Raw genomic sequence first — 288,358 nt, 5'->3', positions numbered from 1 at the left:
CATTTTCTTCTCAACCTTTTGTATGAACAATTTTGGCCAACCAGCGCACACACACACACACACACCCGCACGCACGCCAAAACGATGAGGGCGATGGAAAGATTTCGGGCTTCGCTTCGGTTGAGTGATTGTCGAGTGGCCGGGGTGCTGCCGGTTGGCGTTTGCCTTCGCGGGAGGGTGATTCTAACTGGAGCACGCCCCGACACTAAACATGTTCGGTGGCGAGATCCTGCTGGTCCTGCTGGTCCTGCCAGCACCGTACGGAAACCCATCAACCCAGCAAACGGATCGCCCAAAAGGTATCGGAGTGTATCGAGGCTACAAATGAAACCACCCCATAGGAGCGGGACGTGTCCGGGGACGGGGGCTGTGCTGAATGACGGCACAGAAAGTTTGCCGGTAAGTTTACAATGTTTAGCGCCATTATGTTCGGTGGTGATTTGACAGTTTTTCTCACCCCCAAAGTAGCGGTTTTCGTTACGCCTGTGTCGCCGGTTCGATGGGGTGTTCGGTCGATGACAATGTTTAGGTCCATATACGCATGTGGATGGCAAATTCATTATTTACTGGTCTTGAGGGCTGAGATTGGTGTTCCGCTGGGTCGGGGACGGACAGATAGCTGGCAACACATTTTGTCAAGCTGAAAATTGATCGTTTGCTAAGAGGAAAATTGGATTCGCGTGGTGAGCATTGGATGATAGGTAGTTTTCAACTTTTGTTGGAAAATATAGCTTTTGCATTTTAGAAGTTGAATTATATCACAACGGTTTGTACGTGAACTTGTACTTTTGCACATGGAAAGTTGTCCTTTGAATTAGTATTTTTTTTTTCGTATAGTTGTAGAGAAATACGGTAAGCGAGTTTCGACAGAATTATCATTTTTAAGCGAAACCTGTTTATCTTCAGATATTTCAACACACTTTGCATTATTCTACGGAATTTCAATTAAATCTGAATATAATGTAGGTTTTAATATCTTATAATGGTGTTGATTACAAATCTGAAGCCTGAATATTATTAAAAATTAAACTAAGGATAATGTACCATTCATTCTTCAATTCGTCACTAAATGAAATGAATATTCATGTATTTATGCAAAAAAATTATTCAGAATCCACAAAGATGTGAATTTCATACATCTATTTAAAATCATCATTTAGATGATCGACTTAATATAGTTTTTGAAAATTATTGTAATGCATTTGTTTAACATTTCAAAATCTCTCAATGTTATTTAGTTATTTAGTTATTTAGTACTATTTATTCACATTCTTGTTTAATGCTTGAACCCTTCGTGGATTGGATATGTTGGAATCTTTCAAACAAAATCATCTCTTATTCATTCATCTGAGAAAAGCGGAAAAATTACATTTTCAAATAGAAAGTTACACTAACTTACTTAAGCCAATACTGTGCGACAGTGAATATCAGCTGAACATGAAATATTAATTCAGAATATATTATTTCCGCTTTGGGCTCTGGATAAAAAACATTTTGAATGAATTGTCTTCAAGTTATCTCGGAGAAAAAATCATAAAACTTTCGAACGCTTGTATTGATAACACACCTTATCTTATTTCTAGTAATAGTAAAAAAATAGTACTCAAACTATTTTAAGATCAAATGTCTTATCTAGACCTGTAAAACATGATTTCATGCCCAACGGATTCCTAGTTCTTCAGTTTATTTTGTAACGCCGTTTAAACATCGTATATCAACACAGCGTTCGTTTATGAATCCACACAAAAAATAATTAAAAGTTTTGTTAGTTTAAAATGTTTCATTCGATAACAAACCAAATTAACGAATGCACCTGCCTTTTCGATACTTTTCAACGGACGCATCATTAACGGTTCGGCGCGCCTATGGCCGCGCTGTCATGCGCTGCTTGGCCGGTTCCATCCAACCGCTCTCCTTAAAATGCAACTAAATTAACCTTGACTCCGGAATGAATCGCTCGTTTGTCGTCGCACGCCGTCATCGTAAGCTTACCGCTACGCCGGTATTACACTGAATAAAATGGCCTGCTGACAAGCACCTGCTTGTCCAACAGCCGCGTCAAATGATTTCGACAAGAAAAAAAAAAATAATACCCCCCCGGCAATCCAATCCGTCCGTTTGCGGAATAGGATTAGTAAATTTTTAATTGTGCTGCGCTTTTGTCTCGAGCGCTGGGCGCTGTGTCTAAGCGGATGGGTAGTGTGATCGACGAGCTGGTGGAAAACGGTCCCCGACGGTGCTCGAAGAAAGGTGTTCCATTCGTTCGCTAGCCATTTCGACGAGCATCGGGATTATTGAAGACGAATCCAACTAAAAGTCGTGTGAGAAACGAACACCGCGTTGCGTCGCCGTTGTCCGTTCACTGCCTTCTGTGTCACGTTGTCGGCGAAAGCTAACGAAAGGAACGATAAATTCCGCTTTTAATTTAATTGAAACTCAAATCCATGAGCTTCTCCCACGTGCTGCTCTACGCTTTACCTTACCCAAACGGTGCGAAAAGCAGCACAAAGTGATCTAGATAAGTTTTATTTCCTCCATGCTGTTCCAATAAACAATGCACACACACACGCACACAAACGCGCGCGCAACCCCTAACAACAATGGCATGAGGAGGAGCTAAGCCACGCACCAATCACAAAACAGCAATGAAGGAACGAAACAAAGCAACGGTAGGTCTCTTCCATCACACGGCGCAGAGTGAGATAGAAACGGGGGTTGGATGATTTTCCCCTTTTCCCGGCAGTGTTGCCAGCGCAGCACACGCGGTTCTCAACGCGAAATCGATTTCGTAAGAACGCTTCGCCACACCAACCAGTTTTGTGCTCGGCTGCTTCTCTAAACACCAAACAGATCCAATACTAATTGATGTTGACGAAAATATGTACTTGTTTCCTGGCCCGGTCATCACCATGCCACGCTCGCGTCCCAGGGGGGACCACACGTTCGATAAATGAGTTTTCGGGAAGTGTAATTTGTTTATGGTTTAATTTATTGCCAGCCTCCGGCCGATGCTTTCCGTTAATGTGTGTCTGCGTCCGTGAGATGTGAGGAATCGTTTGGAATATTTTCGTGATCGTTCTGCTTGCAATCGTTTCAAACTGATTGACACCAGTGTAAAAAGATTATTAATATCCTTTGCACTAAGCGCTTCTTTCAGCTAATCTTCTTGCATCGTCTTTCAACTAATCGATAGTGCTTCCAGTTTTTCCGACTTTATTTAATCTGATTTATAAAAACAAATTCCTTCAAATAGCACAATTCGGATTTGCAAACAATAACTCGCAAAAAAAAGCATCAGTTTCGATAACGTCGTCGTCTAGCGAGAATAGAAGAATTACCCACTGACGACTGTTTATGTTCGATTTCACGCTTACATGAACGCTTACACACTCGGCACCCTGTGTATTTATTGTACGACCATTTCCATTTCATTTCACGTGCACGGCGCACTGAAACAACATCCACAGCCATTCGTCCACCGTTGACAGCTGGTAACGAATTTCCCAAACAAATGTCATCATTAAACAAGAATCGTTCGGCGTTGCAACTACCGGCCTTGCGTGAGCCGGGTCTGGGGAGCGACACAAACAAAAATGGCGCACGATCCCTTTCGTCTATGCGGGTTTCTATGCCCGGGGCCGACCCCTTTCGCTGCTTTGCGCCTCACCGATCACGACGACGATGGCACCGTTTGATGGCAAGAAAAATATCACACCTAATGTACGCATTCGACTGCAGAACATACGCAGTCAGCAACGAGCGAGAGGATGTTCTCGAGGAGGGTAGGTAGTGAGTTATTTGTGTGGTTTTGTCCATTTTTCTGAACTTGAACTTTTCCACCATTTGCGGTGTACGGGAAAAGGTTGTTTTTTCCCAATTGTTTGCCTGGTTCGGTTTGGTGAGAGAGATCTCAATATTAATTAACCATTTGCTATCGGTTACGAAAATTGGAAGGGGAATTTCGCCTTCGAAAGCTGTCGCTGCTATTACCGCTGCTGTTGCGTGCGTTAAACCGACCAAACGACCGTATCCACTTACCAAGGCTGAGGTTGCGATGGCTTTTTGCTGCTGCTGTTGTGCTTTCCGGCACATCGGTTCGAAGTAGTTTGACATCCACAGAAGGTGGACATGCTGATGACATCTTACTTTTGTTTATTTATTGTTGCGGCTATTGGCAATGTGATAACTACATGGAAAGAATAATTACGATAATTATGGCAGATTCTAACGTATGCAACCACGAGTCGTAGTAAGAAAATGCTCATTTCTTAAAACGCCTTTAAATTATACGGATGATAAAGGTTATTATTTCAACATTTATGTTTTTATCGTACGGATCTATGTGTAGTTTTGGTATTTTTAATGTTACGCAATTCATTAAGATTTTGATTATAGTATTCATCATTTAGTTAAATCAGTTAGAGCTTTATATTTTTTATGCACAACGAGCAATCCTCTAATACCATGTTCAACAAGTCCTAGTACTTGAATGAATGTCAAAGATGCTTAAACGCTCAATACATTCTTATATAAAATTACACCTCATCGAGTTTTCGAGAGAGGTACCGAGCTGTTGTTCTTGTGATCCAGGCTTTGAAGATTTATGTAGCAAAGTCACTAATCTGTTAACCAACGAACCTGTCCGTATCATTGAACTTTGGAGTTTTATGTACAACGGGATCATTAAAGGCTTTGAAGATCTTATACGATATCTTCGCTGCGTGACTTCCAAGCCAATTTTGAATATAGTACGGAGAATTAAAGGAAATTTTAATAAAAAATTATACATAGCTCGTGAAATTGAGCAGTTTTTGGAAGGTATCGACTTATTTTTCCACGTCCATGCTACGGGGGAAATCTCACCCAAACTTCTTCATTGATAAAGTATTCCTATTTTAGATGCCACTTTGAAGTTCCAAAAAGTTCAATATGCATCAAACTCGTGGCTTGCACATGCCGCAGGACCAACTTAAGGTCCGTTTTTGGGTTTTCTGTGTGGACTTCAGAGCTGCTCGGTACATTATTCGCTTTATCAGATCAATAAGAAGTGTATGAGGTCACTGCAAGATTGAATTAAAGCTTTTTCAATCCGTACACGATTTTAAGTGTTCATAATACCAACTTCACTCTCGAATAAAGCATTTCCTCGTTAAACATGCTTTTATAGCATATATTCGAATAAAAAAGAAAACAAATAGACCCCGGGGTTTCATGAGATATTTGTAGAAGCGTAAAGAAGCTCAAAAACAAACGCCCAGAGCAAATAGACAGCGAAAACTATCAAACCATCCTGTAACATCAAACCGTAACAAATTACCCAAATAATAAAGTCGGATCGATAACAGCCACTACCAGCAGCGACCCTAGCGCACCTTTTTCTTCCCTATTGCCGGGGTTCCCAAAAATGGGATCGCACAGTAATTTGGTGCTACCCATGAGCGACAGGGCAAAGCTGTCTGTGCAAGAAAACAAACGATACCAGTTTTACCATTTGCTCAAAAAAACCATTCGTCCAAAATAGGCAAGATGCGAAACAGAACGGCCCTAAGAACGGCAAACACACAAACATACCGCAGCCTTCGGTCGAAATGATCATAATTAGTGGGTGCCAACACGGGGCGTAAGGAGCGACGTATTCTTATCAGCGATATTAATCAACGAATTATTTAAATGATGCACTCCACACAGCGATACTCACACATCGACATGCTGTGCATTGTGAGTACCGCTGGCAAAAATGGTTGGTTTGACGCTACAGAGCTTTGGGAAGCTTTGTTTTCATTGCATTTAGTGAAGGCGCCTGCAACGAACCATGTAATTAAATGATCTTCCTCATTAGACCGTTGGTGTAGTTTTGCTTTGTTAAGCAAAACTGTTTAAGCTTGTACGGCCGAATGGATGTAATGTTTAGCCGGTACAGATTAGACGCGATGCAGTACATTAAAGAGCAGAAATTCAAATAAAAACATAATGAAGCTCATCGTTCTGGCCATTTTGTATACCTTTTATTTTAGAATAATTCATGTAAGTTAAATGTTAATACATCGAAGTCGACTTTAAGCTGAATTTGCAGTTGATGGGTCGAAAATCATATTTTAAACACGATATTAGAAGCGATATTAAATACAAATTAAGGGTCAATTTTTTCCAAATATTTGAATAATCCATTCGTTTTACGTAAATAAACATCGACATACATGCTATTCATTATAAAACTGGACTAGACACAATAAAATCCACAGTTCGATTGACGCTTCATCGGGAGAATTGTTGAGGTAGCAGCTAAATAGGACTTCCTTTGCCAGAACAGGTGATCGCCATGATGAGATCGCGTTTGGCAATTTAATTAATAGCCTGCTTATGCCGTCCTTTGGGGCGCACTTTGATCCTTCGAGCCCGAAAACCCAATGTTCCCGAAAGGAAACAGAGTGTGAACTAATTGAGGGTTTAGCAATGGGATTGATGTTGGTAGCTTTTTTTCCAGTACCATTTCCTTCTATTTCTGCCTGTGCGTATTGCTTTTCGAAGGATGATTTTTCAAAACCGCAGACGTGCGATGCGGCACGCTCTGTTATGATTAATCTTTGGAGGATTAATGCATATTACTGAAAATTACACCATCAAAGGAACCCGTCCTTAAACCGTGGGGTGTATAACGATGTAATCGGATTAGGGACTCTGTTTACCGAAGATGTCGGGCAGCTTGACAATATTGCTGATGTTTGTATGATCATGAACATGAAATGGAAAGAAAATAACTATTAATGTAAATAAAGTGGAAATTCATTTAAAGGTAAAAATAGCAGCCTATACCGACCACAACACTAAATTCGTTTTGATATTTTAACAGTACAAAACGTGGGTCTTCTCAATCCTGCAGCATTATAACGTCTATCTGCTTGTGTACTGTCACAAAAAGCTAGCAAAAACAATAGAAACAAGGTACCGCATCACCTCTCAGTGAGTTCGATAACTATTGCCCTCATTTCAACAACGGCGCAACCAATCGAGAATACGAGTCACATTTAAAGCGCCCCATTTCGACGACACTCGTAATTAACGACGCCATTGTACTTACACTTTGGTTTTTATTAGGCTGCGCACATTTGCACGCTACGCAGGAAAAGGTGGCTCCTCAAGAGTTTTTCCGTCACCTGGCCTGTACCGTGGTACCGGCAACAAAGTAACGGCACTGGGCTCTATCGTGGCCCGAACTGTTGCGTACGTGTACGTTTCTTCACCAAGGTACTTGTCCTACGAAATGGCCAAACCACAATCTTGTCTGTTTCAATAATATAAGGCCTGGAACTGTGTGTCGGGGGCGCGAACCGGGTCATATTTGCACGAGCTGTTGATTTAAGTCAAGAAAGATAGAACTTTATGCCTCGGATAGGAAATATTTGTGCGAATTACCACGTCGTAAACATCAAGCGGAATATTAATTATTAAGAGCTCTTCGACGATTCAGAGGTGTAGCGGTGTGTTTCCTAACTTTTTTGTAGTTTTACTGTCTTAAAACATGTTAACTGTTCTTAGTAAGACTAGTGACTAGAGGCTTCAATTACGCAGTGCTGATTAATCTTTGCCTTCGAATCGTCCATTGATTCAAATCAATTCTTCGGCATTCTTGCGGCAACCGCTTACAAGTATCATCATTATGATTACTTTATTTTCATTTTAAGCTGATTTGTAAATTTTTTAATAAATTTTAACCAAAACAAAATCCAATCCTTATCAACAGTATTATTTCCAACATGTTTCTTGTTTAACTCTATTGTGCAAATAATGAAAAAAATAACATAATTACTCTAACCCCAATCCATACCACAAAAATACCAATCAAATTTGCATAAAAAAAAAACATTTTATACTGAGCTAAAACATCTAGGGGCATCCTGTTTCAATCCTGCATGTATTCGGGTGCGTTTATGCGAGTCCAATGACCTATGTTGAGCAACGACTCGCTATAGTGAGATATGAAGCAGTGAGACAATCATCGTGGGATGCCGCAATTTCTCACCGGGAGAAGTGAATTCAGTGAATAACGATGTAATCGTGGGTCATGGGTTATTTTAATATTTGGATTTAAAAATATGCACAAACAGTGGTCTTGAATCTAGTTTACAATTTGTTGATTATAAAGAAAATGCATGTAAATATGATTAGGTCAAAAACTTTATAATTTTTTATAAATACGGCGTAACACAGTCCAAGATCAATTAGAAAAAATACAAATTTATTTAGCTTTGTTGTTGCTGTATTGGTTTACAAATATTTCCAACAATAATTAATAATATTACAAATAATATAAGCGTATTTATTTCTACAAATTCAAACACCACACTCACGGTTTCTTACTTCACACGTAGTTGTCGCTACCAATGATTTTGCTTACATTTCTGACCGATAGATGACACTGTACGGTGCGCATGTACACATCACACCTTATCTTAGTTTTTTCACGTACAGAGGACGCTACTGAAGCCAAAGGGAAAGTCGACGTCAGACGATTCAAGCGTATTACAATAAACGAATGTTGGGTTACTGAACAAATTTTCAAAAATTCACTCTGAAAAACACTGATGTTTCGTTTTGCACTAACAAATATTTTCTGTTTTGTAACGTATAAGAAGCTTAAATCAGGCTATCTATCATAAAGATATTTTATTAACAGCCACCTTTTCAACAAATATTTTTGTCAAGAGAATCACAATTATCCCAAGTAAGACGTGGTTATCCACAAGTACACAATATGCAATAATTAATGGTTAGCAATAGCTAACCACGCGCCTCGTGCACTAAATTGATTATAAATGGCGACAATTTGCAGGGTTGATAACGTATGACTTAACAGAATACACGCTCTTGGGTAAAAAAAACCTCAGCTGATCTTAATGCGGTCCAGAAGATTTGGCTCATTGGTTATCAGGTATCAATACATGAATACATCAAAACTTATATGTACCACATTGAAAAAACAAGCTACAAAACATTCAAAGACTAAGCACAAATAAACGGTCCCATGGTCTGTTCAATTTTGAAAGTACTTTATGAGTGTTCCCGCCGAGCGGTTTTAAAATGATAAAAGCTACTATATTTCATTTTTCAAAAACCAGTATCGTTCAAACATAGCAACAAACATTGCTTCAATGTTGCCACCGCTTTAACCGCATTCAACAACTATGCGCACGATGTCAGATAATTGCCCACAATTGGTAACAGCATTGGCTATTCGGCATTTACTCCTGCCACTTGGTATGCAAGCCGGTAGTCAATCTCATTTTCCTCCTGATAAGCGGCTGATGAAATAGAGGAAAACACACACTCATTTCAGCTCGCATTTGCAAACAAAACCCAACACCTCGCACCACGCTGCCCTGCAAGGGCTCACGCCCGATCGCTGAAGACCGCGTTGATCTACACGCTAATGAATTTCTTATTAATTAGGCAACATGGAACACTTTTCGGAATATGCAAATTATGTTGGCTCGTGCACAGCGCCGCCGGCACCGCAAAAGGGCGTTTAAGGGTGGCCTCTTCCCTCTCCCCTTCCCCGGCCCGGGTTCCCTACCTGTCCGTCACCCAGTGAATGGGTCAGCACCACCGGCGAGCTTTAATTATTTTTTGCAAATTTTGCATAATGCCTAACGAGCGAACAACACGCCGACACCACTGCCGACAATGATGGGGCGGCCGAATCTAAAGCAAACCGAAAAAAGAGCCCCCCCTCCCCTTCCCTCACCCTCGTTACGCTGTGTTTAAAATTCACAGCAGCCCCACGTGTTGCGATCGTACATCGAACGTCCATTAGCACCCGGTCCCTGGTCCCGGGACCGGGGACTTCCGGATGAGTGTGCGCACGCGTTTCAGCTCGCACCCCGGAGGGGGGGAGGACCGCAATTGAAATGTTTACAAATCGCCCCGATCGTCGTTAATTTGATGACGATCGCCGCCACAAAACCCCGGGGGATCGCGTTTGGTGGCCCGATTTGGCTGATGGCGAGATCGGCTGAGATTCGGCCACCGATCGGGCGCACCGCTGGACATTCCATTTCGCCGTACCGGCACAGCGACGGTTGGGCGGTATTTTAATTATTCCGCAAAATCGACTCCACCGGTCGGTGGTTATGATACTGTTGGGAGGTCAGCAAACAAAAAGGAGGAAAAAAACATCCATCCCAGGGACTGGCCGGAGTCCCTTTTCGAATGCGTACGCGTCGTGGCTTATCTTATCGCGGCGGTTTATATTCAATTACTTACGCTTTAAAGCCTTCATTACTGTCGAACGATCGATGGGTTCGAATGGCGCGGCGGTGCTGCCTTCGAGCAGACCCCGAAACCCCGAAGCGTATCGATCGATCGGGCTGCGTAACACAGAAGTGGGTCCGTCCGGCGATCGACAGCGTCCGATCCTGTGCCGAGCGACCGAGCAGAAAATGCTTTTAACATTCCTAGGTGGCCCATCACCGGCACGTACACCAACGTCCAGCATGACCATTTCCTTCGGGCCACCACCCTCCCCCCCGGGGGGTGGTTCAGCTTATTTCCGCTTCTGCTTTACGTGTCATCGCTTCTTATCGGAGACATTCTTTTCATTTACCTTTATTGTCCTACCCTTCTTTCTTCTCTCTCTTTCTCTCACTATTCCGCTGTCCCTTTTTTTGTCCCCGTCGTATCGATCAGGATGGCCACAACAAAAAACAAACCCACCGTGCAACAATAGGAAATGGCAACTGAGGCCACGAAATAACAGAACTCCGAACAACACTCCGTATCACCACCGCAAGTGGACGAATTTAAAAAACCAGTAAATTAACGACTCATCCCATTGGCAAACAGGCAGAACGGAGCACGGCACCGGAAGGGTGGAACGGAAAATGATCTGTTTTTTTTTTGTCTCTTTTTTTGCCAGAGCATCAGCGCTCAGAGGCGGAAAGATGTGCGGATGAGTACCGATAAGCGTGACACTAATGCTTAAATTGGTTGTCTCTTCGTCCTTTCGCGCGTCTCAGCGCCATCGGCCTCGTACGAGTACGAGGCTGAGATTGAGCGGGGGGTTTTCTTCCTTCTTGATCGTTTCGTAAGGTTTTTTTTATCCTCTTCTTTTCGTCTCCGACTTCGATCTTGCCGTGCGGGCCACGACCAGTGTGTAATAATTTAGCTCATGGCTTTCCGCCCTTCGCAGCATCCTCGGCCCCAGCCACACGGTTCGCTGATAAGAAAGCGATCGATTTAATGTTTTCATTCTCGCCCGTACACTGTCGCCGTGTCATCCGTGTGCCGGGGGCAGCTTACGAAAGCATTCGAATTGTTATTTGCGTCTACTGCTCCGTCCGGCTAACCGAGTCTGAAGAGGCTCTAGTGGTGGTTCGACCTAATGGAGCAACATTTAAAACGGTAGTTTGGGGGAATGCAAATACTAAATATTACATTAATGTTTCGATGTTTTAAATACGTTGAACATCTTCAATTAATGAAGTCATCTTAGTATCATGTAATTAAGTAAAGAGAAGCTGATGTTCTATTTAACCTGGGGAAGCTCAATAAAATTAAATCATCTTCAGAATGGCTTACGGGTACGATTGGACCTTATTATTTACAAACGAAGCTAGATAGTCGGTCAAATAAGCAAATAAAGAAAACGTCGGGCCAAGATCGATAGCAAATGTTGTGTCCCCCATTTGTGTTGCGTCTCATTGACGAATATTGGAAGTAGTTCGAATAGTCGTTGGGAGGTGGTGGTGACGTCGGTCTTCTCGTGACAGGATCGGTCCAAAACCCCATCCGGACCAATCCCCCGTAGCAAGGACTTACTATCTAGAGCTAGGAGATCGCAAACTTAAGGAAAATTGGAATAGAATTAGGGATAGCTAGCAACGGAAAGGTTTCATGGAACTTCATTACTTAGGTAGGAAAGGTTCATGAAACATTTCACACAACAGGACTAAGCCACTTATCAGACAACGGATCTAGAGCTACAGTAAAAAACATCCAACAATAAGTGAGCATTTCTCACAGATGTACTGGTGAACTGCCATTGGTGATGTGATACTCTCAATACTCTTTCTAATCCTGAATGATGGTACACTTTACACCAAGGAAAGCGAAACACTTGAACTTAAACCTATAATAATCTAAAATTAGAACGTCTAATTAACTGATTAAACTGATATGCATTAGTGTCTGTAACACTATGCTGGAAAACATAAAAGTTCATAAGATCCTAAGAATAGCGGCATTAGAACCCAACGGAATATAAAAATTCTTATTTTTGCTAGCTGATCTGAGCCGAGATCAGGCCATGTTTCCCGTGTGCGTAAAATGCAAAAAAAATTTTTGTTAAAGAAAACAACTGAAAACGGATTATTTTAATAATCAGACTTATATTTTGTTGCAAATGAATTGAATTTAAAATTTAATTTCTAAACTTTAATTGATTTTTCTGAAATAGTAGTTCCGCGACAATGATCTCTTGTGTCATTCTTTATGTCAAAATGCTCTGTCCTTTACGTATCTGTACAGAATAATACATCCCGGTACCTGGATTATTGGACAGATACAGGCTTAAAGCTTGAGCTTTCTAACTTAGAGTATGATCTGCTTCAATGTTGGAAAATTCAGTTACGACTCCAACCGATTTAGTTTTCCAGTAAAGATTTTGCAATTTACACAGCTCTAGAGAAGATAATGAGGCCATCGTGAAGTATGGCCTAATACACGTCTCAAGCTGTCTTAAAAGATATGCGACATTATGTCCAAGGAATTTGATTTAAATCCAGTTAGCCATTTTTCTCATTATTTAACTCACTATCTGAAAAATAAAATAAACTATCTCTGTTCTATCTAATAGGAAAGCTAACAATCACATGAAGTAGCTGTAGTTAGAGACGAAAGTTCATATGTTGACACTCCTTCCTCAAAGTTTATCGTATTTAACAACAATAAATTCATAATCACTCTGTATACATCCATGACAGTATAGATATCTTAAACCGTTTAAGTTAAAACATCTTGAAATTAACTCCAACAACGATCACCCCTCACACAATACTTCCAAAATGGGAAATGCATTTATCTTACGCATTTCGGACCACTCACCGCCAAGTTGTTTCACTTCGGCACCAAAGCTCTCTAATTATAGACCGAAACAAATATGCTCCCATCAAACGTTTCCAGTTGATTACCCCCGTCGTGCCTCATGCTGAAACAGGTGATGGAACAGCCCATCCGCCTCACACACCGAATCGTCTTCGGGAATCATTTTCATATCGTTTCAATGCGTCGCCCCTGCGCAAGGGCAGGAAAACAAAACAAACAAAAGCCTCCCAGCGCCCAGCGAGGAAGAAAATATAATTAAAATTGATGAATGAACTCAAGACAGTGGCCACCTTACGGGCAATGTCAGTGAGAACCGTTTTGGGACACCCTTCCGGGGGGTATTAATATCAGGGGTTGAAGGTGGAAGTATCTGCCTGTTTTGCCACGGGCACGAAGGTCCACCTTCCGGCTGCATCGTGGTGGGCAATCGGAAGGAAGGACGATTTATTTAATGTCATAATTTTTACTCCTATTTCCCGTCCAAATGGTGCCGTGCACGATGAGCTCGTTCGTACCATTTCCCCATAAATTACGTCCCGCTTGATGTGTCCGATGCCGAGGTAATTACGGTGGTACCGAGACAATCTCGGACAATCAAACGGCGGTTGAACGCGTCGGGTTTGGGTTTTGGGCAGAAGTAACAACATTGACCACTCTTTCTCCTTTTTTTCAGCCCATTGTTCAGCCCGACTGCCAAACGCCGAAGAAGAGACAAATTCGTTCGATGACAACCGGACGGATGGAAGGAAATCGAAACCAACTGGCAAGCTGGCGGGCCTCAAACCGCAACAGATTCCGCCCGACCGAGCGTCTTCATCTTCGTCCTCCTGCAGGCGAGTTCTTCTTGCACCGGGCACGGACACGGAACGTTTTGTTGCTGCGTTCGAGGCGTTGCCTCCATCGCTTAATCTATCGGCCCGAAAGCTTTTAACGTTAAACAACACGTGTTTTAAATGTTAATGAGTAAATCAAGAGATTATAGAAATGTGCTGCGGTCGATTTTGGCGTTTCGTGCGCAGACGGAGGGCATGCCGAACAGTTATGTACGGTTGAATCTATTTCGAGGGAGATTCAACGGCGGTTCTGTTGTCAGCTTTTCGTTAGCGTTCGAAATTGGAGCTTTCGGTGGTTCGACACTGCACCGTATGTTATGCTGGTGCGAATAGCGTTTTACCACACTTTACCCAAGTGACTTTCCGTTCCACCCTTTTCCGATGCGAGTCGCGAAACTGTCACGGCGTAATCACATCAAGGCGATCCTACACAGATCACGGGTGCCATACTTTTGGTGTTTACCGCTTTGCAAACATATTTTTACATGTCCCGCAGTATGTGTGGACGGGGTCCGGTGACGGTTTCGGTTGACTCGTCAACGGGACGGACGGTCTGTTCGTGCACAAGTTCATTGTTCTCAGCTGGAAATCCTACCCTTGCAACGGTGCCAGAGCGCCAGGTACGGATTAAGGAATTGAGTTGTTCATTAATCATTCGGTCCCAAGGGAGCTCCGGCAGGGAACGCTGCCCGCTGATCACGATGCTTCGACCTGCTAAACGCAATACGACAGCCAAAATCATTTCCACCGGATTCCGGACAGCCCGCCAAAAAGCATTCGACCCGACCCTTCCCGCCCCGCTTTCCCTCGAGTCGAATATTAAATGCCGATGGATTTATGTGACGGCTCTTATCGGTGGTTTGGTGGCTAATTGAAAAGCTTTCCGAATGTCTCCGCTTGTCCGCTGGACTTTCAACACGCATACACAATCGCGCGCACGCCGTTCCTACACCAACGCCATTTCGATACTCTTCACGAATCAATACGAACAGCCCGTCCCCGCACACCAACGTGGACAGGCTTTCGGGGTCCCTGCCGCTGCACGCTCGGGAAGAATTTGCATTTAAAAGCGTCGCATTTTGACGATACGCTTACTCTGTCCGCTTGCGTGGGTTGTGTTTCGCTTTTTTACACTGAATTTTAGGTACGTTTTTCTGCCCAAAACGAAAGTGAAGATCCACCCGAATGTGTTCCCCCGGGGGTGGGGGGTGGGGAACAAAGACCACCTATTAGCAGATCGTTACGTTACGTGTAGTTAGGATCGCCGACACCATCGAAGTGATTTCCTAACCAACCATTACCACCAACATCCCTGTCATTACTTTTGGTCCGGGTTGGTAGGTTTTCGGGTTCTTCGCCATTCGGTTGATGATTAGATTGTTTGATGTACCGCAACGACTACAGGGCTGCATCTTGTAGCCGTTCGGTAGAAGGAAGTTAATTTATAGTTGTTCTCTCCCTCTGTTTGTGTGTGTTCTGAACCGTGATCGTTTGTTTGATCATGCGATTGGACGCAAATCGCCAACAGCCGGAACGCACCGAACCGTTCCGCTGGTTTGATTGTCAACGGAAACGAACCTCACCCATAGGCGAACGTGATCGATTCTTGTGCTGTCTGGCGGGCTGATCCGTTGTTAAAGAGATCTGTGTTTTTTTTTGCCTTTTTTGTGGGTTGGTTCCGATTGAGATTTGATTTTGCCTTAACGGGGAACGTTTCGTGATGTGCTTTGTTTTTTGGATTACGAATTCGAGTTCTTTAGAACAAAAAATATCATCATCGCCGTCATCATAATGATTATTTGTGCCGAATAGTAATCGGACTCAGGATTATGGTTCGCTGATTACAATTATCCAAAATCAGATATTTGTCGCTGTTTAATTTAATTATTATCGTTTAAAATTGAGCTTCACAATTTCATACTTGCTCGCTAGTTTGAAAGGAAAAAATTACGAAATGTGGCGCTATTTGCAAAAACACTTAAACTGTGCACAAAAGAAGAGAACTTAAAGTTAAAGTGTATTCAATATGTTGTTGTTATTGAAACTCATTTTATTGTTTACGCATACTTATTAATCAAAAACGTTATTTCAGCATTACTTTATACAAACGCTTAGCACTGGAGTAGATTGGCGCGAGATCAAATTATACAACGAATTAAATTTCGCTTCGAGTACTTTCTCTTTAATAGCCATCCAATGCGTATTGTACAGTAAGCACAACGATGGCTTGGACACGCAAAAGGTTAGGATAACTAATTCCACACTTTCGCATTTGTGTGCTCTCTATAAAACCGCAGCGCTTTGTTCAACCAGCCCCACAACCACAAAACTAGTCAATTGAGTATAAAAGAGTTGGACTGCACATTTGCATTGTTTTGCTTCTGATAGACCCAAATCATGAATGCAACTAAAAAGTATGTATAGCTCTTCGAAGTGATTTAAGCTTTGTTGTTTCCGAATAATCGATTCGTTTGTTACAAACAATTGGATTTGTATTTCTAGAAGAATAAATTGTCTGGAAATTGTTTTGGTCTTATTAGGTGTTACAATTGCTTCATTCGTATAGTGGTATGTTGCTGAAGTTCTATCAATTGCCGTCAGTTAATCCATTCTTTCTACCATTTTGACGGACGGTTAATCATCATCATTCTATCTCAATTTTCTCACGGATCTCCTCTGTCTATGCGGACGATCTAAGCAGATGGGTCGTCCAATGTCACTATAATGGCAAGACCAGTCCACCAGAGTTTGACGAGTCTAATAAGCTGCATGGTTAAGAGATCATCTTAGAATTCATAGGGATCGTTAATACTCCTTTATCCTTTCACACATATGGGCAAAGGCGAATAAATCCCGATGAGGGGCCCTAATTGAAAAAAGTAGTTGGAAGCCCTAACTAGTATCCGATGGTAGATCTGCTCGGTTCTTCAGCTATCTATGGTGCTTAGGCTCTCTCGTGGTAGTTTAGTCAACTTTAAGGATGAGACTCATTTTGATATTTTTTGAAACGAAGAGGTATTCATGAGTCTTGGACGTCTCGGAGGTGTCGTCTGTCGCATATATGACGTTGTTGTCGATTTACTCAAGGTAAGTCAAAGGTAAGGTGTTGGAAGACTTTAAAAATACGTTCTCCGATCTGTATGTATATGTTCCTTGCGTAGCTCGAGACTTGTTAGAAACATCACTATTGTAAGCGGTATGCAAACGCTTATTACAAGCATATGAGAATCGAATCTTCAGACATCAGACGCACACTGGATTTAAAAACATATCCCTATAATTCCCTTTACGGTGCCCATATATCGTACAAAAGGTATCATCAACTTCCTCCTCACAAATAAGCCAGCTTCCAATGAACCGCACACTATCAACTATAGATCGAACGAAATTGTACCCTTTAGACATGGAATATCATGACAGCACCGTAAATAAAGCAAGCTCCCAATAACTTTTTTAATTTCATCATCGACTCTCAAACGTACACTCTGTGCGACCCGGCAAATGTGCAAAGAGATTCCACCACATCCTTTACAGTTTGCAGTCCAAAATGAAATACCTCACCCTGGCACTTATTTCCGGCACGTAATTTGTTTGCCGGCTCTCACCCATTTGGCGATGGCGATGGGCATTTTCTTAGAAACACACAATGAGCCACTAAAATGGCCGCTGCAAAGTCGAGCGTCCCTGCCTGCCGGTACGTGCGGCCGAGTGTGTTTTTCGGTTACTCCAATCCAGTGGAGTTTTATTTGGAGTGGGGCGGCGAAAGATTAAATGTAATTTCAGACAAAGCGCACGAAACGCAAATCGCTGGCCGCTGGAGAGCGCAGAGCGAACGTTTCGGGAAAATGGTAAATTTATTTCGAAATTGATTTCCTCCCGCCTTCGCGAACTCTCCCGCGCGTCACCCGCAACGCGGTGCTAGTGGTGCCCATTTTCCGCACCTTCTAAGCTGCTTCGTTTCGGCCAAATGTGCGATTATTCGCAGCGACCATTTCCTCGTTGGCAGGGCCCGCGAGGTAGAACCGGGGCTGCGCGAGATACGCGAGATAACATTTTAATGTGCGGTTTTGTGGCACGGCCGCACCAAACGGAACGAACAACGAACGCCAACAACAACACGATCGCTCTGCAATCATGGACTATAAAATTGAAATGAAAACAGCCCTTTGCTTTCACGGCCGTAAACCTCGGGCAAATGGTCATTGTCGTACGGTAAATTGCTGCAGCAAACGCGGGCTTAAACGATTTCTGCCGAGTGAAACATGACCGCTTCGAAGAGTGGAAGTAGCCCACGCTGTGCGGTGTACGTGCTTATGATTCACAGGCTCAGCAACTGTCAAATGGAAAAAGTGTACCACGAATGAGAAGGTATGTTTTGCCTTTTTAAACGCTAAAAAGCATGCATTTACGGTACAAAGAGGTTACATTTCATAATTCGTTTCCTACGTATTTGTATTTCCGCCACATTCATCTAACGATCATGTGCTTGAAGTTAGGAGGGAAAATTGCTAGACTTTTTGCGGCTTTCCTCAGAACTGATGCGCACTTCAGCACGTTTATAAATAATTACCGAGACTGCCAAACAACGTGTACAATAAGTCAGCTTATTCTCACTTGAACAGCCCCCACCGGCCATCTGCCGGTTGGGCGGAAAAGCCATCGTCCGCCATGCTGGTTTCGTGGAAAACAGGTCAAACACCACACCGGGAGGTGGTCTGTCGAAACAATAAATTGAATCCAACCACTTCGTCATTGTCTTCGGCAGAAATGATTGCAATGGCAGTTAAGCGAAGGATTATTTTATTGCACCACGAGAACGGATCTAGCATACAAAGTATCTTTTTATTTCTCTCCCTTAACTGCCCTGCTCCAGTTCCCGTTGTGCCACCCGAAACGTTTTCCAACCCCCAGGAACTCCAATACCGCAATCAAGCGAAGGGCGGTTTTTGTGTATGAGGATGCCATTTCCTTTGTTTTTTGTTTTCGGTGTTGCCTCTGATTGAATTTTCCTTCCCACTCTGGCAGTTAGTTGATTATGGTACCGGGTATCCATCCCGGTACGTACATATCGGTCGATTGATATTCCATCTTTGCTGCTGTGCCCTTTTCCTTGCCCAGCTACTTCCTGGGACAGCTACCACACAGTTTTACGTGCTCATTTTGGTTGTATTTTCCAACATAACCAACGGAGCTAGCTGTTTTCTTTCAGTGAGCACCGTTTCGTTTGATTGCTTCGCCAGCGAACAAAGAAGAACCATGGCGCTGTTTGGTAAAAGTAATAGACGATATTGTTATAAACGTTACAGGAAATCGTTAGTAGTTTGCAAAAATTATTCTTTAATTCCATTTTGAAGATATCAAACCGAATAAAACGAAGCCTCATGAGACAGGATTTTGGTCCAACAAATACAAACATCTCCGACCATGTTTAGTACTGTACATACTTTTGCAGCGTACTATATTTAGCGAAAGCAAATTACCTTTTACGTTCAATTATATAAATAACAAAACGCGCTCAATATAGCCACCCACTCAGACACATTCTCGCACACAAGGCGCCACTGCGTGGGTGTGGGAACAATGTCTTCAAGCAGCATCCGCTCAACCCCATCGGGGAATTCCGGCACAACACATTCATCTCACGAGCCGCGTCTGAACTGTGCGTCCCCGTTTACCCTTTGCACCTCCGGCTCCAACCGCCACAAGCGCGCGATCAATAATTCATCGAATGGAATTATTGTTATTGCGATTGGCAGTTTATAGTTGATGGGAGCTTTCGCGGAGCTGCTGATCGACAAACTGGCACTGAGAGCAGCAGATTAGGCAGCTTTGTGCCGATCGTGGTGGAATTACGCTGTCACAAATTAACTGCAATCGATACGCCTATAAAACAATGATTACGTTTGCGGTGCGACTGGGCAAAGCGAAAGCAACAAAGTCGTAAAAATAATTTACCAGAAAGTGTGTGTGTGTAAATTGTGTATTAAAACATGTTTATCCGATCACAATATTGTTAGGATAATCCAATTGAACGAAGATGCACATTCGGATGCTCTAAATCAAGTGTAAAAGTTGTGTGATTTTGCACAGAAACTTCTTTGGATATTGGATTTTTTGGCTTTTTGTGGGAAATTATACACAAATTTACGTTCAAACAGGTAACTCTGCAGTACACTGCACGATAAATCATGTTTGCCAAACTGCTGGTAATTGAGACAAGTTAAATTTGTGAATGATTTAAGATGAAACGTGATTGTGGAATGAAAACTTGTCGGTATGTTAACTACTCTACCCGCAATCCTCAAATTGAACAAACTCTCCATAAAGTTGTTTGTGTAAAAATAAAAAAAGCTCGTACAGAAGATGTAAATTGTTTAAAGAATGCCTCATCAAGATGACGAGTCGAATAGTTAACAAGATTTTTTTTTAATTTTGGCCGTCATGCTGAGTAATGTTATTTTGAGGAAAACATTTCATTTAGACGTTACTCAATTCACTTTTTTAGTCGGGGAAAGACTGAACATCCCTACAGGTTTATTTATTGTTATAGACCCATATTAGTTTTACATTTCTACTATATACTTTTAAAGCCAACATGCCAAGAATATTTATTTTTGTTCTAGAAATACTGACTATGCATTAAAAAATGCTTAAAATTTAGATATTATGTTTTAAATATCTATTCTAAATCACTCTTCCCACAGACTAAGAGGAACAGGAGCTTTTTTATGTAGATATATCAACATCACTTATTACGATGGAACAAAATGAAGCAAAAAACATAATGAATTACTATCGACTTAAGATTCAATACTGCACGCAGACGTTTCATCGTCCCGAAACGAAGACGCAGTTGACGGTTTGTTTCTCACCCAGGCAAAATTAAGCTTATATCATTCTTCATTTACCCTAATAACACTTTACACATTCGTTTACAGCCATATTTGCCTGTCGGTAGCGTTTTTTTTTTCTTTATGCTCGCTGCATTCTCGCCACAGCCCACTTTGGATCGTCCCGCAAAGGCACCACCACACGTAGCTCATCGAAGCAACCAACACATTCGTGAAGACCACTGACGGTGGAGAGCACATAAGAGCTAACCCCTTTTTGCCATGAAGCACCAAACTGCAAAAGCACAAGAACGCAGCATGAGAGCATATCATGAGAGCTTGGCAAACGTTCCATCCAATAGTGTTGGTGCACAAGTGGACAAGTGCTGAGCTGAGTGCTGAAGCAGAGCAGCAATCAGGGACGCTTGCGTGAAATTTTCCCCGTGATGATAGAGACGACTGGATGAAAGCTTTTATCTTACAACTACCAACGCTATCCGCACATCGATAAGCGCACAACACGTCGTCGGTCAATTTCAGGCTGGATGCGAGCCAGGGGGGGGGAACCATGTTGCCATGTACCCCATTCGGCTTTTCCCGTGCGAGCTCGCACGTGTTGCCGGTGGGGAGAAATAAGGGAGGAAAAAAAAGGAATCCAGCTGAAACTCTTAAAACGTGAACCAGCCAAATACAAACGAGCGAAGCAATCAAACTTGTAGTCGAATGCAATGGAGCATCATCAATGCAAAACAACCAGCTCGCGGACAGGGGCTTGGATGAATATTTGATGCTTAATTGAATACGTTATTCCATCATACAAGCGAATGGGGGAAACTCGATGGAAATGATGAAATTTGCAACAAATCCTCCTCCTGTCCGCTGGTCCGTGGGATACTTTTACAGGCGCAATTCTCGAACCCAATCCCGTCACCCGAATCGTGGTGCCCGATCTTTGGTTACATTGTATCAAATTAGCAGCCACAAATTGCAGGCATTACTGCAAAATCTACCACAGCGTAGCGATCAACGCAGGTCCCGATCACTATGGATACCACCGCAGAACGAACGTACCAACGACATCTTCCAAAACGAATGAAAGGAATCAAATTATCCTGGTTGCCTCGCACCCCTACCCTGCCGGCCTTCCCTTGCCACGGTACCCGACACGAATAACGAAAAGGCCTCCCATTGTCGCCGGGCAACGGCAGCCCAGCAAATCACAATCGGAATTATGGCAAACAGGCCAACGGATATTCTCGACGCAATTGAAATAAATGATGATTGCTCGGAAAAATATTCATCATAAAAATGATTAAAATATGACGATGCGAACTGCGATGGTCCTCATCGCTTGGCCGTGCCGCCCCGAAGCATTGAAGCGGGGTTAATGCCAGCAAGGGATGAAAGCTTCGGCAGGGATCGCACGGTGGAAGCGCTCGTAAAGTGAGCAAAGGAATGAAAATGGGTTCTTCCTTGCCGTACGGTACGCCACACCACACACCGCGAGGGTTCGCCAGATGTCGGCGGAGACTTCACGCGCGTACATTGTAGCTCAATTACTACGATTTGCATTACATTGTTTCGGAATGGGCGGCACGGGATCGATGCTCGAAGGTCATTTTAATACGGTCTGTGGAAGGGAACGAATAAATTGCAACTATTTCCCTCCGCCACACTCTGCACACAAACGGTAAGCAATTTTGTGAGCTGAAGAAACGACAATGGACATCAATACGAATAATACAATTTTTGCTTGATGCATACATCTAAGGGTACATGTATTATGGAATATATTTTATATTGCGTACAAATAGTTGATTATTTATACATCTCAAATCATTTATTTATTTTTCTTTACTTCGTATATTACCAAAAGCAGCGGATTTATTGAACAATCACAGTTTTAATCGATTTAGAATAGTTTAGAAGCCTTTCTCTATACAAATTTTATCACCAAGGGATATTTGCACGAATATTTGTAAGCCTCTTTTTCTTTTAAAAACTCAAACAATCTTTTAAAAGGTTTTGTGTCAATCTACACAATAGATCGACCTTGTTTTATATGTGATAAGACTCACCAAATTGTAACCACCTTAACAAACATTTGTGCAAAAATAAAACAATAAACCCACATTAAAGAAACGAATTTACAACACAATCCATTCATTACCATAACGCGTTTTTCAAATAAACACATTGAACAATTCATAATTTGGCTGATAATAGATTGCAAACGGTCGATTGACATCGTTATCCTGCGTCGTCTAGCTACGGCGTTTGCGCGCTTTCCGAAAACCAGACCCGTCGTCTCTCTCACTAACATCAGTAAACGAGAATGCACTTCACTTTGTCCGTGCTTGCACAATTGTGCACCACCATCGGCAAACTACAACCAATCAGCACCACACAAACGCAACGGCATATCTGTGGATGTTGAGTGCGTAGAACCGAACGTACAGTGCATTGGGCGAGTGGAGCAGTGGAAAAAGAATTCAACTCACTTTTGCTCACGTGCTCGTTTCAAATAATACGGTCCAACGAATTGGGAAACGAATCCTCGAACCGCAGAACCATGGTTCCATGTATTGGAAAGGGTTTGAAAGCAACTAGCAGCCAGATTTTTGAAAAAATTGGAATGCAATGGGTAAAAGGTAAAAACATTTTAGTGTAATGAATGAATTTCCTTCTAACTTGCTATATGCAGTGAAAGCATCGGTTTCGTGGAATTTAAGCTCCGCCTTTGTTCGTTCAACCACCATTTTGGGCGTACCGAGGGAGATGTACAGTGATGTGAAGAGAATGTCGGACACGCGGCACGCGACCAGACGTGGCTAGAGGTTCATTGTTTTGCGGAATAAAAAAAAATGTATAAATATAATGTTCTACTGCTATAAAATAACCCAAAATTGGCAATTTTTTTACCATTTTTTTTCCTTTCACGCGTTGTGTAGTGTTTGTAGTACTACTAATAAGCAATGAAACTTTATCACTCTTGTTTTCTAATTCTGGTAAAGAATGTTTATACTAAACTAGACGATTGGAAATAACATTCTTATTTAAAAAACACTATTTTCTTGGACTTCAGTTTTATCAGGTAATACTTAACTTAAAATTTATTATTTACTCGTTAGTTATAACCATTTGTAAATAACTAACAAACGTGACTTTGATCATAGTAGCCTTTTGTTTCAATTAAACTTTAATTTTATTTTTATATACTGAGAAACAAATGAGAGAACATGCATTTTATAGAATTTAAAAAACGGATTGATACTTTAATCGTAGCAGTGAACTTAGTACCAAACAATCAACACTTACTACAACAAGCAAAATTTACTAAAAAAAGCTGTTATAATAAAAGAAAAACTAAAACCACTACGGGCGTACAAAACAGATTCAAGAAGCAGTTTTAATATACTTTAGAAATGTAGCTGCTCAGTATAAGTAAGTAAGTTAAATTAAATCTGTAAATTGTCAATTTAATTAAGCATTTGTAATAAAAAACAAGTAATTATACAAATATGTACAGGTAAAATAATAATTTAGCATTTATTTAGTCTACATCTAAGAAATTTATACATTACAAAAATAATAAGTTATTTTCGCAAGTATCTTCGTAGCATATTTCAGGCGTATCTTTGAACCACATTTCAATGAGAGCCAACAGAAAAGGTTTTGTTTTTGTTTGGTTGAGATCACTTATGCTTGAATCTACGAATTTTGGGGGTTTTGTTCAACTCTTACGGTCATGTCTTTCGGAGGGAAGATTGTCTGTGGCTTTCTATAAACATTTGAAGATTTTTTAATAATCTATCCTTCATATAATTATCGTGCTGTTTTCGCAGGGCTGGTTTATCAACTGTACTTTTAAGTAAATTTACATTCAAAGTTGTAGAAAGTAATTACTGCATTAGGTACTTAATTTTATTGATTCGTTTGGATCATTTACATTTAATTTTAAAATTGTTAACTAATGTTAAAATTTATACCAAACGACGCTAAGTTGTACAAAGTTACAGCGTCCCACTTTAAGTCCACACCACTGCCGTTCTCTCGGTAAAACATACCGGACAAAACAGGGGCCTCCGCAGCCGATTGCATGAACGCGAACGCGCGGCTATGTATTCAGGATTTTCACATAACCCGCTTATGTATTCCGCTCCCTGTGGGCGTGTCTTCGCTTGAATTTGATAGTTGCGGGTCTTTCATCACTTCACTTGCGAACAAAACGCTTAGAACAACGGTTGTGGACGAAAGTGTTTTTCTTTGGCGCGTGACCAGTCTCGCATTGTTTTGTGTCGGGAGCAAACGGAAACAGCGAACCTTTTGTGGAAACACGCAATCTCGTCGGTTGCTAACGATTGCGTTCTGGCTCGTTAAAGAAAGTGAGTGAGTTGGTAGATAAATGCCGTGAAACTCTTCCTATTCTAGTGATTTTGAGTTCCGTTTCGTTTGTCGGTGCAGTGCTCGGATCAATTACATAACTTTCAGTGAAGAGTGGCAAAAGAAATCATTCGGTAGTATCGATGAAATCGACACCCGATACAGTGCTATCCGCGTAACCTGTGCTATGAAAACATGAATAATTAATAAGCAATAGAATAAGTGTTATTGCAAGTGATACGATATACTCGACGAAATCATTAGTAGCAAAAGTTTATCGTGTTTCGTGTGAATGTGAGAACAAAGAACAAAGTTTTGTACCGAGTGCAAGTAATAACACAAAATACCTGCAAAGTGCGAATTTGGTTTTACAGTAGTGTAATAATCTTTCAAAGTGCAAAAAGTTGTGCTGGGCCGAGCTCACAATACATTCAAAATTCCGCCGCTAGCGATAATGTCGTCTCCGCACGAGGACGAAGATCAGGATCTTGATCAAGAGATTAATGTGGACGCCGACTCGGACTGTCAATCACGCGTATCCTACAACAGTGGATCCGAAGATATTGACCTGGATGGAGATGGAAATGTGTCCTGCTACGATGAATCCGATATTGCAAGGTACGGGTGGATGAAAAATTTCAAAGGCTTTTATGCATTATTTGCCTACAATAGTGAACAGTAAATTTGGAATAAAAATGATCATTGAGTAACTACAACATCACTGAATCAGAATACAAATATCCTCGTTGAAAATTGGTTAAAAATCGTACATATTGCGTCCATGCCCTTAAAATGACTCGTAGTATAAAAAGAATGATTAAAAATGATTTATTTTTCTGAAGGAATGCTCTTACTATCTCTGTTAAAATAAATATATTAAATTAAACTTTTCTAATAAAATAATTGAATTAAATCCACGAAAAGATTATTTCATGCCGAATGTGTAAAATTTACATAAAAAAAACTCAAAAATGATTTTTAATTCAGTAGCGAGGCCTCGACATTTAGTTACTTCCCATTGTTACGTACAAATTGTCCAGCTATAGCCAAACGACATTGCATTTCGTATTTTAGGTTTTCTACGAAAGCTCATTTTCATGATTATGCACCTCATAAAGAATTAGCCAAAGTGGAAGCAAATTGAATAATTTGGTAGAAGATAGTCAGCTCAGCTACTCTCTGATATCAGCGATAGTGGCGCACGCAGCGCAATTTATACGCATTTGCGTATTTATAGCGTAACATCTTAGCATAATTTCCCCTAATTGCGTACCATTTTCGCGATGATTGACAATGGGTGGCTTTTGGTTTTGCGGGGAAACCTTTCACCATCGGATTTGATGGACGGGTTTGCTTGGGCCCCGCAATGTTAGGCTAATGAAAACACGATAGTGTGCATCAACCTTATCCGATCCAATTAAGATCACTAAACGTCGCGCTAGTGCTCTTTGCGGAGTTGTGAATCTCATTTGTGTTTGTTTCTTTTACCCATCAGCACCGGTTATGTTTGTAGTTTGCTTTTTCTTTTTCTTTGAGTCTAAACATTTCAACAGGTTTGCCAATTTATTCTTCCATTTAACTATTCCGCATGCTTGAACTAGATCGCGCTGGGGTTTAACAAATTAATTAAGCTCTAATTTATGCCATAAGAAATAGTCTTTTGAATACGCTAGCCAGACCGCACTCGCACCCGGATGGTCAGGGTCGCACTATCGTAGCGTGGTTTAGAATCATTTCGCTCTGGTATCATTATCATTTACTCTACCAAACGATTACGGATGTGTTCAAACCATTCCCCCCGCATTTTTCGCTCGATTCTCGCTGGAAATAATCCATAATTTTCATTCACCTTCCTTTAAGCTATTGCGGGAGTGATATGATTTAAGGAGATCGCCTTTAAAACGGAAGCAGTTTTCGGTTACCCCTCGCCGTGCGAATTGCCGATAGGATAGAGTTATCTCATATTTTATTCACCACGTTTTACCGGAAGCCACAACTCTGGGAAATCGGGAGTACGAGGCGAAAAAAACGAAGTTTTCAAGCCTTTCTTAAAGATGCACCTTAAACCTCAAAAACCAAAATGTTTCATTAATAATGCAACATATTTTCATATGTTTGCTCCGGTGAGCAACCTCCATAAAACAGGTTGTAAAATAATCCTTTTTATGATATGAAGGCCAGCAGAATTGATTGAATTTATGAAGTGCTGCCCGAGGACTCGCAATACTTTGGGGAAAATGCTGTTTGCTTTCAGAGCAGAGATACCAATAATTTCAATCCGGACTGTTTGATAACTATTTGTTGTTGCCATGTTTTCCTTCCATCAGCGATCATCAAACACACGCGACCGAACCAACCACACGATCACCGAACGAAAACCTGCCCTTCAGCATATCCCGGTTACTGGGTAAATCGTACGATCGTGACCAGAAGGACAAGGATGCACACTCGGAGGACACCAGTCCGGAGGGACTCATCAAGAACGGGCATCACATTACGGTCAGTTCGGCAGGAAGCTTACAGTACGCTGCTGGTGCGCTGTACAGCTATCCCATGTACCCTGCTGGCCATGTGCTTCGAGTGCCTCCCCAGCGGGGACCATGCAATCCACTGTCCTGGACCCTGCCTCCACTACATCCTGCCGCACTCGCCCATCAAGCAGTGAAGGATCGACTTGCTGGTATGTATTAGGCGAAAGATTTCGTCCAAATTGCACTGCAACGTAAAATCCTTTAAGCATTGAAAGCCTCTTTTAACAACGCTATAAAACGGTACACAAAACTTGGAACACTCTGCTGATATGCGGGACAGTATTTATAACAGGCTTACTTTTTATAGCTTGGTAATACTGTTAAGCGATTACACGAAAATTTATGATTGGTTTTACGATCTTCAAGGTTTGATAATTTTAAATGTCGATGAATGTGTTTTGTTTTTTTCCTCCTGTCGTCCTACCGCGGATCATTAGAAAGAATGTAATTGAGAAAGAAATAAAAACGAGCCGCCAATTGGAATAAGCAAACCAGACGCAATTTATGACTTTCGATGAAATCATAGCTTGGGGTTGCGAGCGGAACGATAAATGAAATGTGGACTTTTGCACCATTATAATGCAGCGCACGGGCAAACCTTTTTGTTTCCAAAGCCCGGTAGCTGTGATGATCAGCCGGTGCGTGCGTCCCGAACGCTCGAAATGTGTCCCGCGGACGTAATCGTATCACGACGGCCGAAGAAATGGTTGCGTTACTGAGCACGATAGAATAGGTTGAACATTTTGATCGTAAATTGGAATGTTACGAACCTAAAAAATCAAGATCCAGTTCGCTAGCGTCCGGAACAGCGCTATTAGTATTAATTATTGACTCTCTGGAGGGAAAGGCTCAATCCTACTCATGTAGTGCACTGAGGAAGTCAAAACGCACGCAACACGATCAAATTCTTGCCCGAGGAACAAGCAACACCGACCCGCTCGGTTAGTAAACTGTCCGAACTGAGTTCCAGTAGGCAATCGATCGTAAAACGTTAAACTCCCGTTTGACCCTCGCTCTGCAATTTCAACCGTGGGGCATCAGCACCGACACATCTCGCCCCAGGACACTTACGTTTCTGGAGAGCGTAACGTAGCGTTCGTCTAATATCGGCTGACGACCGCGATCGGTGCGATCGTAAACATACGGTTTACGACCTCGAAAACACCGGTGAGGAGATTCCAATAAAAATTAATTCAATATCTGCCCGGAGACACATTTATTAAATCGGTATTAATCATCTCGTGCGGCTCTGACGGAACGATATTTCGGGTGTAGGAAACATACAGCATAAAAGTGGACAAACCAGTTTGATCGATTTTACCGGGAGGAGAAAAAGGGGACCTAAAAACGAAGCAATCAAACGTTCTCGAGCATCCGTTTGCTGACTCATTCCTGCCGTAGAGCACACAGCCGATAACCGCATCGACCGTCTGGTAGGTGTCCTTTCAATTAGGCTGAATGCGGGGTGTAGACCCAGAGACAAACTCACTCACAAAAAAATGATTCCACATCGAAAAACCGTTTGACATATTTATGTCCACACTTTCTCTCTGCGCGTCCAGCGTCAACGGAGTGGCGGACGGAAGAGGAAGCGCCACAGCATAAATCGGGACCATGTTGACAAATTCCAAAGCCTACCGTGTCTACACCCTGCCCAGGGATGCCTTCCTTCCGCTGGAGGCTGGCTTCATTCATGCGCCCGTAGGTCGGCGGCACCCCGGGAGAGCCAATTAAGCTGACATTTCTTGTTGATCGTTTTGCACCTTTTCGTCACCCGCGACGCACCGTATACATATTTTCGGGCGCAATGTAACGGCAGGAGAAGTGGCCGAAAAACTACAAAAGCAAACCTCACCCGAAGACGACGATGACGACGAGGGCACACCCGCAGAGCGTCCGCTTATCTGGCTGGTACAAGCTTCTTTACTTAAAAGATTAACCGTCGAAGTGACCCTTCGAAGCGCGCTGTAGCTTCTTCGAACTTTGGTCGCCTAACAAGCGCATCATTGAGATTCGGTACCGTCTTCATGGTTGGACATCCGACAGTATTTCTGACCGCGAAGAAATGCTAAGTTTGCATAATTTCCCGAAACTTTGCCTCGCAATCCTGCGGCGGGTGGAGGCGAATGTTTGGCTTGTACAGTTGGCGATAAATTATCACCAGCAGAAGAAAACCGGAAAATCAACCCGAACAAAAACAAAAGCATGTTCATCGTGATGCTTCATCGGTGTGCTATCGAGTACACCTATCTCGATGTTGGTCCCGGAAAGCCCGGTAGCAAAGCAATTTATGCATCGGACAACATACGAGCTACATCGCCTCGGTCCTCTGCAAGATGCCGCCATACAGAAATTGGTTGGTCATTGAAGCACATGCGGGTTTGGCCACTCCTTGTGCTGTTGGAAACAAACGCGAGATCTCGAGTCACAACTCCCACAAACGAGAGCATTACTGCAGTTATTATGCTTGCAGCCAGCAAATGAGCAGCCCTCTTCCAGAAGCATAAAGCGGATTGTACCTTTCATGATATTTCAACCAACAAAAACGGTCGACAGTTTACGCACGGTAGCGGCAATTATGGAGCAGCACACAGCAAATGATAGCATTAAAACAAAACCTCCGACAATTACAACTGGTGGTCAATTGGACGGTCTCTGCGATGGCGGCATTTTCAGCTGGCAAGTGATGGGCACCAACAGCAACAAGCGCCGATCGTCCGAAACGATTTGTAGATGGTTATTATTGCTGATTGCACTTGTCTTGGGGACGAACGAGAAAATGTCCGTCGGGAAGACAATATCTGAGAGAGCGAAAAAAAATATTAACAACGCAACCCCACCAGTTTATACTGACATAAAACAGACAAATAAGCTCTAATTGCGAGCTGGATTGTTTTGTTTCAAGCTAACAAAACACTCACAACTAAGGTAGTTGTATTAAATACACACGATCAATCATCATGCAGCTTGTTTTACTGGCATAATACTGTGATAAAACATTGCTAAACTGCTCTTCCTGTTTCTCTAAAGTCCTCCAGAATATGAAACCATCACGCACCTGTACTGTTTGCACCCACATCGTGGATGAGGGAAGCACACACACCTTCGTCATTAAGCCGTCAGCGTTTGCTGATCGCTTGAGAAGCCTCGAAAACCATGTCAAGGGTGTTGGCTACATCTGGCAATCGCTGAAAGCATATAATTTCACAGGAATCTTCCGCACACGCCCAGTGCTTATAAAATCGCGAATAATAGGAAGGACACCTGAGAAGATGCCAACCTCCGAAACAGTCACAATCCCAACACAGCATTAGGCCGCTTTGCTATTTGGATGTGCCGCCGCAAAACGCGTCTTTGAGGATCGTCTGGTCCGTTTCTTGTTTTTTTTTTTTGTTTCATCGTGATACGAACCTTTCCATGGTTGCCTTTCGTTGGGTTGGCTGTTAAGTGATGCAATGGCATGCGAGTTGTAAACTAAAACCAGTCCAACAAACCGTCCCTTCTAACCGCTTGAATGAAATCAAACCGCTTCGTTCGGTGTGGCGGACCCATTCCTTGGATGATTAGCGGGGCTGAACGTACCGTCTCTCAGCAAACCTTGTTTTGATTCGTGGCATCCGCTCTGGTGCGGTCGGCACGCATACCCGACGGCCAACGGAAGTGGACAATCTGATGCACAACTTTGTTTCCGTTTTTTGGATTTTGATTGAAGGTGAATATGTGATCGTCGCTACATCTTTCGTGTTGTTTTGAGTAATGGGAAGATTGCACGCTACGGTGAATCATGCGATTAAAAGAGTCCGGGCCGAAAGAATTCGGACCCAGGCTGAGAACGGTAGCGATCTTATCGTACCGACGAAAAGATGCTATAATATTTAAGCTTCTTTAACAGTGTTACAAGGAGTTTTAAGCACTTTTGATAAAAGCATTTCCATTTATGCTTAACAGATGGCTGTAACAAAATAACACTTATGAATATTAAATTGAAATATCTTCTACAGTTTCCTGATGGATTCGATTTTTTAAAGCAATGTCTTAAGCCCGAAAATTATTGAAACAAATTTCCGTTTTTATTGCCATCGAGCTCACTTCCGTATTCAATACACCTTACCATGGCTATGAAAAGCGCACAAACATTTCCCCCTTTTTCATAACCGTTAACGTCAGACACGATTTCCACAACAATCAATAATCCAACAGCCAAACAGACCGTTATCCAATACGGGGATCGATCGTTATAGCGTCTTCATCCAACCTGCGGCAGCGTGCCCGATTATTGTAAAGATTATTATCCCATCGAACACGCCTCGTCCGGGGCGAGGTTGTATCTCAACATAAAAGCAATCCCCGCAGCCAAACGGATGGTAGGCTAAGGCTGATATTCGCCTCGAAGATGGGAAAGTTCCGCAAACGATATTGCCCCAATTTGAGGCAAACAAATGCGACCGATTCTTAAGCGCTTTTGCACTACTTTTCTGTGCTTGTTTGCTGCTCCGTGAAAGTGGCAATTAATTGGAATTAAGTACTCAGTTGCACTGAAACTATTGCTATGGCCGTGACAATCAGCATCGGCGTCGTGGATGTTCTCGTGGCTCCATCCTCAAGGAAAACGTACCGACGCGCCTCCTAGTTGCCATTAATACTATGCTTAGGCGCACTATCGCGACGATATCCTTAGCTCTGCTGCGCAGGCAAAACTTGTCCACTTCACCATTATTGATACAAAACCGGGCCATGTTCGGATCGCTCACTGTACGCCGTAGCTACAGCCCAATGGTTGCGCTATTGCGAGGTTCTAGCGTCGAAGCCATTCGATCGCACCCGTGCTCGAAAACGTTTTAGCGCCTGTTGGATTGCTCGGCGTAATTGAGTTGTACATGAGCTTGAACTGCTCGTCTCACCGCGCCTGGGGCCGTCCCCCTGCCCGTGTCCGACCAGCGGTTGGCCCATTTGCTAGATCACGCATTTACGACCATCAGCCATTCAACCGTCGATTGGTGGACGATCCCGATCCGTGTGCGTGGCTTAAAGGTTTGCGGTGCACGAGGCGTTATCATCCTATAACTATAAATAATATATTTTATTTCACCCGATAAAACCAGAAATTTACAATTCCCTTCTACCGGCATCATGTTTTGCCCTCCCCGTGGAGTGGCATTGGGAATTGGGGAAACCCCCGGGTAGGCATGGGGAGCAGTCGTCAAGGGTTTGGCTTAGCGCCTCCCCAGGTGAGGGAGTTGTCTAAGAATAAGTGAATTGATTTCTGGTCCACACCGCAAAACGATACAAGCGTTAGGCGAGTGCGAGATTTCTGGAGGGCGCTGGCAAAATGCTGAATGCTTTTAACACCGTAAGTGTTTATGGAGTGTTCGGATCGCTTCCATATTGGAGCAAAGCCAATATTTACACCCATGTGCTACAGACACGGTCCTGTTTTGCGTGTTTGGTCTTAAAATCCCGCCATTCGGTTGGTAGTTTAATGACAAGTATAGGTATTTTGGAGGTTGGAAAATTGTACGACGGATTTACAACATGGTGGTTTGTTCATTGCTTCTTTATGATGCAATGATTTGGAAGATGCTAGGAGTGAAGAACTTCCCCATGTCGACAGATTGAAGAACATAACATGCATACACATTATGTTTTCGATTTAATGCTACAAATTATGCCACTATTCTTGTGTAAACATTTTCAGTAAGAATATTTTAACATAAATTACTTTTATGGTTTTAATGCCACATCCAAACGGTTGTTGACATTAACGAAACAATGATCTACCTCGAAACAATTACGATTAAATGACGACGTGTCCGCGCTGCAATAATCGGATAAGGTTGGAGGAATCACCTTGAACAGTTCCCATGTATTTTTTTTTGCAGAAGTGAGAGGAAAAAAAGCAATGCAATAATAAAAACAGTGTCCGAAGCGTGAAGGAGGCTGTATAATTGAACTCATTTATTTTAAATTCATACATTAAGAGGTTGATAAAACATGCAACCGTCAACGAACCGCAACAGCGTTGAAATATGTTTACCACCACTATCTCGCGTTGCAACTGCAGTGTCCGTGTCCGTTGAGTTGCATGCTGCGAGCACACAAATAAAATGTACATACATCGGTGAGGTAGCTAATGAACAGTAATAACAATTTGCTCGCCGTGTGTTTTATGTGTGCGGACTAGCGGTTGCAATTTTGCTGTCTGCATGCATGTCACTAAAGCTAAGCGCTGTTTGGCTCTGTTCCGCGAAATCATTATGATGAACATGACAGGTTAAGTAAGCATGGCGTTATAGCGCTAGTGGCATTTGGAGAAGGTTTTTTTTTATTAAAGTAGTTTAATTGTTTGAGATATGCCTGAGGGAAGACCTGGTCCACTTAAATCCACTTAAAACAATAAAAAGGACCGTTGCAGTTCAATTTAACGATGGATTATAATACCACTCGGAAAAAAATTCGTAAGAATATATAACAGGAATCAAAAAGCACTATGTTTCTGCTATCCTTGGAATTTAGAAAAAAAAAAACATTTAACGCAGTTTTTTGTTCACTTTAATTATTGTACAATGTAAGATGACCGACATGAACAAAATTACGGTTAGTCTATACTGTATTAGGAGTACAGCACAAGTTTACTGAGTTTGTACTCTAACGATACAAAGTTTACCAATTATTACAAACAAATATGACAGGTATGGTCATTCACAGATTTGTCTGAAACATATTTAAATCTAAAACTAATATTTTATACTTTTTTTTATTACTAATGAACTTAACTATGTTTTTTTTTTAATGGATAAGTAAATTCGTTTGTTCTAGAGCTTTTAAGCGCTTGGTTTATTGATCCTTTATAAAAAATAATAGCTCAAAGTAGTGAATCATTTCTAATAATATCTAATTGCCCATTTTGGAACTATCCACTAGCAGAGTGCTTAATGAACTTTTGGAACGAATGAGTCATTAATGCAACATTTCAGTGCAGAGACTCTCAAAAATTCATAGATCTGTAAGAATTTAGTAATCTCTGAAGGCTCATGGATCTTGAGAATTCTCTATGAGGTGTAAATCTTTAACTATTTCACTATTTAACCTTCCAAATAATATTAACACTTTGAAAAATATTGTTCCTGGTTTCTTGTTTTTAATTTTCTTCTTCTGAGCTCTAAACATCTGAAAGTTTTCAAAAGAAATGCTATGAAATTTTCCTAACATAGGGTGTATTTGAGTTAAATTGTTCCATGCCAATAAAAGTTTACCGTACTTGAGTTATTTAATGTCTTGAATATTTAAAGAATCACGAATCTTCATAAAACACACTCAGAGTTTTTTATTTCATTTCGTTTAAAGGTTATGTCTGATTCCTGAGTCTGGTTAAGAATCACACAGCAATAGTGAGGTGTTAGGACAACAATTGGTTGATCACCAAAAACACCCACAAAATGACATGCTATCACCAGCTGAGTGAATAAAAATTAAATACTTTTTGATTAACTCTTTAAGGTGGTCCGCTTTCACCCGCGAAGTGACTAGCATCATAGGACGATCAAGCTAATAGCTCTTTAATTGAGCTAGTCGAGCCATCAAATGACCACCGAACCGACAGCGGCGTTAAGCTTTCTACTAGTTTAGGGTGTATATTTAGCACAAACACACACAAACACTACACCTAATGGCCATAACACATGGCAGTAACATTTAATTCTTTGCTGGTTCTATTCGCGTTTCACTATTTTGGGTGTTTTATATTTGTACTAACGGCTCCCCCGTCTCATTGTAGCGTTCCCCATTGCCCGTCGCATTGGCCATCCGTACCAGAATAGGACACCCCCGAAGCGGAAAAAGCCACGCACCTCCTTCACCCGGATCCAGGTTGCGGAGTTGGAAAAGCGGTTCCACAAACAGAAGTACCTGGCGTCAGCAGAGCGGGCTGCCCTTGCACGGGGTCTAAAAATGACCGACGCGCAAGTGAAAACCTGGTTCCAGAATAGGCGAACAAAATGGAGGTGAGTTTGGGAATGCTTTTGTATGAGCCGACGTTAAAATCGTACGCCAAACAGGGCAGGGTCAACGTGTATTTGATGATGAATTAAACCGTTCCTGCATGTGACACCGGCCAACGCTTGGTGTAGGTAATTGATTTCAAAGAAGAAAAAACATAGAAGTAGTACGTACCGTTTTCGATTTTGTACGAAATTAATATCCAAAACGTGTCAGATGAAGCATAGCGATTGCAAAAGGGATTTGGGTTGGGTTATTCGATTCTTTCTCCCCCGCAACACTGGGAACACAAGTTTGACTGAGGTTCTGCGAATGAGATATAATTCTGCTATTGCTCGCTTTGATATGAAATTGTTTTTCTATGCAGAAACTTTTGTCGTGTGTGAATTTTTTTTTTTTAAGCACAACTGTACACCACTGCATCAAAGGGACACACCTTTCAGAAGGATCCCTGCAACTCAATTCGATCCCCTTCACACACACCCACAGATATCATCCATTAGTGTTGATAAAACAACTAAATTGAGCAAATGCTCACAGAAATAATAAAAGCAAAGTCACATGACCAAACACCGTCGGTTGTACTTTTGCATGTACCACTCGATGTGCAACACTGACCACAAGAGACATCCCAGAATGACATCTAACAATCCCAATAGCATAAAACGAAAGAAATCTAATCAACAACGTAGCAAAAGCAAAAATTCTTTCCCAATTGCCAAACGGGCGTCAGCTCACACGTTGCTCAAATTTCTTTTGGACCGTTGGCAACATTCACCCGGCGGAACGTAATCAAATTCAGCTCAATCCGTCGGTGTCGTTGGAGAAACGTGATCAGTGACCGAGCGGGCAAACGGATTTTGGCTAAGCGTTATCGAATCGGCAGTGTGGAAGGGCTTATCCTATCATAGCATCGTGTCTTGTCAATTATAATCGCTCGAAAATCCTGCCGCTCTGAACTCGTCCAAGTTGGCCACCAGCTCAGCAAAATCCGTTTGTGACGATAAACCGTACCGAACTTTGAACGGAATGGTGCAGAATGAACGCTACGCTGGCTGAAGGCGAACATCCGAAGGAGGCGCTTCGTTGGGATACCGCTGCACTTCTTCACTCTACGGACAGCGCCATTTGACCGGTAATTGAAATTCAATTAAAAACAACATCCTTCTGCCATAACCGAGTTCGCGACTTCACCGCAATGGCACCGTGCGGCACTGAAGTGCACCGGAATGTTATTGGTTAACTGCGGTGTGCCCGCTCTAATGGCAAAAATCAGTTCCCTTTTCAAAACTGTAATTACGATCATGCATATAAAACAGTGGACAAACACATTTGTTTTTTTTTCACAAAGCGCAAAGCGAAGCACTAACACTTTAGGTCAGTTTGTTACTTAGTTAGCGAATATTCATGAGCATGTCCGATTTCACTTGCATCCATGGAGTGACCGGCAGGATGGAGCGCTTTTTTATACCGGCCGTTGTAACATAATTTATGCGGAACAATTAGGCGAGGCACGAACAATTACGAGATTAACATTGCTAATTACAATTTCTGAATTATTCATGTTTTCATTACCACCCGCCAGGACGAAAACTACTGCTTTCGCTGCGTTTTATAACGCGGCAAAATGGAGTCACTCGCCGGGGCCCCATTTTGTAGCTCGCTTTTGCCAGTGGAGGAATTCCTCTTTTTTTTGTAAAACACACTTACGGTACGGGTTTTATGCCCTGTTTTTGGCGGTTCTGTTAGGTATTTACCTAACTTGGTCCGGTTTCCTTTAGCCGAAACCTTAAGCCCGTCGACAGAGTGTTTGATAAAATGGGTACCATAAAAAGGCCACTTTCATGATGTGGCTACGCTGTGCTGGACGGTTAATTCATCACTCTAAATCCTGACCGCTTCCTTGGGAAGTCAGCGCGTAAAACCGGCCATCCATCTTTCGGGCGCGCAAGGCAACCATTTCACTGCCTGCGCACATACAAAGCACGCGCCCTTTGCGGTTTTTCCCCTCCGAGAAGAGTGTTTAAAATCAATTAATAACACGGCTCCCGTTGACAAGAAAGGGAAAGAGATCCAGAAAAGAAACCACGCTCAAACGGGGCAGCCGGAAGAGGCAAGGCCTCGGAAGTAACCGCCATCTTAATGTAGCCCTAGAATATCCTGCGTGCCGTGGCTGTGCAGGAGATTGATAACGTTTGCTGTGCGCGCCATTGTACGGCTTTGAGCCTCCGGTTGGGGGCTCGGAACTTAATTATCTAAATAGCAGGGTAATTACATTAAATTTCAACAACCTTTTGCTAAGTGGCCCACACGCAGAAACCGGGTGCGGGTTTCCTGATCCTTTTCGGCCGGGATGTCAAATCGAATTCTACCCGATTTTCTACTCGACATCTTTCGAAGGGTGTTCTTTGCGCGTAGGATCGTGAGCAGAAAGAAGGCAAAACTTTGTTTGTCTTATCTCCCCGTCTAGCCTCTACCTGCCACTTCCAGCTCTTCCGAGGTACTTTTCATCTTCATTTGCATTTTGCTTAATCTTTATGGTAAAAGTTGTGAGATAAAGTTTTCAACCCCTTACAAACGGTTTTAAGGACGCGGTCTTCTTGAGAGGTTCAAATGGGCAAACACGTTGCTTACATTACATAGTAGCTACGCATACCAAGAGTTGTAATTAATATATTGCTTTCCTGTCTTAGAATAAAAAAGCAATGCGTCTAGTTGTACTAGCACTCAAGTTTTTTCAAATATAAGGCGTTTTCGTTCACGTAGAATGTTCTTCGCTTCTGCATATTTAATCCTGTTAATTGCTATTTTGAACATGTCAATTAACCTTTTGCTCTCAATACATTTCTTTAGAGATTCACACTCTTGAATTAACAAATGTTTCTTTAACCTCGAACCCAAATTGGTCTTGGCTGTTGTAAGATACAAACTTAAAAAATGTTCCATTTAGCATATGCTAGCCACAAGAAGCGATAAAACCCATGCAAATTAATATTTCGACCCTGATCTAAACCTTTGGTCTAGCGTCACATTTGGTTGAGGAATCGGTCAGCTGGCAAATAGGAACAATAAAGCATCCTTCACGTGCAGAAGCTCCATCATCATCAACACAAAGTACAAATTTTAAACAAATGCGTTGGAACCTCCGGAAAACGGCTTAGTACACCTGCTAGCCAATTCAACTGCTGACACCATCATGGCAGAACGTTCAAAACACGAGTGTGCGATGGCTTGTGTGGAACCCATATTAAACCCACATTTCGGGTACCCCACTATGAACTGCATTTTGGATTTAATTTAATCAACTTCATAAATTATGCCGCGCATCGCACAAGTTTGGCGAGGCCGTACCGCACATGCTTCAGCGAAACGGCACAGTTTATGGCAAATAGTTGTGTTCCGCATGGCGCCGGCAATTGAAATTGGTCAAGCTGCACTGGATGCGCCATTGCAATCAGCCATTCATTCGCTGACAGCCACGTATGCATGATTTATGTATCCTCCCAGCCCGTTTTCCGAACGATTATACTCAATCTAGCCGAGGTCTTCCCGTGCAAATGGTCTGATATGCGAATTAGCTTCAGGTTAGAGCAGCATTTAAATTTGATTACCAACCGATCCGATTGCAACGCCACCATTCGCAGCGTAGCCTTTTGCACCAATGTCACGCATCGTGCGGATGCGGACGTTAGTTTTCGGGTACGGTTGGTGTACTAATTCATTCATTTCACAGAGCACGGCGAGCAATAGTCGAGGCATTTAACGATGGCTTATAGTTGCAACCGATGACAGCTAAAGCGTTTTTTTTTTTGCTCGCTTGAAACGCTCAGCAAGTCATCAGAATTGGTTTGCTGGGTGGTGTGGGTACTCCGAGACCTTCGTTCGTGACTGCCAACTGGTCGAAATTAATTTTACAGATTTTAATTATTGATGGCGCTTCACCACTAGCGAATGATGGAGCGCATGGTTACGGTTGTGCGACAACGAGCGTGATCGTTAGGATCGTTTCGTGCCAGGGTGATGTATGGGTAGTGGTTGAAACTTTGCGAGATTAATTATGCATCGTAATCCGTGTGTCATGACAGTGGCTTGCCGTCATAGTGGTGAACTTGCCGAACTCACTGCAACCGTTCTGAGGATGTGGCAGACAACGTTTTAAGCAATAGTTGTCCACATTTGGCGATGCATCATTTATTCGCACATACACATTTTCTAAAACTTTTTCCCTTTTTGTCTCTTCCATGCAAGAAACAGTGCTTTACATCATGTTCTATTGTAGGGCATACACTTTACTTCGTTGTGTTTAATCGTTTGTTGGACCATACATGATTATGAGGGTTGATAGAGCAATACAAGGCCAGAACAAGCCGAATCTCATCTGTAGCTGTGTGATTATCTTGACCATGGATTCAACTAGTTCCAACTCTTTGCATATAAAAACACTTGATAAAAGTTTACAAAAATCCAATATGTTACTGCTTTTCGTACTCAAACTGCTTGAAATCAATAAAAATTATGGTTGAAGCATCGAAACCTTACGAACGTTTCGATGCTTAATGACCATCATTCAAGGTGGTTACCCCCGTAAGAGTTGCACAGATCAGTCGCTTATGCTGGTTATAAAAATCGTTGCAAACATCAGTTTTCACTCCTTTACTCTCGCGATTTGTGGCATGGAATGTCTTGAAATCGATTTCCCGGATTTTCCTGACATCGCATACCGGTCGTTCGTGCCCATGGCCCTCGTGAAAAGCCATCCGAACACACCGAAACTAAATCGATTCCCAAATCGTCGAAGATTGTAGCCTGCTGAATAAATGATTTCAACGCAATGGCTAGTAAAAAGACACATCCAGTGCTACTACACCACGTTTCACTCGTACGAAGGCGATCACTTTCCTCGGTTGAACGTGTGTGAGAAGATTTAAGAAAATTGTCGGCCCATCAGACGTACCACTGCTCAAGTACACTCCTTTCTTAATAGTTAACCGTGCTTGGAGGGTCCTTCCATTTAACGAGCAGCTACATTCGCTCTAACTTATTCATAAACGTTCCACCGTACCGTGCGACTCGCTTGCGGTACCAGGCGGCCCCATCGCATTGATTGTGGTGGTAGTTTTAATGCGCTGTGACAATAAACATGCGTCACATTATCCGGTCGCTTCTTCTCGTTGTTTTTTCGGCACTCCACTCCGTACGCGCTACACTTCGAAACACGATTAAATGCGAAATAATCAACTGCTGTTTGATAATTAAATAACAGTACTGCGCTAGCGTGAATCTTGCACACACCCTCGCGCACCCTGGTAAGGGTGAGTGGATCGACAGTGCCGCTATGGTTGCTATGGTGTGCTGGTTGTCATTTTCCCACTGGGCAACTCAATTAAAACCCTTCTAAAAATATCACTGAAAGCACGCCCCCCCAAAAACAAAACAACACCAAAAAAATCCGCCCTAATGTTTTCATGTGACAGCACAAGCGACGATGTGACACAATGAGTAATGGTAGGCAGGTCGTACTAGACTGTGTGGAATGTTTCATTTTCTACCTTGTTCTTTCGTTTAATTCCCGTACAAATGGGTGCAATGGATGTTTCTACCTTAGTGCAGACAAAGCCGAAGCGAACATTGTACGTCAGAAATCGTGAAAGTTGCAACGTGACAAAGAATCGGAAGGAATACGAATACAGGAAACGTTCGAACTACGAGAGAAAGTAATTCAATTACATCCCTTATGAAACAAAGGGCGCAACAGCTAGAATTTTTTTTATAATATTATACATTTTACAGATAGAATTTGCTGTACAATATAAGAGGGGATATGTGCTCAATAACTCAAAAAAGTTATAATTGAAACTTTTGTGCAATGTGATAAATATACTAAAATCTAGTAATTGACAGGCGGGAGTTAAGAAAAAATTGGCGAACATTTCGAATTCTTAAAATGTTCTGAAACAAAGTTTGTCAGTAGTTTTTTTGTATAAAATATGTGGTTATGCTTGAGAATGAGTAAACTCTTTGGACTGTACCTTCGGTATATATTGGGTCGACATTTTCACCAAACTTTCATGAAAAAGATTTTTTTTTTACATGACTCTAAAACCTATTTTATTATCAATATACAAACTTATATAAAGTCTTCGATGTAACTGATTTACATGAATCTGCAGCATTGAAAAACTGTTGAATAAACAAACACAAATATGGCAGCCAAATCAGAATTGAAAACCCTCCAGTTCTAATTTTGAAGAAACGACCGACACGATTAACGAACGTCAATGTCCTTTAAAGCCATCGTCACATCATTGCTGTATTATCATTTGCTTTAGCAGAAATAGCAGCAGCAAAAAAACATGAAACAAACTTTTTCCTTCCGCCATCTTCGTTCGTGTATCGGTGATTCATCTTCTGGCATAACGATTATGAAGGTTTTAATAATGCAGCAAGATTCTGTGACGCGCCGTTTTTTTTCCTCTCGTGCCTGTTACGCCGTAACACCATAAGTGTATGGTGCGGGGAGTTTTGGGTATAAAACGGAGCGTATCAAAAATTCATATCAAACTTTTTAGCACGACGACGAGCAAACAGCGACAGAAAGGAGCGAGAGAAAAAAGACCAGTAAAATGCAAAACTGACAAACGTGTTTTTTTTGTTTTTAGTTCCATTTTGACCATCTTCCTTTATCAATAAGGGCTCGTGTATATGTGCCACAAATTGAGAATTTACATCACAAAGTAAAAAAAAAACAGCAACAAAATGATCAAAACATTTGGTTGGTTTTTTAAACATGCATCATCAAAATGTGTTACTTTATCGATCTTTAAATAGCCTCATGAATTCCTTACCATGCAGATGAAAACAGACCAATTATGTCAAAGACCGTTTATTTCCATCTCATACATACACAACAAAAAATACCAAATAATACTATTTAAAAAAGTCACAGAATAGCAAGCAAAACTGCAAATACCTAACATGCTAAAAACACCAATCTGCTTCGCTAGCGTGTGGATTTTTCCACCAAAAAGGGAGTCGCGCGCATGAAGGGAAAACTCTTTATCCCGCTTCTTTGGAATCACTTAGCTTTTCCCGCTCTTTCCCGCTGCCCGGTCAAAGTGTAACTGGAAAGTCGCTTAAAAAGATGGCAGCCACGATTAATATTTAATGCCCGCCGGTGTGGAAACGGTGGCGCGGTTGTGAAACCTTCTCGCTCCAGCCAAACCAAAATGCCAACGATTTTCGCCTTGTTAAAAAGATCGATTTATTTTCCCTGCTAAAACCCCGTCGAGTTGATCATGACTAACAGGGTGTTTCTTTTTTTTTCTTTCGCTCCTCACTGTTTAAATCGTGAGTTTATCGTCCTTGTGTTATGCTACCGTAAAGGAATAAGAAAGAATCCAACCCGCTCCGTTTTCGTATTTGTTTTTGCCAGAACGTCCATAAAGCCGTAGCTGGGTTGCAGCAATAACTTGCCGAAAACATGCGATTCTTTAAATTGAGTTGCTTGCTAGAGGTTAATTTTCTCCCCAGCTCCACACAGGGAACAACAGCACACAGGAAAGGAATGCTCACCGACAAGCACCAAAAAAAAAAACCCAGCGAAACAAACAAAACACCAATCAGTCAAATTACATGCTCTTAAGGGTGCAACACATTTTTCTTCATTTCAGCTGAGTACATGGTGTGTTTTTGTGAGTTCGGCACGGCTCATACACATTTCATTGAGCACGGCACGGGAGACACGCGTGCGGGATTCATAACAAATGATTCGAACTCATTGAGGGTGGGAAAACGCTACATACATACAGATCACTACTACATTATCCTTGTTGTTGCCCCCGAAGTTACACTTAACGGAGTAACCTAACGGAATGTCCCATTCATTCCCCTTACTGATGTGTCGGTGAAAGTTTTCAAACGCATTTAAAACGGCAAATTATGACATTTTAACCTGTATTGATACAACTTTCTTTAACAACTTCTTTTGTCTTTTCCTAATTTACAGGCGACAAACGGCAGAAGAACGAGAAGCTGAACGGCAGGCGGCCAACCGATTGATGCTTTCGCTGCAAGCAGAAGCCCTAAGCAAAGGCTTCGGCCAACCGCCACCATCTGCTGCTGCCCCTTCCACCGCCACACCCGGTGCCCCGTTGGCGGCGCTTCACGGGCTACAACCGTGGGCCGAAGCACATACGGCGGGATGTTAGATTATGGCGCCCAGTCTTTCACGGCACGCATCACAACAATCGGCAAGTCGAGGTGAAGAAGATCTTCACGATCGAATCGGTCAATATTGGAAGTGATTACGAGTGTGTGTCACCTAATCTTCAGTAGTATGAATACAAACCGATGAAAAAAAAACTAAAGGCGACATTACACGTTGTGATACAGGAAGAGTGAGGATTGAAACATCATTTAACCGTCAGCAAATGTCCGAACGGAATACAACTCACAAGAGTGAAGTGTAATATAACATTTGCCAACAGGCTTTAAGTAATACACAAACAAGGCAGAGGGGTAAATAAAAAGTGAGAGTGAAATGGTGACATGATCGTGCGAAACTGTGAAAATCTCATTACATGTTAAACGTTGTATAATAAGTGTAAAAACCAAACAAACAAAATTCAACCAGGATACGGCAAGCACAACGAAAATTGCTCCATCTCGATTAATGAAACCTTTGTAGAAAGTTAGCATCGAGTTCTTTAAAGCAACCGTAGATTAGGTCTGTTGAGGAAATGAATACATTCCTTCTAGAAGCTTAATTACAGCATCAATAGTGACCATACATGGTGGAAAGCTAATTACTTCCGCCAAGACATCGCGAACCCGCGGTACGTTCGTGGCAGGAGCAGTGACATACGATTATTATAGTCTTATAGGGAAAGTGCATCTTTACACATGCAGTATTGTCAGTGGCCGCGTTGTATATATTATACTAACCTAATACGCTGCGCAACCAATTATTATCGCAACTCTACGGCGAAACAGCCTCCGACTGGACGTAGCACATGCATACATACACGGAAACGATATACAGAGCCGTTGCATTAGGACGGACGTTATTCCATCGTGTCGCTTCACCGCTGTTAGCCTAATTATTCGTAGTTCAGATGTAAGCGATTGGCTAGAATTTGTCGCCCACATCACTGTACATTTTGGGACTCACTGTGACTCATTTAGTATACCATTCACGGCACTGCTGCTGGCAGAAACTTTGCTGCTGGCAACGAAAAAGACCTAAAAATGAACGACATCAATCACCCGGTAGCTGGTATCTTGCGGTGAACATATTGTACAGGCCAGCATAAGGAACTGTTATAAAGTAAGAGTAAGCTTAATTTACTGCTTTAAGAGTGGCATGTGAGCAACGGCAAGAGAAATGGAAACGACAAAACACATTTAATTATTATCTCCCAAAGCAGCTAAAAGGGATGGCATACGAAATATGGCTATACATGGGCGAGTAAGAAACAACAACAACAACAAACAAACATCAAACCAACACAACCATATAAAGGAAAATAAAAAAGAAAATGGAAACAAAAACAATGCAAATACAATTGCCGCATCTCACCTCATTTTGCACAATTCACACGGAGCAAATGCTTCGATTGTTCACCGGCGAAACTTGTTTGGCGAATGTGTATCTTAGCGAAGTTTCTTTCTGTTGATTTTGGCATTGGCCGAATGCATATTTTTATAATCCCTGCCGCACGACTGTGACCGTAGACTGATTTATGCGCAAATGGGCCACGCAAACGATTGTAGCGGGGACCAACCGGCATGGGGACAGTATGTTTGTTTCCGTGTAAAGTCGCAGCCATTCCCATGCACCGAGCCGAATGTGTCATACTATCGCTAAAAGGGATATTATGAAACCAAGATACCATTGGATGACTTTTCATAATTTTGTGTCGTTTTGGTTTTTAGGCAAATGCGTATGGATTGAAATAACAAATCGTATAAAAGCATAATCTATTATTGTTTTTACTACCAAGCTCTTTGAGGTTGATAATGGTTTTGAAGATTAATAGTAGACAGTTCAGTTATGCTGTTTTTAACTTCTTTAACTTTTAGTCAAGGGAATTTATGCCATTGGCAAGTTTGAAAGAAAAACGATTACTTTTTGGGTTCAACTGGTAACCGACAAACAACGAATTAAAAGTCCGAAAAGTGATCCCATAAATAGAGAATTATTAATTCACAAATTTACCATTACCATTGTTTTCAGAATCAAAACTTATAATTTTGCGAAAGCTTGTGTCCTTCTGTTTATATGATATGAAGAGTTTTTTAATTTTGTTTTTTTTTTAATTAAATTCTAACTAATTTTCATTCCAAAAAACTTTTTCTAAACCATTTAGAACCATTGTTGATTTAAATTTCATATTCTGGTTAGTCCAGCTTTAATGATCCTAGAACATATTTTCGTAATATTTAGTAATGGAAATAAATATTTTCTTGCATCTTGGTTTTCAAACTTCAAACTAGGACTTATAAAACAAAAATTCTTGAGTTTCTTTTGATGACAGGTTTTTATAGCATAAGCTTAGACGCTTATATATTCTCATGAACTGCCTATCCAGTAATGTATATAGTTATCCTATAATATTCAAAATATTCTCTTTTTTCAAACTTCTGATGATCTAATCGAGTCCAGAACTTAATAACCCATTAACGGAAGGATTGTTAGTGGACATCTGTTCTTTGCACCACTTTATCAGTTACAAAATCTCATGCCTTGATAGCTAAAGAGCTTTCTATCAACGTAGATTCCTTTTGCTCCTTAATAGCCCATACCCGTATCACATCTCTTCAGAGATTTATTCTCACACCTTTATAGGAGGACTATTATTCTTCCTATTTCTTTAATTGGAATCAATCAAACGATTTCCGTTTTCCGAATCAATAAATTCAATCACACTGGCACCAAACGCACCCACCCTGCCATCACGCTCGGACAGTGTCGAAATCACGAACGGCACTACAAATGGGGTATAATAAAATAACTGAGAAAACGTAAAACGGTTTCTTCTCGACAAACGATACACCGAACACCAATACGGGTCCGGAGCAGATCGGAAAAAATCACATCCTACTGCGATACATTTTTTATGCGCGACGATCTATTTACTCCGAATGGTCAATCGTATCGTTTAAAACGAGGGGTTCGTGTATTGCACCACCAGCAACCGAAACGGTCAAAACATATAAAATGGACTCGGGTCAAACGGCCGTGCAGGGCAGAACCCGGAAACAACGCAATTCAATTTGTTTCGTGCTTGCCGAAATTTATTTTCCAGCAAAAGGTCTCAGGCAACCACCAGCAATGGACAGGTCGAACGGATACACATTCGTTTATTCTCCCTCTATCCTGGCGTTTTGCCACAATTGTTTTTTATGTGTAGAATACTTTTAAATTTAACAACAATTGTGTCTGCGATATGTTGGGCTGGGATTGGACCAACGTTATGGACACGGGAATAAAATATACCGTTTCCGTAATCGCTGCACCAACCGTCACATCACCTGTTAGCGATCCACAACCGATCGAGGAACCGATTTTCACACTCTATTTTAATTCGATTAATTTTTCACAAATGCTCTGACAGCATTTCGAAATCGTCCTGATGTATTTCATGGGCCGAGCTAACAGCTATAGTGAGAAAACGGTAACTCCAACGAGAGTGACATGGACGAAAAAACGGTCAAACCGTTCAAAACATCAACTACCCATTCTAGCAACATCACACGGCGACGGCTACGATGCTCAAACTGGACAGGTTTTTGTTGACGTGAAGTGCATTAAATATTTAGCGAAACATTTTAAACGGACCCAACCCAGTACTGGAAAAGTCAATTTCCGTGTAGCGACCCACACACACACACACTGACTCTGTTCCCTTGGACTGGTGTGTGCAACATAAACTACATCCTTGAGAAGGGGTGTGTAGCAACAATTGTCCTATCAAGCAACCGACTCGACAATCATTTCCGGATGCATTCGAATGGACGTGACTGCACAACACAGCAAGGAAAACTATTCCGAAAATCATCAAACATCAGCACATCCTCCTGGGGATCTCAGCACTCTTCCCGACCCGTGTATCGGTCCCGCAGGAATACCGCTTCTGGATTGTGTCCCTCGGTTCCTCTACGCTTTGCCACGCGTGGCTGGAACAGGTTTCCTCGTTGGAAAACAAGCGTTTTCGTCGATAAAAACCATGAAACAATCGTTGTCAAGCGGTAAGTGCTGAGATGGTGTTGTTGGTAGAAGTTTGATTTCATAAATGTATTAACTCTACTGCCACGGTTGCACGGGTCTGGCAGAGTATAACCAACTATACGCTTGGCGTTTCGGGTGATCCGCGATCCGGCTCTGCCCTTTACACATCCCTAATAACATTATAAATATGTTTATCATTTCTCCCGGCCTCTTCATTGTCCTAGGGCGTGTGCTCCGAGGGGTTGCAAATCACACGCGAAAATGATACTTTCCAAACACAAACGCAGCCTTTTCGACCCATTAATCGCTCGAGTACTAGGGGAGGGGGTGCCGGTTTCCCGTTCCATGCCAACAAGTGTACGGCTCATGCTGTGCAGCAGTTGTTTGCCATGCGGTTCCCATGATTTTTGAGCACCGATTAGCTCGAACGCGCAAACACCCGGGGAACCAGACACGGTGTGCTCCTCGGGCGGACGGTATCGTCACGTGGCTATTGCCAACGGTTTGCCTTGGTTGATTGAGTTGTCTGGTTTCGCCAGCATCAGACTTCGGATTGTTCGGATGAAAATGAACAGTAAGGTGGTACCCGAGCGCACGGATGAGTCCCCGGAGGTTTACCAACTGCACCAGCACTAACAAGCTGGCGTATGCATCGATCCCAAGACACGTTGCTGCGTGAGTGGTGCGTGAGTAAGCTAATTAAATTATTTTCTCATGAACTATGCCAGAGCGCTTACATCCGTACGTGCAAGGTGCAGTGCTCTGGTACAGGGCAATGCTTCCGTTCAACATAGTCTAGAGAAATCTTAAATAATTGTGTATGAAACGTTTCGTTTAATCGATGAATAAAACCCTAAGGCAGGATTTTTAAACATTAAATTATTAAGAAAAATCAAGACATTAGAACAAAAAGAGCTCAGTAACTACAAACGGATGAATATCTCGACAGACATCTGGAAAGAAATTGATGAACAAGGCACAATCACACGGTTGCGCTTCATAAAACGAGCTTCATTCGCGGGGGCTCTTCGTTTCCGCTTATTTCGTAAGTAAATTGGACAGTATTCGTATTACTTTAGAAATCCCTCAAGACAGAGAATGGTTTAAATATGCCACCAGCACAGTGAAGCTGTGCAGCAGCAACTCTAACCACGCTGGTGTTTGCTCCAATATTTTCTAAGTGCACGCCCGTTCATATCTTCCTTTTTCCTTCCGTTTTCTTCGGTTGTTTCCAGGTTTTGCTAATGCAAATAAATTATTCAACCCAGGTTGAAGCATCATCCTCCATCAACTAGCTTATTTGCCCTAAATATGATCGTCTCATTCGGAGTGTGGGATTACCGTTACGGTCCGGCACACGGTGTCTTCACCGTGTGCAAGCGTTGATTAAAATCTCGCAAATTGAATTCTTTAAAGATAAATGAATTTCACCTGAAATGGGAAACGGAGAAATTCGTAGAATACAATTCTCCGAAAAGGCTGTCCAGATCACGGTGGATGGATGTACACAATCAGAAATGGTGTGAAAAACGCAAACTCCATTCCGACACCGGGGTCGTTACAGTGGCTAAGTGTGGATCGTATTCTTTGATTAGAATCTTCTATCAACACCATCCAAATGCAAAACGTAATGGATAATTACAACAACAAAAAAACAAAAACTCAAATCAAAAAGAAAAGAATCAATCAAAGAATTGGCGTTGATTCTCCAAAATTGCAGACTAATCTTTTCGGACAACTCGGGCCTAGAATGATCCATGAAAACAAAAAAAAAATAGATAACAGCCAAACGTCATGAAGAACATTTCCCATCAGTAAAGTGATAAACGCGCCTGTCCAGTGAAAAGATTCACTTGTTTCCATTGTCGCAGTTACGGGCAAACGAAACATACCCAAGGGAAAAATTTATGCCCTTTATGTACACAGGCAATCATTCATCCACATAAATTAATTATAAAGTAATACGAAGCTGTTCCAGACCTTTCCGGGGACAGAAAACGGGTCACGCTCAGCACAAAGGGTCGTTCTAGCCAGCTCTCGAATAGGGTCATGCTTTTCAGATGGAAAAAAAACGGATGCACTGCGTAAGGGATGAAACATTTCGATCGGTGTTGCTCTTTTGAAGTGTTTGGTTTTGCCCTGATAGCTCACGCCGTGTGATGCGGAACCTCTGTTTGGCAATGGTTCCACCCCTGGCGTACGTTCTTCATAATCGCAGCAGTGCAATTTCATCTACCACGAACGTTCACCGGACGACTGTGCCGGGAGAGTGAGATCGACGGACGATTAGATTGCAATGAAAAATATGTCCCACACCAAATGATCAGATCTTGTGTATCTATTGCATCTAGTCCGTACCGAACGGCAGGCGAATTGTTGGTGTAAGCTGTCTCCTAACCACCGTACACAAATTTTCATTGTACTCACGCCGATCAAATTACACACTGGACGAATGTTTCAAGCGTTTGCCCTTTTTTCTTCCCACCGATCGATGTCCGAGGGCAAGTGTTTCCCCGGGGCGATTGCTTTTCTCATGCGAGAATATGGAAACCTGGACAGCGCGTGTTAGCTAGACACAATTGGTTGATCCAACGTTCACGTCAGTTTTTGTCAGTATGACAAATTAATGATTCGTTTGAGCACTTCAATCCGCTGCATATCCTCTCAATGTTACTGTAATATTGTAGCTAACCATAGGATTATCGCTGCTCATAATTGTTTCTTACTATGAGCTAAATTCGTATGTAGTTTTGAATTATGGTTTTTCTGAAGAATACAAGGCACGAAGTTTAAGCTATCAGACCCAAACTGCAATAATGGAGAACTGGAAGTTATGAAGGGTTAATTGATAATCAATTACAGTACGAATCATATAAAAAACGAATCATATAAAAAACGAATCATATAAAACGTATAATCATAAAAACGATTAGGCCTTATCCGGAGCAAATAGCACTATTTGTGACAAAGTTGAAGTTGCACTTCTTTAAAATCCTGTTGTTTAAACCAACCTTTGTGCTCAGAATATGCGTAATAAATTGGATCTCTTCCTCGTCACATAGCAAAAACTTAAAAAAAAAAACACCATCCTCAATGCGCGGTTGGCCAATAGTTGCTCGTCTAAATGTAAACGTTTATCTTCTTTTTTTCGATACCCGATACCTGTTTTTCGTCTTTATAAAACAAAAAACGACTAACCTATTCTAAACCGGACATTCCATCAAAATTATCATTTGACATCCGTAAATAGCTCCTCAAACCACCAACAACGATGTCATACTTTAAACAATTCAAGCTTATCGCCGGAAGAGAAGCTAACTCACATCGGAAGAGGGTCATAAAAAAAAGAACCCCTAATTTGACCCATCCCAAGACAACCGCCAAGGTCGATCTCGTCCACCCAGCGAACCTTTCAATTAGCTGCACCGCTGCCACGGCCTGCAACCTGCAGGGACAACTTAATTTCGGCGCACTCTTGCGGACGGTTTTTCTACGTCAGTTTTGGTTCCTTTCGTTATAAACCCTAATCGACGCTTTCCGCCCAAATCGATCTGCTTGCCTGCCCGACCAGAAACAGAAAACAAACAGAACGCCCACTATGCATCAACGCGACAAGATGTCTTGCCTTTATCTTCTATTATAATACACAATTTTTCGCACGGTCCGCGGCATGCTGGAACTCCCGCGGTTAGAATACAACAATACAACTTCTGGCGACATGGCTGTGGTGCAATCGGTACACGGACGGTTTTGTAACTATGGCTGCAACCGGTACCGACTGCCACCGGAAACAGCGTACCGGCAGACGAGAAAAGCATACGAGGGTTTTGGGACAGGGGACATCGTTGTCAAACTGCGCAACAAATGAATAATCGCTTCGACTGTCTGCCCCACCCGAGGATCATTATTAAATCATCGTTTCCAGTTGGCGTGGCGTGCATTCGAGGATACATCTTGCGAACGATTACGGGTCACGTGGACAATCCCGAAACGGAGGCACCTGCTTCCGCAGATTTTGATCTTCAAGCATTGACTGACTGTGATGGCGTGTGATGGCGGCTGACGGGTAGGTGTTTAGGCAATTTTCTGACGAGGATCACTCATACCGGACGACGTACCGCGCTTGAAGCGCAATTCGTCCTCGATTGGACGACCGTTGGGCAAATTACTGTTTCCGTTGCCTTCATCGGGATCCATTAGGAACTGCGGTAAAATGAACGCGGATCCGGCCGACTCCGAACTGTCGTAGTTGTTACTTCCCAGCTGGTACAGATCTTTGCTCGGATGTCCAGCCAGCAGGTTGGCGATTCGTAGATCACACGGATTCCGCAAAAACCGGCGCAGCAATGATCTGTTTCGAATGACATATTTAAAATTAGTGTTTGGGTGCAAGAATTGCATCTCATGAGTGCATACTTTTCGTTGGGTTTTAAAGAGCTAAGTGCTCCGGGGGATATGCCGGAAACCGGGACCTGATTAACAATAGGTTCCACCGACGAAGATCGCTTGCCGTTTGTCCATCCGCGGGAATACTGAAACGTTTGCGCATTCACCAACACTACCAGCCCCACTAGCAGGAACGCAATTGTGCGTGTATGTAGCATACTGAACCAGATCTGGAGTGGAAAATATGAATGAACCTGAACGTGTATTCTTAATACCACACCACAGTAAAGCTGTATCGGAGCTAAATATTCCAACCGTGAACGGAACCACTTCTTAATGTAATAATAGCGTTAATATATAAATAGCCTATTCTTTCTATACCTTATCACCACAATTCGGGCACTTGTTCGCTTATTCCGTTTTTTTTTTTTAAATTGTAAGTACTAACGTGTACCACCAACTAACTTCACTTTACACCAGCGTGCCAACAGGTTCCAACCGACTGTCGCTAGTCCAAATTCGATTTCACACTGTTGGCTAGATATTGTCCTGCAGCCTGCTTTTATACTACTCACAGCATCTTCGCCTTGTCTACGAAATACCGGTTCATAGTCGAGCGCATCAACAAATCAGTTCGACGAAATCACGTACTGAACACCCAGCCCTACTGCCTTGTCCTTGTGATCCGGGATGTGCGTATGCACGCACATTATCCAGCTCAGTAACACCAAACACCTCTTCACACCGCCGACAGGAACGGATCAGCGTATCAAAGTCAATCAATTAAAGTGAATCGGATTGTGGTGAGAGTTAAAATTATGCAAATAGCGTAACCGAACCGAAAAATCCTCCAAAACCGCTCGTACGCGTACGCGAAGATTCCGTCAATGCGGGCTGGGGCGAGAGAACACTCCATATGCCAAGCAGCAGTCCCACTGCCACCACCCTCCGGGGCATTCAAGAAGCATAAGGGCATCTTTGATCCTGGTTATTATCATACGCCAGCGAGCAGGAAGGCGGAATTCCCGTTCTCGCTCGTAGCGGAAGGATATGTTCGGCATGGCCATGCCGCCTTTCAGTGGGATTGAAAAACAAAAGGAGCTAAATTACGTTCCACGGATTTGCTGACGTGCCAACGCAGAAGCGCAGTGTTTTGCGGAAGCGACCGGCAGGCGGGAGATCAAGGTTGTTGTTGAGAAAGCTAAAGACGTATCATTTGCATAAGGGTATAGATAACCGAAGAAATACTCCAACCTGAAACAGTTCCCCTTTGCCGGTCCCCGTGAAAGGAAAGCAAGGGAAAGCGCTAAGTAACGTGTGCTTGAGGTTGGGAGCAATTAAGAGGCTATTGTTGATCCATAAATACCGATTGCTTGTAGTTTCATCTCTGGGTACAAGGTTGCCGTGCGTGCCGTTGGTTTGCAACAGCGGTTACATCTTTTACACAAGGTCAACCTCTGGTTTGATTTAGAAATATATTATTATTGATTGATTGATTGAATAACGCTGAATTTGATTGCACATTATTTTAGAATTTTTCAAATCCGAAGTCTATATCATTCCAGTATCGAAGGCAAATGTATAGAAAAGATTTAGTAGTAATGATAAAATAAACCGTTCGATTCTCGTGACAAATGGAAAGATGTTTCAGAGTGATATTATTTGTCTGTTATACTATCAGAACAACGCTGCCTGTAAGCTGGGACGAAATAAGAGAACAAAAACAGAACCTAGATCGAGATTTCGAAATGAGAAACGTTGTTGATTTTGAACGATACACTCTTAAATAAATCATGTTTATTACATGTTTTAACCTGAAAATGTTAAGGTTGTGTATAACAATGCTTAAGTAACAACAATCATCTTACACGTGGAATGGCGCGTTTAAACATTTTCCTCTTTTATCACCGACTTGCCTTCGTTGTTACGTGAAATGCGATGATAAGTCTCCAACTTCTCCAACTTGGTCACAAAATCCTCGTCGTGCGTGATTACAATCAGCTGAGAGGGACCTCCTTCTCGTTCGGAGACAATCTGTCGCAGTGCTAAGCATAGCGAATCTATATTTTCTCGGTCCAGATTAGTAGTTGGTTCGTCTAGGGCCATCACGCCGCAGTTGCTGCTGAATGTTTCCGCTAGCGCCAAGCGTATGATAAGCGAGGCCAACATCCTCTGACCGGCACTACAGCGACCACGCATTTCGATTTCTACGTCGTTCTTTGCCTGCATTACACCGTACGTGTACAATCGCCGTCGCTCCGTCCGTTCCACGCCTTCGTCTATCGTATTGATGCGTATGTAATCAATATCGTTTCCGCGATAGATATCACGCCACAGTGAAAAAATGGTACGATTGATCTCTTGCATCTTCTCCGTGTGAAATTCCCTTAATGCGTCTTCAAACACATCCCTGTACTTTTTGAGATCGCTAATTATTTTTTGCAGCACTATAGTCTCGTGCAAATTTTGGATGTAGTTCCGGACAGCATTGCGAAATTCATCGCGACCCAACTCTTTGCGGAGGTCGTTAAGTTGACGCTGCAATTCACCCGTCTGACCGTTAAGTTCACTGCGCTTGGCCTGCAAACCGTCGCGAACGTCTAAAAGCCGGTCGCGTTCTTTCTGTACGCTTCCCACTTCCATTTCTCCCATGTTTTTAACCAACACGGCTAGCTGCGCTTCTAGATCTGTCGTTTCACGTATAATACGCTTCAAATCCCTGTTGTCTAGCAGGTCGCGTTCTTGCAAATGTTGATTGGCAATGTCATGTCTCTGCTTTTCTATACTTTTCGCCTTACATTCCATAATCCGCTTCAGCTGGTCTTGCTCCTGCTGTACCTGGTCTTTTTTCGCCTGAAGATTACTCAATTCTGCACTCAAATTCAACACAGCCAGCTCGTCCAACTCACATCCCAACCGAGCGATTTCCGTCTCCTCCCAACGCAACCCATCTAATGTTTTGCGCAACCTTTGTAGCTCTCGATTATTTTGTTCCTTTGCACGCTGCTTTTGCTCTACTTCCTTCTGCAGTTGCATCTTTACGGGGTTAAGCTGCTGTTCGGCATCTTTTAGCTCATCGTTCAGTGTAATAATTTTGACACCCAGTTCGCTGACGTTTGCACGCTTCTGCTCCAATGATTGAACTGATTCCTGAAGCTTCAGCTTCTTCGACTTCATCTGATTGTTGCGGGACTGCAAGTTGTTAAGCTTTTCCGTCTTTGTCTCGATTGTGGTTCGCATTTCTTCAACCAAATTTCGCTCCGTTTTAAACTTAACGCGCAATGTTTCACGTTCCGCCTTAAGTGATTCAATCGTCACTCCCTCGGAAATGCGAGTTCCCAGCTGAGTTCGAAGCTCATCGACATTACGCTTCATGCGTTCCAAATCGCTGCCAAGCTTGTCTAGAATGCTCATATCACCGACAATCGAGTTAATAAGCTGCATGTTGGCGGTCGGTTCCGACACAGCTAGCTGATATTCCTCCAATTCGTCCGATGCAATTGTGAGGCGCTTTTCCGTATCCTGCAGTTGCTGTTTCAACTGAGGCAGTTCTTTCTTTTGCTTTTCCAACCGTTCGTAAATGGGCTTCAAAGCGAGTAGCTTATCGTAATCGGAATGATCCTTCTTGAGCGTTCGTTCCAGCGTCTCGATCTTCTCCGGCAATCGTCGAATTTCATCAGACAACTTACCACTGATATCGTGTACATCTTCACTCTCCAATCCCTTGTCGCACACTGGACAGCAGCGATCATTTTCGATGTTGGAGATAAACTTTTGGTACAACACTACGGCCGATCGCGCTTCTCCATGCTCCAAATTGTTTTTGGATATTTTTTCTTTCAGCTTGGTCAACACTTCCTCGTAATCATTACCGCGACAGGCGTTGTAAATCTTTTCTTCCGCTTCTCCCAAATCACGCTCCAGTCGGTCAAGTTGCGCCTTTTGATTTTTACGTGTCGTTTCCATCTCTGTTACAATCGCTTGTGCTCGGCGTATTTTATCATTCACAGTTTTTACCTCCTTTTGCAAATCGTCGTACAGGTTTTGCATGTTGCTCCTATACTTCGACTCAATGGTGCGATCGGGAAACAAACGACGTAAGTTAACTGCGTGTTTGTTGCGCAATCTGCCAAGCTCGGTTTCACGGCTTGTAAATTGCTGTTCCATCAGAGTAAGTTCATTTTCCTTCATCGCTACCTCATCCAGTGAGCTAATGCGTTCTTCCAAACGATCTAACTCACCTTGCAGCTGATCGCGAAGCTGCTTCCGTTCGATCAAATCATTTTTCATTGCCGGTAAATTTGCAGCTGCCACCTGTGTTTCGTACTCCTGCTCAAGCCGGTTGATTTCATCGATCAGTCGCTTCAGCATTTCGGCAGATCTTTCTATTTCAGTCACCTCACGCATGGTTTGCAGCTTTTCCCGTTCTAGTTGGTCAATTTGCTTGCGCTTCGAGATGGAACCACTCTCCAGGGTTGCCTTGGTTTCGCGCAATTTATCGATGCTTTTTTGAGCCCGAGCATCTTCTTCATCAAACGCTTTGGTCTTTGATTGTACATTTGTGTCTTGGGTTTTCAAAGCATTGCGGATCGAGCTGAGGGCCGAATCTATAATACTAGCGCTGATCGAAGCGTCACCATAGTCATCGGATAATGGAATGGTAAGCTTATCACCGAGCGACTTCATCTTTTTACCTCGCTCAATCTGCAATTCACGTTCACGTTTCTGCTTTTCGGCAAGCTCAATCTTTTGCCCATCTATTGAGTGGAGCTTGTTCTGCAGTGAATGATCCTTCGACTTGATGCTTTGCAATTCCGATTCGTCCTCTTCCAGCTCGGAACGCTTCGATGCTGAGGTTTGCTGAAATATCTTAATTTCCATTTCCAACTCAGCCAAAGACCCTTCGAACAGTTTCTTAATCTTTGACTTCAGCTGTTGGTTTTGCTCTTGTTTGCTTTTAATCCTAGAAAATAATCAAAAATTTTATGCAAACCAGAACAAACCGTACGTGGCACGTGAAATACTTACTTCGAGCTGTATTCGATCTGTTTTGCCAACAGCGATGAATACTGTCGCTCTACCAATGACAATTGTTCGAGCTTAATTTGGATCGGCTTAATATCGCTCTCCAGGTCGGCAATAGTTTCACGTAACTTTTCTAGTTTGCTGTCTCCATCTTCCAACTGTAGCTGTTTAGTTTCAGTTTGTATTTTTAAATTTTCCATTAGCTTCAAATCTCTCATCTTATCCTTCAGCTTATCATTGTATTCCTTTCCCTGTTTGATTAACTTTTCGATGGCCTTGTTGTACTCGGTGGTTCCGAAAATGGCATCGAACTTTTTCTTTAACTCTTTTGGCTCATCCAGTGGCCAGCAGGAGTCTTCTTGGTGGCAAAATATAACGTTGTTTAGGATCGCCTTCGACACTCCCATTGTGTCGCACATTTCGTTATTGATGTCCACAACACGCGACCGTGTCATGGTGATTTTTTCCTTTGTTTTGGAATCCTCCATAATGATGGTAGAATCCATCGTCTCGAACTTGGGATTCTTTCCCTTGTGGGTTATTTTCATCGAGCGAATGGCTGTCACCATGTTGTCGGCGCAATCCTTCACCATTAGCTTCACCTGTCCGAGGCTTTCCACGGTGTTAAATATTTTGGGATCATGAATAAAACCAACACCCCGGTTGACGCCCGGTGGAAGCTCGCCCGTTAAACCAAACTTAAGGCACTCGATGATGGTGGTCTTACCGCAACCATTTTGCCCCACGATCAGCGTAAGCGGCGACCGAAAGTTTAGTTGCTGAAATTGGGCAGCCGGTTAGATTCTTACAAACTTTTACATTCCCACCTTCAATGAACGTTGCTTACCTGAACATCGTCACGCTCGACACCAAAGCTGCGTATTCCTCGTATTTCCAATTTATGAATCGTAGACATGACGAATTCCGGTTAACACTGCTGAAACCGAAAACAAGACTTTTCACGAAACGTTTTGCAAAATAAGCGCCAAGATTGCTTTGACAACTAGTTTCGCCATCTCTTCCAAGCAAACGTTTCTGTTTTCGCTCTATTGTCTTGCACAGTGGGTAAATCGCCGAGAGAATTTTACCGTATTCTGACCAAATTTGCTACGCCAAATTCATTTACGAAATTTGTTATTCGTATATTCACATCTAGAATGATATGTAAGTAAAATATCTACATCGAAACTGTTGCAATTATTTATTATGAACTGGAATTAGTATCAGACGGAAACGAAATTTGTAAAATTCGTTTCGAATTTCTCGAAAATCACCCATCGCCTTTCGAACCCATTTGACAGCTGTGTTCGATTTCGAATACGCATCAGCAAACGTCGGGTTTCTTCGGATTTTTTTATTTACAGCAACCTGCACGCACACCACCGCAAAAGCAACTTGAAATGAAGAAGAAGACCTTCGTTTCATACGCAGTTCGGTTTCGCTGTGTGTGTTTGGGTGCCTGATGATCTTGCTTGGATGGTGGCGCTGGGCAGAAAAAACGCGAATTTGAGCGAAATCGTCAGACGGGCACTGTGTGTTGTGCAGTTCCATTGTGGTTCCACTGTCTATTGCGTTCTGCCCCGCGTGAACAAACACGTCTCCACGTAGTGCGTGAGTCATTGCTGTGTGATTACAAGGGGTGGACGGGAAAACCTAAAGTGAAGGTGGCTAGAACACAATCTGCTCGTTCAGCAGCAGCGAGAAAAATGGGACATCATCGGTTGCAGTGATGATGTGAGAAAAATGAGTCAGTGAAATCGTCTGGCCATGGTGATCGAATCCGGAAGTAGCGTCTGCTTTGCATCTCCACAACGTATCACCTATCACCAGTCGCTAGCCAGTCACTGCCTGGCCTTCGTTGGCCATTGCGTGTCGAAGATGTACGGTTAAGGGCGAGGAAGTCGTGTTTAGTGTCATTTGCATTGTGCACTGTGTGTGCGTCCGTACCCGCGAGCGTGGGCGCGCGTGTGTGTGTGTTTGTTTTCGTGAATGAAATGCATCACTGTGACAACAAATCGCGCGTAGTGTAAAGGAAGGAATAACAACCGCAAAAAGAAAAAACAGGCGACTCTGTGTGCCACCTGGCGACGTTTTGGCTGCTCTGTGGTGTAGAAAGTAGAATTGATTCCAGGCTGTGCGACACCCAGCGACTATATATCCACGCAGCCACTTTGTGCAACATAAACGCTCGGCCCACCGCGGAATATCCGTGCCGTGCAGCGCAGTGTTCGATTGATAAGCGGATCAGAAGGGAGTCTAAAGTAACCAGCAATGGATTCGTTGCGAAAATGGTTGAACAAGCCGAAGGTAAGCTGTCCCTGGACCAGAGGGAAAAGTCATGCTGATGTATTTTTTTTTTTCGCAAAAACTACTGCCGTCCTTGTGGCTGCGACCATTTTCCACTTTGCTCTCACGTACCGAGTTAAATGGTGGTAGTTATGATTTTTTTTTTCCATACACTTCCTCTTTGGCGGTGGTTACTGGGCAGCCTTGGAAGGGGTGGGTTGGATGGTGGGGAGCCATTGAAGCACTTTTCATTTTGTGTCGAGAAGAAGAAAAGCGAAACTATTGGGCGCCACAGAAACGACCAGAAATGCAATGGAGTATTGTTTTTCTTGTTCCTTCCCGTCTGTGACGTAGTGCGCGAGAGAAGGCGAGTGTGTGTAGTGAGCGCTAGTGTGTGAGAGGTGAGAAAAGAAAAGACAGAAAAAACACATCCCAACACGAGTCTGCATGTGTGTGTGTGTGCGTGAGTGCGTTGTTGCGTTGCGTATCACTGCGATGCTCAGGGATGGCGAAACTGTACCGAGCGAAATGTTCTTGGTCGTGAATGTTGCTGATAATAGTGAGTGCCATTGTGCCGAATTTTATCGCGCAATGTTTTTTTTTTTTTTCAACCCGCGTTCAATTATGAATAACATCACTGCGCTGCCACTGTACGGCGGCAATCGACGCGAGAAGGCCTTGGTGGGTTCGGAACGCAAATTGCGTCACCAACACCAAAGCAAACGTACGGACCGCCGTACGTCCAAGGCGCTCGAATGGTTCATGTCCGCGCGCCGTTGCGTACGCGGTATTATCGACCACAAATGGCACGGCACACTACACGCGCGCCACAACACAATTTCTGTGGAGGGGGGGTGTTGTCTCGACGAGTCTGGACTGGGGTATCGCCACCCATAAATAAACACGCAAGAAGTGAAACTGTGCACACGCACACTGGGATACGCACGTGTTTTTATCCGCGGCAATCCGTTTCGGTTGCTTGGATGATTTCAGACAAGCCTGCTGGTGAAGGCTCGGAAATGTCAAGTAAATGATCCTCCTGAATCTGAGCAAGAGTGAGTGAGTGGAGTTCAACTTTACCAGCGATTGAGTTTATTCGAATCTCCACAAAGAGTTCTTCATTTAGCTCACGCATTCAGCGTTGATAGTCTCCACAATGTGTTAAACCACAACGTAACGCTCTGATGAGCTACATCGAAGACTAACACTTCAACTTGTTAAGAGTTAACTCTGTATTGCAACTCACGCACTCCGATTCAACTCGCTTTGGTGAGTTGTTATTCGCATCACTTTTTCGAAAGCGTGGTACATCCACTTGGTTATCTGTTTGGTTTGTGTGGCTTGGTTTTCGTGACGGCAGACCTTGACAAAGTGCAAATTGTCTTCGACCCAAGGAACTCATCTGCACTAAATCCCCTTTGCATTGCATGTTGTTGTCCGTTTTTTCGTGTTTGTTCTGCTGGCATTAACCTCGCCGAAGGTTTTTGTTTGTTGTCTGGCCCTTTGCGGGGAAGTTGCACTTGCAGTTTTGTACCGACAAGTAAACAGACACTTGTATCTTATCAAGGGAATTAACACACCCATGATAACAAAGCCCTATCCTTTCTTTTATCGTTGCGAATGTGCAGCACATACCGATAAGCGTTTAAGTTACGGAGGAACAATGGAGGAACGGATACAGTTATTTATAATCAACCATTTTGTTTCTGCTTATTCTGTCCCAATATTGCCTTGGCTTCGTTTGGTTGGTACCAAATCGTATGCGTAAGAGTAAATAAAACCTTCATGCAGTAACTGCGGCTGCGTATGTTGTTGTTCGCCACGTAAAAATGGGGGTAAACAAGCAAGACGGGGTGGAGAGATACACGTGTTTCTTGATAATATACGCAGCAGTTACAGTACGGTAAGAACCAGTGTTGATTGAAGCTTTCATGAAAGTTCGATGGAGGCTTGGTCCCATCTAATCCCCAACCAGGTCATCAGGCATTCGGTCGCTCGTTCGAATGCTGATAACCCATATAATTTAATGGGTTGTCAATTTTCCATTTCGAGGTTTTCTTCTGCTTCGTCTTCTTCTTCTTCCTTCCCTCTCAATGCCTCTCGACACTGAAAAAGGGCCACTCGACAAACCTTCTTATCAGCTTGTTCAACTCGTGCCTACTCGAGGGCTCTAGTCACGCCAAACGACTTTGCCCGGTGAGGTCGCGTACGTACGTCTATGTTTGTAGCAATGAGTTCGTTCTGCTGTATACTAAAACGAAGCTACCGTGTAGCTGCAAACAAGTGGATTTTTCCATAACTCTCCAACAAATTGTGAACGCTTCATTTATTGCCACAAATCTTAACAAATCGTTTGAATTTTGGCTTTGAAAGGATGTATTATAACATATATATAATTTAGCTTTATATTGCCCATAAAAGTACACTTGGATATTGAACAATGTTGAGCTCGTGAATGCATGTAATGCGCAGCAACTAAACGATCGAAAACTGCGTCAATGCATTTCGCTGCAGATTCGCGATAAGGCAGACACCGTCAATTGCTGCTCTTTAAGCTAGCCAGTCCCGCTAATTGATTCAAACCATAGCCAAGAGTACCCCCCCTGGGATTGAGCGACCAAAGGCCGTTGTGCAATTGCAGTTCGATCGCAATCCTAATGGGACGGTGGAATTAAAGGTTTAACTGGTAATCCATTACAGGGCTGTCGTTCTGCGTTTATTGGTGCTCGAGAAGCGCCATTATGGAGTTATGATTACAGAACATCTCATTGGATTCCACTCAACTGACACAGCATACTAACAATCGTACGGAAAGGATTAGAAAAGCATGCAAAACACTTTGTCCCTGACAGTCAAACGAAGATCATCAGTAATAGTGCGGAGTGGTTGTGGCGGGAGAAATTGGTGATCCACCAGGCAAGCAATGTTGAAACTGCTCGACATGCGAGAGCAGGGTACGGTTGTTATTTCACAACCCCAAAACAACACACATATATGAACTCTTTCGAACAGGTTTCTTTAAAGGAGGCCACCCCAAACTGTTGTGTATTGGTGGTATGTTTTGAGCCGCAGTACGGGGCATGTATGGCCTTTTCTGGTCTGGTTGTTTCTTCAAGATCGCACGAACGTACGGAATACATTTCGCTGTGAACCTTTTCGCAAAACTACTGACCCTTATGTGACCGGCGGGGGGTTTTTTGTGGCCGTTGACGAAACTACGGGAAAACCCCGACGACCAATGTGAGTAATACTTACGCCAATCCGCTGTGCAGGTATCCACTAGAAGCTGCTAATTGTTGTTAGTTATAGAATTTCGAATAAACTCAATATCGGTGCCGAACTACGCACCACGTGTGATAAACCTGGCAAGCATAAAGCGTTAAATGGGAAAGCTTTTTGGTGCGGAAGGAAGATAACGAAGCAGGATTGTGAAGTGGCTTATGTATGTGCATGATGTAACACACCGTAGTCATACTGCTTTATTCAGGCCTTCGCACACGAACGGGTTCCATAATTGATAATGCGAAAAACGGACCAAACTGTGAAACCAAATGCGTCTCATCGTGCGTTTTTGTTGTTGCTTTCTTCTTCTTTTGCACGGTTTCGCAATCCGCCACGCGGTCGGACACTTATGCACATCCAACCGAGTGGTGTCTGCGGCGCAATAGGAAGAGCTACTACACCACAACTGGCTGAAAGCTTTCGTACCTGACCCGTGTGTGGGTAATACAAATTCAACCATTGGATGTGTTACTAAACACAGGGATACGGCTTATCGTTCTCGGTTTGTTTTCACATCGGCTTTAGCCCCTTAAAGCCCTTCTGTGGTTACTGAAGCGGATAGGGCAGATTTTGCCTCATATGGGAGATAATTAATTTAAAATGGAAAAAACAGAATAATGCCTTCTTCTACTTGGATCGCCGTTCAATACCGGTGTTGATCATATGATGTGATAAATGTTTTGAAAGCTATCATATACCAAGACAGCAGTAGGGCATTGGTTGAAAACAGAATAAAATTTACGCCAAGCACATCTGTCGTGTGTTTTCAATTTGTGTGCTTGATCGTGTACTCTTGCGCCTGGTAACATGCTCCACAAACCCTGGTGATACAAAATGTCAATAGCACGTGTGTCAAGTTCGTGCCGGAATGATTTCTCCGGCCAGAACAGCCGATTCATTCATTCTTGTTCGAATTTCATATCAAAATAAGAAAATAATATTATTTTATTAAGTCGAGAAAATGGGGGGAAATGATAAAAAATAATAATTATTTCATTATAAAATTACAAACACAATAAAATTAACTAATCTGAGTCTAAAATTATGTATAATTCGGAGTATACAATCTTCTACAATACAATCAAATAAAATGAGACCTAGAAAACCCAGTGGCAACCGTAATAACTGTTTACTGACACGGAATTGTGGAGTGCGCCTCTTTTATCTATAAAAATACCCTTCTCACTATTGATCGAGGTGATTTTTTAGAGGAGCCGCGGAGCTATCGCCGACATTTTGCTGTGGAATATAAGCATGATTCGAAAGATGAGCAATCGCCACAGCAGCGCACGACAAACGCTAAAAGATTGTGATATTATTTTGAGGTGATTGAAAACGGGAACCTCTCCCTGTGAGAGTTTTGTACCTGGAGCTTTGTAACATTCCTATGTCTAATATACCTAAGAAGCATTGCTCAGGTCTGGATGGTTATTCGAGGATCTTAATTTAATTTTTAACTTAGTAAACGGAGATTTTAACCTCTGCATGGACGAAGCGATGGAATGATTTTGTAGCTAAAAGTGTCTTCGAAAGATGATTTCAGAGTTAAAAGAAATAGTTTATTTGGGAAAATTCATGAGATTGAGAGATATGTGATCGAACTCTTCGAAGAACAAGCCTTAGTCTCAGGCATCAACGCGATCATCCCATCCCAAACTGGACCTACAACGCCTTCTCTGTCCATGTGAACGATCTAAAACGACTTTACAGGATAGGTCGTCTGGTGTCATTCTCATGACGTGACCAGCCCACGTCTAATCCGCTGTACGACAGTAAGTTCGTCGTACAGCTCAAAGAGCTCGTCATTGTAGCCGCTCCTCCACTGTCCAAGGCTATTTCTACAAGAGTTATATTGCGATCTGAAATGTTTTTGTTTAGAACATCCATTTGTTGTTTGCAAATGATATTTTATCTTTTTTATAATGTATAAAATTTAAAACGTTTATAAAGTGTATAATTTATGTTCAGTTCCTTGACAACACACGTGTAGCTAACTAAACAGTTAATTGTAGTGCAAACTATTTCAATACCCATTATCGCATGCATCGGAATCTGCTCGGAAAAGGGAACACATTCACCCGGAGTCGCTCTTTTTTTTTTTTTTTAAAAGTACACGTTTAGAGACAAATGTCACACCGATTACGCGGCGTTGTGTTTAGCATGTGCTCTCTGGCCACCGTTTACCGGTAGCGCCGTACTGCGCCACGTTGTTCGTAGAAAAGGGCACGTGGAAATTAAGTGTGGAAAACATTTCCACGCGAGCGTGGCTGGGGAAGGAAAATCACACGTTGACGTCTTCGGGGAACAGAACCTTTTTTTTTCACTTTTCACCTCGCGCTAAAGCCCCCTCCGAAAACCAAGACCATGGCTAGCGTCGACGAACACAGTGAGGAGGCGCCATTTGTTGGTGGTGTTGGTATCACGGACACGGTTCGGGCACTAGTGCGTCGATAAATTTCCATTGTGTCGCCTTCACGGACGGTAGCCGCTAACGAGTTCCTGCGTGTTGACCTTGGGCGCGAGACTCGACGCCAATTTGTACGGCTACGTTGAAACGCGGTCTCTTGCCCGCGGCCCAGCGGTGTCGTTACCGTACGGTGGCTCATTCCGGTATGGGATCACACTCTGGGTTCACCTGGTAGCATGCTATCAGCAACCAGGAAGCAAACTTTCCGGCCTGATCCGGACCGCTTGGGTCTTGTTGAAGACCGGCAGACGTTCAAGACAGTTTCTTTTTTTGCTTTTGTCCGCTGTCCATCGGTACATGTACGTCACTGCTATACGCAGAGCAGTGGCAATACGGTGTTGCTTCTGTGTGTATTACGTTCCATACACACGATTGTATTCACACACGGGTGGACAAGCCGTTTCGCGGTTTCTTTGTTTTGGTATTGTGTTTTATTATTTCTGCAACGTGCGCTGCATCAGTTTCACGCTGTATTTCTATTATCGGAACGTATTGCTGCAGTCTGTGTCACTGTTTTGTTATTAACCCCCGTGGTGGGTAGTTGTGCATTTGCATTCGGTGACAGTTGCAGCCAGATCAAGCTGAAGACATTGTTCACATGCTCTAATAAGGCGAGTTTCTTTCTTGTGTCGCTTCTTCATCTGTGATATGTTAATAATTGAAAGCAATGGAAAGTGCCTTCCGCATCGGGGCCATTATTAGCACTTTCATTTTTCCTTCTTGTTCACGGGGTTGTGTTTGAGGATTTTCGCTCTGTGCGAAGTTTTTATGTCACCATTTCATTGCTCTAGTGGTGCGTTAATATGTTCCCATTTTTTATTAATATCTTTTAATAATTCTCACCACATTGGGACATTTTCAGCGTGTTGTATCGCTCTATGTGATCTTCCCGTGCAATTAGTTCACTGGAGCTGAGTGAGTCATTTGATGACATCGCACTGCCTTATCGCGTAGTTTCCAATGCTGGGAATGAACGTGTGTTTTTTTATTATGCATGCATAATATTTCCAACACGCGTTGTAAAGCTAATGATGATGACAAAGGGGTTTTGCAGGCAAAACCGATCAAAATTGTGGAACGTGACAAGTTAATGCATAACATTTGCATTGCACTTGTAGATTGTAATTAAAACAGGGAAATTATTGCGTTTTTAATGCATGGAAACAGTCAATATTTTTTAAGTAAAATTGCACAAATAGTGCTATTCTGCATTAATAAAAAAATGCATCAAAGAAAACGTGTTTAATTGTTCAACTATGGTTTATTAAAACTAGAAGCATCTTGATCTATCCGCATCAGATTGCTCGGCCACTGAAAGCGTCGGCGACATTTTGCTCAGTGCTCAGGAGGAACTACATCGAAAGAAATCTCCTCCATTTCGCATTTATCGCCAGGTTGCTGAATCGTGGGTAAAGGTGAAAGTAAATCCACATCCAACCAACTTCACCCTGCTTATTACTATCTCACAACAGCATAAGTATGCGGCTTTGGACACGAAGCAAGCGTTCGTGTGTGCGTGGAAAGTTTTTTTTCCCTCCCCGTTGAGATGCAGTTCATTTCCTTTTCCCTGTTGTGTCTTTAAGGCGGCACCGAGAGAGGAGGAAAAAAAGTGGTCAAAGTGAAACAAGTTTTCCCACCACTTGTGAACGGCAAGTTTTCTGTAGGCAGTTTTGATCTCTTTTTTTTATTCGGATGTGAAATAAGGTAAAAGCATTGGAAGAAGGAAAATAATAACCACCATGGAGCTTACCGAGGATTTGACAGACCTTTGTCAGGCTCTCGCTGTGGCGGATGTCACAACTTATGTTGCTTGTTAATCTGGTGAACTATGCAGAAGATAGGAATGATATGAGATTATCTAATGGTTTGATGAAAGTTGTACATTTTTTTTAAGTTAAATTCTTCTCAAACACGAACTTAAGTCGTATGTCTTAAAACTCAAGTCTTAATTGTGTCGATATATTTGTTTCTTAAAAAGCCTTTTGGATCCTTGAAATGCTTTATTGTTTTTGTGAGATTTTCTATTTATTTAAAATATTCTGTTTCCCACCATGCTTTTAGTTGAGTCAGCTGTTTCCCTTAACAAATAATCCTAAGTTCGCAAACCGGCAAGAGTCGCCTTCTTATCAATGGACGGTCTAAGATCACGTGGAAGAAAATGAGACCAGAGATTGCTACAGTGTGGAATGATTTATTCGTGAAACAATCAACCCATACGTTTATCGTGGATCAATTATTTGACCTGCACGTGCACTACTGATTGCAATCTTTGTATGTGTGTTGTTGCATTTTAATCGGTACGATTCATTTTTAAAAGGCTGCAAAATATTGTGAACCGTAGATGTTCGTTTCGCTTAAAGTGCAAATACACGCTGAAGGTAGTGTTAAAAAATATAATAATTATGTTTCAGGTACTTATGGTTGACTTTATACTAAATTTTAGTTATGAATATATTTGTTGATAACGATCAGAAGGCACACAACAAGTAAAAGCAGTACGATTGAGTCATTCTTATGATAAGAAATCACAGAGCGGCATCGTTCCCTGCGCAGCTGAGGACACACTCATTATCGTGCTGCGCGTCACTGAGCAAACGATGTGCTGAACCAGTGGCAAATGCAGAGAAAGCTATCTACTCTGCCATACTTTATTGCAACCAAAACGGCCACCCTCATCTGTATGGTGGGGCAGTACAGAACACGGAACTGGAAGTAGTCACCTGGACTTATAATTAATGTTTATTCCCACAGCACGTCCCACGGTTAGTGGTGCATCTTCACTGACCTGATGTGGCGACGCTGCTGCTAAACCGTTTGACTTACTTCCCATTTGGTTCCAACTGTTTTCTTTTGCGTCTTCTGTTGTGTAGACGAAGATTAAGACCCACAATACAGTTGATCGTTGCTGTTGCATTTATATTCCTACTATCCATCACCTTTATATGATTGTAAAATCCATCATCCATCTTTATTGTCCATAGTGCAATCGTAATCGTAATGGGCGAATTACATGACCGTACCTGACAGCCCAGGGATGGCGGAAGGAAATCAATTAACGCAAACCTCGGCGAATTGCGTGGTCCTCCGGCTTATTTGGCTACGGTGGTCCAAATGTACCCGGCACGTAACGGGTTGCTGATGATCGTTGATTATTATTTCTGGCAGGGTGTAAAACACCGTTTGTTTACTAACGGCTTAAACGGCTCATTCCCTCGGCAACCAGCATTGGAGGAGGGGGCGTGTCTCTATCTCCTGCTGTCCATGCGCTATTGTATATGAACTAAATTTGCCACACACGGCACAGTTGCGTTTTTTGAGCGAAATGTGTGTTAACCTGTGTGCACAATCCGTGGCACGTACCACGGACTATCAAATCTACCGTTCGATGCAGTCCTCGCGTAACATTCCTGCGCATTGTGGGTGGTGCGCTATAGTTCCGTTTCGCCCGATCGTAATCATACACGGCAACAAACGCATAGTTGTGCATGCGTACTGTTTGGTACGATAGCAACACAATGTTCATGAACGATTCACGCCGACCGGCCGATTATCGTGTTTATAGGGTGTAGTATGTACGTTGGTCTACTGTTTGGTTAAAGTTTTGGGAAGCTTCACTAAAAAAACATCAAATATGGAAGAGTCGTAAATTGTACTCAGTTAGTAAATGTTGTGCATCAAGCTCATAACAACAATCAACAATTATTTGATGGGAGTACGAAGAATCTATAGTCATTTCTATATCTATATCTATAGACATTTCTTTAGTTAAAATGTATGATATTTGTTGGGCTGGAATATGTTTTATCTTAAATTTTAAACGATTTATTTTTTTCATTCTTCACAGGCTGACGACAAATCGCTTCTGGCACGATTTTACCATGCCGATCGTGCGCTGACAGCGATTGCCAGCGAACTGGACAGTTTCGATGGGCGTGCAGAGCCCGTTCGTTGCACACGACTTGTAAGCCGACTTCGTCAAGGACAGGTAAGAACTGTTCGGAAGAATCTATTCCTAGCCGTAAATATATCCGCAAGACGCTAATGTTTCGGTTTATCTTCCTAGGACCGCGTGCTGGCGATAACCAATCAAATCATGGACGAGCTGCTCGGTGACGATCGTGCACAGCGTGCCTTTCGCGTGAAGTTTCCCGAGGAGGTGCTGCAGGAAAGCTTGGCCGGGCAGCTGTGGTTCGGTGCGGAGTGTTTAGCAGCCGGCTCGTCGATACTGAACCGCGAGGCCGAGTCGGCGAAGATGCGCCCGCTCGCAAAAGCGGTTACCAAGAGTCTCGAGATTGTGCGGAATCGCCTACGAGAGCAGTGCCTTCGCAATAACACTCCCAACAGTCCGACGCTGCGGCTGGACTTCAACGATGCTGCCACCGAGCAGCTGTACGAGAGCCTAAAGATATTCGATCGTCTGTTTGCCGAGTTTGAGCTGGTTTACGTCAGCGCAATGGTGCAGGTGAAAACGAAGCAGGAGTACGAAATGCAGGAGCTGATCTGCGTGCTGTTCTCGGAAACGCTGCAGCGGGCATTAAAGATTGGTTTGCTCGAACAGGAACAGGTGGATTCGTACGATCCGGCGCTAATGTTTTCTATACCCCGGTTGGCCATAATCGCCGGTTTGGTGATCTTTCGCGATGGACCACTGAATATGGATCAGCCGGCAGATAACATTTCGGAGATATTTCGACCTTTCCGGAAGCTGTTGATAAAAATGCGTGATTTGCTGCACACGCTGACAAAGCACGAGTTGTACCAACTGGAGAAGCTGCTCTGCACAAACGAAGAGATCAGTGCAAGCGAACAATTGATCTGTGATGAAAAGAGTGGTGGTGGCGATGGTGGTGGTGCCACCACCGGTGAAGGTGTACGAGATTTCGATGCACTCGAGCCAGTGGGCGAAAGCAAAGAGCATGTGGTCATTGTAACAACGACGACGATCACGACGACGAACGCGGCCAATGTAGCTGCCGATGGAAAGACGGATGTGAACGATGCTAGTGAAGGTGATAAAAGTTTGCATATAGTTAGTCAAGGTTATGAGGTGAACACTAGCGGTGATCTGAACGGCACTGGTGGTAACGGCATGAACGCCGAATGCTGTAGCACCAGCAGGGCAAAGAATCAGCACAATCAAAGGCATTTGCGACAGAGGCCGGAAACGCGGCCTACCTCACAGGACTCGAAGCCAGTCAGTAGTTACGGTGGGGACGACATACCGGAGGTTGATGAAGACAATAACAATCACATTCAGAAAGCTGCCGACGATGATGACGAGGACGACGAAGGTGACAACGATCCGAACCTGAAAGATGGGCTTGTCACTACAGACTGTGCTTCGGGATACCTGATACCAAACACCAACTTTGGCAATTTATTACAGACAAACGAGGCACCGCTTACGGACAGTTTTATTGCAACGGACGACGAACTGCGGCTTCTCGGTACCGAAAATTCCTCACCATCGAATGTGACACAAGCAAACATAGAAAGCATTCTGACGAGTTCCAGTCCCGGCGGTCAGCAGAAGCTGGTGGATTCAGACTCCGGGCACGGTACGGCAAGTCACAGCACCGATATGTCTCCTGAGCTGGACACCGAACGTACGGTGCACGAACAAAAGAATGACACCGCTGGTGAACCATTGTCGACGATTGTAGCGCAAAGCAAAGCAAACAAATCCGTTCGAAATCGACCGAGAAGTGGCGGCATGCACAAGGCTCCCGAAATCAGTGAATCTTCGAGTGACGAAGAGGAAGCGGACGTAGATGAGCCGGACGATATGGATGCAGACGATGACGAGGATGAAGAAGAGGACGCGGAAAAGAGTTACACGGAGGACGTGAGGTTCAGGGTAGGTGGACCGAAGGAAAGCATAACGTTTGATGCCAAAGACATCTCAGCTCGGCCTAGCTCAAGCCAAACGAAGCAATCGCAGTATAATAACCATCGCAAGCAGAGCCATCATCGGCCACGGGCATCAACCTCGACGTCATCGACATACCGTAAACCTCAATCGCATCAGCATCATCACCATCATCATTATCACCATCATCACCATCTCAATCATTCCTATGCTGCAGCGACGGAAGCGACCAGCTCGGTTGCCAGCACTACCACCAGCAAGAACGGAACAAACGGAAGCACTCGCCATAGTCGTATGCAACAACAGCAGCATCAGCGTAGTTCATCCTCCAGCTGTGATACATCACCAACACAGAGCGAATGCAGTGATGTGCAGGAGGTAGTACTAGCGATCAGAGCAGTAGGTCGAAATAATTTTCAGTAAGTGTTTCTTTCATTAGAACTGCCTCGCAAAGTGCAATCCAGGGACTCAGGGTTTAATTAACATGTTTCCTTCTCCGTACAATTTTAGAACCACTGAAAACCTTCTTCATCGTCTGTTTGTGTGCATTGCCGGTGTGGCTGATCAGCTGCAAACGAACTTTGCGGCTGATCTGCGCAAAATGCTAAAAAGCGTATTCATCATGAATTCATCACCGCCCGAGCCGGAAGAACCCCCGGAAGCGAACGCCAACGTGGAGGAATCGAAAGACAACCACCATAACCCGTCCGATTTGTTCGAGTTCCGGGCAAGCGAACAGGACGTCATAACGGCCGACCAGCAGAACCACAGCGGTGGCTCCAGTCAAAGCATCTACTCAGCCGAGGAAGCGAACCCCGAGCAGGATTCGGTGTTTGCATCGTCGGGCGACTCATCACCGGTGCGCCGTACGACCAGCGTAGAGGGCCGTAACGTGACGGTAAATGTGTCCGTATCGGTGGTGGCGTCGTCACCGAGCGGTGGAGTTGGCAGTGGCCACAGCAGTGCCGGCAATGCTCGCACAGCCCAAGAACGGAGCGTTAGTTTAAGTGAAGCGTGCATCGTTGTCGAGGGAGGGAAAACAACGTCCGGAACTCGTAGGCACAGTGCAAGCGGGTCCAAAAGCGATTACGGCCGTAGTCGCAGCAGTCCAAGCAGTCCAACCAATAGCAATAGTAATGGCGGTTGCGGGAATCACCATGGTTCCACCAACGCGACCACCACCACAACATCCTCGTCAGGGCGAGATTTACACATAGAGCAACATCAGTCACAGCGAAGGATGCCAGAGGAGCCACCGAGGTGGATCCCGGATTGTGATGCCCCACGGTGCATGTCTTGTGCGTCGGCTTTTACACCGTTTCGCAGAAGACACCATTGCCGCAACTGTGGTGGAGTGTTCTGTGGCGTTTGTTCCAATCTATCGAAACCGCTACCAAAATATGGTCTGACAAAAGCAGTTCGCGTGTGCCGAGACTGCTACATTCACGAGGTTGGAGTGTAAAATAGCACGTCGAACGTTGGAAAACAGTAGCCAAATGCGCATCATACGCTAGGATCCGCCATATCCGGTGGTTAGTGTGTAGTGTGCTGGTTATATTGTTTGATTCACGCTCGATGTGCTTATGTTTTTGTTTTGTTCATGTTATTTTTCTTTTTGTTTTACTGTTTCATCTGTTTGACTGTATATTTTGACGTGCGGAAGCTACAAATTTCTTGATGAAGTGCAGTTGTTTTAACTTTCTTTGTTCAATATTTGTGATATACTTTCATCATTTGACCATGAACGCAGATGCATCTATTTGTGGTAATATATTTTGTTCTCTTGTTTATTATTTGCGGTCTGCTTTTTCTTTTGTACTTTGATTTTAAATCGTAATGGTTTTTGTTGTTATTCCTTGTATGTGTTTAAAAGGAATGGCCGGACCGTATTCCTTTTGAAATAGCTTGGTTTCGATATGAAACAATTCGCATGTGTGTGTGTTTTTTTTTATTCCATCACAAACCGAAGAATATTTCACCGTGCACCTTAGCATCATACAAATTATTTGATATTGTTTAATCAGTTGATTTACGATAAAAACAGCCTGTAAGAATAATAATGTGAAAACAAAAATATCGACCCGTATATTCATACGGAAACGGCATATAATTTGACCAACTCATGACACCAAGAACGTCCTGGCCCCGCAACACAGGATAAATCGTTCAAAACATTCACTGGCAAGCCAATCAAAACACTACCTACAGTTGCAAATGCGCGATGTTGACCGACCTGTATATCAAAATGTTAATGTGACGCGTATTCCATTTAAAAAAGAGCTCCCCCCATCGAATTAACTAATCTAAACTTGCTATCAATATTCAGCTCCAACACATTCCCCGGCAGCAATCGAGACATGAACCACGGGAGTAACAGTTCGGCTCGTAGCTACGCGAAAAATAAGGAAGAAACTATAGACAACAGTAAAGACTTTGTTTTAAGTACTATCGTACAATTTGTTGAGTTGTTTGCCAGTTGTGTTTTTTTTTTGCATTTTTGGGAGTTGTGTCGTGGATTTGACTATGTGCATGAAGAAAAATATTTAGTCATTTTAGTCGAATGATGCGTGCGTGCTTTTCTTGCTGTACCCACCCTTGTGTTGCTTCCCCCGTCCCGTGGCACGCCGTCGAAGTGAAGTTACTAGTTTGATGTATTGTTTTTCTTGACCCGTTTTGTTTATTACCGTTGTATAAGAATAGCAAAATTTCCGATTATTACCGTATTTTCCAAATGTACGCGATATACAAACGTAGTAATGATGATTCACTCGCGCCCGGAAGCGCGTTCCATTTTTCTGTGCAAGATTCCCGCCAAAAAGATATGATTCGTCGTGTGGGCAACGGGGTAAGCATAATGTTAATCGAATAAACAGTTGAACAGGCAAGTTCTTTCTATTGCTTTTAAAGTTTCCGGAAAGAAGCAAAACAAACAATAAAGTATGTACGATAAAGCGATAAAAGGCAGTGAGGCGTAGAACAAGCGCAAGCGATTCGTATGGGTTATAATGAAGAGGAAAAAAATAACAGTACCCGTACACGGACAATTGCAAACGCGAATGTACGAATGAACTGGTGTAAATGGAAAGGAAGCATCCCCATCATTTGAGTGATATCTTTATATATTTTTAAAATTGATACCATAAATGCAAACAAAATAAAATGAATGAAAACTGAACGGAAATGGTTCTTCTAGTTTGGTGCAGAACAGCAACATGGATAGAGCGTACTGGAACGCGAATCGTACGTGGTATAAAGTAAATAAATATATACAGAAAAAGAAGCGTATGGAAATGTCTGAAAGCCGATGAATAACACTAATAATTAGGCCAAATTTTCCATTTCCAAAGGAAATTCTGTAAAGTCTCATAAAAACTCATATCACAAGCAAATGAACGGTATAGTGAAGTCTAGATCAAGGATGCATTAGAACGATGACGTGAAAGCAACAGAAAACATAGCAACCGTTTGTGGCTGTTCGGGTTGAAGCGCATTTTACAGCACTTCAGCAGTAGCTCTTCTACCACAACCTGTTGCTATTTGTCGCGGTGCTCTGCTGTGTGCTGCCGTTTGGCACATATATGGAGGTTAAAACCCAGCGTGACCTCATTGCATGTTGCACCTTCCGATACGGAGCGTAGTAAGTTTCCATGGAACCATAACAACGGCACGGAGTTGTTTGTTGGGAAAAAACAGCAGTGGAAAATTTTTACTCCGAAATCCATCCCAGCAGGAAGAGGACGTAATTGTAATTAGGTGTGCAAAGCTACGTTTCAATCATCGGTAAAAAAAAGAACGTAATATAAAATGGACCAAATAGAGGAGAGTGGCGAAGATTCGCAGGCACCCGAATCCACATTCGAGGACGATCTGGTGCCGAAAGAAATTACGGACGAATTTTTCGAGGAGCTTTGCTCGAAAGCTAATCTGGTGGGTATATTTGTGTTGTTCTTTCAAGCGAATCCATAACTTTTAATGCGATTTTGGTGTTATTTGCTTTGCAGACTGTAAAGGATCTTCAGGGTAATGGACAGTATGGGCTGGCGGAAGACTTCCAGAAACTACTCATTACCGGTCAAAATTTGCGACAGCAGCTCATCGAAGAGCAGGATCGAATCGCAAAAATGCAGGACGAAGTGTCGGCCGCTTCGGGACGAGTGGCACAGGCGATGCAGCTTTCCCAGCGCGATCAAGACACCATCCAGACGCTGAAGTCGGAAATTCAGGACGCGTGGAAGCGTGCGGATGCGGCCCAAACGCGTGAACAAAACGTCCAGGAAGCGATGAATCAGATGAGAGAGAAGCTTGAAAAATTGCATGCCGAGAGTGATCGTTACGGGGATCGAGACGACGAGTACGAATGATGGAATGATGGTGGGTAGTTATCTTGGAGGTGCATTAACTGTGTTTAATCTATCTTATAGTGTCGGTTCATCGATGAACAAACATAAAGAGGGCATAATGCGCGAACGGGATCGGTTGTATGTGGAGGTAGAAGAGCTGAACCGTCGTCTGCACACGCAACGCTTGTACATGGAAGAGCTGGAGCAGAAATGTTTCGAGTCGGAGACAAAGGTAAAGGAGCTGTACAAGGTGTTGGACGAGACGTCGAACGAAGCGTTTCGGGACAAACGGCAACTGGAGAGCCTGCAAACGCAACACACCGAAGTCACTGCTGAGCTGGCAACCAAAACGGAGGAAGCCAAGCATTTTAAGGTGCTGGCGGAATCGAACCACAAGACCACCATACAGCAGAGCATGCAGATGGCGGCGATACGCACCAACTATGAGCGCGTTCTGACTACCAACAATCTGACCCAGGTGAAGCTGGCAAAGTCCCAGGCGGACTATGACAATATGGTACAGCTGAAGGAAAAAGTGACCAACGAGCTTAACACGAAGGTGAACATTTTGAAGCTGAAGGAAGACGAAAATAACAAGTTTCGGTTGGAAAATGCGAAGCTGTTGAAAACGCGAGAGTTGCTGCAGAAGCGCATACAAACAATCGAAGCAACAAAGGGAACGCTTGACCAGGAAGTGGCAAAATTTAAGTACGTATATGGGATAGCTTTTCAGCTGCATGTTAATGGACAACACTTGGTTTTTAGGAATACGATCGTGACATTTGAGAAGGAGCGGGATGCCTCCAAAAAATCATTCGACGTGGCCCGAAAGCAGGTCGATGCAGTGCTCCGAGAACGAGATTTGGTACGAAAAGATCTCGTAAAGGCAAACAGTGAGTAGTAGCTTTTACGCCATCTCATAGAACACCTTTTCATTTTCGCCTCAACGCGGCTTTTATTCTCAGAAACAATTACTGACCAAACGGAGCAGATGACACTGCTGGACAAGCACCAGAAAACGTTGGAGAACGAAATCAAGGCACACCAGGCCGCGGCACAAAAACAGCAAACGCTGCTGTTGAAGGTAGAGAAAGATCGTGACCGGAACGCGGAAGAGGTCCAGAATCTGTCGGACCGCATCGAACAACTGAACGAAGATTTGCTGTACAAGCAGAATCTAATTGGGGAGTTGCGCGAAAAGCTGAAAGAATGCGAGGCCAAACTGTTCCAATGTCAAAACATGCTGGAAATTACACGTGGCGAGCGGAACATTTTCGAGCGCGATTTAACGACCTGCAGCAAGGAGACCGAAGGGTTGAAAGAACGGCTGAAAAATGCGATCCGCACGGTGGACCAGCTGAAGGAGGAAAATGCCAACAAGGTGGCAGAGCTGTTCAAGGCGAATAAAACGATCGACAAGGTGGAAAAGGAAAAGCAGGCGCTTAAAACCGACGTGCAGAACATAAGCATCGCTTTGCAACATTCGAAATCCGAGCTGAGCGAAAAGACGAACGAGAACGTGCGGCTCAATAAGACACTTTCGGTACGTTGTGTGTGGTGGGGTTTTGTATATTAGAAGTTAAATGTAATGCATCTAATTTGTTGCCTTTACCAGGACGATGCGACGAATATGACGCGCCTGAAAAAGCAACTCGAAGGTGCCATCAACGAGAAGGATCTCGTCAAGGTGCAGCTTACCCAGCGCGTGGAAGAGATCAACAATCTGACGGAAAAGCTAAACATGCTAAACATGGCATTAGATCGCGGTGAAAATCAGTACCGTGACCGGTTGGACGACATTCGGCTGCTGAAGATTGAGATAAGCAATCTGCGCTCGCAGCGCAATCTGTTGACACGCGGCCTCGCCAATACGGCCGACATGCGCCAAGAGGTGTTGCAGCTGAACCGTGTGCTGAACCAGGAACGCGTGAAGGCACGTGCACTCGAGGACGAAATGCTAACACCGATGAACGTACACCGCTGGCGAAAGCTGAGCGGCAAGGATCCGGAAAAGATGGACCTTATTGTGAAGGTGCAAACGTTGCAGCGCCGCGTACTCTACCAATCGGTAACGGTGTCCGAGCAGGAGAAAACGCTCCAGCAGTCGGAGAAAATGTACGAAGCCCTGAAGGACGTGGTTGAAAAGCTGCCCAGCCATAAGGTCAAGGAACGGCTATCCGCCACCCAACGGGCGCTCACTGCACGCACAAAGAAACTGAAGGCACTCGCGGCAGAAATTCGCATCAAGGAGCTCGACTGCAAATCGAAAGACTGCACGCTGGAGCAACTGAAACAGGCGCTGCTGGAGACTAAGAAGGAGCTGGTAAAAGAGGTAAAGTAGCCGATAAATCCCGTCGAGCGTCAGAAGCTAACATGATTTATTCTAACACGCCCCCCGCGGTGTAATTACAGAAACGTGAAAAAATAAAGCTCGTCGAGAATATTCGTGGCCATCGGGCGGATGGGCCGGCCCTTACGGGGACCAGCACGAGCAGTGATATCATCGTAATTCGTACTACCAGCGAGACTGCCCACACGTCCAGCTACCGGACGCTCGGTTCGGGGTTTAAGGCAATCTGCTAAGATTGCGTTGCGACTGGAAACGATGTGGTAAAACGAATGCTTAATAACTCTACCGTGCGGATAGTGTAACGCATCTGTGTGAGCCATTGCCCTGCGTTGCTGGATTTCATGATAAGTTCAATATTGACTATTTGTGGCGTTTTTCCCCTTTCTGCTACGAAGACAACAAATTGCGAATCATTCACGCTGATAGCGTTGCGCTGCGAGATTATAAGAAGTGTGAAAATAAATATTAGTACAACGACCGCGCGCCTTTGGTTCAATCCGAATAAACATCAGTCTGTTGAATGCTGAGCTACAGGCACCTCCAATCTTGGATACAGTGCTAATCGGCTTTGCGCTAATGTCATTGGGCGCGTCAACGTGCCCGCTTGATGTAACACACGGGTTAAACAACTCCTTGATCAATCCTCGAACACGAGCCGAGCTTGTGTCGGTCCACGTGGTTGATTAAGGGTTTTGTATTGACAGCACTTCCGGCAATTAGTCTGACCGGTATAACTGCTTGCAGGGCTATGATAAGGTGGGAGTCGCTTGGATATGGTGATGCAATATGCAAAACCCAATATGATATGTCACTTTTATCGTTGGCAGACACTAACTACAGAACGCAACACTTGAGTCGAACAGAGCGCGTCGTTTTATTAACTATTCGAGGGATACCGTAAGGGATAAATGCAGATAAAATATCATTTATTCGCAGAGTTCAGTGAAGGTATTGAAGAGAGATCTGTTAAATAACTTCACATATAATTCGCAAATTCAGTTAAATAGCATTGCATTGCAAATGGAAGTGAAGTTTCTTACAGCTGAGTTCAGATTCTGCAACGAAACTAACTCACAAGCATCGTTGCCGCGCGTTCTATGCAAGTACTGAAAGTCAGGAAACGAAGAATGAATCTTCTCACAAACAGGTTTTCAGTGCCTTGGTTCAGAACCGCAGCATGCCTTGGTGCTTTAAAGCCGCGCCTTGGAAAACCCAACGTCCATTGCCCTTCGGTGAAGGTCTTTTCACCGTTCGCTTGCAGTGCATGGGCATTGGCCATTCGTCATATTTTTCATTATCAAACGCAATAAAAGTCGCCGCGCTGTGCATCGCGTTTGCAATAAATAGCCTTGGCTGTGCTTGTCGTTGGAAGTGCGCCCTGCCGAACCGAGCGGGGTGGGTATTTCCTGCCCGTTCGCTGTGACCCACGGTGGTGTCCTTGCTGCACGGCCATCTACCGGTGATTGTCTACAACGGCGATGCTTTTAGAATCTGATAATACAGAAAACCTGTTGTTCTTCGTGAACCGATCGTCTGCGGTTCGGAATGGACTCTATCAACAGCAAACGCGCGATCGCAGTTTGCTGCGAAGCTGTTGTAGAAATGAAGGTAATATACGTATCGTAAATATCACCTTTCCACCCATACCAAAGTGTCACATGAATCGTAAAGTTATGGCCCCACCTTGCGACCTTTGGACACTTTAGTTCTACTGCTGTGTTCGAACTGGCAGGGAGAGATGAATCCGTCGCAGGAATGTCGTTCTGCAGACTGCAGGTTGTTGTTTGTTGCTGGTACGAATGCAGCCTATTATAGATGCAGCGTAGATCTCTGCCTATTAGACGAACCCCCTGAGACAAGCTGGTTGATTGTGTAATATATTTGTCAACAAACCTCCTGCGAAAAAGTTGCTAGATTGAATTTCTAGCTACCTTCTCAATGCTCCTCCGTCACGTTCGGACGACTGGGTCCCCGTACGACCGTACTAATGTACGGCCTATTCCCCACCCTCTTTTGGTTAGGTTCTGCACAAACATTGCCATCTAGCAAACGACTTTCGTTAGATGAGAGTGTACCGGGTTGGAGGTTGGTAACGTACACGAAAACATGCGTCTAGTTGTTCGACAACGAGTCGGATCGAGGGAGGTAATAGCCGGAGCAGCAAAGCCCGTGTCACGTAACGCGGAAGACGCAACCACCCGGCATGATCGGGCATCGAATGGATGCACTTGTTGTGCACTCGATGAATCGCATGCTAACCGGTCGCAATCAACCGACGATCAGCGTAGCCGATTATGTTAGTGCCTTTTTTTATGCGAACGACCCACCCCGCAATACATTGAGGGAGGGAAAGAGATAGTGGCGGGTTTTTGGGTGGGGTGGGTTAAAATGGCCGTACACTACAACTTGGACATGTTCAGCTGATGCTGACGCATTACAATTAAACACATTTCTCACGCATGCCCGCTGATTAAGCTTGGCAGTACACGGTTTAGCTTATCTTCGTGAAATATCGGCTAGTAGTCATTAAATTTCGAATCTGGGCGCCTCATCGATTTGAACAAAGCGCACATAGTTGAACGATTCGGTTTAACTCAATAATACACATTTTATTACCCGTCCATTTAAACGTCTCTGTGAGTCAGATTGCTGCGGTTGGCCGGTGCGGTAGACTTTGTGAAAGACATCGAATGCCATCGACAGCCAATGGGGCGCATTTCCGATCCGTTCGGATTTCGAAGCGCATTAGATGCTCACGGTCGCTCCAAACGATCGGAGAGCGTTCAACTTGAGGCCTGCTTCCAAACGCTCAAGGATGTGGCGAGCATCCGTGCGTAAGCTGCGGCTGAAATGAGCTGATATATTAACTTTAGATTAGCAGTTCTGGCCGATCGACCTCCGCACCGGATGGAACGGATTGTGTGATAACACCCGGCGGCATTGAGCCAATGCCACGCAGCTGAAATTGTTTGTTTTTGTAAACAACCGAAACACGGTCGCCAGCTGTGCGATGGGCCCCATTTCTACGGTCGGGCAACATTGTCGCAATCGTTTGCCATCCATGATTTGCCTTTGATTATCTAATCAATTTGGTGAATATAGGCATGAAAAATTGCAAGATCATCTCGGCACGCCGTTTCCAGGGTTAAACGGTAAACAGAAAGTGGAAACGATGAAACAAACCACACGAAATGCCACCGATACGCGGTGATTGCTCAATGCGTGACATTGGGGAACAAACAACAAAAATTAAGCGACGAACCCTTGACACGAACGGTCGAATGAATACGATCGATGCGATGGAGACGCCCGCTTTCCCGTGGCCGGCAGATGAACACGCTCATCGTGCCCGGTAGCCGAATGAGTTACTCCCTCTCCCACACATCTAGCTAGATAAGCAGCAAAATTGGATATGCCTATTGCATTGTGTTTCAAATTAAGAAAATCCGGTAGGAAGTTCGATGGATTAAAGGCAATCTGTGATGCATTGTGAAATATTTCAATGGTTTTTGGACTTAACACAAGGGCTTAACACAAGGTTTGCTTACAATAAATGAACCAATAAGATAAACACACAACACTTTCATGGCAGTTTTTGGAAGATTTGCGGAGTTTTGTTTTAATTTTATATTTGCTCTTTGTGTAAGTTCTGAGCACGCTTAGATCCACCTGTTCCGTTGCAGTGAGCCGAGCGTGCGCCATATACGATGGTTGTTCCAATAACTCGTTCTCTATGCGCCGTACAGCTTACGTTCAGGTGCAACACACGCATACCACGCGTGAGTCTCCCCGATGAACCCGACGGTACGAAATCGTGTGCTGAGCACCAAACCGTCCGAAGGCGCTGTAGATCGTCTACGAATGCGATCTCCACCGGTCTGGCAGGTTTATTGCGTTTCTAGTCGCCGTAGGTGAATGAAGTGTTTTTTCCCCTCGTCTTTTCGTCGAGTCGCGATCGTCTGCTGTCTGTGTGTGCTGTGCAATTGAAATCGTAAGACGATCGATAATTCTGTGTTTTGAAGGAGTTTCTTTGTCTAACAATTGGATGTAAACGTATTGCATAGTTGAGAGTTGAAATTAAAATTACTGAAAGCATTAACTCGGAATCAATTCACTTTTTGTACAAACAAAGCTAGGAAAAAAATTGTGTTGAGGTTGAAGCTTAAATTTCTAGTCATCTTCGGAGGAGTTTGCTGTAACTCTGCCGAGAAAACTAGAGAGCAGAAAGAGTGATTCAGAGTTCGAGTGAGAGCATACCCCACTGCGTGTGTGTGTGTGTGTGTTGAGAAAAGAGAATCGGAATCGCGTGCCGTGAACTTGATCGCGGTTTAGTAAAGACGAAAGCAGGGCCGAAGAAATGAAACACACATCCGAAAAACACGACACAAAAGAAAGTGAGTGCAGTGCAAGAAGAGCCACGAGGTGGAATAATAGTGATGGGAAGAGGCGGAAAAAAAAACACCCCCCGCTCACTCTTGGTGCTCGTGCACGACAAAAACAACAACAAACACACACGCATACATAGTGCCGGAAAATGGGGTTAACTTAAAACTTCAAGGTGTCAAGTGCGGTTTTGCAGCATCCAAAACATCAGTAAAATGGGGAGGGAAACAGCATATAAAAATCGTTTCCTCATCTGCAATACATCGCCCATCTTCGGTGTTCGACCATTAGCTGCTAATGTGTTGGTAAAAACGATGCCTCGCTTTAACCTTGCTTTGGTTTGTTTAATTTGACGCTTCTCGCTAAAAAGATTACGTTGGTGGCTCCGCCAGAGTGACGGAGCAGAGAGGGTATAAAGTGGGGGTAACCAAAAAAAAAATCAAGCATCGGAAAGAACCTAAACGTTGGTGCTGTGTGTGACCGTGAAGATTTCAACGTCCCCTAAGAAACGCTCAAGCGACGAACCCGCGCCGAAGCAGTCGAGTGCGCTCAAAAGTGAGAATGCGAAACAAAACAAGAAATCTTCCGATCGCGAGTCATTGGCATAGCGGAAAGGCTGCTCGCATGCCCCGTCTGTGTGCGTTTCCACGTGAGCAACGTGAGCTGAGCAGCATCGAAGTGTTGGTGTGCCCGCCACGATTGTCAGGCAGGCTACCGTTGTGCGGTGGATTCAATATCTATGATTTACCTGACGGGGCGCGCACAGTTGGGCGGATTGGAAAGATATTTGGAGTGGCTGCTTACTTTCGAGTGTGTGGTCTATACCCTCTCGACAGATATTCTAGCCATTTCAAGGATTGTGAAGATAAAATTATTTTTAAAAATAGTGATACAAACAAGCCCCTGTTCTAACCTAGAGCGAGTCAGCTGTAGAAACCAAAAGTTCAGTGCGAAAGAGCGCAAATTTAAAAGGCCGGACCTACAATTTTCCACCTTCCACAGGATAGTACGAGTGTGAGTATTAGTTCCGGGAGTTAGTAAGCTCAGCGTGTTGATAAGTGATTGGTGCGATAGCCGAGCATCTTCCGAGTGCTAACAGGATGAGCAACACGACAATGGTCGGTGGCAATCAGCAGCCTGCGGCCCCAGCCCCAACTCAACCGCCCGGGACACAACCGCAACCGGCCGAGGATGGTTTAAGTGTCATTCGGCCCGATCTGGACAAAAGGCGCATTCAGCGCATGTTTAGCTGGACCGCGGACTCACCCGCAGTAACGTAAGTACCGCCCGGATCGTTTGCACCTGCGATAAACTAACGTGTACACTGTCGCCACGGAAAGTACGCACCGTTTGTTAAAAGTCATTGTCTCCGAAGGGGGCAAGGGCGAACAGCGTACGTTCGAAAGATTCGCATTCACTCGCGCATTGGGCGAGAGGTTGGGACCATGTGGGAGTCCCAATGGGGGGGAGAGGGAGGTTTCAGGATGTAAATGGGGTCATCCGAGAGGTCCGCGGTGAAACAATCTTACCCGCGTCATCTAATGAGTGAGTTGTGCGCGATCGGCCGGTGGATGGCAATTTGTATTCAGCACCGCCCTGCACCGTCCGTGACCCTTGGGGTTCATTGAGATCGGACGGTAGAACGCTACTATTAATGAGCGCAATATCAATCACGACCGAGAAGGATGTAACGTATCAATTTGTGGTGATGAGTGGTGGTTGAAGTTGTTGTTAGGCAAAGATTGTCACGTTGTGTGCAAAATGGACGTGAAAGACTACGCTATCTTTGCTGTTCTTGACCTTAAAGAAAAGTACCCCTGACGGCGACCGGCGACCGGATTTGTTAACGCAACGTTGGAAATGCTTACGCTTTGTCCATGCTTACGTCAATACCTGTCCCGTTTCGCGCACACGATTGTGGATGCGTGTTCGGTAATGGATTTTGTGAATTTTGGAGGAAGAGAACAAACAGGAACACGGTACAATATTGACTCTGGGTAAAGGTGTGTCCCACGGTTGACCATTACGGCCGCAATCACATTCCTTTTGGGCGATTTCTGAGGTGAGATTTAAGATCGTCGGTAGACCCGGGCCAGTATTTGCCAGTACACGCTGCAGACAGTTTACGTCCACCAACAATAGTGCACACGGGATATGTACGCTCACGCTAAAACAGCTTTCTACTTCAGGCACTTTCACTAAACCTAAGCAGTGTCACGTTTCGAGCGTTCAAGGTGCAGCAGCTTAGGTTTTTGGGCGCAATGCACAGTGCTGTCTGTTTTTTTTTTCGAGGCAGACTATTACCACAAATCTTGAGCATAATTATGCTAAATCGAAACCGTTTTTTTATCGTTAGTATAATTACTTGTTTACTACCAGACATGAATCAAACTGCAATGATAACAAGAAACAGCTAATCCATTACTGCACCATCAGTAGCACGATATCTTCCCAGCAATTAGAATCAGTTTGATTGTGTGTTTCATAATCATTGCACACCGGTGACCGCTCGACACCTTTACTGCCCTAGCCTTGCCTGCTTAATGCTATCGTTGGCGTTTCTTTTTTTTTCTTGAGCAATAATTGCCACACTCATTCGTTCAGGAGACGAAGGCATGTGATGATCATTAGCGTTGCTCGACAACTCCCTTGACATTCGGATCGCTATGACCTCGCCACGGATCCGTCCGGCGCGACTCGATCGTAATCTAAGCCTCCGTAGCCTTCGAATTGGTAATGCGGCTGTAGCAGGTGGTTGCTTTTAACGGGCAGACTTCACACCGTTCGACCGATTTTTGTCGCCTGCTCTAAGGTTTAGCTTTTCGCCCGAAAAACTTCCTACCACGAAACTAGTTTTCCGTTGTTTTGTTTTCAACATCGCCCGACAGTGGCAAATGAGTTTCGACTTAGTAGCGATCGCACCACAAAAATGGTGTAACCGGATTCCCTGTTTTAGAAAAAAACAATCGAGTAGCCTGTGGAAGGTGTCCTGATTATGCAATGGTGTGATATACCACCAAACTCGTTATGATTAGCAGAAGAATGGTAAGAAATAAAGACATATGATAGAGAGAGAGAGAGAGAGAGAGAGAGAGAGAGAGAGAGAGAGAGAGAGAGAGAGCGAGATAAGGTAATTTAATGCTGGTTTTTCTGGGGTTTTTGCAGGAACAGGATATTTCTTAAAAAGGGGGTTTATTCTCACCCTCTTCCTTTTCATGTAATTATTATGAATTTGAATCATACTCCAGTGGACCATATGGGCAGTTCTAACCCATAACCCTGCGCCCGGCAAACTTTAATTATAGCCGAGTGTGTATGGCTGACGATTGAACCAAAAACATGTGAAAACATCGTCTCTATTTTTAATTGCGATGAAGATGACTTTAAAAGTCGATACGGCCAGGCCGTTCTAACGAAAAAAAAAAAAAAAAGATGACTTTAAGTTTTTCAATGTCATGTATTTACGGTGTTCATGGTACGATCTTAAGATACTTCGACACCAAATCCATAGTATCGATTAAACGATATAAAACAATACAGCTCTTCGTTTCCGGATAGATGCGGCTTCCTTTCAAGATGTTGCTGTAACTTCGCTACACTATTACATGTGATATTGGTTATATGTCAGTTGTGCGTATGAGAGTATGTGTGTTTGCGAGCATATAACACACCGGCCTTTAGGACGCACACGTGTATCGTCCGCAAGCCGCACATCGTTCAAGTTCAAGTTGACCATCGAAAAACTCGATCTCCCTGCTCGCTGTTATCGACCTGCCGAAGTAGTTGTCATTGGGCGCAGAGTTGTCTCGGCTGTCGCTACCTACGCACGGTGAGAAGTACTTTAGGAACGGACATCCCCTCCTCCCCTGGGCGGAAGCTGGGACTAACAGTACGACTGACCTTAGGGTAAGACAGGTACCGCCGGGCATGATGGATTATTGATGCTGATCTACCTCACCTGAGCAGGCGATGAATCAGAACAACATCATATCAAATGTAATCCAGCGTTCTACTTTTACAAAACATTGAAAAAAGCGGTTTGTATTTGTTTCGTAAATACCAGAATGAACATCCGCTATTTCGCTGGAGTCGTGTTTAAGTCGATGGCGATACATTCCGATGGTACCATTTATGCAAATCCCATCCGTAAAATCAACCATCCATGCACAGATCCGGTTTTTCTTGCTCATAATTTGCTGACCGACCAACGGTATTCCAGTAAGATTCCATCTTCTAACTTCAGCAATCGTAAACGAAACAAACATCATGTTGCGCGCAGAGTTAAATCAAATTTAGAATAATCAGTTTCGGTGCGGAAGTAAAACACAAAATGATATCTTAATAATTAGCTGTTCACATAAATTAAATTAAAAAACGTTCAAAAATACGACGTAAACAACGATTACGGCTCAATTCCTACTTCAAATGCTATGTTTATGAATAGTATTTTAACACGGATTTGTTCTTCCAAATTTCATAGAAATCATACTACGAAATAGGTCGCAAGTCGCCTTTTTTTAGTACAAAAAATAAGAATCGAATAAACTTACTACAGGTTTTTCGTGTTGCCACCAAGGCGATGTTTCTTGCTGCTCTTCCATAAGGTTCGTCGCTTGTACGCGGCGTTCGGCGTTGCAGTCTTTTGTGACTGTGTATTGCATGCAACGCATACGACGTATACGGTACCGATCGTAGCTTGCTTGCAATATTGTACACAAGGAACATAGTGTGCTTGGTGGTATTTGTGGTTGATCACAGTGTGCGTGTAAATGGGCTGTGTATGTATCCAACTGCTCGAATGCTCTCTGTTGCTCGAAAGCTTACGCATAGCTTTGCTTAAGCTTTTATTTGCTAATGAATAGTTATTTGTAGGAAAAATGATCCATTAGTTGCATTACTTACGCTCAATGAAAATCTTTATTTTTTGCGAATAGATAATTACAGTCTCTTATAACAGGATTTCATGGTCGTACTGTCAGCTGTTCAGAACGAATCATCAACACTGAAATCTGCATACGTTGGGCTGAGCTCTTGATAGATCGTTTGAGGCGTAATGAAGTAATGAGTCATTGCAACACGGAAAGCTCAAGAATTCGATTGTTTCGGCACTGCTGGGCGGCCCACTTGATTACTTGACGTCAGTGGCTGCGAAGTTTAATGGCCCTACGTATCGAATTTGGAATTCACTTACGCGTAACGTATACTCGCACATCGACACCTTGGACGTCATTATTTATAAATTTTGTTAGTGAGAAGCGAGTACATTTAGCGTTTTTCGCGGTACACACTCAGATTTAATTACCTTTTTCGACTATTTAGTTACTTAAAGAAAGAGATTATATCCTGAAATTTATCCCGCAAGTAGTTTCATTTATTATCCGCATCTGTTAGTAATATCTTTCCAGAAGTGATAAATTCCTTGCTTCGGTTTTTCAATAACTCCTCCGAGCTTTAATAGGCTTTGCTCGTACTGCCACCGATTCTCTAACGAACGATCGAACTCGTCACCCAGATGGTGTTGCGAAAAAAAGCATACCACCAGATAACCACGTTGCGTAATAGTTATGCCGATTTGCCACCGTCGTCAGATTGATCCCATCCTCTAGCGTTCCCTTTCACACACATTGGCGCTATTCGGTACACCGCTCGAGACCGCTCTCTGCGTCGATTTTCGCCTGTCCTTAAGTTTGTCGCACGCGTTTTGCACCGATTTCGGTGATATAATACGAACGGACCGACCCTCTTCATCTACGGGACGAAAGGACGAAAGTGTTTGGACGCCCGGTGCGGCCCGTTTCGTTCAGTTTAGCAAGCAACCGGGCACAAATTCTAGTCCTTTGTCCACGTTTTATTCAAACCGTACCGTACCTAAGCGAAGCAGATAATCTATCTTCTGACGTCGCAACCCGCATACACTGCTAAGGCTGTACCAGACGCGCAACCGGTTGTGTTACATGAACTTTGAATGGTTTCTGTGATGCTGACTGCATTACGCACGTCAGTGTCTAAAGAAGGCTACGGAGTGGAGTCCACACTAGCGTGGACAGATGACAACAATTACTGTACCGCCACCGTGGCGGAACCTGGCCAAACGTCCAGTTGCAATCGGGCTCATCAAAAAAGATCAAAAACACATTAAAAATACATAAGTGAGGGTTCGAGACGGATGAAGCAGCGAACTCACCAAACCGATGCGAACTCCAAAAACCCCGAAGGCCCAAGCATCCCGAGACGCATAGGAGACGGCTCGAAAGCATCAAATTGAGATCAGTCGGTCTGTCGGTTTGTCGGTCAACCGATTGACTGCTGTTTCGCTTTATTTTCATCAGCTGGTAGTAGGCTGTGGGCATTAAATATAGTTTTCCTCTTTCTCGCTGTTGTCTTGCGCGTTGGGTGAACGGTGGCAACCCGAGAGCGGCTCGTGTGGGACTCGTCGCAAGTGTGTGACGTTTACATAAGTCCCAGGTCTCCAGGTCAACGCTGATTCCGACGCACAACCACCAAACCCGATCAGGTTACTCCGGTTTGTGTATGTGCGCGCGCTTTGGTTTCCGTCACGCGCCCGGTAGGTTTTCGGTGCTGGGCCGCACCATACCTCGTGCCGTGACACTTTCGTTTTCGTCAATGCTACGGTTGGGTCTACCTTTCTCCACCGAAAGGATAAATAAATAAACGAGCCACGGCCCGCCATAACAGACGGCTGGTCAATGGGGTTTTATTCATGCACCGTTCGGCGTCGTTCCCTTCTGCCTGTGGACCCGGGTCAGAAACAGTGGGTGAACTACTCCGCTTCGGCCAACGGTTTACTTTTTCGGTGCCGAAGCTATTATTAATGACACACATTTCTCTATTTCGCTTCTCGCTTTCCGTAAATAGCACCGTCGTCTCACTTTCTCTCACTGTGGGCTTTTGGGCGCGTTCAGCCGTAACCCAAACAAAATTGGATAGATGCTTTTAAGACGATACGCACCTTCTGATGACGATCCTGGGCCGATCGGAGGCGTCTGAAGTTCCCCTTTTTGTCATTGCGTTGTTGTATGTTAGAAAAAAAATCCCACCACTCTGAAGTTTTAGTAAACAGCTGGATGGTATTGGTGGCATTAGGAAGATAGGCGAAAATCGCATGGCAGCATTAACATACCTCACATAGCTCACACGCGGAGCTGGTAGTTTTGCAATGGCCGTACGAACTTCAGAGTTTACTAGCCTGTACGAGTGCGAAGTCGCGCTCGGCTAAGCGTACTGTTTTCAACCAGTGGCCAGTGGTTGATTTAAGCTGACGAAATTAGATTATTTAACGCAGCCAGGGAAGGTGAAGCGGGCGAAATGGAGTGGGGCCTGGCTAGTTAAGCACGGAGGTGTATCGGATTTGTCAAGGTGTTGATTACGCACCACCGGCTATCACTGGGGCCAACTTTTCACGGACCAGCGGGGTGTGTGTGTCTGTACATTTCGAGCAGTAGCACAGTGGCAAACAGCAGCACTAGTGCGAAGAAACTACGCACACACCGATAGCCCAAACACTCCCGGTAAAAGTTTCAATTTGCCCCCGTTCGGTTCGTTGGTCCCGCTTATGTCATTCGGAGCAACCATCTTACCATTCGGACCATTCTTTTGCCCCGATGTGCAACGCAGCGTGTATTTGGGTCAGTTTTTTTTTAAATGATTCACTTTTACCTCGGCCGGTGATACTAATTAACAAATTATCTTTACTATTACATGCGTTCAATTAATTGGAGAATAGTATCCATTATTTATCGTCTTAATGCTAGTTTAACAGCAGGTGTATTCGAGGATGGGAAAATCGAAAAAACTCGAACAAATCTACTCTCGTTAACTATCTCCATGTCGAATCGACAGGGCTCTCAACATACACAAACAAAAAACCCAATATTCAGTACGGGATGAGTCAGATCACTGACCTTTGGCTAATCCGATCTACTTAATAATAGACTGTGTTGGCGTGCAGGCAAAAACAGAACCACCCTGCGAGTACACTGTTTTGCGTCACTTGCCAGTCACTTAAGATTTCCGTTCACGCGGACAAATCGCGAGCAAAGCGCTGAGTCACGCCGATGATGTTGTTGTGTGAATCCGCCACTAATTAACCTTGCCTCGTCCACTTCCGCCCGCTGCAGGATATTTAAGGTACATTAAGCGTGTTTTTTGTGTTAGTAGCTTTATGGAAGATATTACTTCTTTAATGTATCGTTCTAGTACCGTGTGCCTTCAGAGTACTTGAGTACTAAAAGTTTTTCTTACTAATCCGACAATCAAATTGAACTTGACTAGAATGTGTTAATGGAAATGTGGTACAGAATAGCAATTGCGAAAAAAAAGTTTTTGTTGGTTATTTTTTTGTAAAGAGAGCGAGCAAAGTCGTTTCACATTAAAAGCTTTTACTTCTTTCATCATTTATAGTTTTGTAGCACTATATGAATCTTGTCAGAAGAACGATGCACTTTTTATTTGGTTCTTTGAAATTTTTGTCTGTTTGCTTGTTTTTCTTTCTCAGTAGGTCGTAGCTATTACTCACATTTCTACTCTCTCTACTAGAGACGAAACGGACGACACTATCTTCGCTTTGCTCTTAGAGAAAGATGCTCACAATGCATTATTAGTTTACGCTGAAATCACGATCGTACGACGATTTATACACGGCTATCTCCGGTAGGCTTATCACATCATTAGAATGACACCGAACGACCCAACCAATAAAGTCTTTCTAGGTCATCCGCATGTGGTAAACCCAAATCGAGATTCAGCTACCAATTGAGTAGCTTCATGAGGTTTTCTATCTTTTATTGACGTTTCTTTTCAAATTAATATCGTTAGAACGAATAATACTTCAAGGACATAGCTAAAACCCTATAAAATATATCAACTGTAATGAGTAACCCTGCCAACGGTAAGCAATGATTTCATACAACACAGAGAAATCACTTTGATTAATAGCATCGAAACAGACATCACCTCTAGTTCTTTTCCTAGACACTTCACGCTTCAGGCGGATCGTCATGCATATTTTATTTACACATTCCTACAGTGCCATGACTCAGCTCTGTATCTACTAAAACGGTCAGTTAATCGACATCTAATGCGCTCAATGCGATAGAACATTAATTGTTGAATGGACTACTCCACTAATCTGCTTCTTGTATCGTAATATTCACGATTGATAAGGGAAAGGACGTATAATAGCACGCCAATGGGAATACCCGGACCTTGCAGCGACATCAGGTCGTTGATACAATCGAACGATAGTGACCGTTCGTCCGTTCGATGAACTAGCCATATTATGAATATTACATCACAACCTCCTTTTCCCTACCATCACTCATAAGGCAGTGCAGTGCTGGAAATGAAATTAGGTCGAGGACACTAACGCTTACCTCCTCGCCCCCTCCCCCACCACCCCCCTTCCACCAGAAAATGACTTTCCGCCTGTTACTTAGCGGGATGTTAAACAGACCATCGGCCATTGTTTGCCCTGCGCAAGAAAGGGAGAAGGGTCCGATACCTTCACTGCCATCAGCTCGAAAGGGTCAGTTTGTTGGGTCCCTTCTCCCACAAACAATCATGTGCTGTTTGTTGAATGGACGAAACTGTTTGCTTTGAAAATTACTACTCCCTTTTCGGGAGGAAAATGATTATTTTCCCCCAAAACAGCTTTGTGGTTCAAACGAACGATGTCCCACACTACGGCTGCATCGTTCAGCGAGCGGCGGTCTGATAGAGGATTGCATAAGGCCCCCCTCGCGTTTCGTTTGAGATGCAGCTGTCAGCGATCGGCGGTTGGGAATTCATACATTTTCGAAAGGCCGTACAAACTTCTGGACTCCGGGATCACTCGCGAAAGGCCGCGCATGGAACGGACGCGGCGCGATATTTTACGTAGTTTTGAAACTGCACTGCCTTCTCCTTCATCGACTTCAAAGCACGCTGGCCACGCTCTATCGATTATGCGAAGTGATTTTTCTTTCCCTATCTGCACTCATCGTCGCTGGATAAATAGAAGGTGTGCAGGTGTGTGTGTGTGTGTGCGTTTACGAGCTGGTACGGCACACGCGACAAGCTGCGATTACGTGCGTCTCCACTCGGACAGTTTGGTCTGTTGCAATTATTTGCCCGTCGCAAAGCCGAATCATCATCTCACCCCACCAGCCCACTGCTGCAGGAAAAATGCACTGGACCGGGCGAAGAAAATGCGCAACCCAAGTGACACGGAAAGCGAAAGCCCAATGGCAGTCGGTCAACAATTTGTGTTTGTACGGACGCGCTTCTTTCTGCCTTACCGCGCGCTCGGTATGCGCCTGTTTGTGCCATCCCTTAGGTTGCACGAAATGTATGCGAACTTCAGCCCATATCGCAATGTATGCCTGGCTGCGGTTTATGTGCACAATGCAGATTTAATCTTTACAAAAGGCGTTGATAAATAGTAAAACATCCTCGTGTGAAAGATTACACAGGATTCAGACGCCTCTATCAATGGTAATTCCTCAAGGAATTCCATCAGTTCCGTTGCATGTTGTTCTCTCGTGTCACACAATGCTGATAGCGGGCTCTTCCCTACACAAACACTCACCCGCAGCCGGTTGTGGTCGGGTTTCGTAATGTGCGAACCGCTTGGTGGAGGTTCGCATGGAGACGCCTTGGGTCATTTTCGGCGATTTCAGTTCGCTCGCGCTTGCATGGCCGGTGTTTGAAAGTCGTTACTCCCACACGCTGCCATATTGACGATCTATGCGTTACCAAACGTTACCAAACACCCGTACGATCCGCCCCCGATTCGTGCGCTGAAGATGGCAACCCTCCTGCTACGTGCGTACCGCTGTGCACCTAGATAGTGCGAATGCGTTGTGGAATGTAGACCGCAAATTTGGGGCATTTTTCATCCATTTTCCACGAAATATTACCTTCACTAGGAGCACTTGGATGAAAAGTTGTTGTTCAACGATCGTTTTCAACATTGCTCCAATGTAAGGCAATGAAAGTATCGGGTGGTTTTTAAGTGTCCACCTCAAGAAAGCAAAATCTTATTGCACTTCTCCATAAAATTCCAGATTTCCATCTTCAGGGGAAAGGTTATTTTATGCATTTTTTTCCCCCAACAATGAAACATCATGCGCATAAGAATGTTAATGCGTTGTATTACACAAGTGTTCAATGAGATGCCTTGTCCTTTACTCATTATGGCGATTACCAAGCATACTGGGCAGAAGGGATTCGATTTGTCATGTCGTCTAAAGCGGAATAAATATAACCACCCGATTGCTGTGGCGGGCAATCGTAAACACAGCAGCATGTAATGAGAATCCGATACGGTCGGCGGTAGTTTGAGTCATTGATTTGCGTGAACCGGGCGAACACGGATAGCAGGGGCGGTCGTTGGGCGTGTGCGACCCAAGCAATCAAACAAGAAGGTCAAGCTTAAGTGTCCTGGCCCGGACCGGACCGAACAAAGCCATCGAAGGCCATTTGTCATCGGGATCCAATCATCATCCCCGGCCACGTCATCATTTGCCACGGAACATCCATCCATCGTCCGGCAGCTGTCAGCGGAGGGTCCGTTGGAACAATAGGGAACCAAAGCACCAATCATCTGTGAAGCTGCACCGGGCATGCACAGGTTTTATGCACTGTTCGAATGGAACACACAAAACAACACGATCGCTACTCTTTCTTTCAACTCCGGCGCGCGTATGTGTTAGTGGCATTGGACTATCTCGACTTCCAATAAAGCGGTCATCAGGCAAACTCGATCGGTCCTCGAAAGAAATGGCTTTAACGAACACCATCCCGAGCGTGTACCGGAGGCCTTGACATTACGTAACCCGCCCTGTCCCTGTCCCAGGCGCGGCCCAACACACGGCCCAAATCTTTTGTGCGTTCATTCATGTTGTTGTGGACGGCACTCGTCGGCACTGCATTGTTGATGTTGTCGTTGCCGTTCGGTGGAGCTTTCTGCAGCACAATGATCCCTTCCAGTTGATGATTTGTGTTCCTCATTGCAACAAAAAAAAATGCTACTCTCCTTCTTCTCTTGTGCTTCGAGGTGAGTGAAAAAAAACCCCAAAGCAATTAAAACCGAATTTTCAACAACCTTTCCCTCGTGCGCCATATTCGTGGAGGTGCTACGCTTCATCCATCCACAACAAACATCGCAAAACATTGTGTCGCAGCATGAGTAGTTGGTTCGAGATTAGCTTCCATTTTGAACCTTTGCTATTGTGTGTAGAAAATAGAAACAAAATTAAGTACGTTTACACTAACCAACTAAAATATGAAATATGTTCTGCGGTTGAAATGGTTAAAGATTTAATCTTACAGTGCGTGACAGATAAAAATTCACTGGTTGTGATTTTAAGGAGAAATTTACAGTTCGAAAGAAAAAATTGTTTGAAATTGGAAATTGAAATACAAATTTTCAAGAATGTCTGGTGAAAACTTGAGAACAATTTACTGGTAAACCACGAAGTTACAGCCGAAAGCAATTAATGCGTCCATGTTCAATGCACCATTGACAAAAGCTTTTTTCCAAAATAACGAATTGCAAATTAGTTCTAAAAATTTCTCATGGATCTGAATATCTTAAAATTTTTCTCAACTAATATAACTTCTCAACTTACAACGTCCACCATTTTGTCGCAAATTTAAAAATTAAAAATCATTTATAACAAGTATTAGATATAAGTATCTTATTTCTAAATATTTATCAATTTTTGGATTAAGATTGTTTTTTGATGAAATACCAGTGGGAATCGCACACTCAGATTTCTAGACAGCACTCCGAAGAAACTTTGTAAAAGTGTAAAAGTTAGATTTTTTTTATAAAAAATCGGTAAAATGCTCTTTTACTAGCTTCTAAGTGTACTTCCCTCCCTTTAATGAAACATTATGGCCAAAGCTTTTAACCTTTCCATGGTGCAGCAACGTCACGATCTCCTCACGATCTTCGTCAATTCGTCACACTCCGTCATCGCAGTTGTTGCCTACTCTTTTTTTCGCATGATTTTCACTTCCCTCACTAGTCTTCCCTGAAACGAAACGGCCGGTTAACTGCTTGGCGGACGGGAATAACGTACTCGGTTTTGACCCGGCACCAATTTCTGCGCCGAAATCTTCCACCGATGCAATCAAAACGTATCGCCGCGACGTAATTTTCCATTTTCAATGAGAAAATTGATTATTCAAAGACCTTCGGTGGTAGATTCAATGAAAATTCAACAAAGTAGTGGAAAACCCCACGTGTGCGCTGCAATAGGTCGGTTTGAAGACTTGAGCACCTCCGCTTGAAGAAAGACTCCATGTCGGTGCGTTTTTCTGTAGCAATTTGTCTAGCTTTAACTTGGAGCGAACGAAAAAAAAAACATCCTTTCTCTTGCGCTAAGCGCACTAAGTGCCCTCCAGCAAACGGAAGGCTTCAATTAATGCAAATCATGCCTTGCGATCCAATGACGTACATGTCGCGCTGCTCAATTCTAGCGCCCGTGCTGGCCTGGCGAACGGATCGGCCCGATCGGGCTTGGAAAGCCCGGGCTGGGAGGTTTTTTTTTCTACCGTAGCGCAACAATTTTCGTCATTCGTTTGCCGTGCCGTAGTGTTGTACCTCGCCGTTGAGCTGACGGACACGGTGGAAAGATCGAATCGGTCCAAAGTACAACCCGTGATACATCGCATCCGTGCGCGTTTGTCATCGTGTTGTTAGCAGCCAAAGCGTGGCAGATGATTAAACAACAACCGACAAGCACAGTGCGATCCGTAGTGGCGAAAACCGTACCAACCTGTATTGTAGAAACGAGTCATCAGATATTAAACCTCGCTGATAGCAACTTACGGTCATTAGAAACATGATAAAACAGAATCGCGGAGAGCCTTGCACGTGCTATTGTACGTAAAGGTTGCACATCAAAACCTAATAAAAGATCCTTTCCATCCATCATCACTCGTAATTCTCCCTCTAAGTGGTAGGCAAATGTACATTTGGTCCAAGATCACATGCACCGAATGTCCTTGTGGTGCTTACTTTTTACGACCAAATGGATCCAAATGGATCAAACAGCGAACTGCAGGAATGTCGTACCAACTTTCGCCATTCTTCGTTCGTGCTAACCGGCGACGATCCTTGTGGTTCAGCGAGAGAGCGAACAAAAACCAAGCACAACGCTCGTTGACATCCAGCATCGTCAACGTTAACTATGCAAACGATGCCCACGCTGGCCTTTTTGTCCTCAGTAATGGTCCGCTTTGCTCGTAAACGTACCGCGGCCAAACGATATCCACTGGTGACACCGCTAACGTCAAGGACTCGACTCGGTCGCCATGGTGCAACAATCACACTTTTATCGTGCGCGTAAACATTTGCACCGTTTTGCTTAGGTACCAATTTGGGGCTGCTGGGTGGCACGAAACAATTGCGTCGGATAGTGTGACCCTTCGCCGAAGGGATCAAGTTCATGGCCAGGGTGGCGGGAGAAAGATTTCTACCGTACAAGGCAACGTTTGAAGACGAATATCTTGTGTGAAGTAAACGAAAAAATAATAACGCAACAAAAACAGCACACCAAAACGGCCCAAAAATTTGTCCGCCTTCGACCCTGAGACCCATGGGTGACTTTCCGAAAACACGGACAGCTGGCGCACATGAAGTGTTGGACGCGTTTCGCATAACGCACGCGTCTTCTATGCTGCTGGGACATGGCTCCAGAAATAGTTCAATGTTATCTGGTTGCTGGAAGCCAACAGGAGGGGAAGGGCCCGGGGGTAATTCGGCACCATTGTCTACGGCCGTCCACTTACATTCCGGACACGTACATCTACGGTTCGCCCGGACAGGGACGCAACCCGAACGGATCCACCAATTGATGTATGTCTTGGTGAAACGGTGTGGCGAACGTAGCGCCAATTTACCGCCAACTCGCGACCATGGTTCCGAAGTTTTGGTCAACCAAAGGCTGTAAGGGTGTTGGAAGTTGTTGTTGTTGATTGGGACGTTACATCAACGCCGTAATGATGATGATGATTAGAGTTCCCGAGCTAACCATGCGTTTCGTGTATTTTGGTTAGGGTTTCACGTTGGCAGTGACCTTCGCTTGATAGCTGGTGTTAGGCAACTCGTAACTCGTAAAGTGTGTTGTTTGTAGTAAAAATGTAATTCGAAGAAGTCCTACTGATAAGGCACAAGAGTTGTATCGAAGAGATCACTTCACGGGACTATTAAACCATATTTCTGTCTCGTTAAAACGGATGACAAATGATGATCGGTGGTAGTAGTAACTACTTCACCATCCATCTTCCTGGTATACTTTGTTGTCTATGCACCTAGTTAAGTCATTCCATTACATGACATTACTTGCAAAGACCGCATACCAACTGCGGGACCCAGGTCGCGTTTTAAGTGCCATCTCTATGCCGGAACCAGCGGTGATTCCCAGCAGCCCATTAAATCCCGATCGTACCTTCACAGGAAAACCTCTCATTTGCGCTACGTCAAACCGTACCTTGGCACCACAGGCTTACAGTGCGCCGTACTGTTTGCGCTACACTTAACACCTTTCGGGCAACGATGCTCGGTGCTGAGCCCGAAGCATTGAGTGCTCCCACCTACTAGTAGGTGGCTGGCGTTCACACCTGAACCTTCTGCGTGAAGCGTTCTCGTGATTGAAGTGCACCAACACATGCAGTTCCGCCACAGTGGGGATGTAGTGGGGTCGATAGTTTTGCACGTTAGTGTCGCCAGCACCCTGTTGCTTAGATTACTTATCCATCCAAACGGAATGAGTGTACTCGGCAATGTGAAGGATACGACTAATGTCGGCGTGGGGTTTTACCCTGTCCGCTTTCATCCGTTCCTAGTTTTCCGTATGATTCGCACTGTGGTTCGTGATAGTCGCGCGTTCGAAGTGTGGAATTTTTTGTGGTTGAATATCTGACGCCACTCAGAAAAGATGATGATTGGGTCAACAACAGGGGCCGCCTGCATACAGGGGCAACGCGTCAACAAGCGGAGATCAAAGCATCAAGGCTTGCAGCTCACGTGTGTGTGCATAGTTTCTCATCCTCGTCATCGGAATTGTATGTTTTAGTGCTAAATTTATTCGAGCGGAAACTCGTGTCCCCCATCGAGCCATGCATTTTTCGAGTGGATTGGTGACCCTTGGCCACCTCAGCAGCCACCAAGCTAATCCCCTCCCCCTCCCGGGTGAGTGCGTGCACTGTTTTGCATCTTGAACGTCGCCCTGGTGCATAGTTGCAGCACCTCGAGTGTGCATCGATTTAGAATCGATTAGATCATTACCGGGATAATAGCGCACCGTGCACTGAGCACTGTTATCAAGACCGCTGCTACTTCCGGTGGCGTGAGCAACAAGTCCGACAGTGCACCGGTCAACCTCCGGACGCGCTGGACCTGTGAATGAATCTATTCGCAAACCGGTTCACCCGGCTAAAGTGTGGCCACTCGTTCAACCTTCAATCTATCGGGCACGTTTCACCTGCGGTTGGTCTGATGGGGTTAAGCGATTCGGCCATCCGTACGCCCCTGATCCGTTCGGGTTTGGACGATTCGCAAGAAGGCTCTAGTAATGTTACACCCCAGTTACACAGCGCTGGTCGCAATTGATTGATTTGTCGACCGGCACGGATACGAGTATCGGGTCGACCGGTTTTTTGCGTTCTTTTGTCCCGCCCGGGACACGTGAATCGGTAAGAACTCGCACGAGCAAACCGAACTGTAGCAGGGTGCGTATTAATGCTGGTTGTCCCCCTCATATTATCGCGTCCTTTGATTGATGGAATCGTAATTAAACGACGTGCGGGAAATCGGATTCATGTGTTAAACGCTCCCTTTCGGGACTGGTTTCAAAAAATACCAAACTGACAGATAAACATAGTGTATTACAGCAAAACAGGTAACACTCCTAATGGAGTGGAAATGTCCAACAAATGATGATAAATTTTTAGCTGTATGATTTATGTGCTTATTTGTCCTGGTTCTCACTTGTTGACCGACATACATTATCGAAACGATTGAAATTCAAATTACTATATCTACGCTGTTAGCTTCGGTTGTTCTTTGTTCTGCTGGTTGTTGGGTGTCTAAGACGAACCACACCTGATCGTTCGTAGCATAACTACAGCCATCTGTCAAGTATCCCAGCTTCGAGCATCGGAACACTCTCCTAGCGCTCGCAGAAACTCACTCACCACCGCTCCAAAGTCCGAACTCACCAGAAGGAGCCAGGCCGAAAAGAAGTCTCTTTGGTCAGTCGCTTGCGCCATCGCAGCGCTGGTTCGGTGTGGAAAACGCGTCTTTTTCACTGCCCCGAAGGCAAACCTCAAACGGTGTGACTCGTCGGTCGAACATGCACGCACGCACCGTGATCGTCCCCGATCTACGCGCATGGGAGCGAGTGCGACAGACAGTTGTTTGCGGGCGTTGCTCTTCCCACCCGCAACCCGGCCACCACGACGGGGGTTTCGTGACGGACGGAGCGAGAGGTGCAAGAGAGAAGGGGTAATTACCCGCTCCCGAACCCGAACGGTTTGACGGGCCCGCCGGATGATGGTCTCGCGGACTCGGCCCCAGTGTCAGTTTACTGTTGGCCGTTCGTGCTCGTGGTTGTGTTTCGCGTTGCCGTAGCGGGTGCGTGTGTGGTTTTTTTTTTGCACAGCCAGAAACAAGAGTGAAACAGAGGTACTAGCCCCAAAATCGAATCTTGTGCCCCATTCGGGAGTGCCGTCTGGCTGCGGTGTCTTTGGTGAAATGTGCCATTTTGCACGCGGTGACAAAACTGAAGACAATCTTCAGCCCGAGGGTGGTTTTTTTCTGCTGACGGGCAAGAAAAGAATCATACCGCAGATGATGGCAACAAACAGATTTGTAGTGCCAGTGCCAGTGCTGAAATTGTTGAAGTGTTTTAGAGAAAACTTGCCGTTTGCCTTTTTTTCCTTTGTCACCAACTCGCATTTCCAACAAAGGGTGTGCTAACTCTACCAAAAAAATTTAAAGAAAAAAATAAAAAAAACAGTGTGCAAATCAGTGCAAAGATGTGCGCCACCGATCCATTTTCCGCCACTAGTGTTGGGGATTTGAGGGGGGCTTTGAGCGTGTGCGTGCGTGCGTGTGTGTGTGCGAAAAGTGAACTCCCGGGTGTGATGGGTGCAGGAAGAAGATGGTGTTGAAAGCGTATCGGAACGGGAAATGAAAAGAAGAACCTCTTTCAATTCCCCCCTCATCCCCCCTTCTTCCCCCTCACACTCACCCCAAAAGGATGATGCATTGAAGAAGATGAAGAAGAAGACTCCGGAGAAGTCCGGATAGGAAAGAAAATTGTCATTACGCAATGGCAAATGTGTCCACGAATGGGGGAGGTGGAACGAGTGGCAAGAAAGGGTGGCAAGTGATACGACGAGGATCCACGCGGGGCAGTACGCGGTGGGGTTGTGATGTACGGGGAGCACAATATGGAAACCTGTCTGAAATGGGTAGGGAAAGAAAAAGACACCGCGCGCACTGTGTGGCGTGGCGCTCAATGAAAATGAAAAGTTGTTTGAATGAATTTTCATTTTTGGTTACGACAGGCAGTATGGGAAAAGGGAAAATGGCAGAGATAATGAAAAATAACTGCACTGAATGGAAAACCCAAGCGAAGACGCACCCGATCGGGCCGATCCGTCGCATGTACGATGCGTGTGGCCAATTGCCTGCCGAAGTGCTGTGCAATGTTTCCTTCCGAAGGGTTTTTTTTTCACGGTGCGGCATGTTATTATATTATTAAATTTCTAACCGACCGGCCATTGCATCACCAGCGATATTTTTCTACCACACGCACGCGGTTGTTGAATTGGAGATTTCGATCGAACGAGCCGGATGTTCGTACATTGTGCATTTAATATCATGTGAACAGATTGTGCAAATGGAGGATAAAAAAAAAACATCTGAGATTTCGGATCAGTCTTGCTATTCTGATAGAAACCCGTTTTGCCCCCTAACTGCCACATCAAAACCGTTCACAATATTGCGAAATGATCGTTTCCGTCCATATCGTCACTTTTACGATCAATATCCACGAGATTGATAGATTTTCTGCACACAAAAAAAAAAGCATAAATCGATAGATTGGCAGAGATTGAACTGGAGCAAAAAAAGCTCTCCAGCCTTTCGCTTTCCTTCTAACGACACATGGTCAATTTCACAGATCATTATGTAGCCCTCCCCCCCCTCACCGGATTGGCCTTAATCGAGCATGTAAAGGTTTCGATTCTAGCGACCATACCCAATCAACGTACCCAACCGCCTGCAGGTGCCGGGTTACTGATTGACTGCTGTAGACGCAAGAATGGGGTTTGGACTTTTCCTTTCTATGTCTGACACACACGTACTCCCCTTGAGCAATGGGCAGGGAAAAATGGTGCTACCGTACAGACATTCATCAGGGGAGCCCGATCGATCGAGGATGTGTTGCAATAGCTCCAATGCATCGGCGAGGATATTGTGACCGGTTTAAAACAACGATCGCCGCATTGTGAATTGAGCATGCTGATCGCGCACTCACGCCGTTGGAAGGGGCTGGAGGGTGGAGAGTTTGGATTGCGATGCAATTAAGTTCCCTCCTCCCACCGCGGGTATCGATTGCACCAACCTGCCGAGAATTCGTTACGATACCCGCACACGAGTCCGCGACCTCCGTGCAGCAAATTATAATGCAACAAGAAGTTCTACCGCCCGCTGATCAGCGTCGGCAAATGCGAAGAAGCGAAGGATCGTGCCAACGCGATGGTAACACTGCCCTTTGATTAATTCGTGCAGGCTCGTCTATTGCTGAAGGACGCACTGAGCGGCAAGGAATGGTTACATAAGGTCACTTGAGTGATCACTATCCGCTCGGGGGTGTAATGGTACCTAATGCTATGGTTTCATCCCCAAGACGGAGTGAACGCGCTGCTGCTAAGCTGATGCTAACCGGATGGTGACGTCGTACTTCATCGCAAGACACACATTCCTCCAGCGGTGAACGAATCAATTGCAAGCGTGGCGTGTTGAATTGGTTCACCTTGGCGCACCGTGAGAGCCTTGCCGGTGCTGTGGGACGGAATCTATCAGTAAAGGTTTGGTTGGATCCTTGAAGCCGTGCTCGATTTCACCTGGCAGAGCAGGGCAAACGATAAGCGCATGAGAAAGATCATCCCCCGAAGCCGTTACCGGACCGCTTGGTGATCGATACGATGAGAAAACTCGTTCTCTTGTGCGCTAGTGGTGACTCAATGTCAACCGGACATCGAATCGAGCCTCGCACACCCTTCTAAGCAGATTGCTTCTACTCAACATAGAGCCCATCCGTTGGGAGGTTTGGCTGATACGCGTTCGTTTGTCCCTGAGAACGCTTCTTCGGTTCGGTTCGGAGTCAGGCAAACTTCGCGATCGTTGTGTAAGGATACTTAACATCCCCTCCACATGCACAGGGGCTTACAGTGGACCCCCAACGAGTGCGCCCGCCGTTTGGAGCTATGTGGAAATGCACATTTACCGTTATGTAGCGATTGACCGTACGCTGATCAATCGAGATCGAACTGTGCGATGTTGTTTTGCGTGTTTCAGTTCTTCTAGTTAGGCGGGGGGAGGGTGAGGGTGGAGGGCCCAACCGCGACAAGTGCATCCAACTTTTGCCGTTGCGGGCCACCAACTTTGAAGGTAATTCACTTTCAAGCCGAACGGTCTGAAATTCACCCGCGGTAGCGAGATTTTGCTCACGGTTAATGCTCACACAGCGGCGTGTTTAGCTCTCATGCGGCTTGTTCTTGGGACGGGTATGCGCGAAGAACAAGCCGAAGCAGGCAACAGCGTGCCTATCGTGCCAGAAATCGAAAGTTTCTTTTTCTTGGCCGTGTGCCAACGCGGGTCGGTCGATGGCGGAGCACGACGCACAGCTGCAAGGCTCGGTGCCAAGCCAAAAGGCCTTCACGGTTGGGGCTTTTCGCTTGAATTTCTCACACCGGCTTGGTTTATGTTGCTGCTGCTGCTGCTGAGGTGGTGCGCATATACACACACACGCACACACGATGGTTTAAGCTGGCCGAGCCGAAAACCAGTTGCATCGAGGTTCGGGATCCCAGCGCCAGATTGACGGGCAGGGTGGTTTTGTGTGTTGCGCAGAAGTATGCAAGCAAAAACCCACGTGTGCGCACATACACTTGGAAAAACCTTTCTTCAGCTGGTCGGGAAATGCGAACGAGAAGGGATGTGATATGTGTGCTTTTGAGCTCGCTTGTGTGTGCGTATGGGTATGTTTTGGTGTGCATGTGCATATGCGTGTGCGAAACCAAATAGACGAGCGTGTGCAAAAATGGCAGAATTAGATAAGTACGATTTCAAATCGAATTGGATAATCGCACACACTACCTGCCGCCGCCTGCCACCCATTTTTCGTGACCGCACACTCACACCCTCCCCCACTACCCCGTGTACGTGTGTGTGTGTTTGTTCCATTGCGCGCATTGCGAGTGCTCGAAACATATCGTGCATAATAATAATAATTGCACACACCGAAACGAATATGTGCGCAACTACACCACTGCTGCGCAACGAGGGTGCGACATGATGAGGTTTTTGCTACCATACCGGCCATCACCCAGCAAACTCACCCCCCTCTTCCTCTCCGTGAGTTGAACTACTGCTGAAGTTCACGACGGACGGTAGCGGAGGCTGCTGGCGATTAGGGCGACCCAAGACCAGATCCTCGATTCCTGCGGTTGACACACAGAGGGAAACAGTTTTGCATAATCCCTCCCGGTCCGTTTGTTGGAATGTGGGACACCGGCATTGGATAACCATCACCCTCCAAGAACCTCGCCGTAGTGGATGTTGATGTTTTTTTTTCTTTCTGCACAAGTTTCTCTTCTGGACCTCCAGGCCATTCGAGCACATTGTCCGGCGGTTTGTGATAGACTCGACCGAAGGAATTAAGGGGGGAGGGGGGGGGGGGGGGGGGAGCTGCACCGTGGTGGCACTTTACTGGCCCAGCTGTTCGCAATGGCCCAGTGACGAATATTTGTGCCTGTTTTGCTTTCGGGTTTTTTTGCTCGCTGGTGGCTCTCGCGCCCCACACGAGACCCGCCATACGATATCCGCCACGGAACTGCTGACCATTGCACAACTTGGGCCCGGGCTGCGGCTGAAACCTTACCTACCGCACAAAAGCCTTGCGCACCGTAGGGCCGCGGGCAGTGTTTTGCTGTTTGCTGTGGGGTTTGCTTTTTTTGTTTTTGCGTGGTGCGAATTTTCACTCCCGCCCCGACTGCTGATGTTGATGCATGCGCATATGACTGCACACTGTGCGACACACAGCTGGCCTGTCTCGGGCGTTGTGTGCCGATAGTGGATACTAGCGCTAAAGCTATCCCGCCGCTGCTTGGCCTCGAAATGGTGAGATGAAAATGTGCGCCACGGGTCAGGAAATGATGGGAAAACCCGTTGCGTGCACGATTAGCGTGGGCAATTGAGATGCGGATAAGCGATTTGTTCTGGCGATTGGTAGATTAGGTGTAGTAAAATGCATCTCATCTACCTGCAACAACGTGTCGGTTTCAATCGGGGCTGAATTTCCGGTTGCTGAAAACTGCATTTCGCTACGCACGACTATAAGCCCGGCCAATTGCTGTTACGCATGAACCTAACCACCGCACATAGAAAACACTAATCCGCGATTGAAAACGGATGGAAATCTTGCGGAATAGCGAATGAGTTCACGTGTAACTAGCGTCGAATTAGCCGTAATTGTCTCTGTGATTGTTTTCCTTTCTATAGGAAATGTGTGCGCACCGAGGAAGTGACCAATGCAGTGCTGGAGAACAAAGAAACAGAATTCATTAGCACCGGCAAAGCTTCTTCAAAACGTTTAAACTCCGAGCAGTGCATCGCTTGCAGAGAAACTGGTTAATACAAGCTGGACGAAGCCACTCATTATATTCATTTAGCCATATTGCCGTATCAGGAATGCAAATTCTATCCGTTTTAATGATGGCATTAGCAAACGGGCTAAACGATCCTCTCGCGGATCTTTTTTGCGCGGTGTATTTCCGCGTAGAGAGACTTATCGCAAAGGATCGGCTTCAGCGTATCATTTTGGCATTCATTTGCTAACGGTATGTTTAGAACTGTTTCTTCTGTCCTGTCTCTTCTCCGTTATGTTCCCTCCTCGTGCATCTTTCCGCCATAAATTATATTTTAAATTTCCGTGTACAGCACCACAAAAAAGGTGTGAGAAAGATTTTTGATATCACCTGCCGAACCCCCAGCGTGAGGGGGCCGATGCAGGCATACATTTTGTCGTTCAGATTTACCGGCTTATGCCCCACCGAATATGTTCATCTCCATACGGAGCCTGTTTTGTTTCGAAGCGTTTAGTTAAGACCATAGGAAGTGCGTACCCGAGAAGGGGTACGTCTTTCTATCTATCTGCGCGGCGATGCCAAACGCGAAATGTGATCGCGATCGCACTGGAACAGGTTCCATGCGCATCCGGCATATGTACGAATGATATCATATTATATGCTGTGACATAAGGCAAAAGAAAAAAGCACATAATTTGCATAAACCTTGTGACCATGCGTTCCCGTTCAGTCGGGGGCCACGATTGGGCAAGAATTTGGCAGAACATTTGGTTTGAGGTTGTTGGTCGTTTGAGCGTCTTACTTACGGAATTTTGGATCAAGAAACGAAACTAAAAAGAAAGACAGAGAGAGAGAGAGAGAGAGAGAGAGAGAGAGAGAAAGAGTGAGACTTTACTTGTGGATGAAGAAACTTAATGCAAATTGGTTAAGTTCCAGTAAGTACCTCTTCCTAGTACCGGAGTTCTAAGTATTACTACTTCAGAAGTCCTGCTATTTCTGGTTTGATCGACTTGAATTTACTACAATAGTCAATAGTTCTACGAAAGCGCTGGTCCTCCTGATGTGCTTCTTGAGTAGTCTTGAGACCAATAAGTACATACATGATAGTTTAACTTAAACTCAAAAATTCATTAAGTTGTCGCGCACACGATGAACACAAACCTGCAAATGTCTTGAAGCTACTCAAAAGTTTACCAACCAAGAGTGGCCTCAATTGCTGGTGCCCAAGACAGCCTACCGATTTGTCGAGATGGTGGAAAACTCCACACAGAGCAGATGAATCCAAGCAAGAAACTGATGAAACAAAACAGACAAACTTTCAAACACAAGCCAAATGTTGCAATCTCATCTTCCAGCAGCAAACACATCCAGCCTGCCACTTGCTGTATAGCTAACGGTTGCAGCAAATATGTTCGGACATCGGACTCCCCTTCTTGTGTCTTGTGCTGCGGTAAAAAAGAAAGAAAACCTTCGAATGAAGAATTTTGCCATACCTATCACCCTTTCCAATCCGTGTATATGTGTGCAATACCAACAAGTATCTAACAAGTATCTCTCCCCTGTAGAACGCGCCATCGGTCCATTGGCGGATCCGTTCTTGGCGTCGACGGTTCTTGGCGTTTGGCAACATCATGTTGGTTAATTTGTTTTGCCTCCCCGCCGCCCCAAATCTCGTTCCAACCTCCACACCCCAAACCACAGAACATGAACCGGCCCAACAAAGACGGTACGAAAGACTGGCAACCCACAAAGACCTCAAACCGTTGCGGTGTTTACCGTGCTGGTAGTGGCTTGCGACCGTAGTGTTTTTTTTTTCACCATTAGTATGCCAGTTATACAAGAAGTCCTTCGTGCGATGTGCATGGCGTGGTAGTGTGTATATGTGTGCGCGTATGAAGCATGATTGCTCGGGTGTCCAACATCGGCCGCGCACTTACTCACCAGTGCGGGAGCACACATGCACACATGTCCTCTTCATGGGTGCCCACCATCAATGTTTTTGTGCGCCAAACCAGTCGGACGAGCTGCAACGTTGCTTAATTCTGGCCGAACGAATCACCGGGGCGGGCTTTGCGCGGCGGGTCGGACGGTACGGGTAGGATGCAAAATGTCGAAATCGATGTTTGTGGCACCAGCGGTAAAGCATTAGCGGAATGCAGCGAATTGAGCTGCACGGGCCGCGTTAAAACGAGCGCTTGGGTGCGCGATCGCGTGTCGTAACGATTGGGATTGTAAGATCGTTTGGTTTTTGCTGCGCGAATTGGTTTGTTTGTTATTCTACCCTACACCCTCGGCGTTGGTTACCGCCTGCACCGCTGCGGTGCACGTGCAGATGGTAGATTAATTTTCGCCTAGCATCGGAACGGCGAAACCACAGCGCCAACACGCCTTTAACCCTGCCTCGGCCGTTTGCCAATTGATCTGAACTAGGTGGGAAAAATACGCATCAACGATCGACAAAATGCGGAACCCAATCGGAGACTAGTGGCGCTGCATCCGCATCACCGTTCCGAGATGATTTATTCGCTTTCTTACCACTGCCGGTTTATGATAGCGATCTACGGGTGCGGGTGCGGGTGTTGTAAGGTTCACACATCCCGCATTTCCTACTCTTCCGCCAACCCTCCCAACCCATCGGGGTGGAACCCTTTCTCGGTCGCTTTACTTTGTCTTCTTCAACATCATCATCCGCATCGAATTAGTGTCCCGAATGGTGGGAGTGTGCACTCCGGAGGAAGTGTGCTTTGTACGCTTGCGCACAGATTTCAGCATTAGTTCAGCGCTAGAACTCGGATTCGGAAGTGTTCATTTCGATAGCAGTGCAAAACGTTCTCCGAAGATTACTAACCCGTAACCCCGTGTTCTTTCGTATTTTTGTTTAGTAAATGTAATCGATTTTCGCGCTTGTTCGGTGATATTACGCTCCATTCCGGTGTCAACGATCCATCGAATCAGTGTTGTGCATGGTGCTGATAGAGTGTTAACATTTAAGTACAGGCAGCTTCTGGTGGTGAACTTTACCGCAGTACGGGGACGCAGCAGAACTGTTCCCAAAAGCGGCACCGGGAACGACAGGCTCCACGAAACCTTTCGTGGCCTGGTGTTTTAGTTTGCTGGTGGCTGGACGCAATTTTTTTTTTTTGGGATACCACCCACCACCAGTGGTTGCAATACAACGAGCAGAGCCAATTATTTGCCACCGGAAGTGAGCTCCGACAGACAGCCGAATCGCACCGACTGTTACGACAACAGTACCCTCGAACCGACGCACAGAAATACATGATAAAATGTTGATAACGTAAGTAGACCGGAAACAATCAGGCAGTGTCTGATCGACGATCAGTGTTGGATCGGGGTTTTGTTTATTTTGGAGTGAAAATGGATAATGTTTTCGCTGGTAAATGCGTTTGAAAGCAGACATTATTTTCCGATATTTTTTGGGTTGGTTCCACAAAACACATGCAAACGTTGTGAGGTGGTGTGGAGAGATATTAAGTATGATGCTACAAAAAAGGTTAATTTTAGTGATTTTATAAAATAAAAACTCCCTCAGTTATTGGATGGGAACTATTTTCAAGTGAAGTTCGTGAAACAATGTGTTTAATTTTAACTTTAATTAAGACTCGTCTTTAAGTAACTCAAACCTTTTCTTGGGCTATTCGCAAAAAGTCATTAGAATTCTGAAATTTCAATATACTATGAATGAACATACTAAATCCAAGTAGTTCGCGAGCTGGATTTGGACAGAAAGCTAAAAAGCAGTTAAGTCTAAAACGAATAAAAGTTTTAAATTTAAAAGTATTGAATTTACGATTGAAAACTCAATGTTTTGAAATTAAAACGAAAGGACATTCCTTTGAGATTGAAATTTAGATGAGATTTAGAAACACTTGCTTCGTTTATCTGATGACAAGTTGAAGTCATAGGGCACTCTGATCTTCAAGAAATTCTTCGTCCAAATTTTTGAATCATTTTTAACGGAAATCTTTGATTGATCATCAAACATAAAATTGTTTGTGACGAAGTCTCCACTATTTGGTGTTATATCTTCAGTAATGTTTCGCTATGATGGTTTGGAGCTTGTACCAGATATTCCCAAAGTTTTAGATCCTCGCGGTATTTCGACGAAAATATTGTACATTCTTTTGATCGTTTAAGAAGCATTTCACAGTATTATTTGAGTAAAAAAGGCTTGTAAAGTTCAAGATTACTAAAAATGCCATGAAAGGTAGCGACTATAAAAGCAATCAATAGACCACAAAGTTAAACCTTCGATGTTCTACCAGCAGTTCAATTGTTTCTACGAGTGGAGGATGATTTTGAATAATTTTATCAACCGCAATCAGTCTCGCCCCAATGCCCATCTTGCCATTGAAACCGGTAAACATGGTAAACATGATTGATCGTGGACACGTTTCGTGGCCTCCCGGGATGGTACATTGAATGCAATTGTGTAATTGAGCCATCATCAACCATTCAGCTGATGGCTAATGCGATCGTTTGCCGATGTTTTACAACGCTTCTTTTCTCTTCTCATGCATACGTCCGTATTCCAGCCGCGCACACTTTCGACTTGCACGGATGCTAAATAATGCTTTACAGTGCTGTATCAATCTGTGTACATGGTTTGTAATGGTTTTGTTTGTAATTTTTTTCTTTTACTTCTTCTTGCTGTTGTTCACGGCCCTTTGCACCACCAGCGACGGGTATCGTGCTTTTTCACCTTTCTTAGGCTTAATTGCGCCACATTAACCGATGGCGTGAGGCAAAAGGGCACACAAAGTGGAGGGTTTAGTTCGGCTGCTTCGGATGGTGGTGGTGGTGGTATTCGCGTGCCCCAACATTGCGCCAACATGCCCGGCGGGCGATGAAATTGTGAATCGCTTGTAACACAACAATAAAATGATCACAAGAAACTTTCCGGCACAACAACAACCGAGAGTGGGCTCTCCCTCTCTCACGCACACGCTCTGGCGTGTGTAAATTTGACGTTAAAAGATTCGTAAACCAAAGGCGATAGCATCTTAGCCAAGGCATAGCATCGTAAAAGTTTAGATGGGTTTACAGTTGCAAGCGGAAAACTGATGCTGTTGTTGAAAACAAACGCAAGGTTGACACCGAGCATGCGTGGAATGGTTATACTTGTTTTTTGTAGATTTAGTCCTAAAACAAAATCCACCGCGCTGATGGATAAAGCGAGTGGAAAATTGTTTTGTGCTTTTCGTTAAAGTGAAGTGTTGTCGAAGGATACCGGCAAACGCATCATTTACATTTCGGTGCGTATAAACAACCAAATAAGCGTCGCGCGCTCCAAGCAACCGGCTCAAGACGGTACCAGCGACTGCAATGGCCGTGGCAGCGACGAACCGCACAAGATACAACCGACGACGATCGTGGCGTGCGATCGCGATGTTATACAACAAACGAGACGGCCTACATTTCCGAAGGTCAATTCAGTTTCGTTCGAGTTGCACCCAGTTGTGAGTGAGTATGTGTGTGTGTGTGTGTGTGTGTATGCGAATGGCCATACGCACACAGCCACACGCATCCACTAGTTTTTTTTTTATTCAATCTTTTCTCACACACTCACACCAACCCCATCGGCCACCACGCATCAGGTGGGGTGGTTGCGAGAGAAAGCCTTGCCATGCGTGTGCGCCATTAGTGCGCGTCAATAGATTTGATAGTAGCCCCGGAGTGGTGTGTGCCATCACCGTGTGCGTGTGTGTGCGCGCGCGCGCAATTCTACGATCCATTACGATCGACTGTCGACGCAACTTTAACACGTTCGGAATCGTTTTTCTTGGGACACTCGTTGTGTATGTGTGCGTATTGAGTGGTAGGTGTGTGTGTTTGTGTAAGAATGTGAATACATCGATCTTTGCATTTCATCGCATCTGTATTCAAAATTCGTACCACCATTTGCGGTGTACTGCACAGCGGACGGACGGGTATGGTGCGACAAAAACCAGTCAACGCTGATAGTTTGGCGCTGCTGTTTAGGGGCGAAATTTGCCGTCCTGGGCCACTCGCTTCAAGGCGATTGGTGATGGCGCTGGTCGGTGTAATGACGGTACAGAGGTCGGTACGATTAGAAACCGGTTGGGGTAGCCGAAGCATAGCGAGAAGCATGAAAGGTCGCCCCGAATTCGGAGGGGACCCCGGCGACGTAGGGTGCGAGACGGATGGATCGAACGGGGTGAAACGAAACGCAAATGTGACCCTCCACCTCCCCTGCGGTCACCTCTTGCGTGGCGTGCGAGACGGTGGTAGGGACGCATTAGTAGCGTCGGTGCTGTAATAAGGGTAAATAAATGTTTCAGATTTCTATCGTCCACAAACCGCTTCGCATACACAGCGTCACACGGGTAAAACCAATTGAGGATTGGCTCCGGTCATGACACAAAGTACGCACATCACGCCACTTAGTACTTTTTTTTCGCTCCCACTCTCGGAACGGCTTGACCACGATGAGTGGGAGATGGCCACGCACTATAAGCGGCCATCCTCAAGGTTAGACACCCGAGTGTACTTAGGCCGTGAACGTCGACTCGCACCGATCATCGTGCGTCGTGGATGATGGATCGGTCTTCCTTTCGCATGTGGTGTTTCATTTAACGAGCTGTGCAGACCAACCAGCCAAAATAAAAAAAAACAACAACGAACTCCCAAATCAAAACATGTCACGTTAAGAATACTAACATTAGCCTACAGACATTAATATTCCCAACCGTAACAGCGTGTCTACCCGTCTAATGTGTTGTCTAATTGAATACCGAAAAACCGGTGCCATCCTAATGGAACATTACGGTTTCTTCTCCGTTCCACAATTAGAGCCATCTTGTTCGACAACACTAGATGAGCGGCATCTTTCCACTAGAGTTAAAACTTCATTAGCGGTAAAAGGTTGGAATTTAAATTGTGTCATACATCTTGCTGGTAAAATTTGCTGACAACCGTTTATCCCGTCCCAGACAGACAAGATGGCGGCATTCGGTCGGTATCGGGCAGCAGCGTTTTTGTTCGCTTTCTGCTTCACGGTCATCTTCTCCATCGGCGGAGACTTCCTTGTTCTAGACGCACCTGCAGCACGCCTGATCGCAACCAAACCTGACGTAAGACAAGCGTCGTCACCGTTCCGAGTTGCCGTGTGGTTCGACGTCTTCGCCGTCGTACCGTCTATGCTAATGAATGTCTGTTTGCCTTGATTGTGGTTAGGAAAACAGTCATCCACACATCATTTGGTGCATATTTATTGCAAACATTTCGCGCGACAGAAGCATTATTTGCAGCCATGTTCGGAAAAGGATTTGCAGATTTATTCTTAATTATTCAAAGCTGTTTCTTTTGTGCATTAAACTTCAACTTAATTGGGCTGCATATCAGTATCGATTGGTTTGCTATTGCCACATTCGTTTCCACAAAACAAACATACAAACCGAAGGACCCACAAGACGTCCCAAGACAAGACTTTGGACATTTCTTGCAACATTTCTAGTAACCATAGACCACTTAGCTGGCATGATTTCACTACTTTTTCAACGAACCGAACAGCGATGATTCAACGTGCGGCCAACGTTCCGGTGTCCTTGAAAGTTCACCGCTGCTGGCACCAACTCTGCACGACTCGTTTTCTCCCAGCTGCACGCATGCCGAATGGAAAGCTTTTGCTGGTTGGGCGATGCGAGGGTCCGTGTACTGGGGTGTTGTTTTTTATTCCTCCTATTCGAAAGCCTCTGGCCTCGGGTCGGGGCCTCTTACGGGGCAAAAGCTAGCTTCCATAAACGAAAGCAGTTGCAGCAGATGCAATCGTACCCACTGGTGCTGCTGCTGTTGCGGCACAAACTGTGCTGGAGTTGGAGATTGATACGAGCCGCCTGTTTCATTCACGTCCCAGTACGCACAGTTGGCAATTGATCGAATGGCGGAAGTACTTTCCATTGCTGCTTAGTTTTTGGTGGTCAACGATCATCGCTGTATCGATCACCGTCAAACACAGGTGTGCGTGTTTGCCGGGAAAAGGGGATTGGCCCGAGTTTGATCATTGCGTGTTAATAGCTGACGAGCTTACGCATTCAATCGGCGGGCCGGCTGTTTCGAAACGTGTCCAAGTGAAGCTATGGCGGATGAGTGGCTTACACATGGAATTAGCATAGCATGACCTTCTCTCCCGGAAAAGACCGGCGAGAGCCTGCACGAAAGGGAACCTTTTTCGACACACTCACACACGGGGCGAGCGATTTGTGTCAAATTTGAAGCTTTGACACACTGAAATGAGGCCATTATCATAGAGGCTCGCTGATACTCTTGAAATTCGACACTACGTAACCGTTACGAGTCGTAATTCCTAACGTACACGTTAAACGTCTTCTGCCTTAGTGTATCTTTCAAGATCACGAGTTCCCGCTTGGTGATACTAATGTACTCTCGTCTAGGTGGCTAATGTCAGCCATTTTAATCATCATAAAACCTTAATTCCTTTCACCACAAACTCGTTGAAATGTAGATAATATGAGAGCTCGACAAGGAAAAAAACCAACACTATCATAGACCTAGTTGAATGGAATTGGCCTGGCAAAGCTTCAGCTGACGGATCGAGCGTCATTCGCCGGTTGTTAAAATTCCTTCTCGTATCAAAAGTCCGGTCACTTTCGGAAGGATCAAACCCACTACGACGACATCACTGCAATGCCAACCAACTCTTGCACGTGCAGTGTAGCACTCTGTTGGTCAGAGTTAGATCAAGGCTAGCTGTGCAATTACAATTAGTCAGTGATGGTTCGCATTTAATCACTCGCAAACACACCAGACGGTCACCGGGGTTTGTCCGGTTTTTCATTCGCAATGATGTGCGGGTTCAAAAGCAGAAAGACAGAAAAGAAACATCACACATGCAACATTCACCAACCAACTTCGCTCGTTACCTTTTCCATTGGGAGCCAACCAAAAGCGCATCGAATGTAACTGGCGGAACAAACAAAGCGTGCAGCACTAACGCAACAAATGAGCGTTGGTCACATTCCGTTGTTGTTTCTCGCGTCTAACAAAATTGCAATTCTGTGTGCGTTGAGCAACCATCTTATGATGCATCAAAATCGCTACATCCTGTACCTCTACCTGATGATGTCTATAACCTTTTAAATGAAAATAGTTTGAAGACTAAATTAATTCCAGTTGTGCATTGAACGAAATGTAATTAATAATGTTTTTTTTTGTTTCTTCCCAATCACTTCCATCCTCTAGCGGTAGCGAGACCAGTGTGGCAACGATCGACGATGGAGGGACGATGTGGAGCAGACAGCAGAATGCCGTCTCCGTGCGGCATGCGTTCAAATCGTACGGCACCAAGAAGAAACCAAATCAAGTTCTATCGAATCTTAACATGACAGTAGCCAAAGGAACTATGTAAGTGCTGGAGTTTTTTTTATTACATCGATCGATATAATAACTCTTGCGTAACGAAAATGATTCATCAGGATGGTCATCGTGTTAAAATCGTAATGATTTCGGATAGAAGTTATCAAGTGTTCATACACATTATTGAATATTTATTTATTGCAAGCTATCTCAATTAACTTGATCGAAAGCATGATCAACCGTTGCTTTGTTTTTGGCTTTCTTTTAATAGATTCAACCTTATTCAACCTTATTTATCTACCACCGACAAAGCTAATTAATAGACCACCTTACGCACCTCACTAAAAGGAAACTCATTAAGCTTCCCATTCGGTTTTGGTGGTTTTATGTAATGTGGACAATTTTGGCAAAATAATTTGCAAATAAAAAATTTTGTACACTCATCCTATAATTGCTTCTTCGGAGGTGTTTTCCATTTTTGCAAAATGGAAACGATTCTCCACAGGGGTGAACCAGAACGGTTGCAAGAGCTCAAAGCTCGTTGATTAACCTTGACTATCGGAACAAGAACTCTGGCGATCCATCCCGCGTGTAAAACTATGTATAGTATTGTAGGAAATTGAAAGTACAACTTGCAGAAATTACGATGACTGCATAATATTTCTTTTTTTTTCAAATCTTATTTGAAATGGCAGATCGGGAGACTAAAGCTCCTGTAATACTCACATTCGCTTAGTTCAAAACAGCAAAAACTCGATTTGGGAGGGGGAAAACCCCCAATCGAACCACAACCGTGCAATCGTTTCTTTCTCAACGTTTTCAATCACCGCAAAACGAGCGGCAGTCTACGAATTGTTGCTGTAAGCCATCCGAGTCATCACTACTTTGTGCAAACCGTTCCCTCACCACTATCGCGGAAGTAATTACGGATTGCGTTCATCTTTGCTAATCATCGACTTTTCCAAAATAAAAAAAAAATACCCTCCAACCGGCCAGCCGCACCACAGCTGTCTGTTTTGTCGTCTAGTGCTTTTCTACGCCTTTTTTCTGTACGCTTTGTGTTCCGGTGGTGAATCGCCTGATAGACGCACACCTGCGTACACTTTTCCACCACCAGCTTCCGGATGAAAACTGGCAATTTTACTCTCAATTTATTGTGACCAACGTATGGTCGGTCAAATGGTTTTTGCTGTGAAGGTGCATAAAAAAACCTTTGTGTTCAACGAACTATGTAAAAGTTCCTTTCCTTTTGGGTTTGTTTACTGCGGTTTGGCTATCGGCTAATATCCCTTAGGGTCTCGAGAGAATTAACCTTCGATCTCACTGGATAGTGTAATGTGCAATGGGAGTTTGTTGTCAAACAGACAATTTCTCATCATAACCCAAAGAAATACACCTTTCGCCGAGGTCGAAAGTTTACTGTCCGTTCCGGTACGATGTAATAGACGAACGACCGCAGCATGCAACGGATTGTACCATGCAATGATAACTCGCGCAGTATACAAGGCCGCCATACGTACACACAGTCCGTAACGATTGCCTGGTCAATGGAGACACAAGTAATTGTTGCAGTTACGAAGATTGGACCACACCAAAATAAACGTTTACAATAAAATGTAGCTCTTTTTTGAGCTACAAATGAACCAATTAATACAAAACGTCGCAAACATTCTGGCCCATAATTAATGAAGGTATTGAAGGTATGGTACCTTTCGTTTCAAAAATTACCTCCCAACAATCAGAAACCTCAGAGCCCTTTTATTTCCGTGTTTTTCGATTTGATAACAATATGGCCACGGTCTGGCATGGCCTTACACCGTACCATCTGCGGGGCATTTTGTTTACGTCCCTGTACAATTTTCACTTATGGCACGACGAGTACATTGTCTTTCCCTCGCCCAAAAGCGAACGAACCACACAATGGTGTTGATTCGTCCGAGCGGAATCATCCAAGACACTGCGCGCGGCAAGGGTTTTTGGGCCCGGTACGATGTTGCTTCCGCTATATTTTCTTCGCGCTGTCAGACACTGCCCGCACCGGGGAACAATCACCAGCGATTCGTTGCGTATCGTCCTTGGATATGCCGCTTCCGGAGCATTGTTCGATGGTTGCACATTGAAGAGACGTTCAAATCATCAAACCTTTACACCAGCCATTTTTTGTTTCACCTTTCGGTGCCTCCAAAAGTTGTTACAAAACTGTAAAGGTCAAGGCAAATTTTAGAACGTTTTATGTCAAAACAATCATACATGGTGATGTGTGGCATATGTTGAAATAATTGTGTCCCTGGCTTTGGAACATGTCACCTGAATATTGAAGCATGTTACAGAAGGGCACTTCAAGAATAGCGCAACACGCAAACAACCTTCAAGATCGTTGAGACCCTCAGAACAATGAGCTATAACTATAATTATTAAACAATTCTGCACTGTTGCTCAACTCCAGTACAATGGTCATAGAATCTTCCCTAGTACAAAACAAAGCCGTCTAGTTCAGAATGATCATTGTTTCGAAATCTCCAGAGTAACATACCGGAGTAAAAGAAAGAATCCGGTTAGATGGACTTATGCCAAGTGCATCCCATTCGATGCATCCCAAACGCATCGTTACAATAACCATTGGCACAATATCCCAATATCGACTGGCCCGATATCTGACTGATTGATGGGATTTTATTTGCAAAATCATTACGTCTTACGCGTACGTTGCTTTAACAGTGGTGTCAGTCCGGATAGAATCTTTTTATTACACATTAAGCGTTGCCATATCACCACACAGCAGCCACACAGGAATTTGATAGATCGTGTAATGGCTGTAGAGAACCGAACCGCTCGCGCTGAGCACTTGAGCGTTGCGATGGCAATGATTATTTATTTCGCTACCTTAAGCAGTCGCCAACGGAGGCCATCTAACGCAAATGGACATCCCAACCGTCCAAAGGCGTACATAAATCGTTGGTACGTGATCGGAATGGATTCGGTAGACGCGTTAAAGCATTGTGACGCTTCGAGGAGCAGCATTGTTGTTTAGCTACCCTCGTGTGTGATATTTCTTGTCTGATCGCAACAAAAAGGTAGTTCGGTGTGGTAGGAAACCGTGGAAACAATTAGCTCAATGTACCATAAAGCACCGGAGGATTGATTTGACTTCTCCAAACCAAAACAAGACTATGCGGCTATTGGGAACTGGACGAATATTAAATATGGATGTCTCATTTAATTGCAATCAAATGATATCTAAATTCTCGCTTCTCTCTTCACTCTTCATTTCCACAGTTATGGACTTTTAGGAGCATCCGGTTGCGGTAAAACGACACTTCTATCATGCATAGTAGGCAGAAAGCGACTAAACTCAGGAGAAATATGGGTCCTTGGAGGAAAGCCGGGAACAAAGGGTAAGTGGTGTCGTTTGGCTGGAGGCTCGTTTTACACCCCGTCTAACTCATCTTCTGCTTTTGCCCGAATATGCTCCACCCCAGGATCCGGAGTGCCGGGAGCCCGCGTAGGTTATATGCCGCAGGAGATAGCTTTATACGGCGAATTCTCAATCCGCGAGACGATGATGTACTTCGGCTGGATCTTTGGCATGCACACGTCAGAGATCGTCGAGCGGTTACAGTTTTTGCTCAATTTTCTCGATTTGCCATCGGAGTCTCGGTTGGTGAAGAACTTGAGGTAAGAATGAACAACAACAACTTTCGGGCAGAAAACGGTTGCTGATTGTGTGCCTTCTCCCCGCATACTTACAGTGGCGGTCAGCAGCGTCGTGTTTCGTTCGCCGTTGCCCTGATGCATGATCCGGAGCTACTCATTCTCGATGAACCAACCGTCGGTGTGGATCCACTACTTAGACAAAGTATATGGAATCATCTCGTACACATCACCAAGGCCGGCCAGAAAACCGTCATCATTACGACACATTACATCGAAGAAGCCCGACAAGCACACACAGTAAGTCGGAAGCTACTCTGGTTGGCAAAGTGGCGTTACCCTGTTAAAACCTGTTTTTTCCCGCCTCGATTTTAGATCGGTTTGATGCGATCCGGTCGACTGTTGGCAGAAGAATCGCCCAGCTGTCTGCTGTCGATGTATCGCTGCAGCAGCTTGGAAGATGTCTTCCTTAAGCTGTCACGTAAACAGGGCCAAACTAATACGGCACCAGCTGAGCTGAACATCAGGTAAGATGGCATCTACTGTTAACTGGCATCGAATCAAAACTAATGGACAATGTTTATCGTGCAGCAACAACATATCACTTTCGGCGCTAGCATTTGGCAACAAAAAGGATAACCCAGTCTACGTCAGCCAGGAAAGTGGAGTCGTCGGACTAAACTTCCACCAGAGCAAGGAAGTGCTCATCAGTGACAGTAACGGATCCACCATTGCTGTAAGTATTTTGAGTTCCGGTTTAGTCATTGATGTGCAATACAGAGTGAGAAGCCTAACCCACCAATTTATTACACCAGATTAACGGACTCAATGGGTCAGCGCCCGGTGCGATCAGTCAGGCAGTCGAATGCGATAACTGTACCGAATGTTCGGGTTGTTCCAATGTAAGTTCCCACAAGATCTCACCTTACACATTGCTTAGTCGACAATGAACTAACCTTTAGTACCTCCAAACTTTCGCATCTCCAAAGTTCACGTCGAAGGGAAAAATCCGTGCACTGCTCGTGAAAAACTTCCTGCGCATGTGGCGAAACGTGGGCGTGATGCTGTTCATCTTTGCCCTCCCGGTAATGCAGGTGATTCTGTTCTGTTTGGCAATTGGACGCGACCCAACCAACCTGAAGATGGCCATCGTAAACGGTGAGATGAACTCGACCATCGGTGCGGACTGTGCGTTCGATCCTGGGTGCAGCTTTACCAACCTGTCCTGTCGATACTTGAGCCACCTGAACACGACGATCGTGAAGGAGTACTACTCGGATCTGGATTCGGCGCTCGGTGCGGTACGCGATGGCAATGCCTGGGGTGCTTTATACTTTACGGACAACTTCACCGATGCACTTGTGGCACGCATTGCGCTCGGTAAGTGATCTCGAATTTGAACGCAAAAGCGTTGGGATTTGTTTCACTAACACGTTTATGTTTACCGTAGGACGAGATGCGGACGATGAAACGTTGGATCAATCGGAGATTCGCGTGTGGCTCGATATGTCCAACCAGCAGATCGGCATCATGCTCAACCGGGACTTGCAGGTTGCCTACCGGGAGTTTGCCCAGCAGCTGCTCCGAGTGTGCGACAACAACCCGAAGCTTGGCGATGTACCGATTCAGTTCAAGGCTCCGATCTACGGCACCAACGATCCATCGTTCACGGACTTCGTTGCGCCAGGAGTCATTTTGACGTATGTTTGCCAAACCGCAGCACTAGCGATCATTTCCACTAACCTGCATTTTCATTTCATCCACAGTATCGTGTTCTTCCTGGCAGTGGCGCTAACCTCTTCCGCTCTGATCATCGAACGTACCGAGGGTTTGCTGGACCGTTCGTGGGTGGCCGGTGTAACGCCGACCGAAATTCTGTTCTCCCACGTCGTCACACAGTTTGTGGTAATGTGCGGCCAAACGGCACTGGTACTGATCTTCATGATCGTGGTATTCGGTGTAACGAATAATGGTGAGATCGGGTGGATCGTCGTGCTGACCATCCTGCAGGGTCTGTGCGGTATGTGCTTCGGGTTTGTCATTTCGGCAATCTGTGAGCTCGAACGTAACGCCATCCAGCTCGCGCTCGGGTCATTCTATCCGACGCTGCTCCTGTCGGGCGTTATTTGGCCGATCGAAGGTATGCCGCTGGTGCTGCGATACGTATCGCTCTGTTTGCCACTTACCCTGGCCACGACGTCCCTCCGCTCGATACTGGCCCGTGGCTGGAGCATAATGGAACCAGACGTGTACATGGGATTCGTTTCCACGATCGCCTGGATCGCGCTGTTCCTTGTCATCACGATGCTGGTGCTCAAGTTCAAGCGCGGCTAAATCGCTGGACAAAAAAAAAATGCCACCGGGACTAAAGGGGGATAATTTCATTTTCACCTTTTCAAGGTTTTCGTTTCACTGTGACTTCGCTAGAGCGTCACCCGAGCTGATGTAACTGCCCTCGCTGGGAGATACATCAGCGTTATTGTTGATCCAAAAACCAGCATATGGTCGAGTGGGAAGAAGGGACTAGAGAATAAGGGCGTGTTGCATCACGAGCCGTGGTGCTGTACATGAAACATACACATTACACATTACAATTTGCTCAATCTTATGTCTTGAACTCTCATCTATCACCTTTTGTCGCCCTTCAACAGTAGCTACTACTACATGGTACTGCTTTTGTTCCCTGTTTACAATACAACTATGTTAGTAAGAAATTCCAGTTACCCGTAGGATCGCTCGCAGAGGAGCTGTTGGCGTTTTCCTTTTTCTATGCTCTATTATTGTTTTAAACCATTCGCCAACAAGCCCAACCTCAAGCAATTGGGCGAGCTTTACCATAACAGAACGCTTGCAGGATATAGGCAGGACTGGAATATTCTAATCGAACGTTCGACCGGCACGCTGTCTTTTGGCTGTCGGCGGCCGAAAATAAGAGATAAATGATGTGACGGATTGATCGCACGGCAATTTAGCATGAACGGTGATTGGAGTGATCGTGAACGAAGCATGAGTGTGTTTTATGTCGGTATGTGCGCGAGTACAGTAACGTACGATTGTGTGTGACGGGGGAATACAGATTGAAACGTGCGTGTTCGTGTGGCTATATTGTAATGCGTAATGGGTGGGGGTATACTTTTTTTTTTGTTATGAAACGAAAAGGGAGAAAGTGACAAGGAGAGAACCATACAAACAAAACAAACTAATAAAAAAAACGCACATAAAACAAATCTAAAAAAAAACATATACACGAACGCGTCAATGTGAACTGTGATTGTAAAGCAATGAGCAAAAGCTATTTTTTATTATAAATATGTATCATCATACCAGAGTATTTTGTATTAATCTAATGGTGTAATATGGAAGATCCAAAACAATTGGTTTACGCATGCATGCACACTCACACACACACACTTACACTCACAGAACTATACCAATACAAACACAATCCGTTCAGGCCGCTAAGAATATACGCATTTCCTGTAGGAGTTTGCAGGTGGCAGGAAGATCATCAGATTTTGATCAATAAGTTCTACTGAAGGAAGCAACCTTAAATCTTGAAAAGAAATTATCAGTAAAGAAAACTTCTCCACCTCAGTTTAACTCGCGCGGGGGTTTACAAATGCAACATTCACACCACACAAATATGGAGTGTTTGGTTAAAATGCACTCCTGCGGTCACATAGAATGTAATTTATGTTTCCGACTCATAACATGTGTCCATATGTGGTTCCACAATGGGGCAGAATTGTGCATGCATATATACATACATACATATATCTTTATATTAATCCCACAATCTGTGTCGCGGTAGTATTCTCTTTATCCCTTTTCGTCCGGTAATACTGTAAGGAGTTTCCATATGTTTAAAAACTTACCCAACTTATGTGTGTGAAGGTCTATGGCAACGACCACTAGCGCTGATATCAGGATCGGTCCTAAACTTGCGTCATGGATGCTTGTTGTTCCCTGCAGCTTCCAGCACTAAAGCCTTGTTCACCAGTTCACCAGTTTTGTGCATAAGAACACCCCCCAAGAGCTGCGTGTGCCGGGAGACTTGCGTTCGTTTGGAATGGGGTTTGACCTATCTGCAACAACTATTTGACCACTATGGAGGAGCAATGGACATTGGCGTTCTGTTTTGTTATAACTTGTTAAAACTGTACTTCGAATTCATCACAGCTCAAGCAAGGCCCGGAGCGTCGCACAAACGCGCCATACGCCATCGTGCCGTGCAAGAACAGATACGGTTTAGACGAAGCGGGACATAGAACAAATTTGCATATATGTTTACATTTTACGGGGAAAACAAACACGGAACAAGGAATACCACGAATACATAAAACACGGACAACGAACTAATATTAAACTTATTTTATAGTACGTTTCTTATCCATTTTGGAGCTCTTAGCGCACTTAGGCCGTGGTGTATAAGAGTGGTGTTGTTCGGTCCGCTGCCGGCATACGACACAACACAGTACCAAGGGGTGGGTTAGCAAAAAAAAAAAAACGGATAACTAAACGCAGCGAACTCATGCTTACAAATCGGGGGGTTTGAAGTAATGTAAGAATAGAAAGGCAATAGTAAAGCAATACCCCACGTTAGCGGTGTATCAATGTATCTGTGGAGGAAAAATAAACAAAAAACAGAATGTCAATAATATTAAACGTAAACCCGAAAAAGAACAACATCTCGCCGCACGTGGTTGCTTTTATTGATGACAGACTTCTTCTACCTTTTGGAAAAGATTTCTTCTACCGTTGAATGTTCCACAACCTAAATTCATTCTCTTTATATGGAAGTGTTCGTTTCAGAATGGTGGAAAATTGAAAAAGAATGGTTTGATGATTTATTATGTTGGAATTCATTTTGTAGAGCATCATAACCAGTTTTGTAATAAAATATTAGTAAACCGTTCATCTTTTAAGAGAGTTTCTTTTGCGAATTAAGAGCTGTTTCATTCTTGGAGTGAACCAAGCAAACACCGAGCATCCAGGGGTACCAAGCACTAAGCTCTTAGGATCCTGACTGATCTCCCCGTCTGGCCAGTGTAGTGAGTGTGCACTCAATCCATAGTACGACAACCATCACCACTGTAGGAGCCAGTACCCCAACTACCTTTATGCATAGGGCCTCCAAGATCAATGACATGGACACATTTGATGCCATATCTCCAATCAAGACTAATTGCACAAGCGCTTTAGATACAAAATCGGAAGAAAATATCTGCTCGAATGCTGTCTGTCGAACCATTCCTGCTAATGTAGCAACTGCGAGAACCAACTTTACCAGAATTGTTTGTTGCCTGGTGTTTTTCCATGGTGAGGTTTGAAGGTTGGTGTTTTAGAATAAATGCTGTTGTTCATAGATGGCGCTAGCAAAGCTTGAGAGATTTCTTTTCCTTTATGTTTACTGGCGCCTCTAGCGGAAAACTTTTAAAGCACTCGTGTAGGTACAAACGTGATTGTATCAAGGAACGAATAAAGTCATACTAATTGATTAAAGTAAAATAAGAATCTTATAATGGTTTTTTTTACACCAAAAAATAAAAGAAAAAAATTAGAGAAAAGCATTTCATCAAACTGTTTCGACTGCAAACGTTCGATTCATTATTCTGCTCAATTCGGTTTACCGATTTGCGCATGATCCTTACTACATTTTTTGTTGACTTTCGAGAAGCTAAAAAACACATTCCGCATGCTATATTATCCAAGTTCTGACGCCATTACGATCCTCTATCCTTTTCTCTTCCCACCGACCAGTACCCACCGTTTTGTAAAAGAGTAGAATGGTGTATCATTATCGAGCGAACAAGGGTCGAAATTCTATTACTTGGCTGCCGCTTTGCAACCTCGGGCTTCATGTACAACCGACACTGGCGTATTGTTTCTCACCCCTATTGCACAGCAGGGAACCATAATGTGAACACGAAGCGAGTCAAGGGGATTATTAATATTCATACATTTCATCCCATTGAGGTTCCGATTGAATACGGCAAAATGTGATACGCATCGTTAGCACACACATTCAGCGATACACATAGGCAATGGATGCTATGTACAAGCGAAACATGTCCGCGCGGCTGGTGGCCGCAAGGCGAGAGTGTTGAGTTTTTTTTTGCGCCCCTGCTTGCTTTCCGATAAATTGTAACACGATAACGAAACACGGTGACGTGCAGAGTTTTTCGTATGGCCAACACGATGCCATGCAGTTTTACCACCATTTTGTGACAAATGTTACGAGTTGGTGGGAATCAACATGGAATGTAACACCGTTTTCAGAACTGTAGTGGACATTCAGTGCTATTTGACATTAGAAGAAGCGTAAGTTTGGCCTATTTTCTGCTCGTAATATTTTTATAACTTTCACTTCATTTCATTTTTGTATTGTAATTTAAAAATAGTAATCCTTAAAAACTAAGTGCATAGCTTTGCAAGCCTTTTGGGAGGAGATGATCCATGGATATAGCTTTAATAACATTTGTTGAACTATAAATATGAATTCTTATTTCCAACTTAAACAAATTTATAATAATTTATTCTTCGTTCTCTGAAAGCAAAGGAGAAATACGTAAGTATGCAGACAAATATTTTTTTTCAGCAGCCAAAGTATAGAAATTACCACATATATTCAATTTATCTTACACAGATGATCAAAAAGACGGTCTTTAGCTCAAGCTAAGCTTATTGCAAAGCTTTACAAATCTAACGAGGCGTTTGAGGAAAACGCTCAGTTTAAAGCTAGTTGAGAAAATAAAATTATTTACAGTGTGGTAGGTATGAACAAGGTTATTTTATTGTCAAAGTACCCATTAGTAACCCGTTTTGTTATGTTTTCAGAATCTCAGTTTAAAAATGTCTATTTGAAATAACATTTAAAATAAAGAAATAAGATTTCTTTGTTCAAATCCAATATTGGACATTTTTGAGATGAAATTGTGTTTTTAATATAAGTATCCCTTACTATATTTTTCGTACGGGAGATTCGGTTAAAAGCTGATCTAAAAACTTTACACACCATCAAGTCCACCGGTTGAACTTCCATTCTACGATAAAATTGTTTAATAAAAATGGGTAGTTAGCATACGCATCTAGCAGCACTGACCATGTGGCTTTGGATAATTGTTGGAATCAAAACGCAAAACCATTCCCGTCACTGCCAGACGATTGACGACGCCATACCATTCGTGCCGTCCACCGTTGTCCATTAGAAGCTCAGGTAACAACGAAACGCCAACAAACATAAACAAAAGAATTTCTGGTCCAAATTGCTAACCAACTAAACGGTGCTTTACCCAAACATGGCATTGGTTTTAAGCAATTGTAAACCCAAAACGGCACGAGAAAACCTTCTCCTTCTGCGCGTACGGATTTTCCGTCCAGCCGTCGGTGTCGGTTGGATCGCTTGGACCCAGCACTAGAGAGCAAAACAAAAACGCATTCTTCTCCATTACGCTCCAATCGCTCGGAAGGATGTGAAATGAACTTGAAAGGTAGCACTTGGATGACTCGACATGTTTGCGCGCCCATTGGCGTCCCCGAATGATCTCGATCCACGATGGCAGGCAGGACCGATTGCACACGATCGTTTAACTCGCCCGTTTTGAACGAGCTAGATGAAATCAGAATAATCTTCAGGACATGCGGACGAAAACAAAACAACACAAAAAAACAAGCAACGACTGCCGTGTGCTGGGGAGTGATATTTGTTGGAAACACTTTTTCGCTCACCTCATCTATTCTCACATTACAGTCTATTTGGTTTGTTTTTTCTCCTCCCTGTTTGCCACGATTAACGGTTTCGTATGATTGCTGTTTGGCTTAATTGTAAAATTACGGAGGTACACGCTTCTCGTTTTTGCTGGCATTTTTCTGTTCGTGCCATCTTCGATTAGGAGAGGTTCGAATGTGCACAGAATGGAGCCTATGAATGGATAATTTGAAAGAATTACCAAAATGGATGGGTCTACAGTTGGCATTTACGGATTGCTGGCTACGACGATAGGGCTGGACACGGTTACTACGGAGATTGGTCTAGCTATCCGATGTATTTTAGTTTTTTTTCGTCTCGTTCAACTATTGCATTATCGTAATTAATTGTGTACATCTTATAAACAATGTTAACAGACATAGCAATGAGCAATGCAAATAATACATCTAATCTTTGTAGGTTGACAATTGTTCAATTCAGTTCATGAAACTTAGAAAAAAACGCAAGGAATTCGATTGCGAACGAATAAACTACCATATCTTCATCAAGTTTTGATTAAATTATCTTAAAGTACTAAGTACTTGCTGTCATATACAAATACTATAGATTAAAGATAATTATGCAGATCATACGCTCGCTTGGGCGTAATAAGCTGATTTTAGATGAGAGAGATTAAACTAAAATGACCCCGTGCAGCCTCAAACCAATAAACTTTCAGGCTCCTGGCAAGAGCTTAAGGCCACGATCATTATACATCCAGGTATTTTCAGGACCCTCTGTCGACAAAAATAAATTCTTACTGTGCTCTAAACAACTCATTCGATATCAGCGTTAGTGGAAATAATCTTGTGCTAATCTTATGTAAATCATTGTTAGACAAATAAAACTGTAATTTTTTATCTGTGTACATGTTCATTGAGAAGTTAAGTGTAATAATATTTACCACATTAGGCTGTATTACATTAGAAAATAAATGCTGAACTAAGGAAATAAATAATAGAAATATATTTAAATCAGTGAATAAAAGAAGTTATGGAAAATACACAACGATGAACTTTTTTTTCATAAGGACGTATTGCTACTTAACAAATTTGTTCAAAATAAATAAATATTTTTTTAAAAATTATTTCACCACATGTTTAAAAACACATGTCAATTTAAAATTAGAACAAATAAATCGATTTCTTCATATTCAAACACGTTAATGAGAACACCCAGTGAGAATACCCAAAAAATTGACAAATATACAATAAAGGTAGATCGTAGATTAACAAATTATCTAACGACGGGTGACTATGTTCGATGGTGGGGATATTATGAGTACTTTTTCATCGCCATCATCAAAATAATGTGACCAGTAGACTGGACAAAAAAGACAACACTAACAATTAAGATGTTTAAATCTAAACAATAGTATACTATAGTTTTCATTATGATGGATTTTTTTTATAAAAAAATCCATAAAATAAACCGTAATTTGTATTTGTTCAAACTAACCGTAATAAAGATGCTCGGGCTGTGAGTCATGTGATGGCATAAATGTCTTCAAGAGAGCAATTTTCATGCCGATGAATAAGCGATGCAAAACAAATACCACATACAAAGTCCTTCCACCGCATGCACACTAACTTGCACACACACACACGCAGTAAACATCAATCCGATTTATCAAACAGTTCGTCTGATGGGCCACCCATCCATGTACACGCTCCTGGCTTCGATCCGCACCAGATAGGCACAATGCATTCAAATGCTCAAATTGAATGTTTTGACAGACAAGTCGTCCGTTTTACTGACGAATTAAATTCTCCTTCACCGTCCATCCTCCGGCTTGTTTCATGCCGTGCCCTCGGTCCGAGCACGCCCCACATCCCTGCGCACTGACTTGGCGTAGGGTCGCCTTTTGACATTTGCAGGCAGTCAGCTAAATTACATCTCATGAAACATTTTCATCACCATCAACCACTACTCCACTTGACGGTGCCGGCCCATTCTATCTCCTTTCTGATTCTTGGGGAAGAAAGAGAGAGAAAGAGGGAGGGAGAGAGTGAGAGACACGGATAAGGAAAACCCAACAACCGGTTCCAGTGTTGATGAGCACCGGATTAATGCAGCAGCACCACCAGACACTGGGACACAGACAGCTGGCCCGAGAGAAGGTGCGGACGGCTTCTCAATGCCACAGCAAAAACACGAGCCACTTAACACGAGTTCGCCCTCGAACGCCCGGGACGAGCCCATCCTCGCTTTCCCCGTATCCTCCTCCTCATCAGGTTTGTCCACTCGAAACGCCTCGGATAACCACCTACATACGAACCGCATCTACCCGCCACGGACCGGAGGACCCTGGCCTCCGTACAAAACTCCGGATGCTCCGGGTGGCGAGCGCTTGTTTAAAGTGTTTAATTCTACGGCCATCGTCATCGGACATGACACAGCACAAGCCGGGCTGACGTTACGTACGAGGTGAGTTGAAGAATGAGATGACCGGAAAACTGTCGGCTACCTCAATATCCCCGACCTCCCCCCAAACTGTGGCTCCCTTCCACCATACGGCGCAACGACCAAGCGCTGTATTAACGCAAACCGGGCGCCGGTCCAACCAGATGGACACAATTTCGGTGTGCCGAGATGACCATCGGATCTGGAGACAAATAACAATAAAAAAAAATAATAATAGGCATAATAACAATGGTCATGGTCAGTAGAGCTAATAGAGAAAACGCGCACTAACCGTACGGTTGAAGCGTGTTAAGGAAAAACTGTTTAGAGTGAAAGAGGTGAAAGAAACGAACGTGAAAACGAACAAAAATTACAGCCACCAAATAGCCAAAATGGACTGTAAACAACGGCAGAACACAATAGTATATGGAAGTGGAAGCTGAAACTGAAAGTGCACGTGCACGCTGATACGTATTCTTAGAAATTTGATTTTATCACCGCCTGATGCCAATTAAGTTGTTATACGGTGAATATTTTCTACTTTGCATTTTTTCTTCCGTTTTGTATTTTTTGTGTCATTGTGTTTGTTTAGTCATGTTTGCAGCTTTGTTTTGATACATCATCATGTTTATGTTATGTTTAAACTTATTTGTATAATTTATATGTTGTATCTTGATCTTTCGTTTTCTTTGCGCAATATTTGTATTTGTTTTTGTGTTTATTTGTATTCTTTTTAACATACTCATTAAACAGCTTAAGTAAACAAAAGCCAAGATGCTATTTTCCCCATGCACTATTTGTTGTATGCTTTTAGTAAGCAAACTAATTAACTTGTCTAAGAAAGAAATATTGATCTTTTTTACTTTTATTTCCCATTTGGCACCGCCATCACCGGGACCAATCTTCATTTGCTGGGTGTATGCAAATAAATTTCCGAGCCACCACTTTAACCACGCTTAGTGCATACAGAAATACGATCAGCAGCACGGATCGATAGCTCGTCTGCTTCCGAACAGGGCGCTGGTTCGCTTCGGGTGATGGTTTTTGGGATGGAAAAAGAAAAGGCAATCCGTGGCCGTGGCGAATTTATGCACCGTCATTGTTGTTAACGAGGTCAATTATAGTTGATAATAAATTGGTTCTTCGTGCGAAACAGAAAATTATACGTTTGCACATTTGCACCGCCACCGTCGGAGCACCGGCAGTCCGTGTTGTCCAGCGTTCCAGGCTGTTGCATACCTAGGTGTGTGTCGTTGCGGAAGGGGCACCAGTGCCAGCAGGAGTAATTGGTGAACGAACCAAATGATGGCCCACCGACGTGCTAGAGAAATGCTAGAAAAATTGCACCACCGCTGAATGGTTCAACGATTTGGGAATCCCACTCACGTTGGCAGGCTCGGTTCCGTTCTGGCTTCGCGTTGCTTTCTTATTGCACCGATGCCCGTGCCTTACCGTGACGCCCCCAACGTCGCAGGGCCGGCTCTAACGATGATGACTGATCTAAAACATTGCGCACTGCGGCCGAGTATGTCGCCTATTTGACAGTTGGCCATTCGGCTTCCGATTCCGTTTCGGTTCCGGTTTCGAGGTTTTCGGCTGCCAATTGCCATTTAGTACGAGCGCCATGGCATCGAAAGTGTCAAAAATTATAGCCAAGTACCTGCCAATCATCATGGCCGGTACGTTGATAGAGCTCGTTCCAGCGGAATTGACCGTTTGATATGAATACGGGCTGATTAAGGGTACTGGGTAATGTTTTGATCAACTGGTGAATGGAACAGGTAAACTGGGAGGTTTCATTAGTTCATTTCATAGCGTTTTAGCAGTATCGGGCTTTAATATATCGCTGGTATAAATAATACTTGCTTTATTGCATTCATTGCATTTGGAAATATTTTTTTTATTGAACAGATTACTAACCGGATGAGGATTGATACCGTGCTTGTAGTGTGATGATCGACGATCCTATGATGAAAGCATCTATGTTGATTGTATTTGTACGATCGTATTGCTGATCATATCAGTATTATCTATACAATGTACATTGAATTTAAGTAAATCAATTGTTATCAATCAATATCATTTGTATTCTCAGTACGTTACCTTACCCAAACTCACGTTATATCTCTAATGGGTAGATAAACTCTTCGTTTTATTAAATTAAGGAACTAAGTTTTTATGTTGGTTTAAGTCAATTTAGTGCAAGCTTTAATTAATTGTCAACTTTTATATGGTTACCACTATTTTTGATTGATAATATTTGTTAAAAAATTGAGCTTTCCGTTAAGCACAACTATAACAACAACAGTGAATACGTAGGATTTTAAAGACATACAATTATTTTAAAAATTCGTTTGCTTTTGTTTTGTTTGCGTTTGAAATTTGTTTGCTGTTGCATTACGTATTTTTGGAAGCATATTCGGTATTCTATAACAGTACATTTTCTAGACTGGAATCTAATCAAACGTTTGTTTGAGGAATTATTTTATTCTTGGTAAACACTTCAGACAGCAAAATATAACTGAGAGAAGGACGACATTGGTTGTAAAATCTTTTTAAAACTAAGAAGACTACAATAACAAGAATACGGCAAAACATTTATTTTATGAGAACTGCGTCTTACACGACAGTTTTACAATCAATTTATTAACTACCTATATGTATCTGTTGATTATTAAACCATCTTGTTTGAGTTCTGAATCAGGTTGTATTACATACAGATACTGGAGGTGATCAAAAGTTTCAATCGGAAATAAGTATACAAATTAAGTAATTAGTATGAAAAAAATATAAATAAGTTAATTTAAGTAACCCAGGTCGAACCCATTTCGATATGTTTGTTATTGGTTTAAATCAACATTTAGATCACATCAGTATTCTCAAAACATCTATATTATTTTAGTGAAATCTATCAACACACTTATGCATTTCTACTAAACATGCATGAAAAACAAACCGATGCAATACCTTTCAATGTTTTGTAATACAGCAGAACAAAGTGTTTGCGAGACAACCTCGTTTTTTTTTACTTGTTCAAGCTTAACGCAACTTCGATCCAGAGAATTCAATTTCCTCCAGTCCCCAGTACGGTTCGTATGCTGTGTGAAAGCAACACACACACAAAAACACCATGTTGGCTCATAGCGTGGCAAGAATTGAATGCCCCACGAACAACACACTTCAGGCTGTTACAATATCAATATTCTGCACCAGGCGTCCGCGTTCACGCTTTTGTTGTTGACTTCATTCTTCTCGCCCTATCGTAACGCAACCAGGGTGTGCGCGCACTTTAGTTACACGCAATACGGGGTGGTTACAAAAATGGCGTCCGATGCAAATCGGTTTTTACCCCTGGTAGTCACAAACGTCCCTTTTACTCAGTGAAGTTGAGGTTCGATTTCTAGCGCTTGTTATACACGGAGTATGAGGGTGGTTACATTTCTTCTCTGGCTTTTCGGTAAAATACGAGTGAAAAACTATACTATTTCAGATCTCTCTTTAGATAGCGTTACTTTCGATGTTTATGTTAGCACATTTATTATTTAAAATAATATTACTTTTTTGTAGGTATTCAGCTCTTTGTTACTTATCTTCAAACGAAAAGCTATAAACATAATAATTTACATTACTCTCCATTCTATAGCGAAGAAAATGTTTTATAAGTTTGATTGCAAAACCAACATCGGTGGGGTTTTTATTTTTTAATCTTGAGCTGAGGGAAACACGAATGAACTGAACACGATGATCAATATGGCTAAAGTGACAACGATGCTGACACCGATGAAAGCGGATACAAATTGAAAATGTATTTTTAATCTAGCAGAAACCTTCCCTTTGCTGGCGGAAGCATCTTCCCATTTCTTTCCAGGGGTGTTTTTTTTCTCACTATGTGCATTGTTGTCGTCGCTTTAGAGAGCGAATAAAGCATTAATATCAATCCCGGTCACATCGCTTCCCGTTGTTCCGTTCTGCAAACGGATGAAGGGCAAAGGGATGCCAAATGCGAAGAGCTAAAAACGGTCTATTATGCGAGCGTTAGCGTTTTTATTCATTATCGAAACGTACGCTTTTGCTTGGTGGGAGGATATTTTGTTTAAAAATCATAAACCAGACGTGATTTCAGTTGGTTTCGTTCCACTTCAATGGATTGTTATCACTGCTACAGTAATATTTCCATCATATTTATCTGATTGAGGAAAGATAAGCAGAAAAAAGAACGTGGATTCTTATAACTAATATTCTGAATAATAAATCGAATGAATGTTTTAAAAACTAACTCATAATTTGTTACAAAAGTTATATTTCAATGAATCTTCCGTGCTCGTGTACATTGTACAAAAGCACATAAACCTTCAACGGATGCTCTTTTACACCACGCCTTCATTGTCAGTATGCTGCTCAACTGGTCCGTCCACCCTCCTAAAGTACGGCTACGAAGAAAACAAAACCGAAGTGATGGAAACACATATTTTATTCATCGCACGGAAACACTTTATCGCACTTGAGCCACCACGATACACGATATTGACCCACGAGCTCAGCCCGTCCGCACCGGAGCCGGATCGCAATCACGCTGTGTGTGGCACTTTACGATGGGCTTCGTCCATCGTCCAACCGACCCGAACCGTTGATCCTTGATAGGACAATCGATTCCCTTCGGTGGATGGCAATCACCGTTTGGCCACTGGGGGCCACTTTGCGAGTCTATCGAGTCTCGATTCGCCAACGCGTACTATCTTGGGCTGTGTATCTCTTTCCAGGAGCCATCCTCCATTGCGGATGCTTTCATGTCACGAGCACGCGTTGGACGGAAGAGCATCAGTACACCATGCATGGATACGTTTGAAGTAGAATACTAATGAAGGACGTGGCCTTTTTGCTTCGGTACGTGAAGCCCGTTTTTCGCGATGGTTGATTGATTGATTGACGTAATATCGAAATTGGAGGGCTGGCGAATACATTGTATGGCTGAGGGAATGAGCGATATTTTGCAAAGATTTCCACGCGATAGCAAAACATCTTTTCGTGAAATTTATCAGTGATGGATTTTATATGTTTACATTGAGTATGTGACATTTTGTAAAAATGCAAAAGGAAAAAAGTTATGAACCAGTTCCAAAAATCCATAAAAATATTTTATAAAACGAATTTGATGTGTGATGAATAGTGAATAACAACTTCAACGTATTTACACAAGCTTCAATCAATGAATATAATCTAATCCATAATTAATCTAGCTTACTCTTCAACTAATAAATATTTATCATCAGGTTTATTAGGCTATTAGACCTGCGATGCCGTCCATTCTTTAGTAATTTGTAATCAATAGTAAGGAATTTTGCGCTGCTACAACTTGATCTGTTGTTAATAATAATCTTTGATTGATTTTTAAGCTGGATGTTGCTTAATGCGGCCTTTAGTAACGAAATTGAAGATTTTTTTAATATTCTGGTTTGAAATATTATATAGTTGAATATAATTAAACGGTTTAAGATGAGTGGCTCAACAATTTATTAAAAGGTTGAATTTGCTTGTTAAATAAATTTATTATAATTTATGTAAAAAAAATTAACGATCGATTTAAAAATTAGCATTGGCGAAGACCACATTCGACTGGAATTTTTTATATTATAAAACCCGGGGACGTTGACTGTAAGACTGTCTCTACACAGTTAGCGATTGTCGCAATTGCGACTGCGACTTTGTCAAACTCTATACATGGGTCGTCACATCGCGACATCTCGCATTTTTTTTTTTTTTGAATAGAGTTTGACAGTTCGCTGTTGCAATTGCGACAATCGCTAACTGTGTAGAGACAGTCTAAGGTTTTCTCAGAGATTACATGCCGTTATCTCCGTTTACCCCGTTTGCAAGCTGTTGGAGTTCAAGTGACACGGTTGGTCTCATGTTCAGTTTGAAGCAGAACCGAAGTACATCTGCAATCATTCTTACATGAATTACTACATACATTGACAAATAAAAAAAATTAACTAAAAATCAAATTTAACAGATAAATTAGGGAAAAACTTAACTAACTCCCAAAAAACAATAGCAGAACTTCCATCGAATAGAATCAGTTGAGAAATAAACAAAACTTAACGACAAGATGTTATTTTTTGTTAATATTAGCAAATATCCAGTAGGCTAAATAATCAAGCAACTTTCAAGAAATCTTAAATCTTAAAACGTGAATTTAAGAGGGTTTTACGTTCCATTTTAATACTCACTTGATAAAGATGAATTTAAAAACACCGAGTCACACTTACGTTGGCAGCAACATTATCTCATTATTCGGATGCTTTCATGCAAACGTAAGGACATTAGCGTTAATTTGTAGGCCTACCCAAAGTCACTACCCGACCGAACCGTACAACCGAGCACACGGAACCACACAGAACACCTTTACGCAGTATTGGTCTTAATTCAATCAGACGAATTGCCCTGAGCAATTCGAAAGGTAGTGAAAGAAATGGAAGCTTTTCTTCATACGCACAATGCGCACGTTGTAACATGATTATATCGGTACGAGTGACACACACCCAAAAAAAAAAAAAGGCAAATGGTTTTTGGAAGTCTAAAGTTCTCTACTGCAAAGCCACAGAGCCTGCCTCAGGGCTGGGCAGCGAATGCGTTTGCGGTCCGACTGGGAACAATGGGAACATGGGGAATAAAGGACGCGTTTTTGTCGTGGTGAAACCGTTGGTGAAACGTTGTCGGTTTCGGTAGCGAAGCGTTTCTGTTTTCATATTTTAGAGTGTCGCTTCACAGCATTCAGGTGCCATATTGTGGTTTTCCTTACCTTTCTTCTGCAATGTTTGTTCCACACCGAGAGCCTGTGGGTGCAAACTGAACGATAAGACACCACCGAGCGGATTATCCCGTAAGGGAAAGATTGAGTTGATAAACGAAGCGTGAACGGCTAGAGCGATCTTTTGTTGTGTCCTGTGAGCTTCTACTCAAGATACACTGGCGAACGAGCGGTTTCTTGTACGATTCGATTCCGGGTATTGGTAGAAAAAGCCATCGTTGACCATTTGATCGCACTTCATTTGTCACGTTAGGCCAGTCTCGATCGGGTTTCATGCTGGGAAGCATTTCTTCGAATCCTTGGAATCAATTCAATCCACTCACACACGTGCGTAGTGCTGGGCTGCGTATCCTGGGTGTACGGTGGCCGTTATCGAACAATGCCATTTCTACCCGGCCTGACGCGCTCAACATTTGAATGAGGGCACTCTGACTTCATTTTGTAAATGGAAACCATTTCCGACTGAAGAAATAAAGAACTCGTGAAGCAATATCCATGCACCGAATTCATTCGCAATATTGCCATATTGCTAGGTCTCCTGGTCGAACAATGTCAGGAAGTTTCCTACCATTTGCTCCTAATCGTATCACACCTAAACCTACCAACGTGGGGTGCGCAGTTGTAGGGTGTACACGAAGCCATCAATGGGTGGGACGAAAATATCAATGGCAGCACACAACATTGATAGCGAGTGGGCCGGTAAAAGTAGACGCGTCACGGAGGACGGAGTACGGGCATGTTTCGTCGTGCATTATCCATTCGTGGGCCCGGGTCCGGTCCTCTTTATCTAACCCTGACCTCCTCCACCCTGATTTACTGACAGCGGCAGCGGCCAAGTCCCTCGGATAAGCGTCCCATAAGCACCGGTAGACTGATTTCGGTGTATGAATTCGGTAATTCAATTTATGGTCCAACAAAAGCCTGAATCCCTGCCGGCTTGAATGCCCGCGGACGAGAGGGCCCGGCGCCGTGACAACGGGCGGGGCATGTTGCGCAGAAACGACTTGGATAATTGACATTCGTTTTCCGGTAGCGTTTCCTATTACATAAATTTGATCCATTTTCTTTCCCAGTTCCCCGGGACGTGCGATGACGCCACGAACGATGAGGGTTGCTGCCCTGCGTTGTGGGGTTGGTAATCGTTACGCAGAGTCTGGTAACGCGATTTTTTTTCAATCAGATCGTGACACAACCCCGACACTGGATGATGGCGGTCGGGGAAATGGTTTCCTGCCGAGTGGTGATGGTGGTGCTACTTGTACCGACTCGAACCATAATGTCCTCCGGGCGCCATGCCGGGGATGGTGCTGCAGCAACATACATATCCTTCAACCCATTTCCAGGAATGGGAATCGTTATGGTTTAGATAACGAAATTATCCTTCGCAATCGTTCGTTTGCGAGCGTTCGGTTTTTATGTTCGATCAACGCCCCGGAACGATGCGGAATTCCCCGCGGGACAGTTCAAGCGGTGGCAGGCGCGCTGTTTTCGGGCACTAAGGGTTCGTTAAGCATCCTAGTATAATTAGACTTTTTTTTTGTTGACACGCCTGTACCGGCTAGTAAGTTGCGTAGGCATCGAAGGGTTTTGAGTGATATTTTACAATCACGTGACACATGTTGCTGGCAGGAAGCGGAACTCCTTATCGACTGCTATTTAAAACACTTCCGGGCAGCAACAGCGCTTACACTAACTTTCGTTGCTGTTAATTTAAAATAAATCGAAGTATTTTTTTACAGTTGAAACTATTTCCTCAAATTCTTGCTCATTAATGATGAAATATCCCAACAGATTGTTGATCGATATTTTCATCAGCAACTCCATTATTTTCATTGGAAATTTATTGATTGTTCTAACCAACAGTGCGCTTTGTACACTTAATTTTAGATAACTTTAGAAAATTCTGTACATCTGCAATCAATTAATATTGAAAATAGCTTTAATTTTATTTTAAGGCTTGTTTTGGTTCGGTTTGCTTTTGTCTAGGACGGTAATGTTTGCAAGCCATCCTAATACATTTATTTATTTCAATAAAGCTTTCAAAAAAGAAAAAATGTACCAAATGTGTTGCTGAACGATTGTTCCATAATCATCTGCTGTCATCGTCATTGCATTGAAATACATTTTTAGTTTATGTGGAATACAATTTTATACCATACTCGAAGGCTTGTTGTACAACAGTGATTAAGTACCAAAAACAATAAAAACAATGAAATGAGCTCAACACAAGCAATCTAGCTTTGTAATTTGCTCCATGAAGTGTTAAAAAAATTTAGGTTTTAAATTTCTTTCTGTCATTGCTTACTCAATCTTGTGGTTATGTTCTTGTGGTTGGTTATATCTACGGTTTAGTAATTGCATAAAAGTGAAGTCATTGTATGATAACGTGTCTTTCTCGTACCAATAATTTACATAAATAATTAATAATACATTAATAATTTTTAAATTAGTATTGGTACTATTTTCGGATAATTTTGTTTGGATAGAAAAAAGTGTTATTTATAATATTAATTCATCCAATCTGTATTTGAATACTAGGGTGTGCTAATTGTTGCAATTTAAATACATTTTTCTTCTTTATTAGCTGCAAAATTACGCAGTATTGATGCATTGCTGCTGTGTATGCCTCAGTTGAGTGTAATATCTTCCTTCTGAATCAATACATTCCGCCTAGCTGAGGTTACATTTTAACATCACGGCAACCATAACGTAATATCCGCTCGTTGCTTCTGCACCAACAAGAAACGTTCGACCGAAGTAAGAAATACGGGAACGTAGCAACCTACTCGTTGACTTCCAGCTACGGAAGACTGCTGACGTTTTAATTTAGCCCGACTGCACGACTCTGGAGGACTCTCGGTCATGTCCTTACACATACCGTATGCCTGAAGGAGCTTTAGTAGGGTCCTTGAACATGTCTGGCATACGGACGAGTAGCTTAACGTACTGGAAGGAAATAAGATGGGTGCCCAAGGGAATTGGTAAACCTACTTCAGAACGATACGGATGCTCAATTACTGCTGGTGGCCCGACGGACGAGCGAAGTTTTGCTGTACTATTGACTTGCACTTGACTTTTCTTTATTATTCGGATTAATTATCCTTCAACGTTATACATAAACCCGGATAACATGAAATTGTAATACAATACACTTTGGGAAATAGTTATTTTAACACAAAACTTCGAACTTTATCGATAGCATATTAGAAGGTAATCTCTATTTACATATAATATATAGAGAAATATTAGAAATAATAGAATGCTAAAATAATCAATTCTGTTATTGACGAGAAAACGAGCAATTCTACTAAAATCAAACTCAAATAAACCACACAAAAAAACGATTTTTAATCTTGAAACGACTCTCAAATCGGTTTCAAATTAGTTCCAGTAACCTCTCCAGCGTTGACTTAATTTAACTAATAATTTCTTATCGCAATGGCATCGTCTGCATAACCCTCGGGACTTACGAAAGAAGACGATAATTAGAGCCACGATTGTGACGATGAAGTGCCATCGTTGGCATTCACGTAACGATGAGCTCGTGACTGTAATGCTACGGCTGAAGTGACACTAAATCAATCATTTTTAATTGTCGTTAAGACACACGCTGAGATGCTCTTCATCTCGGTTTGCTGCCATGCTAACGAGCCGTTAATTTACGTGAGAAAGTGCAAGGAGAAATGCTCGCGATTTGGTTCCTTCTGTACAGGTAAAAGCAGGTAATTGCGAGACACTTTGATAACTCTACCATGCTTCATTCCACATAGTAAGAATCGAATGGGACCGAAACTTATGGATGCGAAGAATAACCATAACATCTCCGCTATGTCGCTTGCGCTGTAAAATCCCACACTACGTTTGGTCTAGCTCGTTTCGCTATACAACAGCATCAAATTGTCAATATCCTATTACAATATTACAATACCATGTGTCAATATTACAACTGATATCTAGGTGTGAAGGTCACATTGTGGCAGCGAGTGAAAACGTCGGCCATTACGGTACGACGCAGAAAAACGGAAAAATGGGGTGAGAAAAAGCGATGAAACGCAGAGAAACGAAAATGGCGACATGATGATAAATGGGCGTGGTTTCGCATTTACGCATCGATTTTTTGTGAGCATAACATTAGTACTAAAGTTTGCCAGCAGAGCGCGCGCGCACTGCCACAGAGAATGTGGCATTGAATGTTGCTCTAGGTGGCGCTGCGTGAATGTGAAAGAGATTACGCTGTCAATGTTCTGCAGCAAAATGCATTGAAAAATTAGCTTTCGAACTAACATTTGATCATTATTCGTCATTCTAGTGAAACCGTAGGCGTTCTTTATAAGTGAAACGTGTTATTCAAAAGCTGAGAGAAGCAGATAAACATTGTATTATTTGTTAAATTCGTTCGGTGCTCGTAAAGATGATGACAAGAACAGATGACTTGGAACATAGGGCTGATTTACGTTTTTTTGTCATCCTTTTCGAACCTGCACTAAGGTAAGGACTTATTTATAAATGTTATACGAATAACCTGTTCCTTTTTATAGTGCCATTACGATGTTGGTAGATTTTAATAAATCCGTTCTAAAATGATAAAATATTAAGCTTCTGTCAGTTACGCAGTCTTCTAAATAGTCATCATTCACGTTCTAATGGGAATCTAATATTGAAATCGTTAGAAAAACGCGTCGCTAGACGAAAAGCTGTATATTCTTTGTAGCAAAATATAGTACAAGGCCATATTGTTATACAAGCACCTACCTTAGCGTTCTCTAGAGTTTATATAAATCCACCAGCTTTTGCATGTAGGAATTGTGGCATCGCTCCTGTTTGTTTCTTATTATCTACAGTATGCGTTAAATTCATTTGGCTGCAAAATATCTCCAACTAGAATCTTTAAAATTAAAATAAGAGCTACCATATAAAAAGATTATCAGTTTCTGGATGTATTTAAGGACAATTTTGAAACTTTTCTTCTTTTTAAATCAAAGCTATCCCGTGTGGCATTGGCCAAATATTAGCAGTTAGTTTGGAATCAATATATCTCACTTCATATCATCTTAAAACACATACACTATACATATTAACTTCAAATAGTTAAACAAAAATAAACAATAGAGTAGCACTCAACAGAGACTTGCTTTAATTGTCAATCGTTGCTATATTTTCTCAAGAAGCGATAGGGACATTTCCTACAAACAATGATATTGTGGATTGTGCGAACAAACACCCTTGAACGTATCCAACCGAGACCGCTGACTTGGTCTGTTTAAAAAAGCACATAAACAAAATGATTGACGTGTGTACGAAGTGCGATCATTAAGTAACATAAACAACACCTGTCGCTATAGAGAAGAATAGAACTAACAAAACTGTCCCTCGATATGCACAGGACAAAGGTAAAAATGTATCTAAACAATCCAGCACAAGGCATTGCGCATGATCGTCTAAATTTCCCACCTAGTCATAGACCTTTCGCCGGAAGTCGAACTCCACAGGTAACTCATGATCGTACAAACGATCGTGGCAAGGATGCACCCGGGGTCTACATTTTGACTGCCTAATTCGTCATGGAATTTGTGAGAAGAAAGGCGTAGCTAATCGAATGAACTTCAATGCACCTCATAAAAGATGCACTAGCTGAGGAAAACCATCATGTCTAAACTAATTGCTGCAGGTTATGTGGTATGGCCGAGATATGACCGACTGGGAAGAAAGCAATGAGGAACACTTCACACATGGGTTCACTTAAAACCATCCTGTGTTAATGCGACAGTTTGTCTAGCTTCTCCACCAAACCTTAATTATGATGAGCTCGCGCTTAGCACTAAATGTCGGTGCAAAAGTGGCGACATAAAAGAAACGACCGCATATACCGTAAAACATTAATAAAGAGAAGCAGCAGCAACGAACAACCAAACTGGGAACGAAAGGAGTTTTTGTTTTGTTTTTGTGCAGGAAACAGGTTGTATGATACATTTTCTTTTTTTGTGGGCACATTGCGGCTCCCGCAACCATCCGTCCGTTTGACAAATAACGATAAATATTTCCACCTTCATTCATTCATCCCACTGACGACCGTCCATTAATCATTTCGGCCACTACCGGTACGAGGGTCCTTTTACCAGGCACCTTTCGGCATAAACGCCTTCCTCCCTAGCACAGTTCGGTGAGGCAGCCAAGTTTAATAAAATCATTCCAATTCCTCAATGAACTACAACCGCATTCTCGATGCACAGCGAACGGCTAATCATACCACAATGAGTTTGATTAAGACAAAAGCACAATATTAGCTTGCAAATGACATCACACAAAACATAAACCACGCGATCGCGCTCGGCAGCATAAGAAGGTGGCTCGGCGTGAAACGGAGTTTTTAAGGTGTAATGCTGCAGGGCAATGAATGTAGTTTGAAATGACAAAAAAACCTTCCCAGCAAAGGGTATTTTAGTGTTCAAAAAGACAAAAAAAACATCCCAGCAACTGTGATGTATTAATAAATAATGAATCATCGAGACCGGGCCGGGCATCCGTCAAGAAGTTTCTTTCTGGTGGGTAGTTTTAAAATAATAAACACTGGAAGGCATAGCGTGGCTATACTACAGTCAACCGCACGTAAGCTTATCCGGCTGCACACGGTTTGGTTAATTGCGCCACGGTTTTGAATTCTGAACAACTTCATTTCGAACCGCATGCTGCATGGGGGAGCCTTGAGTGAGATCTAAGGATCCGTTCCAGGGTGGCAAAAAATGCAAAGAAAATGAAGCAACGAAACTCCTCGAACACTGGAATCCCTGGCGTATGCTCTTTTTCCTCAGACGGATTTCGTTGCCTCGCCAACGTTGCTCACAAGGCTCGCAGTAGGATGCAATTGTTAAGGCGGGAGCTGTGAGTGATTCGCCCAACTACCGAATGGGATGAAAATGAGCCCGTGTACACGTTCCATTGCGTTCCCTTGTTCTTGGTTCGTATTGCGATGCTAGCTCGATCTCTACACATATACGCTACAGCTAATGCATAACTTATGATGATTATTTGACCCCGGTGGCCAATGGTAATTAGTTTTTGTTCCCAGTGTGTCCCGGTGTGGCTCATTCTGACCGGTTGGCTCCGAGCGCCTCTCGTACGTAAAAGTTCAGCCAAGCTCCTACGTATAATTTCTTTAAAGTTTTACCGACACACACCGTTTACACCCGCGGTCAGTTTCACAGGTCCGGCACGAAATGAAACGCTCCGCAGCTTTTTCGGGCCCCGGCCACTAGACACATGAGCCCCACAACGTACCGAAACAATCGCTGCCCCGAACACATGGAGCAGCATTCATTTGGGGGAAGTTTTACCGTGCGGCGTAACAGATGCTCGAACCGGCACTTCGAGGCGGCACTCCGGAAGGTTAATTTGACAGAATGATAAACTGATATTGATGGCCATCATTAGGATGACGTATGGAATCGGTTACCGGTGGTGTTATCGCCATAGGTTTTGGGTGCTTTGCTTTCGCATCGTAACTCACGCGTCCGGTCCGGGGCACGGGATTTTTGCACCATTCACCACGCAGAGCACACGCCATAAGCTCACAACAGATTTCAGAACAATTGTTGCTAGACACAGTCGATCGATGGCTTCGGAACATTGGGTACGATTCAGCAAGATGAACAAACAATTCATTTGTGAGTAATTTTTCTGTTGGTGGAAGAAATAAAGGCGATAAATTAAATTAAACTTATCTAACTTAATTCCGAAATAACATCACTTGAATATGACCTTCACCAAATATTTATACAATGAGACAACCAGAGAAATATAATATAATTATAGTTAAACAGATGAACCAAAGCGACCTTATGTTAAACGCAAATCTTGGCAAGATTATATCTTCCCAGGTTATTAATGTGCTGTGCACATTGAAAATAGGACGCAATATTCGTTAAATCATTGGTTCTGCCATTGTATAATTGAACAATACGCTTACGTTGGCTAAATAAATTGAGTAACATTACCGCGAATAGTATTTAATTAACCACGCTCTCATTGCTAACTATTCATATCACACGATTTCAAACTTATTTTTCTCATCTTCCTGCCACCTTTTGTTTGTTTGGTTTGGTCGGAGTTTATCCCATTTGCCGTTACGGTTTGCCAGCCACAACGCCCGGTTCGCAACGATCCTTTCCAAAATGGATCTCCGGAGCGAAATGATTGACCTGTCCACAAGCGCAAGTCCTGGCTGCCGTTGCTTGCTTCAAACTATGGAAGCTTCCTGCAATGCAGCTGCAGCTAGGCATTCCATTGTGAAAACCTTCGGCTGGGGCTATTGATGCCATCGGCTATTAGTCGGATAATGATCCAGAAATAGCAAAACAGTCGAAGAGCGTAAGGTTTTTCCAATCGTTACTGATCGGGAAGTGCGTATGTTCTCCGTTTTTTTTTTTTCATTTGTGTACCATTGCTGATTGGTCAACAGAACTAGGCATCGTTCTAATGCTGCAGACGGAACCGGGATGTACCGCAACTTTGTCAACACAACGGTCAGGCGACCAGCAGCAATCCCCATATTGACTGTGTGATGAGGGTGAAGCAGTGTTGCTTTCCTTTTGCCTTTTCCGAATGTTTGAAATATTTTAACAGATTTATAAACTTCTGGATGAACTTACGGTCACAGATATTGTCGATGCGTACCCAGAGCGACTGTGTGCATTGGAGGCTGGTTAGGAAGGAGACAAAAAAAAAAACAACCGCAGATCCAAAATAACAAACCATTGGGATATTTTACTGCTTAAGAGATAATCCGGCTCAAAGTAGCACCTTTGCTTTGTCATATATGTTTTTAATAGAGTGATTTTTGTGGCTTAGGCCCCCGAACCCTCGCCTTCCAGGGTTCCGAATGGGTAGGTTTCGGAATCTGGATCAGCCTCTAGCACCGAAATGCATGCTACGTCCGGTATGCGCTCCGGTAATGGATACAGAGCGATGCACACGGAAGAAGAACTTTTTCCATCCACTAGCAGACACGACACTCTGCTCTGGTCAGCTTTTTGAGGAAGGAAAAATGTTTTCTTGCGTTCAGACAGCCTTACCCGTCTTATGGTAATGTAGGCTTTCCGATGAATGCAGCCTTCCAATGGTCCATGCACTCACACACACACACAGACGGAGGATTGTTTTGGTTTCGCCTTAACACGTTAACACGCTTTTAGGCTCATCGGCTAGCGTTGCGATGGATTGAATGGCAAACCGACGAAACCGGAGGGCTAAAGTACACCCCGTACACCGAGAGTGTCTGGGTTGCCGAGATTATCTGTCAAATGTTTCCGGTCCAAATAACCTGGTGACATGACTGGGATTGAGGTTTTTTTTTCGTTTCTTTTGAAGGTTCTGTTTTAAATATTCACACCCTATCGTATGACCGCTGAAATAGTTACAATAAAACAATACAAATATTTAAACATATCTTCAAGGTAGCACATACAACAACTCACACTAAGACATCTTTTGAAGGTGAAGGTGAAATGAAGTAAATTAATTGCCGTGCTCTTTGACCATCCTCATGAACTTCCGGAAGAATTCCCAATTAAATCTACCACAAACATTGCGGACCCAAGAATGTTGCTCATATTTCTTGCCCAAACCTCAACAGAAGCCTCCGGGGGATTCATGTACCAGGTGGGAAACGTCGTAAAAATGTCATGTTAAATATGATACTTAAACGAATAACAAATTTTCGTTCGCCTGGCACCACATTCCATCAGTATCCGGAACCCGTACAAAGCCCAAATGGAATGCCCCCGAAAGTGCCTGATTTTAGTACACTTTTACTGGCTGAGCGTCGCGGTTAAATGGTACTAAACAATTCGCCAACGCCGGGGAAAAAAACCCTTTGCGAAACGATTCCACAAAAGCCACACCGCGACAGGAATCACAAGAGGCATCATGGGGAAAACAAAAACAAAAAAAAAACAAGCGTAAAGAAAATACCGGCAGCCGCAAAAGTATAATACTCAAGAATAACTTCTCGTTTTACGGCAACCGTATAATTTACTGCACTTTTATAGCCCTTATTAACACCCATTCGCGTTTCGGATTTGGCTAAGCCTGCCTGGATACCGCGATGCGATATCCGAGGCGGTATACTGTTGCAACTTGCTGCAGATAATTAAAGGCTACAACCAAACCACAAAGTTAGCGTAGCGGCAGAGTGGTCATATTTTGTAAACGGGCTCCTAGCAACTCGGTAAGGGCAGAACAGGGTATGGACCGTTTTCGAATGCGGTGTTGCATTTCTAAGACAAAGATTTTGCAAATTCCTTTGAAGTTCGAATGATGTCAGTTTTGCCGAAGAGAAGCCAGGGAAGTTGCGGGAACCGAGATGTCGTTAATCATTCGGTACGTGCCAAAACTTGGTATAAATATCACGACCTAGATCCTTTCCCATCGTTTCGCACCCATCTGGGTATCTGGGATTGTGAACAACATTTTTTTAGGATCTCCAACCATCGCCAATTCCCAAAACAGCACAGTAAAAACTTCAGTGAGACAGAAGCGGATGGAGTGTAATATCCCTGCGGTGCAATGTTTTGTGTGCGATCGGTGTGCCTGGTGGCACGATCGCCATCGATTATGATGTTACCCTCCAGGAACATGTCCGCCCACGTTGCCACCGCCGGCGCCGGCTCAGGAATCCAGGGCTACGACGGTGCCACTCGGCCGGAGGTAACACTCCGCAACGCATAAATAATCTTAACGCACGTAAAGCGAGTGTCCGAAATGGGGGTAAATTAGGGAGAACGAATGCACTCAAATAAATATCCCGGTGGCAAAAACAAAACAAACCCTGATCCTGATCGTAACCTCAACTGGGTGGATGTGAATAGCCTAGTATCGATTCCAGCGCAAAAGAGAAAACAACAGAGATAAAGGACTGTTGCCGGGAAAGCCCACAGATTTGCTTAGCATTACAACATGCAACAACACTCGATCGTCGACCGGTGGGTATTTCACGGTACTTGTCGGCTAATAAGTAGGTAACAGTGGCCAAACCCGATCGAACTGCGGGTCCGCTCGCCACTGCGTGAAATCATTTGTTTCGATAATTAATGGTGGAATATCTCAATTAAGCCATCGGATTGGTACTGCCCCGGTGGAGTTGGTACAAGTGAAATGGTACGGCCCTTGAGATGTTCATGAGGTTAACCGGTTTGGGCCGTGTGGCCAACGACAGGAAAACGGGAGAAGGGTTATCTTTACACGTGCTTAATTCGTTTTGTCTGGCAGATCTGGCGAAATTTTGTGCCCGAGATAATTGGTGACGGTTCAACAGCACAATTTAACCAAACATGGATGTAATGATGGAACATTTCATTTATCAAACCATTGCGTACCGAACTGAGACGGTGTATTGCTGATGTTATGTGTATTGTTTGCAATGGTTTGGAATTGTAGCTTTTTGGTTTGCTTTGCATTGAATGTTATTTACGAAATAAAAGGGCACTGAAAGCGTATCAATGTCGCAATGAATCAACGACTGTTCGCATGAAAAGGTACAGCCAGCTTCCTCGTTATGAATACCCCTTTCAACGATATTTTCAAACGAAATATCCTTTCTAACGACCAAAATCTCACGAAACGAGTTGCTGGAACTTTATATTTGAGGTTGAGTGCGGAAACGAATCATAGCTAGTAGTGGCACCATGTAGAAATTTCAGAAGTTGCTCAGAACAAAGCCATGAAAAAGTCAACCGTTCAGGGACTTGTGCCATTGACCAATGGAAGACTGAGAATTGACATCAATAACATATGAAGATTTAATTACAGGTTTTTAATTACCTTAGCGTTAACTTCGTGGCATCTCCATCCAATGCACAGATATGATATGAGCATGATCACTATTATCATCCAAGGAAAAAGCGGCAGATAAGACAAATCTACTTTCTTTTAAGTTTAATTCATAAAAGTCCTAAAAATTCCCAACTACTATCTGTGAAATCTTGAACGTGGTCTTCAAGGTTTAACTAGTAAATAATAAGATTTATTTCTATTTCGAGACATTTTCATCAGCATGCAGGCAACTTCGGTCTAATGTTATACAAGGTTTAAGTTTAACTCTAGGCTTGTCTGCATGCATGCATTAAAATCACATGTAGCCATAGAGTATACAGTTGAACATTTATATTTGAGTAACGTACAATGTTCCAACATTACATAATTTTAACGGGTAGAAATTTAATATTAAGCAATAAAAATATAAACATTGAGTATCTCAATCCATTGCAGGAGTTAGTGGTGGACATCATCATTGCCAAGTATTATACTCCAAGTATTATACTTGGATACTCTTCTATGTGTTCGAGATTTAGATAAGAACAATTTTGAACGATGAGGTGCAACCTAAACAGGAGATATAATTACAATCATTCAAATTAATAAATTCATATTTCAGCATATATTCGATATTGAGCTTTGAAATAATAATTTACGAAATTTTAGCATATTTTACACAACAGATAGCAAAAACAATCGCTAGCTCAGCAAACATAATGATCATTTCCGAACCACGGCCAAGGAAATGCACAACCAACCTTCAATTTCATCCCCATCTACCGTAATCAACTGCGTGGTAAAGAATTAAGACACGACGATAAAACACCAGCAAGCTACCAAAGCGAATGGCATCGAATCATCAACCCGCAAACGGGATATACGCACAGCCAAACACGTCACAAAAACATATCGCATAGCACAATGGAGCGGAAATTAATAAGGGTTAATAAAGTCCTGTTGATTACGGATTAACCCGCGGGTGTGTTGAATGCTTTTGTTTTACAAAAGCCGTTCGCATTGTGCGTTCCCTGTCGCGCATTGCAAAACATATCCGCCCGGAACGTAACCTGACAGCGTTCCTGGCCGGGGTCTCGAACGAAGGCTTCGAGGAAACGTGCAGAAATGAATGTGATTTTCTTTTTCCTTTTCTATGTGTGCGTGTGTGTGTGTTCACACAATTGTCACAAAGCATATGCTGCGTCTATTAACCGCAACAACAACAAAAAAATATCTCAGTTGGGGCTTTGTGTGTTAGCCTCATTTAAATTGAAATGACACTCGAGAGCACTTCAACGGTGCCTAATTCATTTACGGTATGGTTACCATAAATGAGCTAATGTGGCGTGTTAGCGTTCGTGAGTGTTTTTTCCCCCTTTTTTGTGCAAAACCTAGCAGATATGCTGCACTTTCCGATGCCTTATTTTATGCGAATATCCGCGCGATAAAACCTTTAGATATAATTGCATCCTTTGGCACGGTTGGAAATAAGCCTTAGTTGTTGGTGCATTTGGACAGAATTTAATTATTATTTATTAGGTATTAACGATTTTGCTCTAAAACTGAATAATGGAACTTTTTCTTAGTTGTTCTAATACCATTTGGGGCTACATTAAACAAACATGTAGAAGGTCTTTAATATCTCAAGGAATTCATAACTTCAACGATAAATAAGCTCCACGTGGCAAAACATAGCACATTGTTGTATTATTGGTGGCTTTGGTGGCATTGGTGTAAAATTTTATACTTACTTTTTTGCCACAAAATTACCCATTTTCATCCCCTATGGCAGGCTCTTCACGACCAATTACTTCACATAACCATTGTTTGCACGCCAAGTGTGCCGAGAATTAGGGAACCACAAAACGTTGGCCCAATTGAGTATGATATTACCAAGACAATGGATGGTGTAAATCTTTCGAGAACACAAAACAAAACCCCCGGTTTTGCACACCTTCCACCATTCGTCTCCACCTTAGTTCCTGCCTCAGTAATACATCTTTCCTTCTACCGGATGAGCCCCAGCGGCGATGATGCGGATGATGATCGTGGTGATGATGAAGGAGGTTGGCATATGTAAAGCGATCATAAAGGATTCAATGTCACTGTATAATACGTTCGAAAATGTGCGATAGGCTTTCGGGGCGATTTGCAGGATTTTTTTTTCTCTCTCTCGTCTAAAGTTTATTCTCATGTACTTCCACAAAATACAACTTCCTCTGTGGTCGGCGTGCTGCCTGCCCAAAAGCGACTTCGACCAGAACGCGGATTCATCATCGGACGGGACGGAAATAAGCACACAGCCACACAGCCCTTTGTGAACCATCGTGTGCGTTTTGCACTAATACCCGGCCGCGGAGGATGCGTGCGCACGAAACATATTCGTATTATTTTCCCATTAGGCAAATTTATCGCTCTGCGATCTGCATACCATACCGCGGCCAAATATGTTTCGTAGTTCCGGAATGCTGTATGGAAGTCGCATGCCGGTTATTTATCGCCTGCCCGGATGAATGAATGAAATTTAAGCATCCGTGCTTAGCCTCGTAAAGCTGATATTTGATCTGATCCTCATTCAACCTCCCAGCAGTAACGATGCGTTTTCCATCCAGCGCTTGTTTTGTTTCCATTAAGGGTTGTTTGCTGGTTGTTGTTTTTTTTTTGTTTTGTTTTGTACCGTGTTGATCGTAGGCATTGGATTTAATGAATTAATTTGACTGAACAAAGGATTTGTTAATTCTACTCAATTAGAAGTGACTGTCATTCGTTTCCTTGGGTTTGCGCAACGACAAAATCCCACGATTCATACGCTAGTCTATGTGGAAAAGTTGATGCGTTATTTGAGAATTTCTGGGAATTGTTTGGTTAATTTGATGCGATTACGGTTGGCCCACAATGGCCCACAATGTATATACCAGTGTTTGCCCTTATCTGTTGACTTAATTAAGGCACTTACTGTTTAACCAGTAAAAAATTATCTCCTCAAACGGGCTTGCTATTTGTGCAATGGTTATGAGCAAGGATAAACAAGAATTTATGCTTAAGTGCCCTATCGTACGAAATGTCCTTTCGTTTTCTTAAAACTGGCTAACCTGAAACAAGATTCAAATTTCATCTACTCACCTAACCGATGATCTTACTGTTCTCGTCATCTAAACATTGTGTTGCACAGCGTTCCGTCATGCAGAGTTTCCTTCTAAAAAGCAGATTGATGAATGATAAAAAAGCACCACACTACGATCAAGATGAACAATTAACATTCCATTTCTACATTTACCAACCAAACTTTAGGACCCATTTCAGCGCATTAAATGGCACACACAAATAAAAATAGACGTGACTTACTCAAGGATGAATCATGTGCAGCAGTGAACGAGTGAAATCAATTTGTAATGTTTGTGTTGCAATCTCTCTAAACCCTATTAAGCTATTAGCACAAAATGCACAAACAAAGCCCTCCGGTAATTGGGTCCGGTAATTGGCTGGCATGCTGTGTACATCGACACGCTGCGTAAATTGAATCGAACAAAAATGGAGCGTAAATCAGAAAGTATGATAATCCAAATCTAGACATCGATCACCATCGTCCCGACCCGGACCGTTACTACCGTTAGCCACATCCTCCAGCCAGCAGGAGCAACATTGGCAACCGAGCGCAGAGCTCTTTATCCATTTTCCCCATCACCTGGGTGAAGCTGGACGAGATAATCGAGCTGTAAGAAAGAAAAAACAAATTAAATTGCAGATCTACAAAATGGTTTGCAACTATAAAAAAGCGGGAAGAAAAAAAAGCTCCTAGTCTCCAACACCGGAATGTCCAGCAGGGTAAGAGTTGGCTGCCAGCAGCGAGAATAAAGCTACAGTTCCTTTCGCATACTCGACGGCCACCACCGACGCTCAATGGAGATCGCGAAAGAAATTGATTCCCATCGCAATCATTCGCCAAGGAGCAGTGTGCGCTGGGTAATGGAAGGTGGCTGATGTAGGGAAATCAATAACGACACAAGAAAACATTTCATAAATTGCTACTGCTCCTGCTTCGGTTTGGTCAGCCCTGCGATCGATCATAAGCGTGTGGGATAAGAGAGAAAACAGAAACAAACCAACAGGACAGGAAGGTCCCGGGTCGACGTCGATTGAGAAATTAGAGTCAATTTTCTAGCGCTTTTATAAATTAAAATTCCATTGGTAATACTTTCTAATAAGCACACCACATAAAACTTCACCCTCTACGAGCGTGGTCGATAGGTGAGGATCGATCGGACCCGATGATGGTTGTCCTGCCCACACAGAGATCCCCATACGTTACGATCCTCTAAGGGTTAAGTTCACTTCGAGACAGACCAACGCGGAGAAAACTCAACCTCCTCGCTATACTCAGTGCGGGGAGATCGGGTTGAGATCGTGTTGTGAAGGCTCCTGCTTACAGCCGCTAGCAGCATAGGACAGGCCACCGCCAGGGTCCGTTAGCCATGGGATTGGCAACTGGAGGCAATCAACGACTCACAAACTCACAAAACCTCATCGATTGCAGTAATGAGACGTTACGGGCGATGTGGTCCGTCAGCTATGGTCAGCTCGCGGTTTAGGTCGCGTTGGTCCCGCGCACCACCAGCTGGGCGAGAGAAGAAATTCATCGTTCGATTTAAATTCCAGTAGCCAACAAAAAACCGAATCAGCTAAATTGAGAGCTAAATGATTTTTAACTAATAATTTGTCTGTTGTGATGTTTTGACTCGTTTCGTTTTCCTCTGCCGTCCGTCCGTATCACCGCCGCTTCACCAAACGATCGCCAACATTATCCATCCATTGCTTTTTGCTTTCCCTGCATCGCTTTACGGCTTGCTAGCCTCGTAAGCATTTGATTCCATGTGGCATCTTTTCACGTTTCACCAGCTCTGGTGCTGTTGGAGTGGGATGAGCGCGATATATTTCTCATTTATTTATTTTTTTTTTCTTAACGGTGTGGAACACGGCAACTGGTGCCACCAGTGTTAGCAAGTGAGCCACAAGGAGGAGCAGTAGTTTATTGCATGTTTCTTCCTACCCAAACATCGCGAACCGTGTTTGCACTAAGCGAATCGAAGTGATCGAACATCGATGCCTCGATGCCTAAAATATCATAATCATCTCGCGCGATTAGGTCGAACGGCTGGTGGGCAGCTGGTACATGGACTGGCTGGCTGGCTGGTGGGCAGCTGGGTTTTCGAAGGCACTCTGTCCGGCGTGTACGGTGGCCAAGTATGCAGGCGCAGGCGGTGCAAAACCAACGGGTGTAGCTAGCAGGAATAGTTAGTAGTGAATTATTGGCTCCTCGGGTGTAATTATACTGCACAGAAAGATGGAGGTCGAAACAACGTTTAGCCCCAATTGGGCTTCGTTTATTCGGAGAGGATCCTTCGTTACCGCGAATGCACACGCAAACTGGCCGAGGAATGTGGGCACGTTTGAAGCTTTGAAGCAGATCCAAAATGTCGAAGGGTTTGTTGGAACGTCCACAATCGGACGAACTTTTTCTCATAGAGTAGTGAACGCGTAAAGGTAACTTGGGGACCAGCTAATTTGGTGATCGTGCCAAAACTTACTCAATTTCTAGTGCAAAACTTTAGCGCATGTTAAATAGAATTGCAATGTGAACTTTTATGTTGCCCACAAATGGGACCAAGACTAATTCATAGTGCAAATAGCTAGCTAAATGTCACACGCAAATTGTGGTGGGAAATTTCTATTAGTAATCCTCGCAAATCCCGTAAAAAGAACCCCGAAATTCATCCAGTTTCGACTGAATGATTGTCCACGTTTCCTCTAACTACCTACCTATAAATGTAAAAAGACTTTACGAGCAGGGTCGTCCACTTCACTGACGGTTAGCAAGTCTATGTTCTTGTGCTATAGTGAGTTAATTGAACAACTTCAAGAACTCACCATTAGAGCTTTTCTTCCATGGTCCTACCACAAATTGTTTAAAGTATTCTCCGAAACTATAAGAGGTTTTCGTCTGTTTTACACGACGTTATTTGGAGTCGAAAAATAATCTATTTTCCCAGGTTTGGCCATCGATAGCAGAAATGCTGGACGTCGTCATAAGTGTGATCACCTAGCAGTACAATTTTATAGGCCTGAAATAGGCTAACCAATAGAATCATCTTACAAAACTTCTAAATTGACAGAATTAACTTGCGATTATGAGCAATAGGCGAACATTGCCATCTGGAAGACTGTTGTTGTCAATTTTGTGTGAACAATATTTCAAATTATTAAACATCATCCTGCAATGTTTTAGAAAAAAAAAATACGACTATCCTAACAATACTTACAAAATATTTCGGACAATTATTGAACTATTACAAAGAAAGATTACTCTAACGTGCAACATTCTCCATCCATATCCTATCTGTTAGTACTACCCCTTCCATTTAAATCCTGCGACTTGTGGTTTACGGATCATTTGTGATGGTAATGTATTCTGTACAGTTAGCACTCGCCAAACATCATTATTGTAATTCGCTATGTAAACAATTCCATCGACTCAAAAAATGTTTGAAACCTCCATCCAACTCTAACCCCCCCATCTGCCTACCTACCTACGCGTGGGACAAATGCTTGTAAAAGGATTGATTGAACATAGCATACACTAAGCGGTACTTCTAATCTTTTGTTACATCTTTATAGTCCCGCGTGGCATAACGCTTGATACTCCCGCGAGGACGATTTGCGAGGGAGCATGACAGTTGTAAACTCCTTGTAACACGGTAACAGATGTTTGGAGGTGGTCGTTAGAATAAGTAAGATTGAGTTTGTTAAAGTTTCTTTCCAACAGAAAGCTAAACAAAGTTTAAAAAACTAACAATCAATTATAACATCTCTTAAATGTAACATTGAAATAAACTTAATAACAAACTTATCTTCAAACATAAAACAATTGTTAACGGAGCGCCTGTCGTACACAGTGCTACTGCACTCACTGTACAACAGTGTCGCATGAAGTAAACACACACTTTACATTCAAATGTATGCACCCCGACAAATACAGCATAGTACAGGACCACAGTACAGGGTTAGGGGATAAGAAGCTGGCTCTAGAGTTCCGGCAGTTTAACCACAAACGTAAATCGACCGAATCAGAGTCGAATGCTGATCCGGTTTAGTTCTTTCACCCTCGTTCGTTCCGTAGGAGGAACTCATCGGATGCTTCCCGTGTTCCTCCTTCTTACGCGATACGATCGATGATCAGCACGGAGGACGGCGACCAGGACCAGGCTGACTTCATCAAGGACTTCTCGGTGGCGTTGGTTTGTTTATCGCTACCGGGCGACCAGCCCGGGGGATGGAAGTTTTGTTTGGCTTGGCTTGACGGTTTGTTTCGGTGCGCGAAATCGGCGGCGACACAGCTTGATGAATATTAAACGCGACCAAATCTTAAAATCAACAAACACATCGAAAGTCTACCTCGTTCTCCGGCGTTCGGTTCCGTGTTGTTGGGGTTGTTCCACCACTGACAGGACTTTGTCGCCTGTGGACGGTTGTGTACTTAACAGCTGGCTCGTTCTCTCACCCATTCTTCGCACCAATCAGAACACGTTCAATCCTTTACCCTTGTGACTCGTGTATGGAGCGGCAAAGTATGAACGATGAAAGTAGCAGCGGGAGTTGTTTTCCATCTTCACAGACTACACCGCATACCAAGGGTATGCGCGCGTATGTCCGTTTCCCATCCTGTCGATGTTCCTCAATCGCCGATTCCACACGTCCGTTTGTTGGATTTTTCCTGCGCCTCCATCACTCCATCCCAAAACTTCCCGTCAGCTCCTTCCTTTTTGTGAATGATTTGCCTGAAACAAAATTTGCTATGTAAATGCGATTGAAGTACGGTTTTGCGATGATTTGTGCTTAGATAAAACTCTTTCAATACCGCATGCTCAATATCCTGATCCAGGGTAAAAACAAAAAAAAAACACCACGAATCGAGCGCGGTTTGGTTCATCGAACACTTTTTTTATCGCCGTCTTCCGCCCAGTGCTTCTTGGGAGGAGGATTTGTAGCGTAGCTGGATTAAGGATAATGCACTCTGAGTGCTTTTTTAGAATTACTTTTTCGTCTGCGTCTTAGCGTGGTTTTGTACAGAAGTGTGTTGATGTAGAAACGTAACACGCGGTGAATTCAAGCTATATTCAAAAGCTTATTAAATTAAGGCTTGTTAAGATTTATAGCTTATAAATTAATGTTTCTTAGTTCTTTGCTCACTCCGTTCGAGCCAATAAAGTTTGGCAGGTTGTATGAAAGATTTTGAAAGTTTTTGCACTTGTTCGTGCCCGTTGTTGTTCTTAAGGACCCATAACATCCTGATCCACTATTACGCTCGCATTAAAATATTCTCTTATAATTGTTTTACATTGTCTGCTTTTACCGTGCTCACGAAATCGCTTGCTCATCAAATTATAAACTCCACTGCCACATCGTGTCACCCGGTACGTCCCACACACACACACACACTCGCGGGTTCAGTTCCGCAACCACCGATCACACCATCCGATTTCGCTCTCTGCTCGCTTGCGCCTCCACTGGATCATTTTAATGCGCTCGGAATGCTCCTTCCCAAACATATCATAAATGAAATTATCAGCCAGGCAGCAGCTCGAAAGGCAAAACAAAATAAAACAGACATTATGTTGATTGATTGATCATGTTACCGATATGCTCGAGGTGAACGCGATGCGATGGCGTTTTGGAGGAGCCGGAGCCTCCTTTCCCGGTGGCAAGAACCTTCTTGACGAGACGCTAAAAGGGAAGGTGGTGGGAAGCACGGTGGGCGAGGTGAATGATGTTTCAATTCTTACAGCTGGTACGTGGCGATCGAAGGAGCAACACCATGAGCTGGTCAAAATTCAAAATTCGGACCCACCAAACCCACGGACAGTTTCTGCTACATCACGATCATCCTGAACTGTGGGCTTGGGAAGGGGAAGGATTCGTAGGCTCTCGACAGCTCGCTACAACTCAATATCCAAAATGGACCGCATAATCAGTAAAACAAATCTCCACAAAACAAACTCCCTAAAAACCCACCCTTCACCAGTGCTGTGACGCTGTGTGAAGGACGCCTCTCAGCCGATAATCTTCGGTCGAAATTGCGACCGATTCCAGGCGGATTCATGATTGTTTTTACGAACCCTCGCTGGCCGGTCTGGCGCGACGATTGTCCGTTTCCTGCACTGTGCGCTTCAGAGAAATATACAAATCACTGTCCCGTACTGTCATTTTACTGTGCCTGTGTGTTGCATGCGTGGACGTGAACGGTCCGGTAAGCAGAAAGCTTAAAACTGTGGTGTGTTTGGGAAATTAATTTCTTTCCCCCTTCACCACTCCACTCGACGGCTCCACTCTGCTCCACCCTAATCCAACTGCTGCCCTTGATTGACCATTCTCCTATTCTTAGATGCTGAAGATGATCGATCTGAATTGGAATGAAATGTTCGAAATCACGACCCCGGGTGATTATCCGGCACCGACCGGCCAACCGATCGGAAGGGTGCGGTTGAAGTGTGGGTTAAGGGGAATGTAAGCGGGTCGCGACACCTCTGGATACGCCGAGCGTAGAGATGGCGCCACGATCGATCTCGCGCGATATCACTCGACGTAGAATCGATTGGCTTGTGTGTGTGCTGTTGAAGTTTTGCTGAGGGTGCAAGAGTTCCACGGGCAGGGAAAAATCAATTCTCCTGCATCCTAAATCGTCTTCCAGCACCTCTCTTTGCGTAAGCATTTCGGTTCGGAATGGTAGGGTAACAGGAAAAAAAGCACAACAACGGCAACAGCCAACATCATCCCAACGTTCAGCTTCCATTACGCTCGTCGTACGTCCAACATGGACCAACCCGCAACACACTTTGCTGCCCGGAATTGGGAGGCCCGGGTGCAATTATTATTTACATTGCTTCTTCCACTGGAAATTACCGAGTATAAATAACATATCAATTATTCCATTGAGCAGAATTATTAAACATCTATTTTGTGTGCTAGCTTGGCATCGAACGCTCGTTAGGGGTTTTCGTTCGAAATGTGTTTAGACTGTTTTTGTTCCTTCCTTCGTTTCGTTGTCCTACACGGGTTTCTCCACGAATCGTCGACCGATCGTTGGGTAAACTGTGGTTTTGACCGATCACGACCGATCGCGACGCTCCAAGTACGGGCACCCTGGCGAATGTGGTCTGGAGCGACCATGGTCTGGATGCTTCATGACGCCATCACTTTCGACGCCATGTACTGGGCTCATGATGATGCAAAACGGACGGGATCGCGTGTGGGGAATGGGAAACAAAAGTGCATTAAACTTAAAAAGCTATCCTCTGTTTTGTTCCCAAACCACTCGATCACATTACGCAGATCCAACGGAATGATATGTAAGCTAATCTTCCACCACCATTGTAATGTTTGGCTATAAACTTTCCTTTACTTGTGAACAATGGATTTTTTCAGATGCGGTTTTCAAACTCGCATTTGATTGAAATTTACACAATTATTGAAATTTTTTATTCTATTATGTTACTGCTGATTAAAGATTTGAATAATTTATTACAAGAGTTGCTTTAAATATAACGCAACAGTATAATGTCTACTCCACTAAATGTCACATTGTAGCTTCTCTCTAGGCAAAAGAATTGAAAGTATTGAAGTTATACAAAATACGATAAACTTACTAGATATATTTTATTTAATGTCTTTTCAATATCACATGTTGAATGAGGATTAAAAGTTTATAATTTTAATATTCTATAAGAAAGTTCTTTGATTTCTTAATCGGCTATCTGCAGTTAATTTATAGGCAATTAACCGAAGCTTTGGTCGTAGGTGACAAAATTGAGCTTGTATATTCTTCAGTTACATTCACAAGGAAAATGGTTTTTGGCCAGAATCTTTAGCCTTTGATTCTGGTTCCACGAAAAAGTAGGACTGTGGACTGCCCCATGTGGATATCGGTTTTGTTCTAATGCTTCTTGTATGGTCCTTTGAAGGAACACCTGACTTTTAAAAAGCTTACTAAGCTTACTCAAACTGAGGTCAAATAACCGAAGCGACGTAAAAAGACTCCAGACAATTACCTTGAAGCACGGATATATCACCGAGTCCACCCAGGGTAAGGTGCATTTTGATGATGGAGAATATCTGCCAACCACAAAGTTAAATTTACCTATGATGAACAAATTTGATACGTATTCTTTCTGACAGTTCTAGCGTATTCAAGCTTTAAAATTCTTACATCCAGTAATATAGTCGACGAGTAGAAACGAAACTATAATGTAATATTTGTTTTAAAAAATATGAAGAAATAGAATTTTCAAAGGTTTTACTTTCACTGTATTTAAACATATTTGTTTACTCTTTATTACCAAAAAAAATTCAAAAATTCAAAGTTTCTTCAGTTTCTTTTTTGTTTTGTTTGAAAGTTTAAAGCATTGTGTGAAAAATCAAGTAAAGCAAAAAAAACTACACATTTTCCATATTAATCCGTTTGCCTGCTGTTATAGTACACTAATCAGCATGCAGCTGAGGCCCCCGGTAGCAGTCTAACCGACCCGACTGCACCTATTTATGCCCGGAAGGTACCAGGATACCCTCGCACAGCAAACCCTTTTTTTGCAGCAACATCTAGGTCCGCTGGGTGCCCCTTGGTATGCTTGCAATAAACAGATTTCACGGATATCTTTCGATCTAATTTAATAAAACCGACAGCGACGGTCGGGCAATGCCTCGGTACGGTTCGGCTGAACGCAAACGCATTCGAACGCAAACGCATTCGAACCGACTGGACTGCAGATGGTGTCACAGATGATGATGATGATGATGATGACGACGATGGCGGAGTCTGCGGTTTGCGGAGTGTCCTTTTTTTCCTCGTTCACACCCTATTGCCCTGCGGCTCGTCTACTGTGCGCACTGCTTTCGTTCTTTATTTATCTTTCAATCAGTGACGCTGGTGGTGGCGTTTGCTGTGGTTCGTTTGTGCGAGTTCCTTCCGTGTCTCAAATTCATCAACGCATCGGCAAAAAGCACCCCCGGATGGTTTCGTACCAAGGGCATCACGGACAACTACATAGGTGTCTCATTATTTACGACCGGTTCTGGCACCTTCACCCAGGCCAAAGGCCTACCAACCGTGCACGACTGTACGATACGTTTCCGTTTGGCATTTGTCACCTGGGTCGGATTGGCTCGGATTGGTTTTTGGAACGGCACAACTGCGAACGTATCGCCAACAAAATGGCCAACCGTGCCGGGTTCATCAGGAAAGCTATGCTCTTCGGTTTCGCACGATATCGATCAGCGGCAGACAAATTGTACTAAAACACCACCTCCGCCTTCTGTTGTGACAATGGCTCCGTGACAAGGCACAGCTGCCACACAAAAATTAGGCACAACGGTAGAAAAAAAGCATCGTTTTGCGGAACATCCTCGGTCACCATCGTTTTGTTTGAAGTGGATATTTGACATCATTTACCGTGCCCGTACCTGTTACCGTGGATGGTTTACGGGTATGATATTGCTGGCCATTTGAAGATGGACCGTTGCCAACTCCAATCTCGTATGGATGAACGCACACTAAGCTGTTCCATTTTGTTTGTATCATATTTGAATAATTAACTCCAACCTCAAATTGTTCGAATTGGGAAGCTAAAGCGAAGATATTTTAATAGAATTATAATTTAGAATATTCAATAACTATTTTGTAAAATTACAATATCTTTCTGAAATTCACAAAAAACAGTTCATCATTCGTTTCTCCTCTTCCTAGTCGCTTCTTTTCACCCCATTTTCCAACCATCCTGCCTGAATGATTTAACCAGATTTTCATTTCCAATGAGCGGCGGTTTGAAAAGATATCTGATACATGTGTAATGTGTAGCTACGGTTTCTGTTGCAAATGTTCAGACTCACTGGGATATCAATAGTTTCAGCTCGATCGTATCGTACCGCTGTCCTCGAATTCCCGGAGGTGTCCCCGAAGGTTATTAGGGTGCACTACACGGAAGAACGCTGGTTGGAAATCGGTTCCTTTTTTTATCTTCTGCACCATCCCTGTTGCTTTGTGTGCGTTTCATTTTCATCTACTCTCGACACCACCGGAGTCCTCCGTGCTTTTCTCACCTCGAACTGCTGAACAGTAGATTCCTGCACTGCTGATCGTTATCAGCCATTTTGGGAAAATATGTCCAGAATTTGACACCTTCGATTCGTTTCGTACGATTGGATCGTGTGCCAGGATAAAGGTATTAGTTTAATATTTCCGTCTATTTATCCTTGACTCTGCCCTCTCGTGTTCCTTCTTCAGGGTTCCATTCTTTACCATTAGGGAAAGTTTCTTTTTAAACTCATATTGTTAAACACAATCCTACCGGTTTGGTTTCGCTTGTGGTTGAATTGAAAGTTTGTTTCCTTATCATGATGACACTTTCATTCGATATGCTGTTACTTACCATTGTTGGTTTATTTTATAACCTCACAATGGTTTATAGCAAAAGAAATTAGACGTTCTAGGGTTATGCGTTATACAAAACCAGCAGATTTTTTTTTGTGTCGAAATCGATCTTTAATAATGTGAACAAGTTTTAGCAATATTTAAACCATAGGATCAAAATGCCGAAAAATAACATTCTTATTTTAATTCAAATCACTCAAAAAACTCATCGATTGCAAGTTGTTGCAGTCTTTGTCAGTATCGTGCTATTATATTACTAGTATAAAAGATTGTTTACCTATTGACAAATAAGTCCCACGCCATATTTGTTGGTGATATTTGTATTAATACAACGAATAACTAAAAAGCGAGCTCTAGTGTTGTAGAACAATTTAAATCGTTTTAGAGTTAGGTAAAGCGTTGCCCCTTTTTTAAAATAGGGTTTCAGCTTGTTCATGGCGGTTTGGATGCATCAGCCTACTTTGCTTTACAATCATTAAATTTCTGTGCATCTAGTGAGTGTTATACCTACAATATGCCAACATATTACATGAAACTACTTTCTACAAAAGGAAACACCGAGCAAATCAAACAAATGGAGCCAGTTTTGTTTCGTTTGAATTATTCCATTTAACATGAATGGAATTGTCAACTCGGACTCGGGCTCGGAAAATGGAAGCGATGGAAGGCATCACAGCACTGTGTGGAAACGCTTCGAACGTAGAATCTGTGACACAAAACCATTTGTCATTACGATTGTCGTGAGCGTGACTCGCGCCACAAAAAGGATGAGTGAACATTTTGTTGACATGTTTCCGAGCTGTTTGGGTCCCACTTTGTACCCATTTACCTAGCCGTGGGTCCATCCATTGCGTTTTAGTTTTCGCGCTTCGGTTGCGTTCCCATTTTGCTACCAAACCGACGATATCAATCTGAAACATGCCGCGAAAAAAGAAACACACACACACACGAACGAAATAAAATAAATGATGAAAATCACTCCACGACCCCACAAGTAACCGACAAAATCCGAAACGTTACCCACGGATGGGCTAATTTAGATTGCTACCGGTGCGATTACGCTCTCGCGGAAGGACGATTTGTAATCTAAGTGATGACGGGAAAATATCTCTGTTTTGCTACTGACGCCCTGTTTTATTTTTTTTCTTGTTCCCCGCACTGCTTGTTTCATAATTTCTCCCATACCGGCTTGGTATGGAACTCCCTCCAGCGGTTCAGCGGGAACAAAAAGCTCCCGGCACGGCACTTGAGTGAGTGATGATGGTGGAGATTTTTGTCACGCTCCATGTCACCGGTAACAAAATGGATCGGTAGTCGTAGCTTCACGTTCAGTTTGGGTATTCGATTGTTTTTCGCTTTTCCGCCCAGCACAACTCTGTGTGTGTGTGTGTGTTTGTGTGCTCCAACTGCTTTCCTTTCTGTTGGCACACAATAGCACTCACAAATGGGGACCTTTGGGGGCACCAAAGGTATACTTCTCGGTTCAGGTACGCCGTGTGCTAAAATGGATGAATGATGGTAGGTTCCCCATTTTCGCTTGGTGGATGATGATGATGGAAAAGTTTTTCTCTGGCAAGCACCACAAGTGCACTCCCTTCTGGCTTCATTTTTCCACACCGCTGTTGTAAATACATTTCCAACAAGAACCATTAGATTTGAAGCAATTAAGATTATACGCTACAGGGTTTGGGGGTTTTAGATGGATGGATCTGATAGACGGATTTCTGAATGGCGGGTGTGAAGCGAGCTACGAGCTTGTTTTTTTTTTTGTACCATTTTACTAACGTAAAAACCAAAACAGAATTTTGGAAATTATTACATCCCTTGTAAGTGTTATTGAAGAAAAGTCCATCCAATTCTCTCGAGCTGAAATTCATGATAAATGTTCAGATTGAACTAAAACTCGCCGAGGTAGATCTGAAATCCTTCAGGTGTAGTGGAACTATTACAAAGCTTTCTCATCTGACACATGGATAGCAACCATGCAAAACTTTCACTATATTAATCTTCAAACAGCATTGATTTTCTATTATAAAAGTTCCGTAAAGGAACGTAGATCTCCATCAGAATATTTTAGTTCATCTTGAACAGATTCCAGAATTGGCCCCAAGTTAACCACTTTAACTCACAACCCCTGAATTAATTTGGGACAGCTAAAGTAAGTTTAAATGCAACTTATTCGCTGCAAACCGCATGAAACGTAACCAAGCAATACGAAACTGTTAAACATTTACACTCCTTTTGCTATGTGATGTGTGATATTACACGAAACAAACCATACCCCATCGGATGCCAAGCGTTTGCAAACAAACTTCTTGCTGAACCGAAAAAGGCTCCCCCCGGTGTACCTTTTTTTTTTACAGCGGCCATGTTCATGTTCGTGCCAAACCCATCAACCCTTGCTCATTATCTCAATTCGTATGCACCTTCGCGCCGTCCGTCTGTGTTATTCTTTCATTTTATTTACTTTTTACTCTCGTCCCATTGCATGATCTCTACCTCACGGTATGCTGCCTGCGATGGAACAAACCATAAGCTTTACCATCCCACCAGTCAGTGTGTGTATCATCATCACCATCACCTCGTCACACACAACAAACCACGACGACGTGTCCGCCTCGACGTCTCGACGGCACAAGCAGCAGCATCACTCAACCCAGCTTCGTTACGGTTCGTTTTCCATCCAGCGAAACCTACGCAATCCCGCGTACAGCTTTATTGGCCTAATCTAGCTCCGCCCAGTAACACCAGCGTGTATTTACTATGTATTGCATCGTATGTATTTACAGCTGCTTTTACGGCGGTAGTACATATCCGATACTGTTACAACGCCCAAAGAGATCGAAACAAAAACACCCGTATCAAAGTGTACACACTTAGCAGGGCGATATTTTTACATGATGTCGTGCATTTCAAAAGGACTGACAGGATTGGAAGTGCTTTGAGCAATGTAACTGAATGGGAAGGAGCGAATCGTTACATACGTTTGTCGTACTGTTAATCATTAACAATATGTTATAGATACGAGCAACGCATACGAATACCAAGTGTCCTTGAATCTGGCTTTTTGTAATTCAATATGTGTATCGATAATCAAAACTACGGGCAAGTCACATCATGTCAAAAGACTGGCCGACATGTGTTTTAACTTCAAAATAGGTTCACATCTGAAAACTATAGGTCAAAAAAGTAATGTTAATAACATTTTAATAGTATATTTGCGATACTTCAACTTACAACGAATGACAGCTGTCATATCCGAATACCACTAGCTCAAAGCCTACTGATGTCTTGTGCCGTAGTAAATTGCCGACGGCATTTTGAATTTGCATACACTTTTTGTTAAATGACTGTTTACCATACATAAATTTATCGAAAAATGAATTGATTTGTATAATATGCATGGACTTGGAAATTTGGGCTCCTGTAATCTAATCAAAACTACTATGAAAATTCACTGTTGTTTTGTAGTTATGCTATTCCTTAATTATGTTCACCCCTGTCTTAATGTTTTACAGAGCACTTTAATAGCTTACCGTTCATTGATTATTTCACAACTGTTGTGTCATCAGCGAATATACTTCACCAGATTTTCCCGCACAATGTTGCGTGCTTACAATACTTACCCTGTGTATTTATTATTCAAAACTCAAACAACCTTTCGACTGTCAATGAAAAACACATTGAGAATTGTTTCAATTTAATTATTAAATTTATTTTTGTCATAATTAATATAATTTGATTGCAGCAATGTATGTACAAAAGTTTTGTTAGCTTGTTTATTTTAGAACTTCATCCCCTTCCCTCCCACCCTGCTTCGAACCAATTTTTCCCTCTGTCCTGTATCTAGATTACAGATTTTCGTAATTTTGTATCCCCGATCCAGCGTCGTGCAATCTCCCTCTTTACATACCCATTGTTTGTTACCAGGTTTGTTTCAGCTTTGCGAATGCTTTCTAATGCTGTTAGCTGTGTTTTTAGCGCTTTCAAAGCAGCATATTGCTTGCACATTCATATTTTGGTTTCATTTTACTAGTTTTTATTTTCAGCGCTGGTGAAGATGAGTTAGCTTACCTCATTTCATTACGCACTGATTTACTAAAATATTGCCATTACTGTTTTCCTTACCAACAATTTCCGACGATGAGTTAATTTTTGTGACATTTTGCCTGTTTCGAAAGTACTTTAATCGACAAAAAAGATGTGCCTTAATCAATTCTTAATTGCCAAAAAAAAACAGTTAATTATTGCTTAAACAGCAATTCATTCTGCTTTCTTCTAATTTTCGGCAATAATGAAAAGTTAAGGAATACACATTTTCTTCATCATCCTGCAGTGAGATTGAAATAACGAAACGAAACAAAAATTCTCCTTTTGCCATCTGCTGTTTTATTGTGTTGCTTTTCCAATCCCAATTTTCCACTACAACAATCGATCGATGTACGTTACGTTCCACTAATTTTTCCACTAGTGCTGCGCTATAGTTCAGGCTGCTAGCGGTACTGTTAATGATATACTTTACAATATTTAGTTTAATTTATTTATGTCTTACGTTTACCCCAATTATATATATTTTGTTCAATTTCCACTAATATTCTAGTGTTTTCTTTATCGGTCCGCAGGCGCGTGTGTTTCTTTACAGTTTCCATTGTGATTTTGGCATTCACACTATCGCAACAAGCAGCTAGATCGTTTGTTTTTTTTTTTCAGCGAAGCATTGATTGTATTTCTTTGTCGTTAATATATAGTGCTACTTGTATACGTTTCTCAACATTACGCACTACTAGTTCTTGTTACCAAGACTTCACACATCCTTCACTTTTATCCAGGCTGAGTAGAGATTTATTTAACGAACATGTGGAATTATTAACTTAGTGTATGTTTCCAACGGATAATGTGACTTTTGATACTTATTTTCTTCATGAACATGTGTCATTCAATTGGCAGGTTAAATTAGTATTGTAATATTTTTAGTTTACGTTTACATTACGTTCACAATGAGCTCCATAACATAAAGAAAAAATAATTAGTTTATGAGTAACTGAAACTGTTTTCACCAACAAATTGATTTTACAAGCAGTAAAAATTTAAAACGACCATGAGCAAACCGATTATATTAACAAAATTCTTTGTTATTACGCTTTCGAAACATTTGTTTTATTCAATGTGCTAACACACTGCCTAATATGTTCTAACATGTGGATATTTCACAGGAATTGGTCGTCGAAATGAAATTTTCTTCATTTCCTCAACGTTTGGCGAACCGAACGCATCACAAACACATACTGGGCCAACATGGAAACTGTGCCAACCAACATGGAAAAGAAGCGGATACAACGCTATTCGAATGCGCTAGTGCGCATGTGCCAAATCTGAAGTTATTGTACTGAGCGTGTTGTAGTATGCGACTACCGGAGCCGAAGATGTATATACTAAAGCTCTATATACTTTCCCCACTCCTCGAACATAGATTTCGTATACGAGAAAACGAAAAAATATCTGCGTTGCTTCGATGGTAAAATGTTGGCAGTGTAGTATCGCTTAAAATCATCCCTCTTGAATTGACTGCTTTGTTCAGTATTAAAAATGTATACCCAATTTTGCAATGTTCTAAAAACTTCACTTTATTATGCGCGCTGTATGATACGATCGTTGAAATGAAGAAAAGTCAAACTAAAACCTTTGAAGCCAGTTTGAAATACTGTGTACTTTACTAACAAACCCAAAAAATGTAAAAGCGTATTCGCCCTGTCTCTACCGTCAAGGAAAGTGATTGATTTAGGAAGCCACTAAAAAGAGATTCTAATTTCCCGTCAAAAACGACAAAATCGGCTCACCAATCGCCGTTGCACGGAGCACCGTGTGCCAGCCGTTCTACCATCATGCATCGCGTGCCATAGCTTGCTGTAAGCGGAAACCTAGAAGCTCACACGCTGTTCGTACTGCACAATTTTTGGCCTGCTATGTCATTTTCATCTTACGCCCCACTCGTGTCTTTTCGGAAGTGTCCGTTGCGGAAACCTTGCGTGTCTTGCGTTACTATAGTTACATGCATTCCTCTAGTTTCTAGACGCGCGTTGTCAGCGTTGCTGTTATTATTGCTGCTACTAGTGTGTGCCCCTCCATTAGCTACGTCAAGGTGACACTTTTTAAACCCTTTCATCTCCTGTCAACGCCCCGTCACGCGTCAAAGGTCGATCCAGTTTTGGCGGTTCTGCGTACCACAGCACCGACGTTTATCACGACGCTTCCTTCGGCTTTGGGGACGGTGAGAAGGGCCGATGGATCAGCGAGGTTGTGGTGGTGCCCGGTACGATCCGGACGATGCCGCCGGCATTCAGTCCGTTCATCATGCTGGCCGCCGTTAATGCGGCCGCATGGTGATGAGCATGCGTCTGATGCGCATGGTGTGGAAGGTGCGCGTGGGGATGGTGTACGTGCAGTGGGTGGTGCGGATGCAGTAGGGGCAACGAATGGTGCTGTGGGGGTTGGGTGGAGGCAGCCGCAGCTGCTGCCGCTGCGGCTGCCGCAGCCGCCGCCGTGTGATGCAGCAGTTCAGCATTCAACCGCGACGGCGAACTGACCCGTATTCTCAACGGAGACATTGGCTGCATTAAGGAGGCTGGTGCGTTACCGTTTCCGTTCGTGGCGGTAGTGGTCGGTGTACCACCACTGGCACTGTTGTTATTGTTGTTGCTTCCCACCGAGCTGGGTGTCCCGGGACGGTGATCACTCGACGATAAATCGCTAGGATGCTGCAGATCCTTGAGCGAACTGCTCGCCGTACTACCGGACAGGGTAGGGGTAGTGGCGCTCGCCGGGGCTGGGATATTCGTGAGGGATGCGGTCGTGGCACTGCTATTGCTACCAGGCGAATCGCTCATACTGACGACCGTCGTGAGGACGCCGGCATTCGCCACACCCGATGCACTCAGGGACGCCGCACTGACGGCCAGCGAGTGGGGCAGGTGAGGCTGTGGTCGGAGCACGGTAGGAGTGAGAGGCAGGTGTGTTAAACCGATCGGGGGTGAGTGGGTGTTGATCGGTGGCGAATGATCGCCCAGACGATAAGGCATGAATCTACTGTTGAACGAACCTACAGAATGGAGATAAGAGAAACCGAGGGGCAAACATGAATCAATGCAAAATCCCAATCCATTTATGCTAGTAATCGATCACTTCATAAAGAATGACTAAAACTGAGAAAGTGTGCTTGGTCGTTATTCTACTTACCAGGTAACAAACCGCCAGTGAGATGATCGCCAAAGCGGAAGGAATGCAGCGAGGCGAAACTATTCCGGAAGTCCTTCTCCCGATCACGCTCATCATGCAGCCGGTCCTCACTAGAGCCTGGCAGTGAGCTGGGACTGTGCTGCATCGACATACTAGGAACTGGCGAGTGTGTACCGAGCGAAATGTCCGAATCGGAGTCCGTGTCCGTCGGTGACAGTGGCCCATCGCCCCGTCTGGGCGTCAGCGATGATGATCCCGATCCCGAAAGTGGTGGCTGGTTATGTCTACAATTGTGCACGAACAGACAAGAAAGAATGCGAAGAAACGTGGTCAGTAGAGTGTAGAAAAGAAAATTTCATGTCATTTAATAATCGTCCCACACACAACCAGCCAATGCCGGATCAATGTGCAGACATCAGCGACGTTGTCTTGGGAGCACTCGCTTTAGCCCATAATTTTGGCTGCTCGAAATCGGTTAATCTTCACTTTTGATGGTCACTGGCATTTGGGCTGCACCCCTTTACCACGACCACCGGTGGGTTTTCTGCCTATTCTGTACGTGTGTGTGTGTGTGTACATCTTTTTTGTTACTGCTGCTTAATAGCAATATCCCTGACGCTCCTAAAACGCCAAAGACAATAATCTTCCTCTCGAGACGAGACAAACAAGGCGCTAGGTGCCAGCACCGAGTGGCAGAGCGAAGACCACAAGCCAGGAAGTTGACGGTAGGCTGAGGTCTCGTTTAGAATGGGTCAGGTTATTTCGACCTACAACGCACGGACGCACGGAGAACTTGCAGTGTCATAGACTTTAATACGAGGCTCTCTCTTACTGACGCCATGCTGCAGGATTTCGACGTCGTACGCTGGGTCATTTTGGGTGCAGTTGTTTGACATAAGGCATTACACGATGACACAGTACGCCATTTTGAATGATAATTTTTGAAGGCAATATACGTAGCGATCATTGGGCCCGAATGCATAACTACAGATAAATTAGCAAAAAGTTTAACAGACATTTTTAGGCAATAGGCATTTTTTAGACAATTCTCGATATAAGGGGCAGGTTGATAAGAACTTTAAAAGCAACCAAAAGCTAAACTCCAGTACAGGGATGCGGTAATTCTCAACAATAGCAACGGTTTAATGTTTTTCAACATACGACCTCTAAAACTAAGGCAAGAAAAAGATCAGATAAATCGATTCAACCAAAATATCAAAACCGAATATTGGAAAAGAGAAAATCTCGAGAAACGAAAACCAAGAGACGTGCATGATGAACACATCAGCTATATATCGTGTATGATTCCACCACTCAGAACGTCAAGCCGCCATCCATCAAGAAGTGTTCCTCCGTTCGACATCTCTTAACCTGACCGGTACACAACCCAGGACGATGGGATGGATGGCGCCGGAAATGAAAATACTGTACGTCTATATTTACACACTTGGATTTAATAGGTGTCCTTTCTTTGGTTCCCACTCCGAAACATCCCAAAATCCCAACTGGCCCGTTCAATGGTGCAGACACTTTCGTCCTGCGTTCGGGTGTGTGTTTGCAATGCGATGTAACTGTCTAGGCAGGAGATATAGCGCAGGGCATCATTGGGGTGCCCCGAGCCAATGGAGAAGTAGAGGTAGCATCATTACACATGGTCATCGTACGCGAGCGACACTCGCACCAGGATGAAGGTCCTTGAGCAACGGAAAAACGCAAATATGCTATTGAGAACCGTAGTTTGTGGTTTCGTATGTTTGGTTGGCATCGCGTTATTTGGTCAGGACGTGGTTGATATTTTCTTGGAATGTGCCACGGAAATTTAATACTTTGTGTTTGACTTTCATGTAGAATTTTCAAATATGTTTGGCGACTTCAAGACGCTCAGTTAAGTTTGTTCTGAGAATAACAAAACTCTTAATTGAAGATTTTTTTTAAAGAATTCTTACTACTTCTTCCTATATGAGGTTTAAATTAGTAAAACCAACTAGGACAAAAGCAGCAGTACCAGTACCATCTTAAAGCCGAACTAAACGAGGAAGTAAGCTGTCACTGTATCAATGCGATGTCCCAGTTGTTTGGCAGCTGTCAGCCTCGGGTTCGGAAATATCCAAACCAACTCAACCCGTCATTAAGACGCCAAGACCCACAAGACGGCCCATATGTGATGATGCGCTGGCGCTTAATGCATTCTTCCATTTTACATCGGATGAAGACAAGGGAAAAGTTTTAAACCTCCAGCATCTTCCATTCTCCCCAGCAAAACGACACGTCCCGTGACAGGGACATAAGCAGAGCAAGGGAAAAAAGCAAAACATACTTAGAAGATCTACACACACAAAAAACAACAAAGTCTTAATCCTAAACAAACTGTTTCCACTCACCGCTCGAGCGAAGAAAACATCAACAAACACACTTATCCGAAGAACGGAGCAGACAAAAGCGAGATGATAAGCATATATAAGCAGGCAAAAACCGATGCGTTCGTGTCGTATGGAGATGGCATCGCCATTCTGACGTTTTGATACGGTTCACTCTCGGATCGAATTACTTACGAATCCGATACTCCTCCCCACGGTTCTACATGGCCGCTCTCGATCCTGACCATCAACGCGGGAATGGCTTCCACCTCTAAATAGCACAAAACTGCATTATCCCACGCTTCTGTGTGTGTTGGGCGAATGTTTCGTAGGAAGTTAAAGAGTGTCATAGCATGCGGGAAATCGATAGCGGTTCTACGATGCCCGCTCCCAATGTGCTCATAGGGCACTATTTAAATATAGCTGCATTAACGCTAAAATATGCAAAGAACAAGCGTAAACTTCTTCCTTCAGCATCAGCTTAATTTTATCGTCCGTTTAAAAAAAGCCACTCCACTCATCTCGGTACGGCAGATGGGCGCAGCTATATGATAATGATGCTAAGCAATCCCAAACGCCCGACACGTCACGTCAGTCCCCGGCCCGATGCAATTAATGGTGGAATCAAAATAAACACCAACCGTCACAAATTCAATAAGGTATGCTAATTTCAACCCACTAACATTGGCACAACCGATACACATCTAAAAAGACAAATGAACCACAACGGGAAACGATTTGATAGGGAAAGATGCCCCGGGGGCAATGACAATTATGACAAATTGAGGCTTGAGTTTGTGGGATATGATTTTTCACGCGATCGGCCTCAGAACTCGGGTGGCGTTGGTAAATATTGGTTCGCTGCGAGTAATAACCAAACCCTTTTGGCAGCTGCATCCAAGGCCATTGGTGTTGGAGATCTTACCCCACCACGGTGGGTGAGTAAGTTGGTGTTGATCTTTTACCCTTCCGGTGCTCGGTGCACGTAACGCGAACTAAACCGCGATAGCTGAGTTTAGGTGAGTGTGAACTTGTGTTTAGCTTCCTGTCACCGAATGTTTGATGTGAGCGGATCCCAGCTAATACCTTTGTGTGGTTTTGCTCGCATATTCGTATTTTCCAACACGTGGTTTTAACACATCGAGCAACCCTTTTTCGGAAGAAACTCTATCCCTCGCCCTTTGTGCGTTTTTGCTGATAGAAATGAAAGGGATGAACATATCCTATATGCCGTGTATTATTACCCCAGTTTACCCGGGTACCAGTACCCATACCCAGCGCCTACATTTAATGATAATTGAATTGAAGCGCTTCACCGGGACAAAAACCGGACATCCAAACGCACAAAAGGGTTGAATGCTTATTTAAACACACCACAAGGACTTTGCACAATGGGAGTGAGTTGAGGAACAGGCAGCAGCAGCACCACCGGGCAAACAAAGCCAGCCCCGAGCAATGACGCATAAAATTGCAAGTGAACAGCACAAACATACGCACAAAACAGCAAACAGCAGCAGCACATCCTTGAAAGCAATCCGCGAACAGTGCGAACATCATGCCCGGGACTGCTGGCAAAGGAATTATTGCGGCGCAAATGTCGGACGGCGGTGTCGACTCAAGTCGACAAAACAAAAACAAACATAAGCCACCCAAAACCCAGAGTAGTGGTTGCTTGTGGAACGATACTGTCGCTCGGTTCAAGGCTCGTCTGTATCCGTGGCCATGGACGTGGACGAACCCCATTCGCTTAACCGGTTTTCAATGCGCAATTGTCTCCTGCACCATGTCACTTGGGCTAATGGGCAACACATGTTGTAGGCTATCGATCGAAATGTATTTTATGATAGTTCATCCACTCGCTCCATTTACTATGTGGTCCTTTGCGAATAAAAACCAGTCTTGTGGTTGAAGCTTCCAATATGCACACTGCCATGTTTCTAAACCGGAGCAAGATAACTGACCAGGAAGTAATAATCACTTGTTTGATGGTAATATTACAACCCAATGGCCTTATCCCATGACCACCTCCAAATTACCGCCCCGCGGGGGCGCAAATACTGTCGAGCGATGTACGAGATTTCAAGCAATTGATTCCCCGTAAGGCATCTCACATTAAACGGTCATGCACGACCTCGACTCCACCCGAACGGGCACAGACAATCGGCAATGGGTGCACGGGATACAGGTTATGCCAACAAAACATACCACCAAATATTTGCTCACCGTAGCCCCGATTGCTTCCGGCCCTGGGTACCCATTTCGTTGCAAATCGTTGCAAAATGGAGTGAGCGAAATGTTTGCCAACAGGGAAACTTCGTTACCACCCATCGGACGTTATGGTTGTGAAAAAAAAAATAAATAAATAAATGAACCTTTTGTACTTCTCCAAGATTGGACGGATATTGCAGCGGTTGGGAATCGCTTACGACTTACACAGTGCATTCACATATCCTTGCGATGGTAATGCCCATCGAGCAGGATCTGCTTGCAATCATCATTACTACCGTCGGGACAAACAACGACGTTGCTGACTTGTCCCCAACACACGGTAAAGCCGTGCTCTGGAGTGGTCGATTGATTGCAAACCATTCTCGAATCAATCAACAACACAGCCCGTCCTGTAATGGGTCTTTACAATCCGGTCGAACGATTAGGTTCTCGAGTGTGGCTGCGCGTGTGTGCGGTCCTTGTTGTACCGATTATGTCTCCGGTCATCAAGGACGATGCAAAAGTCTCGTTGCTTTCCGATGAATGTTTACCATTGGTGCAACATTTCGCCGTTTTGGGAAGGTCCACCCCAGTCTTTAAATATACGGTTGATTGTCGTCAATGTGCGAGTTCTATAGATGTTTGAGTTTCACTGGATACTAGGGATTAACGAATTTTGAAATATTTTCTTTTTTTATATAATTTTTCGTAACTAATATTAATGTTTTATATTTCATTGTTACATTCTCCACAGATTTTTCCTATCATTTAAAGATTGCTCTGTAACAATAGTTTCAAGATAATTTCCCTATCATTTCCACCTCTTTGCACCTATTCGCTTACATTCCACCTCAAACTACATCATCCAACAGGTCAGATATCGAATAACAACATTTTCTTTACATTACACTGCAAGACACCCGGCATCATATCGGCCCGGCCCGAACGGTCATATATAACCCTGCTATCCCAGTCAGTTATTTTGCACGTAACAAAGTTAAGAAAATCTTTTGCCGGCCCTCGAGCCCTTCGATCCTCGGCCCTACGATGAGAAAAAGGGTAATTGAGTATCGAAAGTACGATAGTCTTTAAGTTACGAAAAAACTACCACGAAGCCCTTCATCTGGAGGGGAGTGACAGTCACGTGGTACTAGAACTGATCTCCTGGCACCTGAAATTTCATCCATCTTTGCGACACGTGTGCTGGGTGTGTAATGTTCGCATGGGGCTTCATTTGGATGATGTCTCCATTGGAAATTGTCTTTAAAAAGTATCTAAATAAAAAAAATACATACACACAAGTTAAACTCAAAATGTAGCGAATGAATCGCACAACATCAACGCATCATCATTGTCCAAAAAAAATTAAACCAAGGGTTTGCTCCACATCCTGTGTGACATGGTATACATACCAGAAAAGAAAAAAAGCAAAAAAGAAATAGAACTCAATCCAACGAGGCCCCTAACATACTGCCATACAATACCATCCATCACGGGAATATTTCGGGCCAGATTTGATTCAATAATCATAATATTGTTGATTCCCCGTTTTCCCTTCATTTTATAATACTCAATTGTTCCGGTTTTTCCACCCCTGTCTGTTTGGGTCTGTTGCATCAAACCCTCGGCTCGCACCCTCGCCGGGTTTTCATCAAACCACCATCGGCTGAACGGCATCATCAGCAACCGGGCGGTGATGGCTTGACAACTGCTGAATGACTGACTGCTTCCTTCGGCGGTTACCATCCGGTTAGCCAAATATTTGAATATATTTACAGCTAAACTTAATTTGTACAACAATAGAGCCATTATTTCACGCCCTCTGTGTGCCGGTGGAAAAGGGGCACCGGCATGTGACGAGGCTGGTAGTCTGGGGGGCAGCAATCGGCACCTGCAGCCTACACAAATTGCTCGCGTGCGCGCGCCCGTTCGCTGCTTATCATTCTGCTGCGGCCTCAAGTGCAACACGAGCGTAATGGAATCGAATCGTTAAAGCATTACCGAATAATGAATATAAATTAGCGTGAAAAATTAAAATCCCAGCTTGTTCATTTCGACGATGGTAATATCGGAATGAAGGGCATGTTGGTGCACCGGGTTGACGGAAGTCATCACTTTGCTAGCTCCGGGGCTCGTACCCGTTCCGGTCGCGACGATAATCGTCTCCCCGGAAGTTCTTTTGAGAAGTTCCCTCTCGTGGCGGTTCTCGAGAAAAGTCGGCACACCACACCGCCCTGTTGTGCTGTAGTCCTCGAAGCGAAAGCTAAACGGACCAGGATGCCCGCAGGCAGGACCATCGTCTACCAGACATGGATCCGTGGGTATGTGCTTCGGTTCCGGTGCTTGAACCATTGTACCGCACGCAGACGCTTGGAGACAAATTTAACCGTTATCGAATTAAGCCACAAACGACGTCGAAACCGGCTCGTTGCCAGTTTGGAGCGATGTCCCGGGGAAATCTAACCGTTTCACTGCATTACACAGGAATAATGAATAACGAAGTTGTTCCGAAAGGATGAGCTAGATGAGTTACTTCCCCTGCAGCGGGGCACTGTATCAGTTGATGGAAAATGTGGACCAGTGGCTTTGGTGGTTTCTCCGTCCTGTGGTACAGTTTTTATACCGTCGCACACCATCTGCTGGTCGTGATTCCTGATACCCGGGGTGGAATTTAACCATGTAACCAACCATGTAGAACAACAGTCCCGATAGACTCATAATTGCTTTTTTCGAAAGCAATAAAGTGAATGACAATCATCCTTTTTTAGTCCAACAAAGTTATGATCATACTTCGGGCGCAACCAAGAAAGGATTCATACCTCAAGCCAAACGGGTCAAGGTTTAGAAACATTTATATGGTGATGTATGCTTACGACTGTGAATAGATTCAGAGATCCTTAAAGATCCAATTCCAAACATTCAGGAGTCTTTAAAGGACCATAATGTTGCACTTTCTTGCTTCATTTAAGAGATCAATGGGCATTGAGAGACTTTTGCGATTCAAGAATTAATTATTTTGAATCTTTGGAGCATTAAGAAACTTTGAAGATTATTGAATTTCCAAAGCGATGAATCTTTCAAGGCTTTTTAAATCTTTAGAGCCATTTTTTTGCGTTTAACGAATCATGCAGAAGATAAAATCCGTAGATGGTAAGTCCAACTCTAAACTTCACCTTATTACATACGATATGCTCATATCTGTTGAGTGTGTCTAGTAATTTCCCAACAACAAACATGGCACAACGAATCACCGCATACTCTACCGCTAACTGTACCTCGGTGCGGATGTGCTGCTCCACAAACGGCTACTTACAGGATCTTGGTTGCGCAGCGAAGCATCGCCAAAACGTCACACTAATGACTTTATTATCTTCGGGCACCGTAAGGCCAACAAAAGCCGGGGCCAAAGGGGTTACCAGCTTCAAACTGTGGCCACAACGAACCCGGCCCAACGGCACCACAATGTATGTACAAAATCTCGAAACCTGGCAAGCTGCGGTTCGACCCCGGCCCGGTCACGGTTAATTCACCGTCACTGACGCTGGCAGGGTATTACTTTCTGTGCCACGGATGGGTTTTGTTACCACCGGTGTTTTTTTTTGTTTTTGTTTTTGTTCTATACGCTATTCGCCACCTCTTAACATCTTAACTCGCTTCGGTCGCGGGTTACTGTTAACAAAGGTGTTAGTTGCCCGGTGGGGAATTGCCACTCCGACCCATCTCCACGTCCCGTATGATCCCTCGACCACGGGCGGTGTGCAACCACATCGGATCAATCATTCGCGTTTCGGTCTCGCGCGACTCTCCGCCCGGTGCAGTCATTAACCGGACCCCCAAACCATGCGGCGAGGACGATCTTTTGAGCGATAGAAGCCGATCTTTGACCAGCCCTGAGCAGCAGCGGCAGCAGCAGCACCACCGTGTACATCCATCATAAAACCGTCCGACATCATTACGGTCGTGTTTACTCTTCATGCTCTCCCGGGGATATTGGAAATTGACCAACCGCCAGCGGTATCATCGACACAAGATACTACACCGATGGATCACTTTTCTCGTTTCTCGGCGCTGGTCTAAAACGCGTGAGCTGCGGACCGTTTGCGGTCGGCAATTGCTGTATCGAAACGTATATAAATAATTAATTAAGTTATTGTTACACTTAATAAGATAATTAGCTACGGAGCCGTCCCGAAGCCGCGGACTGATACCTGCCGCGTGTGTTCGCGCTCGTAGGATCATTATCGCATTGCGGCGTTGAGTATTGTGGACCAGCTAGGGGATGGGAATGAGCAATCCACGGTTGGATTTGGCGCCCTCGGGAGTACCTGCAAACTGGGGGCCGGGAAATTGAACCCGATCGTAGTCGGACCAACTCAAACCCTCCCCCCCCCCCCCCCCCCCCCCTTCACTCACCAAAAAGGGCCGACCATACCGAAACTCCACTTTGATGTGTGTATGTGTTTGTTGTAAAGAGCTAGAGCCACGACACAGAGCGAGAAGAAATGATCATACCTATCACAAAACACGTTTCCGCGCATCGCTCCACTGTTACAATCCGGCTTCATAAAGTTATTACTCCTTCGGCAGCATAACACCCGCCTGCCGACACCTTCCGCAAATCATCCGAGCATCCAACATTGTGGAGCATCAAAACGCACGCCTGCCTGCCTGCCCTTCGGCGAGGAGAATTCGTACCACGTATCGCGTATTGTATCGCGCCCGATGCGCCTCGCAGGTATGCGCGCGCAGGAAAGAAAAACGATCGCAACGGCAGATCGGCCGCACAACAACCACACCCGTCCGCTCCACACACACACAAGGGGGCATACTTTGTGTCGAACGTCGGCGCAATACAAACGGTTGGTTGCTGCTGGCGCAAAAAAAAAGAACATAAAACAAAACACACACGCACCTAAAACAACTTCACACGGCGGCACCGAGTATAAAGGAGTGAATTTGAAAACGATACCACGTCGATACCGGGCCGCGCCGCGGTTCCCGCGGTCAGTTGCATGGATCTCTAATGTGCGGCTAATTAACCCTTCGGTGCCGCGCGGTTGCCACCGACCGGAGGTGTTTCGTTCGAATTGCTTCGAAATACGATCACACCTTTTCTGCGATCGTTTTCATCAAGTTCGCAAGCTGTTAATTCGTACACTGGTGGAACAATTGACTTTCGTTGATGTTTCCTATCATTGGTGAAAGTGCATTGGATGGAAACGGGTGTTGTACAATTGTACGCTCAACGCTAAATCGAATCGTTTTAATTATCTTTTCTAAACTATTCTAATTTAATTTCATCTTACCATTAAATGAAGAACTTGTTACACCCAGTAATATGAACCTGTGAAGGGTTACACAAGTTATCGATCAATTTTTTACACAAGTTCCCCCCCATCTGCATCATTACGCGTCGCGTTGTAAATGCTCGATAAAGATGTTACTCGATTTAGTGTGAAGCGAACAAAAAAGTACACATCCACAATACAAAAGCCACAGCGAAAGTATTTAATTTCTTGTATCAATTTTCTTGCTCTGCTGTGCAATGCGTAAAACCCTTCTTCCTGTTGTTTGAATGTGTGTACGATTGTTTGCTTTTTTGTATCGTCTTTCACAATAGTAAAAAACAACCAACCGTTGGCTGGTTATTATCGCCTTATTGCAACTCAAATGTTACCGCGGTCGATAACCACCGTAGAACATGATGCGAAAAATTCCCCAAATTCCACCGTTGCAGCTTGACTCATTCATGGTCTGACAATGCGCGGCGCACACGGAGTGATAAAAAAGTGCGGTTTGCCTGCGAGTGTAATGTGTTTGCGTGATGAAACAGTAACAGTTTATCGTGATAATTGAAATAAATTCTCGTTCCAGCTCGAGTTAAAACCGCGCTGGAATGGGCTTGAGGTATCTTACAGGTGAACATTGATGCTGCTATGTACAGTCAGCATGAGCATAAAAATTAATAATTTGTTTATTGCATTTTCTTAGAATATGAAGTTGCAGAAGTAGTCTAGTATAAATGCAAATCAATATTAAGACAACTGGTAACGATCAATCAACCCCAAAAAATTAAGCTAATTCGGATTAACCAAATCTAATTCGGATCAATGGTCCTTACGCAGAACTGGTACTGGTAAATAAACTCAAAGAAAGCTTCAAATGGGCGGTCTTGAGATTTTAGTGATAGTAAAGAAGATTTACTTACACTAAATGTGGCTATTGTTTTTAGCAATAGCATTTGTTTTTTTGTGTCTTTTGATTGTATGAACAAAATATTGTAGCAAGGACTGACTATCTGACTGTAGGGTAAAAATAAGTTTATATAGACTGAGTGAACAAATATTCGATAATTTGTATTTGAAAATAGGTGATGTCTTGGCCATTGAATGTTATAATTTAGTGTCTTCTTTAGTAAAATTCTTAATTTTTGAAATTCCCATGCTTTTTATTGAAATACTAATGCTCTTTATTGTCTATGCTATTTCGTAAATATACTACCCACTCTTAGCATAATAGTCGAAATAGTTACTGCTTGAATCAGTCTTTCAAAATGACCTTTCTTCAAGCCCCTAAGTGCACAGTTCCTCTTAAGACATTAAGTTCAATTCAATAGAAAGCCCGTATAATGGCTCTCTTACATGTTTGTAAACGAAAACGACGCGAAATATGAGTTTATCGTGTCTCTCTCAACTCTAGCTTTTTGTTACACGTGACGCGTTGGAATCGCCGATTCGTCCCTAACCAAACTCATTAACGTCTCGCAACCAAACTCAACTTCGTACGTGCTTGATCTCACAAACCCTTCCAAAAAGGACACACGTTTCTTCCAAACGACCTAATTTACGGCCGGGAAAACAACATCATCAATCTAAACGATGGCGACAATCGCACATTTGCCTGCATGCTGCACGGGAAAACCTGTCACCCAAGGTAACTGCACTTGGTCAACCTGCTCTATAAACCACCATTCGTTTTCAGCTTCAAGCAGCGTCGACCCGTTCCCGACCAGCCCTGGACAGCGGAGCGAAACGCCCGGTCGATCGTTTCAGTTTCCTAAACGGGACCTAAACGTCTCGGCGGCGAGCTCGTACCAGCATGTTCGCGTAAACTAATAACTATAACATAAAATTTTATTCATTGCGAATTCATCAACTAACGATTCCTTCGCTGAGGCGCAAAGGTTTTCACCGCACAGTACCGCACCCGTACACCGGTCCCCGTACGACCGTGGTGCCGAACACAGAAAACATCAAAATTTCAAGCTCGCAACCATCCTAACATGGCAACTGGAACGGCAAAGTAATTAAAACGGAAATTCATTCCTTGTTCGCGCATTCGCCAAGGATGCGAGTGTCGTCGGCCGAGAACTGCCAACATTTCATTTGCTCGCTATAAAACCCTGGCTGCGCTGGCCAGCAGGGCCGGCCTCGGTCGGTTGTTTGCATGGTGGGGCAGGAATTTCGGTGCAGCCGCTGCCGAAATGCGTCGAATGGTTTGTTTGGAACCAATTCTACCGCGCACTTGAGCGGTTCGCACTGAAAATGATGCCATCAAAACCGTGCGAGCCGAACCCGATGCATTGACGTTTGTATTTTTTAAAGGTTAAAATTATAAAGTGATAAAAATATTTTAAGCCTGCCTCGTAGCGACGCGAGCTTTCAGCGGCTCACAAATTCCCGCAATAACCGTGCACTTCCACCAAAGAACCAGCAAAGCTTTGTAGCGCGGCACAACACGAATGACAAATATTCTGCAACCGGAATGTTTTTCGCGCTCGCGATACGTTTTTTATTTTTTGTGGACTTGCTTTTCGCTTGCGGTCAGAGTGGTGGTGTGTACTGCCTTTAAAGAATTTGACTGGCCGATTGCTGGAAGATTATTTGTAATAATTATACCCTACCCACAAACGGACACCACGGATGGAGTACCATCTTTCGTTTTGGTATGCCTCATTTGCGATAGAAATCGACAAAAAAAAGCAAACAAATGGTTTTTGCTGTGGTTTTCACTTCGATTCGGCTTCGCTTTTATACGTCGGATGTACGTCAAGCTGCAGCGTCACAGGGGCGCAACGTTCCAGCTCACGCCAACATTCAGAGACAATAATAAAGTCATACAAAATCCTTCCTGCTGGCAGAACACCAATTCTTCCAAATGCTTTTCCACATAATTATTAGGCGAACTTTGCACCGGTTATGGGGGAAAGGCTTTGAACTCTGTTAACGAAACTTCATGGCCCTTCAACTTAGGTTTGAATAACTTCATTTGCAGCGTTAAGTTTGGTTAAGTGTGGTATTTTTCTTAACATTTATCCCTTAGTTTGACATAATGACCTATTAGCTCATGCCTGCCATTTCTGGCTTACTAGACTTGTTTTACCACGTAGCCGGCGAGTTTTTACAGTATTTTACAGTATTGTTGTTCGATTTTGAATAGTTTCAACCTTTATTTTGTTTAACAAAAAAGTAGTTCAATTTGTTTGTGTGAAAAAGTTACAACTACTACCAATACCTTCATAAATTAAAATGGTTTTCTGAATTCATTAATATCAATCATAACAGAGTAAAACCTGGCAAACCACATCACCATTCCATGCCTGCTAAATGTTTAACATAAATCAGCAACAAACGTCTCAAAGTATCATCACACCTCTAAGATTACTATCCACACTCTTGCGGGATAATAGTCTACTTCTTCCGCAGCGCTCGCTCTAACACTCAAACAAACTGGACAATAATTGTTTCATTGTTCATCAAATGTTGTACCAAATCACTTTTCCTACGCTTTCCCCCCCAACCAACAAGAGCAAAAGGGATCGATCAATTCCCCCTACGTAAACAAACTCAGCATCGAATGGTTTGTGTACCCACACTGTCGGTCTAGCGAAGGGACTATGGATTTTTTTTGTGCTGCTTGCTTCCTATCGTGTTCAGCATAGACGGTCGCTCAGCATAAGGGCTTCGAGGTACATGGAAGCATTCCCTCTGTTTTCCCTTAGCCGGCACACAATTACAATCCGAGTCCGAAATGGGAAACATTTTTATCAAATAACATTTCTTGATTTGGATTTTCCATGTAAGCACGAAACCACGCCGTAACTTCCCTGCGCTGTAAATTCGTTAGCGTTAAAAGTCGATTCTGCACTGTGACTTCATTTTCCATAACAACATCATCTCTCCCCCCTTCCCACACCCAATGCGCGGTTGGACACCATCCACAACCTGCAATTCGGTATTGAGTATGCCGTAATCTTGACAGTCGGATTTGTGTGCTTTCTTTTTCACGAATATCGAAAGATGCTTACGTCTCTCGTATACTAAAAAACCTTATACTCCTCCTTCTCCTGCATGGCGCACATTGGTTTCGACACCACATCCGAACACATGTTTCTAGCCACGCAAACGTTCCTTTGATTTGTTTGTGTGAAATTTTCTATTCGTTTGTTTTGTTTTTTTTTTTGCATCGTTTTGTGAAAAGTTGAATATTGCTCTTCCAGTAAACTAGCCCAACACGCCTAATCTTTTAGGGTGTAACGTTAGCCACACACTGCACGCAACGAGTGTTGGTTCGGCTATGCCACTTTCTTTCGCTGTTAGTCAAGTCAATGGTACTCCGGGTGCGAACGTCTGTAACATAATCCGGTGCACACAAACAATTTGCTCGCCGGATCAGAGAAGATCCTGTTTTGAGTGCTGATCCCCTTGACTTTAATTTCCCTTTCTGCTAAGCAGCCTTGCATTCTAGCCAGTACCCGAATCGGGGTCTTTGTCTCTAAAACAAATCTTGCTAAAAATGATATTATTCTAAGCGATTACTGATTCAAACCTTAGGAAAACCCTCAGTTTCCACCAAAAGAACGTTCGGTCAGTGATCCAATAATCACCATCAAATGAACCGTAGGTTAAAATTACAAGCAATGAGCAATGATTATTTACTCTCTTATGCTTTTGCGGTTGTTGAGTGTGGTTTTCATGTGTTAGCTAAGCGAAAACTTCTTCCCACAATCTTGCAATACTTACATCCCAAAACCGGTGTAATTATAATAAGCTACTCTTTGAAGCGCTGCTACGAATATTCAATAGTAAAATAATATTTATGACACTACAATAAGTTAACTTTGTAGTCATATATATTGTTGAAGTTTACGATAACGTGCATGAAAACTAACAGAAAGCTTTCAAGAACAGTTCTACAAATAAAAAGAATTTTGAAACTTTCTACTATATAATGTATTAATTATTGCTGGTTTATTTAAAATAATGCTTCAATGGTCGTAAGGATACGAGACAAATGTTATACCTTTTAACATTCAAACGCAATTCACCATCACATGCTCTCACATTGTAATAATCACCACCACGAAAAAAATGCTGCATATGACTGAGTACCCGATAAACGATTGACATCTTAATGGAGCGCAACATGTTTCCAGCGCCGCACACTGGCGCGATTCGACGAGTTTAATAAAAAAAACACGAATCTAAAGAACAACGCAAAAAAATTGTCCCAACCTCCGCAAGTCGCAAGGTGCTGGCCAGCACATACACCCGATCAAACCCGATAACGATCGAACCGGCAATGCAGTTTGTCGGTGTGATTAGACATATGTCAAGCGTGGTCGCGGAATGTCAGCTACCGTGCGAGACACCGGATGGTATGGACCGTGGTACAGCCGAACACATACGCGTTCAGATGACAACAAAACATCAATCAACTGAACTGAGGTTGCAACCATGCAGAGTCAATGCCGAGTGGCAACATTTTAACGCAAGACAAACTGCTTCATGCTCGTGGTGGAAAAGGGCATTACGGCTCCCTGATGATGTTGCCTCAGTGGTCCGGAGAAGGAAAAAAAATGGGCCGAGTAGCGCACGGACGCATTCAACACATTACTACTCCCCGAAACAACCGTGATGCCTGCATTGATGCTGCACATTTAGCTGAAGGTGGACGTTTATTAGTTTTCTTGCTACTACCACCGCCGCCCTGATGGATTCTGCGCGTGACGCTTGACATCGCACCGGGTCGACACGACCGTTGACAATGTATGCCGCTCGAACCGATCGAATTCACGCGAGCCCAGAAAGGAGAATGCATTATGGAGGACATGGAGATGAGATGCCGTACCGTTTTCGGACACGGTGCACGGCAGCACGGAGTTCCGCCGAGGTCATCAATTTTGTGTTTCCTCCTGCATACGACACTCGTAACAAACGTGGCGCGTTGGGGTCGCACGCGAACGTTGTAACGACCTTTCCCGAGGCGTTCTGGGTGCATTCTCGCGTTTTCATGCCAATATGCTGTGACATTCTTTCGGCGTTGAACGCCATCCTGGAATCTGCAGCGTTGTTGCTGCTTGGACATGAATAAAAAAAAAAGTGATTTATGCATAACCGATAGGAACGATCGGCGGTTTCCCTGCCTTGTCGGGTTCTGACAAACTATGGTGCCGAGTTGGACACATTTTATTAAATGATTTATGTGCCATCGGTTCTCCCATTCACCGTGGCAAATGACGGCAACACTCAGGTAGCTCAAACATCTCCCTTTGGAAAAGATGTGAAGGCTTTGAGGTCCAGTTTGCTTCAAATTTGAAAATTGTTTTTGAGAGTCTTCTGATGATCTTTAGCTGTGTTTGCGGACATCCCAATTGCTATTGAGATTTTTTTGCTGTGATGGCTATTGGGAGCGTTGGCTTTGATAATAATTCATCATCTTTTAATTTCGTTTCTAATACTGCAGTTGCCATAATTGCTACTGTTAACCTCCATTACATGTGCTGGTAATTTCAACCCGTGTCATTACAACCTCTTGTGCGAATATCTTACGAGGAATTTATTATGACAGCAAATCCTGCCCAAGACATTGCAGTGCTTTATTAGAAAGACTAATCATTTCTTCCGACCGTTTTCCACCTCCCAACAGTAACTCAATCTTCGGCACGTAGACATTCCACCGCCGTGCTTAGCCCGGCATTGGTTATTATGTGGCTGACAGTTTCTTCATTGATCTCTTTCTTAAACCCCCCGTGGCGCTTTTTTCTTCGTCACTGCTTCATCCCTTCCATTCGCGTTCTAGTTCCGGTAAGACCGGTAACAGCTCGAGCCAATTTGTAGCTACTTTGTCCACCTGCGGCAAAACTCGGGCCGAAGGTGAGGCATCAAAGGCAAAGCAACAACAGCGCGGCCCGACAGGGGGCATATTGTTTTATTGCACCACGTTCGCACCATCGCTGTAACGTGCTTCTGTGTGTCCTCCTTTAGAAAGGTGTCTTTAGGTTCACGGCAAACCCCTTTCCGGAGATTGGGACAAACAAAAAATGTTCACACCACACTGTTGATGCGCCTACTGGAATTTTTCATCGACTTTCAGTAACAGTGGCACGGGAGAAACTGTGTTTTCCCGGCCACTCCGCCAACTGCGGCCCAAACACCATGCTGAGTTCGCGCGTTTTGTCACCTCCGGTGATTTTCGCTTTGTTCTTCGCGCGCCTATGCTGTGTGTGGTTGTTTCCCAACAATTTAGTAAAGCCGCTAAAAGCGATGTACCTTGCTGGTGGTGGCACCCAGGTCTGCGCTTGTCATCGGCATTACGGAGCGTGAGATCGCAGCGGGAAAACAGTTGGTAGTGTCATTAGAATGGGCGGTATACACACAATCGGATTGATTTGGAGCAATCAAAGAAAGTTAGAAACGGCTTGGAATTGAACACCTCTTGTACTAGTCTTATAAAGAAAGAATTCTGATGGAGAATACTAAAGTAAGATCTGTAATTTACATATTCGCATTCGAAAATTATTTCTATAATCGCAAAAATATCAATTTTTATGTTAGGTGGTCATGTTTGTGCAATATCCCATTAGATTAATGATGAGCTTTAACTGAACTTGTGGTAAAATTTATAAACCGCCAAGCAATTGCGGAAAAATCTCACACAAATAGTAAACGTAACGCAAACGGTTCCAGAAACATTACAACTCTCTATTTCGACGAAATTTCCGCTTGCGTCACACAACATTCGGCGCAATCGCTTAAAAATTCCGGTTCATCAACGTCCACCGTCTGCCCCAAACGTGCCCTCATCCCAACCGGCCGAGAAAAAAGGATAATGATTTAGACAAATTACGACCACCCGACGCCCTTGCACCGATGCGACCTATTCGAAACAGACGACGCCGGCGAACCGGAGACACCACACCCCACTCGTTCGACTATCGAATTTAAATTGTTGACATTGTAGCAATTCAAATTACATGCCTTTTTGGTGTGCTTCTGCCCCTCTGCGTACGCGGGACATTTGGACGAGTTCGTACCATCCTTCGGGAGGGTGACTCCGAATTGAGCAACGATGTGTTTACCCAGCCCCGGCCCTTACCGACGGCACTGTCCCGAGGGAATCCATCACGAGCGAACGCTCACGCTCGTATTCAATTCGCCTTGCCCTTCAGCCCCGATCATAACCCAGTTATGCCGTGAAAAGTGTTTTTCAAACATCATCTCTCTCCCAGCGAGGCCCGTAAGGATGGTTCTTTGTCGAACGACTGGATCCCTTTCTCTTGCAACGACGGTTCTTATCACACCGGATCGCCTAATCATTACTCTTTACCGACACGTTCGTCCTGTTTCATGTCCTGTGCTGCTGAAGAGGGAAAAATCCGATCCCGGTAAGCAAAACGAAAACAAACGGAACGGCGTTACGTTACGCATCGCACGGTGTGGCGGGAAGGATTTAAGCTTAAGAAGCAAGATACTTGATAAAACGGTACGAATTGATCTCCGCGGCGTGTTGAGCGGCCTGCGAGAAGCGTGAAGCAGATTGTGTTGAGTTGCTGATTTAAATGGCAAAGTAAACATTACACCTTCTTCGTCTACGTCGAGTGGATTCTGTTTGTGTGTTATGTTATGTTCCGCAAAAAGACTTCGGCTCAGAATGTTCCCGGAAGTCAAGCTAGTGATCCTGCTCGGGTTGAAAGCGAGGGTGATGCAGGATTAGCGATTGATTGATAAAAGTACTACAACGTCTTGGCGTTTGCGTACGTCCTGGGGCGTCCCCGGGACAGGAAGCTGATCTACATGTAGGACACGTGTTGCCCGGCCCGGGTTGGGGACGGCTCAAGCACCAGCGTTCGGTTCGGCCCAATTTAAAATTATTCGCTTTAAAAGAAATACTTCCAATCGCACCGTTTACGGTATGCTTTTGCAGGTTTGGGAAACGAGCGGACAAAGATATTCTTACGCCCAAAACATCCAATCAAGCAACTACGAAAGAATTGTGAAATTCCGAACCAGCAAGTAAAGTCTTCGCTCACCATTCTGATGGACGACGGGTGTGAGCAAGCAGTGGATTTGGTTCGAAAAAAGGGGTAACGTAAACCTTTCCGTCTACAAAGGCAGCTACGAAAGACAGAATCATTTACGTGTAATTTGAACGCAATTTGTTCCGCCCTGGCCGGTGGAAGTTATGCCAACGGATGAGCAGGTCGAATGTCAATCGGCATGGCATTAGCCAGCGTCCTAGGTAAGGTAGGAAGGTATAGCTGATTAGGCTGGAGTTGATTACGATTTGCTAATGACAAGGTTGAGCTTTAACCAAACGTGCACGACCCATGAGATACTCAGTGATTATGGAAGTCTGAGCCCGAAACGCAAATGATACGAGGGTGTCATGCTACACTTGACGCATTGTTCAAATGCCACTGCCCATTATCCACACTCATTATGTTGATTTCGCTGTATATGATCTTGGTTTAACGGGGCACAACTTTAAAGCCAGTAAAACATTGCGAAATTCAAATCATCACTTACTCTCCCACATTCAATTCCGAAAACCCATGGGAACTGCCTCGGCACTTTACCTCAGCTGCATTGTTGATATTTCCATTAATGATCAGCAAATTTATATTAAAAGGTTCATCAGTACAATATATCTTCACACACTAACGGCCCTACCACTGTTTGATGTGTTTTACAATCTGTCTAACACACCCGGCCACAATGTAACGACATTAGCAGATTATTGTGTAATATCTCCCTATCACTACCGACGTGAGAAGCGAAACGAGGGTTCCTAGCTGCAGTAGATAGGAGAATAATCAACTCCCAGCCCGCATCCGAAGGGGTCGGAACCAGCCTGCACCAAGATCAAGTAACCAACAAAACCATCCAACCGATAACTCTAGCTAAATCTGGCAAATACTTGAAACATGATCCTACTACCGCACACCCTTCACGCTCTAAATTACCTGAATAACCTTTGGCGCGGTGTACATTTCCTGGCCTACCGCGGATTGCGAGTTGTCCTACCATCGTACGCATTGTAATCGCATCGACCAACAATTTGCCACTACACTAGATACCCGGTGAGCTCCACTCAAGCCATCATCTTCCATCGATGATGGCTGACTAAAAGCATCATCATTCGCCAACCGCTAACGGTAGCAACCAAACAGCGGCTCAGCAGAAGCTACACTACACGCTCGGATATTACCCTATTCGACTGGTTCTGGTTTCAGCCGAAAATTAAGTCCAACTTGATGCCTTCGAAAGGTTCAAATTTCACCGTTCCGTAGCAGAACGGCGGCACTGCAACGCCAGCCGAACATGCCGTATGGATCGGACCGAATTCGGATGAATTTTAAACTCCCCAACATTATAGACCACCGTTGAATCTATGGCTCGCTGATACGTACTTCACTGTGTCTTACCTTTGCTTTTACGTTTTCTCTTGAGACACACGCATCATTGGGTTCGGGAAAAAGTTAAATCCCATCAACCAAAGTTAACGTTCGCTACTTTTTTTCCCCCTTCTTAATCTGGCGCTAATATCCTGAGGCCATTTGGCTACCCGTGCTTCTGGTCACCGACATGGTGCGAGAACACACCAAATGTGCGGGCAAACAACGTTCATAGTTTGTGCCGTGCAAGTACCTCCCTAGTAAGTTACTCTAAGCCGAAACCACGACCACTTTCCTCATGTTGCGGTGCCCGGTGTGCGGAGGATTGATTTTAATTTTTAAACCAACGTCTTAAAGCACAGATTACTGCACAACCAAGCTAGACGCTTTTACGCTTCGTCCGCGAGTTTTTACATCCAATACCTACTCCTTTGTCCGTTTTCCGTACTGTCCTGCTTAGGACCACAGTTGGTGGTCTAATAGCTTTTAAAAAAGTGATAAGCGAATCATACTTTTCACACACCGAAGCTTAACATCGGGGCATGAGAGATTACGAATCAACACCTTCGCACACGGCGCTAGATCTTTTCGCACCAACCTGCAGGAAAGCTCGTAAATGTTGTCTAAGTGTCACACCTTCGCTGCGATAAAGAGTGTATTAATTCGAAAATCACCCCGAATTTAAAACCCTTCCCAGATCCCTGTCTGCTGATCGTTGATCATAAGTTGACAGGTATTAAATTAATGTCGGAGAAAGGAAATGCCGGGCTTAACGCGCCTGGACGATTGAAGTGTTATCGGTGGCGAGCAACAATATATTTCAACGTATTAACTGATACAATTTTGATGAACAGCTTTAGAATAGCTTTTTAAAAACTTTCGAACCTGGAATGATAATTCCCCCTTTGCGAAGATATTTTCAATCATTCTAACCGGTTTTGTGTAGTGTTGTCTCGTGTTGTGAACAGGACCACACCGACATTTGAACAGGATTAATGCATTGCTCAACCCAAGTCCCATATAATCTGATCATCACGAATTTAGCAGTTGATGTACAAGATTCATATTTCAATGCCTTTCAATATTGAAATATTGGTGTATTTTATCCAGTAATAGTTTGAATAGTTCCAGCATAGAAATTTATTACTTACAAGCACATCTTTTATATTGCAATATCTAAGAGAGCGTTTGTTGCAATTCAATTGGTTGAACGCGTAGAGAATGTTCGTGCTGGATCATACATAATCTATTTCCAATGCTTCTGACACTGAGAAGTTGACACATTTGCTCAAAACGTGACAAACAATTATACTCAATATAAATGCAATACACAACGGTGTATCACCGGCAACTTCTTTCAACTTTCCGATAGCTTAATCATATGTTGTCATAAAAGTTTCCGACCGAAATCGAAAGAATCATGCCACTGACAATCTGGGCATTATGAAATTTGGCTATTGAAACTGTAATAAAAGTATTTTTTTTTATGGGACAATGCTGTGCAATAGTTTATTAACTTTGTCCTAGACCGGCATCATACCTCAATCATAAGTTACCCCACGGTAAGGCTTGCCTTTGGCTTCGGCCTTCTTTAGAATGATCGTTTTCAATAAAACTACGTCTTTACAATCGTCGTAAAACTTGCCGTTTTTTTGAAGTAACAGGATGTCACGTCCGTGATATCGTAGCCCAGTACGGGGTACCCTTAAAATCGATACCTTGCGGTAAGGTAATCGATGTGCATGATGCTTCCGTTTCTCGATAAAATCACGTTTTACGTACCTGTAAAGAATAGAAAAATAAAGTTTCAATCAAAACCGGACATTGATAGAAAAATCATCAAAATCTAACTCTAGTGTGTGCATCTTATTGCCTAAGACACTGCTCTGCTGGAGAGTAACGATTTACGAAAGCCCAAACGGCACCATTTTGTAGCCGACTGCAATGTCACCTGTCGGCCGTACGTTCTACCATGCACCAGCAACCATTACACATTTCCATTACCCAACAATTCCGAACAACTTGTAATAATTGTCGCCCCTTCGGGAGTTGTCACAAGCGGCACACAACAAAAAATGGTGCACTTTGCAGTGCAGTCATGTTGATCCGGTAACGAAAAGATAAAAACCCATTAGCAGTTTCTTTTCCCTCCGTTACAACAACGACTGGGACACTGGCAGTGAAACCACAGGCACGATCGTCAGCAAGCTGCTTGCGCCATACTTCTAGCAAACCATAACCAAATGTGCAAATGGTGCCTCGTAGCTACACATACATACACTTGCAACGGAATTGACTGCCACAGCCATACGCCAAGTTGGCACGTGCAGCACAATTCTTTACTCGCTCTCCCTTGGGTTATGACCGGTGCTGTCATTAACGCGAAAGATCGACAGCGTACAGGAGACTGAAATGAATACTAATGTGTTTTTGCAATTACACGAAGTCTATGTAATATCTTCTGTGCTCTGCGGAACTGCTCGGTCAGATGTACTCATAGATCCTCTCGGTAGGGGCAAGATGTGAAATTAATTATGCCCAATATCGTGCAAAATGAGTTCCAACTCTTCACTGCCGAACCAACGAAATAATTCAAAGAAAGTAAAACCGCTATCATGCTAAGGCTTCCATTCCCGCCGAGAACTTGTGATACACTCACAAAAAGCCTTGTAAAGACTGTACTAGTGTGTTGGTATTGAAAAACAAACTGCCAATTCATTGTCATAAACCGCAAGAAAAGAACGGCCCCTGCGGATTGCTCCTTCATCATACAAACCTAAGGGCCCCTGTAAGCACACACCACACCTGACGATGATGGCTAAAGAGACCAAACCTGGTACATCATCAGGCCATGTACATCGTGCTCATCATCATCATCGCGGTGTAAAACCAACGAACAGCTCGTTTCAATGCGAATTCATAAATGATAAATCCTATAATACTGCCTTCAATTATCACATAATCATACTAATGCAGCACTTCCTACATTTTGGAACCGCACTCTCCAACACAACGGACCACTCAACGCAGGCGCAACTTCAGTTAGCAAATTGTACTGCACTTCGTTCACCGAATGGAGCTGCGCGTGCAGCTAACCATCGGCAGACGGCGCAGGGAGAAGAGCCAGAAGACACAGCCCGCTCGCTCACTGTGTCTGACTGACAGTTTTGCTTCCCTTTTTTTTGCTGAAACTTCACAGCACAGCACACTCCTGCTGAGCTTCAGCTGGAGCAAAGATCCATATCCGGGACGTGGTCTCACTTCGTAAGCTCCAGTGCACCACACATTGCCTTTCTTTTTTTTTTTATTTGTTGCCGTCGTTCCGTGTCCATTTCACTCGTCCAATCCTACCAACGAAGTCGATAATATATAACTCACCACCACGAGCGCATACGAACGTATTGATCCACACATTCAACGAACCTCCCGCACCGGAGCATGATTATTCGCTTACAACGCTCTTTGTCATGTGATGCATTATCAAAATGCATTCCCATTAGCAATTAATGAATCAACGTGTTTCCGCCAGATACCCAGGGAGGGCGGGATCTGTAGGTACACCGTAGCGGGGTTACCGTCTGCATCGCATCGAAACCCCCCTATGATGCTTCGGGTGTGGATGGCAGGTTTCAAAAATCCCCGCGCCTGATCCCGTCGCGGGTATTTAACGACCCGATTGTGCTACTTCCAAGCGCGAAACCTCCATTCCGACGCCAGACTCCAATGCACTCACATACACAGCAAAATCGCACCAAACTAAAGCTGGTGCATTGAGGAGCTGTTGTAGAAGTTGCTGCATCATTCAATTACACCAACCGAAGCTCCAACCCAGCTGGGACGGGGAGCCCGTGGAATGGTTGCGGATATTTCTTGGCTTAAAAGAATTAAGCCACGGCTCACTAACCTACAACAAATATCGGGCTATAATGATCACCGTACACAATGGAACGTTCATTTCAACATAAAACTGGCACCAATCGTCGCACTAACCAGCGTGACGAGTTAGAAAACACAAGATCTATAAGCAGGTGACTTATAGCAAACCACAATAGAAAGTTTACGACTTTTGTTTGGAAAATTTTGGAAACTTTTCCAATAGAACCCGGAAGTCCCGAGAAAAATCTGGAATCCTTCAACTTTTAGAGATTTAGTTTTTTATTGTTTTTTGTCAGACTCACTGAAAGCATTGCAATTTAGTGGAATAAGAATTGTTTGAACAAAATTGCAACGAAATTTCTTGCCAAAATTCCGAGAAAGGACCCAGGCTACAGTGTTCCCTGCCACTACTCCGAACTTGGATTCGGAACATGGAAATCCTGCTTTAAATGAACTGTCCTAATGGAATCCTAATGTAAATGGAAAACACATAATTAATTAATGACATTTACTACAAATTCAATATTGAGTGCAGTAAAAATAAAGTAGAGACCCTTCACACCTTGCAACACTATTAAGCTAGTTGTAAGCGACATTGTTCATCCTTTCGATTTCAGATAAAAGTTAGAACAAAATCTCAACCTTTAAGAAAAATCATTCTGTCCATGTTTTGCCACCAGTGAGTGATGCTTAATTTCTAAATAAACAGGACGAATTCCACTGTAAACGGTGTCCCACAACAGTATGCGAACTTCGCTTTGAACTACAGTTTGAAGGACAACTCGAACTGGTCTAAAGCTAGGTATCAATCGTGGTAATGCCATTGAAATGCCATCCTGGTACTGCTGCCCGATTACACCGGGACATCGGTGGTCCATGGCACAAATGATTAATGAAGCAATAGCGTGTGCCCGAATGAATCGAATTAAACCTGCGGTTACACCACACAACACAACAGACGAGTGCCGACATCGAGCATGGCGCGTTTTGTTGACCGCACTGGCCGGCACAGCCACGGAGGACGGTTTTGCGTTACCATGTGTTTCGTTTTCACGCGATCTGTCCACAATCAATGTAAGTTTATTATTTTGTATATTAATTCCATTTCCCTCCAGAACCAAACTGGTGCGCACGGTTGGTTGGTGTAAGAAGCACCTTAATGTGTTGCCGTTTTGCTGTCCACATCTTGGACACCTCGTACCGTTCCATCATCATCGGAACGGTGGAAGTGTTGATTGTTGCCTGCTGAGAAAAATGAACACGTGATCAACGTGCATCCCGATGGGAAACAAATGTTGCAATAGACAAAAGGACAATTACGAATTACATCCTGCAAGCTGGTAAATGATATCATTTGTAAAATTCATCCTTCCATCAAACTGCTGCATTCGACTCTCGTCAATCACAGGGTATCAAAACACGGTAATGAAGTGAAACCTCATCGTCCGCTTTCTTTCCTCGTGCAATCGTTGCGTTCATAATGGCTAACATTAATCACTCGCCCTTTTCCGAACGTTTACAAATTGCAACTAATTACGCGCACAATTATTTGATAAATGTACGATTGTGTACATGATTTGTGGAGCTTGCTGGCGAATTCTGATTAATATCTATGCCAACATGCAAAATGGATAAATAAGCAGACAATGTTTGTACATCACCTGAAGGATAATATTGAAAATTGTATTTGGGATGGAATAACGATAGATAAAATAATTCTCGAAAACCATATTAACTAAAGAATGCAAACAATTCCACCTCCTTTCGCTCTAATTACGCGATAACGAGCGCTCGTTCTGATCGCTCAAATGCACAAAGAACTTCTAGGGTATGGTTTACAAAGACATCCCTACCGCCGCCCATTGTGTCGCTTAATTAGGCGTAATTCTACGTGGTAAATGAGACGAAAATTAAACAGTTTCCTCTAAACAAAACCATCACCCACATCACACCGGTGTGCATCCGAACGAAGTAAATTGAGCTTTCATAAACGCGAACATTGCAGAGATTATGTTGGGCTGTGCCGTTATGGAACACATTTATCAACGGTAACCTGACGCATGATGAGTGATGTAGGTTGACTACTGCAGCTTTTGATTCCAGCTGTGTGGCGGACTTCAAAGCACTGTGCCATAAGCCCATCAACCACATTACCGTCTAGCACGAAGCGAGCAATCCTTCCCTGGCTTGAGGTTCCACACACCAGCTACACAGAGCTGATGATACCGTGGACGGGATGAAATGCACGCGTTATTAACCATAAATTACCGGTGGCCACAAATTGTCCGATGGCTGGTTGAGAACGTGTCATTTATCTAATGTATCATGTTACCGACCGACAGTGTAACGTGTTATTTAAGCTGAACGTGGGGAAAAAGTAAAACACTCAATAATCAAGCCACCTTGAAGTATACTTCTTCAATTCCGCGATAAGCTTGTGGCCGATGTACAAAAAATGTTACAATAACAGTTAGAAACCCTGTGATTTATGCTGTATTAATTTCGTCAAGTGAACGGCATAAAGTGCCTGCTTGCCGATCGGTTTTAAACCAGTTACGGCCAGTACGTTATCGTTAGAAGCAACAGCAACAGGCAGTGTCAAGTGCCGCCATGCTTAAAACAACTACTGTCGGTTCGTTCCAAGAATTGGAAACTACCTCGGCCAACATTGAAGGATCCTAACGGGGCTTACGAGATGGAGCCATTAGATCCATTTTCACCAAACGCCACCACCATGTGCTCCACATATGTCGCCGGCACAGGCAAACATCGATTGACGTCTTACGGAACAGTGTCTACCTACCGCACGCGTACCACACGCATGCATAACACGGCGTAAAACAATATTGAAGGCAAAACAAAAAATGACATACAACGTCAAGGGCGATCTTCGCTAGGGCAAGGGCGCTGATGTGCATCTGTCGATGGGAAGATACACTGCGCCATTATTGCACCGAGCCCGTACGGTAGGTGGGCCGAAGATAAAATAACAAAACACTCACAAACACCAGCTATCGATCAGCTGTCGCCGGTGCGTTTTTGCCCCGATTGGATTGCGGACAACTTCAACTCCCCTAGACGAAAGCGAAACCAACCAGTGGAAAATCTAAAACGTCATCACGTCATAAACCTTCCTTTCTTACAGCAAACATTCCCCGCGTGTACCGCGTGAGGAAATACTCGGTGCCGTTTCTTTTCACGCGTCCTAACACCAACGTCATCGACTTCAATAAGCGTCGACAACTGCTTCGCGGATCCCTTATCAACGATCAACGCTTCTGAGCCGTGACCAGGTTGGACCCGCTTTTCACAGCAGCGCCGTGAATGAGGCAAGCAAAAAGAAAAAACTCGACTAATTCAATTGTAACGAATTTGTGAGTTCATTTGTTTATTTATTTTTTCGCTTATAAATGCCCACCCAAGAGTGCTGGACGAACAAACAACGCTGCCAAGAACATGGAGCAAATACTAAAAAAAAAACCAAACCGTTTCAAAAGAAAGTACGGCTGGGCATAGGGATGCGAAGAAAGAAAAAGCATGCTACAGCGTGTGGAAAAATGTAACCGACGGAACGGCAATGTAATAAAGTGGCCCAAAAAAAACTTAGACACTCAATGCGGGAAAGACAGTGAGTGCATCGCCGTACCAACCGGTAGTCAAACCGTACCCATTCTGTTGGTGTTGCTGATGCAAAGTAAACAGTTTGCATCGTTCAACAAAATTGATCAGCAGAAAACACCCAACCGGGAGTGGGGGAAAAAAAACATCCCAACCCAGAACGGAAACGGAAGGGCACTGTTCGAGAGTTCGCGTCTTGAACGAGGGCGCTAAGGAGTCGTTGAAATGGTGTGCTCAAATAAAAATACGCTTGTGGAAACAATCCATTCCACTACGCTGCCCCGAAACGGGAATGGCCAGACACTGGTGACATAACTGATAGGGCTTGAGTTTGCTTGCTTCCGATCAATGACGACGCATTTCATCGTTGTTTACCTGCAACTGTTAAAACGTTCTTGATAGTTCGAAGCAAACAATAAAGTCAACGCCGCGGGTTTCCCACATAACAATTATACCGTACATAACATCTGATACTATGACTTTCAAAAGAAGCTGCGAATATGTTGAGTGACACTTAAGTGACAAAAACTTACGACGGGCTATATTTTCTCAGGATCGCAACTAAACTACAATTGTGGTTGGGAAAATTAGACCAAAGACCTTAAACCGTTCCAAACATGTCCATTCTTCACCCTGTTTGCACAAACAGTTATTTTCTTAGAAAGAGTTTTGCAAAATGAAATTGTTACTATACTCGATTGCTTACACTCCAAAAGTACCTCTTCACTGTCAACATACCAACCGACATCCAAAACAAAAGCCACACATACCGAAGTCCTGGGAACTGGTCGTAGAACTCCGCAGTGCAAAGAACATGAAGCGGTACATTTATGACGAATATTCCCAACCGATTTCTCACAGCACATCTTACCCTCCCATCATTATTGCATTCGAATGCAAATGAACGCAATGAAAGGGTAGAGACGTCAACATCTTGACCATATCCTTCAAACCTAGCGCACTTGAATGCACCATTTATACCAGTTGAAGAAGGTAAAATATTTTCCTCAACTCTCTGTCCCCTTTTTTTTTAAGTGTTAAGATTCGAGTGTTAGACTCGGCAAACGCTTAATTTCGCTTAAACTCGCTTCCTAGCGATGCAAACACCATCATCGCCACCATCGACACCAGCGCTACCGATTTTGGCATAACCCTTTTGCGGTTGGAAAAGCACCTAAATTAAAGGAACCCCGCAGCAGTAAGCGTCAAGTACGCTTAACGGCGGCTGCTTGACAAATGTTGCTCAAGTGCTCCAATCAATTAGGGTTAAGTTTTGCTTCATGCCTTCATGCCCGCGGCACGAAGCCGCTGACTGGCGCGATCTGTCGTGGAAAATCTGTTTGGATACTTTTCCATTGCCTTTAGTGGCCATTTAGCGATCGCATGAAATTTTATGTGCAAAAGAACGCGACGCAATGTCCTTCTGCAGAGAGGTTGTAATCATGCAATCGTGGGAATTTACTTTGGATCTTTATTTCTGTCTTGACGGGGTTTAAAACCAAAAAATAAATTGATTATTGTTGATTAGTGTTCATTCAATGGAAATCGTCTTCAGATCGTTCAATGGAAGGTTTAGCAGTACTTAAGAATTTAAATCATAAATCGACCGCCATCTAAATCTAAGGCTAACATCTACTGAACTTAATGTTAAAAGAAATGTCTTCCAGCAATACATTAACAACTCAACCCTCAAGATCTGTTAACGCTCTAACGCATAACGTTCACCAAATCTGGACAAACTCAATGAACCGACGCCACAACATGACCCTAAGATCAGCCACATGTTTGCACTGCCCAGCAGTATCATCAAATTCCCGACCGCGTGACACACCTCGGCAGAGTTGCGGTAGCACCATCTTCATGCTTCAAGTGCTCGAAAATGACAGGTATACCGTACATGAATCTCCCTGAAGTTCCTGCCCCTGGTATGCCCGCGTTATCCATTTGCAGTCCATCAGCGGTGTAAAAATCTTCATTTGTCAAGATCGTAATCTACCCGTCACATTAATGTAATTATAGACACATATCCACGCATACGCCCGCGGCCACAGCACAGGAGGAACGATATGAGAATGTGCGACTGTGGGGCAGACGGGACCGCAGACGCAGATGGAGCGCAATCGAGCTAAAGTTCGTCGTCCATGACTCTAGCCGACCCGGAGCTCGACATCCGGACTGCCAAGTTGCTGCTAACAGAGCGGGAAGACAGACAGTAGGCACTACAACCCAATGTTGCCCCGAAGCTTAGAGACAAATTACTGTAATAATGGGGCCAGCCAGCAGCCTTCCCGACTTTCAAACAACGAATGCTGATGACTTCAACGACTTCACGCTCGTGAGAGACGTCGTTGGCGTTGTCGTCGTCGCCGCCGTCGCCGTCGTCCTCGTCATGGATCATTTCCAGAACTTCCATCATCGCTCGCGCTGAAGTGGACGCTGTTGTTTGTTTGATATTTGTTTGCATCTGTTTGTACGGTTCCACTTTCGTCTGCGGGATTGGTTCGCTGGACTGGAGGTTTGTTTTATTATTTTGTTCTTGGCCATCGCTCTCGACACCTATGAAAGCCTTCCCCATTCGAGAATTCATCATTATTATCGTGCACAAAACTGCACCAGCAAATACAAAATTCCCGTCTCGGAACGGAACAGGAGAACGGTCTCCGAACGAGTTGCGTCTGGGTAAGGCACAACAAGAGAATCATGAACACGGCGAGCATTTAGGGAAAATAGCCAACAGGGCTACCGTTCCTTGACTACAGCACTCTAAAACTCTACTTTTCTTCTTTCTCCCACATTCCTGCTTCACAATAGCTCCACATACACAAAATCCATCCCCTTGCACAAGCGTCCCTCCACGATCTTCGTTCGCCGTCCGTTCCTGCTGAGGTCTACACCGAGAATGAATGGACTGCAGGGCGTCAGTGTTGTGATTGAATCGAGAGTGAAGAAGATGGAAAAAGTACACCTCATTCTATTTAATCGTTTCTTCATAATAATAAAGTTGTTTGTTAATTTCCATCTTCACAACCATCTCTCCACATGACTGGGTCCAAACGGTGGGCGAGCGTATGCTCCAGACATGAGGACAACCCAACGGTACGCCAGGCAACTGTTTCCATCTGCCCCTGCGTGCAGGGAGGGGAACACGCTTAACTGACGCAAAACCAACCCATTCCGAAGCTCTCAAAGTTCAGATAATATGACGACGGACTCCCAGCTATACCGGTCCGTAGCTTCGTTTGCAGCATTATCATAAAGATGTATCATAAGTCTTCAGTCAATGATTGATGAATGATTTTCTTCCCTCGTGCCCTCCCGGTTTGCTAGTTGGTTGGATTTCCGTAGAAAGCGAGGCACCCGAGAGTGCTAGAAGAAATGTCAGAACCAAAACTGGTGCGCTGGCACTGCCGTACTGGAAAGTGCCTCCAATACCATCTCCAATCGAACAGGACATCCAGCGTGACAACGTATTCGTCGTGCCAAGAACGATCGCTCAATTTGTCGAGACGTCCGAACGGAAAGGCAACATGATTGCGCCCGCTCATATTGCCTCGCAGGTTTCTCTTCTTCGCCTAGATCACGCATATGTGAGATTTGATTAACAAGATTTCCGTTCGCCCCATACGGCGAAGCGACCCAATAATCTAGAGGCGCAGAAATACTCCTAGAGGATTAGCTCAAAATCCTTCGGAGATTTCACGATCGTTCCTGATCGCCACACGCTTGGGAACATATCGATCTGTCTTTTCGACTTTGTTTTGCTCGTGTTCTTTCCGCACACGATTTTTTGTTTTTTTTTTCGGACAAGCGACACACAGATAGATAGGTCCTTCAGAACGCGTTCAACCGTTGGAAACCAAACACAAACGATTGAGGCGCCAAATATTCCAGATTCACAGCTCTCACTTGTTGTAGCTCGCGCCAATAATTGATTGGCTGTCAAGATCATTCGGATCACCTCCGTGTTGGTGCGCTAGCCATGGGAAGGATAGAAATGAGATATATCTTTATTATTCATCATCATCATCCACCTCATCAACAATTGGATGACACGAGTAACAAATTTGAATACTCTTAATATGCAGCACGTAATCGGTTATCTTCCCTCTGTCTACCGAGCACTCTGGCAGCCATGTGATCGGTGGGGATTCTCTCATGACATTGTGTACGTAGCAGCGCACGGATAGTACACACAATGGTCGTGGGCAAACAACCGACTCCACACGTCATCTCAAACACAGTCACCTCAAACTCCGGACAAACCAGTTTCGGCCGTTGAGCAGCGTACGCGTTTTTTTTTTTTGTGTGGCTGTGTGTTATATTCTGACTGTCAAAACGTACTCAAAAAACGGTACAGAACGGATGAAGTAACCTCCATGTTACCGCTCCGCGTCTCAGTCGAACGAGATGACGACGGTACCACTGTCCATCTGCACCAATGTGTTTGTTAAGTATCGTTAATGATTTATAAATGCCTGTTGAAATTTTGACACATCCTGCCCCCTTTCTCCTGCTACTCCAGCACTGCGCTGTCAGAGATGCTGCTCTACCCAAGTAGACAGCGATGCTGTTTAATTTGGAGATCGATACGATCTTGTCACGCGCTGCCATACGTTACGATGGATGTTTGATATGACAGTAGAATCCAGTGCGTGTACAGGTACGAAACGAAAAGCGTGTAAATTGTAATGCTTGGTTCAGGTCAGGTATCATGCCATTGAGAATTCTGCATGACACTTAAAAGAATGTTCTTGATAAGAGAAATTAAATAGAGATGAATTGATGGGCTTTTTATTGTCACCTTTCTTATTGGAATTATCCAAAAAACCGTCTAGTCTATCTATCAACTCCGACTTCGTGTCTTTTATCATAGAACGGTGTTAAGGATTCCTCGCCTCTCGAGGATGTAATGTGTTTCATATTGATAAAAATGTAAAAATAACGAGAATATCATTCAAAAGGAAGTATTTTAACATAATGAGTTATTATAAAATCTTCTACCTTCGTTGCTTCATGTTCAATTCGTCTCTGTACTTCAGTAAACTGATTTTTATGAGACTATGAGATCACTGTCAACCACACGCAGGTTCGTCGCTTATCCACTCGTTTGATTTCAATGAGCATTGTGCATAAATTCAAAACGTTTACTTTAGCTTCTGCGGTATTCTCCCATCGAGAACAGATCAACAAATCCCGAAAACCTCTCAGGAACGTTCACGAGAACCAAACCGATACTACACACACGCGTTCCTTTCTCTTCATATTCCCTTAATTCCGACACCGCAATCGTTCGATCGAAGGATGTGGAAAGGAATCGATCGCAGGGGTCGATGCGTTTTGAAGCTGCTTAGTCACTGTTGTTGTGCTTCTGGTACTTCTCGCAGCACTTATATGTTCATTCGATACGTTGGCCCACCGCCAGACCACCGCACGATGCTACACGATGTTGTTGGGTTCTGCACATTGGACCAGTTGTCTGTTGTGCTCTTGTCTCTCGGTAAGCACATATTTGTATTCATTTCAACGACCCATCCTTATTTGTTCTTGGCTACACTTCTGCACCGTATGCCGATGCCGCCAATCCTCATTGATATTGTTATTGCTGGCTATTGTTCAGAATCCTTCGAATAATGCTTCCATTGCGTACCGTCAGTATAAGTTGAGGCGGTTAAGAAACCAGCGTGACAAACAGGCTAGCACGACATTATAATGTCCTTACCGAGGCAGCATAGTCGATGGTTTTCCTTTTATTGTGTTTGAACTATTTCCTTCAACAGTGCCGAAGTGTTTGGAAGGTTCCTCAAGGAAATGCATTGTCATCACATCACGAATGTTTGGCGCCATGCTGCCACGAAATGAGTTCGACACTTGAAATCAAGCATTCATCGATATGCAGGGAGGATAATGAGTGAAAACAGGTTGTATCGCTCTTTCGAATCGATTCGGTCAGCACGGTAAGGGTTATCTTATTTTCGTTTTTGATTTGGCAGGGAGTGTAATGGAGTTTAGTTTTCATAACGAATAATTACAAAATAAATTTATCGCACAGTGAACAAATCTATCAACAAAGTCTAATACAACAGCATGGAACATATTGATTCAATACACTGCTCCCCCGAAATGCCTACACTCATATCAAATTGCTCTACCGAAGACTCCCAAAATCTGTCAACTGTAAATGGGAAGACCTCCGCGAATAGCCGCAGACGGTAGCATCTGTTGATTTGATGCTTTTACGCGAGATGCATACCATGTCATGTAGGAACCGAACACGGTACAGTACACTCCTGAAATGATTAACGGCGCCACACACACCAAACTTCCTGACGGTGACCCTGCACAGTAAACGACACAGCTATCGTCCTTCAGCCGATGTCCTCAACAGGTTGTGTGTGTGTGTGTGCATAACTGAGCCCGCATGGCTTTGTAACTGATCCGTTCTCCACCATCAAGTCATTTTCAACCAATTAAGGCGACACCATACCCAAACCTGGAGCCTTGTGCGGAGGAAACTACCCGAAGCCAGCCGCAAAACATTGCTACCAGCATAACAAACCCCCATTGAACGAGACATTGATTTGCCTGCAAAGCGGTCGGTAGTGTGATACATGATATGGGAGAACCTTATTAGAAATCGGACCGATCGGTTTTAAAGAAGAAAAAAAACTGCAAACCACTGACCGACCAAACACACCAGGGCAGATATCTTACCCACCGTACCCGCCCCGTAAGCAAATTTGTGGTCGAGTGCTTTAAACGCAGATGAAGCGTTTTAAGGTGTTTTTCTTTTATTTCTTTACCCTTCCCGAACTCAAACCACACACTCGTCAGTAACCCGTCCGTTGTCATGCCCTGCCCGTGCGTGTATCCGCAAACACAACTGCTGCCGGTCGGCGAAGGCGATCAAACTAAATGAATATTTTACGCTTGACTGGGCAAAAGAAAATTTACCGCACACGACCGATATTGTATTACCTTTGGCGTATCCCTGCGGGGAAGGTTTCATCACGGCACGCCACACGGCATTAGGGGTTTTTTTTAGGCTTGGGGCGAAACCGTCTATGGAAGCCCAACCAGCAGGGAGTGCTCCGTACAATCGGTGGCATAGTATCGATGACTTTTGAAAAAACCGTCCCTACATTAATACCTTATGTGCTCAATGCAATATGGACTAGTTTTGTACCATTATTATCATAATAAATCATGTTAGTAAATAAATCGCAGCAAATATACGAATGTTCTGTTTGTGCTCTAGGGCTGGTTTTTGGGAACTCTAATGCAGCTATCAATGTATGACAATGTAATACCAATTCGAATTACTCTTAAGCATCAGCAGACAAGCAGCGAACTAAACATTCCACCGCAACTGATCGTACGCGATCGAGCCCTGCCGGGTATCGGATGGCCTCGGATCCGATTAATTCCGAGAATGTGAAATCATGCCGTACGGCTAATCGTTAGTGACGTGATATTCTATCTCTTTTGCAAATGCCCAGTCAGCATCACGGACAGCATTCCGTTGGCGCACCGTTTCCCCAACAGTTGGCCAAGACTTTGTTTCTACGCCAATACGCTGGTGATATTTCGCTTATTTTTTTTTTTTGCTCATACACAACATCATACTAAATGATACCCCAACCAGCTACTGCGCACAATAGTAGCCTGACAGCTTGTTACCGATCCGTTTTTTTTTTTGTGAGGGGTCCCTTTTTCGGGAGGTCTTCATTTTTGTCCTTTATCAAATCATTTCACCTTTACGAAATTGGTCTTGACAGTGAAACTACGGATTCGCCGATGTAAGTAACAGTAAGCTGTAGCAGCAACTTCTAGTCACTAGGGAATCTTTTCTAATGCACGCATTATTGAGACATCTAAAAGTCGTCACATGAAGTGCTTCACATCATCCACGGAAGGAAGGTTCTGTACCCGTTTTTGCGCAACACTCTCTAATACACTCCACCGGAGCTCCGCCGAACAGTATGATCCATCAGCATTTTGCTTACTTCATCCACTGTCAGTAAAACACTGCCTCGCGATAGATCAATGATTAATGGAAGTGGCTACACAGATTCGCACCGCGCCGTTCTTTCGTCCGCAACAAAGTATCTACAAATTAGGTACATCACCCGCACGGAAACCGATCGCGCTAAACCTCGATGCATTTACGTGTGGCAACAAAACAAGGCGCAAGAATTATTACCGCGCACCGCGAGCGTTGAAAAGTGATCGTATCAAATTAGTCGCCAATAAATGCGCTACAGCGTGAATGGAAGGCAGTGAAACAAAAACACAGGCGCTTTTAAAAACATTTCACACCACCGCTGCCAATGTTGTGCTGTCATTGCGGCATGATCGCACACTTTGACGGAGTGTTTAATTACTCTATCTGCCGCCGTTTTAACCGAAGCACCGAGTGGAAATATGTGCATTAACGAACGCAAATCTTGCCAACGGTGGATAATCAATCACCGCACAGGATATATCGAGCGGTACGATATAATCAGCAACAATTTTACACCTTAGAGCACAATTGCATCAAGCTTTCCGACTAACTGCTGGCAAAAAAGGGTAATATTGGGTGTACTAGTAAGTTTGCAGCTTTTTGTTCCTAACATTTGATGATTTATTGAAGCTTAATGCACTATAGCTTTTCACGAACAATAATTACAATAATTTGCTGGGTTGAAAGTCAAAAGTCGCAATAAAAATTTAACCTGCAAAAACCAGCTCGTAATATATGACACCAGTCTGATCCCACCATGTACAAAGAGACGCATGCCTTTCTGAGTGTGAATATTCCGCATTTGATACGTTTTGAAGTTTGTTCACCGGATTTGTTTGTGTTTTTTTTTTTTTTGTGTATTTAGGGAAATCGCCTAAGTTTCCACGTTCAAACGACAGGCCTCAAACGTGCTTTTCTTCGTATTAATGACTAGACTTGACGCATTTTCGCTTAAGACATTGAAAAATATCTAGATTTCGTGCAAAAAAGTATATAAAGCCAACTAGAATGCCCAAACTTTCAATCCAAAAGTCCAACCAAAAAACTTGTAAGCCGTGGCAACTTGGATCTAGTGAACCTAATTTTACTAGTAACAGTAATCTGAGATTAACTAGTAGTTTTTTTTGTCTCTGTGACGATATTTCACATCACATTATCTATTATTTCTATCGAATAGTTAAAACTTTTAGTCCAAACCGTTCAAGTACGGGTAAGCATAAACCGTTTCAGTAGCCGATTAAGGTTCGTCGTTTGGTGCTTTATTTTTTCTCTTCTATCCTTCAACCATTTTCTTCGCTTCTGCACCTTTTATAAGAGGTGCCCACTACCAGCAAGATAAAAGAGCTGCCGGTGTACTTGAACCTATGATAGACAAGTATGAGCTAGAAAAAAAAACACACACACAAGAGCTACACACGCACACATTCCGGCGAAACGCGAAACCCCTTATGTGGGACCCCTACTGGCGCTCGTGTTTTACAGCGGACGTTGTGCAAGGTTTTAAGCCACGGATAAATGTGGAAAGAAACACTCGACCAGTACGCCAACTTGGCGCATCAAGATACCGTGAAGCAACAAGGATTGCCACACTGTAAAGCCCGCCAGCCCAAAGTCAACGATTGGCTCCCGTACGGTTGCTTCGCGCGGGATGGATACTTTTACCGATGCGTTTTACGAGATTATATCTTAGGTTCGCTCCAGATGCAGGAGGATGCTATCTGGTTGTCTACATATCAGGTCTCTTTATTTTGTAGTTTATTGCGCCCAGGCTGATCGGATCGTGCAAAAACAACGCTTTTCAATGTTTTCTTCCATCAAACTTCTATGTTCCCGCCCAAAAAGCCACTCGGGTCGTTCTTAGCGATGGTTGAATGCACTCGTAAGACAACCACGTTCGACAGCCGAAGCATCATCGACCACCGTTGTTAAGCAGGCGCGTTAAGCCACACAAAGTACTGGCAGCGTACCGTTCGGCTTTATCCTAGCAATTAAAGTAACATCAAAACCCAAAATAACAACAATATGCTCGTCGACATTGCCACTGTGTGTGCTTTTCTCCCCCTTTGCTGTTTTGGGTATTAGTAATGAACGGGCTTTCCCGTAGCGCGTTGCAGATTGCTCTATTGAAACGAGTCAGCGCTGAGGTTTTTATGGGTCCGACCGTTTCGTGTTTGGGAACGCTTCAGCTGATGGTTTGAGCGGAACATCATCGAACCGTCCAACCACATCCCTGGTCCCTAGCTTTGACACCCTGCCATTATGATGTGTCGGTTCGGTTCGGATGACTGCATGATCGCGTTGTTTGCAACCGCTGTCACCCGACAAAACGTCACGTTGAGAGGGAGGGAGCGAAAGGGAAATAAAAACGGTAATGTCTTCATCGAAAGGTGATTAGTGTGGAATCCACCTATCTGTGCTGCACGCGAGGAGGAAAATTGAAAATCCCTTTCCCGATCTCTGGTCTATGGTGGCCCTGCGAATGGGGGAACACAAATCCCCTAGTGTGTTCAACAACAGTAAAGCATGGTTTTCGATGGTAAAAGCAACAATCAAACCCATCTCACTGGGACAACCTGGTTTTGGGCCTGATCGAGCCAGCAAACCATCCTAATCTGTCACATTTATTCGGGCCCGTGTAATGGCAGTTGTCAGGGATACATGTGTGGCACATGCAGAGGTAAACGCGTGTTCCACTCTCAACCATTTTGTTGCATTGAGATGTATGGTTTCTACGCAGCCGATCGGGACGATTAGAAATTCTCACTTTAATGTGACACATATTACAGCACCCAAACGATTGAAGGCAACGATGTGTATGTTGGTAGAATAATATAACCACCGAGAATGTTTAAATATAGCTAGCTCAATACTATTCTACCTGCCACAACATAACGAGCTAAAAAATTAAACACTCATCATCGCAACATCGCAAATGTGCAAATGCACAAATTATACCTAATGCTGATGCGTTATGATACCACACTTCGGACCGGCCGTCAAACCGCTTATTATAATTTTAAGCTTTGTCACCGATATGCAAGCAACTCCCATCCATTATCATCGCCTTCCGTTGGTGTGTTGCCTTTTCGTGCTTCCATTATTCTAACGCAAAACGGGCCGGTTGATTTCCTCGTGCACTAATGGTCTACGGCGTCCAAATTCATCCGATTGCAACTTCAGTCCTTCTGTCGGTCATTATGCGCCTTTTTTTTGTTGCATTTCGAAGTAAAATTGTTACAACAACGGTTTTGTGTATGTGTGTGTGTTTTTTTTTATTACTGTTGTTTAGTTTCAATTTCCACCGTCTAGCCGCCACAAACTGGACCAAAGCACCGTGGTGCTGCTGGTGGTGTTGATCGCGCATTACACCCATAATCAAATAATTCTACGCAAACAACAAACAGCGATAATAACGCCTAATACCACTTGCATCACCATTGCTAGCAGCAATGTGAAGAAGTTTAATGTTGCCTAATGGTAATGTTTTGTTTTTGCTTGCGCCGTGATGGGGGAAAAAAACAGATGAATAAAAATGGCAAATGATGAGGAGAGAAAGAGCGAAAAAAACCATCACCAAAATGGGGAAAATTAAAAGCACAACATAAAAAAAAACCAAAACACACGGTTTAAACTTTTGCCACATACGATCGTGTTGGTTACAAATGAGGCCTCGTGCATCATAGCCTACGGGCAGTTACGTGTTAGAATCATTACCATTAGCACAAACTGTGCGTTTACTCAATTCTTGTTGAAGAGAGAAATGTTAAAGTATCATGTATGTATGTGAAAAAATACTTCACTAAAAGTTACATCTAACGCTACACAAAATGTAAATGTTTAAAAATACATTTATATGTAGTGCAAGAATGGATAAAATTTTCCCAAACATCTTTCAGTAAGAGTAAACATCCTTACATCCTTCATACAAAAAATAACACCTAATGATTCGCTTAATGAATGAAGCAACAAAAGTTAAACTACATTGTTCGATTGTTCGCTGTTCTCACATACCGACGAACAGTTGTGAGTTCGTTGATCGTTTTATGAGGGTCCCTTCTTCGCACGTATCCAAACACCTTCTTAAATATTTCAAACACATCCCCCCCAAATGCATCTCCCCCCTTTTTCCCCCGGGTGGGATGCGTTACAAATCGTTAAAGCTTCATTTGCGGCAGCTAATGAAAAGGTTTCATGCTCTAAAAATATTAAAATATCAAACCCTCTCGCTTCAATCGCTCAACAACGGACCGAACGCAGGCAGCTGGGCAGAAGTATGTGGAAGCATTTACCACCAAAAACAAAAAAACACAAGGATATCCGAGACGAATGAAAGTGAAACAAACCGAACCGATCATTTGCTGTGGCCGTCGGTTGTGAAAGCCGGTTTTTGTTTCCGTTTTTTGGCTGACCATTTGTCAGCTCCGTACGAGAACCTCGGCGGCTGTTCTAATGGCTTTTGTTGGGCTGTTGGGCAAAATTTTACGCCCATCGCAAGTAATGCAGAAATGCCGTATGCGTCAAAACGCAACACATGTGTGTACGCCTTTTAAGGAGTAATCGTTGCATCGGGCATCCATCGCATCCTGGAATTCTGGTCCCAACAACAAAGCAACATTATGGTGGGATGGCTTGCCCGTTGCAAAGTAAGTTGTCACAAGAGTCAATTAAGTTCGGGTTCGGTTAAATCTAGAGCAAAACTTCCCCATCAGCAATCTACGCACCAAACGAAGGGATCACCGTTTGGAGCCAAATGTAGTGGAATTAATTAGTGCGCTTAATTAACGATACGTTTGCTGATTATGCTCCGGGAACTTTCCGCTTTTAGGAACTCGCTCAAGAAACAAACACCGAGAAAAGCAAACAACCATTCAGCTTCGTTTCCGCTTCGTAGCTAATATTCTGCGCCCCTGGGGAACTTTGGGTATAAGCTTCAAAACTGTCAACAACAGTAAACAGAAAACGGCAGTAAAGCAGTACGAATCCCGCAGCCCACTTTTCGCACATTCTGTCCACAGTAACCACGGTCTGTACACGGTACGCAACTTACCGATCACTCCGGACAACCCCGATTCCCGGGCGCCATACGCAGACCGATTAGAGCCACGCCACAATGGAAAATAATTGAAAAGATACAAAACTGACGCGAACCTGTGACCAGATGACCACATCATGCATAATGCATGATGTGCTGATATTTGTTCGCCCTTTTCGCCAACCGGGAGCGCGCATCCCGGCCCTGGAGAGTGCCAATTCAGGCGGAAAGGCTCCCCAGCAGGCTGCATGCTGTGAGTGCCGGTAAGCCAACCGGACCGGACCAGAATTATGAGCACGATTATTATTATTATCATTATTTCACCGCGTAACAGTGAGCCATATTTCCTGGGCACCCTAAAGCAGCGCCAGCACACGCTTGACCATAAACGCTGTCAATTATAGATGTTGAGCAATTATAGTTTTACCTCATTAGGAGTATTTCCACGACGGTGGTGCTGAACATGGGCGCCCTTTTGCACCGCACCAACCAAGGGCAGTATGCTCCGGGAGTTCCGTACAGGGAAGGACAGGATGTTTTGCGACACTTTCGGCACCCGGGAATGCGTGTACTTGTTGCCGTGGCCATGCCCGGTGCAACAGAAACGCTCAACCATTATTACCGCGCGTACAGAAAACCTGCTGCATTCACAGATATCCTTACAGCGGGCCGCATAATTAGTAGTGGCAGTTTCATTCATTTGTAAGCAACCCAAAAACCGGTACAGGCGTCTCGTAATTGGGCGTGCCGTTTCTGCTGCCCAAAGAATGCCACCCAAGACTCGCGGTATCTCGGTGGCCATAATAGGGAACTACCGGTGGCAGTGATTGTTGTGGCACTGTGGTAAGCATTGCAATAGCTGCATGTCCTGCTGACAGCGGACGGCAAACTTTAAACGCGATCCGTATCATGAAAAGTACAACAAAATGATATCCTTAAACTGGAAGAAATGTTTCTTTTTTTGTGTGTTTTGCAGTACTTGATCTCCACAGCCGCGCAACAGTGACCATTCACTCCGCTCTGGTTTACCCAACCAGATCAAATTGATCTCATCTGCGTTGACCGCGCAGCAATCCGACATTTTAAACTCCTAAATTACCAATTGAGCTCGATTAAACGAAGATCGCCAGTCCCAACGGTGCATCTACCAATGGGAACTGGAGTAGAATTTAAACCAAAAAAAGAAGAAGTAAAGACCACACTGACTTCACCCCGGTCCCGATTCAATCACTGACCGACGAAACCGCTTCCCATTGTGGGAGTTGTGTGCCGTTTTAATTAACTTATCATCCAGCGGCAGAGTGCACAGAATGTTTCAATACTTGCCCTTATTTGAGTGCGCTCGTCAATGGCTGCAACGCGTTCGGAGCTTTGCTGCCTACAATTGCTACAAGGCTTGCAGCGATTGCTTTTATCATACGGACAGCTGAAGCCGTTTCCAATCACCCAATTACTGGGACGACCTACTTCAAACAGAACGTACCAACCGGCGTGCACTGTCCGCGTTGAGAGAACATTCTTTCAAGGTGCCTCCCGCCGTGGATGCATATCTTTGTGGAAATAAAGATATAGATTTAATTTGACCGTCGCTTCACATGCTCTATCAGTGTAACCGACTGACGCGTTTCCTGGGAAAATTAATCCCAGTCCCGAATGTCTATCGATCGACCGCGCTTCCGTAGCTCGCATCTCCCGATGATTAATGATACTCGAGACAGATCGTACAAGTGCGTGTATCCTGCACTTACATACGCAAAGATGTATCAAATGATTGCACCTCTCCATGCAAACGCGTTCGCTTTTTTCCACATCTTTCATCGATTCGTCCTCTTTCACTAAACGAAGAACACTTTCTACACGCGAAAGAAAAGTCCAAGCCATTCGGCCGAAATACAGTTAATGGTCAATCTTCATAAATTTGAATACTAATAATTTCATGAGAAAATTGCCACAGGTCATTCGCTATCGTACCGAACACAGTGTTTTTTTTTCCTTCTTCTATTTAATTTTTCTGAATGGCCGGAAGGAAAGTTAGCGATCGCAAGCAGTAGCAGCAGTAGCCCAGCAGCCATAGGCAAGAATCTCAACCACACAAAAGCGTCCCGTCTGTGGGTACTGGCAGATAGCCGGCCTGAGAGCATGCCCGGAGCAACGGTAGCAACGTTACTCCTATCCACCGTACTGAAGAGGGTTGAACAGAGGAGAAAAAAAAATCTCTTAAAACGATAGCTTGTTTAGATTATAGCATTTAATGAGCGCGAGTTTTCAACGCAAACGCAAACCTCCACAGTCATCGTCGATCGCGTTATTATCGCGTCATCGACTTTGCTCGGGCACCCACGGGCACCACGTCGTCGTGTGGCATCCAGCATCTTTACCCATCCATCCAATTCAATGAACCATTTTCGTTGCTTTTCACTAATGCCTGCCTCGGCCAGTTCCCAGGCTGAGCATTAGCGCGGAGTGTGAGCTTTACGCTTTAACCCTGAGCGGATCGTTGTTGATATTGCTGATCGTGTACGATTTGTGTGTGTGTTTTTTTTTCTTTCTTGCACTATCTGATTTGTAGTAAATAATAGCAAAAGCAGCCTGTGCTGGAGATCACTGTCTCGTAGACAAATATATTTACCGTACAGGCAGAAGATTGATATCGCATCGCTACAAATAAAACAATGCCAAACAAAAACAAACAATCAACTCATTCTGCACTGGGAGTGATCAGTTCGCGCAGCCTTTCGGGATGGTTTCTGGTTTCCCAACATCAGATTAGCTCCTCTTGCCTAATCAGCTCTTGTCCAGTTCTAGATCAATCGTGAATGACTCGAAACGATTACGTCTCGATCGAGGAGTAAGAGGAGAAAACGGTTCAATCCACAAGCACACACAGCTCTTCCTGCCTTTCAACTTTAACCTTCTGGAATTTTACACACATTTACGGTTGCTCCCGAGCAAGACGATGCGATTTCTTTGCACGTCCCTCTAGCATCTCACATCCGCTTAGTGCCTTTCGTACACTCGTCCATTCCACCGATGGTTCATTCAATTTTCGAATCGATTTGCTCTCCGCTACAACATAACACCGATATTTGTGATATCGGAAATCTCTCCCATTCTGAACCCGTCACACCGTTTTTTTTTTTTATTTTGCTCCCTCCCATTCTCGCTCTTGCCTTTCGTCCAAAAGCTGCAATAACAACAGAAAAATGGTTCCAGTACCCGAGGGATGAGTTTCAAGATTTTAACATCCCCAAAAAACGTAACGCTACCACACGGACGGGGGCCACACGAATGGATGGCTGCCAAATTGCCAAACCCATCACCCGGCCAAAGGCAAGCATTCATGGACACCATCCTACCCACCGTCGGCAGGAGTTGGCCACCAGTTTTCACAATGGCATCATCACGATCAAACCCATCTAGTCGGAAAGATGGACCTGGAACGCTGGGCCGTGGAACCTGATGATGCTGCCGGACCGGGCGAGGGGACCCAGCGATGAATAGGTGGCCCCGGCAATGGTGGGTAGCGTAACGGAGGAATTCCCTGCCAGTAATTCAGAAGCTATTTCCAATCAATTATGTTACACAAAATTGAGCTGTTGAAGAGTACAAATAAGCAAACAAAAGGTGAATTAAGCTCGTGATGCCAGCCGTTTTCGAGATGGATCCCGGGGATGCTTTCGTTTTGCCCCCTGTTTGGCATAAGCTGCCACACCAGTCGCTCACTGGGCTTGCGCGCTACCTCGTGCAGCGTCTGTCTGTCATTCCTGATGCCGTCCCATTTTCGGGCGCTTCTATCGGGTGAGATCGCAAAAGTTTGGCCCCACGTTGATGCGACGCATCGTGAAGTGAAAACATTCGCACGACCAGCACACGTATCTGGGACTGGCACTGCCATGGAGAAACACATCAATATCTATCATCCTGATAATATCATATCTAACAGATCGAGAGAGGAAGGGAACAGTTTACCGATCGTCACTGTGCAGTTGTGCAAACAGGGTAGAAATGGAAAGGAAAAAAGGAAATAATCATCCGTAGACTGTCTTGCAAGCGCTACAAGGTACGGCCAAAAGTGAAAGAAATGACTGACTGCCTTTTTTAACGTTTATGATAGTTGCTACACTCGTTGGAATATCTGCACTATTATGTACTCAATGTGGTCGATACCAAGCCCATGCAAAAGCATTGACCAGGTCGGTTCACTTAGCAAAACGTATTTAGATGATCTTTTTTCTGTATGATAGCATTGATTATGTGGGGTTGAAATGTTTATCATTGATGGAGATAGCAGTGAAAGCTACCGTATATATTTATATATATTTAAATCTTTTTGCACTATTGCCTAGCCCAAACAAGGCCACCAACCAATCCGACAGCTTTTCTGAGATCAACAAAGGAGTTTCAGGAAGTCGAAAAGATTCCTTCATTTAAAACTCTTTCCAAATCATTCCACAAAGCATAAACACACTTCTGCTCTCTTTCCAACGGACCTGTCTAGTCTCGTAGATGATGACACACGTTGTGACGTCTTCGCTTTCCAAACTGTGACCGATAACGAAAGATCGAGACGAAGCGATAGGCGAAGAATGCGATAATCCTCTGCACACACTGTCCATCGCCACATTAGCTTCAGTTTCGGTTTTACGGTAAAACCACAAATCGTCATAATAATGCACAATCAAAACAACGTCAAGGCTTTGCTTACCATCATTAGCTTTCTTGGTGAAAATCGTCCGGAACAGGTAGACCACGATGCAATGAGCCACCATTCCGGATCGGGATTCTTTCAACCCCGGCAGTACTACTGCCAATGGCTTTCATTCACAAACATACCTTCAGACCGAGACACAACGACAGACAGTTTGACAGGAAAGGTACAGGATTCGATCGATCGATCGCCAAGTTACTGCCATGCAGTCGTGAGTATGGCAGGGCAAGACCTAACCTGAGCAGCAGCCTGGTAATTAGCCGTAAAGCTGCCTTAATAGTCACAATATTTACAGCACGAAACTCACCTTAATCCCCGGACTTTCCCAAAACATTCCACCCATTCCGACTGTCGCCAGTGGTGACATCCGAATCTGACCTGAGGATTGTGGATTTTTTGGGGCCCCGTTTTTGGGATCAAGCTCTAGAACCCATTTCTTGGGTTCGGCAACCGGAATCGCTACCGAGCAGAGGTAGCAGTACCGATAGCATAATCGTCAAGATTAGCAAATGGCACACAAGTCAAACACTGGTGGTGGTGTACGAAAACTGTACTTCCCGCTACGTGCAAAGGAGGGTGTGAATGATTTGCGGTTTTTCACCAGCGGTGTCTGACCCAAGTCATAAATAAACAACAGCATTTCGTTTACCCCGTACCGTGGTACGGATCGGTCAACTCCGGATGTGGTCGTTTGGCTGTTTTGGCCCACACCAGAAGATCTGCATCATATAAATCACGTAGCTACTGTGGATTAATTTTCACATCTGGCCGATTTTGGGACATATCTGCGTGGTCCCTTTTTGCAACCGAAAAATAATGTAACTTCTTCTAAAAAAAAAATTAAATTCAACTTCTGCACAAGATGAGTTCATTCTCAAAAACGTTATAATTAGAAGAGGTAGCAGAAAACAATCGTCTTCGCTTCATGTTTAAAGCTTACACAAGTTTACTTAACCACTGTCCTTTATGTTTACTAAGTCAAAAAAAACCCTACTAAATAAATTATTTCTCATGAAGCTGTTAATTATGCAAAATGTGATTAAAATAGGACCATTTTTTTGCGATTCCTCTCCGTTTATTAGCAGCACGGCTTCATGTTGTCTACACAAACGAACCATAGACACCTCCGTAATGGTAACACAATGGTTCACAGCACAACAAGAAAAAAAAAAGGGAAATACGCTTCACACTCACACCCAAGTTGATAATGAAGATTTCACTCGTCCGAAAGTTGTTTGAACGCGTCGATGATTTGTTTACAAAGCCCAATGGCAGGCAATGGTCATCTGCTGGACATTTGACTAGGGATTCCACTAGTAGTAGCAGGGGCCACTACTACTTCTATCTCGAGTGATTGTTTTTGCGCGCTACTGTCAACAGTTTTGACACTTTTTTTGTTGTTGTACAATTATGCAGATTTAGCGGTGATGTTGCTTAGCTTCTCACACGCAAACACTGCACCTGTCACGATTTGGTCTTTAGAAAACTGTGAGAACGTTGTGAAGAGTGGTTAAATATTATGTGTAGCTGCACCATTTGTTTTAGTAAACACAGATCTAACACACAACTTAACGTTCATACAATCATCTACCGGAATGAGATAATACTAGCAGAAGATTGCTTTACTTGTATTGTCTTTCGACGATGCAAACGAAGATTAAACGATGGACGACATGGAAATGAAATTCAATTATACTCATTTGCACATTTTGTCCACTGTCCCGAACCGTTCAGAAATGGGTCGCGCTCGGTACTACTCCGTAACCAGTCACTAACACAGGGGAGCAGTGCACTTGGGGGGTTTTTTTTTTTTGTTAATACCACTTCGTTTCGCTTAATTTTTTGCCCGCTGTACAAACAATAGAACTCGGAATGATAATAAGGCTTCATTTTAAAACCTTTCTGCCATTGTCGATTTTTTTTTGGCTTGGTGATGTCTTTTTAACAATTAAAATAATCTCAACGAAACGGCGAAGAATCAATTTGCCGTAGTCTCATTTGCGAGGCACGGAACGATGATAGTAATAAAGCATAAAATTGGTACGGTTGTACAGTAGCTAGCACGCAACGAAACTCCGTACCGTATTTCACTCAGGATCTCGCTTCCTTTATTTGGTCTAAAGAAGCAATTTCGAAAGGAAGCAGCAACAACAAAAAGCACGGACAAACCATCAATATCCTTATCAAACACCAACGGCCATGATAGACTTCATCTGCGTATCCGTTCAATGTCGTTCTTCTGGCGCTCGCGCAACTCTTCGGACACAGCACGTCAAACAAACCCGTTCTAGAAAAGGAAATTCCATCACCGAAAGTGGATTTCTGCCCATCCACACATCTGCCAAACGGATGTTCATTGTGGGAAGCGAAAGGCATGCCAAAGGGCAAGATACGTCACACAAAAAAGAACCCCCAATGAATTCAAAGCAATGGACACTGTACCGACAACGACTTACCTATTTTTCGCTGCTGCCGCACGGTCCCGCTGGCGTCGGTTTTTAAACCAATTTCCCACCTGTGTCGGGGTGAGCCCGGTGGCCTGGGCCAGCTCGCGTTTCTTCGTCGGGTTCGGATACGGATCCTGAAGGTACCATTCGCGCAACAAACTGCGCGTTCGCTCCTTGAAGCAATGCGTCTTCTGCTCACCGTCCCAGATCGTACGCGGAAGCGGAAATTTCTTCCGGACGCGATACTTATCGACCGGCCCTGTGGACGTCGATGGCGCGCAACGGAATACAGACACATTCGTTCCGTTTTTTTGTTTTGTTTTTTGTTACACCAACAAGGATAGCCACATCCGGTTGGAACGGATATTGAGTTCACGTGAAAGGACGATGTCGCGACGACCGGTGCCGATGACGATGATGATGGGTAGAGTCCACATTTGCCAGCAGCAATCAAATCCCGCCACGGATGGAACGGCAACGTTCGCGACGTATAAAACACGCCATCGATTACCGTCGAGGTTAATGGACAAGCAACACCGACCGGGAAAGAGAAGCGAAAGGACAAATTATTACTTTTTCTACCAAGGCTCAAGACGTGTGTCGGTATCGGATGTCAACTGTGCACAACAAAAAAACAAAAAGCCTTCCATGAATAAGAGCTCTGGTACACCTCGTACTACACTATGCAAATGGTTCATTGGGACAGAATTTTTTATCCTTCTTTTTAAGCAATTATCCTTCGGACATGTATCTTGCATTCGTCTATTTCCTGCTGAGAGTTACATATTCACACTTTAGTTGAAAGAAATCCAACCAATGGATTTGGTCATTTATAACTGAATGAAAAGCTTTAAAGCTCTAAAACCATTTTTTTTTATTAACAAAACCACGAAAATTACGATAAGAATAAATATTGAGCATCAAATTGACAGTTACTGTCAAAGCAGTAAACCACGAGTCGGTTACTAATCTCGTTTACATCACTACTTCCAATACTTGCATTCTATTGTCTCGCTACTCTTTTGCAGTCCGAAGAATCGTTAAAATAGTTAGAAAAATATGTTTATAACTCTCAAAACCGTAACCTTGTGCCGGATAAACAAACCGTAATTGCACAGCTCGACTTTCGACCCACGGACACACGTATATTGGTGCACTTTTAACAGGAATACACACGATCATGCTTACCCAACGGTCGTCCACGCAGCTTTTCCGCCTCGTGATAGTGCGCCTCCAGCCACATTGCCTGCAGTTTGCCATGGGATGTTTTCGTAAACTTGTGTCGTTCCAGTATCGTGTACAGTTCACTGTAAGCGCAAAATAGTGAAAAATGGTTAAAGATTCGCTTAATGTTTAGAAAAGTCTATTCTCATTGCCTAAACTGTTGTTTCGATTGTTTTTTTTCTCCCCATTCAATGCACGAATTGTTCGCGTTCAATTGCGATTGTAGCACACCCAACACAAAGCTCTAAAGCGTGTGTGCTTATAAGTAGCTATAAATTACAATTATCCTCAGCGATTACAAGACTTCCAAATCATTCGTTATAGTTTGTTGATGTGTATCGTTTTCATTTTTTTTCCTCTATACTACTTTGCTTGAGTAAAAAAAAAAGCTATGCCTCGCCCTGGTGAGGAAAATCTACCCGTTACCGTGCTTCATCCACCGAGAAAAGAAATCACAAAACAAACAAAAATCTGCACAATCGCGTACCACACGCATTTGAGCTACGCCGGGGGTAACTGGCTAATTAAATTATTTATCGAAAATTGAGCAGCTTCGAGCCACCTTTCGCTCGTCAAATCGCAACCGTGACCGTCTGTACGGTGGAGTCTGTATGAACTCGAGCTGCCCAATCGTACGGCCTTCTGGCCAGGTTCTGCACCCAAACAAATCGGCGAAAAGTCAACCCCCCGGTACGGTTCGGTAGCGAACGGGGAAGGAAATGGTAATCTTCCGATTTGGAGATCATTATTACAAATTTCATCCTTCGATTCGGGCTGCTCGCCTGTACCACCACACCCTCCCTCGTCTTAAGGCTCTCTCTCTCCCTTCCTGCCACCTCCCGGCAACATTCCGGCGAGCACTATTCTAACCGATCTATACGATCGATCGATCGAAACGAAATGATTGGTGCACGAAATTGATCGATTATCGAGACCACAGGGGTAAGGGGTTTTCTGTGCTGCCCCTCACTTCTGTGCACCCAACTCAACCATTTTCCTTAGTTTTTCCGTTGCAAATTATCCGTCCCTCGTGCGTTGTCCTCCGGATCGCCGGGGGATAGCAACACATTTTGCTGGTGGAACCCCGAAACCAACGGAGTCTGCATGTTTATCAGAGGGGATTTAATTTCGTTTTAGCCACGTTTCGAATATGATACCTCGATATCGAACATTGATGAACTGGCCGAAACACGTTTGCCAGGCGTGGGTGAAATGATTTAATTTGCCTCCAGCGCTTTTGCGCTAGGGTTGAAGCGTTTGTGGTGTAAAGTATTTAATGTGTGAGGATTTCTGAATGCCTGGCAGGCGTTTGCATGCAACCACGCATAAGGTTTTGTATAATCATTATGGAGTTTTGGGCGAAAATTGAATCTGGGGTAAGGTCGGGTTTTTCTTTTTATTTTACAACAGTTAAAGTTTATTTTTGATGTGGTCAGTGCGTGTGTCTCAGTCAATAGACGAAGAAAAAATCAACACCTCATTGCATCTATTTGTTTGTTAAAGAATTTTAGCTGCTTCGTTCTTGATTTTTTTATCCTACTCAACTCACCAACTTCCAACTCATATCAACTTCTTTTTATCCTTCAACTTTCTTCCTTTTTATCTTTTAACTATTGTGAGATTTTTGTCACATTTATGTAAATGTTATTTTTAAACTACGATATCTTTCTTTGATTACAAAAACTTATTAGAACTACCGAAACTGAACCAATCAATAGAGCTTAACAGTTAAATGAAAGAGTAATTTAGTAGCTTATTTATTATATAAATTTTATCATAAACAAACTCTTTGAAATTGAAAGCTGCACTTCTAAAAAAAAAGCGATAATTTCTCCAATTTTATCATTAGAATTTCCAAATATTTTGTAATTTATGAAAAAGGTACCTTCCGTCCACTTACTGCATGATTCTCGCAGATTTTGGTGATTTGACACCTCTGTAATATCAAGGCACAATATCACAAATATATTGAAAATGCTTCCTATTATGGTATGAGACAGTTTTGTTAGTGATTTGTTTAACATTTACTGGGAAAGATGTTCTGTTACATATAAACGGTATACTGTATACTATATACAGTCTTTTCCCGAGTTACGCGAATAATGCGTGCCAGAGAAATTCGCGTAACTCGAATTATCTTTTTAATATAATTCACGGATCGATTTCCTCTTTTCACGTTACGAAGCACATTAATAATTGATATTTTTACATTTATTTCGACAAACAGAGTAATAGTTTACTTAGGTTAATGTTTATAATATTAAAATGTAACGCATTTTGGGAAAATTTAAAATTTGATAAGTAAAAAAATTAATTCCACATACAAAATTACACGAACTGTCCACATTTTGAGTTTCGGGTATCTCGAATACGCGTAACTGGAGTGTCTCGTAACTCGGGAAATGATTGTATTGTATTATAATGTAACTGTAAGTATAATTGATATAGAATCCGGATTCGACATTTGCAAAAATTCTGATCCGATACAATAGTGTATCTCGGGGACATTACTATAGGACAATAGTTGTACTAAGTGAACAATTTCGCATGTCTGAAATATGCTTTAATGTTAATTGAAGGTTCACAGTGTAGATTGGATACATTAAAATTATGCATTTAACACAACATTCTCCGGACCAGTCATTTTGACTAATACGCTTCATTTTCATCATTTTTTAAAGTACAAACAATTCTACCGTAGTATCCGTAGTACATCTATTATATAGTATGCACTAAAAAAAACATTAAAATGCATTAGAGGTCTATGACATTGTTTAAAAAGTAGCCATGCATGAAAAACCCTTAAGACGCATGATCTTTTTAGTGGTAACCACGAAATTTTAATAAACTGAATCGGAAGAAGCCTCACCAGTGGAAATAACTGGAACGCATGATCTAGTATAAATAAGCTAAAACTTTTAAAACTATTAAATTTACTTTAATTCACAAATATTTATATTATAAAAATAACTATAATCTTATACAGTTGCGTACGTAGAGCCCCCCGGTGGTGTTTAGTTTGCTTACTGTTATACCAACTTGTTTAAGGAGCGTTTCTAAAACAAAGCTGCAAACTTTTGCAAAACAATTTTCAAAACTATATCAGTAAATTCCACAACTCCCTTTTATGGCTTTTAATTTTTATCACAAATTAATTACGAACATGTTCGCTTTTACGACCTCAAAAGACTTGTCTAAACTCCGAAAAACTAAGCATTATGCATGTCCTTTCTCTTACTCAAAATTTCAGCCAATTTTCCCCTCTTTCTACCTACCGAAAATGTCCCGTGTGGTACGCCACGATCGCCCGTGCTCGCAGCACCGCCTCGGACCGATCGAGCTCGGTCACGTTCGGATGGGCGACCGGCAGGCTCCATAGGAACCGGGCCAGCCGCTCAATGTCACCGGATTCTTCCAGCGTTTCGCAAACGGTCGCAACTTGCGACGCGGTAAAGTTAAGCGTCGGTAAGGCAAACAGCGGGCTGGGCGCGAGGATGGGATGCGGTTGTACCGGTGGTGCCGGATGCGGAGGATTGCCAGATCCTCCCGTCGGTGGCCCGACGGCCATGGATGGTTGTCTGACCACCGCCAGATTGTTTGTGTTTGGCGCAATTTTGGCGCGTTATTCCGCGACCGCCGGTGCTTGTGGGGCTTGCTGCTGGGTTGCCTCTAATTCCCGGGCCGAGGCTAAACACACTCCTCACCCGGTTCTCCCTCACCCAACGGTTCCCGTGGTTTCGATGCGCTTCTGCAGCGCCGTTTTGTCCTGTGTGCTTTCGGATGATATCTAAACAGCCGACATCGCATCGAACAGTATGGCGAACCTTCGTTCACGTTTTCTCACACAACACACGAAACGTTACACTAGCTCTTATGGGTGGAATCGGTTGAGAAGCTTACATCCAACCCATGACTGCGTGATGACATTTACAATTCTAAACGTTGCGCGATCATACGCGATCACAAACGGCACGGCTAATCACTAAACACTTTACACGCACACTTGTAACACTTGCCTTCACTTGGTGCCCGCACCGCGCGGTAAGACACTCGCTGTTGCATTTGAGGTTTTGTTTTGTTTACAAACACCGACTGTTTGTTTGCCGAAGATTTCATTTACAACAAACGACCAGGGCATGTTTCTTTCCGTTCCGCGTTTCAATCGTCATGCCCTGGTGGTACGGATGCGACAAGCTTCACACAGATTCACTGATAGCTGTGCTTGTCACTTGGCAACATTAGTTTTATGCTGCCAAATAGACAATTGGGTTTGCAATACCGTCGGTAACACTACACACAAACGTAACGCGAGGTAACTGATAACGTTAGCAGCCTTAGCGTCCGTTACGACCCAAAAGGATGAGCAAAGTCCTGCGTGTAACTGAAGCAATTTTCGTTTAATCCAACCAACAGCCGCAACTATTTTCTATCACTCTGTCCACAACGGTGGACAACGATCGTGTGCACAACTCACGCGATGAGAAACAAACAAAACACCGTACGCCACAACAACAACAAAAATCGTTTCAGCACGTGCGAATGGATATTACAGCTCGCTTCACTACTTTCCCGAAACGAACGACCACGGGCCACGCACGCCGCACAAAACACTGAACAGTAAACGTGCAACGCAATCACCTTCCGTGCAGTGAGCGAATGAGAATGAAACTACACCACCCCGAAACGGGCTCACTCGGCGTGAGATGATTCGACGACGACGTCGACGAGCGCTACGATGGTGCGAGAGTGTACGTGCGATGCAGGATGCTGTTGGTTGGAAGCGTGGCGACGCGCGAAACAGCGATACACATCTCGCATCGTTCACTCTATTCTTCCATTGTTGGTTTCGATGGGAGCTGCGCTCTAATAGGGTGTATTTATTTTGACACACTCAATCTGCGTGCGTTTTGGCCCCGGTTCTCGGATTCACCGGTGTGCTCCACGGCGCGCTATCAATCTACCCGACCGAACCTTGTAAAGCTACTGATATCTTATTTGATTTCCATGTACATAAACGCAGGGGGCGCTCAAACCCCCCTGTCTGGTTTATGCGCGTACCCACCCCTTGCGCCGGGTGGAACATTTCGCCCTCCTTCACACACCCCCCGAAGCTTCGCACAAAGCAAAGCGAAAACGGGAAAAATGGTGCTGCCGAGCGCTGATTAGCTTACAGAATAAGCCAATCACCAAACGGAGCGGTGGGAAATGTTTCGCTTGAAACGTTTCACGCCGCGTTGAAACATTTCGCAACCACTCGCGTTGAAGTTTCCCTGCACGTGAAATTCATTCCACGTGGAATGCCAGCGTGTGGGCGTGGCGTTCAGTGTAGTAAAAGAAAACGGTGGAAAATCGTTTAGCTGTGTTTGTGCTCTTATGTACCGTATGTGTAACAAAGTGTGCCAAACAAGCGAAAAAAAAAAACGACTGCATTCGTATCGGGATCGGAACGGTGAAGGGATCGCTTACAGCACGAACCGATAGTTGCCATTGACAGTGTGTCCTGGCGTGTTTTTTTGAGCCCCCTTTCGCACTGCCATCCCCTTGAAGCGTGCCCAGTTCGGATCAATATCAACGAGCCAACGAGCCAACGAACCAAAAGGACACACATCGTCGTCCGGCGGGGATAGTTGGAACCTGGTTGAAATTAGCCAGCACAGCAGCATAAACGCGGAAGTGACGGATGGGACGGACGGACAACAGCCGAGAAAGGACAATTGTGGTCATAATACACCTCCCGGAGAAACTAGGAAATACGATACGTACTGCATTCCACCCCTCCACAGCAAGGGTGTGGTTTATTTATTTATTTTTTTTTTGCGCTATAAAATACGAAGCACAATTTAGAGCATTTATGGCAGGGAAATTATTTAACCTTTTAATTTAATTTCTTACAATTTCTCAGGCAACTTGAGCATTGGCTGTAAATATTTGGTTTTCCCAGAACTTACTACCAACTTTAGAACATTTTGGGTACGGAGAAGAACTCTGGATTACATGATCTTTTGCAAAGTAGCATCATCATTTAGCTAGCACCATTAAAACGCAATGCCTTTCCGATCGGAACGTACATGTGCGTCGTCTACCATACACCTCCAATTGCACATTAACTAAAGCCAGAATCCAAGCGAGAAAAGAAACAATGTGTATGCTCCTGCCGAGCAAAGGGACAAGCGACGGCAGTCTCGCAAACAGTGGCACAAGTCGCAAACGCTACACCGCCCAACGAGTCCTTGCTGAATTCCTGTTCATCAACTCATACAAAAACCCTCGGGCCCTTCGTATATGCAGCATTAGGTAGCTCGGTCGTTCGTTCGGTTGTGTTAACCCGTCCTACAATCGTACCGAAGACTGGTAGTAGTAGTTGTAGCACGGGGTGACTCCCTTGAACCACTACCACCGTGCATCATGTTGCCTGATGGGTGCTGCGTTTTTTTTTTATTTGGTCTACACACAAAAAACGTCTCATGTTAGCTAGACTCTTTAACATATACTTCGTGTGGCAGAATGCGAACGAAGGGGTCGTCACAACCGTCGATGGATCATGTGCAAGTGAGCAGATCGATGAAGCGGATACATAGGCCAAAGCTTTCCATCTTCCATGCCCTTTGAGGAGTCAGAACAGCGAGAATAATGAAGGGAACAACAAGTTGGTCCAGAAGGAGGGAAAAACGAAATAGGGACAGCGATACCAGGGTAGGTACTTGGAAAGTGATCCACAGCGTAGTATATAGCCCGTGATATACTACGTTCCTATTTGAAGGATTGTGATGGAGTTGGGTCAATAAAAAAGGTCAAAGCTTCAGCAAAAAGAGGAAAAAGCCTTTTTTTGGGGTTGGTATAAAATATCTCAAATAATTTAGAATATCATTCAAAATTCCGGAAGTGTAGCATTTCGTTTTGCTAAGCTCTCGACATTCAAGATGAAAGTTATTGCTCTTAATTTTAAACTGATATTCTAATATCTCATTCGATGGAATTTCCTTAAACTTTATGTTCCATTTCTCTATTTGTGCGAGAAATTCATTTTCCATCTGTCCCTCATTAAGCACAATGTCTTCTTTCTACTCCCGAGCAAGTCACATCCAAGCATCCGTAGGTAGTGGGTGTGAGAATTTTCCACCCTTTACACCTGTTTCTGTTAGATGTTTTCGTGCCACAAGTGTTGGTGTCGTTTGCATGTATTAATTGGGAAAGTTATAAACAGTGCGCTTTGTAGTGGTACGGATGAGCTTATTATATCAGGCTGTAATATTGCTTTCTTCGTACTATTTTTTTAGAGAAATTGAATTAAACTGGAGTATTTGCTTGCAAATACTCTTAATGTGCTTATAGATAATGGCGCTTTAATTTAAATATGTCTAAACCATAGGTATTATGTGTGTTACTTATCTTTGGGTTTTAAACACACGATTTATTGTTATTCTTTTGGTAATTGTTGTATAATGTTGTTGCATCAATAACAAACCCGTAATGATATTTTCTTTCACACTAACGCTACTATCATGGACCCAAATTTGAAACACACTAATTTCCCTATTTAGAACTCCACTGCGCCTTAGGTATCTCAATGACCCCGAACTGTAAACGAGACAGCGCAGAAAATTGTCATCCTTTATATCCTTCGTCTTCAACCCCGCACCCTTTCACAGGCGCCATCGTTCCCCCCGCATGCCGTCCAACATTCCATGCCTGGGAGGGGTGGTTCGACATCCGCCAAATCAAGCGACCAATCATTCTAAAATATGTCATAACCCTTGCCGCCGCGCACAGTTGGGACACTTATTTATAGCCTTCGCTCTTCACAATCTCAGCATCGTCAGGCACTCGGTGAGCCGTTACAGCCGGATCGGTAGAAACAGACGTTGAGGACCGTTTCTCACTTTTGTATCGAATTTCAAAGTGTTTTCCTTCGAGTCAAGAGCCAACTGTAACTGTGCTGCATCGGCCGTGCGGGTGGGTAAAGACTGTGGCCGAAGCATTTCGAAGATCGAGCGCCGATGAACTTCCCAGTTTGTTCGTTAAACCTCAGGCGCGAGAACCGGGGGCACCTAAGTGATGATCGGGTCAGTCCGATGGAAAGGTGGTACGCGACAGTGAGAACCGCTTGTTTGGTTTTGTCACGTCATTTCCTATACCAATTTGACACCGTACGCAATGGGTGGATGGGTAAGTAAGTGGATAGGTCAAAAGATGTCGGGCATGTCAGCGGGTGTAGTTCAGTGTATCCCAAAAGGCATCTTTTTGTCACGGCGACAAGAACCATATGTACTGGGGATGAGTAACGGGGAGGGAATTTTATCAAAATCGGTATAAAACATACCGATGCACCAATAATGAGAATTTAATTATTAGTTTATTTCATCCAATTACTTAAGTTGTTCAAAAGAGGATACATTTTCTTTTATTAGATTGTGTCGTATGTTTGCTCTAAGCACACTTTACAATATTCGCAATACATTGAATTGGAGCTCTCACTGTTGAAATAATAGTGAATAATTATGTAATAATAGCGCTTTACAACAAATTAATTTCACCAACTTAAAGTACGACTCCTATACTATCGATGACCAATTACTTTTTAGATGTGGAATGTAAACTTTATACCACGACTTCCAGGAACTTGCAGCGCACTTGAGCATCATACAGTGCTGCCTGCTACCATTTTCCACGAAACCAGGCACCAGCACGACTGCCCAACGCAACAGATTCTCCTCAGCCGATTGAAGTACCCACTTACCCGACGGCAACACCATTGCCTGCGCTACAACCACCTTGTCGCATATTAATACGGAAGAAAGACCCGCTACCCGACAGCATCATAGCGCCAAGTGGGACGTTCAAAGAACGATCCCGACGACGCCCCGTAGCCAATCGATTTCGCTTCTGCAGTCATCGAGCTGTTTTTACGCTGAAAAACTACTCCATCTTGTGGTGCCGGCAGTACACCACCCTAAGCCAACCAAGAACCCCGTCCGAAATCACTTTGCCATAGAAAGTGCTCAACAAACTTGTTGAAAAGTTCTTCGGGCACCGGGCACACACCGACAAACGGAGAGTTGGCATTAAATCGCATTACAGCGCGCATCGCTCTGAACCACAAACAATCAAGCAGTCGGATTCGGATACGTCAAAGCGCTAGATATAACCTGGCCCAACCGACGCATTGGCCACTTCATTCAACAACTTGCTACAAAGTTCCACGAGTGGTGGACACGGTACGGCTCATTGCGATGCGAACACGTTAACAATCACCAACGGCTCTATATATGGTTGGAGTTGCTTATGCTACCACCTTCTCGAATACACATATCCGCCGAACCCGAGAACTGGTTTTCTGAAGAGATATCTTCAAATGTAATAATCCTTTTTAACTACTGTTTGCTCGTTTCGAAAGCACAACCCAACTTGCAGGAACAGAGAATCGGATTGTAAACTTATGGAACTCTTTTTCTCTGTTTTTAGCTTAATGTTAATGTTTTTTTTATCATAATTATATAAAGCTATTTATCATAATGTTATATAAAGTCAAAAAATACAACTAAAACTGTATATTTTTCGTGTATCTTAATTCTATATATTACTTACAAAAGTGTAAACATGTTGTTTTACTTACAATATGAACACACATTCTTTACCTGAAAATACGGCAGAGTTTCCGATTAGGTAAGTTTCTCCGGTGAGGAAAGTATTACTTCATCATTATCTGAACTGGCAGCATCGTCATCCTCCTCGAGCGCCAGCGGATCGTCACATGACATCTTCTCGTCGGCTACCAGTGCTGGAGCTATGTCCATCGCTTCCTCATCACATGCACTCGCACCAGTTACCGCCATCATCGGATCCAGCTTGTTCTGCAGCTCCGCGATCGATCGCATCAGCACACTAAAATCCTTCTTCTTCGTTTCCAGCTTCCGTTGCAGATCGGCCCTACTCTCCTTCAGCTGGTCCAGATTCTGTTTCAATGATTCCAGCTCCTGGACAGTATTTTTGCGATCCGGCTGCTGGTTTATCGTTTTCGCCAGCATATCGTACTCCATCCGATTCTTGCGAATCTTCTTCGCCAGCACCAGGTTCTGTTTGCTTTGCACGATCTGTGCCTTTGCCGTTTCAATTCCCGACTCTATCGTGTCCGAGATGGTGGCATAGTTTTTCAGCTCTTGCTGCATAACGTCCGCGTAAAAGTCGGACTTTTTCATATCAAACTCGCACTGTGCAAGTTGAGCTAGTAAGCGATCGTAGATCGGTTGGCTGTAACAGTACAATCCAGCAATTGGTTCAGTATAGTCGGTTGAGGTGTATCGATGTGAGGCTTACATTACCTGTTATCCGAAGCATCGTTTGAGTTGCACCATTTAATGAACGTTTTCAACAAATCGTTCAAGCGTCTATCGTCGCCGGTTCCGTCGCCATCGATTTGTAGCCGGCGTTTGATGACCTCCTCTGGAAAGCGAACAAAAGCAAAACGTTCATAATTCTCTACTCAAGGAACAAGGTATGAAGCAAGTAAAGTAATTTACCGTCCGACATAGTACTAGTTTTAAGCAGGAATTAAAATAGTTCTATCAAAAAGTTTTCTTGGGAAAACGAAAACTCGACGCGCTTGTTTTGTTTTATGTCAAGCTTGTCAAACTTTGTTTATACGATAATTCCCTTCAGAAACGTCAGCTACGTGGATTCAACAGAAAAATTTACGTTGTAAATTCGTTGAAAAGTCTAGTAGCGTGACTTTAATAATAAATTTGTAAAACAATAAATTTGTACAGTACGATAAGAAGTATTTCGAAATAGAAAAACGTTTTTTATCTATTTAAATGCCCCAACACACCAACGAAGTTTCCAATACTCCACTTTGTTCGTCACATCTGTGTTTTAATAACCTTCCAGTACAGCGAAACCTCGACTACGATAAACGTCACGAAACACAAACAATCCGTGGACGTTTTCCCCGTTGTTTTCCTGTGGCCGTTCTTCGGCGCTGCCCACAATCGATAAATAGATAATTTAGCTAGTTTTGGTACGTTTTTTTCTTTCGTTCTGACCCGGCCCGGTAGTCAGGTCGCTGAAATGGCATCCTCGTCGAACGTAAGCGGTAATTTAGTGGATGAACTTGAGGAAGCGTTTCAGGTAGGGAATGTGTTGCAAGACGCACCTGAAACAAACACATTCTAAACGCGTTTCGTTCTTCACCCGCAGTCATGCATACATGCCCTGACAAAGGAGGAATCGGCTACCGGAATCGATAAGGACGAAATTAAGGTGGAGGTTGATCAAACGACACTAAAGTTCATCGATCTAGCCCGGCAGATGGAAGCGTTTTTTCTGCAGAAACGTTTTCTGCTGTCCGCACTCAAGCCGGATCTGCTGCTGAAGGAGGAAAACTTTGATCTGAAGCAAGAAATAGGCCGCAAAGATGAACTGATACGTAAGCATTATGAAAAGATCGAGTCTTGGAAACAGTTGCTCTCGGATCAACAGAACTTCAACAAACCGATTCAATCGATGCCTCCGGATATGCGTGGCAACCTTGCGGGTGGAGCACCGGGCGCTCCGGCCGGACTAATGGCTAGCGGTGGCATGAATCTGCCAATGCAGGTGAGCAAAACAGTACGTCTTTCCAACACATTATGGCGCCAGATTGGTAGTGTAATAAAAGCTTTGTCTTTAATATTTCCAGATGCAAAATCAGCACCAGCAGCAGATGCAACAAATGCAAGTACAGCAGCAACAGATGCAACAGCAAATGCAGCAATCCATGCCAATGGGAGCAACAAATGCTCAGCTCTTTCAGCAAGGTGGTATGCCTCGCGGTGTGGGACAATCGGGTTCGGGTGCTGGATTTCCGCAGGGTGCCGGCCCAAACCTGCAGGGACCGTTAGCATATTTGGAGAAAACGGCCAGCAATATAGGTGAGCCAACTGTCCGGATCGGTCCTACTGCCACTGTACGGTTGAGGCGAATCGAACGAAGTTATTCAAACGTGGTTTCTTGTCTCCTCTTTTGTTGTTGCAGATCTAGTGGGCCTTGGAGATGGTCGAAGGTGACGCGGGCGGGGCAGGGGACGCGGTAGAGGTCGAGGTCGAGGCAGAGGCCGTGGACGAGGCAGCGTGGCCGAATTCCACAGTGGCCCATTAACCTGAGGCTGGCACTGGGCGGTGGCATTCCGGACGGCGTTGCTCCCGTTCGGATCCATCCATCCGAGCACCAGCACGTGCGTTTCTTCGTCTACCGCTGTTGTATGGTTAGGGCCCTCGGCACAGATCAACCGTTGGCGATAACACTGTTAGGAAAGAAGTTTCGGCAAAAAGAAAGGCACAAAGTACAGCAAATAGCAGCGAAAAATGGTTCCCCTAAAAAAGAAAACAAAACAAACAAAAAAAGTACCCAAGCCTTAGTCTGCGACTCGGCGACAAAACCAAAATCAGCTAACCGGTTTTCAGCAGGTTACCATTACGTTGGTTAGTTAAAAACCACATGGACCACCAACCCTCAAAACTTACCAAGCACGTTTTGGCACACACACAGCTAGAAATTTCTCTTTGACCACTTGGCGCCAAAATCGTCCCTATTTGTTATCTCCATCGCTCCCCAGTCCCTTTTTGAGAGTGTAATTATGGTGTACAAACAAAAACTATACACACACACACATACAAAATACACCGTGCGTCGTCCCCCGGTGCTCTTTTGCGCCACTGAGGACAGCACATTATTTTCCTCTTTTTTTAAATATAAATCATGTATAGAAAAATTGTCTACTATCAACGCTACAAGTGCAAACGATGCCTTGGCATTGGCGATCGTGTGTAAAATGTGTGCTCGCTTTCTCATTAAAACTCTCCCCTTTTTCCTACCCCACCCCATAAACCCTGTCGGACACTGGACGGGTTTCACTTTGTCGGGTTAGTGTTTGAAGACCACGAGATATTCCGTGTTTAGCTTCAGTAACTTTTTTCCAATTATTCCAACGTAGTAATTCCCGTTGTGATTCACCAGAGTTCGAAGTCTTTAGGACGATCCTGCTCCAGAGATGCGTTCAAATTGCGCTGCGAATGGAAATAGAACCACCGTTTCACTGCTTCCAAACCTAGGTACGAAGAACATGGAACAAGCCAATAATAATAAAGAATCGGAATTAATCGAAGCGAATCAGTGGGGGAGTTATTTCTCTTTCTTAAACATGCTGGCTCGGACGAATGTATTTTTTTCTTCTCGATCCGCTCACAGGATCTTATTCCTCATTTCCATTTTCCAGGAAACTCGTTCCAGATCAACAAGTCCACAATCGCTCCAATTGATCCCGGATTGATCCACGAGCTCGCTATTTTTTTCTACGCCTCGTGCCAAAGTCCTTTCTAATAGGCGGCATGTGTCCTGGATCCTGGATCATCACGTGCACCTTTTCGGCTTTGGCAACCGTAAAGATATCAACTAGCTCGTGGTTCATTCTGCCTCACCGCATGCTCTACTTACTAGTTGACAAATTCCTTTTACATTTTCCGGCCGTATCGTCCATGACTCTTGGACATCCGGTAGTCCTATACCGGACTATCAGACTGCAAAATATGCGGTTTTTCGTGTCTTGGTTACCCCTTTGGTTCACTGAATATATGACACGCCAGCTTCCATTCCTCTGGCGATTCCTTCAGTTCAAAGATCCTTATAAAGAAAGATACGAAAGTTGTTCTGCTTCGTCGCTTTAAATTTATTTATTTCTTCACACAAACAACTTAAATGTAGAACGTAAATCGGTAGCTAAGCTAATCGAGCTAAGGCAAAATTGGCAGCGCACAGAGCTAAACGGTCGGTTTGTGTACCTTTGGCAGTGTAGATTTGCTTTTTAAACAACGATCACGACGAATCATTTGCATACGTTCCTGTGGCGTGCTGGTTACAAAAATATCATGTAATCGATCCAAACAAAATGCAATGTGTTTACCGGCATTCCGACGAACAGCTGCCTGGTTTGCATTGTCCTCTTTCATTCCTTTCGGCTGCGTTTGCGAGCTTATAATAAAGCAAATGATATCGGCTATCGTGCGTTTAATGCTTTGCACTTCGTCCGTCTTAAGCAGACGCCTGGTTAGATAGCCCCGTGCGTAAGCATTAATAATGGTGGCCGCTTTCTCTTGTTGCAGTTCCGTCATTCGCTCTGGCAAAAGACTAATCACATCATTTCCGTTGCTGTCTTGGATTTTGGTCATTGTACGAACCGATGAATTCATCATAGCGAAAAGATCATTCCTATCCGCCAAGGGTTGTTCTTCCGTCAACGTATGTTCATTGTTGTTGACATTCTCTTCCGAAGTTCCGTTCGCATGGCATGTTTGGTAAGCGGCATCGTCCGTATCGGTACACGAATCATAGGACACATCGCACAGCGATAGTTGGCTAACGCTCGAAGCAACATTAATGTCCGGCGTCTTTGTTCGATTGCAATCCGGCATCATCATCATACTATTTTTCTCGTTTCCCATCACATCACACTCTATGGTAAGAGATTTCCCACAAAGTGCTACCAACTCTTGAGTTTTTTCGCGAAAACTTTTTTCCAACATTAGTCGTTCTTCTTCTTGCCTTTTTAACAGTTCCATCATGCGCCGTTCGTGTATAGTTAGTGCTTGCGCGACGCTATCAAGTGCACGATCAGATGCAACCCCCGAACCGGCGGAAGAGTGGCTGATCTTACGCGAAGCCGGTTTTCGTTTCGTTCGACATTTGGCAGGATCCACGATCGGCTGTTTGGGGGATTTGGTCAGTCGATCCGTTTTATATTTACCAAATGGGATTGGTTGAACTTTTACCGGTGCAGTGTCCTTTTGTGCTACTACTTTCGGTTTCGGTGTAACCGGTTTGCTTTCAACGGTAGGAACTTTAGGATTGCAGCAGTCTATTACGTTTTCTAAAGCAGAATCTAACTTTGCCCGATCGATCGGTGTAGAATGATCGACTCTTTGCAGATTCATTAGATCGATGCTCGGTTTTTCTAGATTATAAGTGTTGGATCTTACCAACGGGAACCATCCCAGCGATTCTTCTGACGTTGGAGTCACCGTTCTGGTAGGTGATTGCCAACACGGTTGTTTATCGACATCGAATTGTGCTTGCTCTGCATGCCTGGGTGCTTGGTCTCGGCAGATGAGACTGCAGTCGGTTTGATCAGCTTGTAATTTTTCTACTGTCTCAATGACAGTCACGATCTTTTGTTGTGAGGGTTCGCATAAAGCTTCCAAGTGAACCGTAAATGTTGATTCTTCACTTTGGCTGGAAAAATCGTTCACTACATTCGCTGTTAGAATTGTTGATACGTTTACTGCTGCTTCCAGTTCTATCTGATGATCCGATACACCACATTCTGCATCATCTACCACGGCCAATTTTGAACACCCTCCTCTAACGATCGAACTATTCGTATCGATCAATTCGCAATCCACGGCCAAGGTCCTTTTTCTTTCTTCCAGTCGTTTTTCGATTTCGATTGCCTTCTGCCGGTAAATGGCTACGGCTGCACGCACCTCCTCATTAACCTGTGAATGAAAAACGCAGAATGCATCAAACAAAACCATTTAAACTTTGCATCACAACGAACGCTTACCAGCGGCGGTAGTATGGGAACACCATCCAGCTTAAAGACCGACACGAAATTACTCTCCATGTTGCTTGAGCAAGCAGCTACTCCGAACCGATTGGCAAGAAACGAAAAGGGAAATAACTCATGAAAACTTTTCCACGCTCAACAAAAGTTTCACCAGTGGCGACACGTTTCCAAGACGACGGTGTGTAAACAACATAAACAACCGCTTCACTGTAGCGGTAACGATCAACATAATTGGCGCGAAACGTACGACAAATGACAGGCGGTTGATGCGGAAACGACGCCGTGGACGAAACGATAGTGGGTGAGTTGTATTGTTTCATCACACACAACCTGAAGGAACCGGAGGCGCCTATAGAGGGAATATTTGAGAAATAAGTAATAAAATAACTACAAACTAAAGCCACATAGAATAAGCCACTACTTCAAACATGATGAAAAACAATAAAGTAATAGAACGCTGTGAAAATTTTATGTATTGACTATTTATTAACCAACAACCACATTTTCCGCAAGTTTAACAAAAAAATACAATGCCTTTAGCACGCAAACTTAATTAATGGGTAATAGTGCACTCAAAAAAGGAGAAAACAACAGTTTCATTTGAACAATGTTTAATGCTGTAAAGTGATGCTAGTATAATTATCAATGGCAAAACGAATCTGACTGATCAGAGGAAACAAAACAATCCTGCAATTACAGTGTTTATGTAAAGAAAAATGCATACTGTATGAAAATATTTCTGAATGCTATCCGTAAACCCTGGCACTGGTTAGTGGACGTGGACGCATTCTACACTACAATTGCTCTCTAATGCATAATAGCGAAGGTATGTTGATCCGCCATTTCAGACACTTCCGGCCTTGGTAACGAATTCGACAAGCGTACGCATCGGACGTCCAGTCATTCCCTTCGATCCCGTATAGCTTTGATCGCTACAGTCTCCCATCACACCGGCAATATCCACGTGCAACCACGGTGTATCCTTAGGGACGAATTCGCGCAAGAAAGCTGCAGCCGTACAGGATCCGCCACCCTTTCCCTTGCCCAGATTGTTTAGATCGTACCCGTTGTGATCGCACATCTGGTCACTGTAGTGCTTAAACAGCGGCATACGCCACACACGATCGCCAGTTTGCGAACCCGCCTCGTGGATTGCTTCCCATAGCTTATTGTTGCTGGAGAACACGCCCGAAACACAATCCCCAAGCGCCACCTTAATTGCACCGGTAAGCGTCGCGATGTCAAGGATAAACTTTGGATTGAACCTACAAAGAAGCAACCAACAAGCAATTTGTTATATCATGTTTGCCTCAAATAAGACGAATGCGTTCCACTTACGACGACGCGTAACACAGCGCATCCGCCAGAATGAGCCGACCCTCAGCATCCGTATTGTCCACGCAGATACTCTTGCCGTTCATGGCGTACACCACATCGCCCGGTTTGGTTGCGGTGCCGCTGGGCATATTTTCGCACAACGGTACGAACCCTTTTACGTGCACCGGGGCCTTCAGCTGTGCTAATGCCAGTATTGTAGACACTACGTTGGCCGCACCGCCCATATCGGCACGCATCTGGTCCATGTTGGCCGATGGCTTCAGACTGATACCGCCGGAATCGAACGTAATACCCTTGCCGACCAGCGCGACGCACTTTTCATCCTGAGAACCGCGATACGTTAGCTCGAGAAAACGGGCCGGCTCTTCGGAACCGTGCGTAACCGACAGGAAGGAACCCATCTTTTTCTCCCTGGCCCACGCTTCATCGTGCACCAGCACCTCAACGTTCGCCGCACTCAGCCGCTGCTTCACGGTTTCAGCAAAAATACTGGGCGTCATATGATTGGCCGGAGTTTCCATCAAGCTAATTGTAACCAAAAACAAAGGTGAACATTAAAAATTCATCCCTCTTTGAAATTGATAGCCAGTCGGATACTTACACACGGGCGAAGTTTTGTGCCTCCGCAATGATCACACCCCGTTCCCAGTCGGCTTTCCCGCTTGCATCCTCGGCAAAACCAACCGCTGGCAGTGGCGTCTGTTTGTCCTTGGTCTTAAATACCTGAAACTTGTAATTGGCCAGTGTCGCTCCCTCAGCAGCCTGTTGAGCGTGCTCCATGTCTTCCACCACGATCTCGGCCATCTTGTTCGCCGACAGCGCACGAACACCAGCCGCGGCCGCAATGCGCACATTTTCCTTCGCACCATCGATCTCGTCCAGCTCGTCCCATTTCGATGCGTCACCTAAACCGGCCACCGCAACGGCCGGAAACTTACCGAGATCCCAGAAAATTCGCGTTTGTCCAGCTTTTACCGGGCCACAGCTATGGGTTAGAAAGCAAGCGCATGAGAACATATTAGCAAGAGATTCTGCGGTTCCCGTTTTAAAACTGCTCCTCTTAAATGATGAGTGAAATATTTGACAACCACTTGGAAACGTATGAAAGAGATTTGAACGGATTCTTTATTTCGTGTTGTAATTCAAGGAAATACGCTCGTACTCGCACTGCGCGCAGTATGGAAATAATTAAATACAAGTGGACGAAACGATTGTAACGAACTGTAGTAGTGCCGTCTATAGGTTCGAGAACATTCATTTTCAACTGAAATAATATTAGTTACAATTCATTCTTATTTACCACTCTACACTGATCACCCTTTAAAAGCCACATGGGTTACACACATCTGTCTACCATTATTAACTACTGTACAAAAATAGCGACGCTCTCTTTTCTTTATTCGTATGATCCTCTTTCTCTTTCGATCTCTCTCTCTCTCTCTGCATCGCTTTTCTGGTTGGATTTTCAACAATAAAAATGGACAAGAGGCGAAAATTTGTTTTTCCTACTGTTTGACCCACACTCCATATACACAAGTCTTTTCATTAACAAAAGACATTGTTGGTCCTGCCCCCGTTTACAAACAAGTGCTATACAATTTTAAACGACGCTTGCGTATTAGTTGAAGTTAAAACTAGAACCGAGCGGCAATTGTTAAGGTTATAAAAAGGACATTTGAAAAATTATCAACAAATCTTACAGTCAACAATCTGTATCTGACTAAAACAACCGACTACATGAACAACACGAACTGTCTAACTAAAATGAATGCGAAGAAATGCGCTCTGCTGACGCTCTGTCTAGCTTTCTAGCAAACAAAATGTACATGCTACATGTCAGATGCAATATGCATCATCATCAACGCAAGGCGGTGGAACATATGATTTTCGTAACTCCTACGGCACTAAACTAAGACTATGTACTCTAAACGGAACGATTTCGGTTTCATAATCGCATTGCCTCGGGGATTACAGTGATTGATGATCATGTTCTAAATGTAATGTACATGTGTCACTGGGTAAATACATGCTCGTTTGTTTGCTGTTTTACCTTCAAAAACATACGGGTTTCTCCTGTAGACGACTTGTGCGCGATCGAATTAAATCACGGAACACGGAATCATGTTTTATTACTTGTCCCTTTCCCTACAAAATAACAATCCACTCTGGTGGATTGCAATATTCACTAAATAACGTTTCCCTCCCTGTTTTGCATATTACAGCTACTATTTCAGCGTTTTGTTTTGTATCCTATCCCTATTGCATACCTCAATCATCGATATTACCGTAACCCCCATCAATGTGTATCAAGCACCTTCGCACACCTTTCGTTACGTTCTACACTATTTCCAGTATCTTAATTACACCCTCACTGTTGCCAGCAATAATAATATTGCTCTGCTTTCGCCAACAAACCGCCGACACAAACTCATTCCCCTCCGAGTTGCTACGCTCCATATCCGTCGACTGGAGACCGCTTGTGCGCGAACTACTGTTACCGATGCCACTACTGCTACCGGTACCGGCCGCACTGGCCGACCCTCCATTACCACTACTACCGCTCGAGAACTTCAAATTGAACAGCTGCTTCGAAAGACCTTTGTAATACACGCAAAGCGAATTGTCCTCGCTGCCGCACGCCAGATAATCATTGTTCGTCGCTAACCCCGCAAAGTTCTTCTCGTTAATGTGCCCCGTAAAGGAGCGCAAACAGAACGGCGGTGAGTTGATGTTCCACAGCTTTAGCTGACCGTCCGTGCTGGCCGAAACGATTTCGTCCGTGTTGAGAAACTTCACGTACGACACCGCCTTCCGGTGGCCCTTGAACAGGCAGAGCGGTTGCTTTAGGTTGCGCAGATCGTAATAGTTCACGCAATGGTCCGCCGTACCGAACGCCAAATGGCAGGAGCTCTTTGGATTGAACTTCACGCAGCACACGTTGGCCCTCGCTTCGATGGTCGCCACGGAATGGTCCACGTTAAGCGACCACAGCTTCACCCGTGCATCATCCGAGCCTGACGCTAGCAGGCGTGTATCGACTTCGTTAAAATCTACGCACCAGCAACGCTTATCGTGCTCCTCGAACGTTTTCGTACGCGTACGCGTCAGTACATCCCAGATCGTGACGATTCCTTCGTAATCGCTCGACGCCAGCACCTGCTTGAAGTAACTGTTCCAGATAACGCACGATATTTTGCTGTTGCAGGTCATCTCGTTGATCGGATAGTTAATGTCAACTGCCGCGTCACGAATGGCCGTGTAGTAGTCGAAAATTTTGATCCGCTTCGTAACGCCCGCGATCGCAAAGTATTCGCTGTCCTTATCGAACTCGATGCTCGACACGATCGTCGAGACGTAGTTTGAATCGTTCGAGTAGTTGAGTGTGGCCAATGGTCGCAGTGCGCTATACTTGGAAAATTTAATCAAACTCTCCCGGAATGTGTCGAGCGATGAGCGGCCACTGGATCGCGTAGTATCGAGATTGGACTGACTGGAGGCGTTCGAGGTTGCTGCGCCTGGTTGTATGCCACCCACTAATCTGTCACTGTTTAAGCTTCCACCACCACCGATACCCGTACCGATGCTAGCACCGCTCGAGGTAGATCGCTCTCCAACCCCTAGCGAATCGGAGCTACAGGAACGATCCTTTCCGAAGTAGAGATCTTCACTCCGGGCCGCAAAGTAGCACTGAACGAAATCATCGAAATGTTGATACATCCGTTGCTTTCGCGCCATAAAGGCAGACGGTGTGGATGTTAGTGAACCGCCGGAAAGCGATCCACCCTGGCCACGGCGCGTACCGTGCAAGTTAAAGCCCTCATACGACTCGGTCATGTTCGAACACGTATCGTCGATGAGCGATCGATTTGAAGGCACCGCAATATTATCGATCGTGTCTATGATTTGTATTATTTCCCGCTTGATCGCAACCACATTTTCGTCCTTCTCATCACGCACACTCTGTTCCACCTCCGCTACCGTCGGACAACTGCTCTGGACGTCCTTCAGAACCTTCTCCACGTCCAACAGATCGTTCCGGATCAGCGCAATCTCGTTCGCGATCTGCAGCTGCTGTTGTTCCTTTTGCTTGAGCAGATGTTTCAGAAATTCGTGCAACAGCCGGTTCTGGGCGGCACAGGATTCCGCCTCCAGCAACGTTTTGCGCTGCGTCAGTATCTCCAACATCACGTTCACGTCCGAGAGGGACAGCTTTTTCGATTCCGTCGCCAGAAAGTGCTTCAATGTGTCGCCTTCACCGCCAGCAGTCGCGTCACCACCACCACACACACCGCCGCCGGTTCCCCCATGGGGTGAGTGTTCACCGGGCAGGGATTTATGCCGATGCAGGAGACCACCACCACCACCAACACCCCCTCCTTTCAACCGGTGCTTGGTGATGAGCTCGTTTAGCAGGAAGTTCGGCACAATGTGCTCGTGGGACGCGAGCGGATAGTTGCACTTGGGGCACTTTTTCGCGACGTCGATCGACCGCGCAATGCACTGATGGCAGAACGTGTGGCCGCAGCGCGTGATGTACGCCTCGTTGATGATGTCGAAGCAGATCGGGCAGAGAAAATCGTTCGTCTTATCGTCGACGCTCGTCGGGATGCCGTTCAAGGTGGCGAGTCTTTTCTTGCCGCTACTGCTACCGCTGCTACTGCTGCCAGCTCCGATGCCGGGTCCTCCACCACCGGCACTACTACTGCTGGCACCACCACCCGTTCCTGACGACATCTTCGTATCGGTTGGCGCTGTTTATTTAATGAGGTAGCCAGGTGGGTACTAAAACACGCGACAAATTAGATCTTAACTGTCTATACACACAACACAATCGGAAACTCTTTTCACTGCTCGCGTCGTAACTAACAGTACTGTACGAAAGAGACCAAACTAAAATTATCCGCAGGTCACAGTCACAGAAAGGATAACGGATCGCACCCACTAAACTAAACTAAACCAATTCTCCCGTAGCGGCAGCAAAAGGCTGGTATATTGATCTTTCCAGCCTACACATTACATCACACGTGTTGCGTTCCGGGACACACGTCCATCGTGAGATTAAATAGTCTTTTCCCACACAACATCCTTCATATACGCCCAGGTTCCAAGGCAATTGATCATCGTCTCCGTGTTACGCGGACACTTTCACATAATCGTACTTCACAATTGCGGGAGTAGTGTTTCTCTAACAAGTTGTTGGCCTTTTGCGGATAGCCCACTATTTGTAACTACCGGTTTTTTTTTTGCAAATGTGTACACTTAAGTGGTCCGATGGGCTTAGAACATGTTAACAGTGGATCTGAAACGAAAACACAATGCGAAAATAAGGACACTATTGAGCTATTGCTTTGCACATCTGATTTCTCTCCGGTGGTATTTTTTTTAGGGCTGGCCAACTAATGTGTGAATGGGGGACCGGGAGGAAAGGATGGAACAGCGACACGTGGCAAGTGAGATGGATGATCTCGGGTGATTCTACTACAAGAATTAAATACATTTTGGAATGATCAGAGGGAAGAAGGTTTTGAAACATCGCTAAATGGTTCACTGTACGAACCTGGGATTTAGAAAACAGGACAGATAATGTGCAATTCGATTTGATAGCAGCATTATTTGTTTTGCTTGACGAGATAAGCGTTTTGCCCGGGGATAAGGTAGGCGGGTAAAGGGCGATACAACTTTCATTCCAGACACAATAAATAGTCCCGGTTCAAGTCGACCTTGAGTTAGAAATTAAGGTGATAGAAGAGAGTAAAGAAAAGAGCATTTTTGGGGTTTTTTACAGATAGAAATTAGATAGCAGTGCAAAAGCTCAAAAAGGTAATATTTTCGCTGTTTTCGTAGATCTTACTGTTACTGTTTAATTTTAAATATTAAACACATGCGGTTAAGCATGTTTTCTCCGGAGTTGGAGTTTTGTTTCGCTTAATCGAGAGACATTAGTGCACCTGCAGCGAAACGATACAGTTAAAAGGATCGTTTCAAGAGATCATGCGGGTACAGTGCGTATCTGTATAAATTGATAACAATGGGCCGGCGACTTGGCGCTTATGATAACGTTTTTCCTCTGTGAATAAATCAAATTCGTTTTCGTGTACATAATACAATCATAGTGTCTAAATCATGTATACATCATTTGCGTACGTAGCTTTGAAACTGTTTAGAAAAGCAAAGCAAGTGACACGAGAGTTCATCCCTCATCACACGCGACCAAGATAGAGGTAATGTATGGGAAACCAGTGATAAACATAAGTAGTGTTGCTACAGTGGAAATAGGACAATCAAAAGAAAGACAGAACAGATAGAAACGGAACAGTACCAAGTTCAACATACACGCCACATGCTTATAGCTGAGAGAATAATGGCACAACACAATGCAAAGATGAGATGGTCCTAATGCCAAGGAGTAAATATGGATGGCAACCTACCAAATGATCTCCTATCACCAGCCCCAAACGATTCTGATCTGTTTGCATTTCTTCCTCTTTTTGAAACATAAACAACCAACCCCGAAGCCTGTGTGTGAATGTAATGTGTATTTGAAAGAGGTCAAGTAGAAAATACATAAATTTACCCTTTTATCCACCGTAAAGCTACTTTTGCGCACATCATATGTTTGTCGACCTCAATCTGATCCTTGGGTTGTGGTGTGCGTATGTGGTTCACGTTGGAAGAAGGTGCATTGGTTTGAATTGTTTCCAAAAATTCAAATCCTTCTTTCGCCCAAACAGCCACATTACACATGCGACACACACTCTCTCTGCATCAGGGATTTTATAGGGTTTTCATATGCAGATAAAAAATCGATTTCGAACGGAAATCGGTGCGGACCACCTTTCAGCACAAGTGGGATATGTATTTATTGTACTTTATAATGTACAAATGGCTTAATAATGCAAAACAGTGCTATGTACCCGGCCTATAAGAGCACAGCAATTGGTTTGTGTGACTCTGCCCTTTGACGGTGTACGGGGATGCGAAAGATTCTCTTTCCATTGGCACGTTTACGAGCTACGGCTGCTTTTAATACCAGCGTGTTCCAGTGGTTCTATGTCATATAGAGCGGGGAAAAAACAAACAGACAAGCAAAGCACGCTGTTGTCCTCGATTTAAAATTGAAAAAGCCACTTTGTTGTTGCCACTGTTTGCGAATTTCCAGCAAGTCACGAACTGTCCTTCAACTGTGACTTTTCCCCTTAAGGCTCGCGCACAGGCTATCTTCAGTAGGCAGCGGCGTTTGAGGTACGCTAGCAACCGCGAGAAGGTGGGGAGGTAAAATGGGAAAAGCTTCTTCTCCGCCGGAAAGCGGAAAATTGCCAACGCGGGCTTATCGATATTAACAAGCACCGGAATGGACGATATTAGCCAATTGCATGTAAGGACGAAAATGGCGCTGCTCGGCGTTCGGTCTTGCCATTACTAACACACCAGCTGATTATGTTGCACACAAAGGAAGAAAAGGAAACAAACCAACCCAGGAAAACGTAGCAGACACGAGACGACGACGGGGGTTTTCCGTCGCTCGTGTGTCGCAAATGCGGTGATGGTGCATATGATGATAACGAACACACAAACGGAATAATATGGATGGAGTACCGGATGACAATGACGAGTGTGTTCTGCTACTCGGGGTGAGCAAACTATTTTTAGGGTTTGACCCCGGACTCGGCATGTAGCGGCTGCAGGGATCGATCGATGTGCAACGATGATTTTCGCTCGGTTTCGCAAATCTCCGTCACTCAAAAATTGGACATTTAAAATATCGTCTGTAAGTGAATTTAACTTCTGTGTGCGGCTAAGACAAATGCTATTGCATTATGTTTAACTAAACCACTTGCAAAAATATCATCCGTTGCTGAGGTTGAATTACGCTGTTTGTTGCTAACCACCATCAAATACGCGTGCGAAATGCAACACGGTGCTGCAATATATAGCACGGCATTCAAGTTAATCGCTAGTGTATCTTCCTTTAAGAGCCATTCTTATCATTTCGCTCGTGAGGTATCACCTAGCGCTCAAGTGAGGTTGCCAAGATTAGATATGGCACAACGGTGTTCAAACAGCATCCTGTAGTGCCGGACACATTTGGGCAATGGAAAACTCGCATCTAGCAACCCAGAATGAAATGAAATCTTCCACACATTCCTGGTGTAATGTTGCTTTATCTACTAATACTCTAGCAATCATTGGAATATCCCGCAATGGTGCAATGAAATCGCGACCGAAGATATAAATTTTCCGGCCAACTTTACTCTAGAGACTCTCCTGATTGCGGTCCTATGAATCCTTTTGTTTTTCCTTTGAATGAATTGCTCGGCAGGGAATTGAGATGACACACCAGTATGATACCTCCATAGAAGTAGTGAGAATGAAAATTTCTAAATAGCCAATAATGAATGAGGATGGAAAATACGTACTACAATGGTTTAGAACAGATTGAGCGAATATTTTCATTTGAAACAAAGAACGCGATCCATAAAATGTACTACTTACTACAGATAGAGTGAGCGAATGGGGGAACACAGAATGATAGGACAGTATAGAGGTTAGGAAGTGTTGAAAGAAAAGAAAAAAAACGTCAACAGGACGCACGTTTCTATACTTACATATTAATTTGCTCCAGCAACTTGCCAGCTGTTGATTCGTTGTACTTCTGGGCGTACGGCGTAAACTTCACCTCATCCTTTCCATCCGTGGAGTAAACACCCAAAACTAGACCCTGCTGCAAAAGTGCATTAGAAACGCCAGCGTTCACCGTACATTCGTCCGAACCGGTTGCGTGACCGTGGCAACGGGCGCACAAAAATCCAGCAGGTGACGTACGTTCCGAAGCATTCCGAAATGCCGATACACCGCGTTGGAAAGGTAGAGGGTTGCGTGGTAAAGAGTTCGCACAAATACGGTGCGTAACGTCCCGTAACACCGGAAAGTGTGAATGGAGAGTGGAAAGGTTAGAAACCAACGCGATCGCAACTGCAGGTCTGCAGATTGCTTGACTATTTTAACGCACGATACGTACTTTCCTCGACATTGATGCGTAGCTGCGACTAAACCGTACCGAGCAGATGCTGCCTCGAACTAAAAATGCCATTTAACAAAATTTTAGATAACAGCACAACAGACTCATCCAATGGTTATTCTTCTTCTTCTTCTAAGCGAATAGGTTATATATCGCTACGGATACCGCTATGCCAATCTCACTTTTAAGTTCGTATATTCGTCTTTCTGCTCAAATACACACTGCAACAGACTGTATTTTGAATCCTGGAATTACAAGAGCTTTGCTCAATTTCGGCGTTTCAAACGTTTTTCCTTAACTACTACACGTTTTACAAGTTATTGCAACCTACCTGAACTTTCCCACGAAAGGGATGGCGTAATCGGAATCACGATGACAAAATAGGTGGTCTCTTTTTCCCAACGTGATAGTAGCACAGGTTGTCTCGTGTGCGATGAAATTGACAATTGGTGTAATGAAAAATGACATCTTTGCTTGACAGCACGGTTGCACCAAAGGCATGGATTAGGATTCGTGACTTCATTCCGATGCACCACTTTGGTTGCTTCGGATTATGCTAAATAATTTATGCTTAATATTTGCAGCAAAATGAATCACCAGTTGACTCAACATGAATTTGCCGAAGAATATTTAAACTCGGTGAACTTTAACATGTTCCCATCTGTGCTCTATCAACTTTGGGTACAACGGTCAGGTATTCAAAATTATTCGATTTGATTCGTGTTGATCAAATTGCAATTTCTCTAAAAAATATAGTTATGAATTAAGTTTTTCTTTCCCCACATTCCTAGAATGAGAGTTACTTTTACAAGCAAGACGTTCCGTCCATGTGGATGGTTTGGCGAAAATTCTTTGAAACATGGCTAGAATATTTTTATTTTCATTTTACTGGTTTTTGGCACGTGACGAATTGTTAATGATATCCTTTTCTCTCTTTGTAATATGGCTCCTACATTCAAATTGCTTAGCTTCGCCCAATTCACTACCTTCTCATCAATCACATCCCGCTCCACCGCTGCTATCGAATGAAGATATTTATGATACATATCGTCTTTAACCACTAGTAAACTTCGTGGTTCTAGCAAAATGCTTGCCGTATGACGGCGAACTATCGAGCCGCTACTATCGGAAACAATGTCATCGATTTGCTCGTAATACTCTAGCACCGTATGTGATCCACACGAAATAGTGGTGATTGTAGGATAAAACAGGGGCCCATCCAGATGGGGCATTATACCCTGTCCCGGAAGATATTCGTTGATCAGGACGTGATTAGCTTTGATGCCTTCTTCGTACACATTCAGCTGGTTGATTCGATCGACGTAATGGTTCAACCAGGCCGGAATATCTTCGGCTATCATGCCCTTCGGATGAGGCACCCCACCGTAATTTATCAACCTGCGATTGGAAAGCTGTGTCCACCGGGGTTTTGGCGTTTTATCAATCGCTTGCATAATTGAACATTCTTCCTCCTTCGTAATGAATTCAGGTACATAGTAGATACTCGGAGGGCACTACAATGAGATGAAAGTATAAACACTACATAGAATCTCGTGGGAGTTCCTCAACCAAATTCAACTTACATTCTGCACAACAAAGTTCTCCCAATCCATAGTGCTGGAATAGTTTAACTTATCGATAATTTTTTGTTGAGATAGTCAGGTTTTTCGTCCTTAAACACTTAAAACTTGTTGTTGATCTTTTGGTGCTGCAGAGAATGATTCTTTTTGTGCAAATTCAAAACAATGCACTGTCATTAATTTTTTTCAAATTACCACTGTTGCTCAAAAAGCCAATATTTTATCAATTTCATACACAGTGGGCACTCTTGCGGAAAACCACAACCAATTTGCTCATTTTAAATATGTTTCCTAATTTTCTCAATGTTGTAATATCAGCTCAAACTTACTAAAAACACTCAGAAACCGATTTTCAGGAAGGTGATTATTTTTACATGATAAATAAGCATATTTTCACCAAAATCCATTTCAAGAATTGTCATCGTAAGCATAGCACTATTGATGAAAGCGAACCATTGTTAAAAAACGGCGTAGTGCGAGTCGCTTCAGTTGCGAGCGATCAATACAAAAATGAGCCGAAATCAGCAGCCCAACTTTCCGGTCATTTACGAACTGCTGAAACAGCTCTGCCAGAATCTTGCTGGAGACCGATCGAGTAAGTTATTTGCTGTCTTTCCCAAGCAAACAGCGATGGTTCTTCACGCTGCATCAAAATATCAACTCGTCCGCAGAGCGTCTTGTTGGCAGATGCTTTGTTTTGTTTCCGTATCATTTGCCGATGCTAATTGTGTTTTCCATCATGTTGTTGATTCCACAGACGATGTGCTGAAAGAAGTGACCCGGCTCATTGCGAACAAACCGAATTCTATCGCATACCATGGCACCACGTCGGTAGCAGCAAACGAATCAACGATAGTGGCTCGTATCAACCGACTGCTTGCCTCTAGAAGCCAAGCCAGCGTGAACGTCTTCAATGGTTTTTACGAGGAGCTGGTAGCAATGGTAAGGACCATTTGTTGCATGGCGGAAAAGCTTTATCGTTTATACATGTCAATGCTTTTAGACCGAGAGCAAACAACGGACTCCCATTTTGGAATTCCTTTTCCATCTGGCCGATTCGGACAAGAGTGCAAGTGCAAGCGGACTGCAGGTGGATCTGCGAAACGACGTAGGTTTTGCAGGCACACTGGATAGTGTGTTTTCGAAGCTTAGCGTAGACTCTGGTATTAGCGGAAGCCAACGGTTGGTAAAATCAAGGTCGGGTGGTACCGTTTCCGGTTCGACTGGCAGTCTCTGTGACACTAAAGCGCTGGTGGCGGATGATGCGCAACTACAGATTGCCGATCGGAACGAGCTGGAGGATCTGCTGATTCAGGACGTCATATATGCGTGCACAGGCATCGAGGGAAAGTATCTCCGGAAGAACTTCGTTACAGGCGAATTTAAGCTGGACCACATTCATGGCCGTAATTTGAACGCTTGTGATGCAGGCATGCTGTTACGTTTGGCCGAGGTCGGCTATTTCTACAACAAAGTGTGCAGGTTCACTAACCCCAAAAGTGATTCCTATTTGATGGGCAACTTCGGACAAGGATACATAACTGCGCTGCAAAAAGAGCTAACCAACTATTATGGATTGATTGCGAATCTTCAGGAGAATTTGGACCGTCAGCGACAGGCGGGGGATAGTGCCGAACGTATGACATTAATTCGTACGATGGTGTGGCTTGTAGAACCGATGGAACGTTTGCAGTGGCTAGCAGTTATCTCAGAAGCATGCCGGGAGGTTAAAGGAGGCGCTCTCGCATCGGCTATTCACAAATTTATCTGGCACGGTGATCCAATGGTACGAACCATCTCGCGGGAACTGTTACAATCCGCATGCATACCGTTGCAACAGATGCTTACGCAGTGGCTTACGGACGGTAAGATCGTTGATCCGCATTGCGAGTTCTTCATCGAAGAGCTGACGGACGTTGGGTACAATCGGTTGTGGCACGATGAGTTCCGCCTGCGATCCTCAATGGTACCTTCGTTTATTCCGGATTCGTTGGCGAAGCAAATTTTGGTCATAGGGAAAAGCATAAATTTCCTGCGCGAAATATGCAAAGATCGGACCACGGTACCGGAACGAACAGATCTAAAGAAATGTCTAGACGAGCATCTGGATTATTTGTACAGTCCGCACAATAATACGGAACTGCACGTGCTCATCGACAGTGTGTATCTGAAGACCTCCAAACGTGTGCTTGACATTGTGCTCGGACCACATCAGTTGTTCACCCATTTGAAGGCAATGCGTGACTATCTGCTATTAGGGCAGGGTAACTTTGCTGATGTGTTGATGGAAAATTTAAAAGAAGAGTTGGATCGTCCGGCCAAGGACATCTACCAACAGGAGCTGTTCTCGATTGTAGCAGCCGCCGTACGCAAATCTGCCGACGAGCAAGAGGAACCCACTGTGCTGAACTATTTAGACGTTCACTTTCTCAGCCCTTGTGAAGGTGACACCGGTTGGGACGTATTCTGCCTAACGTACAAAGTGCAAGGACCGTTGGTAACAATTTTCCAGCCAGTGCAGTGCACCTATCGGGCGCTGTTCAAGCAGCTGTGGAACATGAAGCGTTTCGAGTTCATTCTGTACGGCATCTGGCGCAACCATATGTTAAGCACGCGATGCTACAAGCCTATAGCAAACGATATCAGCGTGATAAAGCAACATCTCCAAACGTATTGCTCGAAGATGATCAACATTATCTCGCAGATGCAGTACTACATACTGTACGAGGTAATTGAATGTTCCTGGGAACAGTTTAGCGCGCGGGTTAAACAGGTCAAGGCGCTTGACGATGTGCTGGAGGCGCACGATAAATTTCTGGAACGTATTCGCACCGGTATCTTCCTGGACCAGTCGACCCATTTGTTCAGCAGCTGCTTGGAGCAAATATTCACCTCTGTGCGCAAGCTGGACGAATGGCAGATGAATTTTTACAAGCTGTGCAATCGGGAAATGGACGCAAGGAAAGCGTTCGAGGATTACATCAAATCGAGCGAAGCGAAGGGAACTTACGGCGTGAATGCCGAGCGAGCGCTTGAGCGCGACGAAGAGTTGCAGGACTTCGAGGCGAAGCTGCTGCAGTGTCAGAAAGTGCTCAATGCAATTGGGGTGGAGTATGAAAACTCAGTGGGCCATTTCCTGTATCAGCTCGCTACATCGCCGATGGAATCGTTACCGCAGTTGTGTATGCGGCTGGATTATAACGAGTATTACAAGCATCGCGACGAACGGTTAAGCGTTCCGCTCACGTTTCAGCATATGCGCAAGAGCATGGCAAATAACTTTGGCCGCAAATGATCCAGCGAGGAAATGTGCCAGGAATGTTCACGGAAGGCAATCCCATCCAGAGCTGAACAGCTGGTCCATTCCGAGCTGCAGGTTGTGAAACCGAATCGAAAGCAGGCAATGGATTTTCTTATCCATAATCGTTCAACATGGTTAACGAACTATAATTGCTGCGACGTTATGTAGGTTTTGTGTTTGTGAGCAACGGTACTTCTATTAGTTTTGTGTAAAAATGCAATGCTGCTGTGCCAATCAGTTTGTTTCTCGCCTGTTTGTCGTTAAAAGATTAAACCATAATAAATGAAGGAGTTTTGGTGAATTTTATATACATGCATTGGTTGCAAAAAGAAAAAAATATCACTACAAATGCAAATAAAAAATTCAAAATTTCCATAACGCAATTTTATGTACCTTCTGCGCTGGGAAGCTCTATACATCTTGGAATGTGATAACCAGCTGTCACAGTGACAGCAACGAAAGGTGTGAAATATCGCAAAAAAGAGCAAAACACGATTACGTGAATAGAGTGAGTAGCAAATGTGTTTAGGAAGAATTTTACAAGAAATATTCCAATTTTAGCTTTTGTTTTCATCGTCCTTCTCCGTAACAGACGGTCCGTGTTTCACCGACGTAAAGATGGCAGCGTCATCTCAGGCGAGCCGTGGTCTTACGGCCCTTTTCAAACGCGGGTGGAACGAAATCCCAGAAGTGGTCGGTTCGTCAGTGATAGCACTAATTGGAATCGGTCTGAGCGTGGTCGGATTGACCAACTACTATCGCAAAGACGCCGATAACCGCCGTTACAAGCTCACGTACGTTGTGATGCGTCCGGACGATCCCCGAGCGGCGCGCATTCGCCAGGATTAGCGTACGCCATACTTTGCTGTTCGGTTAGATCTAAATAAACTGTGTCTACTCATGTAAAAGCTCTGTACATTTATTGTATTATGCGGGGAGAAAATGACTAGCTGCCTATGCGGTACTCATTGCATGCGCGCTTTTCGAACAGCTTCAATTTTATCCAGCAGTATTTGTTTTCCTTCCAAGTCTTCCTTGTTCAAGCGGTTACGTTCCTCCTCCAGTCCGGTCATAAACTTATCCCTGGTGATAGGCGAAGTGCAGCCTTCTATTATAAAGTGTTGTGATCTAGATGAACGCAGTGAAGCTTACCGGTTATAGAATGCAACTCCAAACCCGACTAATATGCTCCCAAACACGATGGGAAAACGGAGTGTGGTTCCAGCCGGATAGGACATTTTTATTTATGCTAAATGCAACACAACCAGTACGAAAACAATTGCTTTTGACAGCAGGCGCACAGAAGACTCGAATGCAACCGCCAGAAAAATGCGCTGACATGATGCATTTTATATCTTGATAATGCGATTTGCGGGAGATTTGAATTTTTATTCGGAATTTTCTGAAAAGCAGAACATGCCGTTAGAATTTTTAATGCAAATTTTGATGGTAAAAATATGACACATTGTAACAATTTAAGATTATGTTCTGATTTTATTCTGATAATTAATGTTCTGAATGATTTTTGGTAAAAACGTAATTTTATTATTTCGAGTACGAAAACGAATGTAAAATGCACCCATAATAAATTTTAAAAGAACTTAAAATAGAATGTTTGCCACAATCCCAGAACGATGAGATGAGTACTAGGCGCCTAGCATAAGGGTTAACGACGGATCGGTTTGTGGTAAATAGTCAACCGGGATGGCCGGGATACTGTCTCACAGTGCATGTGTAGCCACGGGCATAGAAAAAAGTTTACAACATCACGGGAATAGACAGAATAATAAAAAAAATCTACATTGAATTAAAATTTCTATCACGAGTTCAATGCATGCAGTGTAGTGCGTGGTGCGACTAGTTACAGTAAGGGCGTACACAAGTCTGCTGGGTCTGCTTCCAGGTGAATGTGAAGCAAAGTGTTGTGCTGTCTCGGTGCTAGGTGCAAGAATCTAGCCGACTGCCGTTCCTCCTGTTCGGTAGCATATTCCTTCATATTTCGTTTGCACCAGCAATGCTGCACGTCCTATCGCAGTAGGCCAGCGTGCCGTATTATCTCATCCCCGCGGTAACCCGCAAACGCGCGTTTGCCGATAGTTTCAGCCGGAAGAATGTTCCACGGTGCCCCGAGATGGCAATCGGGCGGAGCGATTGGTTGTGTGTGAGTGCCAAACCGCGTACGGTTGGTAGTGAAAAGTGAGCAATCTGTTACGATTAGCGCATCCCATGTCGGGACACCAGGTGCCCTAGCGGAGACAGTGTGAGGTCTTGTGGTGGTCCGTCGGAGAGTCATCCGGAACGAAAGGAGAGGCAGAGTGGCAAGTGAATTCCGGGGGTGGTATTGTGATAGGTGTGCGGTTGGTAAGGTGTTTCCGGAGTAGGTGGCCTGTGCGACAGTGCGCCCAGTGGGAGAAAGCGTGGGAGAAAAATAAACAAAAATGATGGCCAATTTGACAGATGGTGATCAAAGTTTTTGCAGTGTGACAGTTCCGCAGCAGCAACAGCATCAACTAGCCAGCAGTGGAGTGGGCGGAGGCGGTGCCAGTGGGAATGTGGCGCATACCGGCAACGCCTTGCACGTAGGCGTCGCCGGTGGCGGTGGTGAAGATGGCGAGAGCGGCTTGGGCAGTACGGTTACCGTCGGCACGGCATCGTCCGCTGCGATGATGGGATCGATGACGCCGACGCCGACCGCATCCACGACGACACTGTCGGCAACGCCAACCGTTGGAACGTGGACGGAATTTTGCGAGCGTCACGCACGGGCGGCCGCAGCGGACTTTGCCCGAGCGTGCGTAAATTACGTCACCAACAATCTGCCGGAAGTGGCCCGCCATACGATCTCCCATCGGGATTTTATGCGCCGGTTTGTCCACTGCTTCGAGTCTCGCTTCGAGGACGAGTTTCAGCGCCGACGAGCGCAACCTAAGGTAGGGCCCGTTTTTTTTTTTTGTTATATTTCCATCGTGTGCTTGCTTGTTTTTTAGGTTTTTTGCTGGCCACATCCAAACACCAGCATTACCTGACAAACAATTAGCGAAAAATTGGAAGATAAATTGAACCACATCTAGCGGTTTTTGTCGCGTTCGAAGTGGGTTGTGTGACAGTGTGGGACACAACATGCTACGAGAGACGAATTGGAATGGGAGGAACAGGACATACTGTCCATCCGTATATCGTCGCAGCGTGAAATGCCCGCTGGAGCCGTAATTAATCCTACTGCAGGATCTCGCTAGACAACAACAAGAAACAATTATCGCTCAATAACCATGTGCGGTTGTCGGAATGCGTCACCGAGAATGGGTTTACGATAGTGTCGTGAAGTACGCTGAAATATTTAAATAACTTTTAAAAGTTGCACACATTTAAATACAGCGCGCATTCTACGAAAGCTTCAAAACAAATCACCCTGCACCACTGCTCTCGAACAGCAACGTCATTGATCAGACGAACTGTGTAATCAAAGCAGGCAGCTGACGCATACATTTGCAACCTGACCTGAGGCGATGTCAGCAGCATCCAATGAACCTACCCGGTCGAATGTTTTTTTTTTCTTTTTCATAGTAGCCCGAGTTCATTCATAACATTTTCGTACCTAATCTTTCCCTTCTTCTCTCGCTATCGCTTTGTAACCTAGCCTTGCATTAGCTTCTTCGCCCATTTCCCTGGAATCGCTTACCAACCCAACGTTCTTCCATGCCGCCCTTGGCTGCCTACTGTTCACAGCACGGCCTTTCATTTGCGTAAGGATTTTAGTTACCACCCCCATCCTGACTGCTACCCCTCGGGGCGCACCACTTTCATTGTTATGAATGACGGGGTGTGTACTGGTGGGTGGTTTCATTTCCAGAACCTACATCCCCCGTTCCGAAAAGCTTTCTCGTACGCATCCTACGCAAATTTGTGCACACAATAAAATTTTCCCTCATGCGCGCTTTGAAACCGGAGGAGAAAAAACACAGGTGACCGCGTAAATGGATAACAAATATTTTTCTTATCAAATCGTAACAAAGGGAGCAAAGTCGAAGGGGGTGTGGGTAGATTCCTATAGGAGAGTATGACCATTGCTTTGTTATGCTTATCGTGCATGTGTGCAAATACCTAGTGCAGTCCAAATCGGGAGCTTTGGAGGCGGTTTTGTTGGATAATAAAATGCGAGTGCACAAAAGGTGACCTCATTGGACAATTATTAGACAAAATTTAGTTGCCGGTACATGCAACAATTACTACCGTTCTGTGGGCCACACCCTTAGTGTTTTCGTCCCTAATACTGCAAGATCGACTCGTTCAGTTCGTAGAAACGATAGTTGAAAATTACCCGAGAACGTTCCGGAACATGAAATCCAACCACTGTTCGAATCTTCACCCGGTGGCAGATCCTGAAATAAGAATGGCCTGAAGATCAGCTGAAGATACCTTCCATCTTTTCATTGACTTTCAGGTTCTTGGGAAAACTGGACAAATTTACCATGGGGTCGGGAAGCGTCTTCTATAATACAATTCAAATCCTGGTATATTCTGATGACACAGACATCATTGGTTTATGGCGGATGATTACCAGAGGATAGAGCCGATGGCGGAAAACTTCGAACGAGAGATTACCGAAGCAATAATTAAAATAGTAGTAGACACAGCTGATCAATCACGACATACGCCTACAAAAACATTGGAGTTGAGCTAGGCCACCGGGGTCATTCTGCAATGTGAGCTAACTTTTCCACTTGAAACCACCTGTCGAGCTGATAGAACTCTATCATATATAGGGACTATATAGACCCTATGTTTTAGGGTCTATTTGGAATCCGACCTATGTTTTGAAAAGCCTTGTTATAATACTTTCAATGACGATTTTATTGTATAGCTATGTATTAATGCGAACGAGCAATTGGAAAACACCTAGATTGCCCGGATGTTGCTCTCATTGGCCAGTTATTGAATATACACAAGGCTTACTCACTCCGGAACAGTTGGTTCGATGGCGAGTGAAGGAAGCAAAGGGCAAGAATGGAACCAGTCAGTTCCAAAGGTGTTTATTTTGGACTCCTTATCATCCGGAGCGCATTTATTTCGAAGAATGCAACCATAACCGGGTTAAGGGTGGGTGAGTCGGATGAAGGTATGTGTGTACCTTTCTTACCGAGTTTCAATAAAATAAGAAATTAAATTTTACATATTTCATTGCGGCTCGAAGCGATATTGATTTCGTATTCTGTGGAACTTTGATGACGGTTGCTAAATAGTAAATGCGTTGTATTCTCCTGGTTAATGTTGATATTATTGTAAGAATGTGATTAATATATTTGCATAGTGAGCTATTATATTTTTGTAATCGTTAGTAAGCTGTTGGTTGTTAGTCACTTCACTGCGAGTACAATCGTTTATGACTAAAATGTTGATTTTTATGTGCAAACAAGCTAATCGTTGACGGGTTAGTTTGTATTTTCCCATATAATATGTGGCAATTTTAATAATTATCTGTTTATTCAATGATTCCCGATTGTAGTTTCGCAATTTTAAGTAATTAAGATGAATAAAACTCGCAAAACGCGTATTTGAAAGTTTCGTCCACTAGCGCCATCTGTTGGCCGGTATTAACGCTTTTTATTGTTAAACGATTTTAAGGGGTTTCGGTTTAATTGAGTTTCCGACAAGTTGCTTTTGTTATTTAACGGTACAGTTATGAAGGTTTCTTTACCACTGAAACTTGACCAAGTATAGGAATGTCTAGTATTTCAGTACAAACAACCGTTCGTTCGCACAAATATTGGCCACGAACGAAGCAAGAAATGTGTTCATTAGAATACACCACTCATACCGTAATGTGTGGCAGGAATTATTCAATCCGGATTTGCCAATATTGCCAAGCGGACCAACCTTTGTATCGACCAGGCGAGACCAGCCATTCGCGTGCGTGGACCTCCCCATATAAGCCGCGAATGCGTGTCGGTATGCAACCGGAGTGCCCCACCTGTCGTTTGTCTGCAGTCGCTTCGGCCCGTTCGTGTGCCGCCTGTTTGCTTGTTTGTTTGTTTGTCTTTTTCTTTCTTGGTTTGCCATTGGCCTTGGCGGGTTTTACGTATGCATGGTTTCGCGCAACAAACCCTTGTTGTGTTTAATGCCGCCAACACAACCGGGCCGGTGGAGGGGGGAGGTGTACCATAGGTGCCCGACCGAATGGAACCGTATTCATTCATAAATTTCAAATCGCCACCACCGAACACGGACACGCTTGTTGTGGCCTCCCAGTGTCTCCTCTTCGTTTCCGCCCCCTCCCGTCACCTTTGCATCAATGAATGGGAGTTGTTGTGGTGGTTTGATTTGGTGTGGTTCGCTTTCCTTGTACCGCGGATTGTGTTTGTCCAGTGTGTAGTCCGTGTATGTTGTTGCGTGTTGGTTTGTGGTTTTTGATGGACCGTAGCACCTTCGTTCCCAACCTGTGGGTAATCCCTGGCAGAGGGAGTAGCAATCTCTTTCGGGGGCACTCGAACTCTGTGTGGGCCTTTGGGAGATTAGTAGCCCGGGCGACACACCGTTGGTGGTAATGAACTTCGAGTGTGTGTTTACACAATATTAATCTTCCCCCTATCGTTCAAGTCGATTGTTGTCAATGTTAGCGGAATGTTATCATCGCTCGGACACACAATCGAAATCCGATCTCATCGCAAAGCGGGTGAGATGATCGTCCGCCACATGATCACCGGGCACTGTGTTGGTGTGTGCGAGGATATTTATTTTGCATTTGCTTTCTTTTTTTCCCCCCATATGATAACGAAACAGATGAGGTGATCACACGTTGCAGAGGATTTTGTGGGATTCTTTGGTTTGTTTTTTTGTTCATCCGAAAAAAGGTTCATTGGACAAAGGTGTGTTTTCATCAGAATCCGACGTTTTAGAAAGTCGCAGAATTACAAAACACCTAACGTGGTGAATAAGGCAATAAGTGCCACACACATGGACGTTTAGAAGAGAACACGAACTGGGCTAACCTCTAACATTTCTGCTCGTTTGTCTGAAAGTGGTATAGACATTGACAGGGTGTTTCGTTAAAGGTGACAAGTTAGTACCTTGTACTAACTACCTTGAAGTTAGTCTGTGAAATATTTTGAAATATTGATTCCTTGGCCAATTGAAATTGATTGCGAAGCTCTCCTAACATCCGTTATGTCAGAGCAGGTTTGTAAATGAGTGAGTTGAATAAGCTCAAGCTAAATGGCCAACGACTGCACAGAAAACTTCACACGGGGCGCCTCAAGCAGAGCTGGTGTATCAATTACATGTCTTGATCAAACCAGCCATATTGAGAGTTGCTGTGGAGTGCCAGTGGGAAAGCATCTTGGGACTTAACCAAGTCATGCGCCATGTTCTCCAGAAGAAGAGTTTTATAGGTCCTTGAGATGTCTCAGCTAGCATGTGGTTTCCACGATTAATAAGGTGTTGAATGAGTGTGACCTGAAGCTGAAGGACTTGGCCCGAACGGGGATCTCGAAAGTCTCTTACCGAGATCATTACTGCCTCACGGATCCTCGAAATTACAGGAGAAAACGTGACGTCACCCACTATTCCCAAGCTTAATGCGATATGATCGACCAGAAAGAGAGGTTGTCCTAGTTCAGGTCCTTGAAGATCTTGACATAGAAGCTTTTTAGAATTATTGAATATGATCTTAGGAGTTCGATTGTTCGATGAACCTGGGACCCAGTGTCCAGGCTTTGTTTGCAGCGCAAATCCTTATTGGTATATTATTGGTTTTATAATATTTACATTCCATTAATGTTAAGAGCTGTTACGTAAAGAACAAGTTTAAAAATATGGCATGCTTAAGAAACGAACGATCATACAACGATAACACACTTCAGAACTCCCATGGGTTCTACGATTCAAGTTTCAGTAGGCAAACCCGATTGCTCGTTAACAATCGTTTGGCGGAATTGGCAAGGATTGGCCTTGAACTAACAAATCTCAATTATGTTTCGAACTCATCAAAAATCCTTCGAAAACTGTTGTATGGTGGGTGAAAGAAACAAGAAGTCCAAAACATGCCCCCTGCCACTGTTGCTGTTTTGCTGGTTTAATATGCCACCGTTGGCCATGAGTAGTGATAGGTTGGGACGTTGCGCCACCGTGCAATAGATGAAATAAATTGAAGCTGATGATTTTATTGGTTTGCTTGTGTTGCCGATGGTGCGCGCGTTGCACGTTTCGGTTACGTTATCGGAGTACCGCCGGTGGGATATCGTGTGGCGATCGTACATGCGCTCATGTGCCGTTTGTATCATAAGGACAACACCATCAGCACTGCAGAAGAACGAAGGAATAATGTAGTACAGTGTAAAATACCGCACACAAAACTGATCAATGACCACAGTAATGCATTCCGAAATGGAAACCATGCTTTTCCATATCAATAACCTATCATCTCTCTTTCCCATTGCGCCCAACAGACTGGAAATGGATCCGCTACGGTGCCGGAGGAAAGCGATTATTCCGAGGATACAGATTCGCCAAAAACCAACCACAAACCGTTCTTCCGACGACTATCGTTCAAAGGGCTCCGTAAGGGCAAGGTAATTCATGTAAGTAACACCCGGCCCAGTTTGTTTGTCCAATTCCATTTGCCGTCGCGACTAAGATGTATGCTTTGTTTTAGGCATTTTTCCACAAGCAACACTCGGACGAGGTGGAACTATCCGAGCGGCGCGCCAGTAAAACTAAACTCGCAAAAATAGTGGTCGAATGTCGGAAGGAGGGCACCGTCAACTACCTTTCGCCGGAAAACCTCGACCAGCCCGGTTCCCAGAAGTGGGAAAAGTGTAAGCTGGTGCTAGTGAAGACGGTCTCAGGATATATGCTGGAATTCTACTCACCACCAAAGTCACAGAAGGTACGGTGTAGAGCGTTTGGTTTGGTTTGCCCGCAAATTAACCTAAGCGGTGTAATAGAGTGTAAACTCTACTACGTGCCTCGATCGGACGGCATCCATGTAATGTTTTTTCCTCCCCTTCTCATCATCCTTTTAGCCTCGGAGTGGCGTGTTTTGCTTTCTCATAACGGAAGCTCGTGAAACGACGGCACTGGAAATGCCGGATCACGAGAATACGTTCGTGCTAAAGGCAGGCAATAATATGGAGTACGTCATAGAGGCCCGCGACACGGACGACATGCGCAGCTGGCTTGCCACGATACGCTACTGTATGCGTAGTACGCAAACGACCTCCGAACCATCCGATTCGGTTGCCACGGATTTGATCACCACCCTCAGTACCTCGATGTCGCACGGTGGGGGAGGAGCGGGCGGTATACCATCAACGCTGGTAGCATCCAGTGGGCTCGCCACGGACGTAAATAACCTAAGCCTCAATCAATCGCTAACCGGCACAACCGGTGGAACCGGCACGTCCACCATTGGTGCGGTATCGAACGCGCTCGGTGGCACGGCGATACCTGCTGGTACCGGTACGGCCGCCAATGCGAACGCAACCACCACCGTTACGACTGCCAGTGCACCGGAATTGCCTCCCCGTCGGCCGGACGACCGGATATCGTCGTCGAGCAATTTCGAGTTGACGGAAAATGATCTGGATTTGTCGCACGAGCACGACACCGACCTGACGGCATTAATGCGCGAGTACCCGTGGTTTCATGGCACGTTGCCACGGTTCGAAGCCGCCCAGCTGGTACTGCGCGAGGGCATCTCTAGTCACGGCGTGTTCCTGGTACGGCAAAGCGAAACGCGCAAGGGCGAGTTTGTGCTCACGTTCAACTTCCAGGGCAAGGCGAAGCATCTGCGCATGACGCTGAACGATCTCGGCCAGTGCCGGGTGCAGCATCTATGGTTTCCCTCGATCACCGAGATGCTCGAACATTTCCGGCAGCATCCGATACCGCTGGAATCGGGTGGTACAGCCGATGTTACGCTAACTGGGTACGTGCTTACCCCACAGCACCAGCACGTGTTAACGCAACAGCAGGCCCAGCAGCAGCAGCATCAACATCAGCAGTCGGTGTCCGGCTTGCAGGCGGGTCAGCAAACGGCAACCAGTAACAATTACTCCACCACCCTAATCGGTAGCAGCAGTATGAGCAGTAGCAATGCGACCGGTGGCGGTGCTGGTGCTACCACCGCCGTGTCCAACTCCTCCCAAAATACACCCAACGCGACCGGAACGACGGGAGCGCCCAGTGGCGGTGGTACGGCAGCTGGCAGCAATCCTCAAACCAGCCCAAGACATGTGAGATATTAAATTTATACGAAAACCCTGCCAGAATGCGGAACAGGGACAACTACTAAAATAGGCAGATACCGGCGGAAACAGAGTGTCGATCGAAAGAATAAAACACACAGCAAACAGAAGAGGGAAAAGAAGAAGAAGCAAAAGAAGCAAAATAGACACACAAACACACACACATTCACAATGAAAACACATCCCAGATAGACTTGAACGAATGCATACACACGAGAAACAGCAGAAATACTTTACTAAGAACAGTGAGGCGAAACTGAAGAACTGAAGCCAAAATCCAACAAAACATAAACAAAACGAAAAAACAAATGCTAGAAGAAAAGAAAAAAAAACAACAACAACAGTGTCACTCTATTTCGAAACCTCTATTTGGTTTTTGTTTTGTGCTGCCGTCCTTTACCTTCTTCTCATTAGTGTTTGTATGTTTCAATGTGTTCTTTCTTAGCGCTCTATTGTTTTTGTGTTGTTTAGTTTTCTTACATTTTCCAAATTACGCGAATGTAATGTTCTGCCCGCGCGCTGATTTTTAAACCTTCATTTAACCATCATCTTCATTGGCCATAGACACACTACACGATGACATCAGTGGCCAAATCAACCAAGAAGCGTTTAATTTTTCCTCTTCTCTTTCTCTCTCTCACTCTCGATATGTATAAGTTCGTTAAACACATCAGCTGTTGTTTGGTCTATGTTTAAATGTCTTTCTGTTTCTGTTGTTCGAATCTTGTTGTAGTTTGTCAAACGTTTCTCATCAACCTCGTTGCTGTCGTTTTGCCCGTTGACTTTCGTTTCTCGTGTTCGATTCGCCATCTTCCGTTCATTTTGCATCGCTGTGTTTCTGTGCTTGATTTTGTCTCCGGGATTTTGGCTATACGACCGTCCCGGAAATTGTTTCAATATCCGACATATCGCTGTAAACATTCGTTAATGGGAAGGAAAAGACAATTGTGTTTAATTGTACTTCAATCACTTCCAGTTGAATCGTTGTTTATACTTTCTGTGTGTGATGTTGTTATGTTCTTTTATTATCGTAATAATAGTTCGAATTTATACTGATTTAATTTGGATACGTATGCGTCACATCATTGTTCACTCACGCGTAGTTTTTTAGTCAATTCATTCTATAATCGTGTAGCATTTGCAATATTTTTTTATTTTAAAAATAAAACGCATGAACGTACCTTATTGATGAATGCGGCTTTCTAACGGCCACACACGTGACATACACACGCACAGATACGAACGTGTAGAAATTGTTACTCCGTTCCGGATTCACATATGCCGGCACGCCGATCGCGCGATCATATCTGATCATGTATTTTTCTCTCTTTCTCTCTCTTTTTGTCTTTTCCAAATGATGTTTTGTATGTGTGTGGTTCAATTCTGCAAAAAAAAACCCCGAATTTAACGGATATCCGTTCGTAACGAAAGCCAACGCAAGCGATCACGCTGAATGGAAGTGTGCGTATCAAAACATGTGACCTGGAACTGTCGCTCCAAACGGTCCCGGTTGAGCAGATGAGTTCGCATCTTCACCATTCCCATCATCAGCAACAGCAGCAGCACATTCATCTACATGCGTCACATCAGCAGCAACAGCCAGGAACAAGTGGTCTAAATCAGGGATCTGCATCCGGTTCCGGACAAACCGGCACGGCGGAAGAAGTGCAACGGGCGGTGGATAATCAGTACAGCTACGTTTGAACGTAATATGTCCACGTACAGTTTTAAGGCTGTAGTGTGAACTATCCCTTCGTTGTGCAAATTGTAATCTTTTAAGTTAATCCTTTCTTTAAACGTTACGCTACGCTACTCAAGTTACTTGTGCGTATCGATTCTCGTTTAACTACAGCCTTAAAATGTACGTGGCCTTGCGGTGCATTCTTATTCGTGCTATACGGCTACCACACTTCGCATCGTTTGGAATTGAAAAAAAGCGCGCTTGTTAATGGGGTATCTCGTCTGGTACAGCCGGCTCTCTACGATACTAAGTTCATTTACCATACTACATATTTTAAACGATCATTGTTTGTAACCCATTGCTATTAATGTTGCTTTTGGTGACCAACTGTTTCAGTTTCGTTAGTGCAATAACATTAATAAAATTACATCGCCATGCAGGAACACACACACGCCGCCTGTGAATGTTTCCTATTACCGAGTGCCGGTTATTTATTTGCAAACGATAGCTTTATGCGTCCATTGTTCGCATTGACCGCCTGCCAACAGGTGCAGGTCAAACTTTTCCTATTCATCAGGTCGGTGTACACGATCCCGTTTAGGTGATCCAGTTCATGCTGGGCTATGCGAGCATTCCAACCTTTCAGCTGCAGTTCCAGCGGGTCCCCGTTGGCATCGAAACCATTTATCATCACCTCGCGATACCGTGCCACATCAGCCCGATAGCCGCGGACACTTTCGCACGCTTCCGTGTGTGTTACCTTCTCGTAGTTGACCACCTTTAGTTCGGGGTTCAAGAAAACCTAAAATAAACACAAGTAACCTTTTAAGTGATATGATGGGTTAAATAAAGCATAAGTACAAGCGAAGAAACTACCGTCAGTGGTAAGGGTTCCATTTCGCGCAGTTTATAGTCCGCCTTGGTGTACTGGTCCCGCAGATCGTCCTTAAATTCCATCACGAATGCTCTTAAAGGAAGCCCAAGCTGTGGTGCCGCCAGGCCTACACACTTGTAGGATCGCATCACTTTAACAAGATGCTTGACTAGATACCGTACTTCGGGTGATTTGAGCTCTTTGGCAGGAATCTGGTTCGCCGGGACACGCAGGACGGGATCGCCCAATTGCACGATATGATCGTACGGTGGTTCATTGCCTTTCGGTTGCCACAGACTTTGGTACCACTTGGCGAACGATTTGTTCACCCGGCTGCTGGTGCAGAATGTTCGAATACATGCTTTTATTTGCACGGAAGTCATTTTACACCGCCTTACTCGAATATCACACAGCACAATGCTCAACCGGCGACGGCGAGGAAACGTTTGTTTATGTAATGCTGACAGCAGCTGTCACAATCAGCTGTTCGCTCTACGCAGTCGGCAGGTTTGTTGATATCCCACCAACACAACACACACACGCAGGGGAAGTGTGTGAAACTCACATTTTTCCTTCCTCTATTGCATTATTTGCAGTGGAGTTATAAAACGATGAATTCCATGTTAGAAAATTTAGCGATAAAGTTGTAAGATGAAACTTAAAGACGACTACGGCAAACCGATGAGCAGTACGTACTGAAGCGCAAAGCCAAACTACATTGGAAAAAATCATGGGAAGTAGAGTTAAATACATCTCCTGAACATTCTGAAACTGTCACTAACTACGTACGAATAGATATTGCAGCGAAGATATAGCATATGTCCTCCGTGTGTTTTGATTTGATATTTAATTGATATTAAAGAGTTTTCTGGAAAGCCATCAGAAATTCGGATCTTCCTTTTTCCCTTGGCAGAGTAAAGGAAGACGAGCGGATCATAATCAGAGAGAGGGCACATGGCTCTCTCTAATAACCCACAGCTCATCACTTGGCTTTTTTAGTAGAACCGTCAGCTTACGGCCTACTGATGTTGTGCAACTTGACCACGGCGCTCCGGCCCCCTTTTGTCTATCCAGCACGCGTGCTGCGCTAGCGATGTGTACACCAACCTTCTACACCATCTCAAGCACGTGGTTGCGTCGAAACAGCCAAACGTCAATTGGAGGCGTTCCAATGTAAACAAACTACGAACGGTTCGCCTGTTCGTTGAATACAGCCTACGCCAATTTCCGGGAACGTTTAAGCCGTGATATGAAGTGTGTTCTTTAGAATTCGGTTCTGTTATCAATTGGAAGAACACTTTCACAGTACATCAAAAGGAATGATTCATCCAGTATTGGGGGTTTTGTTGAACGAATGTTGATTCTTTCACGCACTAGTGCTGTGATGAAAGTTGTAGTCGAATTATTTTACAACATAACCAGATTTCCTGCAATTCCGAAATATTACATCGAGTGGACAACCTTCATTCATCAAAATCGACGAATAAGCTGCAAGAAACTTGTTTATAATTCGATTTTAAGCGATTGTTAAGACACCCAATTGAACCGTTTGCCGTTGTTAATATTGCCACCGTTCATTGTCCCTAGCACGTGTAAACAGAACAGTACAAATGTAAACGCACCACGACTGATGTAAGGTTCTGTGACTATTCAAAAAGACCGTTTTTTCGTTGTTCGACTCTTCTGCATGTCGCGTGGTACTTTTTTAACTGAATATTGATTTCTTCCCGTGATATTGCGATCCGCGAGTACACGATGCGTTCTGATTCAGTATATTTATTGTTTGTCTCAGAATTTTTACACATCTTACGATCAGAGTTTTTCAATTAATTAACAGACAGTTACACATACCCATGCTTCCCAGGAAGGCTTCCATCGATGTCAATTGAGTATCAACGTGTCGGGATGATGCGTTCCATGGAGTTCTCCATTCACTGGGCTAACGCAATACAATATCTTTTTCCTGCATGTTTCCAAACACCACCGCAAATACACCCATATTCAATACGTTGTGAGAACATCAACTTTCGATTTTCGCTCTTGGTTTGCACCTGTTTCTTTGCATGTTTCGGTGATAATATGCGTGTGTCTCATCCGTTATGCAGAACAGCGGCGTTTTTTTGTTTTTAATAATATTCATCACTAGCTTCGGTAATTATCATATATTTTTGTTAATCGGCTTCAGTTCCCTCCGTATGCTGCATCGACGGAACATATTGAAACATGTAAACATTTACTTAGAACTTTTTTTGTTTGTGAAATATTTGTATCGCATTTTTCGTGTTTGTGTTTGGTATGTTTGTTTGTTGTTGTTGTTGGTTGTAATAGGTTGTTGGAGTCACACATTTAAATATATGAGATTAAATTTTCGCCCTAACACATCATGTTTTGTTCTAATTCACCGCCAACCGCAAAACCGTGCCTGGGCTAGTGTGTAGGTTTTACGATAAAACGGCCCTGATGTTCACTGGTAATTACACAAAGTTGCCAGCTGATACATGCGCGCGTTCGTTTCGTTCCGCTAGCAGCAACTGGTTTTGGTTCACATTTAGTTGAATTTTCATATTTATTTTTATTGTCAGCACTTCTCAGCAAGTGTGTAGTTTGTGTGTTTGTAAATGTGAGTCTGCGGTCTTTCGGTAGCCACTGATGGGCTTAATAGTATCTAAATTTTGCCTACCTTGCGCGTTTGTCTTTCCTTCTCGTAATAAGCATATAATACTAACATTCAATGATGATGTTTACCAAAATACAGGGCCAGAAGCGAGGTGAACTCGTTCGACTCTCTGCACCTACGAAGAGGTCCGTCTTGCCGCAACAACGGAACACACACGCACACACGCAAGCAATATTATGCAGTCCTGGATATGAGCAACGTTTGAATTCGGTAAAACAAGCAAACAATAACGCTATCAATAACATTTATGCAAATCTGAAAATCTCCGACGCGAAAGGGCATACCGTGTAGCAATGCCCATCGGGACTGTTGTTGGTATTAAAATATGCTGTACGCAATTAGCTAGTGTCACTTGCTATAAATCAAAACTGGATCAAAACCTAGAACCGTGCCACACAATATCGTATTGGCGAAACATCACATAACACTGCTGCTTCTGTGAGGAAGAAACGCATAAATACCTTTTTTCGGCTAGGCAGAAAAAGATACACGAACAAGCCAAATTGACCCAGAGCAAAACATTTTTGTGAATCGTCGTTCAAACAAACGCAACACAACTATATACACATTTAGACGCACGGTGATGTCCCCCTCGTTAGTCGAAAGCCCCATGGGCCGCGGAAAGGCCAACGTTTTCTCAACGATCGAACATCAGCAGTCAAATGTTGAGGATGAAAGGTGTAACGTGGGATGAAACGCAAACGTAACCATCTAACACACCGCTCTGTATTCCGTATCAAACGGGGTATTAAAATCACATTGTCGGCGGGGATGATGTGGATACGATTCGTTCGTCAACTAGTACCATACCGTAATGTATAAAAATTGTCCAATGTTTACGCATCCCGATTGCTTCCGCAGTCCGCAATAGGAGATGTGAAGGTTGAGTCAAACATCAAACGTGGACAAGACGAGTGGAGGAGGTTCAGAGGGTTGTTAAATTCTGTGTTGCTGCTATTCGCCTGGTCGTTTAGCTGTGTGTATGCCGTTTTTGCGGTTGTTGTCACCCCGGCTACCCAGGACAAACGTACCGACAGATGTTTAGATAGGAACGTATTTGCCCTTCGGTTTGTAAAACAGTTGTCCCTTTGCTAGCCGCTTGGTGATCTCGGTTAGCAGGAGGCGCTTTTCCTTCTTGATCTTTTGCAGGACTCCCTTATTTTCCTGCGCTCGTCGCGACAGGTATGGCAGGACTTCGTTGACTGGACCGTACGGGATGTATTTGTAGGCGGAATAGCCTGCTTGACCTGCGTGGGGGTTAGCGGAACAGTTAATGAAGATGCAAGGTAAAATGGAACATCTCCAGCTTCTTCCAGTATTTGTGCTTACCTAACGGGAACGTGATATAATCACACATGCCCAATAATTGACCAAAGCAAATCACTTTATCTTCCGGATGAATACCAATCTCCTCCATCTTCTTGATAGCAAACCGGACTGTATCCTCGTTGTGCGATGCAACCATAATGGCAATCTTTTTCGGATCAATATTCGCATCTTTGAGAATCTGTAAAACAAAATCGTTCAAAATTACAAAGACGCAATAGAAACACGCTTCGGGAATTCGAGCCTTACCCTGATGCGTCTCAAACACTCGGTTAAGGTTTTGTGGTACATTTCGGTTGTTGCTTCAAAGGAGGGATTCGTTGGATCTTCATAGCCAAGAGCGGCCGCACGGGCACGCTCCTGCTCGATGTACGCTCCGCGCACAAGCTTCGCTCCGAAGTAGAAGTTCTGACGCTTGGCTTGCTCCAGATCCGTGCACACCTGCAAAACGCATGGGTAACAACGAGTGGGCATTAGAATCATCACGAAAAGACCAATTTGTGTGAGTCGGGCTTACCTCCTTGTATGTGTCCTTCAGATAACACTGATAGGTGTTGAACACAATAGCCTTTTCGGTGTTATACTTGCGCATCATTTCGAGAGTAATTCGCGAGATGGCAGGTTGGAAGTAGGTCTGCTCGGCGTCAATCATAATACGTACGTCAAGGTCTTGGGCAGTCTATAAACGAAATTGGAAATTTAAATCATACCACATAGTATCACAAACATGCAAAGGTTCGTTGGAGTCTGTCAACTCACCTTAACAATAGTGTTCAATCGTCTAATCATGTTACGGAACATTTCCTCTTCTTTGGGTGGAATCTTTGAGATCAAGCGACGCATTTGACCGGTAACCGGATCCGGAACACGGAAAGTTTCGCTCAGCTGACAGTCCTCGTTAATGATACCGGTCCATGGGAAAAGATGAAGAATACTGAATAATAAAATAAAAACAAATACATTACTTAGATGATCCTTTGAAAGAACATATATGGTGGATCTTTTATACATACCCATCTTTGTCCGAAGTCACCTTTTTAAGAAACTCCTTCACCTCCGCCTTATCGGACACGTTGCCGAGATAACGTTCGAGATCTTGTATGGTTTTGTGATGCGTTAAAATGTTCCCGGTACTTCCGGCCAAATCCATCATGTACCGGCGAGCTTGCATAATTACTTCCGACACTTGAAGCTACGTACAGAAACATGATTGCTCGTTAAAAGTTGTTAACGAATAAAATGTACCTTTAAAATACAATAAAATACATACTAGCAGCTGTGGTCGACCAAGAGCTGTCAGTTTAATAGCAGTGATACCTGTACCGAATGTTGCACCTGGAAAGATAAGGAAGGACAACAAGTTAGTTTACATCACATTACTTCACTATTTAAGGTAATTTGCAATAAACTTTTAAAATAGACATTACACAATGACGAGGCTACACAATTAAAAGCAATTTAAAATAGTTCCAATACAAGAAGCACAACGCAGAGACACATCCTTTGTTTATCTCCCTGTGCATTCCTGATACATGTTCTAAATAGACGGGATTTTAGTACTGCTACAGCTGTTGGTTCTCATGAAACTCACCGGAATGGAAGTTGGAATGTGAGCGATTCTCTCGAGTGTGGTTGGATTTTTTTGCCACACACAAAAACACTCATACGGGATGAGAAATTTACCGCCGAAATTTTCCCCACCCAGTGTTGCCCTCCTGCGCCAGTTTCCATTTCTATTCGCTAACTGTTCTCACACTTCCCACGCTACTGTTATGCCCAATCTCTTTCTTACAAACTTAAATAGGCCATTGCTGAGCGGAAAAACACAAACCATTCTGTACGAATGGTCAACTATGGTTTGATCCGCGTGACCAACTTCAACTAACCACTTACGTTGAATAGACATAGAGTTCCTTTTGAATGCTAATTACAATGAAGGATAATTTATCAACTTCTAAGGAAGCAGTAGCAATATCCGCGTATTGTCATATTCAATTAAACACTTTTTGTTTTAAGAAAACCCCTAAATTTTACAAATTCCTGAATATTATTATAAAAAGTTGTTTAACTTATCCTTGAAAATTGAGGCCTTTGCGCAACTTCCTCAGAGAAGATAATTTGAGCAACACGCATAAGGGAATTGCAAAGGTAGCCGACAGAAGGTCAATGGCAGAAACACTATCTGGCAATCAGGTTTTGTGCACCGACCGAACGTCTCCACACCCCAGACGGACAAAAACGCGTGTTTCTGTTTTCGATGGAAGAGTGTAAAAATGTAACAAGAAAATTGTGACCCTTCTGCAGTCCTACCCCAAAGCAATAATACGTTTGCCCCATCAACGCCCAAGGGCATTGTCTGAATTTTGCGATCAAATGGCTACCGCACGCAAACCTAGCAATTTCTTCTTGCCGAATGAAAACTTGGCCAAGCACAAAAGCTCAGAAAGGGAGAGAGAGACATGGACAAGCATGTGAGGAGAGCGAAATAGTGGTAAAATACATAACATGTTTTGATACATCACGATCACAAACCCCCGTCTTCTTGTGTTACCCTTTGTTGGGAGCGTAACCGGCAGCGTTCGAATTGAGACCACAGTCACCGGAAGGAAGTCAAGCGTACGAGGAGAATGACGAGAGAAGACTTGAAAGTAACTCCATACTCCATTCCCCAACACAACTTGATTCGCTCTATCGCCGTCAGGATGAGCAGCAATAAACTAAAATTCCAAACTCGGTTGCGGGTCTGCCGATTGCAACGTGGTCATCTTTTAGAGTGTGTGCAAGTTGCGGTAAACTTTGCGGTGGTAGAGTTTGCGGTAGATTCGTAGATGTCGGGTGTCTCTTATTGCATGCACCATTTTTTGTTGTTACCTCCTCGCGCTACGTCTGATCATGGCACGAGGAACAAGTCTCCAAACGTAATCGCACCAGAGCATTCTCACTGCAGCTGTACATTTGTCAGGTACGGCGGTTCGAGTGCATCGTTCAAGAAGACATGCTCATTATGCAACCGTAGCAAATTCAGCGCCGTTCAGCAAATATTTTAACCTGGTCTGAACTCATTTTTAGCATGAGCACGTGTTGCCAAAACAGTACGATGCACGCTGATGGACAATTACCCTTTATCGGTTAGCGTTTCGTCTTGGGAAAAGTATCATTTTTAGCAAAATGGCTTTGTTTGATCGTAGGTTGCTCTCTCGGGACCTTCTAAAAGTGCATATATTCTCCGAATCTAACCGCATACCAATCCATCATACGTACCTTTGACTGCGTCGAGACATTCGAGGAAAGTTTCCATGTTGCGTTCGCAGGTTGCTTCATTAAGGTAGAAGTAAGTCCTTGCACTCTGCACCTTGTACCGCCGATCGGCGAACGTTTTATCTACGCTGTACTGTGGCAGCGAGTCAGCACTGTCTTCCGATAGGTTCGTGCCCGCCGAAGATACAGAAGCTCTGAAAGGAAAAACGGAACAATATTACAATTTCGTTGTCACGAGGGTGCTGGATTTACTGGGCATCGGTTGCACTTACTCAACTTCACGCTTTTCTGCCTCCTCTTGGGATAGATCTTCCTCTACCGAGTAGTCAAGAATTGGTTTAACACCGAACGAACGCAATCTAAAATGTGTGTCGAGAGTGAAACATTTAATTTTTGTCCAAAATTTTGAAATACGCTTCTTATAGTTTGTTAGTTTTAAAAAAAGATAAACTTATAGGTTATACTATTGCACTACTTTCAGAAAATCAAAAACAATTTGTACAGTTAACACAAGATGAGTAATTAAACATGAAATGTGTATTGAGATTCTTACTGTCTACAACCAAATAAACTGTGGCTGTTCTCATGGGAATCCAAAGAATCCAAAGTTTCACATATTTATAGACACAAAAAATGCAACTCTTTATGTTTTGATCCACTCCACAGTGCCAACAGGAAGAATGGTATAAAAAAAATTGTACTCGTTTGTTGCTAACCCCTGAATTGCAACAAAGCTCATGCACTTCTATTGGTAATCTTAATGATTCAGTAACTGAATTGTAGAGTACAACTTAGTTTGTATGCTGGATGCCAATGTGTATATTAGACCCAATGTGTAAGATCATGTTCAGTCTTCATAGGATACCGACGTGCTGTACTCCAATGATTGACAATCACTCTAAACTGAATGTGTATGATCATGTTTTGTACAGATGGGCAGGACACGTACAGGACACGAACGGATACAGGGAAAAGATATGACTGTGCTGGTCACTATGTCACGCGGTACAGATGATGGTATGCAAGATATACAGAGAGACGGAACGGACGCGGACAGGATGGACACTTTAGACAAGTTGGGATAGTGGTGCGCTGTCCCAGAAAAGGTATGCTTCCGGAACACACGGCAACCAGGGCACGGGGGATTGGTGAAATGAAACATCACGAACGGGGATGTGCAGTAGAGTTAGCCGTGAGTGTACAACTGCGTCCATCCCGGTCGAATTTCGCATGGATGCATTGGTTTTTATGTCGCACTTTCACAAACAGGGATAACGTATAGAAATAGAAGGAACAGACACCTTTCTAGTGTTGGCACGATCCGGATACGATCCTCGCCTGCCACAAAATGCCCATAGAACGTCTGCTTCATCAGATAGATAAACAGCCTGTCGCCGAGTATGGCTCGCATCAGTTTCATTAGCTAACGGTTCGAAGAACGTCGGCAAAGCAAGCGGTCCCGCAGATTTCCGACCCCGCATCCACGCAGAAGCCCGCGATATGACCGATACGGAGCGAACGTGCAGTTTTGGTCGATCGGGCACAGGTCGGTCGTCGGATCCATTATTGCGTCAGATGGCAGACATTGGCATTGGGTATTACATATACGTATTTTATCCGCGTCAATGTGGGTGGTTTGGATTTGTTTTTTTTTTGTATACCAAAATTTTACATTTATCATGTTTTTGTTCGTTTTTCGCAGTAGAAACATTTAATAGTTTAAAAGGAAGCGAATCCACGGATTCCAATCGGTGGGACAAAATGTAAACAAGGTGATGTAATTTATTATTTAAAAAAAAGATATATATAATGTGTATGAGGAATGGGGGAAAAAAAGAAAGAGAAAAAGAAAACGAAACAACGATACAAAAGATACAAAAAGAGGAAAAGAAAAGAAAAACAAATACCATTAGAAATACTACTAATCGTTAGCGGTTACATGTACCTTTCCAGTGTTGGGACTATTTTGAGCTGATCTTCACCAGCCACGAAATGGCCATAGAAGGTATACTTCATTGCCAGCGTAAAGAGCTTTTCGCCGAGTATGGTTTGCGCGACTTTCATCAGCTGTAATCACGGTTGGACGAATTTGCACAGGCGGAGGGTGGTGATGTACCGCGTGATATGGTACAGGCGCAGGGCAAAGGTGGTGATGATGATATTTGATTTTTTTTATTTAATATTACATGCACAAAGGATGGCACAACCGATTGCCATCACGCAACGGATGATTTTGTGTTTGGTGTTTTAAGTTTGTCATGTTTCGTGTGCCAATTTTGCGAATTTGCGTGATATATTTTTTTTTGATAATTTTTGCATCAATTCCAATTTCCGTTGCGTATATACGTACGCCCATCATGCGTGTGTTTAATGTGGAATGTTTGGAGTTTTCCAATATTCATTGCATATCATCATCGTTCAATGTATGGTTCGAGGTATGGCACATTCGGGCGAACAGGTATGAGGACGTAGGTACGTTTGGCGTTATAGACGGCATAGGTGTACGATGTGGTTCGAAAGCCAATGTTTTGTGTTTTTGTTCCAGGATCCAAGATGATGGATAGTGACATGCGGACAGTTTGACATCGGATCAGTTTAGATGGTAATGAGTAACCGCATGTCGATGGTCACACCATGACATGCAGCAAGAATCATTACCAGCCATAGCGTTTATCGGGCATTTCCGTAATGTTCCAATTGGGTGCAATTTTGTTTCCGAAAGGTTGTGTTCCAATTTCGTGCAGCAAAATGAAGTGTAAAGAAGGCAAAAGCCGGCAACAGTGAAACGTAACGAGAAAGAGACAGAAAAAGAGAGGAGAATACATTGGTCAGATGTTAGTTACACAATATATAGCTGAGCATGTCTTGTTAGATATAAGGTGTGATATATACATTGTCTATGTTATAACATGAGAATATAGAGGACACAGGGAAAAAGTTGGAGGTGGGTATGCGCATGCAGCCAAACAATCGACCACGAAACCGTAAACGTCTGGTGAACTTTGGCGACTTATAACAAAATTGGAATACATTGGTTTATTCTGCCGGTTTACGTTTAAAATTTTTAAATGTCCAACACTGGACAACTTCTTGTCCATTGGACTACATCAGGTGCAGTACAACTTCTTTGACTCATCCATCTTCGGTGATATCCTGATCGACGGAGATCATAGAATTAACATTGGAGTTCTTTTTAACTCTCTATAAGGGGCATTAAAGCCTGCACTAAACAGTAGTTTTCAAAGAAAAGCAGACGACTGCGTGCAATGACTGATGATTGTGTAGAATTTAAACATTCAACTCAGGATCAAGTCGGTAAAACCCATTTTTGAGTTAATCTACCAACTATAAAAAACATGCTTGCGAGATAATCAGACGGGATTTAAGTTTTAAGTCCACGCTCGCACTAACGACATTCGATTGTCAAGAGAGCAACGACACTGGTTCACTATTCCTATCAGTATCTTTAAAAATGGAGTGTCTAATGATCTTTGCCAAAGTTCACGATAAAGTAGACACGCCTTTTAAAAAGTCATACACTAAACCAATATTTGGAAACTTGCGGTGTGTACTGCACTTCCTCAAACAAACAAAAAAAGTCCGTTTGGCCAACCAGCACGCACGCCTTCGCTACGGAAATCTAAGCAATCTTGCTCATTAGGACATAACTTTAATGCCTCAATTCCTTCCATGTGCTCTCCGTTGACCATTTCGCTAGTCTCGTTTCATCCAACCGCAGCTCGCTCAATGTCACCGCAAGATCATGGCAATTTGTATTCCATCTTTGTGAATTTGGCCGCTTCGCGCTGACATTCGGCTGCTACGGCATTCGCGGATCGTAAAAGCATATTCTGGAGGCTCGTAAAATAAACTAACAGCTCTGGTTGGCAAGTTGCGATACGAAAAATAGAACGTCAACAGCTCGCGATCACGCGATGGTTGTCAGCGATCGATCGCACACAGAACATTGTATGAAAATATGGCCAAGCAATTCCAGCGATCCGTTACCTAAAACAAATCGATGTGCAAGTATCTTTTTTAGAAAATTTGTCAATATTTGATTCATCAATGTGACTAAAATTAGAACTAAATCCAAAGAGCCTTGGAAACAGGGCCAACTTGTAACAGCTAGATGAATCATGGAACTGGGCAAAACGAAATTTATGAAGCACTTTGCAATAGCTACACGCGTGGCAGTAACGTTTCCAACCGGCGATCAATATCAACGTAGCGTGTGCGAGAGTGTCTGTGCCGTGTGTCAGCTGAGCCAGCTGAGCAGCAGAAAAAAAAAACCACCCCCATCACACACCCGCATATCGCAATGTGCCACGTGCAATGATGCATTATGCAACTAAGTTGTACACTAGATGGGATTAAAACCATCGGACGGCGCATTGAGAGCGACGGCGGTGCCCGGCAAATGGTGACGAATGGCGCAAGCGGTATCGAAGGGAAGTGAGTGCACAAACACAGACGCCGCCCTCAACAAATACTGTCATCGGTCTCAGTAGATCGGCGCCGGCGACCCAATCGTACGAGACCGCAAGCGTCTTAGCAGAAACCTTCGTTAGCGAAGGTTCCGCATCGTTGACGCTAACCGGAACGCTTGCATTGCCAAGGTCAGGCGCTGTTTTATTGCGCGCTGCACATGGTCCACTAAATCCAGCTCCGCAAAATAATGATACATCCCTGGGCATTACCTGCGCGAGATAAACGATCGTGTCCTATGGTTGCGACTTTATCAGCTGAACCATCATGATCAACGAATGCTCTCGTTGTGCACCACTAGACAATCGCCGATGCGATTTTCACAGCCGGGTTTGTGGTAAGATTTGGTAAATAGCTGCGATACAATGTGTTCGCTGCACGTTTGCCAAGATTTTCTCGCAAAAAGTTTGCCACTGCACAGCGTGAAGGTGTGAGATGTGCACGGCTAAGCTTTGCCCTTTATCGTCGCCACGTTAGACACGTTAAACGCGTTTAATTAGCGCCATTGAAGCAATCGTGCACGCAAGTCGGGACGGGAGTGGAACAATGTGTCCACATCAGACGTCATGGATTAAATCTGCCGCAGGCGGTGTCACTGGAGTTCTCCACGACAGAGGCGGTTTGCACCGTTTGTGGCATGATAACACAAGGCATGTCGCAAGATCGCGACACACACAAAAAAAAACTATCGAGGTTATTCGGGTGGTGAAACGTGTTCACCGGTCGACAACTTAATACGTCCACTGTTTGCAGAATTGTTTATCAGCTTTTCGTAGCTTAAAAAAAAACGCATGGACAGAAAGCTAAACCCTCAATTATCATTGCACCACACAGATCGGCTGCCGATCAGGTGATCATGTGTCAGATCTAACCGTAAAATGACACTGAAGGTGCCAAGTGCCGCGAATGTTGTGAACAAATTTCCACCGGTTTGAAGTGGTTCTGGTTCTGTATGCCTTCGGAACTCTGTTGCGAGCAACATGTAAAACAATTGCAATCAAACAACATGTTAAAATAGGATCGATCCTAATCTCGCTTTCCATTGCAGGTCCTAGGGTAAGATCAAACTGTCACTACCCTTTGAACATTTTCTCAGCTGTTGGCACGGCTCGAAATTGATCCGCTCGTAGCAGCATCATTGCAACGGTTTAAATATAGATCACAACCACTCGAAATCCCCCTCGTTCGATTGCATTTCCCTGTTGCATACGGTGCCAGTAAGGGGATTGGCCTTTTTTGGCACAGTTACGATAGGCGAGAACTCAATGTAATACAAGATATTGGCCACGCTGCGTTAGCAACCTGGCCCCAATCGACGCTGTACAGCGCAAGAGTTGGGATAACGCTCGAATATCCCTAAATTATCCAACTATCAAAAGTAATTAAGTTAGTCGTGCGTAAACTGTACGGCTTCCGGAACACGCGTGGATCTCGTGATCACCGAGGGACACATTTCGTCCATATGGTTCGCTCCTCTGGGCACCCAAAAATAGATGCTCGGTTTTCCAATCCCATCCTCCTGGCGGACGGTTGTTTATCAGTGGTACGTTATCCTTTTGCCAAAAGTGTACTCTCCGGTTCCCATGTATGACTTGACAACAGGCTTGTACCCTACGGGACAAAAAAAAAGCCAAGTGTGCGTACATGTTACGCAGTTGAATGATTCCTGGGGATGGGACCTACAAGCATGTAAATGAAGTCTGTCCTAGTTTTGTAACGGTGCGCGTTTGTTAACAGAGGGCGCCAGACATCCTGCGCTTTTTGAAGGCGGAAAAACAGGAATATATGTGTGTGTGTGTTTGTGCGTGTCTCTCAAAGCGGAAATTCGAAGCGAAAGGATAATTTTAACATAATTGTACGTCAGCTTTTATCAATCGCCCCATCGCCGCACATTGATAGGTGTGCCACACTCGTAGACAGGTGTGTTTGACCATCGTTCGGTGCTTCATGCGTCACTACCGTACACCATCATTCGCGACTTCATCATGTGATACTGCTCATTTAGCAATTTGCCAATCATTTGTCGTGCGCGACGCAGTGTGTTGAGCGCATAGGAAGAAACGCATGAATGGGAATGAAAATTGATCAATTTGTGGAAGGTGCGCTTTAGGCTAATGGAGAACCAATTGCCTTTAGTGCAAAAATTACAAATACCTGAGTGGTAAACTATTGTACCTTCACAACCACTAATGGGCGAAAGTTACAATTGCAAACATCATGTCCTACCAAAAACCCAGACACACACACCCACACATACTACTGCAGATCCCTTAAATGTCTCACATGATCCGTGACTTTCGGCAATCGCGTGACGTCGTCTAGTCGCATCTGAAGTTGTTTCTGCCCACCTTTTGCTACAGCTTAAGTGAGTGAACCAACGAATCTAGCAAGGAAACAACCCACGGATGTTGCCAAAAATACACACTCTGTTGGGTGTTTTCTTTCACGAATGTTAGAATGAAGCACCAAAAAAAAAAAAAGGTCAACCTGTTCATACGAATCATACTAAACATGAGCACGAGACTTCGAAAAACGCGAGCACGGTGCTGATCGTCTTGTTGCCAACTTTTCCTAGATCCCAGCTGTGCACGGGGCAATGTTTTGTGAGCGGTTTGTTCTTCCTATCGATTGCTGTTTTCCGTTACATGTGTGTGTGTGTGGGCCCGTGCACATTAGATTTGAGAGATAGATCATCTTTTGCAAAGAATAGTCAAGGAATACAGGCCACGTCTGGCGGTGGCGTGTTATGAGTGTTCGCAAAATACCACAAACAAAAAAAATCTAACCAGTGTTGTATAAATTTAGCACACACTTTTAAGCTATGGCACCACCATTAGGAGGTGATTTTCAGCCCACGCAATCGTTACCGTATCTAAGAGCCAGGTAAAAAGCAAATCAACTGCTACAAAGGTTGGAGAGAAAATAATACATTATTCCAACTCCTGCAAGCCTATTGGAGAAGTAGAGAAATTGTTGGAAGTTGTAACTCTACCTAGTTTAACGATCTTTAATCAACTTTGCTTCACATCAACGTTTCTCCAAGCATTGCCACATTCTAACGAATCTGTATAACTTGTACTGCACAAAACAACGTCTTTGTAAGCGATCGCGGTGTTGATTATGCAATACGAGTTGTGCAGTTTCTGTTGCCCTGGGCAACATGGGCAACGATCGCAACAGTTGCCTGAGCGCACAGTAAAGCCGCCCAAAACCGATGCTACAAGGCGGGGCAGACCGCAAGTAGTTGCTTCTTGTTCTAAATGTGTCGTCGAGGGCAGGGCTGGTTCATAAATATCCTTTCGCTACCGATGATCACATGCATCACAACAACGGATCGCGGATCCGGTTTTAAGGATGTTATGACATCCTATCACTAGGCCATAACTTTGCTCAGTGTTACGGTGTGCGCAGCGAAAACATTAGCCACTTCTATTGATTTGTTGTTCTATAATGCTACAACGAGAAGATGAATTAATAAATTACCATCAGCCAAATACGTTTGTGTTGGTATGAAACAGTTATGAAACAATGCCATCAAACTCACCTAAAACATTGGAAAGGACAAATTTAAATAAATACAAAAAAAATCATAAAGACGACGTACGAACCTTTTTCATGCTTGGCGTAACGACTTTTAACTTCTGTTTGGTCGATTGTTAGCTTACAGGGCAGGATGGAATTCGTGTGCATGCTTTGAAATATGTTATGTGTGGGAATGTGGCAATCATGGGGATATTGTTTAGAACGGCCAAAGGTAAAAGAATTGATGAGGTACAATCGAAAGACAGCTGGTCGCCTTTGCAAACACTCGCTTCGTAGGCAGTATTTGGACGAGTCTTGCTCGATTCCTCGACTTCTCGAGAGCCTTCCGAATGCCACGTGAAACACTGGACTCCACCAAACCCGTCCCCAGAGCGTCCTTACCTTCATGTTGTTTTCCACAAGAAATTCCGAGGAGCATAGCACGTACACAAAGTACGCCCGTATCAACTCGAACGTCGTTTTGCTCTTGAAGGCAGCGTGCGGATCGTTGAAGCTGACGTCAAGTGGATCCCGTTGCGGGGTGGAAGGATTGTTGTCCTGCTGTTGGCGTGCACCGGTGGCCACGGGTGAGGCAGCCGCCACCGTAGTCGATCGCCAGCGGCGGGCACCATCGAGCGAGTATCCTTCGAGGGCGAGCCGATGGTTGAGTGCCGCCAGAATAGCACTGGGCAGCGGGCCCCGGTTGCCACCGGCGTGCATACCATACTGTCGCAGGAACTGTTCGGATTTCGAGTACGTCAGACATCCATTACCGGGCGCAGACGGGGAGGTTACCTTGCGGGGCACCAGACTATTGCAGCGCGATACGGTACGCAAGAAGGCCATGCCGAGCGAAGCAATCACTGAATGAACGCGCAAAAAATGTGAACAGGAGCTGCGGTGTTTTTCTTGCACGGAGAATACACGTTGCTAGCAGTTGGGAAGCTTTTATTCTCCAAATGTCGGCTATCACAAACACTGTACACGCTTTTCAACAGTCACAAAATGCGCTTATTTTTCACCCGGGACAATAAAAGGAAAGACGGCTCACAGTAAACGCTCACAACGGGCAGGTGCCTCCACATACACTCACATCCACACTAGCGCAAGCACCGGTTATCCTGTGTAGCAGCACGGAAGTCGAAGCCGAACCACGCCACAAATGGCACCTCGCGACTATACAAGAGCACAAACGGAGCACAACTCTTTTGCTCCAACAAATATGCACAAACACACACACATGCACAGCGTTTCACCGGCGAAGTAGGCGACGAATCCTTCCCGTACACACACAATACACTTTTCCACACTACCACACCGACACTGTTCTGTCACTCAGCGACAGGATATTGGCGGTGGGAAGAAGAGGGGGGACATAGACGGTGAGAGGATGAGTTTTCTTCCCGTTTGTTTCTACGCCTCCTTTTCGCAAGCGATCTCGCAAGCCCCGAATCTGCTTCTGATGACGTTGGCGGAATTCTGCACAGGACGAAACAAAAAAGACGCATTGAACAAATTTTGCTGAATCAATAATGGCTAAACAACACAACTGCGAAAACAAGCACGTGCCCAACCGTAGCGATGAGAGAAAAATCCGATTGCGGGGGGGGTGCGAAGCCATTTTACGATATGTTTATGATTTTAAGAACAATTCAAGCAGGAATGTGCAGCGGCAGAAAACGGGGAATCAAAATGTGCTCTCAATTGGTAAATGGAGTGGTCAAGAATATTCTCACTAGTGCCGGGATTACACAATCGCGTGCAAATTCACCCGCTCGCATGCCATGCACACGGCCAGATACACGTGCACACATGCGCAATTATACACAACGCACACTACAGAGCGTCAGAATTACGTAAAGGAAACAAATTTTCCAATATTTCTGGCCCGACGATGGAAATCCATCAGCCGTTCTGCTGCGTCGCATAAAACTGCGAACGGCAAAAAGGCGCCGAGTTTGGTACGTTAAACATACTAAGCTGTAAAAATCGGAGCGAAAAGGCGCTAAAGATTTTCTCGCAAAATTTTTCACTGTCCACTTTTTGCTTTACCAAACTGGGCAAAAGGGGTAAAACAATGGGTTTCTTTAGAAAACTGTATCAAAGCATGAGCAAATCTACACAAGCTTCATCGCTGATTATCGACCAACAAATGCAGCCCAACGAACCGGTACACTGATTTGCAACGAAGTCAGCAGTTTTTAAGGTGTTCTAAATTTATATTCACTGCCACCTGTTCCAGTTGCTTGTTTCCGTCGATATTTCGGCGTGCTCGTTTGTTAGAAATTTCTGATAACTGTTGGTTTGTTTTTAGCTAAGTAGCAGACCTTTTACCACGCACTGAGGAAGCAGAACAAAACCGTCCAGATTGGGCAGACTCGGTGCTGGGCGCTCCTACACACGGCAGACTGATCGTACGCTTTCGTTCCTTCCGCTACGACTTAACGAAGTACAATACTATCCACCGCTTCTTATTTGCCGTGTCGACCTCCCAGTGAGACAGCGCGCTGTTAATTTACCCATTCGAGCAGTTTGCTTCGTCCGGCTGTATCTTTCGCTCGTGTGTTGTGGAGGCAGTGTGATGGCGTCCCGGAATGCGTCATGTAAAATAGTGTTTTTTATGCTATTCATTCTTCAAAAAGGGTTTTAAAACGTTTCACAACATTTTCTCTACTCGCGGTGCATGTTCAGTGAAAGATTTTGCCTTATTCTACCGTTTAATTAAGCGACAAATAAAGGGAAAATCGGCATGCCTTAAAGACCTAATGTAAACATGTCAAAACTGCTCGAAAGGGTAAATTAAGGATTGCTAATTCTCTCTTGATTTACCCTTAAATTACCCGGTAAAGTAATGTTGATTTAAGTGTAATTTAACGAAACTTGGCTCACTAGGTTGGCACCTAGGTGTTTTGTGTACATTTAGTTGGTCGGGTCTGCCTTAAGCGGTCTGTACACAAGCATCAAACCGCAAGCGATAACAGAGCGAGAATGCTGCAAAATGCCATACTAGCTATTTTTGGCACAATTAAGCGTTAAAAAAAGAATTAAACTCCTTCAATTGTATTTTAAAAATATCATCCTTATTTTTTATTGAAAAACGCAGCTGATTTTTGTTTTCATTTACATAAATTACATTCACTAATGTTTTTGTATGAAAAACAAAACAATCGCCTTCGAGGGCTTATATAAAGCAATTATGATACTAAGGATGGGTAAAATAGGAAACATTTTATTACCTGTTTTAAATTTTTGTCCGAATGCCGTACAAAAAAACAAAGGAAAAATTTAACGAACGGAATCCATCTACAGCGGTAATTTTACGACAGCTGATTTGCTCCGAAAATACCGGTATTTTCACGAACGATGGAGGTACACCACTGTGCAGCAATTGTGGTGCATAGACGATTGTGTTTCAAGGCAGTTTTTAAATGATTATAGCATTGTTTTATTCAGTGCCAACCACAACAGAAAGGTATAAAATACATAGCGGATGTATTCTGATTTAACTATGCGCGCTATATCTTCTTACGAACGCAATAAAATCACGACAGTTCTGCAATTTGCTCAGCATTTGCTCTATTCCAGCTGTGTTAAAATTCTACCGCTTGTCCTCGGTGAACTGGGACGATACCCACGTGAGTACCCATTTCAGATTCGTCAACAAATATTTTAACGCTTTGGTCCATTGCTCTTCCGAATTGAATTGAATCCTAGAAGATAAGTTTGTTTAGTGGGAATTACAAATACCAATATGATCATATTTGTGGAAGATATCCTTACTTGATCGAAAAACTGCTGCCCGTCGACGCATCTTCAATTTTCCCCTTCTCCATCAAGTACGGCAAACAAAAATCTGGATCTCTTCGCACAATTTCTTCTTTAAATTGTTGTAAGCAATCCAGAAATGCGACCATTGCCGCATCGTACTTAGAGTCCCACAGAAAACGGAAACCTCCGTTACCGTACAGTGGTAACTCTTTGCCTTCGCCGAGTATCTCTACGTAGGAATGATTGCCGTACGGAACCAGACGATAGTGCTTGAAGTTGAAATTCAACTTGCGCGCCAACGCTGATAGCAGCAGGCAGGTTTGACCCCAGGCAGCATTTATTTCCGACCAATCGACCGGCGCTGAAGGAAGTCGTCCGAGCCGAAAGTTGTTTATCGTACCGAAGTGGCCCGAGTGCCAAATGTGGAAGGTCGCGTTGAATACGTTCGTTTTCTTTAACTTTTCCAACTGGCTCTGTGCGTAGGCCATCTGGCATTCGAGCGAACGGAACTCGTCCTCGGTGGTGATTACGTCGCGACGATGTTTCGTATACTCACGCCAGTACTTGTTCTCTTCGCGTTCGAGCCTTAGCTTCTCCTTTTCCTGTTCATCCACCGCATGCCGTATTGATTGCTCTTCGCGTGAGAGATTGCTTAACTCCTCGAGCAGCCGCGTCTCGTCCAGCTTCAGCCCGGTCAGTTCCTGCTCCAATTCTTCAATGTTTGGCACGTCGTCCGTCATTTCCAGCTTTTTCAAATAGTTGTTATAATCGTTCCATTCGTCTTCGGCAATTTTAAGCTGTTTGTCCATCAGCTCCAACAGCGTATCGGTGCACTCGTCGCAAAGCGGATGATCTATTTCGGAGTTGTTCGACAGGGCATCAAACAGCTCCGCCTTAACGCGCAAACTGTGACCGAGCGATTCTTTGTCCGGACCGTCGGAAAGTAGCATGAATCCATTCGTATCGTTCGTCGATTCTGTTACCCGAAATGGGGGCACAAAATGATCGAAGCTGGCCGATTGCGATTCCAGATCAACTTCCAGGTGGGAATTTATCGGTAGTGCAAGCTCCGCCAGCGTATGTTCCCCAAGGCTGGCAAACGTATCATCGATATGGATGGGTTGCAGGCAGCGCTGGCAGGAAAAGCTGACGCTTACCTTTGCGTCGTTCATTCTAGTGCGTTACTCTACCTTTGTTGTGCTGGTAAAAGTGGAAAAATAGTTCAAACTGTACACCCGTTTGTTGTTTTGCAGTCCTGCCTTTATATTACGATTTTCTCTTGCAATTTGTGCTGCAGATGACAATGTTTTGGATGCGTCGTTTGGTTTTGACATCTACCATCAGATCAAAACAAAGACAAGCTGTGGTTACAACATGCGGTGGATTTCTTGTGATGACCAATATTTCCACGAACACCAAAATGCTGGGAGGAAATATTGGATTCAGGCGGGCCCTGTGATTCATGGTAAAAATGGAAACCAATTATATAGCAATGGAGTGCTCAGTTTAAATAGTAACGATAACGATAGTAAATTTACCAGTTTCATAAGAGCGGGCTGCATAATCCCGCGTCTCAGAGCTCGACCAAGAACTTGGGAAGTCGTGCATCAAATCTGATTTGAAATGTAACTAGGGCAGACTAACTGTTAGTATACTTTTATATTAGTTCATATTTACTCGAGCACTGAGTGTGCGTTTATCCGCAACTCGTTCAATCATTGGATGAAACAGTATTGCAATAAAACAAAACACATATTAGTTTGTAAGGTTTTATACGCTTTATTCCTCTTTGTTTAGTTTCGTTATAATTTCCTGGCTTCTGGTATCCAGCGGCTGCATTCACATACAATTGCTATTAAGATTTATGTTTGCTTCACATTTTTTCATGACGGTGCTCTTGTACGCAGTTCATCACCAGCTAATTGTATGCATTATACACGTTGCGCTTTATCTTTTTTCCCCTTTTCCCTAGCTCAGTAGAGTTTTTGTTTGCTTAAATTTCGTTTGATTAATTATTATTATTTATTATTAGACATTATCAGGTCGAGTTCATGTTGTGAGTTCCAATAGTTTGTGGAGTCGCGTTCTTTTATGCATTTGTGTGTGTGTATGTGTATTCTTTTAATGTAATAATTAAATTTTATATCAACCCACTCGGAGCTTTCATTGCTATCTTTCCCTGGTTTGTTCGTCGAGTGTATTCGCGACAGTATATAATATGCTTACATATTACCATAATATTTCGCCATAACGTATCCATTCCCAGCAGCACATTTTGCGCGAACCCTTTTACTGCTCCACACCTCTGCTACGTCGTATCTACTATCATCGAAGCGGTAGTATACCCAGCCCGGTAAGTGTAATCTGTGCAGTAATTTTATGCAGCTTTGCGGGACCTGGTTTTGCCCACTGATTCATAATTGTGTATTTTAGAGGGTAATTCAATCTGCAAATAAAAAGAAGTGGTGACAGCGTCGGTCTTCACCGGTCCAAAATCTCATTCGGACCAAGCTCCCGTAGCAAAGGCTGACTATCCGGCTACGTGATAAAAGAAATCTAGTAAGCCAGAAATGGCAGGCATATGATCTAGTAGTACGTCGGTACTCCTAGAATAAGTAGAAGAAGAAGTGCAGATGGGTGTGTGTGTGTGACCCTCTTTAGACTCGTCCACCCACGTCTGGGTGTGTGGTCAATTTCGACAAAATTATGCCTTCTATACGAAACCGGTCGATTGTTCAAGTCATTGTAATTGTAGACTCCAATAGCCGACCATTTGGATAGATAGAAGCAGAGCCGAAAAATTGAACCCATGAAGCATCTGATGGGAGTTAGGGGATTATGCTAACACACTGATGACTATTAGCGCCATCGCCGTTAGCAACCTTTTTTTTTTGGTAGATGGTATAAACGTGTACAGTATTTTTATTTCGTCGAAGCCTATGGTAGTGTTACCAGCCATTGTAAACATCATCCGTGTTTCCATTCCGAGCTTTGTTGTAGAACAATTAGTTTTCACATCAACTTTGTTTTAATTCAATGTATTCTTCTATTACAACGGTTCAACACTTTACACTCCCCGTTTTTTTCTCATACACTTGTTCACTTACACTTTTTACGGTTGTATGTTAAATGATTTAAGAATTGTGCTAACATGTATTCAAACACACATGATACGGTCCCTATCCGGAAATACCAGGGAATAGATTCACAATTTTATGAGTAATCACATTTCAAATGACATAGCTTTTAGCTGGCGTGCAACCAGAAACTGAAATAGTATAGGGAAGGAAACGTTCCAGGCTGTAGTAACATCGATCCGAGATCGTTTTATCGGATAGTATTCTATATGCTTGTCCCCTTAGCAGAACGGCAGATTTGAGAAACTGTGGTATAATAAATTTTTACTTCACTTAAAATTGTGAACAAAAAAAATGTGTGCTTTATAAATCAATCCCAACAGGAGCTAAATATAAAGGTCGTAAGTATACCCAAATAATCATTACTTACACATTGACCGCTCATGTGAGCTGTACACATTTTGGAATACCGCAAGTTTCACACGATCGATCTCACTCCACGGGTCATACGAAACTGCGTTTGACACTCACTTGAAAACATCGATCAGATAGGACCATGTGTGATGAGCAGCAGGGAACATGGCTGGGAGGAAAGTTACCGCAGTATCATCTGTCCGTAATGCTGGAAATTTTGTAGCGTTAGGATAGGAACGCGCTGCTGCGCGCACCATTTGTGATGAGCAGCAGGGAACATGGCTGGGAGAAAAGTTACCGCAGTATCATCTGTCCGTAATGCTGGAAATTTTGTAGCGTAAGGATATCCCGTGATGGAGCCACCGTACCATGTACGGTGACATCGAACAAAGAACGGCGATGATCGCTGTCTACCGGTTCAAAGCGAAAGGCGACACGATGAGGGCGTTGGTGATGGTGACGACAGCGAGAGCGAAGACGGTTAGGACTAAGACAGCAACGGGAACGGGGCTAGTCGATAAAACTCTGCTCGACGCAGGCTTTCACTCGTTTCTCGTATTCCCGGCGGTTTTCTTTGTAGAGCTGCGCCGCCATCGAATTGGCTGGCGAGTTTGGATTTGGATCGCTCAGTAACGACTGCAACGACGAGAAGGGGCAAGCAACAACGGATGCCGTTAGTGTCACGTATTTAGGAATGGCAGGAAAACAGATAAGCTTACCTGAATTGATGTTAAAATAGCCGACACATCGTATGTGGGGCTCCATCTGTTTTGCAATATATCCAAACAAATTCCACCGTCGGCGTATACGTTCGGATGAAACATCTTCGACACGAACCTAACCGTGGGCGGTTTGTTGGGGTACTCCTCGGTGAATTCTATCGTGAGCTTAAACGTACCATCCTCGAAAGGTGTGTCGTGCGGTCCGAAAATCACAGCATTCCAGATCATAATATTATTATCGGTCGGTGCACCGGACACACCGGTTGGTGGATCTTCCTGAAGCCTGCAAATAACAGATCGAGATTAAATTTAGTACAATCAAGTATGACTATACTTCCTCCTCCCGGTTCAGGTGATGCAATTAACTGTCCCAAAAGGGTAAAAGTGAATATAATTCACCGACAAGAATATACAGACAGACGAGAAGAGAGGACGTCAGCCAGTGAAGCTATTCCTTGACACAATATCAATGATGCCACCCATTTCCAGCGAATAGCACAATCAAGGCAAGCGCATGGTCCATTGATAGAGATTGAACTTGAAATCCGTGGAAACACAGCGTGGCGGGCTAGACTAGCAGCAACTCGGTTACAAGCTCTCGAACCGATAAGCAACGTAGACACTCTAATTGTATCAACAACACACAAGAATGTAAACAAAACAACTTGTGCCTGCACAATCAGGGTCGTTTGATTATCTGGTCGAAATAGCAATGCACAGGATACATTGCGTAATGAAACAATCAGTAAAAATATTTCAAATCTTTTACACCCTCGGATAAGATTCAATAGTGCTATCGTAAACAGATCGAACAATTCGTCGGAAAAAGAATATTCCAAGTTGTAGAACAAGAAAGTTACGCATGCCGAAGCCACCCTCTACTGCTCTGTAAAATCATCATCATGTGTACAGAGCATTTTCATTTAGCGTCATGCAAATTTCCCTCATGTAATGCCATACTTTTGGTCATACGCTCACACGGGTCTGTTGTGTGTTAAAACTACAAAAATAAACTTTTTCGAAGCGTCCCCGAGTGAGCAGTTTAGCTCACTTCTCTTGAATGGGTGAGAGTGAATCTGCCAAGATGTTTGTTCGGTCCATCGGCTTTGGTCATTTTTCTACGGACGGTTGGTATACCGCGTCATCGTATTTCCTTGACTCAAACCGTGCACCCATTCTCCTCCCTATTTTGGGTGGTGTCTCACGCCAAGATCACACCAAAGCGTGCCGAAATAAGTTCGTGTTTGTTTTTGGTGTCAGTGTGTCTTTGCCAAAATGGATTACAATCGCTCGTTTAGCTCCCGAGAATACGATATTTGTGTAAGAAAAAAGAAAAGATCATCACATTTCACAAAGACATTTCGCTCCCATCTTCGCTATTTGTATCTAGAAAGAAAAGGGAACTCTGAGCTTCGATCCCTTCATTGATGAAAAGTGAGGGAGTACTGCGAACATTGTTCCAACCGTAGGAATGGAACAAATGTTGCAAATGACAGCATTAAACCAGGGACTACTCGATACTCTTCAACGATGTAATGAAAATCCTTCCATTGTAGTGATCGAACAGCTGCTACTGCATGAGGACATACGACACACACCAGCGCATCGTTTAAACCGTTTTACGACGATGTACCACCACCGGTCGTTCATTTACCCAACTCAAGGGCATCCTTTTAGTATTGTATACAAAGGTAAAAAAACACACAACTGTTACTACAAGGTCGCACCATTCGTTGGTAGTTTGCGTTTGCTTGACTGTGTAGTGTGTAGATATTTTTATCACGGCAAAAGTACACGGGTGTTGGATCGAATCCTTCTTCCTTTGGAAGCCAGTGGTCTCTCCTAAAGCGGTAAGGATTTTCCCCGTGCACATTTTGAATCGCGAGGCGCGATTAAGTTTTGCGATTGCAGAAGGCTAGCTATAAAACGATGACACACTGCTATGACAACGGTGAAACCGAGTTTGTTTCGTGGGGCAGAATAATTCTCTTCCCCACACAATCGAAGGATGGGTAAGACAAAAACGTTTGCTTTTAGTGAACGCATCGACGAACCTCCTTCTGACACTATTTAAACGTTTGTCCTATTTCCGCACTTTTTTTTGCTTCCCCCATTTGATGAGCTGATTCATTGCGTCAACCAGTAGCACTGAGAGAAAAGAAAATAAAGAAACTCGAGACATACAGTGCAAAATTACCTTTTGAAATCTCTCATCAAACGTCTGCGAGCTGGAGTGGACATTTTCCTGGACGGGGCTGGCCTACGGGTCTAAGGCAACCTAGCGATTATCCAGCTGGATATCTTTGTTTTGGGTGGAAAAAACGCCTTCGTCGAATAAATTCGAACTGTTGCTTAGATGGTGGTGTTTCTTTTCCGGTTCGGCGCTACTCTGCTGCTGCTTCTCGAATAGTCTCTTTCCGTCTCTTTCGCTCACGTGCCCGAGCGAACGTATTGCTCTGCCCTGTGTTCGGAAGTTTTCTTCCTATTTAGGTGAGGCGCCTCCGTTCGAAAACCTCCTTCGGTCGGAGGACGGCCGAGAAAGTCGGAGAAAAGTCAGGTGGGCCACAGGTTCCTTTTTTTAGGCCGTCTGCTACCGTGTGTACCAGCGAATCTTATTTTTGTGTGCCCCTTGCTGACGAGACACACGAGTTTCACGGTTTTATGTAAGCACTGGGGGCTTTTGTGTTCGGACCAAAACTAGCGCAGAAAAAAACACAGACACTCGCGAGAAGGGCTTTCGCGCACGACACAAAGCAACAAAAAAGGAGCAGGAATTTCTTCCACTGTAATGAACGCTATTATTAACAGGAAAAGATCACACGGACGAAACGGAAACACGCATCCAGGAGTCAATGTTCAACCGATTGAAGAAGAGGGAGGCCCAGTCGCAGCGCTTACCAGCTTGTATTTCTTTGACCTGTCGTCATATATGCCACACTTCCACGCACACCTCGCTTAGTTCTCAGCTGCGCTGCACCGAATTTAACTACACGCTTGATGCTTTTCTAAACGCTAAATATCACAATGTGTACACGCATTCACCACAAGCCTGATGCGAGCTGATAATCAATCAAGCCACCCAATTCTCGCGTAAATCCCAAACGCGTAAATTGTTTGCCAAGTGAGATGTGTTTTTTTTGCAGCCTCAATGTGATGGGGCAGAAAGGTGATGCACTCGTCGCTTTTCATGCGACGCCATATTGGAATCCTTTTTGACAAGCTCGGGTAAGATGGAATGACAGCTTGTTGCCCCACGAGGGCATCGCATCTGACAGTGCGAATGTTGACGTATGAGATCAACAACATATTTCCCGAGAAAGAATTTTCGAATGAACGGAAATGTATTTTTATCTCACAATTGAATGAGGTTTGTGCTTCCGTTTATAGTTTATTTGATGGACCTATTAAGTAATTTAGCAAGGGATGTGAGTGATCATACTGCATAATTTATACTACCCGTCTACATACAAAATCAACTGCTAATTGATAAGTAAAAGCTCTGTCGACATCTTTCTTTAATTGTTTGAACATGTAACTGCAATGTTTTAGCTACCCTTTATGTTTCAATAATATAGTCTGAAACGAGAATTCAGCCAAACATTTGAACCAAAAACCCATTGCAGAACTATTCAACAGCAAATGCGTCAAACGGTTTGTTTATAAAATATCTTTATTTCGCAAGATTATGTATGTTTCACTGCTCGGACGGTTCGTGTTTCTCTCAGTCTGCCTCCTAGCTCTAAACTACGTTGTATATTTTAATATGTCGAGTGCTTAAAGTTGGAAAAATATTCCCTAATACGTTTGTACCTTCGTAAATGGAATAATAAAAAACGTCATAAAAATACGGAAAGATTCGTGAAAATCACCTACAACTAGAAAGTATTTAAATTTTAAGACACGGCATGCAAAATACTATCCTGTTCTTGCTGAACTGATGATATTTAAGGTTAAAAAGTGAGGTCATTTTATAGATTCTATTCAGGGCAATTGCGTGATTTCTTCAAGGCATTAATAGCTCAATGTTTGGTGATTGAAGATTTTCAAATATCTGATACTGCGAGTACACGCACATCCAGCAGTAGATCTGTAATGAAAAGTAGGATGAAAGCTGTTACACCAAAGAATTCACGCATATGGCCGTATTGTTTTACTTACATTGTAGGCCATCCACACCCAAAGGATCAGACTCGAGAGAGTTTGCTGCAACTGTTAACAAGATACGAAATGTGGATAAATAAACAATTGAGATATGCTTGAGAAGAGATAAGAGATAAGAAGAGAAGAGATACTCACATAAATGTAATAGCCACCAATTAGCCACAAGCCGAACACAAGCTGGAATAGAATCGCTATTCCAAACAGCGACAGCCACGGTAACATCCAACCACGGGTTGTGGTTTTTAACGAATAGCAAATCCCACCAGCAGATAATATGAGCAGAATAAAGTACAGGATGAAAAATCCTCCAACCACCTGCATTGAGTCACGAATGTCGGTCTCAAACAGCGGTGAATATAGCTGAGATGAGTCTCCTCCCAGCAGGTTGTATGTTACCTACCAAATTTAAAATCAATTGATATCATTTCGGCTTGAACAGGCAGTCTTTACACACTGTGTTGTGCTTACCATCGTTATCAACACGATCGAAATGGCCACAGTGTACGCGGCTACTGC

At 43.8% G+C, this 288,358-nt stretch overlaps 21 protein-coding genes across 21 annotated transcripts in view; 8 read left to right on the top strand and 13 right to left on the bottom strand.

Moving 5' to 3' along the window:
* The first annotated feature begins 25,598 nt into the window (after positions 1-25,598).
* Positions 25,599-43,877, top strand: LOC128706671 (T-cell leukemia homeobox protein 3). Its single transcript, XM_053801610.1, has 4 exons — positions 25,599-25,762; positions 27,472-27,824; positions 35,450-35,675; positions 43,676-43,877. Exons 1-4 carry the CDS (start codon positions 25,599-25,601, stop codon positions 43,875-43,877), a joined length of 945 nt encoding a protein of 314 aa, XP_053657585.1.
* An 8,096-nt stretch (positions 43,878-51,973) lies between these two features.
* Positions 51,974-52,503, bottom strand: LOC128708473 (pro-corazonin-like). Its single transcript, XM_053803451.1, has 2 exons — positions 52,316-52,503; positions 51,974-52,250 (listed from the first exon to the last, which is right to left on the bottom strand). The coding sequence occupies exons 1-2, from the start codon at positions 52,501-52,503 to the stop codon at positions 51,974-51,976; spliced, it is 465 nt and encodes a 154-aa protein (XP_053659426.1).
* A 1,666-nt stretch (positions 52,504-54,169) lies between these two features.
* Positions 54,170-58,226, bottom strand: LOC128719321 (DNA repair protein RAD50). Its single transcript, XM_053812945.1, has 3 exons — positions 58,158-58,226; positions 57,314-58,089; positions 54,170-57,248 (listed from the first exon to the last, which is right to left on the bottom strand). Exons 1-3 carry the CDS (start codon positions 58,224-58,226, stop codon positions 54,170-54,172), a joined length of 3,924 nt encoding a protein of 1,307 aa, XP_053668920.1.
* A 1,355-nt stretch (positions 58,227-59,581) lies between these two features.
* Positions 59,582-72,676, top strand: LOC128719633 (lateral signaling target protein 2 homolog). The gene is made up of 4 exons (XM_053813261.1): positions 59,582-59,617; positions 69,190-69,330; positions 69,409-71,633; positions 71,725-72,676. Exons 1-4 carry the CDS (start codon positions 59,582-59,584, stop codon positions 72,674-72,676), a joined length of 3,354 nt encoding a protein of 1,117 aa, XP_053669236.1.
* A 2,342-nt stretch (positions 72,677-75,018) lies between these two features.
* LOC128719487 (cilia- and flagella-associated protein 58-like) lies at positions 75,019-78,137 on the top strand. The gene is made up of 7 exons (XM_053813111.1): positions 75,019-75,141; positions 75,216-75,565; positions 75,636-76,262; positions 76,320-76,447; positions 76,520-77,097; positions 77,170-77,886; positions 77,967-78,137. The coding sequence occupies exons 1-7, from the start codon at positions 75,019-75,021 to the stop codon at positions 78,135-78,137; spliced, it is 2,694 nt and encodes an 897-aa protein (XP_053669086.1).
* Positions 78,138-83,387: 5,250 nt separating this feature from the next.
* On the top strand, positions 83,388-120,519 carry LOC128719586 (ABC transporter G family member 23). Its single transcript, XM_053813211.1, has 11 exons — positions 83,388-83,563; positions 114,421-114,582; positions 117,811-117,929; positions 118,014-118,209; positions 118,284-118,485; positions 118,561-118,712; positions 118,777-118,921; positions 119,001-119,087; positions 119,175-119,565; positions 119,636-119,885; positions 119,952-120,519. The coding sequence occupies exons 1-11, from the start codon at positions 83,388-83,390 to the stop codon at positions 120,517-120,519; spliced, it is 2,448 nt and encodes an 815-aa protein (XP_053669186.1).
* Positions 120,520-166,661: 46,142 nt separating this feature from the next.
* On the bottom strand, positions 166,662-220,371 carry LOC128710130 (protein Optix-like). The gene is made up of 5 exons (XM_053805172.1): positions 220,079-220,371; positions 216,768-216,886; positions 215,589-215,838; positions 167,656-167,939; positions 166,662-167,518 (listed from the first exon to the last, which is right to left on the bottom strand). The coding sequence occupies exons 1-5, from the start codon at positions 220,369-220,371 to the stop codon at positions 166,662-166,664; spliced, it is 1,803 nt and encodes a 600-aa protein (XP_053661147.1).
* A 6,091-nt stretch (positions 220,372-226,462) lies between these two features.
* Positions 226,463-227,330, bottom strand: LOC128707034 (THO complex subunit 7 homolog). Its single transcript, XM_053801977.1, has 3 exons — positions 227,321-227,330; positions 227,123-227,243; positions 226,463-227,051 (listed from the first exon to the last, which is right to left on the bottom strand). Exons 1-3 carry the CDS (start codon positions 227,328-227,330, stop codon positions 226,463-226,465), a joined length of 720 nt encoding a protein of 239 aa, XP_053657952.1.
* Positions 227,331-227,867: 537 nt separating this feature from the next.
* On the top strand, positions 227,868-228,844 carry LOC128707791 (mediator of RNA polymerase II transcription subunit 28). Its single transcript, XM_053802748.1, has 4 exons — positions 227,868-227,927; positions 227,997-228,407; positions 228,478-228,709; positions 228,813-228,844. The coding sequence occupies exons 1-4, from the start codon at positions 227,868-227,870 to the stop codon at positions 228,842-228,844; spliced, it is 735 nt and encodes a 244-aa protein (XP_053658723.1).
* A 1,749-nt stretch (positions 228,845-230,593) lies between these two features.
* On the bottom strand, positions 230,594-232,452 carry LOC128716317 (uncharacterized). The gene is made up of 2 exons (XM_053811240.1): positions 232,393-232,452; positions 230,594-232,324 (listed from the first exon to the last, which is right to left on the bottom strand). Exons 1-2 carry the CDS (start codon positions 232,450-232,452, stop codon positions 230,594-230,596), a joined length of 1,791 nt encoding a protein of 596 aa, XP_053667215.1.
* A 787-nt stretch (positions 232,453-233,239) lies between these two features.
* On the bottom strand, positions 233,240-235,721 carry LOC128716306 (cytosol aminopeptidase-like). The gene is made up of 4 exons (XM_053811229.1): positions 235,657-235,721; positions 234,335-234,718; positions 233,734-234,258; positions 233,240-233,660 (listed from the first exon to the last, which is right to left on the bottom strand). The coding sequence occupies exons 1-4, from the start codon at positions 235,719-235,721 to the stop codon at positions 233,240-233,242; spliced, it is 1,395 nt and encodes a 464-aa protein (XP_053667204.1).
* Positions 235,722-236,070: 349 nt separating this feature from the next.
* Positions 236,071-238,467, bottom strand: LOC128719071 (E3 ubiquitin-protein ligase COP1-like). The gene has a single exon (XM_053812692.1). It carries the CDS (start codon positions 238,465-238,467, stop codon positions 236,071-236,073), a length of 2,397 nt encoding a protein of 798 aa, XP_053668667.1.
* A 5,148-nt stretch (positions 238,468-243,615) lies between these two features.
* Positions 243,616-244,365, bottom strand: LOC128719073 (alpha-ketoglutarate-dependent dioxygenase alkB homolog 6). The gene is made up of 2 exons (XM_053812694.1): positions 244,336-244,365; positions 243,616-244,266 (listed from the first exon to the last, which is right to left on the bottom strand). Exons 1-2 carry the CDS (start codon positions 244,363-244,365, stop codon positions 243,616-243,618), a joined length of 681 nt encoding a protein of 226 aa, XP_053668669.1.
* A 477-nt stretch (positions 244,366-244,842) lies between these two features.
* On the top strand, positions 244,843-247,627 carry LOC128719070 (gamma-tubulin complex component 3). Its single transcript, XM_053812690.1, has 3 exons — positions 244,843-244,927; positions 245,090-245,274; positions 245,336-247,627. Exons 1-3 carry the CDS (start codon positions 244,843-244,845, stop codon positions 247,625-247,627), a joined length of 2,562 nt encoding a protein of 853 aa, XP_053668665.1.
* Positions 247,628-248,239: 612 nt separating this feature from the next.
* Positions 248,240-248,482, top strand: LOC128719074 (uncharacterized). The gene has a single exon (XM_053812695.1). The coding sequence runs from the start codon at positions 248,252-248,254 to the stop codon at positions 248,480-248,482; it is 231 nt and encodes a 76-aa protein (XP_053668670.1). The 5' UTR covers positions 248,240-248,251.
* A 1,589-nt stretch (positions 248,483-250,071) lies between these two features.
* Positions 250,072-259,578, top strand: LOC128719072 (SH2B adapter protein 2). The gene is made up of 5 exons (XM_053812693.1): positions 250,072-250,563; positions 256,075-256,206; positions 256,281-256,514; positions 256,651-257,862; positions 259,306-259,578. Exons 1-5 carry the CDS (start codon positions 250,072-250,074, stop codon positions 259,576-259,578), a joined length of 2,343 nt encoding a protein of 780 aa, XP_053668668.1.
* A 464-nt stretch (positions 259,579-260,042) lies between these two features.
* LOC128707450 (peptide deformylase, mitochondrial-like) lies at positions 260,043-260,812 on the bottom strand. Its single transcript, XM_053802402.1, has 2 exons — positions 260,432-260,812; positions 260,043-260,357 (listed from the first exon to the last, which is right to left on the bottom strand). Exons 1-2 carry the CDS (start codon positions 260,810-260,812, stop codon positions 260,043-260,045), a joined length of 696 nt encoding a protein of 231 aa, XP_053658377.1.
* Positions 260,813-264,147: 3,335 nt separating this feature from the next.
* LOC128708393 (proline dehydrogenase 1, mitochondrial) lies at positions 264,148-276,546 on the bottom strand. The gene is made up of 11 exons (XM_053803370.1): positions 276,103-276,546; positions 268,992-269,113; positions 267,963-268,049; positions 267,694-267,884; positions 265,703-265,767; positions 265,446-265,624; positions 265,192-265,366; positions 264,950-265,111; positions 264,682-264,873; positions 264,436-264,613; positions 264,148-264,353 (listed from the first exon to the last, which is right to left on the bottom strand). The coding sequence occupies exons 1-11, from the start codon at positions 276,544-276,546 to the stop codon at positions 264,148-264,150; spliced, it is 2,001 nt and encodes a 666-aa protein (XP_053659345.1).
* Positions 276,547-279,298: 2,752 nt separating this feature from the next.
* On the bottom strand, positions 279,299-280,802 carry LOC128718960 (beclin-1-like protein). Its single transcript, XM_053812577.1, has 2 exons — positions 279,481-280,802; positions 279,299-279,410 (listed from the first exon to the last, which is right to left on the bottom strand). Exons 1-2 carry the CDS (start codon positions 280,638-280,640, stop codon positions 279,299-279,301), a joined length of 1,272 nt encoding a protein of 423 aa, XP_053668552.1. The 5' UTR covers positions 280,641-280,802.
* Positions 280,803-283,378: 2,576 nt separating this feature from the next.
* Positions 283,379-285,922, bottom strand: LOC128719417 (ubiquitin-conjugating enzyme E2-17 kDa). The gene is made up of 3 exons (XM_053813042.1): positions 285,879-285,922; positions 283,679-283,964; positions 283,379-283,595 (listed from the first exon to the last, which is right to left on the bottom strand). Exons 1-3 carry the CDS (start codon positions 285,920-285,922, stop codon positions 283,470-283,472), a joined length of 456 nt encoding a protein of 151 aa, XP_053669017.1. The 3' UTR covers positions 283,379-283,469.
* Positions 285,923-287,684: 1,762 nt separating this feature from the next.
* The window catches only part of LOC128707854 (uncharacterized), a 740-nt gene continuing 66 nt past the window's right edge, over positions 287,685-288,358 (bottom strand). The window contains exons 1-4 of the mRNA XM_053802812.1: positions 288,311-288,358; positions 287,978-288,238; positions 287,840-287,890; positions 287,685-287,768 (exon numbers count right to left, since the gene is read on the bottom strand). The exon at positions 288,311-288,358 is cut by the window's right edge and continues 66 nt beyond it. Of these exons, the coding sequence (XP_053658787.1) occupies positions 287,685-287,768; positions 287,840-287,890; positions 287,978-288,238; positions 288,311-288,358 (444 nt within the window). The remainder of the gene's footprint in view (positions 287,769-287,839; positions 287,891-287,977; positions 288,239-288,310) is intronic.

This window comes from Anopheles marshallii, chromosome 2 (assembly GCF_943734725.1).
Source record: "Anopheles marshallii chromosome 2, idAnoMarsDA_429_01, whole genome shotgun sequence".
Taxonomy (NCBI): Eukaryota; Metazoa; Arthropoda; class Insecta; order Diptera; family Culicidae; genus Anopheles; species Anopheles marshallii.
Note: the sequence above shows the minus strand (reverse complement) of the source record. Positions and strands in the feature narration are given on the sequence as shown.

Excerpts from the sequence above, each read along its gene's own strand:
- LOC128719321 (XM_053812945.1), bottom strand. The coding sequence starts at position 58,226 with ATGTCTACGATTCATAAATTGGAAATACGAGGAATACGCAGCTTTGGT. Across the intron at positions 58,090-58,157 it reads TCGAGCGTGACGATGTTCAG|CAACTAAACTTTCGGTCGCC; the intron begins GTAAGCAACGTT and ends GCCCAATTTCAG. Across the intron at positions 57,249-57,313 it reads CAGATCGAATACAGCTCGAA|GATTAAAAGCAAACAAGAGC; the intron begins GTAAGTATTTCA and ends ATTATTTTCTAG.
- LOC128719417 (XM_053813042.1), bottom strand. The coding sequence starts at position 285,922 with ATGTCCACTCCAGCTCGCAGACGTTTGATGAGAGATTTCAAAAG. Across the intron at positions 283,965-285,878 it reads TTGATGAGAGATTTCAAAAG|GCTTCAGGAAGATCCACCAA; the intron begins GTAATTTTGCAC and ends TGTTATTTGCAG. Across the intron at positions 283,596-283,678 it reads CTATTTTAACATCAATTCAG|TCGTTACTGAGCGATCCAAA; the intron begins GTAAGCTTATCT and ends TCGTCGTTGCAG.
- LOC128708393 (XM_053803370.1), bottom strand. The coding sequence starts at position 276,546 with ATGGCCTTCTTGCGTACCGTATCGCGCTGCAATAGTCTGGTGCCCCGC. Across the intron at positions 265,768-267,693 it reads ATGTCTCGACGCAGTCAAAG|GTGCAACATTCGGTACAGGT; the intron begins GTACGTATGATG and ends TTATCTTTCCAG. Across the intron at positions 264,614-264,681 it reads AGTGTTTGAGACGCATCAGG|ATTCTCAAAGATGCGAATAT; the intron begins GTAAGGCTCGAA and ends TTTGTTTTACAG.
- LOC128718960 (XM_053812577.1), bottom strand. The coding sequence starts at position 280,640 with ATGAACGACGCAAAGGTAAGCGTCAGCTTTTCCTGCCAGCGCTGCCTG. Across the intron at positions 279,411-279,480 it reads GGCAGCAGTTTTTCGATCAA|GATTCAATTCAATTCGGAAG; the intron begins GTAAGGATATCT and ends CTTATCTTCTAG.
- LOC128719487 (XM_053813111.1), top strand. The coding sequence starts at position 75,019 with ATGGACCAAATAGAGGAGAGTGGCGAAGATTCGCAGGCACCCGAATCC. Across the intron at positions 75,566-75,635 it reads TACGGGGATCGAGACGACGA|TGTCGGTTCATCGATGAACA; the intron begins GTACGAATGATG and ends TCTATCTTATAG. Across the intron at positions 77,098-77,169 it reads GGCTCAATAAGACACTTTCG|GACGATGCGACGAATATGAC; the intron begins GTACGTTGTGTG and ends TGCCTTTACCAG.
- LOC128706671 (XM_053801610.1), top strand. The coding sequence starts at position 25,599 with ATGTCGTCTCCGCACGAGGACGAAGATCAGGATCTTGATCAAGAGATT. Across the intron at positions 27,825-35,449 it reads AGTGAAGGATCGACTTGCTG|CGTTCCCCATTGCCCGTCGC; the intron begins GTATGTATTAGG and ends GTCTCATTGTAG. Across the intron at positions 35,676-43,675 it reads AATAGGCGAACAAAATGGAG|GCGACAAACGGCAGAAGAAC; the intron begins GTGAGTTTGGGA and ends CCTAATTTACAG.
- LOC128707450 (XM_053802402.1), bottom strand. The coding sequence starts at position 260,812 with ATGACTTCCGTGCAAATAAAAGCATGTATTCGAACATTCTGCACCAGC. Across the intron at positions 260,358-260,431 it reads TGGAACCCTTACCACTGACG|GTTTTCTTGAACCCCGAACT; the intron begins GTAGTTTCTTCG and ends TGTTTATTTTAG.
- LOC128719072 (XM_053812693.1), top strand. The coding sequence starts at position 250,072 with ATGATGGCCAATTTGACAGATGGTGATCAAAGTTTTTGCAGTGTGACA. Across the intron at positions 256,207-256,280 it reads GTAAGGGCAAGGTAATTCAT|GCATTTTTCCACAAGCAACA; the intron begins GTAAGTAACACC and ends GCTTTGTTTTAG. Across the intron at positions 256,515-256,650 it reads CACCACCAAAGTCACAGAAG|CCTCGGAGTGGCGTGTTTTG; the intron begins GTACGGTGTAGA and ends TCATCCTTTTAG.
- LOC128716306 (XM_053811229.1), bottom strand. The coding sequence starts at position 235,721 with ATGATCATCAATCACTGTAATCCCCGAGGCAATGCGATTATGAAACCG. Across the intron at positions 234,719-235,656 it reads CCGAAATCGTTCCGTTTAGA|CTGTGGCCCGGTAAAAGCTG; the intron begins GTACATAGTCTT and ends TCTAACCCATAG. Across the intron at positions 234,259-234,334 it reads GCACAAAACTTCGCCCGTGT|CTTGATGGAAACTCCGGCCA; the intron begins GTAAGTATCCGA and ends GGTTACAATTAG.
- LOC128719586 (XM_053813211.1), top strand. The coding sequence starts at position 83,388 with ATGAGCAACACGACAATGGTCGGTGGCAATCAGCAGCCTGCGGCCCCA. Across the intron at positions 119,088-119,174 it reads AATGTTCGGGTTGTTCCAAT|TTCACGTCGAAGGGAAAAAT; the intron begins GTAAGTTCCCAC and ends GCATCTCCAAAG. Across the intron at positions 119,566-119,635 it reads TGTGGCACGCATTGCGCTCG|GACGAGATGCGGACGATGAA; the intron begins GTAAGTGATCTC and ends TGTTTACCGTAG.
- LOC128719073 (XM_053812694.1), bottom strand. The coding sequence starts at position 244,365 with ATGGATTGGGAGAACTTTGTTGTGCAGAAT. Across the intron at positions 244,267-244,335 it reads AGAACTTTGTTGTGCAGAAT|TGCCCTCCGAGTATCTACTA; the intron begins GTAAGTTGAATT and ends ATCTCATTGTAG.
- LOC128707034 (XM_053801977.1), bottom strand. Across the intron at positions 227,052-227,122 it reads AACGATGCTTCGGATAACAG|CCAACCGATCTACGATCGCT; the intron begins GTAATGTAAGCC and ends GTACTGTTACAG.
- LOC128719070 (XM_053812690.1), top strand. The coding sequence starts at position 244,843 with ATGAGCCGAAATCAGCAGCCCAACTTTCCGGTCATTTACGAACTGCTG. Across the intron at positions 244,928-245,089 it reads TCTTGCTGGAGACCGATCGA|ACGATGTGCTGAAAGAAGTG; the intron begins GTAAGTTATTTG and ends TTGATTCCACAG. Across the intron at positions 245,275-245,335 it reads ACGAGGAGCTGGTAGCAATG|ACCGAGAGCAAACAACGGAC; the intron begins GTAAGGACCATT and ends CAATGCTTTTAG.
- LOC128708473 (XM_053803451.1), bottom strand. The coding sequence starts at position 52,503 with ATGCTACATACACGCACAATTGCGTTCCTGCTAGTGGGGCTGGTAGTG. Across the intron at positions 52,251-52,315 it reads TCTTTAAAACCCAACGAAAA|ATCATTGCTGCGCCGGTTTT; the intron begins GTATGCACTCAT and ends CATTCGAAACAG.
- LOC128719071 (XM_053812692.1), bottom strand. The coding sequence starts at position 238,467 with ATGTCGTCAGGAACGGGTGGTGGTGCCAGCAGTAGTAGTGCCGGTGGT.
- LOC128710130 (XM_053805172.1), bottom strand. The coding sequence starts at position 220,371 with ATGGCCGTCGGGCCACCGACGGGAGGATCTGGCAATCCTCCGCATCCG. Across the intron at positions 215,839-216,767 it reads GCTGCGTGGACGACCGTTGG|GGCCGGTCGATAAGTATCGC; the intron begins GTAAGCATGATC and ends CGACGTCCACAG. Across the intron at positions 167,940-215,588 it reads GCGGCAGCAGCGAAAAATAG|ACATAACCAGCCACCACTTT; the intron begins GTAAGTCGTTGT and ends GCACAATTGTAG.
- LOC128707791 (XM_053802748.1), top strand. The coding sequence starts at position 227,868 with ATGGCATCCTCGTCGAACGTAAGCGGTAATTTAGTGGATGAACTTGAG. Across the intron at positions 227,928-227,996 it reads AACTTGAGGAAGCGTTTCAG|TCATGCATACATGCCCTGAC; the intron begins GTAGGGAATGTG and ends CTTCACCCGCAG. Across the intron at positions 228,408-228,477 it reads CAATGCAGGTGAGCAAAACA|ATGCAAAATCAGCACCAGCA; the intron begins GTACGTCTTTCC and ends TAATATTTCCAG.
- LOC128719633 (XM_053813261.1), top strand. The coding sequence starts at position 59,582 with ATGGATTCGTTGCGAAAATGGTTGAACAAGCCGAAG. Across the intron at positions 59,618-69,189 it reads AATGGTTGAACAAGCCGAAG|GCTGACGACAAATCGCTTCT; the intron begins GTAAGCTGTCCC and ends CATTCTTCACAG. Across the intron at positions 69,331-69,408 it reads GCCGACTTCGTCAAGGACAG|GACCGCGTGCTGGCGATAAC; the intron begins GTAAGAACTGTT and ends TTATCTTCCTAG.
- LOC128719074 (XM_053812695.1), top strand. The coding sequence starts at position 248,252 with ATGGCAGCGTCATCTCAGGCGAGCCGTGGTCTTACGGCCCTTTTCAAA.
- LOC128716317 (XM_053811240.1), bottom strand. The coding sequence starts at position 232,452 with ATGGAGAGTAATTTCGTGTCGGTCTTTAAGCTGGATGGTGTTCCCATA. Across the intron at positions 232,325-232,392 it reads TTCCCATACTACCGCCGCTG|GTTAATGAGGAGGTGCGTGC; the intron begins GTAAGCGTTCGT and ends TTTCATTCACAG.